Genomic DNA, 270,747 nt, shown 5'->3' on the forward strand with positions numbered 1-270,747 from the left:
CTACACGCCGTATAGCACGAAACATTGCTGGCCTTTGTCATACACTTCAATTTAGACACCTAACAGTGATAACTGTTATCATTATTATGCTTTCATAAACACTGCAAAATTGTGACTTTTGTCTTCTTCACTGGGTTTTACAGCAGCATCCTTTTCCTGAAAATCACGACCATCTACAGGTATCTGGCTAAAGAGCTTGCACATTTACATTAACTTTCAAGGGACTAAGCACACTTGATTTTCTGTGTCATTATGGATTGATTTTCAATTGACAGTTATTTTGATTTGAGGTATTTATCAATGAAATGTTTTGCTCCTGGCACTGCAGACTGCATCTGTGTTGTGTGTAGTGCTATCAGTAGTGCTGCAGATGGAGCAATTATGAAACCTGATGCTATTACAAAAACAATCAGCAGTAAAAGGAAATTGTATGTTCTTTATCATTTACTGTAGCTGTGCATGTGGGTAGGTTCAAGCCGTGTACTTAGATTGCCCTTTCTAACTTCCTCCTTCGGTCTGCTGAGTTTTTGCGGTGCTCTCTAGCACACAATGCACAACTAACAGTAGAAGGAGGATCGATTTCTGAGCTTCCTTCTGTTTTTCTGTTTTTCTTAAATAGATTTAGACAGCAAATTCTAAGGTATAAGTGTCTAAGGTTGTATTGTGACTTTTGGTTTCATGGTATTGGACATTGTATACAAATATTTTAAGGTAAGAGAAAAGTGTTGTTACTATCTTTGTATATTTATTTGCCCGGGGTCTTAAAGTGCTATAAATTCAAGTTTGAATTTGAATGAAACAGTTAGAGAGATCTCATAACAATTATTGCTATTAAATGATTCCTATTTTCCTAAAGGATTTCATATACACATTTCATACATCGAGTGACTCTGAGCTTGAGAGTCCTTGTTTTGGCTCTATATTCTAGCAGACTGCATTTGTGATCAAAAAATTGCTATAATGTTACTGACTTTAATTTAAGAGTGTTTATATTGGGACAGTGTGGGAATGTTGCTGTCCTACTGCATTGTTCAAAAGTTGGGAAACTATAATGATACTTATGGTACCAATGCATCAGCTGAATGTCACTGGAATGGTGTTTTCAGGTCAAGGTTATTAATCTCCAGTGACTGCATGTTTATAAAGAAGGCTTGTTTTACAGATGTGGTTGTGGATTTTGATTGGCCTTAACATCATCACAAAGGTGCATGGGTTTTCAAATGGCAAATTCCCACAGTCATGTGAATCAATGCTACCTCATCATACAATACGTGGGACACCTATCAAACCTCAGAACACTGAACCGCCCTTTGAGATCGTCTTCGAACACGGCAACGAGGTAGACCCTATTACAGGTACAGAGACTATTGGAGCCCTTTTCTTGGAAGCTTGTTTATCACTATCAACCTTTGTTGCAGTGGTCATTCACTAAGTTTAAGGTTATTACTAATCTATCTTAATTTTCTGCCCCATCACCTTTGCCCCGATGATTCTCCAAACCATTTTGCAGTTTCTCTCAAGAGCAAGCAATCCACAATATTCACGGGATTTATGTTGGAGGCTCGACAGAAAGGCAGAGTAGTAGGAAAATTCATCCTGCTTGAGCCTGAAAAAACTCAACTCCTGAAGTGCAGTGATTTTGCAGTAAGTACCCATCCCATTTCATCATTAATATTTGTAATTAATGCATTGAATTAATTAATTAAATATACACACTTTCCATTTATATTTGAATTGACACATTTAATTAAACTTGAAGTGTGAATGTAAGGTCAAAGCCTTATTAATCTTTCTTATGACTGTGAGTGATACTTGGTTTACCTGTGTGTCTCTCCTCAGGACACTGCTGTTAGTCAAAAAAACAATCAAAATAAGAATGAGATTCGAGTTAACTGGACAGTGCAGAGAGAACATCACTTGGACATCACTTTCAGGCATTCATACACTTTGACTCATCTCCAAAAGTCAATATTACAATGCAGAGCAAAATGATTGACATTAACATCTGTGTCTGTCTGACATGTTTCAGAGCCACATTTGTTGAAGATTATGCTACATTCTGGAACCCAATGGATGTTACTTTACCTCCACCCACCACACCATCACCAACACCAAGTACTACCCCAAGTACTACAACACCAAGTACTACACAGTCAAGTACTACAACACCAAGTACTACACCAAGTACTACACAGCCAAGTACTACACCAAGTACTACACAGCCAAGTACTACAACACCAAGTACTACACCAAGTACTACACAGTCAAGTACTACAACGCCAAGTACTACACCAAGTACTACACAGTCAAGTACTACAACGCCAAGTACTACAAGTACAAGTGATTCTGATAGTACAAAGCCAAATACTGCAGAGACGAGCATGACAACTCAAGTGACAATCACTTTCAACCTATTACAGGTAAGGAGGGACACAGATATGAAATTTTATTATGGTATTTTGACACTGTGCAGAGATCTATGAACCATATAAACTTGAACTATATATATATATATATATATATATATATATATATATATATATTGAACTATATATAAACTTCAACATTTTTATTTACACCCTTCCTCGCTGTTTCTCTTGATTTATCTTCAGGGAGCAGCCATTGTGGGGATGAATTTTGATAGTTTTTTGGTGGTAGTCAAAACGGTATGGTATTTATAAACTTATGTCACCCAGTAAATGCAATTACACAATAGTCCTACCCAAAAACATTGTACCAGAAGATTAATTTCTCTCTTGCTCTTTCCACCCCTAAGGAGCTGCCTAATATATTGGCGACTACCCTCCGCAACAGACCCTTATCTTGTTGTCTAAATAAGGTAAGGCATGAGTAGGGGGGCTTTTGTTGTCAGTGGTCCCTGGTGCATAGCATAGGTAGGTCATTTTAATCTGGCGCTGAAAATGGCAGACCCTGCCACTAACAATAAAAACTGTACAGAGAGGTAACAGAGTTACAGAGTTTAGAGCCATTGAATGACTTTTGCAGAATGCCTAACCAATATTTTTTTTATTTCATGAGGAACTTTAATGGCATATTTCATGTAATGAGTGATAATTTGTCTTTAAAACAATTTAATTTTAGCTTTTTTAAATGTAAAATCCCATATAAAGACAATCATTGCAAATCAGAATGATATGAGTGCTATATGGCATTTGAAGGCTCAGTCAGTATCCTGTGCTTATGTGTATAAACTTAATGAATACTACAGGTGTATTAAGATTATTTAAAGTGCATTTTATTTCTTATTATATATAGGTGTTAAAGATACTGTGCAGTCTGCTTTGTGCGGCAGTTGAAATAACGGCCGTGGTCTTGTTTTGTTTGGCTGATTCCATTAAAGTGAGTTATAATATGTATTGTTCAACATTTCCGTATATCTACATCCACATTTCTGAACTTCGTGAGGTTATATTTATGTATATATGTCAATATGTGTGTCTGTGTGGGCATGTTTAGGTCACTCTCGTTGCTCTTGTGTGTGTGGCGATAGTGCTTAATTTCATAAAGCTGGTAATCGTCTGTCTACCAATTGGACCTAGTCACGAACTGTGAGTTCAACTTTCTCTTCTTCTGCCTTAATATTTGACTTGACGCTTACATCAACACTTTGTTCACAGCTGTTAATCTTGCTCTTTTGTTTTTTTCAAGAAAGGAGATCTGTGACCTTACTGTCAAAGTGTGTTCTGTCATCCATGTGATTTTTTCAAGTAAGGACATTCACCTGATTTTAATCTTAAAATAGTAAACTTTACTGCATTAATTTCTCTCTTTGAGAAGACGTGTTTATTGTCTTTAAATCAATGCTTATTTGCATTATTGCTGAGAGTTAAGGCTAATTCACAGTTTGCGTGGACATGTGGGTATATTTTGGCATCCGCCCAAGTCTGCAAATGTCTGAATATCTGAACCTAACAAAATCATCCGAGTCAGCTATTTCCTGTTTAGCACTCCACCAACCTGAATGGGGATGATTTCATTGTACGGCTCTTTTTTTAAGATTTTTTGGGCATTTTTAGACCTTTATTTGACAGGACAGCTGAAGACTGAGGGGGGAATGACATGCAGCAAAGGGCCGCAGGTCGGAATTGAACCCCGGCCCGCTGCATGGAGGAGTAAACCTCTATATATGGGCGCCAGCTGTACCAACTGAGCTATCTGGGCACCCTTGTACAGCTCTTCTAGACTTTTTTATATGTTGTTGGACCGAATAGATCAAATGCTGATAGTGAAATGAGTCATTTTGCAGGGGTTGTGGCGCTAAAAGAAATGTATCCACTGATTTGCAGACGTGTCTATTGCCATGCAAGTCTATAGGAGAAAGTCATTTTTGGTCAGAGGCCATCACGTGATGGACCTGGAGTTGCAATTCCACCGCTTGACCAAAGCCTGGTGCATTTCCTGGGGGCCTATTCGATTCCCGCTATTTTCAGGCTTCAAGCTAATGCTTAGCTAACCAGCAGCTGCTGGCTGTAGTTTTATATTTAACAGACAGATACCAGAGTGGTGTCTTCTCATCTAAAGGCCTGGACACACAGAGCCGATAATCGGCCGTTGGGACGGTCTGGCGAGGTCGGCGACTCGAGTCTGTTCAGTGTGTTCCGTGCCGTCGTCCGTCCAAGGGGTCGTTGTCCTTCATTTTGGCCGATTTGACATGTATAATCGGCGGGGCGGGCACTGCCGGCAGTCAGACTCAAATGACCCATCTGATTGGTAGAGTGCTAACCCGGAAACGGGGAGCGGAATGAGCGTGACTAGAGTCTCTCAAAATCTGACGAAAATCTTTTAAACTGACCTTTGTCGATCTGAAATGAATGTTTTCAGAAACACGTTTCGGTGAACTATTTTAGTACAATATGAGATCGTATTCTGAACAAGCTGCCATGATGTCTGTCTTTGAATTTCCGGAGAAACCAGACCCACGTGACACGTTCGTCCAATCAGCTGCCGCTTTTCATTTTTGGGCGACAATACAGGTTAGCGCCGCCTACTGTTATGGAGACGTATTACGTCTCGTCGCTTTGGTGTGTTCCGAGGCACTTTTTTGACCAATTTGGGGAGACTGATCAGCCCAACTGCCTTTTCTGCCGACGTTTGGCTGTCGGCTCTGTGTGTCTGGGCCTTTACTCTCAGCAAGAATGCAAATAAGCACATTTCCCAAAATATCAAACTTTTGTTTTGAAATGACAGAGACTAGTTAACTAATGTCACTGCTCACGTCTTCACATAGTTGTCATTGCCTGTTCAAATATTTTTCACTCACAGCTGCAGTTGTCGTTGTTGGTGTGTTGGAGATTGACAACTGCAGAAATAACAGGAAAGACTCTTGGCTTCTGAAAGTGATGGTCGCTTACGCAATATGGATTTTCCTGTTTTTAATTTGGGTTTCCGTGACCAGTATCCAAAGTAAAGCAATACTGGGGAGAAGCCAAATAGGTGAATGACTTGTAGTATAGTACTGTGTGAATAATACTAATATGCATGAAATACAGCATGGATTATTATGAAGAACAAAATAATATTTGTTACTATATTCTGTTACAGGGAGTCAAAGACATGGTGAAAGAGGGAGGCAACAAAGAAAAATGGTGAGAGCCTGTCGACATCATAACAATAGAACATGTTTTGATAACGACAACTGTCTACACCATACAAATCATGCATTACAGTAAATATGCAAGTTCATTTCTGTTTCTAACCACTGCACCTCTGAATTTCAGAAGCTCAGTGCTGCAGAAGTAATTGTTACTGCTGTCTCAGTAATCCTCATCGTTGGAAACTTGTGTTTCGCTGTAGCTATCACTGTTGGGATATTTAGGTGTCAGGAAATGTAGGCCTGTGATTGGTGTGTTGGTACTTTTTTTGCATAGTTTTAAAGTTATTCATGTTTCAGATTCCTTACTGCAATTTACACATTTGTATGCATGCACATGCTTAAAAGGGCATACTTTTAACTTTGATATTAGTACTCGAGTATGACACTTGTTTTTGCACTAATCTCTGTACTTTGTGGTTTACTCGTATACTGCTACTGTGACCTGCAAATTTCCCCTTTCCCACCCAGTGATAAATAAATCTATCTATCTTTCTAAAGTAAAAAGTAGCTTTTGTAAAGGATATTAAAATGTTTGGTGCTGTAAATACAGCACATGTTGATTCCAATCTCAAAATAACAATAAAGCAACCTACTTTGAGCACGCTGGCCAGTCTAATTTCATACGGGCACAAACCATTTAGACTAAACAGAATGGATAATGTTTTCAGTGTTTACATAATTTATCACATCAGAAAAAAACTAAAACAAATTAGGTCATGTCACTTAAGTTGCTGAAGTTACACTCACCTATAGTTATGTATCTCCTTGTGCCAACAACATCCAGTCATCACTAAGACAATTTTTTAGTGTGATCATGCCCTCGGTAAGTAACTGTGTGGAATGTGTTTCGCTTATGGAAAACAAGGCTAGCTATACTTGATATAGCTGAAATACTGTATTCATTTAATTCATTTTTTTAATTTTATATGTTTCCCCAATAGGGAAATTACAATTTACACTACACACAGGCCTGAAATACACACACATGCTCAGGTCCTTTTACATGTACAAATGGAGAGTGAGTGGGCTGCGACTGCTGGACAGGCACCCTGAGCGGTTGGGGGGGGGGGGTTCGGTGCCTTGCTCAAGGGCACCTTGGCAGTGCCCAGGAGATGAACTGGCACCTCTCCAGCTCAGTCCACACTCCGTACTTCGGTTCGTACAGGGACTTGGTGGAGGCCCCAAAGATTTTTACTTGCAATAGCAATACTAAATAATATAAAATAAAAATAAATAAAAGAGAAAAGAGAAATATACATATATTATATACAAATGCCCATATACAAGCCAAATCCATGTAAATGGTTATGACAGAATTCTTAAGGTTTATGTGTATATCGCAGTTGTTTATGTAAACAAATATTTATATACTGTGACTGTAAAAAAAATATTGGTGCTTAATGTTCATAGTCATGTTTGTGTCAGCAAGACATGATTCATAAAGTATTACTCATTTCTTATTACATCTAGCAAGATGAACCACACAATCAACCAATCAATCATCTTAGTCACTGATTAAACTTGCTGAACAATGAATCTTCATTCCGTGGTCAACAAAAGCACAGGAACTATTTAGTTATTTTACACAGTTGAGTTCCAAATACATTTTTAAAGTCATGTAGACAAGATATACAGCAGCTCAGTCATGAACTCTTTTGCTTCATAATTTTAAACCATAAATAGTTAATTGTCTTTAGAACCGAGTCAACCTCATAATCTCTCTCAAACTCCGGCTGTGTTGTACAGTTGGAACTCCCTGGTTACAAAGCTGGATACTGTACACATGGTGTTGGACTTTCACCTTCTCATCATTACATTACTTATTAAAGGCAGGTTTATATTCTTGGCTTCATTGCATGTAAAAAAAAAAGTCCTCTCCAATTGTCATGAAGTCAAATGTCACCAGTTGAGGACTTCTCCAGCAGCAGTGGCAGCAAAAACTGTCCTGTCCTGTGACTCCCACGACTGTCCCGGGACAGTCAGACACTGTCCAGTACACTGTCACAGGACACTACTAACAGGACAGGACAGTTTTTGCTGCCACTGCTTCTCGACTTTTCTCTACCACAGTTCCAGAAACTAAGCTCACAGAGAGGAAGAACAACCGTGAGTTACATTAATTATTAACTCTTCTAGTTATCAAAATAATCTTTATTGAAAATATACACATTCGAATGTGAGCAAAACAAAATTCATCTCAGAATGAGAACACGAGGAATGAACACAGAAAAAAACGTTCTTGTATTTTGAAATTTAAATTAATTTGCACAAAATATTCTGCAAGAAACCTTGTTTGGGTTTTGAAGTTGTCAAGATACAGCAGTCTCTTCTCCATATGGGTGTTTAAGGCACATTACGTGACTTGCTGACTAATATTTAGTAATATTTAATTTGTACAAATCCAAATCACTTGGTGAAAACCTGTATGTTTCTAACATTGTAAGTACATTTCAGTGGTTACTTGACAACAGGTGCAAAGAACAAAGCTTTTCATATTCAATATATATACACAGCTATCAAAAAATATTCCAATCAAGGAAAGAGAGACCATATCACAAATATACACATTCAGAAAAAAAATTAAGAATATAAAATATTTCTTAATAAAAAGCCAGCACTCTTGTATAGATGTATAGTTAAAGCATACAGTTTTAGTGCAAATCCAATTGTGCACACAAGAGAATTAAATGAACAATGGTACACACATCTCCATGGGGACATTCAACAGAAATATTAAGGAAGCCATCAGTTGAGATTCGATACAGAACAAGAAATATGAATTTGCATCTAAAACAAAGATGTCCACAGAAAATAAAACTAAATTGTTAGTTTCCAAAGAAGGACCCAGTGTAATCCATGCTGATCTTTAACCAAAAACTCTTCTTAGATGGATTAAAAAGCTGTTGAACAACATGCTGTCAATACAGATGTATGGTACAATCCAACTATGTATATTGTATGCTAAATCTGCATGAGAATATGCATTTCATAACCTACTTTGGAAGTGGAATGATGTTGCGACTATAACATCCTTACGCAAAAGTCTGTACATGTACGCATGTGTAAAAACTCAGTGCTAAATCATCAACATTAGACAGCATGAGAACAATCTCATCTCTAACAGAGAGAGATTATTACAACCTTTAAACACTTGAACTAAAATCTATATGTGAAATGTAACAACACGCACATTATATTTACATGTTCTCGGTTTCAGAGCTCCTGCCCAGTGCCAAGGAGGATCAGGCTGGTCCAAAGCGGTGTTGTGACATCCTCTTTGATGGTCACCTTGGTTCATCAGCATCCTTTCTGCTCTACTTCCCTCTCAGACACCACGGGTAAGACAAGATGGGAGATGCGGCTCCACAGTCCACCGTACTTGTCAGTGTCCATCTCGTTGAAGCCAGTTTTGTTGCTGGAGTCCACCAGCTTTACCTTGACATAGTCTTGCACCATCTCCTCCACTTCCTTCAGACTATGATTACCCTTGACCTCATCTTGAGGCAGTAGCACAGTAAACAACAAGAACACCCGCTTGTAGGCAGCGTTCTCGTGGTCGCAGTAGCGATAAAAAATAAGGGTGGAGCCAGGAGGCAGCTCTTCGAATCGATGAATTACAGCCACGGGTTTGTCTCCGTCGAAGGCCGCTCGCAACTGTCCGTCAATTTCCAGCTTCACCTCATCGCTGTCCTGGCCGGCTTTGCTGGCTCCATCGATGTGGAGGACGGAGGCGTTGAGGGCAGATGAGAAGGAGGAGGCCAGCCCCTGAGCCAGGCAGCGCAGTGTCATCTTAGCTCTTTGGCCTGCAGTAAAGATCAGACTCACTGGCTCTGTAGGCTGGGCTGTTTTGAGATGCTTCTCCAGGTGGATCTTGCTCCTCTGCCACAACTCAGCCCGCTGACTAGGGAACTGAGTCTCAAGAAGAGAGAACTGATCTGCAAACATTTCTGGCTTGAAAGCCCTGGATGGATGCATTCCTCCATCTGCAGTCTTTTTGAGTACAGGGATGATTTTGCATGCCAGCAAGACAGCAGAACAGAGCAGCACAAGGAGAACCAAACGGCATAAACACCACAGGAATCCTGAAAGGACACAAGGCCATATTCATATGTAGTATTGCAAATAATGTAGAATATCTTTGGGTGTAGAGATAATGTATTTAAAATGACTGTAGCTTACCTCGGCAGGAATATCCAGAGCTTCTCTTGATAACATTGGTTTTCTTCATCGCTTGTAAAAGAGAAACTCTCATTAAATCAACGTCATACATGTCACAGCTACATTAGATGTTGCTAATGACTGAAATATCCAGTTAAAGCGGAAATACCTTGTTTTTTCTGCTGAACGGTTTCTTCTCGAGTCGGAATGTTATTCACTCGCTGTCGGGTTGTGTAGGATTTCTCCGAGGTTGGATACACACTGGAGACATGGTGGTTAACTGCCAGCATACCTAAAAGTGAAGCAGAATTTATCAATGTTAAAATCAGTTCCTTTTTTTTTTTTTTTAAGATTTTTTTTGGGCATTTTAGGCCTTTAATTCCACAGGACAGATGAAGACATGAAAGGGGAGAGAGAAGGGGAATGACATGCAGCAAAGGGCCGCGGGTCGGAGTCGAACCCGCGGCCACTGCGTCGAGGAGTAAACCTCTATATATGTGTGCCTGCTCTACCAACTGAGCCAACCCAGCCACAATCAGTTCCTTTTTAGATATGTATGTAAATCTATTGGCCTAGTGCTCAATTAATTTTTTTAAATACAAATGTCTACAATACCAGTGCTCTTGACTTTGGCCTCCATCGTCCTCTTGTAGTCTGCCGTGCTAGAGATCAGCACATCATGTCGGTTTACCGGTGGTCTGATTTGCGCAGACTTGGTGGGGGGTACATGTCCTTTTGTTGATGGTTTAACTGAAAACAAACAAGCCTGATTAGGACTGTATTATCCCTTCTTTGATGTGATCATTCCCATGCAGAATGAAGCTAAAGCCTTTTCCTACCTGTCTTGGTTTTCATCAAGTCTGCATCTTCATGTACAGCATGACTGGATATGCAGGGTTCACGGAGCACTACACGAGGGGATAAATTCATATCTCCAAAAGCGCCTGATTCATAAAGAGAGAATACGTGATTTGACTAAAAACGCTAAACTGCCTGTGATTAGATCTGATGGTGGCAAGAAGTCTTATGAATCCGAGGTTATTAATGGGTAAACAATCAGAGTACCCTAAGGTTCCACGTTTGTTATTTAAGAGCAACTGCATGCATAGATAATTAATAGCTAAGTAAGTAATTCATGATTTAATAACATCTGCTTTGGTGTACACACAGACCACTGTGTTCTAATAACATTGCATTATTTACAACAATCACTAAGCGGGACACGATCGATCATGGAAATATTCATTAGTTGCAGCCCTAACCTTGGCCCCTTTCAACCTTTGGTTGATGAGTGAGATGAGAGGAATCCTGTATAATATCCATTTCCTGGTCTTCATCTTTATTTTCCTCCAGATCTTCAACTGATTCCTGGACATCCATCTCAGTCTCATTGTTATCACCGCTGCCGCCCGCTGCTCCTCCAGTCTCCAGCCTGCTCTTCTTGCTAGGGGAATCTGTTAAATGGGAAATAAAAGTCTCAGTGTTTCACACCACCTTGAATAGTACAGACTGGGGGTTAACTGTGGTTGTAACTAGGAAAATACTTCTTAAGAGCATCCCCACCTTCATCCTCTAAGCCAGTCTCCACATCTTTGGAACCATTGATAGCTGTTAAAGGTGCTTGGCTTTCTTTCTCTCCCTTTCTGGTCCGTTTTAGAGGACCTCTGGGCGTCGCTTCAAAACTCAATACTAAAGATTCAGACATTATTATAAGAGGGTTTTCACGACGCGTCATCAGACCCGAAGTCGCCATGTTGGAGGTACTCCGCATCACAACAAAGCACAGGCACTGAAGTAAATCCCGAACGGCGTCAAGAAAAATGGTTAATTATTGCCGTGTTTTAGGTTGTACCAATAGGTCAGACCGAGAAAAACATTTGGAATATTATCCACTTCCAAACGTTATTAAAAACCAGGGAGAGGAATGCCAGAAGTTATCAGAGGAAAGGAGGCGCTTGTGGTTGGCAAAGCTCAACCAGGATCTACGAGGGAACAATCTGTCTTGTTCGGTCTTTGAAATGAAAAAGAAAACTATTGAGAGTCACTTGGCTACACCTTGAGTATCGCAATGATATCATACAGTTAAGGTTAGGTTGATTAAAGACGTTATTGCATTACTTACTTTGGCCTTCACAACACAACGGTCGTTAATGACTTGGTACTGCGTCTCCCTCACCCATCCACACACCATCTGGTTATAAGCCTCCAAACCTTTGTAGGATTTAAGGTCTTCCGCTGTGTATGGGCTCGGCGAAAAAAACAGGTAGTTGACTATATCGCAATTAGATATGCAACTGAAGGAAGAATCACCGGGTCGTCATGGATCCAATAAGGGAGCCAACTTGTAGGGATCTGCACCGCCAGTAAACTGTAATTTCTCGAAATATCGCGCCTTTTCTTGTGGTCCAAGTCCTTCCCTATATGCCTTTGCATCTTGGACGCGTTTTGATGAGCTTTTCTGTTGTTTAGACATGGCTACATTCACTTAAAGTATCCAAAGCGGACAAAATTCCATTACTCCATTCAGTTGTTTACACCGAGTGCCTCCAACATGGCCGCGCATCCATGTTACCGCCCAGAACGTGACGTCGGTGAAAACCCTCTCTCATTATGCATTTACTACATTCATGTTTACATACAGCTTATTCATGTGCAGTTACTGTCCTTCACAAATTAATAATACGTTATTCCACATGTCTTATGTTAGATCTATCCCTAACGTTAACGTTATATTTTAACTTACATTATTATATAACGTTAACGTTATATTTTAACTTACATTATATATACAAATTTAATTAGCATTCTTGGAGGGCGCCTGTCACCCTAGATTTTCAGTAACAACGATTACTTTTGTAATTGTGCATCTTACAGTGTCATTATCACTGTAACGTTAACGTTAGTTTAAATAAAGTTTTAAAGAACTCCTACACGTTAACGTACGGCTCATTTGCTCGCAATTTCCTAGTCTGAGAATCGCCTAGCTACAGCTAATGTTAGCTAGCTAATGTTAGTTAGCTAATGTTAGTTATAGCAGAAATGTTTTCGTCGTTAAACTTTAAGTGATCTTAAGTCAGCTAACGTTAGCTTCGATGGCTAAGATAGCTAACGTTAGCAAACGCTAATTGTCACAATAGTCATTTGCTTACCTTTAACGTTAACGTTACCCGATGACTGCCTTGTCGATCGTCTCAACGGGCGAGACACTTTATTTTCAGAAACCCTGGAATCCATTTTTAGATTAGCTACAACTTGAGCGATGGCAGAAACATAAATTAAACAACACGACAAAACATCGTGTTCACAAACTTCCTTATAGTTGTTAGGGGAACCATTTTGTGACAGGACGCCTTCTTGTTCGGAAACAAGTTATCTCCACGGAAACAAGCGCACTACTGAACGTTCCGCCCTGTCAGTGCGTTTCATAGGATGGCGAAGGCATTATGAAGGTAAATATGGTGCAAAAAGGGAGAGCTTGTAGAATACAATGTGAGAACTTGCAGAACAAAAAAATCTGAACAAAAAAATCTGAACTTGTATGTTAAAATTTGCACTTGTAAAAATTTAATTTGCACTTGTAAAAATAAAATTTGCACTTGTCCGCAGACGGACTGTCATCAGTGGGGATCGACCAGCGTAGTAACACTGCTTTTGCCAGAAAGCTTCGCTGCCGACCTCGACCTGCAGTCGGAGCTCCAGCGGGACACGGAGAGCCCCACATCCGGTAGCAGCGGCCCATCCCCCGGCCATGACCAGAGCTTGCTTTGCTGATGTTGTGCATCCCTGCTAAGAATTGCACCCGCTTGGGCAGAAACAATCATTTCTGCAGAATTCATTGCTGCCGAAAATTGCATCTAGGTAGCAAGGAAATGCTACTACAGAGTCTGATAAAACATTGATGTCTCTAAACCTTCTAAAATCCTAATCATTATTGATGAACATGACAAAGAGATTTACTATTGCCTAGTTTTTAAACAGTACTTTGCCTTATAAAATCATTATTTTCCCTAGTGGATGCAATTCTCGGCAGGGATGCGAAACTTGGCACCTGTTACCCACTGATGACGGTCCGTCTGCGGCTGCAGGCCCTGGAGCTCACCGCCAGTGTTTTAGTTTGACTGTTAAAAGTGTTTAGACAATTAAAAGGTATTTATTTAGAAGCGGGCTGGCTGCTAGTTAGCTAACGCTAGCATGCTATTCCACCAAGTTTCCATGCTACATAAATAAGCCAGACAGAGTTGTCCCTCATCTGGCGATAGAAACCCTGCTTTTCCCATAGACTATAAAAGAAGGCTTTTCCCGTTCTGTTAGCTCAGAGCTCCACAGCCTAAGTCCACAGGTACAAATTAGTTTTGCACCAAATGTATCGTCAAGAGTGTTGTGAAAGTCGAGGTGCGCAGATTGGCCACTTTGTGATGCGAGAGAGCACATATGTGAAGTTGCAGTGACAGATTCGAGAGGTTGTAATCACTGAGTTGTGGTTGTGATGGAAAATGAACCAGAATAAAAAAAAAGTATACGAGTAAATGTTGCATTATAAGTTTGCAGCTGTCATTGTGTTCATGTAAATATCAATCTACACATTTGTGAATATTTTTTCTGTAACTTCACATTCAGAATACAGGTGTGTGAACATTTTCTACAAGTGCAAATTTCAATTTACAAGTTCAGATTTTTTTTACAAGCTCTCATGTTTTTTTTCTTTGTATGACTTCAAATTCAGATCACATGTGTGTGAATATTTTTTACAAGTGCAAATAAAATTTTTACAAGTGCAAATAAAATTTTTACAAGTGCAAATTTTAACATATAAGTTCAGATTTTTTGTTCTGCAAGTTCTCACATTGTATTCTACACGCTCTCCCTTTTTGCACCATATTTACCTTCATAAGGCATACCCCGCCCTACTCTGCCTTACTCTGCTCTTGATTGGCTTCTTACCCTAACCAATCTCACTCTTCATGCCTAAACCCAGAGTGATAGCTATTGCTCTGCCCAGAGCCATAGAGATAGTATCACCAAAGCCCGTCTACATATTAGAAATTCTTTGGTGTCTCTCTGGCTCTGCCTAAACCTAACCAATCCAACCAACGAAGGCAACGAGTACTAGGCAATCAGAGGCAGAGTAGGGCGGGTCATGCCTTCGGCATCCTAGGAAACGCAAATTTGCGTGCGGCGCAAGTAACCCAAAACATCCATGGATACAACGCGAGCGATAAGAAACTGAAACTGATAAGGAAGCAATGTTCCACGGCGATGTGATCAAGGGTACGTTTGGTAAGACAAACTAATTTAAAGTAACTATTCAACAACATATGTGTATGTTATTTAAGTTACACGAAGACAGTCCTCACAGATTAAAGCCATGTATTATCTTGCGAACTGTTGTCCGCAGCTTCTCTTGTCTGTACGTTAACGTTAGCTAACGTTAGTTGGTAGGTAACCATAACGTTAGCTAATCAACTGTTTATGTAATGATCTAGCATTAGCTTCGTTTCCTCTGAGCAGCGCTAACGTTACTAACTTACGTTAGCTAACGTTAGCTAACTAGCTAACGTTAGCTAACTAGCTAACGTTACTATCTTCTGTTTGCTACCGTAAGCAGTAGCTTAGTAAATTCAGCTAAGTTACCCCCAAGATATTATTTAGCAAAGGTAACGTTAACGTAACTATAAACAGACAATTCAGTGTTTCCAACTTTGAGTTTGGATAGTAGCTAAGTTAATTATTTTATTTGCTGACAGTTTCACTAATCTGAAACCTTGCATGATATTGATTTCAAACCATTGCTAATTGAAAACACGGGGTGTTTAGACTGTTATTAAAAGAAATGACAGACTGCCTCTCAGCCGGCCCCTGTTGACAGATACACAAGCAGTTTTACAACACCATTTGAGACTTTGAACATGTGACGATAATCTGTCCAAAACTAATACATGTGCTCGGGTCTTAGCATAAAAAAACAAGTGCCATATACAGATTTTTTTTTTATGCAGCTTTGAACTAGCTATCTCTTGAGTGAAGTGCCCCCATCCAAAGACATGGCAGAGCCAGACCCAGATCACCACCACACAACAGGTACTAAACCCCAATGACAAAGGTCATAGGTTAACGTTACATTGGTACTAGTATATACACATAGTTTACAGCACTGGTTTAAATTTACACATGTAATCTTTATTTTTTTATCAGAATGCAAGGACGAATCATCATCTGAGTTTAAACAGTGGGAGACTGATAATACTCCGAATGAAGAGCAGCAACTCTCCGTAGGTGAGATTGATATGCAAGCAAAGTCAATAGTAATCCATTCAATGTGTCTTTACCGAATGTGTTACTGCATCTACTGTACTAATCAAACATGGTGTCTGTCTCACCTAACAAGATTCAGTGTCATCATCTGCATCCACAAACAGAGAGACTAACGACAATGGTGAAGACGTGGAGCAGCCTGACGTTAAAAGCAAGTATATAGTAGAATGTCACTGTTTCATTCCATAATTTCATCATGTCACTCTGACATTTCCATCAAACCGTCTTTCATAGGCAAACATTCATAGCCCAGAAAAGATTTGTAGTGTATTCATGTTCATTCTTGTCTCTGATTTGAACCCAAAGTTGTTACATTTGGTTGTGCTCCTGCTGTAGTTTGTCAGTGTTTTTATCGATTTTGTAACGTGTCACCTACAATTATTCACTTGAAGTTATCGTAAATTGTCTTGTAATGCTAAAAAGTGTGTTGAAGAAAATACCTTATACCAGAACCTGGAATAGAAATGCAAATAGGTTACTCTGAAATTGAAAAGGAAATATTAGCCATTCAGTTAGACTATAACTTAGATGACACTTGATTGCTGTTTTGACTACAGACGGTGATTCAGCTGAAAAGAAGACGGTGCCTCTTCCAGAAGGGTCTTCACCCTCAGATGAGGACACAGCGCCGAGGGTGAAGGAGAACAGCACGCCACTTGATGAAGGAAGTCACGGTGATTACAGGAGCAAGACACCAGAGAATGAGCCATCGACCACGCCAGCTGAAGAGAGCTCCAGTGAGTGTTCCTGTGTTACAACAAGTCATTCCGACCTTATCTATTGTATTCACACTTGTCACAGAGCCAGGGCCATTATATTTAGGGAAAGTTTTAACGCTCTAACGCAGGGGTGTCAAACTCAATTTCCTTAAGGGCCGCACTAGAAAATGAGAATCACCTCAAGGGCCAGACATAGTTTATTGCTTTTATGTCATGGGAAAAGTCAAATATCTTTGACTGAATTATTGCATGTCTCATATAGTCTTCTCACTTACAGTTTGGTCGGCAAAAATGCCAAAAGCGTCAAAAATGTCAGAAAAAAACGTTGTGAAAAGTGGCAAAAAGTAGGTGGGCCAAAATGTATTGTTAACCTAAATGTATATAGGGGCCGGATCAAAATTAGCAAGGGGCCGGATTTGGCCCGCGGGCCTCGAGTTTGACACGTGTGCTCTAACAAGTGTCATTTGTCACAGTTTTAAGTCTTCTAAAGGTTTTATTGCTGTTCTCTCTTAACAGGCATGGCCTAGTTTACTGTGTTGTGCTAAAGTCCATTTACTGTATGCTGCATGCATTTATTGCACCTACAATTATTCACTTAAAGTTATCGTAAATTATCTTGTAATGCAAAAGGTATGTTGAAGAAAAAGCTAATTGCTCTGAGCATATTCCAGATTTGGAATAAAAATGCAAATAGGTTACTTAGAAATTGAAAAGGAAACATTAGCCATTCAGTTAGACTATAACTTAGATGACACTTGATTGCTGTTTTGACTACAGACGGTGATTCAGCTGAAAAGAAGACGGTGCCTCTTCCAGAAGGGTCTTCACCCTCAGACGAGGACACAGCGCAGAGGGTGAAGGAGAACAGCACGCCACTTGATGAAGGAAGTCACGGTGATTACAGGAGCAAGACACCAGAGAATGAGCCATCGACCACGCCAGCTGAAGAGAGCTCCAGTGAGTGTTCCTGTCTAAGTGTTACAACAAGTCATTCCGACCTTATCGGTTGTATTCACTAGGGCTGGGTACCGCGAAAAAGGAAAAACTCTACATCACGCACACAGATGGGTGCTCACGTAGTAGGAGATGACAAATGCATAACAAGATTTTTGTAATGTTATAATTATTTTTTTTATTTTATGAATTTTATAAAATTCATATCGAAAAAAGTATTGTTCAGTAACTGGTATCAATTTCACGTATTGGTACCCAATTTCACGTATTGGTACCGGTGTTAAACATTTTTGAACGATACCATGCCCTAGTATTCACACTTGTTAAAGCTAGGGCACTTAAAGTTGTGTTCAGAATAATAGTGTGTTTAAAAAGTGAATAATGCTCAAAATCCTTAGAATGGCTTTTAATTCCATAATATCAATGCATTGGGAACACATTCCAAATCAAAACATGACCAAAATTGATCAAGTTTGTGTTATACCTTTACAGAAAGTGAAGAAAAAGGAATATTAGGCTGATCAAAAAAATAGCAGTATTTGCATTTTTCTTTACAAACTCAAACATTTACTGTATAAACTGAAACATATCTCAAGGGTTTGCTTTACTTTGACTAATATTTAGTTGCATAACCATTATTTCTGAGAACTGCTTCACATCTGTGTTGCATGGAGTCAACCAACTTCTGGCACCTGTGAACAGGTATTCCAGCCCAGGACGATTGAACTATATTCCACAATTCCTCTGCATTACTGGGTTTTGCCTCAGAAACAGCATTTTTGATGTCACCCCACAAGTTTTCTATGGGATTGAGGTCTGGGGATTGGGTTAGGGTTAGGGTTAGGGATTGGGCTGGCCACTCCATAACATCAATCTTTGCTCGATTACTGGTGTGTTTTGGGTCATTGTCTTGTTGAAACACCCATTTCAAAGGCATTTCCTCTTCAGCATAAGGCAACATGACCTCTTCAAGTATTTTGATGTATTGAAACTGATCCATGATACCTGGTATGTGATAAATAGGCCCAACACCACAGTATGAGAAACGTCCCCATTACATGATTTTTGCACCGCCATGCTTTACTGTCTTCACAGTGTACCGTGGCTTGAATTCAGTGCATGGGGGTCGTCGGACAAACTGTCTGCGGCCCCTAGACCCAAAAAGAACAATTTTGCTCTCATCAGTCCACAGAATGTTGCACCATTTCTCCTTTGGCCAGTCAATGTGTCCTTTGGCAAATTTTCTTTTTTTCAGCAATGGGACTTTGCGGGGGCTTCTAGCTGATAGCTTTGCTTCACATAGCCTTCTTCTGATCGTAACAGTACTCACAGGTAACTTTAAGTCTTCTTTGATTTTCCTGGAGCTGATCATTGGTTGAGCCTTTGCCATTTTGGCTATTCTTCGATCCATTCGAATGGTAGTTGACCGTTTTTTCCCACGTCGTTCAGGCTTTGGATGCCATTTCAAGGCATTTGAAATCATTTTGGCTGAGCAGCCTATAAGTTTCTGCACTTCTTTATATGTTTTCTCCTCTCCAATCAACTTTTTAATCAAAGTCTGCTGTTCCTCAGAGCAATGTCTGGAACGAGTATTTCAGTGTGAAATGCACTATAACCAGCATGCACAACATTTGCTTCCTTCCTTCCTTAAATATGGGCCATAATTGAGACCTGTTTCTTCACAGAATCAATCACCTCACTAATTGAACACAACATTATTTTGAACATGCCCCTTTCAATTTCAGATTCAATTACACAGAATGAGCAGCATGCATGTCATGACTGTTGGGTCTGTTGGTTTTCTATGACTCTACAACACTTCCTAGTAAATCATTTGCCATGTAGAAATATCACTTCTACCAAAGAAATTGATTTATGAGGTTAGTGATGTTGGACAGCTATTATTTTGAACACAACTGTATATTTAATGACTTTGGAAAAGCTTGCTACAGATCTCTAACAAGTCATTTGTCGCAGTTTTAAGTCATGGAAAGGTTTTATTGCTGTTCTCTCTAACAGGCATGGAAGTTTACTGTCTTTAGTCTGTCTGTCTTTAAGTCATTGCCATCACCGTTAAAAATCATCTCCATATAGAAATATTTGTCTTGCCACAAACACCACAAATATTGCTCAGTTGCAGTAATCTGTTTTTGCCCTGTAATAGCACACCATTTTCCGTAGTTCATTAGGTTTTACATTCAAGGTTTACCTATGTAAAAATTGTGGACCTATCTTTTAATACTGTGAGATTAAAAGGCAACTGCATTGTCATTGCATTGGACCTTTTCTAAACCCCACTTAAAATGTAACCATAGAGACACTGATGCTCGTGCTGCTGTGGAAGTTAAACTGTTCTAATATTATCAGGAGAAAACCACACCGGGGAGAAGAAGAAAGCACCAGAAACAACCAGCCCACCAGCCCTGGGTGTCAGAAAGGATGATCAAGTAGATCAACATAATGAAGAAAGCCCAGACCCTAACAACACTGAAGCTGGAGAGGGTGAGTCTGACTTTTCTGTAATTTCAATGACTGGACATTTTTCAACACAACAGGCACAGTGCTCACTGGTGGGAAGCAAGTGAGGGAGCGTGAATATGAAGTTGCACAAGTGATTTCCAGCAGTTAGGGTGTCTATTTAGTTTAGTTTACCAGTTTTTATTTTTCTCCCGTTGGTCAGATGATGGAAGCAGCCCGAAGAAGGATTTAACTCCTGAGGAAGAAAAGGATATACAGGATAACACCTCCCCACAGAGGAAGGAAAATGTTGATGTTCCTACCGCTCAGGAGTCTGCTGATGCTCAACATGCAGTTCCAGAGGTTATTGGAAATCAAGGAGGTAATCTTGTTAATTTATCCCTATGTTTATCTTATCTTGTTTCTTTTTAGAGCCATGGTGATTACTAGCCAATGTTCTCTAACATTGTATGTTGTGTATTACTTGATACACAATTCTAAATAACTTGTGAGTTACTGATAAAGTACTGGTTGAGACAACACATACGCCTTCTCTCCATAGGAAGTAGAAGATACCTGATATTAGGTATATTGGGGATAGTTGTTGCCCTGCTGGTGTCGCATCTCCAACCCGAGTCTCCACCTCAGAAAGAAGATGTGCGGCAAATAGACATCTTCCTCAGGCAGTTGGAAAAAGTAAAGACTCAGTTTCCTAACCAGCGTGCTGAGCTCTGGAATAGGAGCAAGATCCACCTGCTGAGGCACCTCCAGTCAGCCCAGCCCACAGAGCCAGTCAGTCTGATCCTGACTGCAGGCCACAGAGCTGAGACCACACTGCGCTGCCTGGCTCAGGGGCTGGCCTCCGCCTTCTCGTCTGCCCTCAACGCCTCCGTCCTCCACATCGACGGAGCCAGCAAAGCCAGCCAGGACAGCGACCAGGTCAAACTGGACATCGACAGCAAGTTGCAGGGAGCTTTCGAAGGTGACAAACCCGTGGCTGTCATTGACCGCTTCGAAGAGCTGCCTCCAGGCTCCACCCTTATTTTTTATCGCTACTGCGACCACGAGAACGCCGCCTACAAGAAGACGTGTCTGATCTTCACTGTACTGCTGGGGGACGAAGAGGAGATTCCTGCCGAGACTCGTTTGAGTACTGTGGAGGAGATGGTGGACGACCATCTACAGAAGAAGTTCCTTTCGGATGGCCATCCAGTATCTTTTGACAGGATGGACCTTGATAAGTACGGTGGACTGTGGAGTCGTATTTCTCACCTCATCCTGCCTGTGGCAGCAGAGAAAAGGATAGAACATGAAGGGTGCAAGGACATCAATACTCACTCTTGTTGGACCTTTTAGTCTAAGCACTTAACTACTGTCAGATTTCTCACTGGTTGACTCTGGTCATTCTGGGGCTAGTAGCAGTGGTTTTAAAGACCCAATGGTTTCTTAAATGTAATATATTGAAGCAAGTAGAAATAAGACACTTAATATTATGCCGATTATGATATGGGATGTTTGTAAAAAAAAAAAAAATAATAATAATAATCTGTGGACATTGGTTGTGAAAAAAAACCCAGCTGTGGTGCTTTATTCTTGTAGTACTTTGATCAATTGTAATTCTGGATAAATTGCAACATTATTCAACTTGGCGCTTTGTGGATTTTACATCACAAAGAGTTACAAGACATAACAATTTGTTTGGTATCTCAACACAGGGTTAATTGTTTTTATGACAAATTTCTTTTCTGTCATTCTCAAACCTACATGGCACCACATGCCTTAACTGAACTCCCCATGTTCTTTTTTATACATACATAGTTATCACAGTACAGGAAGGAGTTTGATGATAAAATAAGTGCATACGTTGAATGTGCCTTAAAGTCTGAATAAACAAGCCAATTCAAATGCTTCATATGTTGTCATTGTAGTGAACACTGTTGCAGCTAGAGGGCAGCAAAGCCACAGCTGAGTGCTCAGTGGGCTGCTGTGAGGTGACCGAGAAGCATCAAATCAATATGCAACAGGCTACTCTGTCTTTGACCTCGAGATATTCTTTAGAACCTTTTCGATTTCAAGTTGAATCTATAAGGCAGATCAAGATAAGGCTAAAGGTTGCATTTTTTAAAACTTTTTATCAGGACTAATACAATTGTGTGCTGCACACTATGTTTGAGGAGTCGTTTGAAGCAGTTCAACTCCTCCTTGCAGGTTGATTCTGGCCCGCCTCCTGTCAGCGCTGCTCCGGCTGCAGATGCCGGCTGCTCTCTCACAGAGTGCACGCTTTCTCTGCACTCCAAATTAGCCTTAGCGTTCACTGACAATGAGCAAGATGACATCGCGCTATAAAGCGTAATCTGGCTATCTCATGGCTCTTCTGGATACACCTCTCTAATTTTGGAACCAGAAGTAGGCTATGACATTTTCTTGGCAGCTAAAGTAATTGGTGACAGGCAGTGCCTGCTTGCATACTTGCAAAATTATTTCTCTTTTCGGCGCTCCGTGAGCCTCACAACATGTATAAGTTATGCATTGGCATCGTCATGTGCTGTGCGTTTTTTCCACGGGGCTCTGCAGCGCCAAAGACTTGGGCTGCAGATCCCAGGTCAGAAATTGAGAGCGAGGCAGAGCAAAATGACAGACTGCAAGAGGAGATAGATGGCCAGGAGAGCATCCTCTCTAAGGTAGGAGAAAACATCAATTTTCTTTAATTCATATGTGTTGTGGACATTTCATCATTTAGTGCGTAAAAATTCAAACGTTTGTGATTGAGCGTGGTGCAAAATACATCCGTCCTCTTCTCTTTGTAGCTGCTGGGTGATTATGACAAAGTGAAAGCCCTCTCGGAAGGCTCTGACTGTCGGTGTAAATGTGTTGTCAGACCCCTGAGCAGGAGCGCTTGCCGGCGGATAGAAGAAGGGAGCGCCGCTGCTCAGGACTTCTACACTGTGGAGACTATCACATCTGGACCAGAGTGCAAGTGCGCCTGCATCGCTCCTCCGTCAGCAGTCAACCCATGTGAGGGAGAGTTCAGGCTGAAAAAACTTAGAGACGCTGGAAAAGAGAATGTCAAGGTGAAGTGCCGTCCGGTCCATATTTCATGCATAGATTGATCCCCCACCCCCAATACATATAAGTCCCCATTCCCAAGTGCCAATAGGCTAAAGGCTGCTGTCTTTTCCGGCTGTTAGTTTCTAGAGAGGCCTGGATCACTGGGGGTGGATATCACGTTTTTATCAACTTCAGCAAAGGGTAGTCCAACATTATAACCAGAGACTCAGAGTTCGGATGGACTATGGATAGTCCTACTGTATTCTACGCATGGCATGTCTTGAATTGGTAAACCGTTTTGACGGAATCCACTTGATCATTCTAGCTTTCCACCATCCTGGAGCTGCTGGAGGGCTCCTTCTATGGCATGGATCTACTGAAGCTGCACTCCATTACCAATAAGCTGCTGGATCGCATGGAACACATTGAAAAGGTACAGTAACAGTGTTTCGTTTTTTTGTTGCAAATATGTTGGAATAACAAATTGCTGGTAACTGCTGGTGTTTATATTTGTGGTTTCTGGATTCAGTGGGTCCAAAAACACCCAGTTTTCAGATGTATTATGGGCTGGACCTGGAAGGAGTGTGCAGGCTTTCCATCACAGGGGAAGTTTATGTGCCTGCTTACTGAACTTTTTTTAAATGAGTTGCATTTTTATTTAGGCTCAGATGTGTCAGGGAATGAACAGAAATAAACAATTTGCCTCTCAACAGTGAATTTGTTCCTTGAATTGAATCAGAAGCAACCAAATTCAATATACCTAAATTAATCATAAACATCATAAATTATAAAGTTGTTCCACCCAAACAGGTGCAACAAACTGGAGGGTTACATGCCCACACAGGGAAGAGTCTAAAATAACTTAAAGCACCTGTGTGAATGTACCATGAGTGTTAAAAGTTCAAATAAATTGTGATTGGAACAACTTCCAATGGCTGGATTTAAAGACTAATGATTATAATTCTTACATACTTTGTAGGGTTTTTTCTCACGACTATCATCAGCAGCTGCACGAGACTTGAGCTGCCTCGGTCAAACTTGGTCTAATCATATCTGTAATCGCCCCTAAAAATGTTGTCTATGTGTCACTCGATGTGCCCTAAGGGTACCGAATTACCGAGTGAATTGGACTGTGGCATCATTCAAAACACCTGCCTGTGCCATGGAAAACACAGCTGCAGGTAATATAATGAATGGATAAACCAAGCGTATCCATTATTCATTTTATTAGTTTCAGCTGCGCCTGTCCTGGTATGACATGTGAAAAGGTCAGTTTTTGAAAAGTGGAAGTGTGGTGATGTCACTAACAGTTTTTTTAAAAAGTGCATTCTGGCAAGTGTAATAGAGATGGGCCCTCTTCTGAGAAGACCTTTTTTGCCTGACAATAATAAATGCACAGGTGTAAATAATAAAATGAATGATGGCCAAATCCCATTTAGCTGCTTCAGTTTCTTTAATGTGCTTTTCCAATTATGATATATATATATATAGCTTTGTTGTCCTTGTTTTTAGCTGTATTTCTATTCCTGTGTGTATACTGTGAGAGCAACAAAAAGCTGGACTCACATTCCTTGTATGTACAGTATTCACACTTGACCATTAAAGCTGATTCTGATGTCAAGTCAAAATGTCTGCTGTGAAAAAGGCCCATTAATGACTCAAGATGGAAGGTGCTGCACTGGAACTTTTTCCTTTTGTTTGTGATGATAAACTGATGATTGCAGCCTGTTTTCCTAAAACCATGCACAGTATTTCTGTTAATATCTCGATTTGTCCTTGACTGCATGAAGGCAGTGTCTCTGAACTACACTATGGATGAGGTGAAGCCCCAAAGGAGCCCTCTGATCCAGGCAGATGGAACTGAAAACCCACCCACCCCTCGTCCACACCGACATCAGGACCAGAAGAGACTCAGTGAGGTTGGCACGGCTGCAGCATATAAAGACCCAAATGTAAGTGACATCTTGATATCACAGGGTTAACAGACGTAGAGGTAAAAAAAAAGAGGCTGAGTTATGAACGCCTGTCTGTGGTAGCTTGATAGTTCTTTATTTTACTGTACTATAACAACATAGTAATAACTACATAACTGTTGGCACTGAAAGTAATTATTTGCCTGTAGCTAGTACCATGACATAACAACTGTAGGTGTAGTATTTATGTTGTATTTACTAATGTAGGTAATTATTGATGACCTTTAACTGCCAAGTAAACCAACATACTGTAAATAATAAGTAGTCACTTGTTATTTATGCTTTCAAAGGTAGTTAACACCTAAAAATTAAAGTTGTAGCAGGTATGTTATAAAGTGACTGTCACACTAAGAACATTACTTAGCTAGTAGATAACAAAGTATACAGTAATTGTTAGGGATTTACCAGATAAGTATTTACAGTTAGAACTCCATGTCATTTGCTGTATTGGTAATATAATCAATCATTATTGGTTTACTGTAGTTTTCAATAATTCTACCAGAATTATCTAAATCTAAAAATCTAGATCTACATCTAAAAAGTAAACATTGTGCTGTAAATTGAAGTGCTATCATTATTTTTTTTGTTTCAAACATTAAATTACACGAGTGTGTTATGACTTACTGTGATGTAATTCTTGAATACATTTAAAGAATACATTTATTTAAAGATAACTTATTAATGGTACGACTTGATAATTGATTACTTTTATGTGACATTGTAAGACAAATCCTGATATACAGTATTCTATATTAAAAGCATATGTAAAGGATGTGACTGAATTAACTGAATTCAGGAAAAAAAAAAAAAAACAAGTATAAAAGAAGTGATTGGATTCACATGTTGCTGCTCAGATTGCAAAAGCATTATTAAGTCTTGTGTACCTTCAAAACAAAGGGAGCAATTATGTGTTCTTTCCACAAAGTCCCTCATAAAATTATCATCTCCATGGTAAACATGTGAGGTAATTGGAAGGTTTGGCAGACCCAGTGGACAATAGCAGAGCTCAGACCAGTGACTGTACCACTGGGGCCTGATCCATGACAGCTTTAGTATGAACTGGAAAGCCTGTCCAGCAATGTTGGGTGGACTTGGGCTTCACATGCAAGTGATTCACAATTTTAACATGTTTTAACAAAAGCACTTGTAAGAAGCATTATACAAAGTTATTAATGAAAACTGAAACTAAAATTAATTTTTTTTAAATTAAAAGTTGCCGTGTTTATTAGACTTTAGACTTTATTGTCCCCCAAGGGGAAATTATTTATCACAAACACCTTACGTTATGGACGCAGCACGCTTACAGACTAACACAAGTAAAAACATACCGGAATGGCATGCAGAGAAATAACACAGACAGATAACACAGACAAAGTGGCAGTGATTTATCTGGGTCTCTTGTTAAGGGCTGCTATGGCTGCAGGCACCAGGCTATTGCCATAGTGAGCTCTCTTGCACTTCAGGGACCTGTATTCAAAGATAATTCAGGTTTATTGCAACTGGGGTCACACTTTTTAGTTTTGGTAATCATTTATCAGCAGGGCCACACGGAATTCTGCGTCCGCATTGACAAATATTGGCTCAGTATGAAATCATACATACATGATACATGATACATAATGAACAGATGTTTTATCCTACTGCATGGATTATGTTTTTGCATCATAGAAGTTTTGTGTGTCCATCTGTCCACTAACAGGAAAAGTATGAGGAGAAGTTTATTGGGGAAAATCTGTCCTTCCTTAAGACAGAAAGTTCTGCTCAGATCATTGAGGTCAAACCACAGGCGACTCTCAAAGACGTGGCTAACAAGGAGGCTTCTCAGGTGTCGAAGACCGGCCCCAACGGAATGATCATAAGAGGAATGACTTTTTATAAATCAGAGCCAGATCCGATGGTGGCGGATGACGGGGAACCTGGAGAGAACTGTAAGTGCAAACCCTTGGTCAGCTTTAAGGGCTAACATTAGAGAGAGAAAAACTATACAAATGAAGAAAAAACAGATCTAGAAAAATCTCAAATCTTCACATTACTGTGGTGTGATAATCAAGTGATTATCCGATTCATAGCTATGCTTAAAAAGATTATTTTTCCACACTCTGGTAATCATGAAACAGGCTAAGTGGTTCGGATGGATAATCACATTACATTACAGTACATTACTTGATGTCAGAGAATATCAGAACATAAACGTTTATCTAAACTGCCTGCCATCTGTCAGCTGCTCTGTCAGCTGCTATGACCACTGCAACAATGTACAGTTATAAATGGGTTCATTCCTGTTGCTTCTACTGTTAGTTTGCACTGTAATTTGTGAGTTCAGAGACGCCTTACTTTACCATTTTTAAGGTATTGGATAATAATAAAACAAAGACCATGTGTATGCCATCATTTCACATTTTTCATGGCATTTTCTCATTGGACCAAACCTTTTCCTTCCCCTTTTTTAGTTTTTGAGTATCATGGATTCAGTGGTGATGGTCCTCACCTCTTGATTGAGGAGAATCTTCTACAACACAGAGCCCCTCGCCCCAAGACGAGAGTGGGAACAAGATTATTTCGACCGAAGACAACAGGTCCTTTGCACGGTTCCACGAAGACCAGCCAAACAACAAAACCAAAAGGAACTGAGCCCACCTCAAAAACTCATAATGAGGTTATCCGTGCCATTGGAACCACATCAGTGGATGTGTCTACAGATGTACAGAGTGACGCATTCACAACGAGAAGCATCACGTTTAAACCAACAACTACCACACAAAAAACCAGGACCACAGACACTGCACCTCAAACTACTCAAAGAATCACTACTGGAATCACTCAGTGGCCAACCCCTTTGATGGCTGAACCAACTGGCACTTCTTTAAGCTTCACTGAAAAGGAAACAACCAAAACTACAATGAACACAACCCAACCTTCCGCAAATACAGCCACAAAGGAAGTCCTACCAGCATTCACAACAAGAAATATGCCAACCACCATGATGGAAACCTCGACCCAGGAGGTGAAAGACCAAATGCAAACCATACCTGGCAGCACTGCCGCTCATTCAAGCACACTTGCACCAAACCCAGCCACGGAGGCTTCAACTACCAGCCCAGCTTCCACGATGACCATCACAACCCATGCTGCCCCGACTTCAACACCAATACACCCAACAACAGATTCCACAGTGGCAACCTCCACCGGGGCAGCTACAACAACATCAGAAGAAGAAACAGAATCCACCTACCTTTCAGGCTCAACTTTGCCTCCTACCACACAGAGACTGTTCACTTTGTCTCCCCACACTTCTCTGCCTTTCACCACACCTGTGACTACCTCTTCGTCAGCCGCCGCCGCCACCACCACCACCACCACCACCACCGCCACCACCACCACCAGGCAGGCTACTCATGTCAAACAGAAATATAAAATCAGCTGGGATGAGGAAGAGGGCGAGGAGGGACACCCGGAATTAGATGAGCCAATGCAAAGGCAGGAGGAATCTCCCTCAAGAAAACCCGGTAAGTTGAAATTTTATGTCGAACGAGGGGAAGACCGATCATATGTTTGTCAAGTCAATTTTAACAAATGTCTGCTATTAATTTAATCAATACCAAATTCATTCACACTGTTTTTAAAGAAAACAGCTACAACATATGTTACAGTCTAGACATGTAGATCGGAAGTGCGAAGGAAGGTGAAATGAAACAAAATTGCTAGCAGCTCTTTGAGACTGTATTTACTATTTACAGTGGTGCTTTGAGCTCGGTGCTAATGTCAGCATGCTAACATGCTCACAATGACAATGGATGCTGATAGGAATGTCTTTACTTTTGTAGGTCATGACCCAAAGTATTGGATAATGTAGCAATTTGACCTGATAATGGCACTAGATATAAAAAAAAAAAAAGTCTGAAGTTCGCCAAAATCAGTAGGTTTCATATTCCTGGATATTTCTACCAAATTTCATGGCAGTCCATCCAATAGTTAAATAAGACATTTCTCTAAAAATCACAAATATCAATTTCATGGTGTTGCCAGAGAAAAAGTCAGGGCATCATTAAAGTGAGCAGGCTTCACCCTCTGGGATCCATGAATGCCTGAACAAAATTGCATGGCTATCCACCCACTTAGTTGTTGAGATATTTCAGTCAAGACCAAAGTGGTGGACTGACTGACTGACTGACCAACTGACCAACTAACTGACAGACCGTCATTGCCATCCCAGGAGCCACACCACCAGAGTGGCTATAAAACATCTTCACAAGTTCTTATAAACGCTTATCACCAAAGATATTTCCAAAAAAGAAAATATCCTGTGAATTTTTAACATAATGTAATTAGTTTAAAATACCAAATGGAAATTACGGACAAGCCTTAACACTTTTTATATTCTTATGAAAGATGCCATTGAGAAAACCATAACATTGATATTGTTCTGTGAATCTCTATAATTCCGTGCTCAGTCCTTTATGGCAACCTCACCCTTTCCGTGATTCAAACTGGTTAAATTAAAGCCTCTAATTATTTTCAGACTCTCTGACGTAGGTCTGGATGATGTTAAACCTCTAAACCCTCACTCATGGCTCTGTGACTCTTTCACAGGGCAGTGTAAGGACACTTTGGCAACAATCTCAGAGCCAGTAACTCACAACACCTATGGCAGGAATGAAGGAGCATGGATGAAGGATCCAAAGTCTGATAATGACAAAATTTATGTCACAAACTTCTACTACGGAAATAATCTCCTGGAGTTCCGCAATCTGGAGGTTTTCAAACAAGGTAAGAGCCAGTAGTCACTAAATGACTTTTTGTTTTCCTTTTGCTTTGATGAATCTCATGCTTCTTCATTCTTTTTAATCCTTTTTAGGCCGTTTCACCAACTCATACAAACTTCCTTACAACTGGATTGGCACAGGCCATGTGGTCTACGATGGGGCTTTCTATTACAACCGTGCTCTCTCCCGAGACATCATCAAGTTTGACCTGCGTCGGCGTTACGTGGCCGCCTGGACCATGCTGCACGATGCTCTGATCGAAGAGTCGTCATCACTGTGGGAGTGGCGCAGTCACTCAGAAGTCGACTTTGCCATAGACGAGAGCGGCCTGTGGATCATCTACCCGGCACTGGACGATGAGGGCTTCTTACAGGAAGTGATTGTTCTGAGTCGACTGAACCCCTCAGACCTCAGCATGCAGAGGGAGACCACGTGGAGAACCGGGCTTAGGAGAAACCACTACGGGAACTGCTTCATTGTGTGCGGCGTCCTGTACGCTGTTGACAGCTACAACAAAAGGGACGCCAACCTGGAATACGCCTTCGACACGCACACAAACACTCAGATGATTCCCAGAATGCCCTTCACCAACAACTATACCTACACCACACAGACTGACTACAATCCCAAAGAGGGTGTTTTGTATGCGTGGGACAACGGACACCAAGTCACATACAACATTAAGTTTGCCTATGTAGACCCTTAGGAAAAGGTTGACTGTAGTTATTTTAAATAGTTATTTCTATGGTTTGAATGGATTGTAGATCAGTCCATGTGGCCTTCAGTATGGAGACAAATGGGGGCCCAAATGTACAAATATACTTAAGTGTATTGTGACTAAATTGTTTTGTTCTTATCGATAATGTTTTTATTTTGACCTGGAATAAATTGAACGGTTCATCAGTCAACACATCAAGTTGTACTGTATATATTGTAATACTGTAAAAAAGCCCTATGAGATAAATGAATGTAGAAAGGTGTCAGAACCAGTTCATGTCTAAGGTTAAATAATTCTTTAATTCACAGAAGCATACTCTTTCAACAAATCCCCAAATTATGTGGAGAAATTACTTTCTGTTTTGTACACATTTTTTTGTATTACATTTTTCTTTGCATCATATGCCACAGGTCCTCTGTGTGGTAACATCACAGGCATCGCTGTTGGCTTTTGTCTTGTGAAAGCACTTACTCCCTCCATATCAGTTTTGAGGAGACTACAATAAAGTTCGGAAATACTAACAGAAAATGTCTTCTTTGTTTGGCTAATCACAGTTCATGTCAAATTCAAGTGGCTTTAATTATAGCTTATGGGTGTTGATTCAATTAGAAGACCCAGGATAGAAGACAACCAGGTAGAGAAAAAAAAAAAAAAAACACAATTATTGTGCAAGCCTGTAATTTACTGTTAATGGATGTAAATTGAGTTGTTGTGGAAGACAAAAAACTCAGAACAGTCAATCTATTGTACTTGTTAAAGAAAAAATATAACAATGCAGTTATACAATTTCCCCTGGCAACGCAAAGGATACACACAGTTATAGTAAAATCCAGTGTTTATGCACATAATAGAATACAAAAAACAAAACCTCACAAGTGTTCAACTGTACTCTTGCGTGGTACCCAAGTGCTGTTGGGATGCAGTAAAAACAATGCGGTGAACCAAATATATTTTTTAAACCAAAGAGGGAAAACAATTACACACACAGATGGCCTGGTGAAAACACAAGTAAAGGGCATGTTTTTATGGGCATCTGTTGAGCTAAAACAACCATCTGTACAATCATGCAGTAGCTAAAAGAAATGCACTTTCAGGTACAAGTAAGGTATGTTGCTTTATCAACATATACAAAAAGGTACCAATTCTGATGATGTATCATTTCTTATTTGTTATCAATTTTACATAAACATTAATATGAGGCATTTAAAGATCGAACTGATCTTCCCAGGTTCTGCATTTATAGTGCAACTCCATCAAAACACCAATATGGGCACAAAATAAAAGTGCAATTTAGCCCGCGGACGGAGAAGTCAGGACTTGCTTTTTTCACCAGTGGTTTTATGTCAAACATGGGCTGTTTTAGCTCAACGGTTAAGGCAGGTGTTTCAAATTTGATCAAGATAAAATCTCAAGATGTCCACCCATTGAAAAATCTCCTAGTTCTAACATTTACAGTATGTTTCCTTCCAATCCACCATTTGTTATTTCATATACAATATGTAATTTAGTTTTCTGGAGTGGATTACAATAATATATTCCCACAATGCACGCATAATAATTAGACAAGAGGAAAAATTTAAATTCTTCATCAATGCAATGCTAAAAACAAAGCACCTGAAATCCTTAAATTAATGGAAACCAGCCAACAACATAGTGGTTAGCCTACTAGCTTTCACAGATCCCCTGACTTCCTGAGTTTACTGAATGCCCTATTCTTACGTGTAATTAATCTGGCATCTCGTACTGTTTCGCTGTTCTCACAATGTGCTTTATATAGAGGGGCAAACAGACTACAAATGAGTAAGACATCTACCTCCATTTTGTAGCTATGATACAAACACAGAACATGTTGTACTTCTAAACATTAATATCACAAATGCCTTTCCAGTGAGATCAATCTTGGGTGTATAATCATTTTCAGTTTTCTCCTCTGGCTTTGCAGCTTGTTCCTGAAATTAAGAACCCAAAAAGAAAGAGCAGACATGATAAGAGCTGCTATGGGGCAAACGTATTTGCGTTATGACGGGGTAACTCAGGGTTCAATGCTCAGCCCCCTGCCGTTAAGCAATTACCCTTATGTGGGGCATCTGGGGTTACAGAGAGAAGTCAGTTTTGCCACACAAGGAGCTAGCGTCTGCTCGGGCCCTTTTACAGACTACCCCGGATATCAGTTCTAATAAAGAATGCGGCCAACAATTTGAGCTACCTTTGTCTTTCATTCAAAACTAAATCAAGTCAGTGGGAATTCACCAGATTTAAAATATACTTTATCACACCAAAAGAGTGTTAACTGAGGTATTATCTTCTGTTTGTCTTTTTGGGTTTAGTTAAGGAGTTCTCATAATAACTGTTGGATGATCTTAAGCAGAGCCCATTAGCACACCGACAGGAGGTGCAGCCTGGCTGTCTGTCGATGAGTGCTGGTAAAACGTGCCTGTGCGGTTGACCCGGAGCAAAGGTGGGATGGTGGAAGACCTGATGTGGAGGATCCTGGTGTCCGTTACTTCACAGTCAATCTGCATCATTACCTCGTAGTCTTTGTCCCTTATGATGCTGTCTGTAACGGCAGAAGAGGAAGCGAAAGGTTGTTAGTTTTGATGCATAAATAAATAAGTTATTGTAGATTCATGTGTATTTTCTCCATCACCAGTGGATTTATAGCCCGACGTCGTCATACTCAGATTGTAGTCAGAACATGAGTCTGATACTGCTCCATTGGGCTGCGATTATGGGGCGTGTTTCAACCGAACCAGGAAAAAAAAAAAAAAAAACGCCTCGGCACTCAATTGGATAGACCTACAACCAATCAGAGCAACGGATGGTCAAAGGCAGGCTTTGACCAACCCCCGAGGAACAGTGCCATGCTTAAAGCAACCATGGGCTTAGCGGCCAATGGTGGAACTGCACCCCTCTGGCCCAGAAAGAGTTTTCCCATAAACTTTGCATGGCAAAAGAAACTTCTATATTTCAGCAGATCATTTTTTTGGGGGTACATCAACTTACCAGCCCGAACACTTAAAGGGTCCTTGTTTAAAACGCAACATTTTTAACATTTTTAACATTCACTAGTAGCCGAATCCAGAGTTATTAAACTAGATATGATGAACGCGCTCCTCCCCCTCTTAATACATCCATGGCTTCAACAGAGCAAAGGCGTGTTGTGTGGACTGGGGTGTGGCAATGCGCGGTTCTCTGTTCCTCTTTTAAAATGAATGCGCTGTCGATATCTTCTATAACAGATGCAATGGCGGAATCTACACATCTCAATTCTCCAGTGGCAGCCACCTTTGTTGTAAACAAATTCAACCCAAGCGTTCTTTGGTGTCGTGGTTGATTACGTTACTGTTGATCATCTGTCCATCATCGTATAAAGCCCGCCCTGACAATCTGATTGGTCCGAACAGCTCTGGTTCGAGCATAGTTGCTCCACAACGCATCAAGTCCAGACCGAACTTCCCGACCTCAAATGTTGTTGGCGGTGCTAAATTTGGCTGGCATCCAGGCTAGTGGATTTATGTCAGGGCAAAAGATTTAATCAACTCAAGACTCAAGACGAATGGTGCTCGCTAAACTGCCAAACTATTTGTCATCATAATTACTAGCAGGATTTTTTTGTCATACTGGTTGCAGAGAGACATGATCAGAGAGTATTTTGGGGAGTGTAAAGTATTGTTTGAGGCAGTTAGGGCTGAGAACCGCAGCGAGAGAGGGGTGGATGCAGGGTCACACATAGAGTCCAGAGGTGAGTCACATTCTGGATTTCTCCTTCATAGAGATAAACAAAAACAGCCCTAAACAAGAGCAGGACATGCAAATTTGAGAAGAGAAGAAACTCTGGAATGAGTGTGGAGTGTGGGAGAGAGAAAGAGAGAGCGATCACTGATGATGAGTCAGGATCCTTCAGGATTTGTGTTGTGTTCAGATAAGAAAGAAAAAGATCGATGTGGATGAGTCAGTGTGGTTCTTGGACTGTGGTCTCCCACAGCCTAACTTTGCTCAGCCCGGGGGAAGAAAATGCTTTAGAGTGGACACGCTTGTAAAATCCTTTGCTAGAAAAAGCTTTTAACAACATGCTTAGGGATCCCTTGTGTATTTACATTAACATACTTAAACTTAAGAACGTGTGGCTTCCTATGAATGTCGGCGAGATAGTCAAAATGATAGCAACATTCCCCATATGGAGCACACAAGCCCAACACACCTCAGTCAGTTTTAGTGCACTCTTATATGAATGGAGCTGTAGGTGTCTTTAAAATGCCTGCTGCAAGTTGTTTAAAAGCTGCAGTCTTTTTCCAGACACCTGTGCAAGACATCAGCTTCTTCTGCCTCTCTGCACGATTTCCACGGACGCACTTTAGAGAGTTTATCAGATTGAACAGTGACAATAGCCCCTTCTGCAGCCAAAAGACTCCACCACGGATGTTCATATCATTAAAGGATTAGGAGACGTAATGCTGAGTATGACTTCATCTGCTGCGGAACTTCTTCTTTTGCACCTGCAGCAAAACTGGAACTTTTCAAATGGCTTCAGTGTTTCAACAGACATCTCTGGAAGTCATCCTCTGGGTTAGGATTTTGTCACGCTAAGTCTATCTCAAATTAGGCTTCTGCCTGAAGCAGAGCTGGAAAAGTTATTTTCTGTGTATCTCCATATAGCTTGATGAGATCACAACAGATTTTTTTTCCCCCCTCAAGGTTCAAGGTTCTGTTATTGCTGCAGAGTCGAGCCTGTGGATTCTGTTCAGTTCAAAATAAACTACTCCGACATTACTACCACTTAGCTCATTTAACTCCAATAATAAATAGAAGTCCAAAAGATAGGCAGCACAAAGTGGAAAAGTGTCACATGCATAATCCAAATGCACATGACGAGGATGAATATAATGGAAATCCTGCAAATTCTGATGGACGTATAAAATGCAAGCACAGTGGAAAAAAAAGCAAAACATCTTTGAATAAAAGGGGTAATCATTTTGTACTTATGGAGGACTTGTAGCTTTATTACTGAAATAAAATTTCCGCAAAAATAATGATATATATTAGGGGTGCACGATTCAGAAAATGTCACGATTCGATATCGATTTTAAGGCTCAAGATTAGATTCAAAATCGATTTTCGATTCAAAAAACGATTCACAGTATGTAAATGTAGTTACTTTTCCCATGTGATTGCAGTAGACATACATTTTAAAAGAAACACAACAAATTAAATGTAGTTTGATATTACTTTATATGTCTTCATACTATAAAATAAAAACTTTTGCAACTAAAAACTGCAAAGTGCCAAGCTTTGGCCAGCTTTCAAATACATTAAATTCAAGTATAAAATAAAACTTTTAAATAAAAAGAGCTTTTCGTTCAGAGTTCGGTGGGAGTTTAGAGCAATGAAAGAGTGTGTGTTGGTTGACTGGCATGTTAGGTCCTTTAGGTTGTTATTGTTCGTCCATGTCTTTAATGTTAATCTCTGGGTGATGGCGTACCATGTGAGTTCTCAAGTTTGTGGTGTTTCCAAAATAACTTTCGCTTTGCAAAGCCTGCATATAGCATGATTCCTATCAAGTTCTGTCTAACCCCTCGAGGTTATAAAAGCCGAAATGTGGATGGAGCAGATTGAGTAATTCTTTCTGTGAGGTTTGCCATTGTTTGCGCCGACTAAACTACTTCTGCACTCGTTCTTCTTTTTATTATAACAAGTGCCCAGGCGTCCGTGTGAATTCGATGCAGCGCCATCTATGGGAATGGCGAGCTAAACTCATTTCAGGACAATACACGCCATTACAAAACAAATCATTTTAAAAATGAATTGATTTTTGGAATTCTATGAATTGATTTTGAATCGGTAGAGCTTGAATCACAATACGAATGTGAATAGTTTTTTTTGCACACATTTTTTTGCATATATATATATATATGTGTAATTTATAAAAACTAAGTGCCTTATAAAAAACGGAGCAGAAATCTTGGGTAGTGAAAGCACCCTGTGGGATTGCAGGTGCATGAGTTTGGCAGTCCTTTTAAAGTTAGCTTTATTTAATTTATTTCTTTTGCATTTTACAGCCAACATACCTTGACTTTACTCCATAAGTACACAGAAAAAGAAAAGACACTGCTTTGTGTTACAGCCCACATATATCATAACTGTTTTGCCCACTGTACTAACTATTTTTTATTCTTATTATTATTCTTATTTATCCTCCAATAAAACAATGTCACACCAAAACTAGTCTAGTCTAATGAATGGGGAATTTAGCAGCTTTCCCTCAGGAGTTGGTGAAGACCAAAACAGAGCTCAAAAGGAGAGTAAATATTGGACTTACAGAAACATGACTTCAAATAAATGTTAATGTTGCTCTGTGTCTGCTGGATGTGGACACACTATAGGCAACTGTTACAACGTTATGTGTGGTGATGTGTCAATGCTGTGTTTACAGCTTGTATAAAAAAAAAAATAAAAAAAAAATGTATGCAGTTTTAAGTGGTTACCTTATGTTCTGTAATGTACTGTATGTCCCCTTAACGAGATCCCATAATTATTTTGTAAGTGCCCAATAATTACAAAATAATGACACTGTAATTTGTGGGCCATAGTCTAAGCCATTATCCTAATTGAGGTTTCCCATTTAATTCCCCACACAGTTTACATCCACCTTTCACTAAATTACCAAGTGTCTAAATTCTCTTCAGCCAACTGCTTGAGAAGCCGGAACAGTGAAACAGGAAACACACAAACATCGAGCCGCTTCAAACAGCAGCTCTTTGAAGAAGCTGCCAAATCTACCGTCCTGCTCTGCGTGGTCTCCTTCCCCCTTTTACTAGTGCCATCTGGAGATGTTCCAGAAAGTTTCAGCGACACAGTAAGCTGGTGTGTGCTGATAAAACCCTGATGTCTGGCAATGATGCATCCGAGGAAACCCGAGAGTGCATCTTGGGAGAATGGTGGCTGCCAGACTGGCAGAGACACTGAGGAAAGTTTTTTTTTTTTTTTTTTTGTAATGTCAGAATGGAAGCAATTCATCAGTATAATCACAAAATTACAGGGCCAATAAAAATAAATTGGGTCGTATATAGGATGTCAATTAGGCAATTTACATTCACCTAATCTACTAATCCGGCCAATTTTCAGAACATTTTGATTCAGAAAATTTTGCCTTTTATTAAATAAATGGTTGGCACGTTCTAAAGTAGAAGAACGAGCCAACGTTGAACAATAAGGCAATCTTTTACCAATATTAAAATGTATGTCACAGGCAATAACAAGACTAAAAGAGTCTGTAGGAGCTCTATGAGGCTTTGGCACAGCAGTGTTTTGAGCTAAATGCTAACATCAGCATGCTAACATGCTCACAATGACAATGAGAATATACTGATGTTTAGCACGTACCATATGTTCCCTACCATGTTCACCATCTTAGTTAAGCGTGGTAGCATGCTTACATTTGCAAAATTAGCACTAAACACAAAGTAAAGCTGTGGCTGATGGGAAAGTCATTAGTTTAGCAGGAAGTTAGTGTTAAAGCCAAGTGCAGAAAATTATTTAAAATTTGACCTGATGATGGCACTAGAGGATGGCAAGGGTTAAACATTTGGGTTGGTAAGAGTGCACTTCTTTTCAGAGCATTGGTGGGGATGTTTGTTTAGATTAGAGGGCCTGATGATGGCACTAGAGGAAAAGTTAAGGGATTACCAAGTTATTAAAATGAATCCTTAGGGGAACATGATTGGCTGAACTGAATTTTCATGGCTATTCATCCAATAGGCATATCACTAAAAAACAAAATTGGCAAACTCATTGTGGAGCTAGAGGGAAAGCAATGGGATAACCAAAGCCAGTAGGATTCATTGCCTGGGGACCATGAACGTCTGTACAAAATTTCACTGCAAACAAACACTTGTTGAGATATTTCAGTCTGACTCTGTACATGGCTGCTAACCAGCTTTATGTATAGATAATTAAGTCATTGAGGCAAAGAATCACCTGCACAAGTTTATTTTTGCAAGGCTGGCAAGGGTTAAACATTCGGGTTGGTAAGAGTACACTTCTTTTTAGAGTTTGTTTAGATTAGAGAAGTAGGAAAATCTGACCCCCAACTCCTTCAGTGGTGCGGAGCTCTACGTTGAATGCCCAGTGAAAGCTGCCTGTTAACTACGGAGCACATGTACAATCTCAGAGAAGTAAAAATAGACTGCAGTGCGTCTCCCCTGTAAGATCCACCTGTAAATTATGTCATCTCCAAAACATTCCTCTCCTCCAAACATGTCGCTTCCACTTGATTGAGCTACTTTCAAACTCCGGATCGTTAAATAAACACAACCTTCAGTCCTTATGAGGAGCCACTGCTCAGCCAGATACATTTTCATTTCAGAGAATGAAGGCGGCCAAGGTCAAGTAACTTTACCAGAGCCCCTGAACCATGGACACGCAGCCAGACAGAAACAAGCGAAGGGGGAAAATCAAAGTCTCGATCTACTATGTTCAGTTATTGACCGCGACAGACCAAATGCTCGCTCCAGATTAGCAGAGTCTATCCACCTCCTCCAGATGAAAACCATTTAGTGGCTGGAGAAGGAAGGCATTCCTGAAGGAGAGCAGCTACAGGGAGCTGGAAAGAATTATCCTCCACTGTGGAGCAATCATGCCCCAGCGAGAAGACAGTATTTCTGCTTTTCTAAGTGTCTCGCCCAGCTTAATGTGTACATTTGCACTTAATCACTTCAAAGTTCCAAACAAAGACAACATAAATCTAAAATGTGACTTGATGGCTGTCATCTCGGTGACACATGGGGCTTTACATGTTGAAGGAAGGAGGACCATGCGGGTGTAGAGAACCACCAGCAACCTCTTTTCAATGTCAGCCTCTGTTGGCTTGCTTTTTAACTACAGTCCTCTCCGGCAACGAGGAACTACCAGGAGGATCAGTTGTGGCATCTGAAACTGAAGCTACCGTATGTGCATCTGTGCTAACATGAAACTTCTGTTAGTCCTCTCTCTGAAAGATCCAGCCAGCACATTAGATGCAAACACACTAACACCCGAATCAAGCAGGAAAAAACATTTGATAAAAGCACAGAAGAACACAATGTTTGCATTTACGGCCAACTGCCGGCATCCATGACAGATCATGCAAATCAAAGGTCCTTTTCTTGAGCTAACAGGAATCCTTCCAGACCCGATATCTTTGCCTGAATGCCACCTTTGTTTGGCCATATCAACAATTAGCTGAGAAGGAGGTCTTGGATTTCACTATTTACTGCTATTTCAATGGGCCATCTGACCAGCACGGACTTTAACATTCCTCCCTGACAAGACCAACCAAGAACAATGTTTACCTTCATCAATCTTCATCTCTAACACCCCCCCTCCCAGAATTATTTCCCGTTGGCCATGTCTTCCCTGTTGAGTAAAAGGCTCATATTCCACTGACTCACTCCTCTCAGAGCTGGTTGACTAATCAAATCTATTGCTGGTGCTTTGCCACAGACAAGACAACAAGATATCAGAGGAACAAGAGGATTTCTGATAAAAATGCCAGGCAAACACCCAACAACAACAGGCCCTCTTCCCTAATTGCTCACACCCTACATAAACACAATCCCTCTTCAGCAGGTTTCCTTTCAGTTCACTGTCTTGCAGGCTTGCTGAAAACAAAGCCGCCTGATAATTAACTGCAGCATTTGGACAAAGAAGACTTTCCACTGAAATCTCTGATGACCTGACTTTGACATTTTTGAATCGATAATCAAGCAGAACTAAGAACCATGGGGAAAAGCTATGATGAGCTCATAAAAATCAAAAACATCTGTATACATCTGTATGCATAACAATTTGGCAACAAATGCGGTAATCAAAGTCCAAGGTTCTTGCCGATAGAGTTGTGATACTGAGGCGTTCCTCATGTATATCAGTGATGCATTTTTTCGATGGGTTTTGTTTTTGAGGGTAGGCAGTCAAATAAACAGGTGATTGCATCTCAAATGGGCTAGTGGAAACCACCCATCCAAAAACCACAACCCCCCCACATTGACAAGATGTGGACGGCAATTGTTCTCTTTAAAGCCTGAGACACAACAAGCCGATAATCGGCCATCAGACAGTCTGCCGAGGTCAGTGACTCGAGTCTGTTCGGTGTGTTCCGTTCCGTCGTTTGTCCGAGGGGCCGTCGGCCTTCATTTTGGCCGATTTGACATGTTGAATCAGAAGGCGGTCACTGCCGGCAGTCGGACTCAAATGACCCATCTGATTGGTAGAGTGCTAACCCGGAAACGAGGAGCGGGATGAGCGTGACTAGAGTCTCTCAAAATCTGACAAATCTTTTAAACTGACCTTTGTCGATCTGAAATGAAGACAGATTCAGCAACTGCATGGCTTATTTCTCGCTTAAAATGTTTTCAGAAACACATTTCGGTGAACTATTTCAGTAAAATATGAGATTGTATTCTGAACAAGCCGCCATGACAGTCTGTCTTTCCAGAGAAGCCAGACCCACGTGACGCGTTCGTCCAATCAGCTGCCGGTTTTCATTTTTGGGCGACAATACAGATTAGCGCCGCCTGCTGTTATGGAGACGTATTACATCTCGTCGCTTTGGTGTGTTCCGAGGCACTTTTTTGACCAACTCAGGGAGACCGATCAGTCCAACTGGTTGGTGTGTCACGACGAGAAAAACCGGAGAACGCTGACCAATCAGAGCAGACTGGGCTTTTTCTGGTGGTGGTGGGGGAGGGGAGCTTAAAGAGAGAGGCGCTTAAACGGAGCGTTTCAGATAGAGGGTGAATTCAGATATATTCAGACAGATAGTAATGAAAATATAATGTGAAAAACAATGTATTTTATGAACATTAAAGCATGTAAACATGTTCAAGTAGAAACCCAAAATACAAGTATGAACCTGAAAATGAGCATCATATAGAACCTTTATTAAAACAGTTGGTGATGAATGTAAAGCCAACAATTCAAGCAATGTGTGTATGAAGGGATAACAAAGATGTGGTCACACTAGGTTTTGCCAGCATAAAAGGCATTTTTAAATGTTTTTCTTAACATTATATCTTTAATATATGAATAATAAAAAAATATTTGTAATAAATTAAGTAAATCTAATAAAATATACGCCTCGCTGCCAAGGCCTCAACTTGATCATTTTGAGTACAAAACAAATAAAAATCAAAGCCAATAGGATATGACCATATTGAGTCAGTGGCTGTACAGACACTTGACAGCATCGCTAAATGCTGAGTATAATCAGAGGACATAACAGAAACCACAAAGGGCTCAGAGGGAGATAGGTAGAAAATACCTTCTACTAACAAGACGCCAGATGTCCAAGAATCTTTTTGGCAAAACAATCTTGTATGAAGAAACTTCCATTTAACTTAAATAGGCAACAAACGCTCTGCGTCCAGGATGATAGATTTTGGGAAACAAAATACCAGCACATATGAAAAGAAAGGATCAGAATCACCTTAATGGGCTTATAAAAGCAAAAGTGCTCTATTTTGGTAATAGGAGTCAAGTGTCCTACGCCATAAGTAATGCATTCTTGTGGGGAGACGTGTTTCTGAATCTGCTCCCAGCTTGCCTTTCATCTGTTACATTGTGTTGAGTGACCAAACACCCCAACTGTTGTGTCTGTGCTGCAGTGCATACCGTTTATGTTCATGGCTGGCAACACCAGAGACATCTTGGGTCGACTTCCTTTGTTGTGGTTGGTGGCAGGAAGTAGAAGATGATCCTGAAAACAAAGAGAAGAAGGTCATCAAGGGGAAAATACAACTCATATGGAAGCAAATAAAACATGTCAGATGGGTGCATTTGCCAGTTGTTGATCAAGATTTGGAGCCGAGTTTATAACTCTAAGGAGACCTGCTGGATGACTTGCATTAACAATATGAGGTTATCAATGATGCAATGGTCATCTGGGAAGTTCAAAGGTCCTAACATAACTCAATTTCCATGAAGGCCTTTTCTAGTCACAAAATCCTCAAATTGAGCACTCACTTTTCTCATGCCTCACCCTAACTAAACCGTTAAAATCCCTAAATCATTTGAATACTGTCACCTTGGGCCATTTAAGCATTTTTTAATCTACGAGAAGTCTGAGATCAAAATGGCAATAACCAGCACGGTTCCTGGGGGGCTATCAAGAATGGCTTTTCAATGGGAGTTGTGGTGGAGAGAGGAATGCTTGTGTGCGTACACACATGTCTCACACACACACACACACACACACACACACACACACACACACACACACACACTGTGTTTAGACTCAATAGCGCCTTTTAGAACCCCCCCCCAAATACCAACTTCTTTCAAACTCCACACCTCCAGTTTGTAACGCTGGCTTTCTCTTATACATTTCTCAAGCCTGAGCTAATCCATGATGCAGACATTATGCAACTGGTTGTAGTAGTACTACTCATTAAAAGTAAACTGAACTTCATGTGTAAAATTAGTGGAGTGCCTATTTAGGAAGAGTTAAGTGAGACCGGTAACACTGCAGAGAAATCACCCATGATTTGGTTTCCATCACCTGCAAGACTGGCTTCAAGAGCTATCAAGAGACCAACTGAAAACAGGTTACCTCTATCACACTTGGCTTGCAAAACTCAGCCTGGGTGAAATGAAAAATAAGGGGCACTGTGAAGTGAGGTGATGACAGGCGGGAGTATGGTCTGAGGTTGGGGAAGGGATTACTGCGAAAAGACAGGAAGGAGCAATGTAGGAGAAAGAAAAGAAAGTGTTGTTCACAATGCTGAATACATTTTATTAAAATGACACTAAATGTTGCACAGCTAAGAGGTTATCTTTTGTAACTTCATTTGTAGTGTTTCTTCAGAATACAGGGTTTGGTGAAATATACAATCGTGGCACTGCAAAGAATTAGGGATAAGCAATAAAGCCACCAAAGGGAATATTACATGCTAAAAATGACTGAGAGGGTGCCATGACTGTGTTTGGAGGATGGCAGGAAAACAAAAAACCCCATTACTGCCCATCATGGGGGGGCCGGCTGATATAACAGCTGCAGCTGCCATGACAACAGGTGATTTTTCCTTGAACCCTATGGGATACGGTCCACAGTGAAAGCAGCCAGTGTTTCCACCACCTGACCTCAATGCACACTTACATAAAGCCACAGGTGCTAAAAACAACACTAGGAGTGAAGCAAGACCGCAAAACGGCAACAGAGTGAGAGCGGTCTCATATTTTGGTCTTGTTGGGAGTTATGTTTTCCATCACCTCACCTCATTTCACACATAAACAAAGCCACAGGTGGCAATGTATCTGTCGAGGGCTTAAAGTAACCTTGACCTAAGCATGGATCTCTCTGAGCGCACAACACATTGTAGAGACTGACCTCAACTACTGGCGAGGGCAAGAGCAGGTCATGATGAGGCCGACGAATTGCCTCGAGGGACTAAAGTCAAAATTAGTAGTGATTGGCTTTAAAATCCAAACAAAATTCTGCTTTGGCAGTCTTGTAATAATATCAAACCGACTGAAACAAAAAAACCATACCCCTGCTTTTGCGACACACACACCCACACACAAATAAACTGACTAAGAAAATCTAGTAAAAGGTTTAAAGAAAAGTTCACACTGAATAACGATCTGTGTCTTTTACTAGTTAATGCTTTGTAAAGTGTTTTTTGTCATTTCTAATAATGCTTTTATTCCTCTAACCTTTCCCACTTAATAAAACAAGGATAAGTCCACTTAATTTAAAAAACCACATCCAAAAAGAGCCGGAAAGTAATAAAGGAGGCAGGACTGTCTTTCACACACTTTCAATTGTGAAGATTTTCTGCATTTCTTAGTCTTCAGTGATTGTAAACTTAATATCTTTGACTTCTGGACTGTAAGTCGGACTAAACAAGCACTTGAAGACCATTACCTTGGACTTTTAGATATTAGGAGTTGCGTTTACAGGCCAAACTGCCAATCAATTTACTAAGAAATAGTTGCATGCAGCCCTACATCCTCATATATATATATATATATATATATAAAAAATCATAGCTTTAAAATAATTGAAAAGCCTATTTTCCCATAGTTGTTATTGTTTTCAACTGTGATTAAACAAAAAAGGTTACCATTTTTCAAACATAAGTTTCATTTCATTTTAGGTTGTGGTATTGTTATGCTCTTTTCTGTCAAGTGTTACTATAAGCCATTTTTCAACATGTTAGTCAAGAACTACATTTAGGAAGAGTCCATACATCTGGGTGATTTATCATAGCAAAATCTTCGGTCAGTAAGAATCAAACCTTGGGGATTACTCTATTATTTTTGTTTAACGGTTTGGTTTCAAAGTTAAAATATCTGAGAGGTTTTTGCCCGCCCTCACTGCTCATGCAACACAAAGCTGCTAGAAACTGACGGACAGCTACTTGACCTGTAGAGGCCCTCAACTCGGGTACACCATAGTGATCATTGTCCCTGCTGTCACCATGCCAACTGAGAGCCAAGCTTTTTGTGACTTGTTTGATGACAAGGGGTCTTGATCTTTGACCACATGCTTCAAAACTCCCGACCCACTGCGTAATCCTGAGAATTTAAGGGCTTAACACCACCCAGAGGTGTTGAGTGTGATATGAGCTCTTTGGAACAGTGACCAAATGTGTTTTGGGTAAGAAACATATCTTCATCTACTTTTTCCTAATGTTACTATGTGTTTTATTCGACACAGCTCAGTGGCAAGAGATGGAGCAGCAACTTCCCATGGCAACGAAACACAAACTACAATGGGGAGAAAAGAGTTCCTCTGCAGCAACTTTGTTTTCTTTTTCTTGATAACAAAATAAAGAAACAAACCCAAAGTAATCAAAGAACTCTTTATAATATGTCCAGAAGTAATCATATGAAGAGGGAAAACTCAAAACAGGTTCAGAGTCTCAAATGTGGGAAAGATGGTCAAATGAATAAAGGCCAAGAAGATTAACAGTGACATATGGCCATGCCTAAAATCAAAAACATGGTCTTGATGATTGCAAAGGGACTAAGGAAACTGGACTGGAAAGAGGTAGTTACACCCTTGGGCGTAACTACCACCCTTCATCCCCTCTCCCACCCTCCACTTTTCTCTCAAATCTCTCTGTTGAGAAACCAACCTATTACATATAATTTATGATTCATAAGTTACTCTTTCTAGCATTAACTTGTCACTTTTTATGGCCAGTTTGGAAGAAGGAAATCTCATGACAAACACAAATTGATCAGTGTTGAGCTGTGAAAACTTCCATTTAAGTATTATTTTTACTTCATGAGATCAGTTTAATCACCGTGTCAGACTTTGTGTGGGAGCCAGTGCTCGTTTTTCCACTCAAATCAGTGGAATGGACCAAACAAGTTCAAACTTACCCTGCGGAAGGACACTACGTAGAAAGTGTCGCCACGACGATTGATCTCATCAAAGAAGTCACTGTAGGTGTGATGAGGTGCGTAGTATACCTGCAGCTCACTGCCAGGATTCCTGTTGATGAAGAATAACAGAAAAGTATGAGGAACACTGAAAAACACTCGACAAATATTTAGAAATGGGGAGATAAGGACAGAAACTGGGTTTCAAAACTGACACATTGATAATCAATGTTTCGTGCCAGAGAAATGTATTATTTTTTGGCGAATTTCATGCAGATGAAAATCTTTAACTGTTTTAATATCAGATTGTTATCAAAACTCTAATATTATTTGATACGTCTGTCCGTATAACCCCGAAACAGACTCCCTTTCTACCTTGGTGTTAGAAAAAGATCATTCCATCATCATTATGACAGTGGAGCACACAGTCACTTGGCATTGATTTGCATCTCAGTCATCTAGAGCTGCAACTATTAGTCAATTAATCAGTTAGTCGATCAACTGAAAATTATTAACTATTACTACTAAACTATTTTGATAATCCATAAATTGTTTAAGTCATTTTTCAAGCAAAAATGCCATAAATGAATTCTGGTTCTGCTTAAATATGATAATTTTCTGCTTTTCCCTATTTTGCATTATACTACACAGAATCTCTTTGGGTTTTTTTAGTTGGTCAGAGAAAAAACTAAATATATGACATCATCTTGGGAGATTGAGATGGTTATTTTTCACTTTATTCTGTTTTGTAACCAACCACTTGATTAATTAAGAAAATAATCGGCAGATTCATCAATAATTAAAAGTAATCATTATATGACATCATGACAGTTGCAGCTCTACAGTAGTCTGCTTCCCTTGTTTCACAACCCAGTGGATAATACAAGTTTTTGCAGACTCTACTGCTGTGGCCTGGCTCTAAACATTATGTATACAGCAGATGGCCACATACATGAGGATAAAAACCAAAATAAAACTGTGAGGAGCAACCGTTCTTGTGTATTTCCTCTTTTCATTTTGGTTCTGCTGAAACTGAACTTCACAGCCAGACTTACAACTGAGAAAAAAATATACTGTGGGTGGCCAAAAAAACATTTTCTCCATCTGCCTGATCCAAACTATACGGGGCAGTCCAGTGGGAAAGGTTCTAATTGACCACTAAAGCTCTTAAGCAGTTTGGAGGGTCATGCTTTAAAATCACTGTATCATAAATCAGACAGATTGTAAAAACTGATAAGCGGGCAAAAGCCAAAAATGTGGATATCGAGGCATAAATGTTATTTTTCATCACAGTCCCATTCAAAGAGCCACTCTGGTTAAGTACCACTCTAAAACAATGAAACATACTAGTTTGTTATGTCTACAGTTGCTTTACATAATCTGTCTCTGTGTATTCCGCTGACAAAAAACACGACAGTCTGCAGCTCGGAAACAAGATTCAACTCACTGTTTTGGTTCACCAGTGTTAGTTTACCACACAAGAGGTAGTTACTGTGTATTTGTTCTGATAGATCCACTGGATGGATCTGCCCTCTAGTCTAGTCAAAAAATGCTTAATGCAGCTTCAAAATAAATTTGAAAAAAGACACAAATACACTGCCACTCACTTTTCCTCAGTAGTTTCTGTGTATTGGACCGTCACAATCTGGGCACTGTCAGCCTCCTTATTCTCGGTTTTCTGTTGGGAAAAAAAAGAGGAGAAAAGGGCTATAATCTCTTTATATTCTTATCAACTAACCACTAGAGTGAGCGGTATAACTGTTCGCAACTCTGTCGAATACAAACAGACTGACTAAATGACCATTTCAAAACATCTACAGATCAACACACACACACCAGTCACAAGGTTTGCTCCTGATAAATCACATCTAGTTTAGGAATCTTAAGACTTAAACTTGCATGTAGAACCAAACACATGAACAGAAACACAATAAAAGAGTTATATATTATTAATATAAAAATCACATATGTTGAAATACTGTTAAGATGTATGTGCGTCTGTGGGGCTTAAACAGCTCAATACAGGTGAGAAATAAACACATCTACATCTCTATTTAAAGTAAAATGAAGAATGGGTATATACGAACTAGGCAGCTCAGAGTGGATTAGACCTACTGTGACAGATTTGGGAAAAAATGATGGAAAAAAAGGAGCAGGGGGCACTAATCCTACAGCTCCCCTCTAAGTGTTGTGTTTACTTTCTCAGGGCTGCCGGATTAAACTCAGCCCAATGAAGAGAAATGTGAGGCAGAAAAAGGGAAGGTGTGAGGGGAGGTGAAACAGTGGTGAAAGAGAGGCTTTGGTTTGCCAAAAAAATAAAAAAATAAAAAATACTTTATATGGCCTAAACTAAAAGTGGTTTAGTTTGTAAGCTTTATTGCAAACACTAAACATCACGCAAATTCTTACACGGCCCATTAGATATGTTGTCCTGTTTTTGTTTTTTTTTCAAAACCTGCTGCTGTGACCTACCAGAATGGTCCTGGTGGGTTTGTGATTGCTGTTACTCATGCGCCTGGATTTGGTCTGCTGCACTTCATGACGGTGGACCCAGCCCCTCAACTCATGGGCCAACCTGCCAATCAACGTGTATAACATTATTTCCTTTGCATTTTTGTAGTCTTACTTGAAAGGAGAAAAGTAGGCCATACATGAAAGAGTTCATAACTTACTCTATGCACTTAGTCCTGTTAACAGGAGGCTGGCAGGGGGGAGGTGGTCGGAGGAAGATAGGATCCTTCACCACCATCAGGGCCTTATCCTCAGAGCTGCAACGCAGAAGAAAAAGCAGATAAAGGGTGTTAAAGGAAGAGGAAAGTGATTGCTTTACAAGACTGTTCATATGCTCTTAAATCAATGTAAGAATTTCAAATAAGAATCTGTTAAAAAAATGAAATATTGTCCACATGTTGAGAACATGCTTTTAATGCAAACTGAGCGCCAACATGGCTGCCTGCCCTCTGATGGAGATGAAACACCCAGAGTGGATCGTGCAACAGGAAGCAAAACGGCACCAAAAGAGAAACTAGCATGGCTTCAATGTGGGGACAATTATAAACCTTTTGAATGTCACTGTTAACTAATGAGTTTTTAATTGATTCCAATTCCTAACACTTGACATGTGCAGACGTGGCAGAGCTTCAGTCGCTAATTGTATGCACGGAAACGCTGAGAGGGGGAGTGCAGATTCAGACGATCCACATGCTGCTAGAGCGATGATCAGACACATGCTACAGAGAAGTGAGCACTGCTACCCTGCAGCTCACATCCAGTCTGATTATGGACAATGACACAAAAACAACAGTCTGGGTTGTTACCATAAGGTGGGTTTACATACATTATGGATCAGCAGCACACTGCATTGCATAACTCGGCGTTCCTCCTCAGATGATACTGTGACTTTAATTAACTGTTATACCTCTGCGAATGAATGATTATGTTGCTTGAGGTGATGATGTAGACTGTCCACAGTCAGTGCCCACCTGCAGGGGGATTGTTATTAAAACACCTGCCACAGACGTAATACCTCCCGTGGGTCTCTCTGATCTGAGCCAACACGTCGACTACGCCTTGCGTTCCCGTCTCTAAACTCTCTGGAAATGGTTCGGCGAGACAACACGTCAGCCCACAGAGCCTTGATCATAACTAACTGGAGGGGCCGTATTAACCTTCCCGCATACACACCTTCCTGGTCAGTGGGACCCCAAGATTAGGTTGCATATTTCCCCCGTCATTCTCCGCTCTTATGCGTTTGGTGCTGTCACCCCTTTTGTAAAGGCTAATGTGTTCCTTCCTGCCCACGCTGGTTTAATGCTGCTGGGAAACCTGATACTACAGCTGAATGGTTTGCATTAACATGTAACATACCCTATGCAGAGATCTGACAAAACACAGGCTGGCAATGCCACGCAGACATTCGACACTCTGACCACCTTGCAAAACATCATTGTCAGGACAGAGGGGCTGCAGGTAATGTACCAAATAAGTATGTTATTTATGCAATTTACAAATGAGACTGCTGGGCCTCTATCGCATTTAAAGAAGAAAAGAAAAATATATAACACTTTAGAAAAATAAACTGTTACTAGCAATAAAAAGTTGGATGTCAAACATGGCCTGAGCCCAATTTCCCACTTTGTTACTCAAAGCACAACTGCTGGCTGACTAGTCATGGACCTGGAGGCGTTTTGAAAAGCAGACATTTGGACAGAGTTGGTAATCGGCTAGCGCGCCTGTTTACACATGCCGTAATGAGCTGTACCAGTTCAGACTGAGCCCAGGCACAGGTGCATCCGGGTCCGCTGACATGCGGTTGTGTTCAGGGGGCAGGGGGTTGAGCACATTACCTGTCGGCCATCTCAGAGGGGCCACTGCCGAGGGGATCAGGGCCCATCACAACCTCAGTTTCTGCCTCTGAGGAGAAACCCAACAGGTGTCTGCCGCCATGCTGCATGGAGAGCTTGGAGCCTGGGCCACCCTGAAACAGACTGAAGAAACAGAAGACAGGTGAGGGAAAATCAGGATACTAAGAATGGAGGAAACAAACTGAAAAGAAGAACCGGGTAATGGACTGAAATAACCGCTGAATTCCATGTGGCCCACATCCTGTCCACAGGAGGGTTGTTCGTTTTTAGCCACAAGCAGATTCTGAACTCTGATCTAGACTGCATAACTCAAAGCATGCTGTGGCGCACACACAAGCAAAAATACACACAGTCTCTTTACAATGGTATTACTACACTGGGTGGCATTTTCATTTCAAAAGGATCCAAACTCAAAAGCGGGCATATTTCACATTCCAAAGGAGAGCCCAAACACAAAACACACAGATGCGAGCACAGGTACAAACACACACAGACTTTAGCTACTGTGAATTACCACTCAAGTCGCAAAAGCAAACTCATTCATGGGTCCCAAGAAACCTTTTCATGTTTAAGCTCTAGAGAACAACTGAGAGAACACATTCCCAGCACAGAGCCAGATAATCAAAGCTATCCTTGTGGAGAAAGTTATTCCTGGGAGAAAACAAACATTTTTATAATGTGATAACAGAGAAGTCATCGTTATAGTTGGATGTGGACTTGAGTTGAGTTTGTGGGATTACTTACATTTGTAAGTGGTACTGTAAATATTTACTTTCCTCCCAACCCAGCCGGTTGTTTTGAGACTTATTGATCCATTAGTCAGAAATTCCTATAAACGCTGGCAAAAACAACAGAGGAATGGAGCATACACACAAGAGCCATTTGGTATGGATGAACATCACTGGACTACATTACTCTGGATGGTATCACACGGTTACTATTGAGTTCAGGTACTTTTGCTCAGAGCATTTAAGGGAAACCATTAAGAATGAATGTGATACAAAATCTTTTGCATTGATTATTTGTCATTATAAATAACATAAACAAGTCATATCTAAACTGTTGGCAAACGATAGTGAGATGACTGCTTGTTTTTAATTTGTCAACTTGTTTAGGCCAATGTGTTCATTACCTTTAGTCAACTGAAATATGGGTGAAGTAGGTTTGTGTGAACTTATTGCTTCAACGGGAAATGTTCTGCTCTGTTTTTAATAAACGTTTGTGCGTAATGTCTTACATGATTGGCGTGATTCCCACAATGACTCAGGGGGCTTTCCATTTGTCTTCCTTCAATAATTAAACTGCTGTGCATCCACAGTGTGTCCACAGATACCAGTAATCTTTGTGTATCTGGAGCTACAGTATACCATCATCAGCGTGCTTTTGTTTTGAACTGAATTTAAGCTTTTAGAGCCTAAATTAAATTGTTGTGTCTACACTTAAAAGACACACAGAGAGAGAGAGAGAGTCATAGTCACACATTAAGCGCCATACGCTCACCTCATTGGTCCAACGTTAAGCATGACGAACACCAACACCACCATAAGGCACACAGCTCTCCTCTTGGGGGCCGTTACCTTCAGTACTGTGTTCTGCAGGAAAAGTTAGACATCATGTTGTATTACAAACAACAAATCACAGATATGAGTCATGTGTAATTCACACAAGGCTTTTGTTACTCTGCGCAGGCATCTTTTATAAGTGGAAGGCTGTGTGGACGTATTGGCAGAGCAGTGGCTGCTAGCCTCTCACCTCACTCAGCAGGCCCTCCAGCTGTTTCTTGAGCGTGCCATTCTCACTCTTGAGCTCCTCATTCTCAGACAACGCCACTTTCAGGCGAGCTTCCAGCGAGAGCAGATAATCTTTCTTCTTTTTCCGAGACAGGGACGCCGACTCGCGGTTCTTTATCATGCGCTGCTGCCTCTGTCCAAACTTGGACTGGAGCGAGAAGGTGACAAAGACAGAAAGAGACATTGGACAAAGGTTATTACTCATGTCAAGTCACCTATTTTATCACATATGGATGTATCCACTTCACAACCTACCCAAAGAGGGATGGTTATTGTGAGAAAGCAATAAATTGCCTGCTTGAGCCACCTGTTGGGTTGTAGATCACAAGTTCCTCTCACTAGTGTGACATCATGTTTGTCTAGGCTCTCAAAGGCATTTGGTTAAAAATAGCTTCTACCACCCAAACAAGTGTCTAGGGGAAAAGTAGGAAGAATGGATATACAAACATGTAGGTATGCAAAACAGCATAGTACAGTCAATGGTATAGATGCAACAGTATGTATTTACTGCCTTTTCTACACTAGAGCTCCAACATCTGCTTTGTCAATGTTTTGCACTACCATCCACTCATTCAAATTCAGGAGGACGTATGTGGTGAACAACACTGGTAACATCCTAACAAGAAGAAGTGTGGGAAGTGGAGGAGAAGTTTGAAAAGAGGGACCCTGGCATGAGAGAGAAAAAAACAGTACAAAAGACACAAGTGAAAAAAGGAAAAGGAAAAGGGGAAGGGGAAGCCGACATTAAAGCCACAGCCGGCTTTGTTATTCCCACCGAGAGAGAACACCTTGGCCGTCGATGCTCCAGTTTACTACGGTGATAGAATAATACATAGACATGTTCAAGATGTGTCGTGAGGTTAATGCCACCTCTGCAAAAAATCATGGCTTTAACATCGCCCCCAAAGAGCCCTTAAGTGCACACAATCAAGCTTCTGCTTGAAAATATTTACACGGACATCCTCTGAGAAGTCCAGAGGTCGCCTGCAATGCCTCTGTACTATATGTGAAAAAAATTGTGCTTACAGAGTGTGTCTCTTTGAGAAATGGGTTCACATCTGAGACACATAAACACAGAGGCACTATATATATGTTATAGGTCTGGATGTAAAAAAAAAAAAAAAAATCAGCCATAGTCTTAATTGCCGTAATTATAGCTCCTTACAAAGTTCTTACAATATGCACCATTTTCTATTTAAATTTTCTTTGTTTATTCAAGGCCTTATTACAAATTAAGACTGCCCAAACCTCTGAAACTATGAAAAGGCGAACAAAAGCAAACTTTTTTTTTTTTTTTTTTTAAATAAACAAATTAATAAATAAATAAGTTATAGTGGTTGTACAGTTTGTTTCCACTAAGGACAACCAATGGGATTCCTGCCACTCAAGGCCAGTGAGGTGAGGACTGAAATCTAACCCAAATAGCACATATCTTAACATATCTCAAATTAACACCACCCATGGCTGTGGTGATTACCCAAAACACCTTCATTGACCATCCAGTCCCCAGCTACTCATCTCCTATCCTTCTCCAAACACAAACACCCTCCTCAGGGTAAGCCTCTAAGAACCTGGGCCTAATAGCCCCGCTGGTGATTAAGTTATTTGGATCCCTGTATTTGTGTTCTGTCTCCTGAGAAACCCCTCTGTCTCCCAGCCCAGATCTGGGAGCCGTGCCACTAGCCTGAGCCTGGGAACGCTGCAAGTAAGCAGTTACCAGGGAGTGGAGAGCAGGGGGAACTTCACATCGCCACCAGATTGAGGCTGAGGGGGAAAATGTGGGGCAGCCGTCAAAAAAAATGAACCTCAATTGAATGGGTAAGAACGCAAACACTGGTTCAAACTCAAACTATCTAAACTAAGTGTCTGTGGGAAACTGCCAAGGCGCCCATAAGCAGGGCACTTTCCTCCTGCTGCTACTGCACAGTGGCCAGCTGCATGTTGTTGCTGAAAGGTAGAATTGCCTGCTCAACAACTCTTCAATGGATGAGTGCAGGTGAAGAGAGAGAAAAGAAGCGCTGACAAGCCAACAGGTCCCAGCATGCCTAACTGTCACACTGCTGTTGAGAGTTGACTCTTTCCATTCAGCATCCGAAGGGTTACTCCAGGAGGAAGTGGGTGATGAACCATTAACCTATCCAAGCGGGAGGGGGCTTAGTTTAACAAGTTTCCTGATTTTACCGTAGGTTATAAACACCTATAACCACGGCATGCAGTTGAAATAACTGTCAACCTGGGATGTCGAATTCTCTCTTTTTTTGTGTTGCAGTTCACTCTTTGGGTACTCTGTTTCTCTTAACTCCATTTTAAAATCCACACGGTGCTTAAACTGTGCTGTGGGTTAAACATGTAGTTGCAGCGCAAAAGCAAGAGAGCACGTTGTTCCAGTTGTTTGTTTTCCAATGAGGTATTTAGGCGACCGTTAGTGGTCGATGTATCAAATCACAAAATTCACACATTAGACACATTACAGCAGGGTTTTGTAACATATAAGGACTGCCTGTGTGCCTTACTTTGTCATTAAACATTTAACTTAATAAAATAATATCATTTTACGCTTTGTAATAAAACAATGGAATTCTGTGTGATGTATTTTCAATAGTTTTCCTGCTGCATCATATTACACAAAAGCAGCTTTTACACATTTGGACAAAAACAACCAGATGTGGTGAAAAAACATGAGCTCAAAGTCCAGGAAATGATGTGGAGAATTGTTCAAATCACTAGGTATATTTAATTAAGAGCTTTGCTGTTACATCTCTAACATGATGGATTTCTCCCTGTATGAGTGTTGAATAATGAGCATAGATAATAAGACAAAATGTGTAATGGGATTTTATCAAGCTCCCTTGTAGCTCTCCAGGAATTTTCTCAATGGGATTAATTTTTTTCCTCAGCTCAACTGAGCACTCCGATTTGGAAACTGGACACTGATGCAAAAGAAAATTAAAGACGTGAAAGCATCCTCTTCTGTGCTCCATCCGACATTACACAATGCTTTCCTGGGGGTCCCCTCCTATAAATCCTCCCATCCTAGTAATAGGAGGATTTGTTGAGGCGTATAGTTCTAGGCTGGACTGTTTTTCAGTCTAGAACACACACACACACACACACACACACACACACACACACAGTATAGGAGCTCATTACATTACAGCGAACCAATCCCTGATGGCTGTTTACAGCTGTCCCAAAAGCTTCATCCTGCACAACACCTGTCTGAAGCATGTAATGGTTAGCAGCCGTTTAACACCCGGGCTTATTAAGGCTAACTTTAGCCCAAAATACAGTACTGTAACCAACATGAACAGTGGCACACACATACAAACTGTAGATATAACATGTAGTAACACCTGGCGCAAGCATGTCTTCTTTAACAGCCAAACCAATGAGGATATAAAGTGAACACAGCTGCAGCGGGTCCGAACACCAGCATCTTGGTGGGCCACGGAAACAACTCTAAAGTCCATTTAAAGCAAGACCTCCAGGATGCAACTTTTGAAAGATGAATCAACACACTATTTTTCTTACAAATGAAAAGCTGAATTTATATATTCATAAGCAATGAAACATACCCATACTCTTAACTAACACTTAAATACACTCAGGGGTTTTGCTGCTACACTTGCTCTGGTATGAGCAGTAGCTTGTGGTGGCTAATGTTAGCATAGATAATGCTGCGTAAGAAACATTATTGAGCCACTGACTTGGACTCTTTGTGCTACTGTTACCCTACCATTATAAATATTACCATTATAATTGTCACTTGTGGCTACAGTGGCTACCATTTAGCAAAACTTACATAGTCTCACTTTAAATCATTAAATAGCTGATATGACACCCAGATTCTGCAATATAAATATATTTTTCCTACATTCACTAAAACATCATTAAATCATCATTAAAAACTTGAGAAATTAATGGAGGTATCAGCTCCAGTCTTATTTTCCCCCTCTCAATTATTGCGTACAGTCCCTCCCCTTTAATCACCTATTGTAAACTTTATTGACTTGCTTAGCTTTACAAATGGCTGAGAGGCGTATTTGTTTTGGCCTCTGAGGTTTGGAATTCCTCGTCATTGTTCTCGTGGTCTGGCACGAAGAGTGCTTCTCCAGGCTCGATTAACCCCATGATAATTGGACAAGTTGATGCAAAAAGCTGAAAACTGGATGAATTTTCTGTGGTTGTCCCAGTGTCACCACTGAAAGCACTGCAAATGATTCAGGATACATTCCACAAATGTAACACACATGATTCTTCTTAATTAAAAAAAGCTACCCTTATGAACAACAATGCATTTTTTGCAACTTCACTGCCAGTCAGTTTGAGCTAGCCGGCGAATGGGAAACACTTTGAATGTGGAAGTTTTTCTCACAGACAAAAAGAACAAGACAAACAGGGGAGAAGACGAAGTGAGAACACATTTCTCACTAAAGGTCAGACTTTAGCGAGTCTTTAGGGAACTCTTGTGCCGGGGAGCAAAGCCTGAAACAACAAATGGCATCTCTCGGACCTTTACAATGGAGGCTGACGATTCAGACTAGCAGAAGGAGGCAGTTTATTCAAGTAACAAAGAGAAGAGAATCAGAAACACAGACCTATAAACTAGCCCCAGATCTTTAAAAGAATATCAGACTCTCCTACCCAAAATAAGTCCAGCATGCACAAAAGCTTGTATTAAGAAACCACAAGTTTGTACCATAAACAAAACAAACTATAATTGAGTTTTCTGTTTTAACTTTTAAATCTCTGGGGCAGTCCCTGCTGCACTTAATAGTACCTTATAAAAGTCCCTGAAAGCTCTGTGCTGTCCTGTGCTGTCATTACACGGACCCAAGAGAAATGAGTGCATGAGGCAGAAATACTGAAGATCAGCAGGCTGTGCGTTAACAGTTGCATGTTTGTGTGTGTCTTCTGTTCTCTGCAGCTGTCCTGACATCACCCCTGAATGCAACACACGGAAGGATCCACCCTCTGTCATCCACATGGTGAGTAACATACTTTACACTGTCTGAACTACAATTGCATAACGTACATCTTTCCAATGAAACCCCACAGGTACAAACAAAGCAGAAGCCAATAATGACCATGTGTGGATTGTTTGTAGCTCCATGAAAACCAGAGAGGCTTGTGATTAGTAACTATCATGCAGATCCCTCTCTTTTAAGAGTAATAACTCAATCAGTTCACAAATCACACAATCATTTTGCATGTATCCAACATGGAAACATCTTTCAATTTGATGTCATAGATTTTGTCACAGATTTTGGTGTCATTTGCATCTTTACAGACAGAAATGGTCCATGCAGTGTTATAACTTTTCCTTCAGAGTGGAAAAACACAAGCATCATCATACACGAAAAAAAAGTCTTTGAAACTTTTTCCTTTCAACACTTCGTTTTCATATTTAATGCAGAAATTAAAGTTAATGGTTTGTGAAATTAAAATAAACACTAAAAATAGGGTAAGATGATCAAGTTTATGTTGGACAGGTTCCAGTTCAAGTGTGAACATGGCAACCACAACATCATAGTTACATAGTGGGCAGGTGCATGCACGCCCATGTGGCTACGCATAGGCATGCAGCGGCATGCAAGTGCACGCATGCAAGTTCTCGCATGTCCACACACAGACACACACAAAGACAACACTTCAAAAAGGTACTAGTCAGTCCTATGGAGAGGCTTCGTCTAATCAATTGCTTGGACATATTCTTAGTTACGCTGTGAATTAAAGAGGATATGACCTTACGAAGAGCCTTTGAGGAAACATCCGACAGATTAGACAGAGAAAAACAGAAAAAACTAAATGTTTGACAAGGGAGTCAAGGTTCTGTGTTTGACATTTTGTTTGAGCAATGCGATGTCCATTAGAGCTCAACAGTGTGGTTCCGGAAGTAAAAATCCTATACATTTTCTCAATAAGGATATTGAGTATCAGCCATAATGTCTAAACCATCCAAGGTAGACTCAGAGGATGTGAAATGAAAGTTTCTGCTCCTGTAGAAGCTAGAAGTCCATATGAAATCAACCACTTTAAGAAAGACATGTTTTATTTGCGATCTTATGGAGAAATACTACACTACCCACAATCCTAAGCGTAACAGCAATGTCTCTGATTGGTGGAACTTGCTGTTACCATGGAATGGTTTACCGCACCAACGAACGGCTAGAGCGAGCAGCTACCATTGAAGTCTATAATCGTTCATGTACACACTCTTGTACCTTTGCCTTATTTGCCGTTTTCAAAATGTTATTTTGCGCCAAATCAAATGTTTTATGGTAATGATTCATCTCTTAGCTGGTTGGCTTGGTTCCAGGTATAAAACTATTTACAGTACATAAGCATTTAAAGAAACGTCAATGGAGATATTGAAAAAGGAAAAACACTACCCGAACCAGAGCCGTTAAAAAAAGTGGGCGGTTACTGTTGAGCTCTATAGGGTTTGGGAACATGACACTACTACATGTTATTGTATGTACCTAGATTTACTGACTTGATTTCTCAGTAAACAACCTCCCATTTGTTAAATGTGTAACCAGAGAAAAACAGGTGGTGTCCCCTTGGAGCCATTCTGGGTGTAACCAATGAAGGCAAACTGAGTGGCCTGAAAACATTTCGAGATCTCTGAGCAAATAACATGTTTACAGTTATGTGGGTGTTTGACAACATATACAGAAAGATGTATAATTGGAAGCACCTATGTGTGAAATCCGCTATAATGACACATAATGCAAATATACAGTAATCTTTTGCATGGCTGATTATACACAAGTGGACATTTGCCATTGACCCTTTGACTGAATGAGGGCAGCAGCACTAATCTGTGCGGGTTCTCATCTACACCCCTCTGTGTTTATATCTCAGGGCAGTTCAACAATGTAACAAGTAGGAAGACTTAAGTGATAAAGAGTGCGGACGGGACTCACTTCATCATCTGAGGAAGGGGTTCGAAGCGTGACAGGAGCAGCGACAGGAACGTGCCTGTTCTGGCTGAGCGTTGGCATGGTGACCACATTGGCAGTGACAGCCCTTGTTGTCTGGATCTGTAGCACCTGGCTTGGCTGCGACAGCACTATGGTACGTCCTGAGAAAGAGTGCGCAATACATTTTCAAATTACAGGTCTTAACCTATACTCTCATACTATAATCATATTTTTTACAGTATAATTAACATTGAATAACACTGACTGTGATTATGTGTGTCTGTCAGTTTGTTCTTATGTTTGGGTTTATGTTCATATCCCACGTTTGTCTTGCTATCTATGGCAAAAAAACAATCAACCTGATATTCTCTACAATCTGGAAGCTGCATCAGTCTGCTGTTGAAAGAGCCTCCCACTGCAGATAGTACAGACCAGCTCATTGATCCGCCCCCCCCCCCGTCCGTGACCTACATTAACCCCTTGTCTTTATTGGGACTCTGTGTTTAAAGTGCAGGTGGAAAAGATGTTTACCATCTCGACCTGTGGTCTTAAACCTTCACATTCCAAACGGAGAGGTGTGTGAGTTTTATGTGCATGAACACACATAAACCTGCATGTTGGCCCCAATTCAAAATGGATTATGGCCTGAAAGAAATAAACTAGCAAAACCTCAACAAGACACGATATTGTCCATGTTTAAAAAATGTCCTGTTGATGTAGGAGCCTCAAAGAGTGTAGACCGTGCCAGGAACCATTCCTCAAACTGACCCAGCAACCTTCACCTCTTATACTAAACAACCTGTCAGTGCTAATCGTGGAGAAGCCTTAGCCAGTCTTCCTAATGAATGTGTGTGGTGCCAACACTGTGTGTCTTGGGCCCAAGCTCACCATCTGTAAAAAGAATTCATGAGGATAAAAGTCAAAAGAAATTATAAGCCTTGGAAACACCTGTCAGCCTGTTTGCTCTTTGGAAATACCAGGCAAACTCTATAAAATGTGAACTCATCAGTAAATAGCTTTAATTCCTTTCTTCCATCTGCCTGATGCATAGGGATCACTTCTCAGCTGTGAATATTGCAGAGATCTTTAACCAAAGAGACTCATAACACTGAGCAGGCTTGACTTGACTTCCATCTGGGGTCCTAACCTTGGATGTCTTGGCTTTAGCCATCTGCCACCTTGGCCATTACCAGGCAGACTGGAGAGCCATATTCAAATTCAAGTCGGGAGAGGTCAGATACTCCACCCACTTTGGGCCCAGGCAATGACATAAGTATTTACATTGGCCTAGGTGCTGCTGATGTAACCAGATTGGTAAACCAGGCAGGCTAAAAGCACAAAACAAAATAATGACGACTTTAATGCACGAAACACACAAAATCACACAGCAGCCCATAAATAGTCTTTGGTTTACATGTGGGCTATAAAACAAACTTTCCTGAGTGTATATTTATGGAGATTGATTCCCAGCATTGTTTTTTTTCCCCCAAGTGTAGCCCAGATGTAGACATATTTTGGTTACAAAAAGGAGGCGTCTAACATCTTAAGGTCTGATTTAGTTTTAATTATTTGACCGTCATGCAGAGTAGCATGGTACAGTGAGGACTAAGATCACTTATGAGCATAAACTAAGGTTAAAGCCCCATCTGCTGGCCAATACACAACAATTAAATGATTGTCTAAGCAAGAACGACAAACAAATTAATCAGAAGTTACAAACAGCTCTAATATCATGTCATCTCTAAATTTAAATGAATTACAAAATACTCTAAGGAAAGAACAACACACAGCTCGCTAATACATCCAGTGCCTCTGGTCTGATGCAATACAGTGCAATGTGAGGCAATGGGTCTTAATGTGTTGTAGTGTGAGCTCTAACCTGGAGGGGGTGCTGGTTGGATGTTGATTGGTGCTTGTTTGACCACAGGCAGGACAGTGGTCTGCAGGGGCTGGATGATGATTGTCTTGGCCTGCAGTGGAGCTGCTGCATGAGCCAGGGGCACAGCTGTAATTAGTGGTTTCGGTTGGATGGAAACCCTCGGGCCAATCTGAATCGGCCTTTTGATTGGCTGAGCTTGTCTGGCTGGTGTGTGGGGATGGGGGTGGGAATAGTGAGATAAGAACACAGGATGTATGTAAATACAAGTAAAAGGCTGACTCTAAGCTCAGGTGAGGAAATTTGCATTTATCGTTGCAGGGTATTTTTAGAAGCTAGTTTTTTTTCTTCTACAAACCGTCCCAAGTCTTTTTTAATGACACACGACTTGTATCGCTCTTTATTTTGTTGATCACATCACATAATTCTGCAAAACCCAGAGTGTGGTGCAAAACTTCCTCTGGTTTTTGGACAAAGCGTACAAATATGGATTACAGGCGGCCTCTAGCTCACCCAGTAGAGCGTGCACCCCATGTAGGCTGAGTCATTTGCAGCGGTCCGGGTTCGAATCCGACTTGCGGCCCTTTGCTGCGTGTCATCCCCTCTCTCTCTCTCCCCCCACTTTCCTGTCTATCCACAGTCACTATCTAATAAAGGGAAAACCCCCAAAATATAATCTTATATATATATATATATACATACACACACACACACACACACAGACGTGCTCAAATTTGTTGGTACCCCTCCACAAAAAATGAAGAATGCACAATTTTCTCTGAAATAACTTGAAACTGACAAAAGTAACTGGCATCCACCACTGTTTATTACATATTTAATAGAAATCAGACTTTGCTTTTGATTTTTTATTCAACATAATATTGTAAATAAGAAAACAAATGAAAATGGCATGGACAAAAATGATTTGACCGCTAACCTAATATTTTGTTGCACAACCTTTAGAGGCAATCACTGCAATCAAACGTTTTCTGTAGCTCTCAATGAGACTTCTGCACCTGTTAACAGGTAGTTTGGCCCACTCTTCCTGAGCAAACTGTTCCAGCTGTCTCAGGTTTGATGGGTGCCTTCTCCAGACTGCAAGTTTCAGCTCTTTCCGTAGATGTTCGATAGGATTCAGATCAGGACTCATAGAAGGCCACTTCAGAATAGTCCAATGTTTTGTTCTTATCCATTGGTGGGTGCTTTTAGCTGTGTGTTTTGGGTCATTATCCTGTTGGAGGACCCATGACCTGCGACTGAGACCGAGCTTTCTGACACTGGGCAGTACGTTTCGCTCCAGAATGCCTTGATAGTCTTGAGATTTCATTGTGCCCTGCACAGATTCAAGGAACCCTGTGCCAGGCGCAGCAAAGCAGCCCCAAATCATAACCGAGCCTCCTCCATGTTTCACTGTAGGTATGGTGTTCTTTTCTTTGAAAGCTTAATTTTTTCGTCTGTGAACATAGAGCTGATGTGACTTGCCAAAAAGCTCCAGTTTTGACTCATCTGTCCAAAGGACATTCTCCCAGAAGGATTGTGGCTTGTCAATATACATTTTAGCAAATTCCAGTCTGGCTTTTTTATGTTTTTCTTTCAAAAGTGGAGTCCTCCTGGGTCTTCTTCCATGGAGCCCACTTTCGCTCAAAAAGCGACGGATGGTGCGATCAGAAACTGACATACCTTCATCTTGGAGTTCAGCTTGCATCTCTTTGGCAGTTATCCTTGGTTCTTTTTCTACCATTCGCACTATCCTTCTGTTCAATCTGGGGTCGATTTTCCTCTTGCCCAGGGAGGGAGGTTGGCTACAGTTCCATGGACCTTAAACTTCTTAATAATATTTGCAACTGTTGTCACAGGAACATCAAGCTGCTTGGAGATGGTCTTGTAGCCTTTACCTTTACCATGCTTGTCTATTATTTTCTTTCTGATCTCCTCAGACAACTCTCTCCTTTGCTTTCTCTGGTCCATGTTCAGTGTGGTGCACACAATGATACCAAACAGCACAGTGACTACTTTTCTCCATTTGAATAGGCTGAATGACTGATTACAACATTGGAGACATGTGTGATACTAATTAAAGAAACTAATTAGTTTGAAATATCACTACGATCCAGTTATTTATTATCTTTTCTAAGGGGTACCAACAAATGTGTCCAGGCCATTTTAGAATATCTTTGTAGAATAAGCAATAATTCATCTCTTTTCATAGCTTCTTTGCTTTATTCTATGACATACCAAAGGCATGCAAGTATACATGATAAAATAGCTTTCAATTTCATCACTTTTCAGGAGGAATGAAGCATTATTTCAATGAGCTGTAAGGGTACCAACAAATTTGAGCACGTCTGTGTATATATATATATATATATATATATATATATATATACACACACACACACACACGTGTGTGTAGAGGCTGCCTCACCTCGGGCGGTCTGGCTGGTCCTCTTTGGAGCTTTCTTAGCTGGGGAAGAGATTAAAGAAAAGCCACTGGACTCTGAGCAGACTGAAACAGAAGAGGACTGTGATTGTGGAGACAGGGCCTCATCCTAGAAGTGAAGCAGAGAAGACACGTGTCTATTAGATACTGGACATCTATTTCACCACGACATCAGCAGTAAACACAAGCATCTGGAATACAGTTATCTCCTACAAAATGGTTTACTGCAAACTTCTACTTGTAACTGCTTTCCATAATTGTATTTTCTTTGGCATCCCTATTATCCTAATGTATTTATCAAATACTTTTCCAATTCGGAATGTTTCATTGTCTTTCTATATTTCTTATGATTGTACTTTATGTGTTGTTGTTCTGCATTTGTCTTTGGAATCTGACTCAATGACATTGAAAATGAGTGTCGCGGCCGCCCCTCGATGCGTTATTATGGAACCCACGCAACTTCTAGACCCGCCCTTCAATAGCATTCACACACTGCTATTGGCCAGGCGTCCATGCTTACCCAAGGTATTGTAACCTGATTTGTTCAGGTCCTATCCCCTGACCAATCGGCTATCCTAACCTTAACCACTCGAGGTCAATGCCTAACCCCAACCAATCGGCCTGCTTCGTAGGGCGGGACTTTACTAGAAGTTACGTGGGATCCATAATATTGCCTCAATGATCTGTTGATCTGAGGATAAATAAAGGTTGAGTGAAGGTTGAATGAATTTATTTTGACTTCTGCTGCTCAACACTCTTAAAAATGCACAGTTCTAAGCTGCGTCATGATTGCACAAGAGCCTGTCATCCGAACAGGCTACTAATGAACTCACATTACATCAGAGTAGCTTTAGGATCATGATGCTTGCCTACAGTTGCATCAGTCATCAACAAAATTCACAGAAAGTAAAGAACACTGTCTGACGAAATATGATTGTTGTAACATCAGATAAAATATGTATCAAGTGTCCTTGTCAATATTCAAAGACTCTGGTAGACAAATGTGTCCTTGGATTCAGTTAGCAGACAAACGTGTGCAGACTGTGTTGGGGCTAGACAAGGATGTAACCCTTGTCCTTGTTTTGACACACTGTGAAAACATCTGCCTGCTAAATTATGCTAATGTGGCTAAACTTGTCAGCACCTTCCTTATAACGAGAAGGCGGGGCACAGCTCAGGCGGGCAACAAATTATTAGTTTGACAAGGTGTTTAAGGTTTTTGTTAATAATAAGTGTCTAAAGTGTGCATGTGTGTATCCAAAAGTAAAGAGCAGCTGTTACTGTTTGGACACCATCTGGATGAGGCTTTTACTTGTTCCAACTGCGCGGAGGGGGCAGATATGTGAAAACTCACAACCAATATCAATGGTAAAAAACTGCATTGGAAATACAAGTCAAATGCTGAAAACCGAGAAGGACAAAGAGTTGAAGACAGTGACTTACTTGTAAGAAGTATGGGGACAGGGCTTCCACAGAAGTAGGAGAAGGGACAGAGCTCAGAGTGTGGGCAGGTGACAGAGAGTCCAGGCTCACCTCACCATCTGGATACACAAGGACAAAGACGTCGGGAAAATGTGTCATATACTGTATGTAGGCTTATCAGCATAGGTGGGTGTGATTTACTATCCCTGTGTATTCCCACACATGAACTCAACACTAACACCCCTTCTATATCCTTTATTCATTTAGCATAAACCACTGTGTCCCATAAATACATACCTCATTAATAATCTACATCGGCTGTCTTTGCAAATCAAATCATAAAGCAGCCATGCAAAAATTAAATGAACAAACGCAAGTCATCCGAGTTATATTTGGTCATAATTTCCCACATTTTTCAAGAAATATAGCACTAATAGTTTTTTATTTTATTTTTTAAACACCGAACCTGACCCATACACGGAATTTTACCACTCTGTGTCGCACTTGACTCAGCAGCTGCTCCCGAGTGAGACATAATGAGACTCGGTCTCGGTCGTTGCTTTAAAATGACGGGTCTGAAGCACGGATGTCTCATTTTGTTAAATGCCTGTTGCCTCCTCTGCTCGCATCTCAGGTGAGAGGGACTAAGATGTGAGGAGAGGAGATGAGGAGAGGAATTGAAGAAGTACAAACTGAGAAATGAGAAGAGGGGTTCAAGAGCCCATGAATGAAAAAGAAGCAGAGAGTGAAGCGGCACCACAATCAATCAGCAGGACTATGTTTTTTGGCTAACATAATTTGTCTGCTTCAAATCCAAAATGTTTCCATATTGGCACAGTTTTAGTTTTCTTTGAGACTACCGCTGCTATATCTTGTCTAACGTGATAGCTATGTCTACAGAGATGTCAACATGTGTTGCTGTACCTGTGCAGGTGCTGCTTGTGTCCACTTCATTCCACGGCGGTATGTCGATATCAAAGTCCAGCTCACTGGCCTGAGAAACCAAACACACACTTTTTAAACAATGGACCTCATCAGAATTCAGATTGGCAACAAAGGCCATCTCTGATCACAGTCTACTCTAAGCAATGTGCGTATAATCACTGAGCCATGCATTTCTGCCATGTGCAGAAAACAGCACATCAATAAAACTCTTGTAAGAATTCCTTTTTTTTTTTTTTTTTTTTATTTAAAAATGTTATTGCACACAATGTATGTGAGGTGCTGCTGTTCCTGTATCACATTTTTTTTGTCCCCATGTCTCCATTAGCACTAGCATAAGCATTGGCTATTCGTTCTGGGGTCCACACACATACAGTCATACACACTTATACACATAAACAAAAACAGCTTATCTCATTATTATTATTATAAACATTTAAGTACGGAAGAGAAACAAAATTGTCATCCTTTAAACAAACATTAACCCAAACACAATTTAAATTATTCCTAAATTGTTTGGAGATACTGCTTTAACAAAAGCACATGAGTGTTCTTACAGTTGTTCAGAACATACTGTGCTACAATGTTAGCTAATGATCCACCTGTATCTCTAGCTCTGCGCCACTGTTAACAAGCACATGTCTTTCCATTTCAGTCACAGACTATAAAACTGGTTTCAGTAAAGCAACATACATTTGCATACTGAGAGAGGATGAGGTTACTCACATAGCCGGCATGCTCCAGGGCCTGAAGCAGCTCATCTGCATCTCCCAGGTTGTCCAGCTCATCAAACAGGCTGATGTCTGTGTAACAACAAGCATACAGCACATACAACATCTGGTCAAACTGCTTTCAATCCATTGATCAGTGCCTCTTTAGATAATATTTCATTTCATATTATTATCCCAGCAGCAAGTGTATGCAGTCATACTTTTTGATTAAAATATTGGATATACTGGATATGAACTGGCAAATGAGATAAGCTCAACTAATTTATTTTATTATTATTATTATTATTATTATTATTATTCTAGATAGTTCTGCAACTGTAAGCAGTTGTACAATATATAAAAAAACTGTTAACAAAAGCATTCCTCCTCAGTTTTGAAGTTATATAAAAAGGGATTGCCCCTAGTTAAAAACTGTGCCTATAAGCATATATACAAAACATTCAACAGTTATCTATCTATGCTATAAGCATTAAAAGGGGGGGTCAAAAACAAGTGCAGCAAACCATCTTTTCAGCAAAGTGTATGCACCATCATGTCTGCTCTAGAGCATTGAAGTGCTGTGTCTATGTTAGAGTACACTGTGCACTGTGTGTAATGTCTGCAGCCATACTGCTGGTTAGTGTTTTTACATTACATCCAGGTTACATCACCTAACGTCACATCTAGCTAGCTAATGCTAACTGTAGTAGCAACGACTTTAAGCGTATGTAAACACAAACACATCCAACCTCAAGCGTATGGACCTTCTCACACTTGTCATTTTAGAGGTACGTCTGTATTAGTTATATATGTTTCCCTGTATGGGTCTGTAGAAAGCAGTTAACCGAAGCTTACCCCACTCTCCTCCATGGTCGATCGACATGTCGCCTGTCTCACTATCCATCACCGGATATTGTTGATGATTTCCAAAGTATAACGTTGAGTTGGATGACATTCTCTTTCAAATTCATTCGTAAATTGTCTCAGACAAAAAAGTCGCAATCAAGCAATGGCTCATACGACTCATTCATGGTGTAGCTGTTTGGTTGGAAACTTCCTGTTTTTGACGCTCACATTCGATAGATACACGTCCGACTTTAACGTTGATCTACGGGTGCCACCGAGGGACTAATGTGTTAAACAGCAAACGCAGAAGTGCTGTGGAGAATGTACAGTAAACTGGTGCTGCCTAACCAGGCCACAAGGCGGCAGGATAGTACTGCAGGCTTTGCAGCATGGCGCAAAAGTGTGCTCCATAAAGTTGACCTCTCCTTTGATTTGTGGATTTAATCTGATAGAATAGAGAACAATTATAAATGGACCTTAGGTTGGGATTGTTTTACCAAACTACTGTTTCCAAGCTGAATAATCAACTTTGGTGCTTACGTTTTAAACCCACACGGATGAAAACTCCCGAAAGTGCTACTGTATGTGTAAAATCAAAAACTACTGAGTTCACCTGTCAACTGATCCATATCTGTGACAATTTGGCAAGCTGCACTGTTGATGCCCATGATTGAAAGTTCTGGAAAAAGGTAATGAGTGGCCCTTGAGTTAGGATTGTTTTGTCAAAATTCAACCAATAAGTGTCTGATAGCCTGAATGATTTAGGCTACCTGTTCAGAAGGAACCAAAACGGATGTCCTGTTCATAGGCTGGGCCGCTGGGTGTCCTCCAACCATCCAAATCACACAAAACCTTTACTGGATTATTCCCATGTGAAGTTGTGAAATATACAATAGTTTGACGAGGTAGTAGGCTACTCTCTATGTTTATAAAAAGCAGGGACTGCACAGTTACAGGCTAATGTTGCCTGGGCAACAACCCGTTTGCCCTTATTGGCAGAAAAAACCTAAATAATTATTTTTTTATTTACTTTTTTGCTGTTGTGGCAATCCATCATTAGTAAAGTTGAAGAAGTTTTCTGACAGAAACAATATGTGGTGCAGGCACGAAATATAGGCTACTTCTAATTAAAATACATTAGTTTGAAAGTTGCTCATCCACATTACAGTTCTTCTCTGTAGCACCTCCAGTGGACATTTGTTTCTCAAAACACCTGAGGGCTACCTGACAGTACATTTGTGGCGCTGCAAAAACGTGGCCAGAGGTACATATATATCCCATGAGACCAGGTTGAAAACATCAGTGTGGCCTCCATCAGCAGGTTCAAACTCCTCTGAGACGTTTAAGCTGAATTATGAGTCACTTCCTGTTTGGTGAGTTGATGGAATGTTTTTACTCTTCCTCCTAAAAGATGACAGAAACAGGTTGGGACTGATTTCCTCCTCTGAGTTATTTTAATGAGTTCAGGCACAGGCTTTTCACAATAAGAGAATCCCTTATGAAACAGAAAAACAAATGGCAAAGATGGGATTTGAACTCACCACCCTCAGACTGTGCAGCAGTTTCTGTTCCAACTGAGCTCTGAGGGCTCTGAAAAGTCATTTAAATATTTCAATTAATTTCAGTTGATATCTGTGAAGCAGGTTTCAGGTTATTTAATGGCTAGATAAATGTATTACACTATATTAAAGGGTTTTGATTGGTTATAACTTATGTCTTGGAAAGGGTTAAAGGTTTTTTTGAAAGATTATCTGCACATTTAAGATGTTTTTAAGGGATTATCTGTTTAAGAGGTGTTAGGGGCAACAGAAGGAAAAGACAAACTTTGTTTGATGAAGGTGACGTTTTTTCTTTCTCAGTCCCGCAGATGGTCCAGTGGGGCCTGACGCTGACTGACACCCAGGAGATGCAAGTTCACACCCCGTCTAAGGTAAGTCACTCAGGAGTATTTGTGATGGATGGATGTGGTAACCTACGTTGATTTGAACTTGCGAATTTTCAACATTGATTTCAACTTGCGAATTTCAAACATCGATTTCAACATGCCAGTGTCAGATTTTGTAATTTGTTGTTATCACTTTAAATTTGTTTTAGTCTGTAGTCTGTTATTAAAGTATTAAAGTAGTTAAAAGTGTTAAACCCCTTAACATAAACAGAATAACATGTCATGTGACCTTTAACACAGAAAGAGAGATGATTAATATTAAAGAGACTGTCCTTCCCTGAGAAACTTTCCCAGAGGTCGTTTGTGCAATTACAACCTGGTGCTGCCCTCTAGTGGCCGTAGTAGATGATGGGAGCAAACCAGGAAGTAAAGTGACGAACTGGCTGCACTAGTGTTCAGTTGTCTAAGTGCGTTTTTAGCAGCGTATAATACAGTAGAGAGGGTTTTCACCGACGTCACGTTCTGGGCGGTAACCTGGATGCGCGGCCATATTGGAGGCACTCGGTACAACTGAATGGAGTAATGGAGTATTGTGCACTTTGGATACTTTAATACTTTATGTCTAAACAACAGAAAATCTCATCAAAACCGTCCAAGATGCAAAGGCATGGAAGGACTTGGACCACAAAAAAGGCGCGATATTTTGAGAAATTACAGTTTACTGGCGGTGCAGATCCCTACAAGTTGGCTCCCTCTTCTTGGATCCATGACGACCCGGTGATTCTTCCTTCAGTTGCATATCCCGATATAGTCAACTACCTGGTTTTCTCGCCGAGCCCATACACAGCGGAAGACCTTAAATCCTACAAAGGTTTGGAGACTTATAACTTATAACCAGATGGTGTGTGGATGGGTGAGGGCGACGCAGTACCAAGTCATTAACGACCAATGTGTTGTGAAGGCCAAAGTAAGTAATGCAATAACGTCTTTAATCAACCTAACCTTAACTGTATGATATCATTGCGATACTCAAGGTGTAGCCAAGTGACTCTCAATAGTTTTTTTTTTTCATTTCAAAGACCGAACAAGACAGAGTTTTCCCTCGTAGATCCTGGTTGAGCTTTGCCAACCACAAGCGCCTCCTTCCCTCTGATAACTTCTGGCATTCCTCTCCCTGGTTTTTAATAACTTTTGGAAGTCGATAATATTCCAAATGTTTTTCTCGGTCTGACCTATTGGTACAACCTAAAACACGGCAATAATTAACCATTTTCCTTGACGCCGTTCGGGATCTACTTCAGTGCCTGTGCTTTGTTGTGATGCGGAGTACCTCCAACATGGCGACTTCGGGTCTGATGACGCGTCGTGAAAATCCTCTATACTGTATAAGATACGTACGTAATTCTGTTTCTAATCCTTCTATTTAAGATGAGGTCCTACCGCAAGGCTACAGAGAGAGTGAGGAAGAGCATGTGGTGCATCACACAACAAATCAGACAGCTACATAATGACAGCTACATCTCTAATACATTAGAGAGTTACTATAAAAGATGATGCTGTGCACTATAGTATTCTTAATTTAAGAAGCTTCCACATACCTTTACAGTGTGATAAGGAGAAAGATTGATCTTGCATACAGCAATAGCCCTTCCAAATGTCTGTGCCCGTCCCTGATAAAAAGTCTTGATGGGATACAGATATATTCATTCATTTCTACAATAGCCTTCTTAAAAAACAAAAACAAAACCATTGAAGGGACAGATTGGTTTGGTAGTATTTCTGATGTTAGTCAGCCTGGTGAATTTAGTTTGGCTAGTTTGTGCGTGTGTTTGTCTCCTGTCCTTTCAGGATCACGATCACGAGGTGCTAAAAGGACAAATGGGTCTGAGGACAGTAACAGTCTGAGTTGGTGTGGAATGTTTGGATGGATGCTTCCACAGGGCTTATGTGCCACTTGCGTGTCATTTCTCGTGTGAATTGTACTTTAGTGTCATGACAGGCAGAGCAAACATCTGGCTTTGAACCCCTTTAAGCCTATAGAGAGCCTGTTTGAGGGCAAAGCCTGTGTGAAATAGATTATAGGTTTTCCATCATAACTCTGGTTTTATGAAAAAGTAAGTGGGTAAAATGTATTTATGTAGCTCTATTAAAAGGCCTATTACAGAGATAGATAAAAGAAAGACAAAAAAAGAAAGCCGGACACCAGCAATACTTAAATCAAAGAATCTAAAGTTATTTTTTCATTAAAAATTATATATATATATATATATATATATATATATATACTGTATATAACATGAAAACAGTTATATAATGATTTATGTGGCTCTGTGTCAAGTCTGACAAAATAACTCAACAGTATTAACAGAAACCCTGAGTAACAAATCAGGAGTGTAGTTTTAAAGACACCATAGAGTTGTGTAGGATTCAGTTTTCTTTCATGTAAAAGTCAGAATATCTCAACCTCTACTATTTTTATTTGTCTCTCTTTCCCCTAACTTTATGGAGGTGCACTATTTAACTGCTGAAGGCGATTTCATGTAACAGTCATCAAAACAGCCTATAATAATCTCTGGTGTTTGGTGACCCGTTCCCGATTTGCTGAATCAGTAGGCTACATGAATCATTTGAATCAGCACATGCAAATGTCAGTGCACCTATAATTTGAGAGTGCCTGTGGTCATGAAACAAAATGTTTTTGAACTGCTGTAACTGAGGGTCACAAAAATACTGTAGGTCCTGCATGTTGTACACATATAAAACACAGACATGACATATTACACATTTAGTCAAAAGCTATGTCAGCTTCCTGTTTAATGCTTTCCAAAAAGCAGCTGCTTATCCAGTCAATCTGTAAACAGGTAGGCCTATGTTAACGCCGTAACAGAATAAACCTTCTTTTACGGGGTATAGTCTTTAGACCTTGTTTGTGACTTTGAAATGGCACGGGAGCAGCGGTAAGTGACATTGTGTGCTAAAAATCAGTGGCTGGGCCTAATCCTTCATGGGCATTTCAGGTCGTAGTGAGATTAACCTGAGGTGGTCTGGCTGATTCCCTGCTGGATTGGTTCAGCACCATTCTGAAAGAACAAGCCCCCAGTCTGTATTAACTTATTACAGCAAGGTAAAGATTAATATAGAGGTCAGCCATCTGCCTGGAGTCTGTGGTTCACCCACCGTTAACATAAACCTAATCAACTAATGTAAGCTATATTATTTCATGAATCACTGGTGAGTCCAGTGTAATGTTTATATGCTCTTTGTTGCTAACGTGACAGTGTCTATGCACTTCCAAGGTTGCATTGTAGCTCAAAGTCAAAGTGTCAAACATTCCTCCCAGATCTTAAAAATATAATCCATGTGTCAGGCTATATCACGTGTTCTGATGGTAATGGTAATGCACCCGTGTGGGATTGGAGTGGTGTGGGTAATGGCATGGACGGTGTCTTTAGTCTGTGGATAGTTCACCGCTCATCATATTGATTGTGTGCAAAGCCCCTCAGATCAGACACAGACAGCAGATTAATAGGTTAACCTGATTGGTTGGCAGAACAGTTGAACAGAACATTTGCGTAAAATAGAGTATTTGGGCTGACATTGCTGTTGAAGCTTCTGCAATATGTCTAATTTTTGTAATTTTTTAAGTATGACATCCATATTTATTTATATTTTCATATTATTAGAACATTTAGATCATAATAATAAAGCATCACAGTAATGATGGCAGACTTTGAATATTCCCTTAAGGTTGTATTTACATGAAAATGTTTGGGGAACAATGCTATATAATGTGAAAATCAGGACAATCTAGGAGAAGTGCCTATTTAAGATGGCTAAAATGATTATATTAACACTAAATTATTGCATCATTTAACAGATTACATTTAGATTATCATGTTAAGATAAAACAAAACCCCAGACAATATCTAGTTTCACATCATGTTATTTCAATGGGCTATATTGCCTATAGCTCTACATATTAACAAAGATGTCTGTTCATAGATCAGCCATCAGATCAAAGCAAGATCCCCCCTTTAATAATAAAAATAATAATATTAATGAATTTTATTTATGGCCCCTTCTCATGTCACTAAAGCTCACTTTGAAGCCAATTAAGCATTTAAGCAGAGTTTGGGGCGGCTGTGCTCTATGTCTCATGTCATCTGTATGATGGCTGAATATGATACAACTTTACTAGCACATTTGAGGGTAGAGATACAATAGCACAACGTTGTCCACTTGAGTCCAATTATCTCCATGCAAATCTGCTTTTGAAATCTAACAATTAATGTCTGTAAGACTGCTGCAAAAACAGAAAATTAAATTTGGAACTTGTTTGCACAATATATGACTCTCTTTTATAACTGTAATGCTAAATCTTCCACAATACTAATGAATAATAATCTATCATGGCAGATTACACTAAACTCATCGATGGACATAAAACAAATAAAACTGTCATTCATTGCAGTAATCATCATTTTTACCACAGAGTACAATACAATACCACAAACGTATTGTGTTTTGTGTGTCTATAATTTTGATTCTTTGGCCTCTTTGGAAGAAAATTTCAACCTCAGTGGGTTATTTTACATGAATAAAATGAAAACCTGAAATCAAGACACCGCTGTCACTAACAATGACCAAAGACAAAAAGCCCCATGCTGGTGATCAAACAATGTAAACCTAATTAGGCGAAAAAGGAAGAGAAACTAACGGTAGATGGTGTTATTCATGTGACAAAGGGCTTTTAATTACTATTTACTACAAAACAAATTCATGTAAATTTGGCAGAGGCCTGTTAGTGTGTCGACAGCCTGTTTTCAATCAGACATACCTTACAACACATGCTTTCTGCAGAAGAACTGAAACAGAGTTCATCCATCACTGAAGATGTTGTAATAAAGTCTGAATACTTGTATGTTTGTGCAATTGCAATTATGCTCTGTTTTTTTTTTAAATACTTAGAATAGTTGACTTGCATAAACTACTTTACTCCCATTCACCACGCAAGGCAAAATAATTTGTTGGTGAACCACTAACCCAGCAGTGAAGAGGAGCGAGAGAGGTGGAGGACGAGCTTCTTCTAAGCAAAGAGAAACCCCTTTGCAAAAGGGAGTTCGAGCTACATTTCATCTTTTGTGTCCCAGATTGATGACCTATGAGATGGATGATGTTCTGTAGTGCTGTGTGGCATTGTCTTATCCTGGCCGACACAAAGAGGGGGAACACTTATCATCTCAGGCTTATGTATGGAGCAGGGGGCAGGGGTTGTCAGAATTGTGAAGAGGGTCCAGGAGGGTGGGGGGTGACCCCCCCGATAAAGCGCTGCGGAGATGGGCTAATGACAGCAGAGGCAGATGGAGAGAGCCGTCTCCCATGACGACGCAGCCAGAACCTCCATCCTTAAGCCAGAGAAGGACGGATACAGAAAGAGAAGGAGAGAAAAGAAGGAAGGGGCCAAAAGCAGAGAGAAAGAGTGAAAAAAGACTTGGTGTGTGTGTGTGTGTGTGTGTGTGTGTGTGTGTTTGGATGCCAGTCCACGCATTAATGTGGTTGTGCTCTTTGTATGAACACATGTCAAGTGCTGTTGACTTTAAAGGGGCGGTTTGTTTTTCAGGTTTGCGTTAGCCTTTTTAGCTGCACTGCAGTGACTTGCTAGCAGGTGGCCCAGGTTTGTAGAGCTTGGTTTAGGATTAGGTTTTCGGACATTGTTTGGTGGGAATGGTGGTGAATACAAAGGGATTAGTGCAAAGGGTTGCTTCATTGACTGTGAGTGTGTGTGTGTGTGTGTGTGTGTGTGTGTGTGTGTGTGTGTGTGTGTGTGTGTGTGAGTGGGGGGTTCTGAAGTTGATTGATGAATTGGATATCCACCAAAATAAAACATGTTGCTCTAATTAGGCAAAAACAAAAGAAAAGGAACCTAAAAATTATCAAAACAATTGTATGATCGGTGAGGGTCGTTTTGGGCAGCAAACATTACTGATATTGTGACTTTATTTTCAGAAATAATTTCTTAGAAAAGTAAACCAATAAACTGTTCAAATTTGAATTAAAAATTTCCAAAAAGATCCACCATTCATTAAAAGAGAAAAACACGTTATGTCTAGTTCCCACGTTCCTCTCCTAATGGACTGTAGAGGGGAAAAGCCCTCCCAAAATCATCTCAATGCCTTGAACCATGTGCCACCATTAGGGACACACAAAGGGAGATCTGACAAATGACCATTTTAATGTCCCTCTTTGACTTTAATGAATTTATACGTTATCTGGCCCTAATGGAGTCTGCGGTGGAGGGGATTGGCGCAAGACCATAACAAATGAAAAGGTCTGATTAGTGCAGAAAGAGCTATGAAAAAAATGCCATTCATCTTGGTTAGCATCCTCCTGTGCTCTTTTATGGGGCGCTGTTACAAGGACGGTGGAGCCGGGGGTGCTTGTCCCATTAGCGGGGCGGCCCAAAGGCCCGCTGAGTGGTCAGCGGCCCGGCGTTGACGGAGCGTCTGCCCGCTCCGCAGTTCAAGACTGTGAATGCCTCAGTGCGGCTTGACTCCTGAATAACCTCCCGAGGTACCGGGAGCTTCACCCCAACATGACCCCGCATTCTGAAGAGGGGTGTGGGGGGACTCCGGGGGGTACCCAGACCAGGACTCACACTAGCAATAGGTAAACACTGGAGAGATCCCCCCAGACAAGGACGGCAGGAGAATAAAAACAGTGTTTTACGTTTGAAATGTGCATTCAGATTAAACAGACTAAGCAATGCCCGATAAAATATTTCATTAGATTCCATAATACAGATTAGGCTAACAATTATTTGGGAGGTAAAAATCAGTCTTTGAAAATTACACTTTAAGAAATGTAAAATACATGTATGTTGTGGTAGACATAACGAGGTCATAAGGCCTACAATCAGTGTCTGAATGTTCAAAATAATAATAGTAACAGCAGAAAATGCCAGCCTCATGTTTTTCTTATCTAAATTGGTAGCTATGTACTATCAGAACTTGCTGGGAGCAGTTGTTTTTGGCATTAAGGGAGATATTTCAGATTTAGACCATGCTGAAAAGCGATTGGAGGGAAAAAGCAGGCTGTATTGAAATACACCGCCGTCTTTTTTTCTTTTTACATTTTACTGTGAAAATATTGCAACACGATGTCACTGCAGGAGAGATGTTTCGTCATGATCGTGTTGGAGCTTGATATCGACCACTGTTGTCATTGGGAGAAGCCCTGTTTTACCGCCCCCCCTCGCTGGGCCCCCGTGTAGAGCCGCCTTGCAGAGTTCAGTCGGGCTGGGAGAGGAATGCGCTGGGATGCGGAGCAGCACCGACTCTAGGAAATCAACGCAACAACTCGCACAGTATGGACAGTAATGATCCGTATTTACACCTCAGTAAGTACGCTTCAAGGATTTATTCAGAGCTCAGTCTGCCTGTTGTGTTCCTCGCGAAGCTGCAGCATTTTGTTTGGACTTATGAGGAGAGAGTGCGTTCGTTTCATGGCGTCTTCTCTACAGCCTGCGAGCTGTGCGCGAAAGCGTCCGCGGACTTTAACCACGGACTCCCGTCTGTGAATCCGTTTGTTATGCTACTCTCTTTGTTAATTCTCGTTTTGCAACTGTGCCGATTGAAACGAAAGCTGCGACCAATACAAAAGTCAGGTGATCGTTGTTGTGCCGGTCAGGCAAGGTCAGAGGTTGGCACTTTAATTGCGCTTATGTAATTTATGGCGCTTGTCGCGCGTCTCTTGCTAAACTGTTTGAGACAGAACCACAATTTATTTGTCTGGGGTGGTCGTCAGATCCCGAGAGAAATGCACGAAACAGCGGTGAGGAATGGCGGATCTCTACTGATAAACAAACTTGTAGGCTACTTTGTGGTAAAAAAAAAAAAAGAGTGTAAGACGCGCCCAGGTCAGCGCTGTGGCTACATTCAGCTGAATGACAGCATGATGTGATTTTGCTCAGTAAAGCTGAACTCTGCTCTGACTCGGCGACGTTGCCCTTGAACCAGTTGATGCCTTTTTCTTTTTTATTATCGTTTTTTTTGTGACAGCAACATGTGGGACACACAGGCTACATATACATAGTATGGCAAATAAGCGTCAGGCCTCTGCTTCTGTTTTGCTTGTTTGTAAGTTTCGAACCTTCTTTTAGATTAGACTATAATATCTGAAGTAAGTCTGATGCTGTTTGAGCTCCACTGAGTCACACACTATATGCATCATTTATCATGGGATGTTTTTTCTCTCTCCCTGAGAGATACACTCATTGTCAAACCCCACTGCAGTAGAGATATGCCATGTGCTTGTAAACCCCTGTTTTCTGTTTGGGGAATGGATAATAATAGTGTACAAGATAACAAATAAAACTGGTCTTTGAAGACAAAACTATGCTACCCCTTTATGTTATCACAGATATCTCTGCACCATTTTGAGGGGCTGAAAATTGTTTCCATAATGAATGTGATTCCCAGGGGAATGAGAGAGACATCTGGATGGGAGAGCATGTAGAGGGAATCCCACAGCATACAGGAGTAACAGAGCAGTCCCTCTGGGCTACAGAGGCTTTCTTGTTTGTCTTCAAAGACTCTGATCAGACAGTAGTGTCATCTTAAGGTTTATTCAGACTAGGATTTTATCAGACCACTGTATTATTGTGCAGATATATTTTTGATCCTTTATTATTAAGTATGAGATATTAGTTAGTCATATCCTGCTAATCAGTGGCGTGTCCAGACCTTTTTGACTAGGGTGGCCCAGCTGGGGCACTGCCTGCATACACGCACGCACGCAAGCACACACACACACACACACACACACACACACACACACACACACACACACACACACACACACACACACACACACACACACACACACACATGCACGTCACATTAATTTACCATGTATCCACTTTAACTCTTAGCGACCCACCACAGACCATGTTTGTCTGATGTGATAGCAGGTCAACAGTTAATGCCACACAGAAGAGGTATACAACATCTGAAAGCTGGGAACATGAGGAATACTTGCATAGCAACATGCACGTTTCTCCATTCATAAATCTGTAATTAACATTGTGTTTTGGTTAGTATGGCTATTCTCATGCTCAATTACATCTCATAAGTTGTTGCAGCAATATCGGGGTTGATACCATTTGTTACACAGATTTGGTGCAAAATTTAACAATTTTTTTGACCACCAGGATTGATAGAAATGGTCGACCCCTCTAAAATACCACATTAAGACACCAAGACCTTACGGAAAACCATAGAAAAATCCAAGCAGTGATTTGGTATTAAAAACTTTTGAGATTTGGATATTTGTCAGCATTTGGATAGCAAGCACTTTTGTTGTGAAACTGCTCAGAAACTCCCTGATTGTCAATATGCTGAGGAAAGTCATGCATCCTCTGGATGCCCTAGATCAGTAGTTTGTAGTTGTAAAGTTTCATTAGGCTGTGATTATCCTCAAGGTCACAACAGGTCATTTTATACAGTGCATGCAGTATACATTCATAATGGCCAAAAATTGCATTGGGTTAGCATAAAGTGGGCATTTCTGTAAAGGGCTAGTCTATATCGATGCCTTTTCATTTATGGGATTGTTCCGGTGCTGCCGGAGGTTCTGCCGGATCTCCCTCATTTTTGGCTGTATGTCCCCCCAACTCCGGTTGATTCGGGAAACATACTAGAGCTAGAACCGACAATCAAATTATATTTATCTTTTTTTTTAAATAAAATTCTCATCCCACACTTGACAGCCATTTTAATTCCAGAGCTTGACTCCCTACATGCACGTTCCACCAAAACAAGTTCCTTCCTGAGGCTATTTTGCAGAGACACTGTATCTGCGTCCGGCGCTTAGCGCCACCCAAGACAATTACGATTGGTTTAAAGGAACACGCCGACTTATTGGGAATTTAGCTTATTCACCGTAACTCCAAGAGTTAGACAAGTCCATACATACCCTTCTCAAATCCGTGCGTTCTGTAAGGCTGTCTGACGGCTCCAGAGGCAGCAGCCCATCACAGTACATGCAGGTGAATGGTTCCAGCAATCCTACTGCTCCCAATAAGTGACAAAATAACGCCACCATGTTCCTATTTACATGTTGTGATTTGTATAGTCACAGCGTGTACAAAAAACAACGTAACATGAGACACAGCCATCTTATAACTGTAAACAAACCGGGAACTATATTCTCAGACAGGTTTGCTGCAAAGCAAATCATTCCGCCCAAGTACTATATTCTTCCGCCTGAGAATATAGTTCCCGGTTTGTTTACGGTTAGAAGATGGCTGTGTCTCATGTTACGTTGTTTTTTGTACACGCTGTGACTATACAAATCAAAACATGTAAATAGGAACATGTTGGCGTTATTTTGTCACTTATTGGGAGCAGTAGGATTGCTGGAACCATTCACCTGCATGTACTGTGCTGGCCTGATGCCTCTGGAGCCGTCAGACAGCCTTACAGAACGCACGGAGATGAGAAGGGTATGTATGGACTTGTCTAACTCTTGGAGTTAAGGTGAATAAGCTTAATTCCCAATAAGTCGGCGTGTTCCTTTAAAGAAATCCCAATAAACCAGAGCACACTTTTATTCTATCCCGCAATGTTGTGTGGACTAGCCAGACCTTCCTCCTCAGCGCTGTGAAGATAGGTCTGGCAATGCGAGACTAGTAAAGGGGAGACTCGTAGGTACCCATAGAACCCATTTTCATTCAGATATCTTGAGGTGAGAGGTAAAGGGACCGTTTTTGAAAATGAGATTGTAATTTTTAATAAATAGACCTACCAAACTAATACAATAGTGCAGCATATACATGTAATATAAAACTATACTGTGTACTATAAAAAGTCCTTAATTACAAAATCCTAATAAATAAGCCTAAGGTCCCACCTATGACCAGGCAGGCAGTCACAGTTTAAGATACAGATAGTTTAACATTTCACTTATACTTAATTTGTAACTTTGGTTTTAATTGAGACATTTCTAATTTGAATTGCATTTCAGGGTTTATCAAACTGTTTAGGAAGTACGAAGAGTTGCCATTTAAAAGATGCTCATCTCACAGAATTTTATCAATCTTGGTTTCAGTGGAGAGTTTTGTTGTCCCATTATGGTCATACAGTAATGCTGTTGCAGCTTTCCAACCCACAATTTCTGGCAATCTTAGTAAAATGCTAAATATTTGTAATTTTTAAAGTCTAGAAGTACTGGTGGTGAATCAATCAGTTATCAGTTTAACCCTATAAAGGATAGTTTTTTTATCCTACTATGCCCACAACTGTGATTTATGATGTATTTTTTGCATCAACAGCCCAAACATTAAAACATGAAAACAAAATAAACTCAACTCACATCTTGAATGGGAGATGGTCACTCTAAAATGATCTGTCATCAGTGTGTGGCCAAAGCGAAGCAGTCAAAAAAAAAAACAATCTGGTGATTATGTGCAGATTGTTTCGTGAACCACTCAGCTTTTCCCAGACATGTGGTGTTTCAGCAGGTTTGATGCAGGCCTGCCCTGGGCTTTAAGTAGAATCAGCATTTTTTTTTTTATCTCTTAGCTCTTCAGCATTTTTTCTTTAATTTTCCGTCAGTGGAAGTGATTCTTAGACGCACTGACGAGCACCCACTCACTAAATTTGACAGTGAGAACATATTTAGCTTGCAGATTAGGGAAGTCATGGCAGAAAGAAGAATGGGATGGGAGAGTGAAGGAAGCAAAATAAAGGGGAAATGTGTGGGGACGGGGATGGGGACGGGGGACAGGGACGGGGACGGGGAGGTGATGTGAACTCTCATCACTTGCCAGGGGTCAGAGATTCACTCAGAGACAGAGAGGGACACACCCAGTCACACACTCATGCCTAAACTTCACAGCTGCAAATATGCCGACCTCCTATATACATAGCTTATTGCACAGCAAAATGTGACCGTGATATCATGTGAGTTAAAGAATGTGTGGGTGGTACAATATGACTGTGAGGTGCTGGCAGTATTAAACCTGATCTCTAACGGCCGATCCCTGCACATAGCATTCCCCACCCACTCCTGCAGAATTTAATAAACCATACAGGTAAAGGGGTGTGGCTCTCTGCAGGTATTTGCTCAAGAATTCTGTTGCTTTGAGACCTGCAATGCCTCAACACATGCATTAGCACACAATGCACACAATGGGTTTATTCCCAGGCACTTTTGACTGAGTGTGTGTATTTATGTGTCAGTGTAAAAGAGTATGCCTATTGTCTTGACTGTGTGTGAGTGGGTGCTAATTGTGAGAACAGGATTAGGGAAGATAAGGGGCGTAAGGAGGCCATTCTCTGGGCTAATTGCCAGTTATTAGTCATTAGTGAAGAAGGTCAAAGCCTTGATTTAATTCCAGCTTTAATCAAGCAGAGAACCTTGAAAAGCCCACGGGCTGCAGCGGTGTTAGGTTGTGAGATGTCTATAGCTATTTCTTTGCTAATTATGCAGTACCAACATACATGTCACACATGGATGCACAGCGACTCTAATTTTCCATGCACTGAACATTATGTAACACATCCCTCTGATCTTAAACATCTATGCATTTCAGTGTTTGCATCTAATTAAGTCATCAATCGCAAAGGCATAACAGCTAAATTTGTGGCTATATTTTACATCAAGTGTTGAATATATTACTGTCTCCTCCTGACAGTGTAGCTCAGTGTAGAGTATTATGCAACAACTTTCACATGCACACACACATGGAGCAATAGCTGTTGATGTGTCTCTAAAACCAAAATTATTCCCAGTCATCACTGCAGGGTAACATTATTGGTTGCCAAAAGAATAAGTGGATAGGCGACAGTGGAGGAAGTATTTGGATCATTAAATTAAATACCACACTATGAAATACTGCATTACAAGTAAAAATCCTGCATTCAAGATTTAGTTAAATAAAAGTACAAAAGTATTCGCTACAAAATGTACTTAAAGGTGCAATATGTAATACAGTTACTGTATTAAATCCAAAAATGACCACAATATGTCATCAGATATTAAGGAAACATGCTAAGTTGAAATACTATCTTTTCTAACAACAAATGCTAAAGCCAGTATTTCTCTTTTGAAATTTCTGTTTGTGTTTTGCCCTGTGTGTTGTTATCAACTGCCCAGTTTGACAGCCAGGCCGGGTTAGCAGATATAACGTTACCTGTAAAAACGCAAACCCAGTGCGCTACAGCTGTATTACAGCCATAGAAGCAGCAAACAAACAAACGGGATCAACAGAGATAGATTCTACCCGACCTAAAAAAAACCTTGGCATGTTTCTAACAGTTGATATGACCAGAGATGGGTAAATATTGGAGATGTGTTTAAAATATGGAGACAGCTTAGAGCCCAAAAGAATGCAGAGTTGGCTAATTTCCTCCTGAACAGGTAAGCTTCAGGCTAATTTATCACGGCTACTAGGGACGGGTATTTTCAACATTTGTGTACTCACATTGAATTATGTAGAGTACTTGAGTTGGTTACTCGCAAAAACAATTGAGACATAGCCAATAAAGTGATCCTGACTGGTCCTGGCTAACGCCGCCATGCTAACACGTCATAACTGCTAACTTAAGCTAACGTTACCGGAGGACCAGGCAAGCAGGCCACAGCTGTTTACAGCGTGTAGCCTGTTCAGCGGCCGTAGCCGACAAACGGTGAGCAATTTTAAGACAAAAAAGGGTGACTGTGAATTGGGTAGCTGGGACCATGAGTTTGCGCTGTTTTTAGCGGTTGTTGCCGTCATTTTAAGCCGAAAAAGTGTGTCTGTCAGTGGGGTAGAAAGGACGGCGAGGTAGTGGTGTTTTTAGCAGTTGATGCCGTAATCAGTCGGATACAAAGCTCTGCGTAAGCACGGGCTTTTATGACTGTCATAGACAGCATCTATTGTTAGCTACTCCGCTGTGCTATGCAGATATGTCTGGCTATTTGAGACTAGCATCTAGCAACATTGTTGGATACTGAATTCTCAAGCTGGCAACCTCCGTGACATTCGAGTCTGGGGAGGAGGGGCCGGGGTGAGATGACTCTCTCCAGTGTTTTGAATTTGGACTGCAATAACTATTTTAAATGCTAGCTTTTTTTTTTTTTTTAGCTTTAAAGTATCCAATGTACTCATTATGTAGACTGTACTCTTGACAGTGTTATGTTATATTATTGGATTGTTATTTTTGATGCATTAACTTGTAAGGAGCAGTGGAGCTAATTTTAACTCCTTCATATACTGAGTAGTTTAATCTATAATGATATACATTTATAAACTGAGCATAGGTTTTGTAACGTAATGTACTTCTAACTATAGGAGTAAAATAAATGCAGTGGAGAAAAAATACAGTATTTGCTTCCGAAATTTACAGTAGTGGAGCTGAAGACATAGCAGAAAAAGGAAATACTTAAATAAAGTACAATCTCAAAATTATACAAAGTACAGTTCTTGAGTATATTTACTTAGTTGCTTTCCACCACTGTGTATAGTTATACCGTACAACATCCTTTGATATACCCAGACAGAGTGTCTGACATTTTATAGACTAAACAACTAGTCACTTCATCATACTTAGGATTTTTTGACAATTATTAACAGATCAATCAATAAGGAAAACAACAGTTTGTTGCAGCCCTATAGCCAGAATCAGTCCCAAAACAAGTATGTGATTAGAAAGATAAATAGGAATGGGCCTGATGATGAGGAGAGATTTATGGCTTTCAATTTCGTTTGACTGACAAGGCAAAGAGTTCTTCATTGCATGCTGTGCCCCTCAGGAGCAGCAGGTAACAGTACATTATGTCTAATTAAACCTCTCCATTGAAAAGTATAAAGAAGATGCTGAAAACCTTGCTTGGCTATTTTGAGTGCTCTGAGTGCAATTTTAGTGTACTCCTCTCTACGGTGCCCCTAACAGCTCAACACACTGCGATTAAGAGAACCCATGCAAATAGACACAACACAAGCAGATGAAGTGATGCACACTGCTGGGGCATGCTTGTTGCTGCCATGGTTTGTGGCTTATGAAGTTATTGAAGTCTGCTATCCGTGATGGTGATCACATGATTCGAATATAATAAAGAGCAAAACGCTAACGCTAGGTTAACAGCAGATATCTGCAATAACATATGCGATCACGATGTTCAAATAAGTTGACGGATACCTGACTTCAATAACTTCATAATCCACGAACAGCAACAAAAAGTGCTGCATGTCACACTTTTTAGACTGTTCTTCATGCCTCTTAATTGAGAGGTTTAATGAGACATTATGTACTTAGCTGTTACCTGTTGCTGCCATTTTTGCTCCGCAGGGGCACAGAGTGCCATGAAGAACTCTTAGCCTGGTCAGTCAAACCAACTTCTGCTGAGCCATAAATCTCTCAAAATCTCCTCCCATCAAGAATTGAAGATGTTTCTTCATTTCTTCACAAGCACACATTGTAACATATTTTTCTATTATTTTTTGCTTTTCACTAATTTCTTTTTCTACTGCCTTTTCCTACAAATGTCCACCCAACCGAGTGTGTTGCTTGATCAAAACTCACTGCTAGCAACGAGAGGATGTAAATAGAAAACTGTCTCCTCTTGAGATCCGTTTAGCGGGGCAAACTATCTGATTTATTGCTTCTCTGTTTCTCAGTCACGTCTATACAAGATTTACAATTTGTAGATACAAGTATACATGACAGTGATGACAAAATAGCCATTAGATTATTAGTCAGATTATTAGTTGCCAATTGTCCTCCTCCGTGTTCATAGTCCATGATGGATCTATGAATGCTAATTATGGCACTCAGGGTTAATTTGGCATGTTTTATGTGGGCCATGACACACTATTATAACACAGCATGCATTTAAGAAGGACTGTATTATTTTAGCTTCTCCCTGCGGGATTTGTTACGTCTAAAAGAGAGGCAGCAAGTGTCTCTTCTTCTTCTCCGTCCTCCCCTCTTCTTGTGTCGGGCTGCTGAGTCTCCTGCCAGGTTACTGTCACTGAGGGGATCTAGTTACTGGTGGCTCTCCTTCAAGCGCTGTATAGACATTTGATCCAGCCTCATGCAGGTGCACTGCACAAGAAAACTCAGTTGAGTCATATATAGTAAAACAGATGCACACATGTTGGGGAAGGCTTATCAAGTTTTTTTGTGCTATCTGTCAATGCAAATGACTGTTTCCAAAGCTTGAAGGGTAGAATAGGGCGAACATTTGATAGCATGGCAGGATAGATTAAAAGGAGCAGCTGCAGACTAAAATCAGTGCCAATTTCACATTTATTGGCTAGGGGTATTTTCTGGTGATAATGATATGACATACTTCAATGGCCAAGAATGCATGCTGCCTCTGATGTTGTTAATCAAAGTTAACTCCTATTTTCGTAGGCTGATTTAAGTGCTGTTTGTTCCATTTTATAAGGAATAAGTCTGTTCTGATACACAAAGCCTTAAAACGATCGGACTAAAGATTGAATCCAACCCTGCATGGGTTTTGTAGTTTATTTAGGTTCCCTTTGGGTTTGTCATGAATTGTTCCGCTTTGCTTTTAAGGTATATTTTTGGCCTGTGTTTGCATCTGGGTTTTCACTTTGCTGTGTGTTTGCTTGACCATCCACTGAAACAGACAATTCCTGACTTCCTGGAAAGCTTGTTAAACACACAAACATACTAACAATGTACACGTAGGCAACTCCGCATGCCTCAACAGTACCATTAAGCATGCATGCTGGCACAGTTATGTCTGGGCATTAAAGGAAACAGAGCCATACTATCATTCAGTTCAAAAATAGATTAAAGAAATCAATACTTGACCAATACAGAAAGGAATAGACAGAAACATAGAAATGGAATTGTAATGTAAAGGTATTGTTGTAAGTTATTGTAAGACATGAAATATTGTGTGCTGTATTTGCAATTTGTTTTGTAATAATATGAGGTTGTGAAGTAGGGGCATGACCTAATAAGCTGTATGCTTCCGCCTGCTCCTTCTCAAACTTATCTTTTTTTTTTTTGGTCTTTGGTAAATTCTGATTGTTTGTGTTTAAAAGTGGTTTACATTTTTTAAATTTCTTTTCTTTTGCAACATTGTTGATTGTTCGAGATAAATAAATCAAATCAAATCAAATCAATTCAAAGCTGTTTTGAGGGAGATAGAAGAGAGAATTCTTTAGCCTCTGGTTACTTCTTGTCACTTCCATTCTCAACACTCACATCCCATTTATACCACCTACACATTAGAAAGAAAGTCTGTGACTCATATTCAGAAAAAGGGAAGAAAATGAAAAAATAAATGTCATTGACACATAAAAACCTCTGCTGACGACAGGAACATCAGTGTCACACTGTCTCCCCGTGTTCTCTGGTCCTGCTTCCTTTTAAGAGGGAGCAATCAGAAACTTCTGGTTGTACTGTACACTTGGTGTGCAGTACACATGACCACCCTCCCTCTCTGTGCCAGACACCCTGTTCTGCCACTACGACAGGTGTCTCTGTACAGAGAGTTTTATCAACGCTGAGAGAGAAAGAGACACGCTTTGAGTGGGCAGTAGAAGAGCTGATTTGTGCAGCAGTCGCTCAGTAAACAGTTCCTGTGGGATTGGTCTCTGGGAAAGGATAATCTGGGTAATCCTATAACCGGTGGCGGTGGACTCAGCCTCTTTAGCTCTTCCCTTACGCCCCGTCCCTTTTACTCGTCGACCCCTCTGTTCCTGCTCTGTCCTGAAAAGTGGTTGATGGGAGTATCCACGAAATTTTTTTTAGTTTGTGACTGAGCGAACACTTGAGTCGGATTCCTGGTCCTGGGTGAGTGGCGTCCGGCCAGGGCCACACTTTCACCCGAAGGCATGTGGCACCCCATGTCATCACCTGCAACTGGAGGCAGCCCTGCGAGGGAGATAGGTTATGGCCACTGTGAGTAGCCGGGATTTGTTTTGCTTGTATGTTTGTTGTTGGATCAGATCAGATCAGAATCAGAATGTATGTTGTCTGTCTGCACCGCTGTTGCTCTGTGATTTTCCACAGAAGTGGAGCTTGAGCACTAAAAGCTAAGGTAATGCCTGTAATCCCACTCTTTGAACACATTATTTTAAATTAATTTCGCCAGCAGGAGAAACCTGCAACTAACAGGGCAAATTTAGCAGTTGAACTTCTTTGCATTTGGGGTTTTCCTTATGGATTATATATGATCCTCGCTGTAATAAATGTATTTTTGTAGGGATGGTATCTTTAAGATACACATTTTGTGATCTTATTGGCCCCCAACAGCTCAGGTTTTGTCTTTAAAATCATTGGATCATTTTAACCAATTGTGACAGGTACAAGGCCTTGTTGTTGCTTGTGACTCACTTGAGGTCTCAGATGTGGTCAGCGGGGATACCACTCAACTTCAAAGGACGCTTCCAGCTCTCATTGCCTTGTCCTTCACTATCAGTTTTTCTCTCAACACTTGTCCCTTCCTATTACCCCTCACCATCCTGCGTTCTCTTTCTGTCTGTCTGCTGTCTGTCACCCTGCATCCTTCCATCAACGCTCACTCTGATGAGGTTTCTTTGCTTTTCCTCCTTCCTGTGTTTAAAGAGGTGTGGGAGGTGTTGATGTGAGCTTACTTCCACACATACTGTCGTCGGCCCATTAACTGGCTCACTGTGTGTACGTGTATATAATGTAATGTGTAGGTTCTTTTCTCTAGTGTCCTTGAGAGAAGCATGTGACGCTCCTGTTTACAACGGTAGTTCGTCTACGCTGAAGATGTTCATTCATGCTTCAGCTCTGGGCTGATGAATGAATATAAATAATAGTGGACACACTGCACAAAGCATTTTCCAGCTTCTGATCTTGACCCTGGAGTTCAAAATGTCCATGCTAATCCACCTGTGCTGCATGTACATGATGTCTACATTTTCTGTTCTGCTCTCTCCACTGAGAGCACAGCAGCTGTGATTACAATAATAATCATCATTACTCAACAATAATGTTTGAGCTTCAATTGAATCCTAGGAATAATTCGTCAAAACAACTGGGCTAGGGTATATTAAAAGCTAGAGGATTATACTAGAGGTTTTGCATGTAACATTAACTCTCAAGATTTACATTTTTTTATTATTGGTTTTCTATGTTCTAGACAGCCATTAATTTCAGTCCATAGCAGTATAAGGTGAAAATAAACTTTTCAGAGACTCCATACTTGAACCGCTGCTTACAAGTATAGAATTCAGGAGCTACGTTATTAGAAAATAAACCTGCAAGACAAAAATAAAACAAGCAAATAATGTAATTTTGGTTCTATTTCAAGCTTATTTTGAGTTTCTGTGAGTTAATTTCCACATTGTGGTTGTATGTATAAGGTAAGAAATTAATAATAATAAGTTAAAGGGGTAAAACATGCAAAGCTACCAGTCCTTTTAGGGCTTTGGTATGGCAATGTTCGATCTGCCACTAGCTCCAGATTAAAATAGATCGAATGGATTGCTATGACATATACGTCCCGCTCAGGATGAATCCTGATAACTTTTCCTCTTGGGGCCCCATCAAGTCCACTGTTTTATTGGTTAATGACCAAATACTAATAGGCTTAGCTGCACTTTGTGTTTAGTGCTAAAGAGCTAATGTTAACATGCTAACACACTAAACTAAGATAGTGAACATTTTAAATGTTATATCTGCTAAACATCAACATGTTATCATTGTCTTTGTGAGAAAGTTAGCACAGACTTTAGCATTCAGCTTAAAGCATGATTCTAAGTACAGGCTCACAGAGCTGCTAGTATGGCAGTAGATGACATGTCTTGTTAGTACCTTAATCGATAGCCAGATTTACATACAAATGTTTGTTTAATGTAATAATTTGAGGAAGGTCATAGTCTGTACATCGCTCGTTTTCGTCTGACGCAATTTTGTGTCTGTTAAGTGAAGCGGAATCACGTGTACGTCTGTTTTCTTTTAGGTTTTATCGACACACTTTTCCACCTCTTTGTCCATGTCCAACATATTTTCTTTCCCAGTTTTTAGACTAAACTCGAGTAACTGTAGCTACTAAGCTGGTTGATGAATCTGGCTGTCTTTTTAATATCTGGTCACAGATCCAGAGGTCAGGTCACCCTGGTCACACTCACTTGGTCACAGCATGAGCTAAGTGTGTTAGTGTGTATTCTGTGTGTGTGTGTGTGTGTGTGTGTGTGTGTGTGTTAATGGCACATACCCATCTCTCCATGGTCCTCTGTAACAGTGAGACAATACTTCAGATGATGCTTTGGTTTGCGTCGGGCCTTTCAGTCCACCTGTTTGTTTGTTTTCCAGGAGTGCATGGTCAGCCTGTTCTGCCTGTCTGTTAGCTCTTGTTGGTTAAGGTCCAAACTTTTTGATTACTTGCAAAACAATCTTTATCTCGTCCCTGTCTCAGCCATGGCCTCCTCATCGATCCTATGCCTCTGTGGAAAAAGTATCCCGCTAGCCAGTCTGTGGTGTTTGTGAATGTGAGGACATGGCAGCAATGGCCTACATATGGGAAATACAATATGATGATGTGTACTTTATGTTCATTTGTTTACCTGAAATTTTATGTTATTTGTTTGAAGCTATGCTATAGGGAAACTACATACCGAGGGGGGATACAGTAGATGGAAATGGAGGTATTTTTCTTCTTTTCATGGAAAGCGAATTCTCTAGAGAGTTCACTCACTTCAATTTAAGGTCAGATAAGTTTGCCAGCTCAAGTGCTTGTGTTGTCAGAGCAGTATCCCTTTATGGGAAAAACATTTTTTTCTTTTTATTAATATTTTCAACAAGAGAGAATGCTATACATATACTATATACTATAACAGTATCTGTTCAACTGATGTTATGGGCTATATTTATTTTGCCGTTAAACTCCAAAAAGGTAGTCAAAAAATGGATCAGGTTACCTTGAAGCAGCTTTGGACAGTTTGCTGTTTATGTAACAGTAGAAAATATCTTTTCTCAATAGAGAATATATTATTTTCTCTCACCAATAACTATTTCAATCTCCTCAATCGCAGCTGTGCAGAAAACAAACAAGCGCTTTTCTAAATTATGGATCTAATGTTCTCAGCCAGGCGGAGATTAGGCGTGTGTGGTGGTGGGATCATGTGAGCGTTGGGGAGGGATGCCATTTCGAAGCGGGACACAATGCGCAGCCCCATCCACCCATCGTCCCTTCCATCCATTCATCCATCCATTGCTCCCTTCCTTCCTATCTGGCTCTATCCCTGTCTCTGTCCCCTCCTCGGCCTCCCACCTTCTTGACAGCTGGCCCGCTGAGCTGCAGATACTTACCCAGGGATAAGAGGATTTACTGACACAATTGATCAGACACCAACCTCATTTAGCACAGAAATGAATGTTCAAAGGGTGGTGATTTTGTCCTAGTGTGTGTTTTTTTCTTTTCTAATGTGAAAGACGACGAGTGTGTGTGCACACGGGGAGTGTGTGTGTATCAGACGAGGGTTCATGGCTGGCGCTCATGAGCTGGATTGGCAGCGAAGGGATTTCTTAATTACATGTCCGCTGTATCTAATGAGCTCCACAGGCTATCCGTCTGATTACTTTAGGATGCGTTCTGCTCTGTCACTTGGTCACTGTCAGCCTCAAATACGGGCATGAGAGCATGCACTCTCGTACACACACACACACACACACACACACACACACACGCAGACACATAACTGACATAGGTATTAAACAGATCGATGCACACGCTGAGGATCCATCTTTATGGGGGCTAATCTGATAGAAATTGTTTTGTTGTTCAGAAGTCGATCTGCTGCTCTCACCCCTCATCACTCACTGCCCACTCCCCCCCCACACAATATACACTCCCTGTGCTGGTCTGTCTCTCCAGACAGGAGATATTATTAGCTAGTGGGCCATGGGTTTATTGAATTACCACACAGTGAAGTGCTCCATCCAGCCACTACCCAGTAATTAACAGTAAAGGATTTAGAGGGTTTGTGGTCTGTGATGTTTCTTTAAACTTGTTGATCGGCACATCAGTGTGATACATCTGTGGCTTAGGCTGTTCTTGGCCACAAATGTGAGAATACATTGTGTTTGACCTACATAAATGATCATCTAAAGCATACAGCTGCTGTTTGATGGTGATGATGATGTGGCATTGGTGCTCTGCGTATACAGGGAATCTGAAATTGTTTACACTGTTTCAGATTACTTGTTTACATTGTGATATAAGAAATAATGATTTAAGCATTTTCCTTTTGAGTGTATACAATATTAACGCAAAGAGGTATAAATGCAATTTACTGATCAAAGTTCATTGTGGGACTGCATTTTTTTCACTATCGATTCAATTTGTCAATTATTACTTTGACAATTTTTTCTTTATAAAAAATGCCAGGAAGTAGTGAAAATGCCTTTGACAATTTTCCAAAAGCCCATGCTCAATTTGCTTGTTTTGTCTGACCAACAGTCCAAAACCCAAACATTTTATTTTATTTATGATTTAAAAAAAAACAGAGAAAAGCAGCAACTATTGATATGAGATATGAGAAGCTGGAGACAGAGAATTGTTGAGCTGATTTAAAAGTACGTTTTGCACCTCCCTTTTGTCCAGTACTGTATGTGGTGCCATTATGTCATTGTGCCATGTGTGTCAGTGCATATATATATATATATATATATATATATATATATATATATATATCTTATTCTGTGGGAGACCCGATATATCATAAATCCAGATATAAATACAGTTCCTACACTATTGTCACCAAGACAAATCCTTGTATATATAGTTATAATGGTTTCACATCAGGAATGAACAATAAAATTAATTTAGCAAAATAGCCTATTTTACTACTATCTTACTAAATAGTTTACTCAAATAACTTCTATAACATTAAACTCCAAATCTCTACAAAACATCTAGTAAACAGTTCAGTCCAGAATCATTAACTGGTCATACTATAATTAATTAGGACAAACATATCAAAGGTGAGCCTGAAAGAAAATTTCATATGCTGAAAAAATAGTATTTTTACATTTATTGCTGTTGAAGCTAAGTTATGATGATTAGTGGACATCATCCATCCTGTATTCAGATCTAACTTTGATGGTCTACTGCTGTTTTAATGGCATTATGCTATTCGCTGGAGATTCACTTTTTGTGCGTCCCCTCGCTGCAGTCATTTCTGAGAATGATCAGTGTAACTGCTGCAGATAGGAACTTTTTTGACCTTGGTTCAGGAGTTTGGCAACAGGCGACCTCCTTTGATGTGCACCGCCGGTGGTCAAAGGTGCCCTTCACTGCTCTGTCTGTTTGTTTTGCTCTCAAATAGATGCTTGTGTTGCTGCAGCACTGTATAGGTTCACACAGAGACTGACAGGAAGCACTGGAACTAAATCTGTGTCTTATGATATTTCAGGCTGTCTATGAACAACCTCCCAGTGCTTGCTAATGTAGTGTCCTCTGCTGTGCAACGTGTGATAGGCATGTACATTCCAGAGGCTTCTTTGTGTAGAGGTGATTTACATAGAATAGAGATGGAACAGCCGGTTGAGTAGGGTCATTCAAGGATTGAGCCGCTCTGGGCCGATTTATGCTTCCTCCGCTGAACATGTTGGCCTCCTTCCACACAAACACAAATACACACTCCTTTCACAAAGCATGCACAACTCGCTGGCCATTCCCTTTTAGGCATTCCACCAGCTGACTGTCCATGTGTATAATATAAAGCCTGGATCGCAACTCTGGACCCCCGAACTAGACTGTCTTTAAGAGGATCTGTTTCAAAGCTATAGTGAAGATACTAGTATCATATCAAACAGGACTGCTTAAGGCATCCATTGGTACTAGAGTGTTGAGAAGGGCTAAAGGCTATTTAGGCTATTTTGGCGAGGGAAAAACTGGCACGGCCATTTTCAAAGGGGTCCCTTGATCTCTCACCTCTAGATATCTGAATGAAAATGGGTTCTATATCCACGACTCTCCCCTTTACAGACATGCCCACTTAATGCTACTCCAGTGCAGTTTTTCTCATGCAGTACTGAATAAATTATTTTCGCCTATTCTAAAATGGTGAATTTGAATATTTCTGCATGCTGGGGTCCCTAAACAGTCTAAGGATTGCAAAAATTAGGTATGACTGAAAAGCTGAGACTGTTGTGGATACAATGAGCCCAATGTTATTCATGTGGGATGATGTTAGACCCCAAAGTAGCCATTTCATTGTAGTGAATCCATTTTTTGAAACTTGACCTCACTGTATAAATGACCTGTTGTGACCTTAAGATAATCACAGCCTCATAAAACTTTACAACCACAAACTAAAGACCTAGGGCATTCAGAGAATGTATGACCTTTCTGTGAAAATTGACAATAAGTAGTTTCTGAGCAGTTTCCAGAAAAGTAGCGCTCGCCATCCAATTGCCCCAACAAAAAAAGGTAAAAAAAAAAAAAAAAAAAACGAAATTACCCTTTATTCACAGCATGGATTTTTCTACGGTGTGCCTCAAGGTCTTGGTCCCTTAATGTAGCATTTTGGAGGGATTTTGACCATGTCATAAATTATTGAGAATTGAAATGGTCTAGAATCGCCACTGTTCTCAGCCAGAGCAAATTCTGTCCTTCTGATCATCTCGAAATCCCACACCTGGACATTTTGTGTGAGTACATTATTGATCAGAAACAGTGAATTTGAGTTCTGGTTGGGGCTATTGTCTTGCTTGAATGTCCTGATTTCAAGCTTATGAGAAAGTGGAAAAGTGTAGACACAATTTGGCACAAAAGGAAAGAATATGAACATCTGTACATTGCTGCTAGTTGTGAGTTTAGTTTAAAACGGCGCCTGTCTACCCCACCAATCTGTGTTCTTACTGTTTCAGATCTCAACCTTTATCTTACCATCTTTTCATCTGGCCTAGGCAGAATACTTGTTGGTCTGTGAGAGCACATTGGCAAATTGTTGGCTGGAGTGACGATACCCCCGTTACTATGTCTCCTACTCAGCACTTCTAGAATAGAATAGATCTTTTACGAACCCTGAAGGGAATTTGTCATGCACATAAAGAGAGAGGTCAGTGCACAAAATCAGACACAGTACATGCTGTACAGTCCTCATTCATTACATAAGCTTGTTATTTAGATGAATCTCTTCTCCAAAAAGCTGGGACTACACTCCCACCATTGTAGAATTTAAAACTAGGTAGTGCTTATGGACAGTAGCATACCGTTTAAAGGGTTCGGTGTATTTTACTACAATATATCTTGTGTGTGCAGTCAGCTCTGTGGGACAGAGGGAGGCCCAAATACATATTTTCCTGCCAGGGTTCACTCATGGAGGGTTGGAGAAAGTGGGCGAATAAGAGAGGGGGTGGAGGCTATAGTCTCTGCACTAAACAGGAAGTTGCACAACATCTGTTCCTTGGCATACAGAGAGGGAGTGAATGGCCAGCTGTGTGTTTTACAGTGTGTCCTCATGTTAAAAAAAATTGCTGCATCCAGGCAGACAATGTGACATTCCTCTCTGTTTCCCTATTCCTTGAAATTTGAAAGCAACTGTCTTGCATTACTCAAACTTTCCATTTCCTTAAAATAAAGTCATATCCAGTGGAGAAGAAACTAATGTGGGCTTAATCACTGCCAGAGGTTAAGTATCAGAGCAACATTTCAAAACTAAGTATTTAGCAAAGTTCTGTTTAACTTTCAAAACGCCTGCAAACTGAAGTCACAAGCAGAGATAGTGCAAACATTATTTGTGCACACAAGCAATTATTTCTCAGAAGTAGACACCAAGAAACACATCTTTGTAAACATAGGAGATGTTCCTGTGACAGCCACTGCCTGTGGGCAAGTAGATCTTTTGAGATTTTCCATGAAGTTTATCTCACAGCGTCAAGTGAGATCCTTATTTGTGTATTCCATATAAAAAGCAGTTTCAAAGTGGTTACAGAAACAGGAAAGACCACATGATAGGATATGTGACATTCAAATAAAGAACCAAAGAAAGTCATAAGAGGTCAAAAGAAATGTTCACCCTAATATGTACTCTTCCTGGTATGTCTAGGTGTTACACATGTCATTATCATAGGAAAATCGTTTTATTCACTCCTAAAAAATCCTGCACCTGATGATATGAGTATTATGCAAGCAGTAGCAACTCATTTCTCTTTACTAGTTAAAACTTAGAAACTGTGAAATGTGGAAAAGTAAATTTAAACTAGATGTCAAAACTAATGAAACTAGTTATTCTCGATAATGCTCAGCACATGATGGCTGCATCACCAGGGGTAAGATTTGAAGTCTTAAAGATCCCAAATTATGCACATTTTCAGCTTATTACTTGTATTTTGGGTCTTACTAGAACTTGTTTACATGCTTTAATGTTCAAAAACACATTGTTTTTCTCAACCTGTTTGTCTGAATAAACCTGTATTCACCCTCCTTCTGAAACACCCAATTTGTGTCTCCCGAAAAAGCCCAGTCTGCTTATTGGTCAGCATTTCTGGGTCTTCCGCAAATGTGCTCTTGGAGTCTCCGCACCGTCTTTACAGCCAAGGAATGACTGTAATGGCACAGTAGCGGCACTTGATACACAAAATAATAAACAAAAACACAGATCAGTGTCACTTCTGCAATCATCTTACATTCATATCACCCAAATTATGTGTGCAATGTGCATCATATGGATGGGTGCACTGCATATGGTTAACTGTGCAAGGGTAAAAGGCTTTCATCAACGTCTACAACACAGCCTTGATGATGCATTGCTTGCTGACATATTATAAGACAGATATAATCAGGTCATCCGAATAAGTGACAAAATAACACCAACATGTTCCTATTTACATGTTGTGATTTGTAGAGTCACAGCGTGTACAAAAAACAATGCAACATGAGACACAGCCATCTTCTAACCGTAAACAAACCGGGAACTATATTCTCAGAAAGGCTTGCTGCAAAGAAAATCACTCCGCCCAAGTAGCAGAAGTAGCAGAGCTTCGCCTTTCTGAGAATATAGTTCCCAGTTTGTTTACGGTTAGAAGATGGCTGTGTCTCATGTTGCGTTGTTTTTTGTACACGCTGTGACTCTACAAATCACAACATGTAAATAGGAACATGTTGGTGTTATTTTGTCACTTATTCGGAGCAGTAGGCTAGTTGGAACCAGTTACCTGCAGGTTCTGTGCTAGGCTAAGCTACCGGTGGAACCGTCAGACAGCGTTACAACACGCACGGACACGAGAAGGGTATGTATCGACTTGTCTTACTCTGGGGGTTACGGTGAATAAGCTAAAGTCCCAATAACTCGGCGTGTTCCTTTAAATAATTGAAGAAAACAATAAACCTGAAAAGTAGCCATTGAAATAAAGTGCTTGATTTGTAATTTAAGACTGCCATGGTGCTAGTGGGGTTAGGGGCAGTGCATGGTCTGCATGTGAACTGCAGTGTCTCCAGTCTGTAAATAATGCCGGGAAAAAACTATCGGCGAACGCAGCAGCCGCGTATCGGCCGATGCCGATACACGTAAAAACACAAATATCGGCCAGTCGATACAATCGGTCTATCACTAATATATATAAATATATATATATACTGTATATATATAGTTGTGACATCACAACTGTACGGAAGTCCTGACAGCTTGTTTAAAGGCACAGTTTCTGGCAATGTGCATTTCTCTGTGGATTAAGCGTTTTGATATTTTATGGTATTTATATAGCACCAAATCGCACTTTTACAATATGGGACCTTTAAATAGAGACTCCTACAACATATACTGATAAGTATAATGATAGAGATAAAGATGTGATAACAAATAAATAGAGCTGAGGTTGAAAATTGGTGAAGTTGATCTTTGATTTAAGATTAGATAAGCCTTTATTGATCCCGAGGAGAGATCATTACACAAAACAAGTCTGTATAAGTCTTCAGACAGCATTGGTTGTAAAGAAACATAACTGAGTTTCCATGCAGAGATGGATCACCTCTCATTCAGATGAAATCTTTTGGCTCGAGCAATTACAAATAGGGAACTCATGCTGCAATTGAAAGCATGTGAGGTTCAATGATCAGAGCAGCTTGGAGCCAGAGAAATTATCAATAAAATCTTTACACTTTTAATCTGTTTGCTCATTAGTGAGACAAAACAAGCTCCCTCTTGTTGGGCCGTCAGTGGCAACAGTGAATCTGTGCTAATATAAAATGGATTTTCAAGTGGCAAGGGGACTGCGTTATTGTTGAAAAGTTTATATTTCCTGAAAAATATATATAATACAAAATCAGCTTTGCAAAGGTATATTTTTGTAATGCTTATCAATGATGGATTGTGTGTTTTAATGGATTTCTGATCTCTGAGCACCCTGTTGAGCTTTATGGTAGAAAAAGAAGAAATATAACCTTTTTGCATCTTTTAAATAACCGTGTGTGTGTGTGTGTGTGTGTGTGTGTGTGTGTGTGAGAGAGAGAGAAAGTGGGGGATGGTGCACTGACACACAAGCAGAAGCTTTTTAATTTTTCTGAGCATTAGATCAGTCCAAATGTGCATAATGGTGGCATGTATTTCTTCATCAGTATCATTTTGCTCAGAAAACCCCAGTTTTATTCATTTCTTTGAGTCATTGACATTAGCAGTGAGACGGACTGCTTATTGCATCTGTCTGTAACCCAACAAGCAGTGACAGACAGCCTGTGGCAGTATACAACGAGTACAGTACATGTTGGTCCTTACATGTGCATTCTGTATGTGTATGTTGGTATTTGTAGTATGTGTTGATGATGAATGATTGTCCTCACAACTGCAGCACATGCATGAATTTACACACCACGCCCTGTTACACAGTTGAATGACAGCTTTTCTAAGTAGGTCATCTATGTAAATGCCAGCCTGTCAGTTTACATCATTGGATGCAAAGCAAAGTCAGCACCCTCTGACCAAAATCAGCAGAGCTGCATCTCTCTGTGTAGCCATATTTACACAACACTGACTGCATAAATACATATTGCACGGTTAGTCGACAATATATTCTCAGATTCTCAGGCTTGCTTAAAGGTGCAGTAAGCAATGCTGCGCAAAGATTGTTGATAGTTAAACTCAACTGCCATACAAATACAACAACAAATACCACCCCCCCTTCAGAATCCCCCAGATTCATGGACGGGCATTGCCATAGCAACCACTTCTGTTAGTGTCTCTGCTGACTAAACGAAATATGGCAGAGTCAATGTTAGCCCATGTTAAGTTGTGGATTAGAAAACTGTTGCTACTGCTGTAAACAACAGTAAACAATAGCTAATGGACGAGGTTAAACTGACCTATTGAAAACAGCAAACAGTGAAACAGCAAAGCTAATGTTATTACTCACGTGGTTTCTGCCACGTTGAAACCATGGTTGAAACACCTCATAGATGTTAACAAGGCTCTTCCTCCTTTCCCGTTCATACAACTTCATTTTAAATTTGTATTTTATAGTCCTTTACCGCTTTTGCTGTTTCGCTGCCAACTCTTCTTGTTGATAACTCATGGCCGGTGCTGCCTCCCCCCGACCCCCATCACTTGTTTGCACGCGCCACCTGGTGCTGATTGGCTGGAATAGGGTTGTTTGGCTTGTGCGCACCTTTCTGTTTGTTTTCCATTTACACAGCCAGAGCTGTGTAGGAACACAGCGCACACAGAAAATAGAGAGCTAGGTGACCATGAGGAGATATTCGCTGAATTTGAATAAAGGTGTATTAGATCAACATCGCTTACTATGTCTTTTAATCTATTCATATGCCGCTTATTTTAAAGTGTGACATGTTGTTGGATCTTAAAGCTGCTATAGTCCATATTTTTATATGGACTATAGCAGCTGGATTAAATTCAATCAAAACTATGTGCACTGTGAGAGTTTCCCCTTGTACTGACGAACCCACAGAAATTACTCAACCATGCAGCTCTACTGAGCGTTTTTGTGTTTTTCAGCTCATTGTTTTGGTTTTTACCGCCATAGATTCTCACTGCTGTCATAAGTGTTGCTTCCAGCCACTGCAAGCAGCTGTTTTCAGCTAAAAAGCTCTGATAAACGCACTGTGCACTACCTGCTCAGCACCAAACGGTCTTTTTAAGGCGCTTATATGTCAGTGTTTACAGCTTGTTGCGCTGGCCCGGAGTCACCAAGAAAATCACTTATTGCAGCTTTAAGCAATATGATTTATTTTGGATGTATTTTTAAAACTTTGGCTTGTTGTTTGCATTATTTAGTTTGACATGATACACAAAGTTCCCCATTCAGTAGGTCATTGATGAGGCCAAAGTTAGAAGGATTTGTTATAATGGATGCATTCGATTGTGTATGTGTACCTAATCAACTGGTAACTTAGTTGATATATTTCTATTCTGTGTCTTCTCATTCTTGGTAACACATTCTCTTTCTCCTCCAGACTCGGGGCCAATGACCCACACTCACTCTCCTCCCATGGGCGGCATGGTCGGCCACCCGTCAGTCATCAGCACCTCCAGGCCCTTACTGTCCCCCATGTCCGGCTTGGGCTCGCCAATGAATGGCCTGGCCTCACCCTACCCTGTCATTACATCTTCTCTGGGCTCGCCCTCTATATCATTGCCGTCCACACCCAACATGAACTTTGGACCACTCGGCAGTCCACAGGTGAGAAAATGCATGGGTGCTCTAATGGTCAACAGATAGCTATGGACATTGTCTTGAAAGGAACTTGAAGAAAATATACCTTTGTACTTAAAATTAATAGAAGGTTTATATTCAAATTAGGTGTGAATTTGAGTTGTGATAAAATGTTGTAATTCACCCTCGGTCGGTTTATCCGTGATCCTTTGCCATGCCTTTCCAAAACTATCTCTTTAGTTAGTGAAAACGTAAACAATATTCAGAAAGACATTAGGAAACATTAAACAAGGTGCTTTGAAACAGAGTTAATGTGTTTAAATTAGTCCTCAACACTAACTTTCTATTTATTCCTCCTAAGCTCTCAGCTTTAGTGGTTCATATTCTTTCAAATTTCTACCTTTGGCAAGCTCGGCCCGCTTTAAACTATCATGTTCTTTGGTCGATCATGTGCCTCTCAGTCAGGAATCTCCGACAACGGTCGGGAGGTTGAAGGTTAGGCATATCCAATGTGTTTGGCTGGCAAAGCTTGGCTTTCCTCTCTCTCCCCTACCCTTCTACTGACCTTTAAACTTCTCGCCCTAAAGGTTATCCCTGAGTTCTGTGTTACTGCTGTCATGCGGGGGGACTTAAGGCGCAGTCTGTCTATTAGCCTGTTAATGGATTACTGAGAGAACGGAAAAAGAGAAAAAAAAAAGCAGCCCCCATTTTCTTTTGATTTGTTCACTCTTTCTCACCATTTCTCCTATTATTTTTTTTACCACACTCTCTCTTCCCTTGTCACTTTATGATACCTGAGTTGTTCATGATCCTGACACAGCTCCTTTCGCTGTGAGGTTGCATCTTTTAGATTGCATCAATAATAGACAGAAACACCATAAGACTGCCCTTTTTTTACTGTCTTACACAAAGGACTATGAGAGAGAGAGCTAATGGAGCTGCTTTCTTTAAGTGGTCTCTTGAATGAACTACAAACCACACAAGGCTCAGTGCTTTGATGATCACCCGCACATACAGAAACACACATAGAGTGCTTCAGAGGCTGGATCGAGGCCAGTGCTGCAGGGCACAGCAGACAATGATATGTATAAATTGGTTCAATCACAGTATGGATCTGTGCCTTAAAGGGCAGCCAGGGTTGATAATATTGTACGGACTAACCATCTTTTCACTGCTCGCCAACAGCAAGTGACCAAGACTCAATCGGGTCATTGTGCCATGCAACATCTCATACTATACTCTTTCCTTGGGTGAACTGAAGTTCATGAGCAGTTCTGGGCTGACAGAAGCATGAGCAAATTCAATATTGTTGTTTTTGTTTTGTTTTCTACTATTATCTCGTTATTATCACTTTAAAAGGCCTGATCAGTATATTCTTATCATATAAATTACAACTTTATTTACATAGATAAATGAATAGTTTGACTCATAATGAAGAATAAAGTATTTTTCAACTCATAATATGACATATGATTTTTCTGCTGCATTTTGATGTAAACAAACCTGTAACAGCAGCAAGAGTAAACATTCGAAACTCAGATTTGATATTTAATTATGTCATATCGTTTCATTATGTGTAAGAATACCTCAGTACCATCAATCTGAGAGTGATAGCCGCTTCCGCACATGTGCTTTGAGTTTCACATAGGGTGAGGGTGCTACATTTCCATGACCGATTTAATTACTGATTAATCATTTGGTCTAAAAAATGCTCATTACAATTTCCCAAAGCCCACGTTGACATGTATCCAAACTGCCTGTTATGTCTGACCAACAATCTAAAACCCAATGACATTTAGTTAAAAATAAATAACAGTGGAGGCGCTTGTCTCTTGTAAACATTATATATATGATGCAGTGTGGTCCTCAAGCATGTGTTGTATAAAGAATGTATGATGCATCAATAATCCATATACAGTGCTTGTAGCATTTTTCTAAAGAAGTATGTTGTCTGTCTAAAGCGACATGTCTGAACAACTGTTTGAATGCACCACAAGTCTTTTCAATCCATACATGTGTACAATTATTTATTTGTGAATATTCTGCGCTGAAGAGGAATAGCTGCTCATTATTGACTCACATAAGCAAGTACGCAGGGGGCTCAATGCTCATTTAAGTGTGACTGTCGGCTTTTGAAGCATCTACAGCAGGAGTTGTTTGCGGTGCAGAGAAATAGTGAGCTCCAGGAAAACTGAAAGAAAAGAAAAAAGATGTCTTGTATACTCTCCTCTGCTGTAAGGGTCACAGGCCTGAGTTTAGTCTGCCATTAGAGGATATTCAGAAGAGAGTGCACATTGTAAATAAGTGATAGGAAGAGCCTGAGGTGACTGTGGGAAGGATGTCCTATATGCTACGTAGCATCAAATATATAGGGCAGCAGGGCATGTGTAGGTCAGCCTTGTTGTTTCCACTCAGAGTGCAGATGTTTACAACTAAACAAAAAAAAAAATGCACAGCACAAAAATGGAATCCGGTCTGGCACTCATCAGCGGGAGAGGGTCAAAGGGCAAAAGGATGATAAGAGCGAAAAAAAGAGGAAACAGGACTTGTTTCGCGGTCCCGAACACGTTTCCCTAATTTAAGAGGTTTCAGAGGTGACATATGAGATGTTTTAATGTCTCAGAGTCACTTTAATTCAGGTTTGAATTGTTGTGGTGTCATTATAAGAAGCTGGTGATTAATGAAAACAAGCATTTGGGCTGGTGAAACAAATTGTGTGTGGATCAGAAGTGCAATGTCTTTACAACTTTCACTTATTCTCAGAAATTGGAAGATCCTACACACTAGCGCCCTCTGCTGTTTGTGTCTGAGAACTGCTTTTTCTGCACACGTGACTCCTCTCCTACGCCTCTCCCTGTCAACAAACCTGTATGACAAGCCTCTGACAGAAGCCTCTGCACCACCCACTTACCCAGCATGTGATCGCACCCTGCACTTTCACAATAAATGGTGTGGGTGGGGAGAAGAAAAAAATATTATGGGTGAGCGGAAGACAAAATGTGAAAATAGAGGAAGGGGGAGAGTGTCATGAGACGGCCTCTGCACTTTTCACTCTTACTTCCCCTCCACTTCCTCCTCGGCTCTGTTAAGTTCAGTTCTGGCCACCTCAGCTTCAACTCTTTGTCTCTGTTCTCTGTTCTGTCTTCCTGTCATACTGTCAGATGAACTCTATGAACAGTGTTAGCAGCTCGGAGGACATCAAGCCTCCGCCGGGCCTACAGAACCTGGGAAACATCAACTACCAGTGTACGAGCCCCGGGGGAATGTCAAAGCACATCTGCTCCATTTGTGGGGACCGCTCCTCAGGTAATGTTAGAGGGTGAGGAGGGGGGAGAGGGAAGGGCAAACAAACTACACTACACTCCCACTCATCACAAACATCGCCACCCAGATAACTGAAGGAAAGATAAGAAAGACAGATTGATTTCAAAGTTACTTTTCAGGCATTTTGTCAGTTTTATCAGTGCAATGTTGATTTGCTCTTTGATAACCTTGACTGTAAAACTTGTAAAGTTATTGCACCTGAAACAAGAAAGCACCATGGAGAAATATCCCAGCTGTTAAAAGTAAAGAGAATGCATGAAAGCTGAGCACAAACGGAGAATAAGTAATCCTCAGATGTATTACAACATCTTTAAAGAGAGGCTCCATATTCACAATTGTGAAATAAATGAGGCCAGACAAACCTTTTTCTCTAACATTAACAGGAATATTGTGCCTTGTTTACCGCTGTTGTGAAGCAAACTAATCCCTTAACATGGTTAGCCACTGACTTCCTAGCTCTAAATGAGTGTAAAGAGTTTGCAACTTTTTCTAGTAAAACAAAAAATCGGAAAAATATCAGAGTCGCTATAAATTCCTCCATGTCAAACAATAAGAACCAGATGGCAGCTGCAACCGCATAAAAACAATTGGGCGAGATTGTTAACATTTAAAGCTCTGGAGGATTTAGTGAAGCATCTTAATTTATCCACCTGCTATCATGACACCCTGCCAATCAGCTCTTTCAAAAATGTTTTCACTCACTCCTCTCAGGCATTTTTCCAAAATCACTGACAACTGCAGTTGTTAAGCCACTTCTAAAGAAAGACAACCTGGACAGGTTGAAAGATTTCAATCTGGCTTCAGACCTCATCACAGCACTGCTAAATGATATTCATCTGAATACGGATTCAGGTAAAACACCAGTTTTGGTGCTGCTTTATCTCAGTGAGCCTTTGACACTGTGTGGGTGTGATTATCTGGTACAGTCCTCAGTTCAGATCAAATCTCAAAGGCAGGGGCTATGTTGTTGTGATTGGTGTTCATAAATGCCTTGCTTAGCATTTTGGCTGTTGCTAAGATCTCTTAATTGATTTTTGTGTATTTACGAAGGGTTTGTCATTCTGAAGTGAAAGGCTACATGCTTTCAATAGTGTTTGCAAAGATGTACCCCAATACAGATTTACCATCTGGGGGCTGTTTCACAAAAGCAGAATTTATAAATCCAGGATAACCGATAAAGTGAGGCTTGACCTAGTCTAATCTGTGCATCCTGGCTAGGTGCGTTTTACGAAAGCCAAGCCAGGCTGAGGAGGTGCGACATGGTCGAGCCAGGCTGAAGTAATTTGGATAGATGCGCGTTCACGGCTTTCTTTAACAGACCGCGAGGTCGATCACAGATTTACTGATGCTAAAATGGAGAATACGCATTGTACATACTTTACACAGAGTGAGCAGCAGCTTCTTATGGAAGCATGATAACGTGAAACACATTATTTGTATAAAAAAAAAGAAACATGGGCGTGGAATGAAACAGCAAGAGAAAGCGTGGCAGACGATCGCAAACCAACTGAATGCGTAAGTAGGCTAAATATATACATTAACTCAGTGGTTCCCAACCTGGGGTCCGGGCACCCCTCAGGGGGGCGGCAAAGATCACAGGGGGGGCGCAAGTCTTTATCTGGTTTGAGGTTGAGGTAAAAAAAAAAATATTTGCAAATGTTAAACAAATTATGATAATACACTAGAATATATAATTTATACAAAAGTCTGTATAAAAACTATGTATTTTTGTTCTTGCTTAAAATTGTAGGCAGGCTAATTAGTAGGCCAAACCTCCGGGACCTCTTAACCTGTGGCCCTTGCTGTCATCAGGTCAGCTGTTAGCTGCTAGCTGCTATCATCCTCGTTTTTCCTGCTGCCACGGCATCACTATTTTATGAATGAAACATGGCGGAGAAACGTAAAAGTGCTGATAACTCCTCTGTATCAAAAAAGAAAGTAAGGCTGTATCTCGAGAGTTACCTCCACTTCGGTTTCGGGGGGGGAGAGCTCAGCTTTTCTTAGACATGAGTAGGCCAAGGAAAAAAGGTTGGGAACCACTGCATTAACTGACCACTTCTCTGAATTGAGTCTCCCAATTCATACCATTCAAGGATTAGGCTACTAATCATTTGCACAAATTAACAGTTGTACTCTTTGCCTTAAAAGTAAGCAGAAGATAATGTTACTCAAGAAATGTACCATGAAGATCAATTTTCTATAACACTAGAATATGATGTGTAAATATCTCTTTCACTCTGTTTCTCCCTCTCTCTCATGGGCTAAAATATAAATTACCTAAGTCATATTAACTTCCACTGCTCGCTTTTAATGCAAAGTGTACAACTGTTCATTTTTGCAAATGGCAAGTGACTCATTGAATGCTTTCAGTTAAGAGCAGTAGTTCATAAATGTATTATTGCTTATCTGCCACGCCTTTTCTCGCATTGTTTCTTTTTTTTTTTAACAGAGGCCGAGTTTCCTTCTCTACGTATTATATGCTTTGCTCCCTCGTATATATGGACATAGAAAAGAAAGACACTGAAGAAATTGGACTCTAAAATCTAGAAACTATAAAGATAATTAAGTGATAAATTCCATGCACACTGTAAACATGAACATGAGTGATATTTATTAGTTATTTCCCCCCAGCAAAATATAATGTGAAAAACCATTGGGGTGTCCTCTCCCTGCTGTCACATGAATGTACAGTAGCCTACAACACTAGATAGTTACTGGTCCAGTGAACTAAGTCTATAATTTGGGAGGATTGTACAATTAGGATATGTTGTTTAAATCGTACAATCCTCCAAAATTAAAGTCCCAGTTTACTGGACAACACAAATTGTGTGCTAAGAATGCCAAATACAATGCACATGGAAGTGGAACAAACATGATCCTTTATTGTTAAAGAATTAAAAAAAAAATGTATCAACTAAAATAATTCAAGGTACATTGGTCCACTATAGAAACACACATGTGCAGCATTGTATGTATTGCCCTTAGTAACAGACTTCATTTAAAACACATTTGAAAATGTATCAGCCTTTTCTAATTATCTCAACAACTGCCATAATATATTGATCAAACTTCTAACAACAATATGAACCATCTTCATACAGCAATACAACAGTAACAATGTCACTGGAATAATTATAAAAAATAATGGTCACAACTTTAAATAATAACAGTAGTTAAATGAACAGCAATATGCACCTGTTGTATTTTAATGCAGGCTGATAACAATAAGGTAAAAGCACTGCTGAATGAACAGTAAAGGCAGCAGGATTAATAAAGCCTGGCTGTTAGCCTGGTCAGGAGCAGGCTAGCTGTACAGAATAAATCTCCATGGTAACTTAGGTGCCTCTGCTTTTGTGAAACCGAGTCAAGGCTGAATTGAGCCAGGAAAACTGGGAAATCCCGGCTTAATCCCTTATCTTGGTTTTGTGAAATAGCCCTCTGGTCACCTTACATGTTTACGTTTTATGCACTGGGAGATAGAGCTATATTGTTGGTTCAAAAGCAGTACTGATGTTGTGGATTGTGTTTCCACAGGAAAGCACTACGGTGTGTACAGCTGTGAGGGATGCAAAGGCTTCTTCAAGAGGACTGTACGTAAAGATCTTACCTACACGTGTCGAGACATGAAGGAGTGCCTGATTGACAAGCGCCAGCGAAACCGCTGCCAATACTGTCGCTACCAGAAGTGCCTGGCCATGGGCATGAAGAGAGAAGGTGTGTGTGCAGGTGTGATATGTTTAATAAGGATTGGTCTGGGATTTGTTCTTGATCTTTATTTCCATTATTACAAATGCTTGTTAAGGGGGTAAGCATTGTTGAACCCTGCAGAAATGTATTTTAAATTCTAGTCAAGATACCAAAGATACTAAACATGTCAGGCTCCATGGAAATATGTGTAACACGACAAAATCTAATCTAATTTTGAAGCTGCTAAAGGGGGCGTTTATGAAAAGTATTCAGTTCAGAGCTGAAACTATTAGTTTACCATTAATTAATCGATCAATATAAATGGTCAGCAACTTTTTTAATAATCAATTATTTGTTATTGTAATTTCTTAAGCAAAATGTCAAACATTCCTGACTTGGAGCCTCATTATTGTGAGTCTTTGTTGCTTTTCTTTGTTTTATGTAATAATATACTAAATGTTGTTTATGTCTTGGACTGAAGAAATTGCTTACTACCACGATCTTGGATCTTTAGGAAATGTTGATGTTGATTGTTGTTGGTCAAATGAATTGATTCATTAATTATTGGGTTCAAGTGATTACAGTAAGACTTTGTCCTCTTTGAGGGTATTTCTTTAGTCTTCTTATAGTCAAACTGTAGAGCAGAGAATCGTTTTTGTTATTGTCCAGTGCAGAGTTAACATTAGTGTTAACATTATGGTTTAGCTGATATCTAGTCAAGGACAATAAGCATGGAGTGTTTGACCTGAAATATATGTATGTGTGTGTGTGTGTGTGTGTGTGTGTGTGTGTGTGTGCGCACGCGCGCGTAGCGGTACAGGAAGAGAGGCAGCGTGGAAGGGAGCGAGGGGAGAACGAGGTGGAATCTACCAGCAGTTTCAACGAGGAAATGCCCGTGGACAAGATCCTGGATGCTGAGCTGGCTGTGGAGCCCAAAACAGAGACGTCGTACAGCGACGGCAGCCCCAGCAACTCAGTAAGAATCACAAACACTGAGCGTGGTTTGGTCAAACCCATGAATTATTAATCTGTTTCTATCATGAGGCTGAAGTGGTACCTAACAGATGGAGGAACCAATGTATAGTAAACAAATTAAAAATGCTGCTTTATTATGTTGGCCTGATCCGTGGTGGTCAAAACATATGTAACCAGCTGAGTAAAGAAGCTGAATGAAGGAATATGATCAGGCCAAGTCAAATTAAATTCAGGACATAATCTCCAAATGCTAATGCGGCAGATCCATGAATTGCAAGATTCAAAGGTTTTTCGATTAGTCAGCTACCTTTAGATAAATAACACAAGCTGAACCGTTTTTGGGACTAAATCCAGTCTCTAGTGTTATAATTGGATCAAGCTACTGACAGTATTTTTTTTATTATTATTTTTACAATGCAGTATGTATTGCAGTATTTGACTTGAGAACCATTTCAGAGGTCAGTAAATTATCAGTAAGTAGACACAGTGTTGCCAATTTATTGGGTAGACCTGTGCAATCTCATGCAATCCATTGCAACAGCTCTGCAATCAACTCTACCACCCAAAGCTAATTATGTTGAACTTTGCTGACAGTGGCATCAGAAAAGAAGTGATTCAACTCAGTGGTCATTTTTAGGCTGCACTTAGGTTAGATTGCAATGCACTGTAAGGTGGCTCTAATGTTACTGTCATTTAAACTTCAATACTTCAAGAATGTGTTAAAACATTCACAAGTCTTGAGAGGAAATTTAAGACCGAAAATAGTCACAGCTGCACCTACTCATTAACTGCTGTCAGACACGTTTAGATGTCACTGAAGGAGCTCACCAGCACAGTTATTGACTGCTTTGTTTTTGCATTCTTCCCCCCGTGTTCCTCTCCAGACCAACGACCCTGTTACCAATATCTGCCAAGCAGCAGACAAGCAGCTCTTCACCTTGGTGGAGTGGGCCAAAAGGATCCCACACTTCTCCGAACTCCCCCTGGATGACCAGGTCATCCTACTACGAGCAGGTACACACACACACACACACACACACACACAAACGCACGCACACACACACACACACACACACACACACACACACACACACAATCCCATGCATGCAGCAGACATATATGCACACGCCTACATGTGCATTTGTGAGATGCACAGCATTAATATAAAAACAAAGAAAACACACACATGTATGAATTGTGATTTCCCCACTGGGAATTAATAGAAAGTTAAATTATTATTATTATTATTATTATTATTATTATTATTATTATTATTATTATTATTTCCCTACAACAGTAAACAGGCCTTTCTATTCCCCATTGTCGGCATGCTGGGGCAGCATTTCCTTAAGGGCACTTATTCATCCCCAGGCATGCAGTCTATTTAAGTCTTTTACATTTGCTCAATACATTTTTGCCATCTAGTTTAATGGAGCAGTGAAACCAAATATAACTGGACTATTTGCCAAGTCCCAGCAGTGTGGTTTGCAGCCACACCATCGCTGACCTCTGCTGGTGAGACATTTCACATACAGGCCTAAAGGAGGAAGTGAAGAAGCCACACAGGATACCTAATAAGAATCTGTGCTGCTTTAAGCAAAGCAGGGGAAGACTGACACATATATCATGTCATGTATCATTAACACATATTTGAGAAGGACTTAAAAGGAGGGATTAAAGGATGGCTTGTTTTGTTGTTTTGCATCCAGGCTGGAACGAGCTTCTTATTGCATCATTCTCGCATCGCTCAGTCACGGTAAAAGATGGCATCCTGTTGGCGACAGGCCTCCACGTCCACAGAAGCAGCGCCCATAGTGCTGGAGTGGGCTCCATCTTTGATAGGTAGGTAGCGTTAAAAGATGAGGCAATAGTTACCGTATTGAAATTTTGTGGAGAAATAGATGCAACGTATATATTTTCTTAGTTTTTTTGGTTAATTCACTTTCATTATCAAAACTCTCTAATGTTATTGATCTGATCTCCTGCAGAGTCCTGACAGAGTTGGTATCCAAAATGAAAGATATGCAAATGGATAAGACAGAGCTTGGCTGCCTGCGAGCCATCGTCCTCTTCAACCCAGGTCAGCTCAGCCTCCAGTCACTGTTCACTTTATTTTTTTTATTTTTTTTTTAAGATTTTTTATGGGCATTTCCGCCTTTAATGATAGGACAGCTCAGACATGAAAGGGGAGAGAGAGGGGGAAGACATGCAGGAAAGCCGTCACAGGTCGGACTCAAACCCTGGACCTTCTGCATCAAGGAACAAACCTCCACATATGTGCACCTGCTCCACCAACTGAGCTAACCGGCCACCAGTCACTGTTCACTTTTACACAGTATGCTAGAAAGCAAGAACACCTTGGATGAGAAATTAATCTGGATTTTGATTTGCATGCTGCTAAATCAGGTAGATTGTGATGCAAAATGTGGCTATGTATGTATTTGACGTATAGTACATGATTCTGAATTGGAGGGACTTCACTATGAACCCATGTATTTTTACAGATGTTTTATTACGGTGGTCTGACTGTGACTATGTGTTTGTTTCAGATGCAAAAGGTCTTTCAAGCCCACCCGAGGTCGAGGCGCTGAGGGAAAAAGTTTACGCCTCATTGGAGTCGTACACAAAACAGAAATACCCAGACCAGCCTGGCAGGTAGGAAACGCATTACGTTACAGCATCAATCAATACCAAACACCATTGTTTAGTTACCGCTTTGACTTGTATGTAGCAATGAAGATAGATTATTTTACATTACCGCACAGCTCTTAAACACTTACTACAGCATTAGATTTTAAAGGACAGAGGCCGGTAGTGTTATTGCCTATAGAAAAAGGTTGCAATTGATTATTTTCATTTACTGTTGGGAACCTTATAAGATCAAAAGATGATGTGAAATAAAAGCCCTACCCTGTCAGTTAGCTTCAGATGTAGACACTTGCGATTTTAATTGACAGCACAAAAAAAGAAGAAATTAAATTAATATTACACTATTGGATTAATAAATGTTCTTAAATAGATGCATTGATAACGTAACTAAAAATACTCCTTTAAAAGTAGAATTCTTGGATTCAGCATTTCACTGGACTACATAGACCTAATTAAATACTCTATTTGCTAATAAACTAAAGAGCTGTGCATCATATTTGATGTGTTTTTGCAGGGTTTGCATAAATCGGGTTTGACAAAGTAACTATTAACTACAGTTGTGAGATTAATATGGTACTGTGACATTTCCAAATGAAATGTAGTGCAATCAAAAAACTTTGGGAGCATGTCTGATCAAATTGAAATGTTAGACTGGAGAAAGTGTTTTGAAAACAGGATTTTATTATCTTATTGAATAGGATGCAGTTTTATATATTTGGAATGATCAGACGCCAGGGTGGCTCACCTGGTGGAGCAGGCACCCATGTGTAGAGGTTTGCTCCTTGAAGCGCCGGCCGCCGGTTTGGCTCCGACCTGCGGCCCTTTGCTGCGTGCCGTTCCCCCTCTCTCTCCCCTTTCACGTCTTCAGCTGTCCTCTATAAATAAAAGGCTTAAAGATGCCCCAAGAAATAATCTTTAAAAAAAAAAATGAATGGTAAACATAATAATGATTTTCTGCATAATAGAAAATGATGATCACTAAAGTTTGATTCTCCTCCTTACCTTCCCTTTCGGCAGGTTTGCCAAGCTGCTGCTCCGCCTGCCCGCCCTGCGCTCCATCGGCCTCAAGTGTCTGGAGCATCTGTTCTTCTTCAAGCTGATCGGGGACACGCCTATCGACACCTTCCTGATGGAGATGCTGGAGGCTCCACATCAGATTACATGACACCAGTCCCCCCCTTCCCCCTGTAAATACTCCCACATTGTCAGCTATATGAAGACGGAAGACTTGATTCAAATTGTAAAACAGCATATTTTGTACCAAGCAATACATTGTAATTAAAATTAAAACAAAACAAAAAAAGTATTTTGCGGTTGTGGGGAGGGTGGAGTCTTGAGACGGAGGATCGAGTACACTGTCAAATGAATTCTAATAGAATTGTTAACAGATTTCTTTTGTAAATAGGTAATTTCAGGTGTCCGTTTTGAAAGCAAACCAATGCAATTTGAAAATAAATCATATTTTATTCAAAGAGCAATTGTATAAAAACAGAAACCATCCATGCATTTCTTAAAACTCATTTGAGAATTCTTACAGAATAAAGTTATTTAAAAATGTATCTGAAATGTGTTTGTCTTGTGTTTTTATTTTACTTATTATATAATATATTATAAAAACACAGTTAGAGCTAGAGGGATCTGGGCATTTGAAGCCAGTGCAAATGTTGTTTAATTGATTGATATTTTGTAACGCTGCCTTTAAAATTCTAATACATTTTTACTTTCCATCCTTAATAATCTGAAACTGCATTTTTTATTATGTGGCTCTAAAACAACACAAGAATGTAGAGAAACAAGGACATGTTTTAACATTATTTTTAAACATTTTGAGAAAGCAAAAACTATCTAATCTGTTGATAGAATATCAATTTTCTCATCACATTTGACCAATGTGCTTAAATCTTTCTTTTAATATGTAAGCAGCCCAGAATATTTTCCATTTTTAACTGTTGTCCCTTCTTTATATTTCCAGTCGTGGACCACCAGATGGCGTCTGCCGAGTGTAAACACATACTGAAGCATGTTTGATATTCCTGAATCCTTCAATCCGTCTGTCACTGTTACAGGCCTCAGCATCACAAACGCCTTTTACTCCTCATCACAAAGATCTGTAATGGTGTAAAAATCTGGTGGTGGTGTAAAAGAAGAATAAATCAACAAAATGTGGAATATAGTGGAGCCAGACTGATAAATCGTGCAGGCCGATATATTGGCTCATATTCATTTATCAGAGACAGGCAATCGGTATCACTGTATATTGGCTGACAAGTCAGGCTACTGTACAGAAATACTTAAGATATGTTAGAGCTGTTATAGAAACATGTTTGCAAAAAAATGTTTGGGATGGTACATATATTTAAAAAACAAACAGAAAAACGAATATTGAAGGAAATCTGATTTTTTGTTTTGGTTCACTACCCCCATATTTGGCATCTTCATTGACAATCCTGTTTGTAAAACTTGATGAAGTTTGTTAAAGCATCTATCTATCTATCTATCTATCTATCTATCTATCTATCTATCTATCTATCTATCTATCTATCTATCTATCTATCTCATAACAATTTAACAAACGGACAATGTATCCCTTTAAAGTTTGACTTTCATTCTGCACTTATACTTCCTGAGCACTATATGCATTATTGCTTTCTAATAGAAAAAAACCTTTCATGTGCGTCTCTGGTAACTTTGTGGCATCCAATGTGAAGAGAGGGAGAGGGGGAGAGGGAGAGATGGAGAGAGGGGGGGAGAGAGAGGTAACCGGCACCTGCACATGGAGGAAGTCTCTCTCTCTTTCTCTCTCTCTCTCTCTCTCTCTCTCTCTCTCTCTCTCTCTCTCTCTCTCTCTCTCTCTCTCTCTCTCTCTCTCTCTCTCTCTCTCTCTCTCTCTCCTTCCCGTTCACTCCTAATAAGATAATTGATAGAAAGCCTAAATAGTCAATACCGGTGGACTGAGAGAGGTCGTCGGAAGCTCTGAGAGAAACTTTGATGCTCTGCTCTATGCTCCGAGAAGCAAGTTGCAGTAGGACTTTGAGCGCCGGAGATGCTCTGAGAAGATCAGAAGAGTTGCCAAAATACTTTCCTACCGTCTGGAAACTCGCACTTTACAGGTAGGCTACGGGCTTCATAAACTTACATAACTGTATTTAAAGTGGTATTTGACAATATTAATTTTCCTTCAATTAACTTTGGGCAAAACTGTTTCACAGTGTTTCTTCAGAGGAGTGCAATGGTGGATCGAGCGGCATTATGCTTAGGTGGGTAAAACTGGATAACCTAGTAAATAAAGCTTTAGTGAGTAACATAGATATGTTAAAAATACACATTTTAAGTATTAATTTAACTTAATTGTTTGCACTGTTTTTTGCCACATGGTCATCAAACGAACTTACAGTAATAGGCTATTTGGTCAATTTAAACAACGGTTAAACACGTTTGACGTCTCTATAACACCCACTTTTTCATAAACAATACTGCCTATTTAACCATTTTCCCTCCCATTAGAACGGAGTAAAGACGCATTTAAATGGCCCCTCCATCAAACTTTGTTCAGCCAAATTAGCCAATATTTCAGCTGCGTCCTGCTGATTGTAAAAGAGTCCTAATTAAAGGATTTCCACATCATTGCAGATATGGATCAGAGGGCAGTGTGTGCCGGATGCCAAAGGCTGATCACAGACAGATTCCTGCTCAGAGTCACTGATGGCCTCTGGCACGAGGAGTGTGTGCGGTGCGCGGCGTGCGGGGACGCGCTCAGGAACTCCTGCTTTCTGCGGGACCACAAACTTTACTGCAAGCGGGACTATGCTGAGTGAGTGCTGAACTCCAACTCTTCATTATTTGTTTTGTTTCCTTCTGATGCAACAGCTGAAATCATAAAACACTCAAGCATAGGCCTACATTACTTTCCAACTCTGGGAGAGGCTCAATTTCGACTTCATCCAATTGAATGAACTCTGTTCCAGTTTGAGCACATCTGATTTTGTATTGGAGGCATAATTTTTTTCTCAGAGGTGCATTAAGAAATACAATTAAATTTAAAGTAATTTAAAGTAACAGTAATTAAAAAAAAAGAAGAAGAAAAATATGTTTTAAGGGCTATCAACTCATGTGGCTAAGTCAGTTTTTCTCACTGATGTAAAGTCACTGCATGAAGACAGTTTAATTCAATGAGAGTAACATATGTTCATTTTTCATTACAGTTTGTGATGAAAATTTATGCTAAAATGTATATAAATTAATCCAATTTAGCTGCATCCCATTACTTGTTTAAATAAAAGATTATTTGTAGTAATTTACTTTTTTTCTATCATTCACTTTTAGCTTTGGCACATGCATATATGTTGCAAAATATGCTACCAACATTATAGTCCATGTTATATTATGTAAAACATCTAATGGTGTTTTGTACTTTACATTATCTTATAGGATGTTTATTTTGTTTAGTTTCATTTTATTTTATGATTTGGCCTTGGGGTCCAAAAATTACTGTGCGCTATTAACTCTATTTTCAAGAAGGAACCCTTCCGTCCAGATCTGACCTTGAATAAGAACTTTTGTGTGTGTGTGTGTGTGTGTGTGTGTGTGTGTGTGTGTGTGTGTGGGGATTTATCTTTATAGTAACTCAAATGTATCTAACTTAGTTTTACATACTGTAAATGGGTACATTTTATAGTTTATGGCAAAAGCACTGTGTGTGTGTGTGTGTGTGTGTGTGTGTAGTTGTTTATGTGCGTATATGGTGTAAACTGACTTCCAGGGAACTTGGCACAGTGCACTAAGAAACAAGGTGACTGTAGGAGGAAGGGGTGGCGAGGGAACAGGAATGTGAGAACACTACTGCCTAGTCCACACACACACACACACACACACACACACACACACACACACACACACACACACACACACACACACATGCACACACACAAAACAACACGGTCACACACACAGACACACACATGCACACACACAAAACAACACAGTCACACCTTCACACATACACACACGCAGCACGCAACCAGGGGTAGAGCTCAACTGACACATTGTCAAAATGTGTTAAAATTTCGAGGCCCATTGGCGTGGCAACTGCAAGCTGGGGACAACATATGGTCTCGTCGATGAGGCCTTCCCCCCCAAAACTCCCACCATCATCACCCATCGCCCGACTCCCTTCTCACCCACTGCAACTGCCACATCCCTTCATTCTTCCTCCAAAACATACTCTGACATAAACAAGAGCCAAGATAAAAACTGCACACCCTAACAGGCAGAAGCGCACATTATTTCTGAACAATTTAGTGACGGTTGTTCTGCCAAGCAGGCAGGGAAACAAGAAAATGTTACACTTACTGGTCCAAAACACTCCCCACCATTATGTTTCCAGTCAACTAAATGACACTGCAGTGGTGCTGGAGGTCTTTGTACCTTTGTGAACAGAGTCTTCGTTAGCCAAACATTTAAAACATGCCATTTTTTTTATGATAACCAAGCACTAATATAAACATTTTACCCAGCATTTTAATGGATAAATGGAAATCAGAGTGGATTCTCATAAAACCACACAATTCAAAGTGCTTAGCGTGATCAGTGGAGAACATAGCACTTGGCCAAAGCACAGAGAAATGAGCAGGGCTGAGAGGTAATTAGGAGAGTAGAGCCATATGTCAGAAGGTCTGGTGCATCCCTACAAGAGAGCCGGTGAGGATGGTGTGAACTTATTTTGGGGGACAGTGCGCTCCATGAGCCCTGGCGTTATGTGCCGCGGCATCTGGAAAGCTCTGCTCACAGCAGCCCCTGTGTCTAGCAATGGGACAACGCCCAGCCGACCGTGAGATATCTGACCTGACCAATTAGCAGGAGGCCCGGTGCCAGAGCTCTGCCTCTAAAGTCTCACGTCTTCACCTCCCTGCTCATCCTGTCTGGGGTTAAGATACCCTAGAACACATGAGCACCACTTTTGTCCACAATGAGGGTTTTAAAAGTGTGTCAGTGTTTCGCTCGTGGTGCAAACTGTGTTCTGCTCCCTCCCTTCTTTTGATCCAGCAGGACTAGTGTGAAGCCAGCTCATAAGTGACAATTATTCCATACTGTGACAACATTTGTCTCTTACCACACGCTGCATCTTCTGTCTGAATCTCACCTTGTTTTTCGTTTCGCTCGTGTGGTAAATCAATGGCAGCCAGACCCCAAGGTTTGACCCATTGGCCTGTTTATGGAAGCTAAAAGACAATAATGCCAGTATTTGAATTCCCTGAACAAAGTAGTTTATATTTTATATATATATATATATATATATATATATATATATATATATATATATATATATATATTCCTCTTCACTCTAAATTCATCAGTGCTTGCTTTTATTACTGTCTCCAAAAGGCCATACTGCACATACACAACTAATGTCAGAATGGGTCAGAATGGTGAATTATTTTATATGCCAAGATTATTATTTAGATTCATGCCAGAACATATGGATTGTTCATATCTAAGCAAACTTAAAAACAATTCTCTCCCAATATTCAAGAAAATGTAGATATGATGAAGTATAATTACAGTAAAACATCAAATCAACACCAACAAACAAGCAATAAGCAATATTTTTTTTTAAATGGACTAAAAAAGGAGAACAACTTGCATTTAGTGGATTACCTATAAGGACGATATAACACATACAAACAGCATCAAAAAACTAAAAATGTTTTTTCACACTGGCCCCTTGAGGCACCACATAGAGTAGTTTTGATCTTTTTTTAAATATTACATTAATGGAGGCATGTTCTTTGTTACACTGATATAAGCTATAGATTAGAGGACATTTCTTAGCAACTTCCTAAATTCTATATCCATTAAATATAAACAAACATCTTGTTATCCAGTGCAGATGAAATAATTCAAACAAGTTGCGTAAGTGCCATTCTTGTTGAGTGTTTCTTTACAACACTGTACTGTTTTCAGTCAGTTTGACAATAGTTTGAATACATATGTATCAATTACTGCACCAGTGTAACTTAAGAAACTTTAGACTCATGCAATACAGCACCAGAACGGAAAGATTAGGCATTAGGGATTTAGAGGATCAATAATTGAGTCAATAATTTTCCTGCACAAATGTTTTTTTCACATCATGTCTTGAGGTAAAATTATTTTTAACGACATATGATTTATTTACTTCTTTATTAGTTCAAAACATTATGGTGAAATGAAGTCCGATAAGGCCCACATACCAACTGACATTATTGTTTACGTCTTTAGCAACATTAATAGAAATTTATTAAAACCATTGGCGTATTCATGAGATTGGTATACATTCCTCTAATACTTACATCAGAGCAACTCATTAATGATAAGTCGATCTAGGTTGGATGGTTGGATGGATTTATTTTTCTTTTGGCCATTCTTGGTGAATTCATACATTTGTCTCAATATCTCTTGTATGATTCCATATGAAATAAATGGCACTTAGAATTAGTAATTACATAATAATGAGGATGATAATCCACGGAAGTTTTATATTTTGTAAAATTTGATGAAGTTCATTTGTACATAACTGTTCTCCGAGACAAAACAACACTTTAGAAGATTGTCAAATATTCCTGACATGACTGTATTTTCCATATAATTCATCTAGTTTGTGTGTCTGACCCGTAGCAGTCACACAGGACACACAATACATTCAATACAGACTGTACTGTAATTTAATGAAGCAGTATGCAAATTCCTGTCTGACAATGTGATGTTTAGGTTGCTCAGATTGTCATTAGATTAAGATTGGCTAAATGGTTCAGTGGACAGGTGGACTGGACAGCAGATTGGTCGTCAGATCAGCGGTGTGACTGGAGGTGCACTTGACCCGCAGATCTGTATCTGATGTCTCTGTTGCTGTGCATGTTCAGCAAAGGATCCAGGTTAACCTGATCCAGAAACAGGATCTGTCTGTCTGCATGTCCACTAGACCAGCAGTCTGTCTGCCGAAGGTCAGCTCTGAAGTCACAGCGAGAACAATGAGAGAGGAGAGCTTTGCTGTGAGTAAATGTGTGTGTGTACATTTCTGCCAAACCCTCGTCTTATTATACCAGTACATCTACCTTGAGAGTGGCTGACCCTGGCCATGTCAGTGTTGTGGAGTTCAGAATTTTGCTGACTTATTTCTCTCTAATGATCTTGTCACTAATTGCCATGTCTAAATCCAGCGTGACTGAGTGTTCCCGCTCTCCTGGCAGGGCCTCTGGGCCAATCATGTCAACGGAAACTCTGAAATATTAAACACCTTGAGCTGCACCATAAGTATTGGAGGTACTCTTACCTTTGCATTAACAACGCTTAAGAATAATGGCTACACTGAGACAATCTGGACAAGGCGCATAATGGAAAAGCGATTCTCGAAAACATGAATGATCTATCAACATTAATGCCCGTCGTTTCTTCTTCCCTGACATCTAGCATTAGCATCATGATGAGACATTAAATCAAGTACTTTGCTGTATCATAGAAACCCAGAAACATTCCGGGTATTTCCTCTGCCACACTTCCTTTGAAGATGTTTCGTTGATGCATCTTGTGTTGCCACAGGAATGCACATACCACAGACAGTATGTTGGCCATATTAAAGCGCATACCATTGAGGCCGTGGGGCAGACGACTCGGATGGGTCAAGCAGCCCGACTGACCCTCCTGAACTGCTGGGAATGGACTTTACTGTTTCCCTAGCGACCCCACGGCAACAGTGAGAGGTCCCAGCAATGTTTGTCTTTAGGATGTTGCAGCTCCAGACCTTTTGACAGGGATGTCTCAACCTGGCTGTTTGCTTTGTGTTTAGTCTGAGGTTTTGTTTGCTTGTAAATACAATGTTAAATGTCCACTTAACATTATTCATATTCAGAAGGAAGTCAAATGTAATATTTGTTTCACTTGAAAGTTAATGTGAAATCTTTGTTAGGTGTGGATTCACTGATATCAACGATTGCTTATGTTTGTGCTTATTTTCACTTTTATGTCAAACTGCTTTAGGCATTCTTTCCTTTTTGTGATGTGTAATTTATTTGTCTGGATGGTGCAAATGCTTTGAAAGGGCCTATGACACAGCATCCTTTCACTGAACACATAATCACAATTATCTGTAATAAAATACATAAATGAACAATTACATTTTGGATCAAAATGATAAAAAAAGTTTCGTATTACAGTAAGTAATGACGCATGAGATATGATGGCTGTGGTTCATCATAGGTGGCCAGTATAAGATAAATAAGGACATAATAATAAGGATATTATTCTGTTATTCAGGAAATTGTTTTTTTTACATCTGATCATGAGTTGTTGCATTGATCAGCAAGTTACATTTTTTTTTATTTCACACTAACCTTTAATGCTTCTATTTTCTTCAATTGGCTACAAGAATTAGCGATTTATGTAGGCTCTCCTTTTGGGCCGCATGAAGTATTTTTATGTGAAAACAAAAACATGGCAAAAAGGCTGTCACTTTCTCATGCCTCTGGGCTGACTGGTATGGTGACCCAGTCAAGTCTGGAGACAAACGCCAGCTCCAGAATGATGACGCATCATCCTGCGTGACAGACCCAAAATGCCGCGGTGCCAGCCAGCAGACAATGGTCCTGCTGCTTGGGGGATGGCTCTGTCTTTGTCCTGCTCTGGTTAAGCAGACTTAGGGATAATTCCGCAGATAATTCATAGGACCGGCGGCTCAGCCTCTCCCACCGGGAGATCTGATTCCCCCCCTCTGCCTGGAGCCATGGCCTGCCGAGAGCTTTTCTCCTGCCTCCCCAGGAGCACAGCCTCGGACAAGGCAGCCGGAGCCACGGCAACAGTCTCTGAGGCTAAGCCCACCAGTCCTGGTTGCCAGGCGCTAAGATGCACACCCGCCACGCTAAGGGTATGTGTCTGAGTGGTTAGGGCAGAAGGAGGAGGAGGAGGAGGAGGAAGAGGAGGAGGAGGAGGAGGAGGAGGAGGAGGAGGAGGAGGAGGAGAGGGGAGAAGTCAGGTTGGAAGTTGTTTTGAGTGACAGCTCGACTCAGCAACATTCCCCAAGTCAACCAAGCATTTTTTTTCTCATGGAGTCCCTTCTTACTGAGGTGTGAGGGGTCCTCAAGTGTCTCAGCTTATACTCAAGCTCTTGGCAGCCAAACAAAAGCATTACTCTCTGTTATTTACTGAGCTTTCACCATTTTTCTGTTTCCTCCCTTGTTACACCCACACCCTCCTTTCCCTCTCTCCAGTCTGTTTGCAGTGCGTTGTGGGGGCTGTGCGGAGGCCATCTCTCCTGCAGAACTGGTGATGCGTGCAGGGGCCGCTGTGTTCCACCTGCACTGCTTTACCTGCAGTGTTTGTTCCTGCCGCCTGCAGACTGGAGACCGCTGTGTCCTCAGAGAGGGACAGCTACTGTGTGCCAGAGAGGACTATCACCAGTGTGTGGCCAGCCCGACCTCCTCCGACACAGGTACAGGCTGTGTACAGTGTGTGTGTGTGTGTGTGTGTGTGTGTGTGTGTGGGTGTGTGCGTGTGTGCGTTTGTGTGTGCGTGTGCATGTACGTGTGCGTGTGTGTGTGTGTGTGTGTGTGTGTGTGTGTGTGTGCGTGTGCTCGTGTGTGTGTGTGTGTGTGTCTGTCTATGTTTTGTAAATGTATACTAATCATAGGTCAAAATTGACCCAGTACCAATGCAATACTTGGTTAGAAAAGACAAGACAATGGGTTGATTTGACTGACTGTTTATTTTTATATTACTGTTTGGTTATTTACCCAAATTAAAATATGGTGGTTGCGAACTGTTATGATCTAGCTCTTACATGTCATTTGTTACTGATTGTAAAGTATTTGTGTATTCTTTGCAATTTTGAATGTCATATGCATACCGTTTTGTACAACAATATATTTGTGACAGTTTTAAGGTTAAACTTGAGCTTCTTGTGTCTAACATCGGGTTAAAATAACCATGTTTTAGTTTGGATAAATAACCCAACAGTAATATGAAAATATGACACCAACACTGGGTCAAAATAACTCATTGTTGGGTAAAGTGATTAGGTGTCAATATGGGTACAGGTTTTTTTGATCAAATGCCTGAAACCACTACTGGCTGCATCTACTCATCAAGGAATTCAAGTGGTCCAGGGGGAATTCTGTCACTCTAGGCTGTTAAAAAGCATAATGGGAAATGCAGGCAACCACAAACCGAAGCAGAGATCAGGCAAAGTGATTAAATAAAAAATAAAAACTACAACTCTCAATAGCAAAATAACTGAAGGCAAATGATTAGTTGAACATCTCAGATTGATGGCAGGAAATTTCCTTTTTTTTAAAATCTGTCCCTCAAAATTTGTCTTCTTGGATTCCTTGTAGGTGAATAAACATTTGCTTTAAATCATGTCTGCCCACTAGGTAAAAGTGTTGACGAAGAAGAAGAAGAAGAAGAAGAAGAGGAGGAGGAATCTGTGAGGGTTACAGGCAGACGAGTTAGATCAGAAGATCTGGAGAGCAAACGTCCCAAAAGGCCGCGCACTATTCTGACAACTCAACAAAGACGGACCTTTAAAGTCTCATTTGAGGTCTCATCCAAGCCTTGCCGAAAGGTAGAGTGTTTATTCTGTGTTAGTCTGGAGGTACTGTATTTCCTGCCTCACTCCATAGCTTCTGTTCCAGATATGACACAGGCTTTGTTGCCTAACGTGTTTTTTGCATAGAGGGTGTCTATCTGAAAAAAAAGACAAAGTATACTGTTGTTTTCTGTTAAAAATCTTACTGTAATTCCAACTAAAACTGAGAATATTGTCATTTTAATCAGAATATAACATAGAATATAAGTAACAGTATCATGTTTCTATAGGAAGTGGCGCTTAAAAAAAATACTTTTTGTAGGAACAGCTCGCACATCCAAACAAATTCTACTGTGCAGGTGCGTTGGACGGAGGGACCGAAACGTTAGTTTTTGTAAATAAAAGGTGATGCTATAGCAAGAGCAGAGTGCAGGATTTTTTCCTTTGTTTTTTATTTTAACAAAATAATGGTTGTCTTATCTTTTTTTGGAATGAGGTGATCCTCAGATTTTATGGAATGTGGACAGAAAATCATTGAATCATGTGTTGCTACTGTATCATGAACAAAGAAATAACTGCAAAAAATATAGAAGTTAGCCCATAAGTCTGACAGAATTTAGGCTATCTACTGTTTCTAGTAGTGCAGATGAGTAGATATACTATAGCCGTGACAACATTATAAAGGAGACTTGACTTTAAAAGGTTCAAAGTACAGACATACAGACATTCCATACATACTTTATTGTTTCCTCCTTGTTTGAGGCGGATTGGTGAAGCAAAATAGATTTTTTTAACCTTCAAGTGACCTCTTCTCTGTTTCTATTTTCCAATCTTTACCCTCCCTTTCTTACTTTCTCCTCCCCCTGAATCTTAATCCAAGGTAAGGGAGACCTTGGCAGCAGAGACTGGTCTGAGCGTCCGGGTTGTGCAGGTCTGGTTCCAGAACCAAAGAGCCAAAGTAATACAAAGTACACACACACACACACACACACACACACACACACACACACACACACACACAGTCATATGCGCTACTAATAAAAGGAGTCTTTCTGCACCGTGTTTGTATGCCAGAGTGGAAATCAGCCTGGTTATCTCTCCATACAGGAAACTGATGACATCTCACTGCGAGATCACTGTAGATTAAACCCCATATTTCCTCACAAAGTGGGCTCATGTGTGGGTTCCCTCCTCCACTGAAAGATGTCCTTTACCTCACTGTTAATACTTTGCAATTGAGTGAACACACTATACCTGGGTGGCAGAGGGGACTGTGGAGTGAGAAAAAAATGTTTTACACTCGGCCTGTATGTAAGATTTATGTCTGCTGGTGCATGTTTTTAGATGAAGAAACTGGCCAGGAGACAGCAGCAGCAGCAAGAGCAGCAGACTCAGGAGCAGCGAGAGCACCCATCACATCACACAGGTATTAGACTGTTGGAATATTTTTTAATAAGAGCTTATTACTCCCATATGATATGATATGATATGATAAACCTAAAGCTAAGCCTAGATATCTTTCTTCTCAGCCATGAGAAACATTTTTTTTTCTTTTAGTCTTTTAGCAGACATTCATATTGCAAAGAGTCAGATTAGAAGTCTGAATTCCAGATTTCTGATAGAAATCTTGACACATGCAAGTTTTCAAAGCCGCAAAAGTCTGGTAATAGAGCTCTACAGAGGCTGATAGCTACGTGACGGTAGCACAGGGCACAAAAGCTCACTTAAAGACAACATTACTGTAACAGACAGCAGTAAACACGTCTCCTGTGTTTTCTCCGGTGCCCCACAGCACCCTCCTGTGGTGCTTTGACCTCTGAGCTGGAGCACCTGGGGTCCTCCTATACCCACATTCAGCAGCAGCAGCAACAGCAGCAGATGGGACTCACCACACTGGAGCAGCAGGACTATGACATGGACCCCTTCAGACAGGGCCTGACCCCGCCTCAGATGCCAGGGGATCACATGCACCCCTACGGTAAACACCTCAGTGCTATCAAACCACGATGGAGAATTACATGTTTAAAGAATTGCACTACAAAGTCTCTGCAATGAGTGGGACTAGTACAATTATGATTTTTTTTTTTTTTAAATGACTAATATGATTTATTGCCATTATTTGTTGGCAATGTGAAATCAGAACTTTAGTCAGGTGTTTATTATTTTCAAATGCACAATAGTTTATCTTTTTTCAATTTGGATCCCAGTTAGCTTTAGTATTGCAGTAATTTTTCCTAGGATGTCCTTGTGCTGTAGAATAACTCATTTCCTATTTAGTATAAGGCATTACTGATTTGTAGGGCAAAATGTTTAAAATGGAGCTAGTATTGGCCAAACAGAGGTCAGCAAACTTCGTTAACATGTACTTGCATGTGCTGTTGACATGCAATACAATTTGTGTAGTAGCTCTACTTTGTGTTAAACTTAATGCAATTTTCTCTGAATAATTCCAGAGGTAACAATATATTGTGGGTGGACAAAATAATGGAAAATAACAGCAAAATGACATCTTACAGTATAATGTAATATAACAAAACCACAATGACCTGAATCAACACCTCTCTAGCACAGTTACAACACTAGTGAAATATCTGTCCTTTACAAAGGTAGTATTTACTGCAAAGCTTTTATATTAGAATGTATGATATTGTTGCTCCTGTTATTTTGTCCATCCCTTGTACAGTGCAAATTAACTTTAAAGCTCTTTACAACTCCTCCAAATTATATTTTTTACTCAAAGCAGTACTTCAGTAATGTATTGCACTTCCATAAAGTTGGGCCATATGTTCATAATTGATAAAGCAGAGGCTGAGACGAGAGGCTTTCAGCCCTTCATTTCCCATAATGCAATTCCACCCTGATGACTTCACTAGGGTTATTTCTTTTAAACTTTAGAGCGCTCCCTCCACAGAATACATAATACCACTGTTTGGCTGAGTAGTTCTCGTCATGATGAATAAACTGAACTTCATGAGTAAAATTGATGAAGTGCCACTTTAAGAAGTTAATAATGTTGTGTTGTTTTTAGGTTTTAAGGGTCTGTACGGTGACATGGACAGAGACCCTCTGTGTCATGTGGCTGACAGCGACTGCCTGTCCCTGGGTGACTCCTCTCTGCTCACCCCTATTGACCGCCTCTACTCCATGCAGGACTCTTACTTCACCTCCTGAGGGTAGAGATCGGACTCAGTGAGAAGCATCTCCCTCACTCTGCATCGCTCTCTGGTCTCATCATTTATCTTTCTGTACCGTGCACAAGGTAGAAGCTGAAGAGCTGGTCACCACCACAGAGACGTGGGTACACTGTGATACCATGCAATATACCCTGTGCACATGCATATAAACTTGATTACACTACTGCCTCTTATGATTTACAATCCCACTGCATGACACAGGCTCCTGTGTAAGCACGATGCTGCCAGACCTCTCTCACTATGTTTGAAATCTCATAGATTATGAGATTATAACTTCATCTACTAATGTAAATAACTGTCTGGGTGTGTATTTGTATTTATTCTCACAATGTGTGTATGCTGTTCATCTTGAATGAATCAAAAATGACCAATAAATCATGGTATGATACAGTGAATATTCAGTGTAAAATGTGTGCATAGTGAGTATGAAACACTGAATGAAATGAATGGACACGTGTATGAAACACGGGCTGATTTATTATGAAGATGGGGTATTCATGCTGAGGGTTACAGCTGGGTCAGTCTATCTTCGGTGCTTATCATTCCAATCTAGGTGACAGGTCAGCGAGGCATCTTCCCCTGGCTATTGGGTGGATCATCAGATTGTGAAATGCTGGGCTATGACAGCTGTATGGGTCAGTGGCAGGTAAGCATCACATCCACGCCGCCATTATCAACGCTCACATTGTGCTCCTCACGGTCAAAGGCCCTCGCTGCATTTTTCTGCCTTTTCCTTCCTCCAGTCATGGAGGACGGGAGGGGGGGGACCACCCAGGTACTGTGTCCAGCTGGAATGCACCAATCCTGGGGAGGGAGGTTAAGAAACCCAGGGTGGGGGCTCCAGACAACGGAGGGGCTGAAAGCTGTGTCAGGGGAGAATGCCCAGGGTGACACAGAGATATGAAGCCCCACTGTATGGAGTGCCTCCTTGCCCTAGCCATGAACCCTCTCCTGGACCCATCTCATATTTCCCACTATGAAATCAGACCTTGCAGAGCAGAGAGCGCAAGTCAATGGTCAGGAACAATCTAACTGTCTGTCACCGTGGTATGCTACTGCCAAGCAGAACTAAAGAAGTGTGCAGCAGAGTATACCGAGTGTGTGTTTCTTTGAGTCAGCCTTTGTATCTCTGCTCTAAGTGTCTGCTGGCATGTGTGTGTGCATGCTCATGTGTTAGGTGGAACAACACTCTTTGTTGTAGGGACTAAAGTATCATGATGTACTTCCTTGTATATTTAGAGGTAGATAAAGGGAGAAAAGCCAGCCTTAAATATCAGGGAAGGAAGCCAAGGTGGTCACCTGCAGGGACTTTTTCCCTTCTTGTGCGCAGTTGGCACACTTATATGGATGCCAGCAGCAGTGGGTGGGATGAGAAAAATAATCAAACCGTGATCATACGGTAACAGCAGGTAGCAATAAACTCATTATTATTCTGACGGTAGCCAAACAGTTTCCTGTCGACAGCATGGTTATTTATTGCACCCTTCGTGCCAACCACAGGCCACAAACCCTCTGTCTTTTAACTGCTATAATTGGCTTCATGCTGTTGCAGCGCCAAGACAGATGCACACGCTTTGCTGAAGATACTCCATTGGCAGCACATATTTAAAGTCTGGGGGTATACTAGTGGCACAGATACACAGAGAAGATTCAACACAGCAGATAACATACTTAAGACAATGGATTTACACCTAAATTGGTTACTATAAAATGTATATCACCCTAATATGAAACATATTTTCAACACCGTGTGAGTCTCATTTCAAACCATTAAATTCAATGAACTCTAGTCAATGTGGGGGGTAGTGAATTGCCCATCAATGTGGGATCAGTGCCCAGTGTGACACAATGAGGAGAGACTGATAATAGATCACCTCCTCACCAATCAGTGACAGGAGCATTCTGGCCACTAAATGTGCTAAACTGACACTTTTGTGGCAACTGGCAGTTTGGTGATCTCAGAGGGTTTCTGCCACTTCCTTGACCCCACAATTAGTTCCTATATGGGAAGTCAAATGTGGGGAAATGAGCTACCAGGTAGTTCACCTGCAGGACAGTGTCACCCCATACTGTACCAACTGACACTAGACATGGACAAAGAATTGTGTAGTATTGGGTGAGTCAGCTCATAAAATAAAAGGGCCAATTTAAGAATTGTTGATAGTTTATTGACAATCAAGCAATACACAAGCAGGACACAGCAAAAGCAGCACACAAACTTTGCTTTATGACTTTAATAACAAAAGGTAACAGTTTTCATGCAAAATGTGCATTAAAATCAGTTACAGTGAAGCTCTAATCCTACTGTATTCTTTTCTTACCAGTATCATACCACAACAACTACCAAGCTTCATATAATAACAGCAACCGTTTGGGTGCAGTATTTTTAAATTATTTGCTGCAAAAATCAAGTCTTAAAATCAAATGCTGGATTCTCTCTGTCTCCCCATGCTGGTGCATGCTGTTCCATGATTGTATTTCCTGCAAAGATCAAGGAGACACTGAGTGCTACAACATGCTGTATGAGTATGTGTGAAACTGCACAGCAGCAGTACAGTAGTAGAGTGGTCTCACCTTTTTTCTTAAATCGCATTATAATCACCACAGCCAGTCCTATCAGGACAAGCAGCACGACAACATAAACTGCTCTTAAACCTGGAGACAGCAGCATGGCAGTCCACCCCACTGGCATACCTTCCATAGAACACAAAGATCACAGTCAAAAGTTTTTCACTGCATGTTTCTTAATCAGCAGACCATTCATCATTAGTTAATAATCCCTAGGTCAGTCCATCACTTTGGTCCAGACTGCAATATATCAACAACCATCAGATGGATTCCTTTGAAAGTTTGTACAGACATGCATAGTTCCCAGATGATGAATCCTAATCTTGGTGATCCCCTGACTTTCCCTTTAGCACCACCAGCAAGTCAAAGTTTACACTTATCCAGTGAAATATTTCATCATCATCCATCTGATGGATTGGCACAAAATTGGTTAAAGAAATTCATGGTTCCCAGATGTATCCTGTTGATTTTGGTGACCCTCAGACTTCTCCAGTGCCACTATGAGGTTGATATTTTTGTTTTTTAGTGAAATATGTTAACTGTTGAATTAAAATTCCATGAAATTTGCTACAAACATTTATGCCCCTCTCGGGGTGAATTCTGACACTTCGGTGATCACATATGGCCTTTGGTTTATGGTCAGATTCCTTCCATCAGCCTCAGCTGTAGTTTGTATAAGACATTACACAGGCATACTATCAGCATGGTAGCATTGCCATCTTGAGCATGTTAGTATGCAGACAAAAATCTATTTACCTGTGCAGGTAGGCAGGCTGGTACTCCAGAACCCAGTGGAGGAGCAAAGCAGCACATTTGTGCCATTCAGGTAGAATCCCTCCTCACAGGTGAAAAGACACTGGGAGCCAAAGCTAAAGTTTCCCAGAGGATGGGAGCAGTTCATAGACAGGGATAAAGACAAGGCACGAATGGACTCGCACTGTACAGCTGAGATGTAAAAAGGAAAGAAATTGTTATTACTGACATTGGATCAACTGTTTGAATACCATAACATCTAGAAAAAAGTAAGTTTATGGTTTTATTGAACCCTCACGCTGGCAGGTGGGTAGATCTTGACTCCAGTGGCCTGAGTTGTTGCATGTCATAGTCTGTGTTCCTCTCAGCCAGAAGCCCTCATCACACTCAAAGTCACAGTGGGAGCCAAAGCTGAAAGAGGAGTATGGATGGCTGCAGTTCATCCTCCCATTTTGTGGAGCCTTGGCCAGTAGGGGGCATGGCTGTGCTGTACATAACAAAAAATATGACCGCTAGTTTCAGACCAGATAATCCTAATCTTTTGAAACAAAGTGGCAAAAAAGTGTATTTCCTTCAAATTCTAACCGTTGATTTAAGACATGACAAGTTAAAGACACATCTGGTGTGTTGTGATACACATGAATGTATGGACAGATGTAAACCCACATTCCAAATCACAAGTGTATATAAATATGCACCCAGCAGGAGGGAATATATGCCAATTGCAGCTCGCTTATGATTTATTACCCAGACAGTGGGATATTACTCTGTTCCACATGCCCAAAGAGGTACACTCTGTGTCAGCTATTCCTTTCAGGACAATACCCTCCTCACAGGTTGATGTGCACAGAAAACCAAAACTGAACTCTTCATGGGGATCAGAGCAAACTAAGGAGCCATGAGAGAATGAGCTCAGAGTGGGACATCTTTTAGAGCTGTAAGCAAATACTGTAGGTAGTCATGCCATCTAAACCTTGAGTTATTCTTGTAATTATGCTCAACAGATACAGAGACTGTTTTTACCCAAGCAACGAGGGGTGTCTGTGCTCCACATGCCCAGAGAAGTGCACTCGGTGTCAGCTGTCCCATTCAGGAGAAAACCCTCCTCACAGGTTGATGTACACCGAGAACCAAAACTGAACTCTCCATGAGGGTCAGAGCAGACTAAGGAGCCATGAGAGGGAGAGCTCAGGGTTGAACATCTTTTAGCTGGGAGGTAAACAAGTAGAAGGAGAGACCAACAAGATATTTTAGAGCTTTATGATGTAAAATGGCATTTGAACATTATCTAAACCATGATATTATGAGCTCCTATGTTAATTAACAGATGATATGAAAAGATGTACTTTACCCAAGCAACCTGGGATGTCTGCGCTCCACATGCCCAGAGAGGTGCACTCTGTGTCAGCTGTCCCATTCAGGAGAAAGCCCTCCTCACATGTTGACTTGCACTGAGATCCAAAACTGAACTCTCCATGAGGATCAGAGCAAACTAGAGAGCCATTTGAGGGAGTGCTCAAAGCGGGACATCTTTTAGCTGAAAGGGGAACAAAGTGAAGGAGAACCCAATATGTTTAAGAGCTTCACATGGTAAAGACACAACATCAAGCCACCTAAACCATTAAATTAAGAGCTACTCTGTTGATTTTGAACAACAGATAAGGATACAGAGATTTACACTCTTACCATTGCAACGAGGGATGTCTGTGCTCCATGTGCCCAGAGAGGTGCACTGCGTGTCAGCCGTCCCATTCAGGAGAAAACCCTCCTCACAGGTTGATGTACACCGAGAACCAAAACTGAACTCTCCATGAGGGTCAGAGCACACTAAGGAGCCATGAGAGAAGGAGTTCACAGTGGGACATCTCTTAGCTGGAAAGGGAACAGAGAGAGGGAGAGACCAATGAGATATGTTAGAATTGTATGTGGTAAAGTGATATGAGACAAATTACAGACCCCGATACAGATATTTATTTTTATTTTTTACCAAGACAATGTGGTATGTCTGCGCTCCACATGCCCAGGGAGGTGCACTCAGTGCTGTCTGTTCCATTCAGTAGAAAGCCCTCATCACAGGTTGTAGTGCACAGAGAACCAAAACTGAAGGAACCATTTGGGTCAGAACAGGATAGGGAGCCATGAGGAGGATTTATTGGTTCACACCACTTAGCTTGAAGAAAAACAGAGACAAGGGAGAGACCATTACACATACAAGATAGTAAAACAAAACAAATGAATTGACTGATTACTTTAAGCTGAAGGAGCAAGACTTAGTCATCTGTGATCATACCCTGGCAAACAGGAAGTGCATGACTCCAGTTTCCCTCAGAAGAACATTTCGTCATGTTTGTGCCAATCAGATCAAATCCTTCTTCACATAGCACGGAACATATTGAGCCATAGCTGTACACTCCTCGAGGGTCCTGACATTGCATGAAGGCATTGGGTGGAGCCTTTAAACTGTTGCACTGTACCACTGGAGAAGGAGAAACACCATTCATCAGATCAGTGTACAGTTTTGTTGGTTTTTAGGAAGCTTTTGTTGCTTCCAGGGAGCCTGTTGTCCCGAGGCCAGACAGGTGAATGTGTTGTCTCTGGTCGGGTAGTAGCCTTCTTGGCAGGTGAAGTTACACCGTGAGCCAAAGGAGAAAGGCTCCAGAGGGTCCACACAGGTCACATTGCCCGTAACAGGAAAGAAAACAGGGGAGCACCTTTTTACTGTGGTGGGATATAAATATAAATCACACATGCAGTAGTCCACTCAATGGAAGTCAATGTGTATACACCAGTTTAAACTACTGTGTATGACTCCACTTATATAAACATAGCATTTGTGGGAATGGGGGAGTGAATGCCATGCTGACATAATTTACAGTCAAGGGAAACAGTAACTGACCAACCACATTAAATTACAATGTTGTTTTCTCTATGCAGACATAAATGAGTGTGAAGTTAAGTGCTAACAGGTGTGACCTGAATCTGATCTGCTGTGCAGTCTGGATAGGATGTGACTACATATATTGAGGACTACATATATTGAGGCCAGCTAAGTATTTGTAAAAGTTAGTTGACATACCTTGACACAGAGGAACAGGGTGGTTCCAATGTCCGCTGGCTTGGCAAAGCAGTTGTGGGACGCCTACCAATTGAAAGCCAAGTTCACAGTGAAAACGGCAGGAAGAGTTAAAACGATTGGACCCATAGGGATTGAAACAGTAGTAAGATCCCTGTTCTGGATCCAGCAAGGGTTTGCATGTGATTGCTGAAGAAAACAAAACAAAAAGATATATTATTAGATATTTCTCTTTATTTAACTCACAGAAAAAAAAGGCATGGCTGGTTCAAATATGACAAATGTACCCTCTTCGCAGCGTGACCCCAGGAAACCAGGATGGCACTGGCAGGTATAGTTCCCGATGGTCTCCACACAGTCTGCATTGGCACTGCAGGAATCCTGTCTGCAAGAGGCTACAGAGAGAGATATCTCACATGCTATAAGTCTACAGGAGTCAATAAATGTGTCCAATTAACAAAATAAGGTTTTACTAGCATAGCAGACGGTTCCCTTTTTCTTGCGACAGCTCTCATTGTTCCACTTGGCTGTGTCTTTCTCCCTCTTTATGTAAATCTCCACACAGTTCTGATCCGCTATGTTATCTGGCTCCTCTGGCGCCCAATTCTGAGCCTCTTTAGGAACCTTCTCAGAGGTATCTTGCCAGATCCACTCTCCATCCTTTTTGACTATGCCTATCCAGTAATATCTTGTGTTAAACGGCAGCAGATCATTGATGAAGTCACTCTCCTCCTTGTTCCGGATGGGCACCATGTCTGTGAAGTGCTGCAGGCACCACTGACGGGCCTCAGGCCATCTACGGCTGGGAATGGTGCTGTAGTTGTAGGTCCATGCCTGCGCTGCTCCTCCGCTGCTCAGGTCTAAAATAAGGTTAATGGGCAATGAGACAGAATTGAACCAGTAAAGCAGAAAAGAAGAGCCTGAAAGAAGTTTGGTAAGAAGAGTGTGTAAGATTATGCACACCTACCTTGGACAAATACTATAAATGCAGCTACCAGCACCATGCGACGCAGGCTTTGTCTAGTATCAACCAATTCTTGAAACATCTGAAGTAAAAAGAGATTTACTTTTCCTCATAATTGCATTTGAGAAATTACACTTCTTGTACTGATATTTCACAGGTCTTACCATTTGTTATGGTCAGTCACTCAATCTTGTTGTTGCATTTACTCCACTATACAGACAATCAATGGCAAACTGGTATTTATTGTTCTTCATGGAATTACTCAATGACAAATTGTGTCATATCACTTTTGCTGTAACTTCCTTTCAGGAAGGGCACCGTTCTACCACCCTCTCTGGAAACACACACACAGACCCACACACTTGCACCACACACATACAGACACACACTTACACTCAATTTATTTTATTTAAATTAATTTAATGAATGTTTACCAAATATACCACAGAAATACACCTCTACTATTATTAAATGAGTTTACATATGCATGTTCTTATAATAAACCATCATGTACACACAAATACTACAACCATGCAGTATATCCAAATGAAGCTTTAACATATATTATATTACAAAAAGCTTTTCTTACTGATTATCCTGGCACACAGCCTGTGCAGGCAGGGACTGTTTACGTTTGTTTATTAAAAAGGCCCTGAACACCCCCACAGGTGTTTATAGTTAATGTGGCTGATTGGACCTTTTCCAGGACTGTGTGGGTGTGGTTAGACTGAGTGATTGACATCTTCCTGAGTCCACTGTTAGTGTTGTTGCACCTGTTAGGGCGGGACAAATTACACCTTTGTCATCCTTATTGGTAGAAAGAATTTGTGACCTAATAAGTTCCCATCAAAGCTCCGGGCCCACCTTCAACCTAAAAAGAGTCTAATCAGCCAGAATAACTGAAAACACCTGTGTGGGTGTTCAGAGGCTTTAACAATGTACTAAAGTTAATACGAGTAACTGCATTTGGGTCATTATAGATATATTTTAATAAGACATAAATGAGGTCTCAGTTGTCCTTCATCCTTGTATCTCAGTGGATGGACTTGTCGCTTCTTCAGGCTGCCTATGAAGAACAAGCAGATTGACAATAAAGGAAAACTTACAGGATGATTTACTGAACTAAATAACTGTAAATTATTTCAGCATACAGAAGCAATAAACTGTAACATTTGAGTTTTGAAATATTGAGTGAATGGGTGGAGCTGCTTTGGACATTTCAACACTGACCTTACTTGGGCAAGTTTCTTTTCTGTGAGAAATGAACAGACAACCAGCTCAATATTGAGGTCTGTTGCAATAACATGCATCTCTATTTCTATGAAGAGTAACCGAAAATCACTGACTTTTTCTATGTTTCATCCAGCAAAAACAAATGCAGCAGAAGGCTGAGAGAGCTCCACACCCAACGACAGCCAACAGAGCCTGTTTATAGCCTGGGAAAACAAAACATTTTTATCCTAAGTCATACAACTTGACAGTGTGATAGTTACAAATTACAACTACAACTACTGCTGCCTATTATCAACACATTTATTATTTATCAGAAGCAGAATCACTTTTGCAGAGTACAATGGTTTTGCTGTATTTATCTTTTATATTTTAATCTTTTACATAACTTCAAATAGTTACTTGTACAAATAGGTCTTGGGCCGCTCCAGACCCCGGTGACACTACAGGTAACATCTGGCGGGCCTATTATCAGGAAGCCTGGTTGACATTCAAATCGACAGGTTGAGTTGAATGTCAGGTTTCCTCCCGAGCAGCTAAGGTATCCGTTATCAGGCTGAGACAGAGGGGGGCATTCCATAGCTGGGGGCACAAACAGGTTCAAGTTTACCAGGAGTGCACTTATGTAACTTCTTACGCTAGCTTTCTACTGTGAAAATAATACATTTTTAGAGCACATACATGCTGATGCAAGTATTCTAATCAGTATTTTGAATGTGATCCTCAGGCTGGCCTCAGGAAACAGAGGAAACAGATGCGAGGATTATGATCACCATGTTAAAATGTCCAAAAACTAATTTAACATTCTGAAGAACTATGCAGAAGATATAATATCAGAATGTGAGTTAGTAATGACATATAAATATACCCTGGTAGTTTTCAGATATGCCTCCACATACAGTAATAATTGTCTGGGAGAAGAACGTAAAAGGCTTCTCAGGGGACAAGAGCACCTCAAATGACATTCTGAGGTTGTATTGGTGATTTATGTTTACAGAAAGAATCAACTACCTCTTGTTGATCTTAAACCTGCAATAATGGATTTTTGTCCACTTGAAAGCAGCGGAAACAAGCTGTGAACCCAAAACTGATTATCATCACAGTTTAAGTTTATTTGGCGATTTTCTGAGCAAACTGCTGCTTTTTATACATCCAACTTATATGGAGCAACATTAGCATTCATGCGAAATTGTGTTTGTTTCCACCTGAATAATTTAAGTCACTCTGCTTTTAGCTCTGTTTTTGGTCTCCACCAACTTCTGAGGGAGATATCTGGCTTTATAGCATTAAATGCTCCAATGTGCTCAGCAATAATAACTATTGACTACTTTGTCTAAAGGCTATTTGGGGCTGGTCAGATAGTGTACAGAGAATTTTTTAGCTTCTTGCTGCGGCCAAAACAACGCTAACAGTAAGCAATGACAGTAAACCAAAACAGTAAAGTTTTGGACTGGAAAAGGAAAACAATAAGCTGAAAGATTAAGCTATAAAGCTCCATAGAGATGAAGGGAACTGCAGAGTTGGCTGACAGTTCGCTAAACCCCTCCCTTGGAAAGTCATTGTCCAGTCATAGCTTTATACAGTACATGTTATGTACTGTTAGCACCTATGGTAAGCACTCATTATTTTAAAAATTGCCAAGAATTTTTTGTGTTAAATTCGCAGTTTACAGCATATAGACATAAACAATTACAGCGACCAAAAGATTGTTTTAAGATAAACTTTAAAAAGTGTAAATCTAGGCCTATCCTTTAAAAAAACATCCCCTACTGTAATAATTGGTGACACAGTTTCAGAGAGCTAACTCCTCACCTGTTTGGCATCTATCTCCCTTAAAGCCAGGTTCACAGAGGCAGGTTATGTTTTCTATCATCTCCTGGCATCTTCCTCTGCCACATGATGTTGCATTACATTGGGCTGTTAAAACAAAGTGCAATACTAAAACAACCACTACCACATTTGAAATTGACAAATTAAAAAAAAATCAGCTTTGCATAGCCTACCTTTATAACAAACAGCGTATTTTAGTACGCCGCATTTCTCATCATTCCACTTTCCTCGGTTTGGTCCTGTGTTCACATAGATCTCCACACAAAACTCTGTGCTGTGGTTGTTATTGGGCTCGTTTTCCGCCCATGACTGCTCACCAACCCACGTGCTGTTATTCCCAATCCAGGTCCAATTTTCGTTCATGTGGTTTTTAGTGATTCCAATCCAATAATATGGACTCTTAGGTCTGTTTGGCAGCTGGGAGACCAGATAGTCGTTCTCTGTCTGGTTTTGGATAACCACCATGTCTGTGTAATCGGTTTGGCACCAACGTCGGGCCTGGGTCCAGTTCATGGTCTTTTTTGAGTAATGATATGTCCAGCCCAAGGTAGTCACAGCAAAGGAGCTACCTAATATACATTTTGAAAGAAAAAACAAATTTGAGTGATAGCCTAATTCATCATCTGAAGTGTAAGAGGTAATGCACAATGTTATGTCTCACATCAGATACCACCAACTATACATTTTGCCTTAGTTAAACGAAACTCACCAAGGAAAAGGATTAATGTCCACTTCATCAATGAGTGACCTACAAACACCTGTTGCCTGTCCAAAGAAAAAAAAATCAGAATCCAAAATATTAATGAATACCATCATGGAAAGTAATGGAATACCATACTTACCCAGAATTGGTAATATATGAAGAACTATATTTTCTAAGTTGATTGAAATAACTTTTCTATTTAAGTTAAATCCTTGTTTTTCTAATCATATCAAACATGAACCATTATACAGTAAGTGAGTGTTTGCTGCAAGAAGGGACCAATGTCAGGCTTTTATATTTCTCTTAGGCTATTCAGTCCAACATTATCATAGAATACCTGGATGTTTACTTTACAGAGTGAATGCATGTGATGAATGAATGACTATTTGCTTGTTATACCTGAACAGACCGTTTGGGAAATGCCCCGTTTCTGGTTAACGTGGAATCGGGGCAGATCTTTCAGTGATGCATGAAAAAAAAATCAATAAAAGGAAACACAAACATCACAGTGAAGGTCACCATTGAATCTCGGAGCCAACACAAAGAAATAGTTCTCCCAAAGAATGAGTTTTGTGTTTTTTCTTGGTGACTTTGGCTGTTTTGTTTAGATGATGTATTCCTTTATGACCTTTACTTACAGAACAAATTACGCTTTTTGAAATCATCTTTGCTTTTGAAACGCTGTCGCCTTCGGTCTGATGGAAGATATCAGATCTATTTCTGGTTCTGCTGAAGTGCTGACATAGAAGAAACATTGGTGAAACAAACAATGGTTATGATCTATAAAACAGATTACCACAGCAATATAGCTCTTCCTGCACTACTTAAGGTATGTCTCACTGTTATTCAACTATTCAAAAAACACATGATGTCCTGCAATGTCAGGATAAACATCCCTGCTCAAAGTGTGGGAATATGCTGGCGTTGTTTGTTGATGGCTGAACCGGTGAATAAGTGTAGTAACAAGCCTGAAAATACCTTAATTTCTTTTAACTGACCGTAGATATTGGTCATGATACTGGAAGATGCATAATTATTCTCATATAATTATCATTATTATCGCAATGTGTACAGCTTATTCTTTGTATTCTATTTTTTAAGTTTTTATTTTATATCCTATATTATGTTACTCTATATGCCTCTGCAAATTGCCCTGTGGGTACAAATAAAGTATTTTATATTGAATTGAATACCAAAAGCAAATGATATTTTGAAGTTTTATTATGAATTAAAAGCAGCAGTGCTTTAAACATACAGAAACATGAATGAGCATTTCAAATGCAATAACCATCTGTTAAATAAATAGTACATAAATACTGAAATGATTCACAGTTCTGCAATGACATGGCAATCCACCTATTATGTAACATTAGATTACAATAACATGATTCGAGCCCCCTTTCCAGCATGTTCATAAAGCTGTAGAACAATGTGCTCAATATAAAACTCCCATTGGGAGGAAATACATGTCTGAATAACATTACAGAGAAAATCATGAAATTCAACAAAACTTAATGCAGCAAATTGCAAATGCATCAAATGCAAAGGTCTGAAAAACCTCTCCCCTCACCATAGATAGCTCTGACATATTGAGTTTTCCTGTTAACAAGTGTTATACTAATGTAAAGTAATCATATTGTTCACATTACTATGACTAGTGACTGGCATACAGTTATGTTATATATATATATATATATATATAATTATCATTTGTTGTCTCTGAAGAATATGACTAGATGAGGCTGTCAATGCTGTTTTTGTAGACCTGTGGAGGGGCCTCGATGTCAGAGTTGCTGTAGAAAAGACAAAAGAAGAAGATGAGCACTGCAATTCAACAAATGTGTTTCTTTAAAAAAAAAGAAAAAATGTATGATTTAAGCAAGGTGAATGCTTACCTGTTTAGCTCAAACTTCTTTGCTTTCTGCTTCAGTCGTTTCAGGATCCACATAGTCAGAGACATACCAGATAATAAAACAGCGCCCCCTGTTGCCGCACCAGACGCAATGGCAGTAATCGGAGATGGGGGAGCTGTGGAAACATTATCAAATGTGAATTATTTGACCTTTTTTAACTCAAATGGGTATTTTAGTCTGGCATTGTATTAAAATATCTTCTAAAATGTGTTCCCTTTCTGTTTTACCTTGGCAGGAGGGTTTCTCTCCAGTCCAATTGCCATGACGATCACAGGTCAGCAGCTCGTGGCCGCTTAAAGAGTAATCTTGTTTGCATGTGAAGGAGCACTGTGAGTTGTACACTAATTCCCTGTTTGAGCAGTTGATATGACCGTTTTCAGGAGCCTCGAGCAATGGGCATCTCACCGCTGTGGGAGAAGACAGCAAGAATTTAGTTAACCATCACGTATTGATAAAGAAGGCCTCATTTTGCAAATAAAGTAGGCATTACAGATGGAGAAGGTAAAATGGGTACATGTGTATACCTGAGCAATTTGGTGAGGTGGAGGTCCACTGGCCTGGATTTGCACACTCCATGCTTAGGGCACCTTGCAGCTCATGGCCTTCATCACAGCTGAAAATGCAGACCATACCAAGTGGATGAGGGGTCACGGTAGAAACAAGTGAAGACAGAGAAGGGGTGCAGCTGATCTGGGCATTTGTTGGGATCTCAGGAGCAGGGCATCCTATTGCTAAAAAGAAAAGAAAAAAGATGAAGAAATGTTAGCACAGACAAAGCACATGACATAGCACAGAGTAAAAAGACTGTGAAAAACCTACGCAGTAAACAAAGTTTGCACAAGGCACAGATTTACGGGAACATATGCTACCATACCTTTGCAGGTAGGTATGGCTTTACTCCACTGTCCGTCCTCAGAGCACTGAGTGGTGTGCGCTCCCTGCAGTTCAAAGCCTGCTTTACAGCTGAAGCTGCAGGTGGAGTCTGGCCGCAGTTCGGTTGAAGGTCGGCTGCACTGGGTGATGAGGTGAGCTTCTCCCTCTGGTTTCTGGCATGTGATGGCTTAAACAGGAAAAGTTTAAAATATATACTTTTAGTATGTTTTTCACAAAGTCACAAAACAAGAAAGCTCTTCTTAATCGTATAGAAGGTGATTGGACTAAATTTAAAGTGTGCCCTAACCTTCACAGCGAGGCATACTCTCACTCCACTCAGCTGCTGATGTGCATGTCACCCTGCTCGGTCCCACCAGGTGGTAGCCAGGGGCACAGCTGACGCTGCAGGTGTTTCCGTAGCTAAACCTCACATCTGCATCGTCTCCACAGCTGACAGTGCCATTGTCTAGCTTGGGGAGAGCAGGACACTGGACAGCTGCAAAATAGAGGGGGAGCAGAACGGGTTAAATGGTTGCCTTAATAAAAAAAGAAACATCATGTAGCTTTTCCCTCAATATAACAGACTGAAATACAAAATAGCATGGATAATATGAAATCCTGCGAGAAAAAAACATAAAAATGTGGGCGTACCAACACAAAGCGGCTGGGAGGCATTCCAAAATCCTGACGCTTTACATTGCAGAGTGTTAGACGGGGAATCAGCAAGTACATAGCCTTCATCACAGGTAAACACACAGGTGGACTGGTAGCTGGAGGGGCCCAGAGGATTGGAGCACTTCATGGATCCTCTTGCTGGACTAGACAGCTCCTGACACTGGACCACTGTGGACAGGACCATCAACAACACATTAACATTAGTCAAAATCACACCACTTTATTTTTATTTTTTGCAGCTTTGCAATACACCTAAACTCACATTCACATGTAGGTGGCCGCTCTGACCACTGTGTTGAGGCAGTGCATGTCAAGGGTCTTGACATACTCAGCTGGTATCCTTCCTCGCAGGAATACTGGCACAAGGAGTCGTAGGAGAAGTTTCCATGCTTGTGAGTGCAATTCACACTTCCTTTATATGGAACGGTCACCTGCTCCTCGTTACACTTGACAACTGCCAACAAAGAAAAACAAGACACAATTAGACATCAGGTCCTGGCTGTAAGTGACTTTAAACTTTAAAACAAGTTCAACATCACTGTATTTTCTTACCGTGCTCACACCCCTCTCCATAAAAGCCTTCAAAGCAAGCACACTTGTGGCTATTGATGGTTTCTACACAGTCTCCATAGCGGCATGAGTCGTTCTTACAGGCAGCTGGGGAAAGAAGTAGTACTTTCACATAACTTGCGTACAATGTTATAACTGTTTCTATGAGCTTTTATTTTTAAAAACATCATCTACAAATCATTAAAAAGAGATTTCCTAAAAATCAAACAATTTAGGGCAGCTAAAATGAGCAGCTCTTGTATCCTAATCTCTAACTTTTGCTTACCTGTGTAGCACAGAGCGGTCTTCAACTTCCCGCACCTCTCATCATTCCATTTGCCTGGATGCTTATCGCTTTTAATGTACATCTCCACACAGTCCTCATTCGCCCCCACACTCTGTCTCTTTTTGCCATTGTTTGGTTCGCCCGGTGCCCAGTTGGTTGCTTCTGCTGTCAGAGCCTTGTTGGTTCCTACCCAGGTCCAGATATTATTGACCTTGCGGATCCCGATCCAGTAGTAAGTGGGTTTCTTGGGCAGCCAGCTGTTGAGATGCCCGATCTCCTCCTGGTTCTGGATGGCCACCATGTCTGTGTAGTGCTTCTGGCACCAGGCTCTAGCTTGCGGCCAATTCATGGTGGTGTTAGAGTAGTAGTAGGACCAGCTCTCTACACTAGTCCACATGCAAAGCACTGAGGATGGAGTACAGAGACACGATTTAGATGGTAAGGTAATAAAGATGGATTTAAGAAAAGGAACATATAGAAGAAAATAAAAGTTCAAAGTGAGACACTAAAGATTCTGTTTACATTGGATTAACATACTTGAGCAAAGAAAGGTCAAGCTGATCCATGAGGACTTAGATCCACAGTTCTGAAGTAATCCAAAGCAGAACTTCTGTAAGAATTAAGTTTAAAAAAAGATCAGTTACGATAAATTGATACCATAAATGCATCACTGACCACAAAGTATTTAAATTGATACATCTACACTCACCATTTTAAGTTGTATGTGTGATAACCTACTGAAGACTCTTAGTATTTCTTTGGTCTCAGCACATCTGAGGAGGAGAGGATTCTGAGAGTTGCATGTGCTGAGTGTGCTGCTTTTATATCGGCCGGCTCCACTTTTCCTGGAAGCTCTCATCAAAAGTGGGCTTTTCAGTGGAAATCCCCCACCACTATTGCCCCATCCCACCAGTGTCCTTGGAAACTTTCCCTATCTCTTTCCCACTGCTTTCCTCCTTTATTTTAGGAGGACTTATCTGTAAATGTATGTGTAAATGTCACCGGAAAGTAAGTATATTTATTTATTTAATTACTGCCCTTTAAGAACAATTTTAAGGAAGTTGTACTACACTTTGCATTATTACTCCAATTTATGCTACTTTACACTTCTACTCTTATACTTTTCATCCAAAATGTACGATGAATGAACTTATTGTACATTTTGCTGCTGCACTTTGACTTAAGTACAATTCTCAATGCAGGACTTTTTTAATGGAGAATTTACATAGTTGTATTAGTACTTACGAATCAGAATCAGCTTTAATGGCCAAGTAAGTGTGAACACATCCAAGAAATTTGACTCCAGATTTTTCTTACTTTCAAAGTACATAGACAGAAATAGACAAGGACAACAAAGCTGAACAAGGTAAACATAAACAGTTGACTACTATGTACAGAAAAAAGTTTGCATATAAAAAAGTGTACATATACATATGCATACATACGTGCATACACACATCCAAACAAACTGTTCTATGAGGGTTGTAAACAGTAAGACAATAGGGCAATGCAAAAGTGCAAATGGTGCTGGACTTAATAAAGAGTTACTAATATAACAAGTTGATTATATATCTATGTGGATATGACAGTATATACAGTGTATATTTGACAGATATTTAACACTTTTTACAGAAAGATGGATGCTTGGTGTTACAGGGTTATTTCACAGGGATTGATCCTTACTTATTATGATATTATTGGTACTTTTACAGAAGTGCAGGTTCTAAATTGCCTAACATTGTGCTAATGTACTGATAATGTACTAATGTCCCTAAAACACATTAGTACATTAGCACACACATAGCAAAAACAAAATTAATAGCACAAAGAAAGTGACACGTTTCCTGGGGAAGGCACAATACCGCACAGCACATGTGAAGTGAAGGAAATTGCAATTTTGGAAGCTGTGAAATCCTGTAAGTTGATAAGACAGTGACAGAGATTTAGAGTGCCAAAGTCCTCTTATTTGAATTTAAACATTTTATATATTTGCCAGTAAATGAATGCAAAGAAAAGTGTAAGCTTCATGAGCATGTATGACGATTCATTCAACACCAACCTAGCCAACAAACAGTCCGTAGACTGGCACATGCTTTTCACAGTTCAAAAGATGTCAAAGGATGTGCTCATCAATAGAAGAGGAATAAAACAATGCAATGGCAGCAAACAAACACTTTACTTCTATTTTTTATGAGTGTCCAGAGACAGGAAATGTGTGCTGCATGAGCAGAGGCGCCTGCTGGCTGCCTGTGTTACTAGAAGTGACAGTTCATATCCTTCCTCTCTGACCCGAAGCATATTAGCCACTGTTGGCACCTTTTAACCTCCACCCTTTTCCCTGAAAAATAATATAAACTCTCTAATTAACTCATACAGAACAAGACCCAGGGGAGAGACTTTTCAGCTAATAGAACATCCTAAACAGATGCTTATATAGATTTTTCATTTGTGCTCTGATCATAATGAGCTGATCAGGGGTCTTGCCACTGATTTATTCTTGCAAATAATCATGCATTTAAGAAATGGGTTAGGGCAAAGGAATTTGAATCACTTTATGTAGATAATATTACCACAATGATGGCATAATACTCTTATAGACTACTATAGGCATATGTGTGTGCATGCATTTATTAGTCACCATAAATCACAGCATCAAAACATCTATTTAACATCACTGTCTCATTTGGCGCGATAAAGCAGGAAAGGAGAGGTTTGTGTCTGTCTCACGAACCTCTGAGTTCTTTTGGCTCCGAATTAAAGGCTGCACGATGGATTACTGGTTAAAGAATCCGGCAACCAGAGGTTCAAGCACTTGTGGCAGAAGCATCCATCCATCTCAGCTTTCACTACATTCCCAATTAGCTTTGACTCTTTGACCTCTGACCTTGATAGACACTAGCGGAAAATCGTCTCTAGTTACAGGAAATTAACAAACAGACAGATAAAAGAAAAAGTCTTCTTGGTGAAAAATGGGCTCGTTAATCAATTGCATTTGCTACAAATGCTACAACGGATTGGGAAGAATAAGTTGCAGTGGACTGATACTAATAGTAGCCTATATTGACGTAATTTCTGGGTTTTGAGAGCTGTACAATTTTAACATCCTTTTGTTGCCATATGGGGTCGCCAGCGTGCGTTATCCTGTACAGTAATGATGACAAGTTGCAAATGGTCTGTCTCTTTAAGACAGGAAATAGACGTCCCAATCCGAATAAAGGCATTTGTGAGAACGCACCACTGTTGTCTGTCGTTGGTAGTTCTCTGAACATCCTGAGGGTCTCCGGTGCTATAACTAAAGCTACAGCCGCAATGGCAGACGCTCTGGCTAACATCCCCGTTGTAGAGATTGATCCAGAGGGAACCTTTAAGTACATACTGGTCCGAGTGAAAGTGAAAGATGGCGATGTGCATAAAGACATAGTCCGAGGCACAAAAAGTGCAGAGTATCACAGTAAGTTGATAGCTGTAGTTTGCTGCAGCAGAGGAGCGCCAAGTGCGTCAGTTCAGCTCGTAACACGCACGCCAGCACCTGAGTTGTTGCTGACTAGACCCATGTCCTTTTTGGTGCAGCCTGTAAACGTGCTGTAACGTTAGTGTATTGCAAATATTGGAGGCAACAGCTTTAGAAGACAATATGGGAGATAATGACAGTAACATGCTTTAAATTGTTGCCTATTTGACTGTCCTGTAACGAAACCAAATCGTATGCTTTGGTTGATTGAATGATTTGAATTATTTACAGATCATATATTTGAGAAGGTCAATCCAGCTATGGAGGCCATAGGAATGGAGTGTAAATGCCTTGGAGGAGGGAAGATAGAGCATAACAGCCAAGAGAAAAAACTAAGGGTGTTTGGAGAATCAACTGTAAGTTCATTTGATTAGAAATGCATTAAATCTTGAATCAACTACTGATAATATACTACTACAAATACTCAACAATCTTTGGATGTGAAAAATGTAAATGCTCATTTGCTTTTCATTTATTTTCAGGCGTTTGGTAAAGCAGACCATTCTGTGTCTGTCGAGAAGTTGAAGAGTGCCTTCAGCGACTATGAGATCACCTGGTCTGACGACAAAAAATAAGTGTGAACCTGCATCTCATCTCTAATGTCTGACTTTATTTATCAGTTCCAAAACGAACCTTCTGTATAACCATCATTTAATTCAAATACACCATTCTACATTTAACTGTTTGCTTTGGATTCTGTTAAAGCACTAAAACTGACTCCTAAAAAAAGTTGTTGTTGCAAGTTTGTTCATTTTCATTCACCTAAAATGTAGTATAATGCAGCATGTAGTATACACTCTGCAGACATCATTCCCCTTATACATAGAAAGATTAAGTTTTGCTTTTGCTTGATGTCTGGTTGACTTCATCAGAATTGAAGGCCAGGTGCCAAGTGTGAAGTCCATTAAGGAAGGGGTGAGCCAGTTGGAATCACGAACGTATCCTGTTAATCTGAGGGGAAGTTTGTTGTTTAAAAAGAAAGAAACCGATAAGAGGGGCTTTCACTTGCTTTTATTGTTTCACGCTTTAATGTGTGAGTAATGCTAAGTAATAATAAACTTCAAACTGAATGCCACAGCACTTTACAGACATGAATACTATAATATATTAGACAGGAAAAGAAACCAATCTAAAAATCAGCGACATAAAAACAAAAATAAGGTCTGAGCTGAGTCATCCTTTAACAATTACACAGAAAAAGCCTGTTCTTTTTCTCTCTTTTCTCCCACCTCTACATTAAACATCCTCATTTCCTCCAGTTGGATATTTAATTTACATTTTTCTTTTTTGCAATACTCAAAACTACCTGTGAAACGACTGTGAACAGGTGAAACTATCTAATGTTTTCCTTCTTGGGACGGACTGTGCATCAAAGGAAAAATCTATGTTATGGGTACTATTAACCACAAGATATTACACTTATTCCCATGAGATTCCACTTTCCATAACACAATAGTCTACGTCCTTTTCCTCTGGGTTTTTCCCCATGTGAGGTTGACTGGGTTTTACATGTCTTTTAGCAGTGGAGCACATTCTTGACAGTACTTTATTTTTGTGCTCGTTACTCACAGTGGTGAGTTAGAAAGAAAACATTTAGAGGAAGAGCGGCGCGTAACTCTGTTATATGAACAGAATTAGCTACTATCGACACACTGAAGAGAGCTCCATTCATCTTGACCCTCATCAGCAGGCTTAACATAGACACTGATACTCACTGCACTCTAACAGTTACCCTGGGACCTCAAAATAAGGGAAACAAAAAGGCATCTTCCCTCCGTTTTCTATCCCAAATCCGGAGCCAGTTTCCTGTAAACTGATAACCTCTCCATTATCTACAACAGGGAGGTCAGCACAGGAGGGAGAAGTCTTAAACCGTGTTAGACTCAACCCTCTTCGTGGAAAAAGCATTATATGTTACAGTAAAGGTTTAATGAAATTTCACATGAAACATTATGACCAAACAATAATCAGTCTGTTTTGTCATGCAATGGTTAAAAGGGCAAATTCTGCAATCTAAATGGAGGCCTTAGTCATAGTCATAGTGTTTTCAGAATTAGTTTTTCCTTCATTTGTTCCAAGTTATCCTGTTAATATAGTATAATATGTTGTGTATTGCTTTATTTCTATAATGTAACCTTTGTCTACATTGTAAAAATGTAAATCTGTCAAATTTATTGAGGACGTTTTTGGGTGATAGATTAGACTTACTGTAACCTCCAATTTCTTTAGAATTTGTTTTACACCAAGAGCACATACTCTCTCTCACAGAGCAAGTCAGACATTCATAGATTCATAGCTGCTATGATGGAAATAACTACAACTGGAGAACACAGACAGTCCAGTGTTGATGTGGACATGGCAAGTCAAAATATTTTTCTTTGGGGAGACATAAAAAATCAGAAGCATGCTTTCCATCATCCTGCAAAAGCCAAACTACTGTATTCAACAGGAATTTTGCCAATGCTGCGTTTTTTAGACCAAAGTAATGAGTCTCTCTAATGAATTAGGTTGATCACCCTGCCTTGGTGCGCAGCTTGATTCAGTGGGGGGGAACATACCATATATTTCGACATTTCCTTTCAAGTTTCGGTATGCTGCAAGCAGTATCCCAATACACTATATGTAAAACTGATAAGCATCAATGTGGAGTCCTGTTTCCTAAACAAGAAGTTAGATCCTTCCTGCAACGGCAGCCGCTAACACCTTAGGCTGTCGGGAAACAAAGGTGCAGCAAAAGCATGACGGTTTACTTCAAGATCTTATCTGTGAAACAATAGCTTACCAGACACCATTATATGGAGTCAATCAGATCAGAGCCAACAGAAATTCCAGACTCCTAAAGTATAAATACCATCCTTACCTTAACTGATTTAAATACAATCAAAAATTCCCAAATTTCTCAATCATTTTCTGCCCACTTGGTTCTGGTGTTTTCTTAATTAAGTTGGTGTTAGAAATATATACAAATAGAGTGCACTGTATATGGCCAGTCACTAACCATGGGCCTAGGGAATTGTGATTTCCAATATACAATATATCCATTATATGCTTAATTTCATTTCGACACAGAGTTTGACATTACATTAGATAAGCATGGAGTGGAATTTCTCAAACAAAGTGTGTTTTGCTCACTTTGAGAGAATGGACATTTCCTGTAAAAGGGACAAAGCCAAACCCCTCACAGATTACAGATGCAGGGCTTTATGTATCCTAAATACATCTACCTACCTTACGTGGCCATGCAAGCTTGATATGTCATGATAAAGTCATCTCATTATTATTTGGATTACATATACTTATTCCTATTGCTTTTGGCTATTTAATCCTTATGAAAGCCTTCTTGTTTATGCCTCTGTATTCATTATTAAGCCCAACTTTATTTTAAAACTCTTTATTCAAATATATGTTTAATTGTAGGCTGTAGGCCCATCTCTTTTTTCTCGAATGTGTGGCATTTTATTTTATTATTTATTATTTATTTATTTTTATTATTTTATTTTATTATTCTGTTAATTCATTCACTGTTTTGCTTGTTTCCCTGTCATTTGTTCACCATTTCCTGTTGTGCAGTATTGTTTAAACTAGAGATGGTCTGATACCATTTTTTGCTTCCCGATACCGATTCTGATACCTGAACTTGCGTATCGGCCGATACAGAGTACCGATCCGATACCAGTGTGTCATATATTTTATTATGTTTTAACAGCAGAATATTATCATCTGTATGGATGTGATATTATTTCTATCTTTGTTGTCGGTCTGGCTCAGGTTAAACTCCTTGTGAAACATGAATGCCACAGAACTTTCTTTTATTATCCAGTTTGACAGTCAGTTATAACGGAAAAAGAACATAAATAAACTACTTTAATGTAGATTTTCTTTAGGGCTTTCTTACATGGTATCGGATCGGTGCATAAACTCCAGTACTTCCCGATACCGATACCAGCGTTTTAGGCAGTATCGGAGCCGATACCGATACTGGTATCAGTATCGGAACATCTCTAGTTTAAACCTTGACATATATGACAGAAGAAGTGTGCATAACATACTAGGTCTGATATATCCTATTATGTTATTCTATAACATGGAGACCATTATAGTCTACTTTTGGGTGTTTTAACTTCATGAGCCCAGATTTGCGAAGGCTCATCCCCTATTATTATTATAGAGCTAAGTATTAGGTCAACTTTAAGAAAATTTCTATGAATGCATCTGACGAGATTTGTTCTGACAGCAGTGTTTTATGTTGCAACTCTACCCTGGAATTTAATTATATTTCCATCAACATATTTTATTAAGTGTCCTGCATTTTGTAAGGGTTATTAAATGTACAGTAGTTACAGCATTTAAAGTGCCCATATTATGAAAAAATCACTTTTTCTGGGATTTGGGGTGTTATGTTGTGTCTCTGGTGCTTCCACACACATACAAACTTTGAAAAAAATCCATCCATGCTGTTTTGAGTGAGATACAGTTTCTGAATGTGTCCTGCCTTCAGTCTCTGGGTGAGCTGTTCAAAATCGGCACGGCTTGTGACGTCACAAGCCGAAACGAGCAGGCTAACCGCAACCATTAGCTCGTAGCGTTAGCATGGTAACACTATGGCTAACGCTAGCATGCTAACGCTAGCATGCTACCTCGTTCTCAATAGCAAAGCACTGCTACAACACACACAAGTTCACCATAATCTACAAAAGAACTACTTACATGTGCGCCCTCATTTAGAAGTCTCCCAGCTAATCCTGCCTTGAAATGGCGCTTTTCCATTACATGGTACCTGCTCGCCTCGCCTCGACTCTACTCGCCTTTTTTTGTTTTCCATTACGAAAAAAAGTACCTGGTACCTGCTAACAGGTACTTTTTTTAGTACCTCCTCAGTCGAGGTTCCAAGTGAGCTGAGGCGAGCCGAGGCGAGCCGAAAAGGTGACGTGAAAGCGACAGACGGGGGTGTCCTGAACAAACCCGCTATTTTTAAACAGTTTAGCCAGCTGTTTTTTTTTTTTTTTTGCTGCCTCCAGCTTCTTTAGAAACTAAATGTGTTTTCTGGCAACAACACACACCTTCAACGTTCTATGTGTGTCGCGTTAGGTCACGGCAGTTTACTGCGGCGCCGCTTGTTTACAGTTCTGCGGAGGCTCCAGGCAGAGCTTTCACCGTATCCTACGTACACACACATGCTGGCTCGACGCACACACCAGCTGACAAATGTATACATCAGGCCACATATTACATAGGCTACGGTGAAAGCTCTGCGTGGAGCCTCCACAGAACTGTAAAACAAGCTCAAGTGGCCTGATGTTATACTTGTGCGCTGGTGTGTGCGTCGAGCCGGCAAGACGACCAGCCACGCTGAGGCTGTACTAAAATATGCAATGGAAAACGGACGCACAGTGTGCCGAGTCGAGTCGAGGCGAGTCGAGCAGGTACCATGTAATGGAAAAACGCCATAACTGACCGAAGTTGTAGAAACAGCCTTTCTTTTACTGTCTATGGAGCTAGCTAGCTGACATGATCTACATCTGAGCTATTGGGCATGTGCAGTGCAATCAAAGATAGTACAGAAGAAGAAGAAGAAAAGAGGTCTCACTCTGTAGCTAAAACAGAGACCAGCTGAAAAGAGGATCTGCAGCAGTGAGAGAGAGCACTGCAGTACAACAAAAATATGGTGCTTTTTGAAAATTAAACCATGTAAACCTATTCTGGTACAACCTTAAAATACAATTATGAACCTGAAAATGAGCATAATATGGCTGCTTTAAAGTTCATTACATGGGACATGAGACAATACATAAAATTCCCTTTTTATAGCCTAGGTAAATGAAAAATGTCTGAAAAAAATAAACTTAGCACAAAAAGTAAGGAAATTTGTGTTTGGTAGATTATTTCTCTGTGGTAACAATGCTTTTTGGCAATACATCTTATACCGTTGGAAAGCCTGTTTAGTTCCCTTTCAAATGGTGCCCCATTTGTGAGGAACATGCATTTGTGGGATGAGCAAGTCTGCACAGTCTCCGGGCCAAATCCAGCAGGTTCAAAGACAGTTTTTTCCACCAGGCTGTCAGGAGAATCAACTCCCTCCCTGCTCTACCGTCACTCCCTCCCTCCTCATTCCCTCCTCTGCCCACCCTCCCCCCTCTACCCCCTGCCACAGACTAGGACTGCACCCCCCAACACCACTCACACACTCTGTACTCAGGGACTGCACATTTCACTTTACCCTGTTTATTTGCACTACACTGCTCTACCTCACCTGTTAAAATACTTTAAATACTTCTTATTTATCCTAATTTAATTTCGTCATGTAAATACTCAAATGCTTTGATTGTGATTGTTGATTGTTTATTTTTATATCATGTTAAATTGTTGATTGCTCATTTTATGTCATGTTAAATTGTTGATTGTTTATTCTATGTCTTTTCTATTTATAGAACACTTATTTTTTCATTGCATTTTGCACCGTGGGTCTGAGAGGACTGGAATTTCATTTGTGCCGTATGTCATGCATGTATAGCACATCTGACAATAAAGCTGACTTGACTTGACTTGAGCAGCAGCGCTGAGTATGTGGGTTGCACCAATGAAAAATTTGCCAAATCTTCTCTGCCAATGCCAAACAGCTTATTCTGCCATTGACTCGTTTGGTGGATTGGATGATTAAAGTTTGAAGAAACAAGACATATTGGCAATTTAACAATGTATTAATTTCACAGGAGCCACATGGCGCGTTCATGCCACCTCGGAATAACAGGGACCGCCCCCGTGATTACGTTGTTTTTCCGACTACCAGTGTTCACATGGTAAGGATGGTCGGGATGCGTGTTCTTCTTCTTCTGTTATATTGGCGTTTGGCATAACAACTTGTTGCATGACTGCCACCAAATGTTGGGCGTAGCCTAGAGCATCAGGTGTGTGAAAACCTGGTGAAAACATGGAGGCTACAATAATTTGCTGCTGTTTTCTTATGCGAGCATACAAACAGCACATCGTCAGGTGTTTGTGTTATCTGCAGGACAACGAACAGGAAAGGACACGGATAATGTGTTGTTTTTTTTTTATACATAGGCCTATTTATGAATAATTTGAAACATGTTATGTCTGTGTATGTTTCTCAGCAGAGGCATTTGTCCACATTAAACAGTTTATTGTCATTGAAATATGTTCAGTGAACCAAAGTCGCCTACATCAAACGTCAGTTGTCAACAACGCGTCACCAACTGGGAAACTCGGTTAGCAAAATCTGGCCCGAGTTTCCCACCTCTGATTCCGACAGGAAGGGATGTGAATGATGACATTTTCACTCGGAAAAACGTTTTTCCGATGTCCATGAACGCACGGTCAGTAGCGTGTGGAAGAACCATACACAGCCACAACAGCCTGGCACCTCCTCCTCATGCTGGTCACCAGCCTGGTCACACACTTCTGTGGGATGGCATCCCATTCTTCAACCAGCATTTGTCGCAAGTCAGCCAATGTGGTTGTGTTGGTCACTCTGGCACGAACAACACGCCCAAGCTGATCCCACAAGTGTTCAGTGGGATTGAGGTCAGGACTGCTGGCAGGCCATTCCATCCTCTCCACTCCCACATTCTGGAGGTAGTCTCTGATAAACCCCGCCCTGTGGGGGCGAGCGTTGTCATCTTGGAGGATAGAGTTCGGTCCCAGACTGTGGAGATATGGGATTGCCACTGGTTGCAGAATCTCTTCTCTAATTGGCAGCACCTGGGGGTACCAGAAGCTCAAAACAAGTGTCAATAGCAACAGCAAAATAACCTGTTTGGCAATAGCAGAGAAGATTTGGCAAATTTTTCATGGGCGCAACCCACATACCCAGCGCTGCTGCTCATCCCACAAATGCATGTTCCTTACAAATGGGGCACCATTTGAAAGGGAACTAAACAGGCTTTCCAACGGTATACGATTTATTGCCAAAAAGCATTGTTACCACAGAGAAATAATCTACCAAACACAAATTTCCTTACTTTTTGTGCTAAGTTTATGTAGCCTGTGAAAGGTCCTTAACCAAAACTTTGGCTCTTTTTTTAAATAATCAATGCATAAGTGATAAGTGTGTACGGGATTTCTTTTTTTTTTCTTTGGAATCATTATATATTATTTACAGATATACAATACAGTATTAGTAGGCATTTGAGGCTTCACTTACAGTAATACAGAATATATATTTTTTATATTTCACAGCCTCATATAGTGACGATTATTTACAACGCTTTGCAGTCATTGCGTTATTTCAACCAATCAGAGTGAGGGCGGATGAGTAGCTTTGCTCACCACGTCACATCCGATTCAAACAGCGGCGCGCGGTGTTTCTGTCCCACAATCAACTTTTTGGCTGCTTTCTGGCTGCTGTATCTAGCTACATTATAGTCGTTAACAAATATACAATGGTGCCGTTGTAAGAAACAAACGCTGATTGTACGCTTCTGAACAGAACATACAGTGTCGTTTCTGGTAAGAAAAAGCTATATCTACCTATCCAAATTAACACTAACGTTACCAGGCTAACGTTAAATACCGTTAGCAAAACATACCGCAGAAAACACACAAGCTAACGTTGGCCTCAGTTGTCTTCAGTACAAACAACTACAGAACTAGTCTGAAAACATCAGCTTTGGGACGAAAATACTGATAAAGTTATTGTGCTAAATTAAGCCACTTAGAGTGACTCACTCGGTGACATTGTTCTAAAACGTTTTGTTGTCAGTTGTCCTGGCTCCCCCGGTGACTGCTGTCATCATGTCCCAGACCAACACTTCTCTCCTGGACGAGGTGGTGCAATGGAGTCAGGAAACCTGTCGCCAGAAGCTCAAGACGGTCCTGCCAAAACTGACTATATCCTCTTAAACGTAACTCAGTTGATTATTGTGATATCATGATTCATGGCATCAGACGAGTGTTTTCTATAAGAAGAGTTCAGTGATATCCTGGTCTTGTAAAGTTTTGAAATGCACGAAAGATTGGAACAGCATGGGGGAAAATACAATATTTGCGATTAGGTCTATAGTTGTTTAATATACATTTCTATTGAATTTACCTTTTTAATGAGGTGGAGGCAGTGTGCCTGTTCTTATGCATTATCATGGGGAAAAAGCCCTCCCAATATGATAATGTTTGGTTAACATTTAGTTTGGTATTTTCTGGGTGAAGCTGGGCACAAGTTTGCATTTTGCTCATGCTCATCCATCTTTTTTTCTCACTATTGCGATTATGATGTATTTGTCAGGTTTATACATTGGAAATGAATTTGCTGTAATGCTGTTATTTTCCTTGACTATTTGCACTCTTTGCATAATAACTCTGAGAGTTGGGATGATCATATACGTAAGTTTGTTGCACAATTTATAATTACAAACTGCTAACTTTGTGCCTTGAGTACTATTTGTGATCTAATTATGAACTGTCCTAAAAACAACATCCCTACAGGTATACTGAAGATCATTACAGACATGTTCCTCCCTCATATTGGTTTGTCTGAGCTAGAAGATGAGTGCTTCTCCAAGATCTTACCAAAGGTAAACAACATGGTGAATGCATATTGTCTTCAGGACCTATTATGTGAATACCGTTACTAGCATTTGTTAAATAGCACAGAGTGTATGGAGGTCATGGTAAACATCCTTAAATTACATTTTATCTAAACTGAAGGCTGTTAAAGAACAGCACAATATTTAGTTATTTAAACACCTAATATAACATGTTACATCTTAAGTCATTTCCGATGTCTGAAGAGGATGATCATTTTAAAACTATTCTTCTTCTTCTTCTTAAGTATTGTTGTTGTTGTTGTTGTTGTTGTTATTATTATTAACTATTTCAGACAGTGAGTTTTTTTTCTGCAGAATTAGTTACACTAAATCTGTGCCTTATGAACGATTTCTTGTGTTTGTGGGAATTTTTGATAGAACTATAGTTGTCTTGTGAATAACTGGTACATATACATCTTCCCTTAAAGTGTATTGATTTGTCTGTGTGACTGTCTCTGTCCTTATCTGTCACAAATGTCTGCAGGCGGTGACGATGTTTGACAGCATGATGAAAGAAATCTTGGACCAAGTTGGAGGGCTGTCCAGTCAAAACACTGAACTGTGTTCCTTACTAAGGAACATTCTGCAGGTACTATTATAATTGCTGACTTAGTTGTTACATGTAAATGCTGTTCATTTCAAAATGGTACAATTAGTACCTTACAAGTTTATGATATGTATGAGATATATTTTCTGAAAAACATAGTTGTCACTTCACTCCTTACCAATATTTTAATAAGATCCTCCCTCGTGTCTATTTCAGGCAATGATGCAGATTATCGATGCACTATCCACTTGTGTGCGTCACATTGGCTCATTTGAGGAAGCCCCTGACTTGGATGCTTTCCGCTCGTTACCAACTTGTATCCTGAAAGTCCTGAGGGAAACCTTTCAGCACTGCAAGGTTGGTCTGTTTAGTTCACCGCTGGCTGACATTTTAACTGTATGCAGAGGTCACTCCCAATCTGCATTGCATGTTTTTATGCAACTTTAATAATGCTGTGCCATAATTGCTATAATTATGGCTTAATGCTTTGTATTTGTAACAATATTGTTAATACAATAATAATGCCATTATTAATCAGAATGAATTATAAAGATATATAAGATAACTATGTTGTTATGTACAGGAGATGCGTTAAGTAAAATTAATGGTTTACAATTTGTGATTAATAACATGAGTTGTTGGACTAAAATAATTATTCAGATCTAACCTCATGTGGTGCAATATTAGTTTATACATAGGGATCATTTCAGTTTTTATTTAAAACAAACATTGGGGAATTTATAACTGTTTCTTTTGACTATTTTAGAATGGTTAAAATTGGATTTAAAACATTTATTAGTAATTCCAAAGTTCAGGCAACACTGAATTCAAAAATAAACAATACCACCTGTAGCACAAACATACCTAGAGGGGCTTAGCAGCTCATTTGTACTTCCTCCTCACTAACTGGTCTTTATGTAGCAGGAAACACAACCACTTAGGGATGCATGGGAACATAAAATTCAGTCCCAAATGCATTTAAATCAATCTTCTTCTTAAGATAATTTTTTATTTATTTTGTTTGTATGAAAATCTATAAAAATGAAAACAATGAGTTTAAGCATAACTGCATGTTGTCTTAAGGAGAGTGAGGTGGTTTACTGTGGCCGTCTGTCACTGGTGGCCGACCTGCTGCAGGGACTCTTCAAGGAGGCCTACTCCCTGCAGAAGGGTTTGTTGGAGCTGCTGGACAGGATCTCCCTGGACAGCAGTGCCTCAGAGGAAGAGGTCTCTGACATTGTAACAGGTGTGCGTTTGTGTGTGTTTGTGTATGCATTGTCGGTTTTCCACTGCCACACCTTTTGTTATTAAGCCCTACAGTTGTACCTGTATACATTCAATGTTATTTTTGGTTATTGTATTTAAATCTTCCTCAGTGATTCACAGCCTGCTGGATATCTGCTCTATTATCTCCAACCTGGACATAGCACTGCATGCAAACACATGGAAATTCCTCATCAAGTCAGTACAGCAGACAATCATGTTGACACCTATGTTGTGTTACTACATGCATCACTTTGGTATAAGAGTTGGATGGATTTAATAGTTAATTTTGGTTACTTCTGTTCAGACAGAGTCTGAAATACCAGTCATTGGTGGAGGAACATCTACATCACGGTGACATCAGCAACAGCCTGTGTGACAATCTGTTGGCCTCCTTCCACAACTGTGTGGAGCTGGCTGAACAGATTAAACATGCTGGTCTGCAGGTAAGGAAGTTCTGATTGGTAGTAGCAAAAAAAAGGATTACAAAAAAGATTAATTATAGCTTTTTAGCAGCTTTTTACAGTTTCACAGATGCAGGTCTATTAAATGAGTATGAAGTTTTGTTTTCTTTAATATTTGAAAACATTTTGTGTTGGAGTTTTAAGAGTATGAACTTATTTGTCTTTAACTGTTATTTTTGTTCACTTGAGAAATAGTGTAAGCTCAATATGAAAAATATGAATGTAGTGGCCAAAGTACACTACATTCCTCATTTGAACTAGATTCACCACAATGGTGGATATTTATGCGTGGGTTTTTCCTCTGTTATACCCCTTTGTTTTCAAAAAAGTGGCACTTGGGTTTATTAAAGTAGACTTGATCTTTGTCACCTTTTTGCATTGATGCTCTTTTGTCCTTTTGAAGGAGGCAACACAAAGTCCAGAATACAAGCTCTTCCAGAAAACTGCAAAGATGTGTAGATTTTTTGCCAACACTTTGGTTCATTACATAAAGGTACTAAAATCAGGATCTTCTTGACTTCCTTTCGACTTTATAAAAACAATACACCATCTCTATGTCTGTTACTTATTTCATTCTCTCTTCATAATACAAAGCTGCTGATCTTACATCATTCCTTATCTTTTCTACAGGAATTTAAATTTTTTCTGACAAAGTATTGTTACTGCTTTCATCAACTCTACCTCCAGATCATCAGGTATGTGTGGCTTTAAGTAGCAGATTCAGACTACAGTTTAACCTTTCAGTTGACAATTATGAGTAGCACGGTAACGTACATTCTCGTCTTTCAGTAAGATCCCTCCCAGCTTGTGTGCTCCAACACTGCCCTCGACTCTATCCGAGGAGCTGAATGCAGCAGCTCTGGTTCCCATGGATGCCCTCGTGCTCCATCTGTTGCCTTTAAGGCCCTTCGCTGAAGTTGTCCTCCAGCAGGACCTCCGTAAGTTTTAAAGCTCCCTTTGCAGTGGAGACATTGTTTTATATACTTTTCTGTGATGAGCGGGTGCAAATTCCGCATTCTAATGCCATATAGTTCATGTTCTAGTAATGTGCACTATTTTGGCAGTGTTATACAATAAATATTGTATTACATGTTCATTGTAATTGTAACTGAAAATAATAGAAGTTTGACTTGTGGCGGTGGACATGAATCAAATTGTGGCTTTGGAAAAAAAAAAACCTCAATTTTGCAAACTTAACAAATAGGGCAATGTTAGTTAAGGCTATTCTACCTGTTTTTTTGTTTTATTTTCTAAACTGTTGCTGGAGGTGTTTCACCACCATCCATAATTCTTTTCTTTTTTATCATCTGTGATGAGCTTCAGCTCTGTGAGACAATGGTGTCCATGTCCTATTTCAATAACTGCTTTATATCCATTTTACCTACTGTTAGGGTGACAATGTAACATTTGTCCAGGTCCTACAGATGAAAGCTTTTTGGCACATTAAGAGTAATGTGTGTATAAGGTTCACTTTCCTTTTGGATAAACTAATTAGTCAATTCCACTATTTCTGTCTAGTTTGGTGAATTAGATCAGCATCTTTGCTGATACCAGTCCAGTATGATGCATCAGCGCATCACTAATACAATGTATAGACAACTTGAGCGGCCTTCAGCTAACATCCTTGCTGACTTTCCAATCGTTTGCTTCCAAAACGTTTTATCTGCGGACAACTCCCATCTCTGACAATTTCTATATTTAGGAAATTGTTGCGAAAAGCTGCTGGAAAATGTTGTATGTTCTTACTTAAAGAGGAACTACCGTTTTTTTCAACCTGTTTTTGTGTCTAAGTGTCTGATGGGAACAACTATCTTTAACATTGGTCCAGTATTAAGCAAGATTGCTGCAGGTGGCAGCGGTGAAACAAGCTACAATGTAAGTTAATAGTGCAATTTTCCAGCTTGTATTTACCTTCACAAAAGTGCTTGCCATTGACAGGCTCAGATTAATATTCTAAGTGTCTGACAACATTATGGAAAGGATTTCTAAGCCAATCAACCTTTCTGTTAAAGAGTAAGATCCTTTTTTAAAACATAAAAACATCCATGAAATCTGCGTTGCTATTCGGTCTGGTAGATACAGGTCGGGAAGGCACCTGTGCCGTATTAGCACCGGATTTCAGTACCCAACCCTATTCAGGAAGAAGATTTTTATAAGTAAATGTTCCAATCAATGATCCAGGCAGCGCATTCTCGTCTCCCTCCTTCATTTTACAGTCGAATGGTGGCTAGAACGGCTCTGGGTCAAAGTTCAATATGGAATGGATTAACCTGCGTTATTTTTTTTTATTAATTAATGTGTTATTTTGACAGCCCTAAAATAAAAACATAGTTTACCAATTTACATGTGAAAATATGTTGGCTCTATACACGCTATGTTTTTTTTTTGTTTTTTTTTTTGGTGGGTTTAGCTAGGGACCTCAGAGCTGTTTCTGGTTAAACAAAAAGGTCTTAAAGTGGTTTTAAAAATGCCTATCTCTGTAGGGATCCTTATCCATAATGTTGTCAGGCACTTAGAATAATAACCTAAGCCTTTCAGTGGCAAATAAAGCACCCTCAGTGGACCAAATTGACAATGCACATTTGCAAAATAGGGTTACATTGCAGCCAGGTCTGTGGCTGCTGGTTACAGCGCTCACGCTTAAAGATTGTTGTTTCTATCAGTCACTTACACACAAAAACATAGGAAAATAGGGTCCAGGTTGAAAAAAAACAGTAGTTACCCTTTAAAGGAAGGTTGTCATCATGTTTCTTGGAGCTGACTTATGCCACAAAACATGCAACATACAATCCAATACTGTCCGTTGCCTTGTTTGTCTTCAGGGTTAACTCCTGAACATGAGCTTCCTCAGAGTCTTTTGCTGGTGAGCGTCCTGGGTCAGCTCCCCTCCCAACCAGAAGAGGTGCTGCAGCTTTGGTACACTGGCAGCAAGTTCTCAGAGGAAACACCCAGGTAATGAATAGGGAGTTTGCTGTCATCAACTGAGTTTTGTTGTTGTTGAAATATTTGGCTGCAGAGAATAGCAGTTAACTCTAGAACTGGCTGGCATGATATTGGTTAATGATGGATGGATTATTGATGACTCAAACAACTTTATTCACAATTGTATCCATTTAATCCATTTTAGCTCCAACGTAACTGATAACATATGATTTTTATTCAGATTTATTTTAGAATGCATTCCGAGTAAGTATTAAAATAATTATTATATAACACCTGCTGTATATAGATAAGGCGAGATAGAACACACTGCACAGCTGGAATATTGAGTGTGGGAAATATTTAAGAATAATTATAATCATTCAACCTTTGCTTTGTTTACATAATGATATTGGTATCATATTTAGCAGTAATGGAACCCAAGGACACTATAGCTTTGAAAATAAGCATCATAGAGTGTGATTTAGGACTTTAAGGACTTGTAGAGTTAAATATTGAATATGCATGTATCTAAATGAGACATGAAGAGTATGTCCACCCCCTCTGTCTCCAGGCTTCCTCTCTACCAGGCCATGTTCACTAGTTTCAGGCGATGCTACACTGAGCGTCAGGTACCTGTGCTGTTTCCAGGGGTGATGATGAAGGGTCAGGCCCAGGTCCAGGTCACTCTACACAACCACATCTGTGTGCAACTCTGTGCCAGTGTGGCTGCACTCCCCCCGGTGTACTTCCACGTGCTGGTGAGGTCTAAACATGTAACCACATACACTGTATCAGAAGCAGCATCAGTAGAAGAGATTTGACACTGTTTTGGTGATAATGTTGACTATCTTCCATTGTGAATGTTTTGGTTCAGGCATCGTCTCTACCCATTTCCCATCACACTGGACACAAAAACCAAGCATTTGCCCATTTTTTAAGTGGTAGAAAACAGGGATGCAAATTGAGTTTGACAAAAGAGGATGGGAGTTGGGGAGTGAAATAGAAAGCAAACCTAAACTAAATGTGAAACCAGACATTCTTTCTTTTTCACTTTTATCTTCAGGCCTCTTATGTCCTGCCATTGGGTTTTATCCTCAAACCTCTGGAAAGAATGTTGTGCATCTTTCTTTGTAAAGTAGTAGTAGTCATGTAGCACACTTATTTGGCTGAATCTGCTGAAATTTAATTGGCCACAGGAACCCGATTGGCAAGCCATCTTGAAAATAATCAAGAATGTTTGATATAAACAGGATTTCTTTAGTTGCGGGTGTGGTGCTTGGCAACAGTGGGGGCTGACCTTCTCAAAACAGGGTTACAGTCACACTTGCCAGTATTTGTCTTAAATCCATTTGTCCTGAGTCATGACCTGACCTCAAACCCATCTGTAAATGGATGCTTGCCATGAGTTTGACATTATCTAAGTTACTTTACTAATGATAACTGATGTTTTCTTGGTCAAAGATGTTTGTTTTAATTAGAGCCCTACTGATATGTGGAAAGCCAAGGCATTATTGGCCAATATTGTTTTATCACAGATACTGTATTTCCATACTGGCAAATATGCATTAACATTCATAGGCTGCATTGTATCATTATTTGATGGAATTCAACTTTAATATGTTTGTATTTACTGTTACTGTCAACTTTGATTAAAAAACATGTATTATTCAAGCATAACATAACCAGCCAACATGTGATCATGTTAAAAATTAATATTGGCCTTTTATGTGCTTTTTAAGTTTCTTTTCTTTTCTTTTTTTAACTCTCAAACAACGAACTAGACATCTGCATAAAAAAAAGTAGTTGTTGGATTGTAGTTTAAAGTAATTTGTTTATTTTGGATATCTAATCCCACTCTGGCCATTGGCGGTTGGGGTGCAGGATTTCCCGTCATTCAGTGCAAGTTCTTTCACTTTCGTTTTCTCCTTTTCTGTTCAATTTCGTGGTATGTCTCCTGTGTTTTCTGCCATTTACCCCCTCCTTTCCTGTCTCTCTGACTTCCCCTCTTCTTTATCTGTTTTCCAGGAGCATTGTTTGGTTGATACTGTACTGCAGGCTGATACTCAGACAGCTCTACTGGCAACAGATGTGTGGTGCTTTACAGCACGGTGAGAGTGTGTTTTCACATATATCATTAGGGGTGGGAAAAATAATCGATTCTTAGATGCATCGCGATTCTCTCTAGAACGATTTGATTAATTAAGTTAATAATCGATTATTTGTTTTTATTTAAGATTTTATTTTTTTTTAATATGTTGATTTTTATTTAAAAGTTACTGTCTCCAGACAAGTACAAATCAGAAAACAGAGTGACTGAAAGAGGATGGGATAATGGACAACAACTTAGAGTTTAGGCAGAAAAAAAACACACAAAAATGGCCAAAAGGAAAAACATTTTTTTGTATATATACACATGATCTAATAAGACATACATAAAATAATTAGGCAAAACACATATAGGCTGTTCATCTACTTTATCACATTACATCTGACACCTTCATGTTCTAAGAAGCCAGTTCTCCACCTTTAAACATGACTGAGCCTCTGACATGGAAGATTACTGGGAGAGAAGGTGACTTTCACGAGCATGTTTAAGGCTTAAGCATGGAATGACTACCAAACAAAAACCTCAGTACACAAAACATTTCATTAAAACTTGTGTGTGACAAATACTGTATATGTCAAAATCTAAGCTTTGTCTAGCTGCTTTGTCTAGGAAGTGATTAGCAAACTCTGAGTAGCAAACTCAGATTTATATGTATATTTTTAAAAATCACACATGGAAATGTACATTAAAAAATTGTTGCATCGATAATCGGTTTAGAATTGAATCGTTGGCCTCTGAATCGGAATCGAATCATGAGGTGCCAAGAGATTCCCACCCCTATATATCATTAGCATTAGAAAAAGTGTACACTGTGCAGCTGTATTTTGATCAGGGTATGCTACAGTATCCCAGCATTTCAGGCAACTTTTCAGCCCCTGTTTCACCAAAGTGTTGTAAACATTTTTTAACAAATACAATTTCTGCACTATATTGCATCCACTGGTGATTTTGTCTTCTCTGCTTCCAGGTATGGGACAGCAGAACTCTGTCTACATCATGTCCTCCTCGTTGCTCAGCTGGTGGGTAGAGACCAGGAAAATACACAATACAGTTTAGAGAGAATACATTTTGTGGTCTTGTTTATTTTGATTTAAAAAAGAGTTAACAGCCAATAGCACTTTACAACCCATTTTGTGGACATGAATTATAAAGATGCTCAGTAGACGTTCATATTGTAGACCTGTTATATTTTTCAGACATAATTTACAGGATCTCATCCCACTGTTGGAAATCATTGCTCTCACCATCTTGTCACTACACGGTCTTGGATGTTTCTCCATGTCAGTGACCTCTTCCTGAGCACTTTGTAAAATAACTCTAAATCCACTTAATCGCTCTCTGTAGGGTTATTAGTATGGGGTCCTTTGTGTTTACTGTGGCACCCCAACAGAGGTGACAATTGGTGTTGTTGGACCTCGGGGACACCTTTTCATAACCTGTTACGTCATTGCATCATCAGTTTCGGATCAGATCAGGCTGGATCCCACTCTTTTCCACACGTCCCCCCTCCTTCAGTTCTCCACCTTTCTTCTACCCTGATGCCCTGTTGAGTTTACTCCTCCCGAGCCTTCACACTGTTCCTCACCTCCTCTCTGCTTCTCGCTGTTCTCCCCTAGGTGAAAGCTTGCACCACTGAGTGTTACAAGTCGGTCCACCTGGGCCTGCTGCTCAAACGCATGGTTTTCCTCATGACGCCGAACCATCAGGTTAGAAACGCTGGGAACTGAAATTAAAATTAGTTTTCTATTGAAATTCACACAAAACAAAGTACACATGCTTACTACCATACCATCCCATTTGACAGTTCAGCAAATATGTATGAACACTGAAAGGCCATATAAGATGAAAGATGGCGAAATCATTGGAAGAGTGACTTAAATATTGAAAATTGTGTGAACTTTGTAATGCAAGTATTTGACTTATATCTAACAGTTATACAGTACTGACAAAAAAACGAGTGTCTATTTTGAATATCATTCTGTGTACTGTTTACATTGTTTCTTAAACGCTCCAGAATTAAAGGGGTTTAAAAGGTTGCATTCTCTTGTTATAGCCTTAAAAGAGAACAACGCCCATTTTCAAAATTAATACATGTTATTCCTACGGTCTAAGACAGTCCAAAAATATTGGTAAACATGAACAACTCTCTCCCAAATCCAAAAAAAATAGTGTTAAAACTCAAATTTGTGATGTCATCAAGTATAAAGTGTGCAACTGCTCCATAGACAATGAATTGGGAAATATGTTATAGATGACACAGAGCACCCAGGGGAATGTTCTAAGTATATGGGAACATTGTCTGTTTCAGAACTGAGAGCACTACAATAGAATAAAGCTTATTTGGGTACACAAAATAAAAACATATTCATTGCCTATGGATGAGCTCCAGACAAATATTGATTGAACTTTCCTCAGCAATGGAAATAACATACTGGAACTTATAATTTAGATGGTGTTCCCCTTTTAAACATTTAGAAGCGTTGAGACTCATGTTTATATTGTGTCACACAAAAGCATATTTATCACAAAAAATGTAAACGGGGCAGTATATTTTATATACATACAGATATGTTTTTACATTTTATAAACCTAGAGGTGACATGACAAATCAACAAAGTAAGGTGCTGGGTCACAAGAACAGCTTCCGTGCTCCTTTGCGAAGATTCTACAAATCTCAGGAACTTTTCTTGAAGTGAACACTATTCTTCCAAAAGATATTCCCTTAGATATTTACTCAGGTTTACTCTTTTACTATGTCAATATGTCATCTGTACCATCCCCCAGACAACTATCAGTCTAGAGTCATAGTTTCTGGTTTTGGATGACACTTGTCCATATAATAAAAAAGAAAAAACACATCCACCTGTACAAGATCATGACCTTGATATAAGGTGATTTTTCATTAATCTGAAGTGTTTTGTCTTTCCAGATGGAGCTGGTAGCGCGTTTCCCACCCTCTGAGGTGGAAAACCTTCCAGTGTGGCAACACGTCCTCCTCAGAGCTCTTTCACATGATGCCCGCCACCGTGTAGAGACGGACATCATCGGCCTTACTCAAAAAGCTCTGACCGCCTGGCAGAACGGAGGGTACAAACTAGGAGAAGTGGACAAAGTGGTGAGGACAACCTCAGATACGGGTTGTAGCTGGAGGGCAATCTTAACCAGTCAGTGCTATTTGTTAATGTCACTGTAGAGGATGGTCTGTTGGTTTTTATCTTCAACTGGCATGAATGAGTAGTGGGTTAATGTCTGCTTTGTGCTCAAGTGAACAAGACCCAATAAATGTGCAAAGACACAACTAGCAATTCTAAAATATCTTGAGTGACGGATGTGGAAAAGATCTCATACTTACTCATGTAAACTCTGCATAGATGTTATTTCAAATTAGTGAGATTAGGGTAAATGGTGTTAATGTGCATTTACTGTCCGTTTTACTTCTGAGTGTAACAAGGAAAATGTAGTGATTTGTGATATCTAATACATGGAGAGGAAAGGGGCAGTACAAACATCAAGGGCAAGGCTGCCGCATAATTTCTGTCCTTGTGCACTTGAGAGAGTGGATAGATGACAAATGACCACAACAAGTGATATCAAGATTAAGATTGTAAAATAAACTCCCATTGTTGAAAACCAATGGCACAGATAAAGGAGAGGTCACCAATACTCAGTCCTTATTAAAGTTTGAGCCAAAATGTTCTCACTTAGTATTGCAAGTGAGCCCTCTTTCTCCTCCTTTTGACGTTACATGGATGTTTTTATGAAGTTTTAAGTCTTGACAGCATAACACTTATTGCACTGAATTATACATTTATTGCTTTTATCATATTGTGTAATTTATCCTCGCCTTTTTATGATTTGTCACTCTGTAAGCATGAACAAGGTTTGACGGTTACCTGATCATTTGTTAATCTTGTTGGTTTTAGAATGAGACACTTTGGAATGTTCTTGATTTAATTTATTGTTGACACATAAATGACCTGTCCTTCCTTTTAATAATTGTAAAAAATAATCTTGTGCTTCAGGGTGTTCCAGAGTATTATACAGTCATGTTGTCCAGCTGCTATCAGTCAAATTTTTGCCAGACTGATAAAATCCAGCCGAGAAAACAATAAAAGGAAGCAGGGTGGGGAAATTTGCACAAAATGTTGTATTTTACGTAGTCCCTCCTGTCTCCAGAACATGGTGCTGTTATCCCTCCTAGCGGTGGTCCGGGTGCAATCATCTCCTGAGGAACAGTGTGTGCTGTCTGCAATAAGGATAATCACACAGCTCTGGTTACGAATGAGTCCGGACCAGGTGACACACACACACACACACACACACACACACACACACACACACACACACACACACACACGCGCACGCACACGCACACGCACACACGTAGTACAAATACACGACTATTATCCCTGTAACCTGTCATACTTAAGGTGCAGACCCACCCTGTGCTCCAGTGCACTCTGCAGCTGCTCCTGTCAATATCAGCCATTTTAGTGAAAGACCTCGAATCTCAAGTCATTTGTCAGGTATGCTGTTAGTTATCACAGTTAACATTGAACAAATGAGGAATGGAGAACACTTCTTTTGACGCGTGTGTGTGTGTCTGTCTGTCTGTCTGTCTGTATGTGTGTGTCCCACCCAGGCTCTGTTGTGTGTGGATGCTGTGGTGTCTCAGAAGTGTGCAGGTCAGCTGCTGGCTGCTCTGCAGTTCCTCTCCTCTTTGGGGAAGATCTTTGTCCCTCCGGACAGCCAGGTAGTGAGACCAGATTATTGCAAATGCCTTTAAATTCTTTGCGCTCCTTATTCAATTATTCTACTGCTGTTCTCATTGTAAGTCACTCTAAACATCTTTGACCCTGCAAGACTTACAAGTGAGTCCATACGTAATGGGGTTGATTGGGGTTGAAGAGGTAAATTAAAATTTTGACCCTCCAGTTGTTTGGTATTTGCAAAAAAAAATACCAATCATTTGTAGTTTCCCAATTTAGTTGCTTCTCCCTCATGTGTTCATGAAGTAAATACTTTTGTGTTGTCAAGTAATGCAGGTTGAAACATCTCTTTGGTTTCTTGCATCATATATGCATTTCTCATTATTTTTGACATTTCATAAACTAAATAAATGTAATATATGAAAAAACATAATTAATAATAATCATTAGTTGAAACTGTAGATATATTTGAATTCTGAATTTGCTAGATTCTGAAGTCTGCAATGTAAATTATGTAATGTAATGTCTGTTATTCTTATATTTTATATTCTCTTTCATACCAACTTTTTTGTCCCACAGAATCAAATTCTGCCGAGGCTGAGTAACCTGTTTGGAGTCCTGTTGGCTGACCGATCCTGGCTGCTACATCAGCACGCCCTGGAGGCCTTTTCTCAGTTTGCAGAGGTATGGCCACAACTCAATAGCTATAATCGTATATACAGTTTATGCCTTGTCACACACTTAATGTGTCCTTTTGGTTTTTAAGATTACAAACCATGAAGAGGTCATTTCCCTGAGCTTGGGTGTAGAAGATATCAAGACGAAGGTGGTGAACTATCTTAGCAAGGTAAGGGGATGCCGACATATTGCAACGAAGATCAACTTGAAATAAAACATATGGATGTAAACAAGTCTGTGCTTTGTTGTAGACTGTTAATGCACAGGAAGATGTGGAGTCACGGCTACAGAGGCTCAAGCTGGAGACAGCAGTTATTGAGCAACACAATGAGAGGCTGGAGAACAACAAAGAAAATGCTTCAAACAAACCGGCTGCTGAAGCTGTTGCACATTCAGAGGTTCGTGGTGTCATTAAGTTAAATTAAAACTTCATTCACAGGCTTCATGAATATGCATGACCACGCACTCTGTTGCTTCACATTTAGTATCAAGGCCACTCTGAGTGGCTGCTGGCCAGTACAACACTACCTCCTAGTGTACATCTACCAGTAGGAGGTAGTGGCTTTCTTATTTTTTTATATTTTGATAGTTGACTAAAAACACTTAAAAATAGAGAGGGGGAATCATATGTAATTAAAGTCCTTGGTTTCCAGTGGGGTTTAAATGTGCACCGGACTTTTGGTTGGAGCCCCAACAATCTGGGTATATATTTTTTATAAATGTATCAATATGTGAGATTTTAGTGTTTGCAATGCTGACATTTGATATATTTCTAGTAGCTCAGTCCAAACGTTCCTTAGCCATAACACAAGCACGGTAAAATAGTATATTTATTTAGCAAAGTACTTATTAGTACATAGTACTAACATAGTACATCATTTTCTGCTCAGCAAGTCAAAATTTCATTTGTACAAGCCAGATTTCTGCCTTGTTTGATGTAAAATTGAATCATGTCGATGTACAATTTCCCTGTAATTCTTCCTCCCTCTCAGCCATGCCCAAAGAGAGCTCGGCAGGAGACCAGTGCAGAGGAGTACAGCCGCTACATCCAGACAGCTGAGAGTGCTTTGAAAGCCCTTCAGGCTCTCATCGAAGATGAAGCCAACACTACTGAACCACCGCCACAGTGGCTGGAATCCAGACTACAGGAGCTCCAGACCCTCATAACCCACATCAGTACAGCCAGACACACAACCTAGCCCTTCTCTAGCCCCACATCTATTTACTTCATGTATAGAAAACTTAATTAACCACAGTCTGGGCCTGTGAAAGTCTGTATACCCTTTGCTGCTGAAAAATCTCTTCAATTTTAAACTTTGATTTGATGATTGATTTGTTTATTAAACTTGTTTGAATACAAATCACTGTTTTTGTTTTTATTTAGCATTAACTTAGTTATAAAAAGTATGCCTTAAGAAATTCCTGTATTGAGTAACGATATTGGCTAGAATAGAAGCTTTTTCTGTCAGCTTGTTTTATAAAAGTCCAAGTTAAGGACTAGCTGTCAGTAGTCCGGAACAATTGCAATTACTTCATGAATATAAATCTAACAAATATAAAACAAAACAGGGTCATATTTGATACAGCAAAATCTTTACTTCACCAGCAACCAAAAGCTAATAAATTACGTAATTTCTATTATACATTCATTCAAAGTGCAAGCCTTTTGTAAATCAATCCTGACACAATTTGAGTTGTCTTGCCAAAAAAAGTATATCTTAATTTTCATGCCAGGTGTGAAGTTGGCACGTACAAAAAAAGTTGAGAAGCAGAAAACAAGATGACATTCACCTCTGATTAGGATTTTCATTCATAGAGGTGACTAGTATCAGTTGGCAAACAATTAAACATGGCTTCATTTGTCCAAGTCCAGCACCATCCTATAAGCTTCCAATCCTTCCAGCATCTTAATGAACAGACTGATAATGTCCGGGAACCAACAGAATAGGTTATAAAAAGTCTCAGCCCATCATTATCTTACTGCATCATGCAGTTAACCTCCAGCTGACTGTCTCTGAACTGAGGATTTGAGTTTTCCAGTGGTCAAGTCTTTTTGCTCCAGATGAAGCAGACGGATCAAACATCACCAGACATTCTCTTCCTCCCAGTTCAGGTCATCTCCATCTCCCCAGCCATCTGTTTCAGTCTTAGAGAGAAAAAGACAAAGAAAAAAAAATGTAAACATAATCTTTAATGCCTCATTGCCTTGGCAATCATTAATAAAGTTTTTAAACATGGATTAAACAAACTTGTACATCCCATTACAAGCATCATCTTTTTGGCTTATACTTCACTGCATTTGTATTTCTAATGTCTTTATTTAGTTCGCCTTTTTACATAACACATTTCGAACTGCTTGGTTACACAAATGTAGGTTGTAAAAATAGTGCATTTACTATACAAGTAGATTATTTTTCAGACCTTTTTCTAATCCCATAGTTGTACTTGTAAAATACTATATACATTAGTTTTATCTCTTCAGGCCTCTAAGAACTATTTAACTGAAACAGTCTGAGAAGAAATAAACTTCTAAAACGATAAAAAAAAGACACGCACATCCGAGTGCCCAACAGGATGGGTACTGGATCAAAACAAATGTGTGGATCTACTTTGTTTCTAGAAAAAAAAAACTTCTCACAACTCAAACATGCATCCAGTGATAAGGAGTTACATTGTTGCAGTTCTGGTTCTAATAGTACAGTCTAGTCTATACAAATTGCTGTGAAAGCCTAAAAAAAAAAAAAAAAAAAAGCATAGAGGCACATTATTTTGTCCTACTTCCACCTTAGAAACCTGAGTTAATCAAAATCCCAGAAAATAAAAGTAAGACAAAAAACTCAACACACCACCAGACAAACTCACCTCAGTCAGATTGGCAACTGCAAACTTGGCAGTGAGTGTTACAGTATCGATGGATGAGTCAACCTGCAGAGATTTAGTGTTTTCTGAAGAGGCTCTAGACAGTCCAGCATCGCTCACACTGCTCTCGTCCAGTGGCAGCAGAGCTGGAGAGGACAGTTTGATGTCCGGCACCATGTCCGCAAACAAATCCAGCTCTGGGTCCGGCGCTTCCTTTTTCCTCACCTTGATGGTGAACTCCTCCCCAAGACCTCCTCTCCCACCATTCTTATGTGGCACTGTAGGTTTGGGCTTGGGGTTTAATGGGTTGTGCGAGTCTCTCTCTTCTTGAGCCCAGCCATCGCAGGAAGTGGTCTTGCTCTGTGTGGATTGTCGCAGTGTTGAGGTCAATTTGAGGGGTTTGGAGGCACCCAGCCTCAGAGCTTCCGGATCATGCTTTACAGGCGTAGGAGTGTCACCTCTGGGCGGTGAGAGTATAACTGGGTCTGATAAAGGAGCTGTAGGGGAGAGATCTGAGGTAGGTTCAGTGTCCTCAAAGTTGTCCCACGGCTCGTCTTCCAAGTGCGGGTGTGAGAGTGGCAGTCGGCCGCTGTCTGGACCTTCTCTCTCTGAGGCCTGAATGTGGATCTGGACTGACTGTCCATCTCTGCTCTCGCTCTCTTCAGGGTCGCTCCAGTCAGGCCAGTCCTCCACTGGACCTTTAAGTCTGTCAGGCTGCTCTGGGCTGGATGACAGTGGCTCCATCTCACTGTCCTGATGAAAGCCATTCAAAGGTAGAGACATCTGTCTACTGACCTCTGAAACATGTCAAACAAAGACAGACTGAGATTCAGACACAGCAACGTCAAACTGTGAATTAAACTAAAAATATTAGTGTGGGTGGGGTGGTCATACCTGATTTTGGTGGCAGAGAGTAACTTCTTGGTGTCACCCTACTACCTCCTAAGCTACCCATGTGACCCAGAACCAGGCCTTCAGTCCCTGACGGTCTGGGGAACAAATTCAAGACTTTTGAAGGCTGGGCCATCTGAGGGTGGGAGCCTCCAACTATATGGACAGGTGAAGCTAAAGAAAAGATGTAAGTAAGATTAGTGTTGACCAAATGTTTATTATAGGGATGATAACTTAAGAGTTTTTTCTGAATGATAGCTGACCCTTGCTAACCGATACTTAACAGCTAACCGACAAGCAGTCTACTACTGTATACCTTAGCTTATCCAGAATACTGCAGCAAGGGTTCCTCTTGTAGTCAGTTTGACCCTCCCTGTACTGGTTTTACTTGTACTACAATGCTTTGGAATTTCTGTATATAGCAGCTTGCATTGTTATTGTCATTATTAGGTCGGTGTTGCTTACTTTCAGGAGTGACCTCTGTAGACTTGGTGAAGTTGGGTGTGGTGCGTTTAAAGACCTTGGTCCTCTCTCCCCCAACCACCACCTGAGCCCCCAACAAGGGCACCAACACCGCCAGACTCTGCAGCGTCATGGCAACCAGGGAATCATTGGTGTCTCTCATTCCTAACAAAACCTGCAGCCAGGAACAAAAGAAACAAATTATCTAACAAAGAGAATTGCATAAGGACATTTAGGTCTACCCTTAAATGTTACACACGTTACATTCTTCTTGTTCGGGGCATTCTTATATATCATAATCCAATTTTAGATATTGAAGGAACCGGGTTTGGAGAGAAGCCAGGCTAGCTGTACCCTCTGATTCCAGTATTTATGCTAAGCTGTCACTACCCGATGTGAGTCGAGTGCAGATGTGAGTCGCGCATGCTCAGATTTAAACGGTTTACGGCATAAGGTGTCATACCCAATATTAGTCGAGTCAGACCGGCTCTGGTCGAGTGCAGACGTGAGTTGCGCATGCTCAGAGTTAAACGGTTTACGTGTCATACTGAAATTTGTGAAATCCATAAAATAATAAACTTTTCTCTTTACATACAATAACAGAAGATGGAAATCATTTCAAAAACGTTTTTTTGATTGTTTGATTGCTAACGTTAGCTCAAAACGGCATTCAAGTGACAGCCTTTGTTGTGTTTGATTGCTAACTTGTAGCCAGCCGTGAACGAACTTCGTTGTAGGTCCATTTTTACTGTATTGACATTACAGAAGTCTCTCGTTAGCATTTTGTAGGCTACTTGTCGCAAAGTGACGCATGCGCAACTCACATCTGCACTCGACTCACATTGGGTAGTGACATAAGCTAAGCTTCTCCTGGCTCTAGCAACATAAGTAATGCTTAACATGAGAGGGACATTCCTCTCTAAGCGTAGTTCCCAAAATGTCGAACTATTCCTTTAAACTTAGCTCAGTGTTTATCATTGATCTCAAAGTTAAAAATTCTGCTCCGGTGTCAGCACTCTACCTGAGGTAGGATCTGGTTTTTGAGTTCATCGTGGGAGAAGTACTCAGCGTAGATGTGGATGTGAGCTAACAACACGATCCGTATGTGTTCCTCGTTGATCTTGAAGTGCTTGAGAAGCTGAGGAATCACGTGTTTACGGTAAAGGGACAAAGACAGCAGGCATTCTTCATCGTTACCGCCACCACTGGAATCTGTCCGTACATACAAAAAGGGGAAAAAGAGGAGCATGAGCAACCACCACGTACAGTTTCACACAACAATTATGCCTGGCAGAATGCTTCTTTGTCTTTGGTAGGGAATTAAAATTTGAGTTATTATTAGCAGTAACAGTACGAGTTCAGAAAGAGTTCAATAACATGCCATCCTACCCTTCTTTGGCCTTAGAAGATGAGGCAGGAAACTTTTCACAGCCATGGGTTCTGCAAAAACAAGAGAGTTGAGGAGTTTGGGGACAAGGCGTGAAGCTATCAGCTCTTCAGGGAGACTCTGGACCCGGTCTAGAAGAAACCTACACAAACAAAACACATAATGAGCATGTTCAGGGGATCCTTGGGAAAATGGGGTATATTATTAAAATTAAATGTAAAAATTATACATAATTTAAGTAAGGAAATTATAAGAAACAGTATTTTAACTTTCCAATTGTCTACCTACAAATCTGAGAGTAATATATCTAACTAAAAGTCTATATATAACTTTAAAAAAAAACATTTGTAAATCAAGACCATATTCTCACTTAAAGAATTCATTCTTTTCTTCTTCCGTTTTCATGGTCAGGCTCTTCAGAAAATTCCTCACTTCCAAAAAGTCGTTCCTATTAATAGAAACATATGCAGTGTTTCTAAAAACAAAATCATTTTCAGTAAGTACTGATAACAGCAGAAGCAAACATAACCACACTTACCTGAAAAAGTCATGAGTCAGCAGGGAGCTGAGTGGGGGTCGAGACAAGGGGTCAGAGTTCAGCAGGCCCGTCTGCAGAGTCTTCTGCAGACTGTCGTACAGCTCCTGTGACACTGGAAACAACAGAGGAAAGAGAAGGATGAACAAGTGGATGAGGAGGTACCTGGATGTACTGATAACATTAGACAAGCTGCAACATTACGGTTGAGGTCATTAGTAAAACACGGCTGTAGGCATTACAAAGCCATCACTCTGCTCACCGTAGCCATTCAGGAGAGGGATGAGGGTCTCTACCATCATTCCAAAAGAGAAAGAGTCCCGGGAGTGAGCATTTTTATCCGGAAGCATTTTAAAGCCCTCAACCTGTCAACAACATGTTTCATGAGAACTTGTGAACAAAAAGCAGACTTTTAGAAGTTCTTCCATTTTTCCTTCGCAACCTGTAATCCACTTACCTGCTCTTCTGTTGGAACGCAGCTGGCCTCTCTCACGTTCTGAATGCTTGCAAGAAACTAAGAATATGAAAAAAATTAAATATAAAAACATAAAACTGATATAGTTTACAAATATCTGACATAGGTACTTTTAATTTTTGGAAGAACCAAAATAAATGACACACACAGACTTGGATACATTCTACAATCTCTTACCTCAGGCGTTGCTTCAGAGAACTTGCAGACAGTCTCCATCCCTCCCAGTTTCCAATGACCATCTTCACCGACAAATACAGATGAAATGCAGACGTTGTTGTGGCTTGACTTGCCCTGGTGGTTGAGGAAGACAAGTTAGGAATTCATGCACGACTGTTTAACACAGACAGACACCAACCTACAACTACTGTGATACATGAAGCAGCACCTCAGTAGTTACTTTTCATAATGATGCCTTCTGGACAACTTATTTTTCTTTCTCTCATTCATTACCCATCACCTCATAAATCACAAGCATTAAGAAAATTGTGCATGGGCCACATGCAACTCCTCCATGCTTCTTTTTGCTCACCCTCTCGTGCAGAAACACAAGTGCCTGCAGGAGGTCATAGATGCCTGCGCAGATTTCCTCTGGGGAGAGGCTGTCCAGCAGCAGTTCCAGAGGCTGTACACGCTCTGTCACCAAGTGGATGTCGCCGTCCTGCACTGAGCAGGACAGGAAACGCAGCAGACATGGGTGCCTCAAGGTCTTCAGGTGCTGCAGGAAATGAAAAGTATTTCTTTATTTCCCATAAAAAAAAAGTACATGTCATGCAGCTGATGGAAAGCTCCATGAGTAGGAACTGATTATGCAGCCTGAGTGCCAAAGCCACAAAAAAACAATTTAACTCAAGTACACATTGTGGACAATGGAAGGATGCAAGACATAATTTGGTGATATTGGTTGTATAGAATTGTTATGTCATGATGATGATGATGATGATGATGATGATGATAGGGAATTTGGTGGTACGTCTCCTAAACGAGCAGAAACACATTTGCTTCTGCAACGGCCAGTGTGAGATTATATCAGGATGAGGCTTCGGTATAACTACCTTGGCAGCTTTGTTGACTTTATCCTCATTGCCCCGCTTGTGAACAAACACGGAAGCAGGTTTTCCATCCTGGAGCTTCGCCGAGTACATGGTGAGTCCGGAGGGCAGGGTCAGAAGCGGCTCCTCCAGGGTAAAGCTCCGCAACGCGCTGCTCTCTGCACCCATGGCCGGGCTTGTTCCTGGACCTGGGGGCCAATGTGGGGAAACAGAGGTACATAACACATGCAAGCCAAACGTGATATGTGGCAATTCGAGGTTGTCATTCAGTAAGCATGCAAATATAAAGGCGTATTACATAACTTGACACACTGATACCTGTTTCACTGTACTTGATGTACCGCCGCTGTTTGAGAAGTTAGCTAGTGTTAGTTGTCTAACGTTAGCTGACTAACCTCGGCGCTACGTTAGCCAGCTCGTCATTGCAATGCGTGTCGGTTGCCCTTCCGCCTCCAAACAACCATGTTAAACGCGGCGCCGCGTAAAACTAAATATGTAATTTTACAAAATGATCAAACTGCATAACAACATAAATTCATATTCACTTCTTGACGAATCAACGATGCTAACGTGGAGCGAAAGCTGCGCTGTAAACCATAGCTGTAAACACGGACTCTTCCGGTAAAAGACGGAACCATAGAGCAGGGGACCGTGTTACTTTAAAACATGTAAGAACTTAGTCACTGAGGCTTATTTGCTTAACGTTAAGGTTATTTGCCTAACGTTAAGGTTTTGAAAAAATAGTTTTTATAAATTAGCAGGCTCATATCACTCAGGAATTCAATATTACGTTAATCCGCTTAATTCTAAATTTTAAAATCATACAAAACCACCAACACCCCTGCTTTAAAAGCTAATGGTTGCATCCAAGGTGGTGTGAGATAACGCAGGTGTGTGCGCGGAAAGGTGACTACCATAGGTAACTAAAATGAAAATAGAAACGATCTAAAATCGATCTTAAAAATGTCCTTGGTCTTGGGAGATTATCAACTACGTTGCAGATGTTAATTCTACCGCAGGGTCGTGAACTGCATGTGGTGATTAAAGGGAAACACGTTGACTTTTTTTAATCACTTTTTTTTTGACATAGCCTACTATAGGCCTACAATGACTTCTATCAATTTTTTCGACATACTATACTATGACTTTTTATCGCTTTTTTCGGCGTGCTATAGGTTGACTTTCTCGCCATACCATACTATGACTTTTTAATGTACTTAAAATACTATGATTTGATAAATTTGTTGACATGCAATACTATGACTTTGTATCACTTTTTTTTGACATACTATACTATGACTTTTTCGATAAACTATACTATGACTTTTTATAATTTTTTTCAACATACTATACTATGACTTGCTTATCACTTTTTTCGACATACCAAACTGACTTTTTTGAAATACTGTACTTTCACTATTTTACTATTTTTTATCACTTTTTACAACATACTATACTAATACTATTTTTGACAAACTATACTATGACTTTTTGTATCACTTTTGTTCATTCATCTAAGTATATTTTTCAGTAGTTCTGGCATTTTTTAAATCTTTGCTATCTTATTTTATTTCATCTTATTTTTCTTTGTGTTGTGTTTTTGTTTTTGTGTGAGTGAGTATGTGTGTATGTCCTTGGTAACTTGCTACTTGCTGCTTATAATAGAGTAATTTCACTATCTATCTATCTATCTATCTATCTATCTATCTATCTATCTATCTATATAGCTATCTATCTATTTTGTTGACATACTATAATATGACTTTTTTATATACTATACTAAGATCTTTTTTAACATTCTATATGATTTTTTTCGCATACTATACTATGACTTTTTGATCACTTTCAACATATTCTATGACTTTTTTATCACTTTTTTCGACATACTACGCTATGAATGTTTTCAACGTTAATTCTCTGGTGTCACAGTAGCTCAGTGATTAGCACTGCTCCAGCAAGTAGTTACTACAGTCTCAGGCCCAGGTTTTTTTCATGAAATTTTTTTCAACATACTATGACTTTTTTATGACGTTTTTCTGCATATTATAATTTGACTTTTTAATGGCTTTTTTGACATACTATGCTATTACAGGGTGTCCGCGGGGTTTTAAAAACCATTAAAAGGTATTAAAAGGTATTAATCGCCATTTTATGAGGTATTAATTTTTTGAATAATTCTTTTGCAAACTATGAGTTGTCCATTTGTTTTATCATGTCTATTTAAGTTGATCTTGTAAAGTTTGTGTGATATTATATCACTCACCATTGGCAGGGCTCAATCCGAGGGGCGGGATAAACGGTTGTCTTTCAAATTCCCTCTGCACGCTACAACCAAGCAGAGCAACAAAGAAGATAGCGGAGCTAGTTGATAGATTAAACTTTTGCCGTATCCAGTCAGCAAAACTCCGAACACATCTTCCTTTTTTAAGAATGACTTCAGTGCTGTTCTTTTCTCAGAGAAAAGCTTAACTCCAAGTCTTCCAGAGTCGCGGCCAAAGCCGATTCCAAAGGCCGCTGTTAGCCAGCAGCAGCTCTTCTTTGTTTTCAAGTTGTTTGTATCCCACAAAGATGAATAGAGATCCTGAGTGGTGCATCACACAGATGAAGAGTATAGTGCAAACATTCCTCCAGGGCAAGCAGTTGGCAGGTGGCATCTCAGCTGGTAAGAAAATATTGTATAGGGACAGTAGAAGTGGATAGCTTATTCAGATTGATTAAGGACATGTGTTAGCGGTCTCAGTGTGCAAGGTGATTTTGTGCATTCTCTTAACAGTGTGGAAGTGTCATTGTTTTTACCTAAATAATTTATTTGAATAAGTTCTGAAAAAATCTACTATGTACTTATAGCTCTCTATGTAGATGCTGTGATGGTTGACAGTGTTTCCTCTAGAATTGTTTTCAGCAGCTGGGGTGGGGGTGTTGAACGTCAAAAAGTAATGTTACCTGAAAACCGTGTAGATTCTTTTTAGCCTCTCACATCACACTTTCAGTCACTATGACCACTACTACTACTGCTATTTTCAACATTCTGTAATATTACTTTTTTTAAATGGCTTTTTCTGACATAGGATGCTAATACTGTTTTCAAGAGAAATTATTTGGTTACACAGTGGCTCAGTGGTTGACACACCTCTAATAAGTAGGCACGGCAGACTTTGACTCCGGTTCAATTCCCAGTTTGGGCTGGCCTTTTTCATGCATTACTGGTGTTTTCTGACATACTATTCTATTACTTTTTTTAACATTAACTCTTTGGTGATATAGTGCCTCAGTGGTTAACACTGCAGACTCTGACTCTGGTTCGATTCCTGGCCCAGGTAGGCAGTTTTTTTTCGGTCACACGGATAATATCAGCGCATTCTGATGTAGGATTTTTAATTTAAAGTCTTTGAAAATTTAAAGGCTTGAACATGTCCAATTAAAGCTATATTTGAACTCTTTTTCAGGCTGCTCTAAAAATATCAGAGCATTCCAATGTAGGATTTTAAAATTAAAGACTTTAAAAATGTCCAATCAAAGCTATATTTTAACTCTTTTTCAGGCTGCTAATTAAAGCTATATTTTAACTCTTTTTGAGGCTGCTGTAAAAGTGAAACCTCCTGTTTAGACAGACTCATTTCAGTTCAGAGTGATAGTACACCACCCCAGACTGTCACTCGGGTAATATCCGGATTTAGGATTTTAAAATTGAATGCTTTAATAAAAAATAACTAAAAACTAAAAGAATAAAGCTGTTCTGCCCTTCAGGCATTTAAAGGTACAATATGTAACTTTTCTGCATTAAAATGTCTAAAGGCCCTGACACACCAGCCAGACGGGCCGTCCGTCGGCAGAAAAGCCAGTCGGACTGATCAGTCGGGTCCCGAGGTCCAAAAAATGCCTCAGAACACACTGAGGCGAAGCCGACTTGAGCGTACGCTCTGCGCGTGCGCGAAACGTAATACGTCTCAATAGCAGCAGGCGGCGCTGCTCTGTATTGTTTCCATTAACAGTCTGATTATTTACCAGAAAATGAAGACCGGCAGCTGATTGGACGAACGCGTCACGTGGTTCTTTTTTCTCCGGCAATTCGCCATAGACTGTATATAAGAATGGACCAACAGATCTCGTTGCTCTGGACGGAGACCAGTGAAGGCCGTTAGAAGCACTTTTCCGGTGAGCACTGAGCGTTACTGTGCAGCCTCCAACTGAGAGAGACGACGTAAATGTGCCGTGAGCAACGTGTCTGAAAGTTGTAAGTCTTCTGGTAGCTGTGCCAAGAGAAATCTCAATCATTCCCAATCTTGCAGAGACGGAGAGCGTAGGTATATGTGAGGAGATAACATAGGCACAGGCTAATTATTGCTAACTAAAATGCTAGTTAACATTAGTAATTACACTTAAACAGCTAATGTGAGACGAAATTGCCTGCACGCTTCTCCTGTACTATACGGTAATTCCTCTACTATGAGACAGTAAGTCGCGTGGTTATGACACAATCGTTAGCCTATTTTTACAAAAACGTCTGCTACGGAGCCATAACGTGAGGTACAAGGTAATGGAGCCTTTTATACATTGTTGTGTTTCTTTAGAAATAAACAATGGACAAATAGAGTCTTTAAACGCTTCAGATGTAAAGTTATTCGCTGTCAAAGTGGCGCCAAAATGAATGGCAGTCAATGGAATGCTAACGGGGGGTGATCGCTTTGTAGCATTAAAATGGCGCCATAGGAGGTTCGCGGTCCGAGGAGAGGCTTACCCCCTTGAAATTCACAGACAGACTGTCATGGCGGCTTGTTCAGAATACGATCTCATATTGTACAAAAATAGTTCACCGAAATGTGTTTCTGAAAACATTTTAAGCGAGAAATAGGCCATGCAGTTTCTGAATCTGTCTTCATTTCAGATTGACAAAGGTCAGTTTAAAAGATTTTCGTCAGATTTTGAGCATCCGCTCCCCATTTCCGTGTGAGTCCCGACTGCCCTGTCCCCGACTGAACATGTTGGGTCGGCCCAAATGAATGCCGACGGCTCCTCGGACGGCCGACGGCACGGGACACACGGAACAGACTCCAGTCACGGACCTCGCCAGACGGCCCGACGCCCGATTATCAGGCTGGTGTATCTTCTCTCTAAAAACGACCATACCTATGTTAAATATTTTTTTGAGTTGTGTAGTTACACTATCCCAAATGTTTCCACCAAATGGCAAACCCAGAGAAATCTGTTATTTTATTTTCAGACACGTCACATTTCATTTAGTCGCCCGTCAGTGGCGTCATATAACCTTTCACCATCTAGTTACTCCGCACCCAGGTGCTACGTTCGAGAGTAATTGTAAATCATACAATGTCACAGAAGAAAAATACTTGTAACACTGCTTTTTCTGCAAAAGGCATCATTTTGTGATTAATTACATGCCACTTTGCAACACAGTAATACAGCAGAAACCTTATTTATTGATACATATCAATATTAATCCAGCTTAATGTTACTACAATGTATGTGTTGGTTGACAAGTAGCTAACATAAATGCTAGCTAATGCTTGGTGGATAACATTATAGGGTTACAACATCGTTCATCATGCTCATAAAACTATTAGTAGTATGATTGTTTTGACCATGGATAAAAGCAGCTAAAGCGCTAAGCTTAGCTAATGTGCTAACCCACGAATAAGTTCACTAGTAACGTTAACGTTAGCTGTATAGATAGACGATTAATCTAATGCTAATTTAGCCAGCTAGCACGCCATAGGAGGTTCGAGCTCTGAAGTGAAGCTTACCCCTTTGGGTAAGTCTCTCTCCACAACACGTACTTCCTATGGTGCCATTTTGATGCTAACAAGCCACCACCCGCCGTTAGCATTCCATTGACTGCCATTCATTTTGACTTCACTTTGACAGCGAATAACTTTACATCTGAAGCGTTTAAAGACTTTATTTGTCTTTTAATTTCAATTACTTTGTGTCTCACGTTATGGCTCCATAGCAGACGTTTTTGTAAAAATAGGCTAACGATTGTGTCATAACCACGCAACTTACTGTCGCATAGTAGAGGAATTACCGTACAGTACAGGAGAAGCTCGCAGGCAGTTTTGACTTACATTAGCTGTTTAATTACTAATGTTAGCATTTTAGTTAGCAATAATTAGCCTGTTTGTCTGAAACTCAAAGGCCTGAAGGAGAAGAACGATGAAAACATCAGAACAGACATCATACACCTCTTCGCTAAGATTGCTCCCGACATGGAAAAGCGCCAGCTAGAAGATGCCATCGACATTGTCCACCAGGTTGGCTGAAAGGAGGACAACAAGAACCGACATGTGGTCATTCTGTTTGCCCGGAGGCTGGTTAAGGAGGAGATATGGCGCCGAAGCAAGGATTCTCCGGTATGCAAGGAGAGAGGCGTCCGCTTCGCTGAGATGCTACCGCTAGAGGACAGGGAAGCTAGGAAGAATCTGTGGCCGCAGATCAATCAAGCTCGCCGGGAAGGAAAACGTGCTTACTACCGGGGACCTCATGGATACGTAGAGGGTCGACAAATTGGCTAAATAGAAAAAAAGGTTTGACTTACAAACATAAAATGAGTGTAATATAATTGGGACACTTTATTTGTTACTTACAGCGTAGGACAACTTTTACAAGTTATTTCCAGTCCCTCCAGGATTCGCGATGTTGCGACCGCGCCAATTCACGCAAATTCAACCAATCACCGTGACTTTGGTGTGACTCGCAATTTTGACCAATCACCGCAACTTTTCCGCAAATTTGACCAATAACCGGAGTTTCCCGTGACTTCAACCAATCCCAGCAGTCCCACGTGCCAGACTTTACGTCAGTATAATGTGACTCTGAGAGCCACTGACCAAGCGGGAGTGAGAGAGAGCTGGTTTCCGATGAAGACGAGACTCGAACATCACACATTTACCAACAAAACGTACAGCGAAAGACCGTGCAAAACATTTCAGACCGCCCTGCCAACTTGTATACATTTTAACATCAATGTACGCTGTAACGTTTTTTCACTCTAAAGTCGGCGGCTGCTGTTTCAATCCTGTCAACTGTCTGCAGCATACAGTTTCCCCCGCTACTGATGCGCACACACAAACACACATAAACACACACGATAGATGCAGGAAAAACCGCAGATGAGACGACACAATGACCTAAATTGAGGACAGCTACTCTCGTTATTGTAAGTGCAATGATAAGTTAAAGTCCAATAAGTAGCTACTTTATCAAACCGTATGAATGTGTGTCCCAGGCCAGGTTAGGAAATTAACTAACAATGTATAAGATCAACAAGCCACTGACACATATGTTCAAATTTGATTAATTCAATAAATTATTATTTTTTGTCTTAAATCCACCAGCCATTTTCATATTATACCAACATTAGCAGCATCCTAAGCCTTTTTGGTAAGGTTTCTAGGAAAACTCAGCCCAGAGTAGTTTTATTCTCCCCGAAACAAGTTTCCTTTTTATTTTTAAAGAACTATACAACAAAAAAAAAATCACAACTTTTTTTGCAACTTTCACTGTCTCCCGCAACTTCATTGCAACAAACATACAAAAGACATCGCAACTTTTATCGCAATTTTTTACAAAAGCTCCCGCGGTGATCGAGTATTGTTTAGTCACAGAACCAATAAATCTGCTGGTGTAGCAATCTGTTTTAATAGGTTCCCAGGAGACATCATTACATACAGAGCAGATGGGGAAGGTCACTGGCTAACGGTCGTTTTAAAAGTTGAAGGCCATTTTCTCATATTAACCAATGTGTATATAGAACTGTTGCTCAAAACAAACAAATGCTTGATAAGATTACTAATACTGTATCAGAGCTTAAAGCTCTCCACCCCACAGCCTTAATTTTAATGGGAGGTAATTGGAATATAACCTCTGATGAATGGAAAGATAGATGGCCTTCTAAATTTTACAGTAATCATTACAACCCCATAATTAGAGAATTTATGAATATTAACTGCCTGGTTGATATATGGAGAGTTTTAAACCCAGAGGAAAAACAGTACACATGGTACAAACCTAATGGTATATGTACATCTTTAACTGATCACTGTATAACAGAAATAACACTAAATCCAACTTGTAGGAAAAACAACAAAGGTTACTGGAAATGTAATACTAATTTGCTGAAAAATAAGGATTAGTGTGCAAAAATAAAAGAAATAATAAGTGAAATTGAAACTATATAATAATAAGAATCCATAAATAACTATTGTAATAAGTGGGAATATGTAAAATATAAAGTTAGAGAATTTTCTATAAAATTCAGCGAAGAGCTTAATAAGGAAAGGAGGAAAGAGGAAAGCAACTTGTTTTATGAAATCAGTCAGTGTTGTAGTAAGCCTGAATTGAGTAGTGAAGACAAGGAGAAACAAATGAAACTAGAAAATGCATTTCCTGCGGAAAATGCGTGGGAATGCTGAATAGCTGAATTGCTAAAGCTAAACTGGATGAATAGCTTAAATCAGTAAGAAGAAGTTGAAGTAGTGAGAATAGTTGAAAAAGTGGAAATCGTTTTAATACGTATGAATTTCATTAAAAAGTTAAAAGCTTATGCTAAACTGAACTGTTGGCTTCAAAAGTTGAATAATGACAAAAGACGTAGAACATTGTGAGGTCTGAGTATATTTTCTAACTGATAATCACTCACAAATGCAGAAATATGAAACAAATAGTACGAAAAATCTTAAAGCTCAAATGCACTACACTGCTAAAAAATCAGGAAAATTGTTAGAGTTGGAAGCTAAACTGCATTACCCAAGTGAAGAGCTAAAATACATTGTTAGAAAAGCTTGAAGCTGAACTGTAATACTATCAAAGATGAAATTTGAAATGAATTACCTAAAACGGCTGAAAGAAGAAATACTTTGTATTATTATCAGACACTGCATAGAACGAAAAAGCATCAATCTAGCTGATATGAGATGTGAAATATATTAGGTAAAAAGAATGGGGCTGAACAAAAGGAAAGAGAGGACAGAGAGAAGGAGAGAAGAGAGGAGAGAAAGAGAGGAGAGGAAAAAGAGAGAGCCAAAATAAAACATGAATAGCTGAATTGTTAAAGCTAAACTGGTTGAATAGCTTAAATCCGTAAGAATAAGTTGAAGTAGTGAGAATAGTTGAAAAAGTGAAATGACATCTTGATCAGGGACACATTGACTGATGTACCCCAGTGGGATTTGAACTGGGATCTCCCACACCAAAGGCATGTGCCCTATCCACTACACTATCACCTGTATAGATCATGAATGTTCCTTTAGCACTTATAAAGCCTGTCTTTGATCATTAATCACCACACCTGCTAATGAGTGTGAGAGAACCGTAGGTTCTTTATTTAGAACTGTAGGTGAAAGTATGGAGGGGCTGAAAATGTTGGGAGCGGAAGAAAATTTGAAGGATTTGAAGCATGATCTCATTGACTTCAATATTAAAAAAAAGTGTTAAAAAGCTTAATATTTTAAAAAGTATAAATAGTAGAAAAAAAGTTGAAGACATACCGTCATTAGCTGAAAGAGCTGAACATTTTAAAAAGTATAAATAGTAGAAAAAAAGTTGAAGACATACCGTCATTAGCTGAAAGAGCTGAACATTTTAAAAGTTGAATGGTTTTAATAGCTCAACGTATGCAGAAGTTACAGAGAGCCAAAAAACGTACGGAAGTGGGAATAAAAACAAGAAACAGAAACAGACAAACAGACAGAGACAGACCGAGACAGAGAGAAACAAACAGAGAGACATGGACAGACAGAGAGAGAGACAGAGACAGGGAGAAACAGAAACAGACAGAGACAGAGAGAAACAAACAGACAGACAGAGAGACAGAGACAGGGAGAAACAGAAACAGACAGAGACAGGGAGAAACAGAGACAGAGAGACAGAGACAGACAGAGACAGACAAAGAGAGACAGAGAGAGAGACAGACAGAGACAGACAGAGAGAGACAGAGAGAGAGAGAGAGAGACAGAGACAGACAGAGACAGACAGAGAGACATAGACAGACAGAGAGAGACAGACAGAGACAGACAGAGAGACACAGAGACAGACAGAGAGACAGAGACACATAGACAGACAGAGACAGACAGAGAGAGACAGAGACAGACAGAGAGACAGAGAGAGACAGAGACAGGGAGAAACAGAAACAGACAGAGAGAGACAGAGACAGACAGACAGACAGAGAGACAGAGAGACATAGACAGACAGAGAGAGACAGACAGAAAGACACAGAGACAGACAGAGAGACAGAGACACATAGACAGACAGAGACAGACAGACAGACAGAGACAGACAGACAGACAGAGACAGACAGAGAGAGAGAGAGAGAGAGAAAGAGGAATAGACAGACAGACAGAGAGAGAGAGAGAGAGAGAGAGAGAGAGAGAGAGAGATGTGAAATATATTAGGTAAAAAGAATGGGGCTGAACAAAAGGAAAGAGAGGACAGAGAGAAGGAGAGACATAGACAGACAGAGAGAGACAGAGAGAGACAGACAGAGAGACACAGAGACAGACAGAGAGACAGAGACACATAGACAGACAGAGACAGACAGAGAGAGAGAGAGAGAGAGAGAGAGGAATAGACAGACAGACAGACAGACAGACAGAGAGAGAGAGAGATGTGAAATATATTAGGTAAAAAGAATGGGGCTGAACAAAAGGAAAGAGAGGACAGAGAGAAGGAGAGAAGAGAGGAGAGAAAGAGAGGAGAGGAAAAAGAGAGAGCCAAAATAAAACATGAATAGCTGAATTGTTAAAGCTAAACTGGTTGAATAGCTTAAAGCCGTAAGAATAAGTTGAAGTAGTGAGAATAGTTGAAAAAGTGAAATGACATCTTGATCAGGGACACATTGACTGATGTACCCCAGTGGGATTTGAACTGGGATCTCCCACACCAAAGGCATGTGCCCTATCCACTACACTATCACCTGTATAGATCATAAATGTTCCTTTAGCACTTATAAAGCCTGTCTTTGATCATTAATCACCACACCTGCTAATGAGTGCGAGACAGTGTGAGAGAACCGTAGGTTCTTTATTTAGAACTGTAGGTGAAAGTATGGAGGGGCTGAAAATGTTGGGAGCGGAAGAAAATTTTAAGGATTTGAAGCATGATCTCATTGACTTCAATGTTAAAAAAAAGTGTTAAAAAGCTTAATATTTTAAAAAGTATAAATAGTAGAAAAAAAGTTGAAGACATACCGTCATTAGCTGAAAGAGCTGAACATTTTAAATGTTGAATGGTTTTAATAGCTCAACGTATGCAGAAGTTACAGAGAGCCAAAAAACGTACGGAAGTGGGAATAAAAACAAGAAACAGAAACAGACAAACAGACAGAGACAGACCGAGACAGAGAGAAACAAACAGAGAGACATGGACAGACAGAGAGAGAGACAGAGACAGGGAGAAACAGAAACAGACAGAGACAGACAGACAGAGAGAAACAAACAGACAGACAGAGAGACAGAGACAGGGAGAAACAGAAACAGACAGAGACAGGGAGAAACAGAGACAGAGAGACAGAGACAGACAGAGAGAGACAGAGAGAGACAGAGAAAGACAGAGACAGAGACATACAGACAGAGAGAGACAGACAGAGAGAGACAGAGAGAGAGAGAGACAGAGACAGACAGAGAGAGACAGAGACAGACAGACAGACAGAGAGACAGAGAGACATAGACAGACAGAGACAGAGAGAGACAGAGAGACACACAGAGACAGATAGAGAGACAGAGACACAGAGACAGAGAGAGACAGAGACAGAGAGAGACAGAGACAGACAGAGCCCTTCCTCTTCATCCTCTGAAGACAAGCAGCCTACTACTCCAAGGCGGCAGCAAGCATGGAGAGGTGAGAGCCCTCCGTCTTCATCTTCTGAAGATGACCAGCCTTCTTCCACCAGGCAGCGAGTACGAAGGTTTGAGAGCCCTTCTTCGTCATCTTCTGAAGACGACCAGCGTTCTACCACCAGGCAGCAAGAACGAAAGGATGTGAGCTCTTTGTTCTTCGTAGGCACCAACATGAAGGAGCGCAGGCGAAAGGTTGAGAGCCCTTTGTCTTCTGCAGAAAACTAGCCCTCTACCACCAGGCAGCACGTACGAAGGGGTGAGAGCCCAAGGCGGCAGCAAGCATGGAGAGGTGAGAGCCCTTCGTCGTCATCTTCTGAAAATGACCAGCGTTCTACCACCAGACAGCAAGAACGAAAGGATGTGAGCTCTCTGTTCATCGTGGGCACTAACCCTTCTGCCATCATGAAGGAGAGCAGGCAAAGGGGAGAGAGCTTTTTGTCTTCCTCTTCTGAAGATGATGAGCCTTGTACCACCAGGCAGCGAGTACGAAGGTTTGAGAGCCCTTCCTCTTCATCCTCTGAAGACAAGCAGCCTACTACTCCAAGGCGGCAGCAAACATGAGGAGGTGAGAGCCCTCCGTCTTCATCTTCTGAAGATGACCAGCCTTCTTCCACCAGGCAGCGAGTACGAAGGTTTGAGAGCCCTTCGTCGTCATCTTCTGAAGACGACCAGCGTTCTACCACAAGGCAGCAAGAACGAAAGGATGTGAGCTCTTTGTTCTTCGTAGGCACCAACATGAAGGAGCGCAGGCGAAAGGTTGAGAGCCCTTTGTCTTGTGCAGAAAACAGAGGACAAGAAATCATCGAGAAAATGTTTAGATCCATTTTTGGACTAAAATGCTTTGCAAGACCTCGGTCTTCAGGGGATATGGACTCTTCTTCGAAGAAGTCCAAACGAAGGAGTGAGAGACCTTCATCTCCTGAAGACCTCAACCCTCCCACCATCTTGAGGGACCACAGACGAAAGGGTGAGAGCCCTTTGTCTTGTGCAGAAAACCAGCCCTCTACCACCAGGCAGCACGTACGAAGGGGTGAGAGCCCAAGGCGGCAGCAAGCATGGAGAGGTGAGAGCCCTTCGTCGTCATCCTCTGAAAATGACCAGCGTTCTACCACCAGACAGCAAGAACGAAAGGATGTGAGCTCTCTGTTCATCGTGGGCACTAACCCTTCTGCCATCATGAAGGAGAGCAGGCAAAGGGGAGAGAGCTCTTTGTCTTCCTCTTCTGAAGATGATGAGCCTTGTACCACCAGGCAGCACGTACGAAGGGGTGAGAGCCCTTCCTCTTCATCCTCTGAAGACAAGCAGCCTTCTACTCCAAGGTGGCAGCAAGCATGGAGAAGTGAGAGCCCTTCGTCTTCCTCTTCTGAAGATGACCAGCGTTCTACCACCAGGAGGCAGCAACAACAAAGTCCTTTGTCCTTCGTAGACATCAACCCTTCTACCACCTTTAGGCAGAATGGAGGAATTGGTGAGAACCATTTGCCCTGCATTGACTCATTGATTGAGAGGGAGATCATTGAAAGAGAAAAGCAGCGTTTGGTGGAGGGTTTAAAAAGAAAAAGAGAGAGGTGTGAAAAGATGAAGAGAAAGAACGAGAGGAAAACGCTTGGTCTGTGTTCAAGATTGTACATTTGGTTGATCAATCAGAATATAGACAGCATTGACAGGGACATCCAATCAGTCTTTGTGATTGAGAGCTACCTCCTGCGTCAAGGTAAGAAAGTAAACTTACATTTTGTCACATAAAATGTCATACAGGTATATGTATAGCCTCCTTTTTAGATCACAGTAGATCAGTGGTGGAATAAGTATTCAATTTCTTCACTAGTAAAAGTTCCAACAGCACTATGTAAAAAAAAAAAAAAAAAAAGAACTCCATTACAAGTAAAAGTCCTTCATTTAAAGTCCTAAAAAGTGAAATTATTATTCACTAAATTCATTGAAAGTAAGTAAAAGTAGTCGGAAAACCAGCCCATGTGACTAATATAGGCTAATTACATTACATTGAACCGTTACAATGAAACACACAAGGTGTGTTAATTAGAGGTGTTAGCTAAGATAGCTCTTATCTCACTTATGGCGCCAGGCCAACATATATTTTTAACAACTTGCAACAAAACAAATATGTTGACTATTTCCTTTTGGGAGGGGTGCGAGTGTACAACTGGACTCCAGACTTAACCTAACCAGACCTTTCATATGCTTTTGGTTACAGGTCCCCAGAGCAAGCTGAAAGCAGAAAAATTCAGTAACATAAGGTGGGAGCTGGTCCTGTTCAAACGCAAACAAGAATTTATGGTGGAGATGGAAGTGAGGATGCAAAGACTGAAGGTAGAGAGGAAGGAAATAAATGTGAAGAAGATGGAGAATATCTCTGTGTTATGCAGCAACTCAGAAAGCCCAGATATGTTAAATCTTCCCTACGGGCCAATGCCAGTCAGGTCACACAAACTCGGACTTGTTAAAGCCTATGTTGCAGGTTAACCACCACTGTTGATTAATGGGTACATAAAGCACTCAACATATGTATATCATTGTTAAAAATGTCTCCAAAGAGTGTTAAAGGCCAGTTTTCGCCGTTTTAGTCGTTTAGTGGGTTTTTTAACGCAATTCGATGATGACGTCACGTTGGGGAGACGTGCTTCAGCCTAGTACTAGAACTATGGTGACTGTGCATCAGCCTAGTACTAGAACTATGGTGACTGACTGGGATGAGGAAGAGGTGTTTTTACTGTTAGTGAATAGCACCGAGTGAAAGTCAATGTTTTCTTTATATCTAGTGACAGTGATCATGTCGTTAGTTCAGATAAGTACCGGTAAACTTATCTAGATCTAGAAATAGAAGGCATCATGCTAGCTATGGGCTAACTTGCCAGGACCAGGCTAGTCTCTGCAGGCTTTTCTTAGGGATCCCGATTAGAAGTGCGTTACAGTAATCCAGTCTGGAGGAGACAAAGGCATGGACCAGTTTTTCAGCATAAGGTGAGTGCCCTCCAGGAGGCGCTACAGGAGCCTCTGTTCCAGCCCACCTGCTGCTGCTGCTGAATGTTCCTTTTTTTGGTTCATGCTTCATGATGATGATGATAACAGGTAAACAGACAAACCCTTTTATTGTTTCATTGCATTGATTTAGATGTAGATTGTATTCATCTTTTGTTTAAAGTTTTTGTTATCATAAAGAGCTTTTTATACTTATCTTTTAAGTTAAAGTAGCAATACCACAGTGTAAAAATACTCCATTAGAAGTAAAAGTACTCATTATAAAAAAAATTGACAATATATGATACCTTATGAAAGTGAATTATTATTGCAGATGGTGAGTAAGCAGCATTGTATTGTTGTAGCTAGTCAACAGGTAGCTCATGTCACGCCCCCGCCTGCTGTGACTTCTGCACGGTGACAGTCTTGTGTGTGTGTGTGTGTGTGTGTGTGCGTGCGTGTGTGTGTGTGCGTGTGTGTGTGTGTGAATGTGTTTTGGTTTATTTCTTCATTTTGTTATGCCTGCCATGTGTTTGGTGTTTTCTTTTTTTTTTTTTCTCAGTCTGTCTTCTACCCACACCTGGTACCAATTCCAATCAGCGCACCTGCTACTCATCCTGCTCCATCATCTGCCTTCAGTTGCTTACCACTGAGTATGCTTTTTCACCAGCCTTCGAGAGTTATATCTAGTCTAGTTTCTTGTTTTTGTACTTAGCTGTCTGCTCCGCTCCCTGATGGTACTAACTGGAAGATCTATGTTCTCAGAAATAACCCACCTTCGGAGTCCTCTGCTGCCAATAGCCACGCCACGCACTGGAACATCAAGTCTGCAGCCACACTGAGGAACACAGCCCAGCACCCCCTCTGCTAGCCCTGCATTCTTTGGACCCAGCACCCCCACTGCCAGTCCAGCCATCTTTGGACCCAGCACCCCCACTGCCAGTCCAGCCATCTTCGGACCCAGCACCCCCACTGCCAGCCCACACTCACAGCTTCAATAAAATAATAATTCTTTACCACCTACTCCAGTCTGCGCCTGAGTTCTGATCCTCCTTCCTGACAGCTCATTGTGTTTAACTTCCAGCAATGCATCGTATTTTATAAAATTATGTTTTGTATGAAAAGTCTTAATCTTGGAGTAACTAATAACTGAAGCTGTAGTTGAGTTAAAAAAAGGACAATATGTCACTTTGAAATGAAATGGAAGAATAAAGTGTCATAAAATGAAAATACTAAGGTGTAACAACTCAAAATCGTACTTTAGTATTTGAGTATATTCAGTCTACCACTGGTGAAGACGAAGGAGAAGATGAAGAAGAAAATGAGGCTGGAGAAGAAGATGAAGAGATAATTAGTCCTGACATCATCCTTAAAGACATCCAGGTTCTGTATCCATCCACCAAGTCTGGCCCTGACTGATCTATAGAGACAGACCAGTGTTTTACTCAAAGAAACGTGACAAAAAGTCTGTTTCTAAGGTAAAAGTCAACTGCAACTTTTTTGAAGTAATTATACCAACAACTGGGAATTGTATTCTGTGCTAAAACCAATTTTTGGGACACTATAATAAATAAGGTCCCTTTGGGAGCTCAGTAGTGAATATTGGACAAAAGAAACATCTGGAAAATCTTCAAGATGATATCTGAAGCGGATGATGATAGAACAAAAGCAAGAAAAAAATATCAACATTAAACAAATATTAAAGTAATAATCCAAAGAGTTGTTGTTATGCATTTTGCATCACCTTGTGGTCACATCATTATTTGGTTCATGCTCAGTGTTTTTACAGATACATAATATGATGATTCTTCTTCTGTATTTGTACTGAGTTGCATCCAGTTAACTCATATAAATAACAGTAGCAATGAAGCTGAATCACCTCAGAATTAAAGATTAGAGTATAAGCAGCATTGTAATGTTGTAGCTAGATGGAACAAATGCTAATGAGTTATTATATTTGGTAGTTCTAAGCCATTTTCCCCCATCTTTGGTTCTCCTGGTCTCCCTCATGGATGTATTAAGAGAACGGTCTCCCTGTGTACATCCCAGCGTGTGGGTGAGGGCGTGTATGACCTAAAAACAAGTCAAACACGTCGGACCAATCTCCAACAGGATGCATTTTGGTAGAAACTAACAGGTCTGAGGTCTTTAAAGTTGTTAATGTGTATAAATCTGTATTTTTTTCCACTGTTAGTCATTCAAGTTAGAGAAGAGACGCGCACGAGAAAGCAGGTTTGGCACAACAAGCCGCAACATGACCGGTAGTGAATTCATTCAGAGTGAATTTTGTGTGTATGACTTGGAGTTTGTTTGTTAACGGAAGCGATCAGAAGACAGGGGAGTAAAGTTAGATGGGCAAGTAAGTTAGTACGGTCCTGCAGTTTAAAGAGGAAAATATCTTTGAGTTGTTTTGGCGTCTTCCGTGCACAACCGTGCCCTCAGCGGGCGATGCCGCAAGTGGCTCTATGGCGCACAGGACTGCTGCTCAGCTTCCTCTGTTCCTGCGCATGTCTGGGTAAGATGACTGTCTGGTCATACATATTACACACTGACACTATCTACACTGAAACTTACTGATGATTTACCTGTGCTGTTTCACTTCTTTTTCCAGAGAAAGAGTGCGTCCTTGGCATAGTGGGGCGGCCAGTCTCACTGCCCTGCGTTTACCCCCAGTTATTAACCTTTGTGAATGTTTCCATTGAGTGGAGGAGAGGTGAAGAAGTACTGCTCAAATCAGTGTGGAAAAAGGATGGCGATGTGGAGGAATGGAGCATTAACAGGGCCACAACCCCAGCGGACGCAGCACTGACTGGGAACGTGTCTCTGCAGCTGCCCACAGTTGATCCTACAGAGCACAACACATATTATTACAGTCTCCTCGTCATTTCAGGGGAGAATCAAAGCACTGAGCTGTGCACCGTGTGCCTCAGGACAGCAGGTCAGTGTCAGTAACACAGGAAGTAATCACAAGAATATTTATAGGTCCCATATTGTAAAAAGTGAGATTTTCAAGTATTTTTATTTATTATAAAGCAGGTTGAGGTGCTATATAAATACTGTGGAAGTATCAAAACACTCAATCCACAGAGAAACGCACACAGCCCGTATTCAGAAACTGTGCCTTTAAACGAGCCCTCAGGACTTACGGTTGTGATGTCACAACTATAATATATATAGGTAGAAAGTGCAGCTACAGTCATTTCCTGGCTGCAATGACGGTGCAGACACTACGAGAGTGCAGATGCTGAAGAGCCTTAATGCTGACCAATCAGAGCAGACTGGGCTTTTTTTAGGTAGGCAGGCTTAAAGAGACAGGCGCTAAAACTGAGAATGAATACAGGTATATTCAGACAGACCGTATAAGAAAAATAATGTGTTTTTTGAGCATTAAAGCATGTAAACATGTTCTAGTAGAAACCCAAAATACAAATATGAACCTGAAAATGAGCATGATATGGGACCTTTAAAGGAACTAATCACTGTCCTTTGATGGCTGTTTGCAGCCGGTTTCAGCTCCCCGCTGCTGCAGAGGGAAGAGGCCCAGCAGGGAGAGGAGGCGGCCTTCGTGTGTCACTCCACAGGTGGTTTTCCTGAACCTGCAGTTTACTGGCTCATCAACACAGAGGAGCCCCCTGAAGCTCAGTGAGGACCCTGGCGGCATTACTCCCAGACTCCCTTCTGTACAACATCTCAAGCTACCTGACGGCCAACATTTCCAAAGACGCCAGTGTGTCGTGCATCATAGAGAACCTGACCATGAACGAAACCTTGACATCTACAAAGTGTGAGTGATCTTTGGGGCATTTCTGCCTTTATTGGATAGGAAAGCTGAGATATGAAAGGGGAGAGAGAGGGGGACAATATGCAGCAAAACCATCACAGGTTAGACTCGAACCCTGGCCCTTCTGCATTGAGGAATAACCCTCTACATATGTGCTCCCGCTCTACCAACTGATCTAACCGGCCACAAGTGTGAGTGATCTATCACTGCCCTTTCAGTTATTAGGGCCTCAAACACACCATTTGTTCACTAATCTCTGGTTCTTGTTGGCACTGGTTAGTTCATATTTAGTATTATACATATTTGATGTTGTTATATATATACTATGTATGTATGTTGTACATTTTTATTCTACACTTGAATATTACATGTACATTCTTTTCATTCCTCTAAGTATATGTTTGAGGAGATGTTCTGGTATTTTTTTTAATCTTTTGTTGTCTTATTTTTATATTATATATTTCTGGTATTTTATGTATGAGTGTGTGTAAGTTGCTTCTGTAACAGAGTAATTTCCTAGTTTGGGATTATTAATAAAGTCCATCTATCTGTCCATCCATCCATCTAAGATGGAGTAAAGGGCAGCCCTGTGGTGGGTCGAGCATCCGAAGCCTTGTGGATCTTCAGCATGGCTCTGTGTGTGGTGGTCGGGGCCATGGTGCTGGCAGGAGTCATCTATCAGATTCACCTGGACAGGATGAGTAATAGGAAGAAGAACGAGTACCTAGAGCAGCACCCTAACAGAGGTAGGCATGTCTGAAGGTTTCTCCCATATGTCTTAAGAAGCTATGAGGCCTATAGATGTTTAATGTGTCAAATTCTTTTAGTCTAACATTTTTTACATTATTTTTCAAAGTCAATCTGGGAACAGATTCTTTACTCATTTTGAATCAAAAGTGAGCCACACTTCAGCTCTGAAATTATCTTTCCTATTTCCCTGATCAAATTGAATTAAGTACATTGCAATTTGGAAATAAGAGGAAAATCAGAATTTTTAGCTCTTTAAAAAATAGAAGTTTGAAATGGGGGGGGGGGGAGAGAGAGAGAGAGAGAGAGAGAGAGAGAGAGAGAGAGAGAGAGAAAAGCAATGGTTTTTGTTAGAGCCCTGAAAAAGTTATCTAAGATTTAACAAGAAATAAAACAGGATTTTATTTTCAAAATATACATTATGTGTAACCACAGTATCTTTTGACCCTTCAATTTTTGAGAAAACTACTGCCTAAGTGTGTTGATGGACATTGTAGCTGCCAAATAAAAAAAAAACTATATTTTCCATCCTTAAAACTACTTTAAGAGGGAGTATTATGAACATAATTTTGTCCTACCCTGGTGTGGAATCTACTATCATGTTATCTAAAGCACAAATTGAACAAAGTGTCAAAACTATACTGGGTGCCTGGGTAGCTCACCTGGTAGAGATTTACTCCTCGATGTAGTGGCCGCGGGTTTGACTCCGACCTGCGGCCCTTTGCTGCATGTCATTCCCCCTCTCTCTCCCCTTTCATGTCTTCAGCTGTCCTCTATAAATAAAGGCTTTAAAATTCCCCCAAAAATAATCTTAAAAAAAAAAACTATACTACCACTATCTTGGTGTGAGGAAAAAAAGAAATGATATTCAGTATAAAACTGCTCCCAAAAGATTTTTGTACAACTAGATGGTCTTTCCTCTGATCCTGAGCAGCCTCTGTTTCTGTTTCTTCAGAGCAGTGCTCATGAATAATGTTAACGACCCCAAAGAACCTTACCTAATTAAAGGACTAGTTCAGATATTTTGGAGTGGGTTATATGAGGTACTACTTATCCATAGTCAATATTACCTACAGTAGATGGCGGTCGGAACGCCCCTAGTTTGGAGAAAAAGACTGGAGTACAGAGCTGAGCAATGTACTGCTGGGGACGGAGGCAGCAGCAAAACATATTTAGCCACCTTAAATAATCTATATGCTATATTAGGAATATTTTCCCTACTTTACCTTGCCGCCAGACAGCCCTTTCTGACAAGGATGGATGCTCTTTTCAAAGTCACCAGACTCATTTGGCATAAAACGTAATTTTACTCCGCAGAACACGGAGTTGCTGGTCTACTGCTCCGTCAGTCGGTTAGTTTGGATGTGTAATTGTGTGACTTTGGTGTTCTAAAAGGGTGAGGAAGTAACAAAACAAAGAAACTAACTAACCTATCGTGGCAGCTGTAGACCAGTAACTCCCTATTCTGTGAGGTAAAACTACTGTTTTTGTCAAAGGAGTCTGGTGGCTTTGAAGACAGCGATACAACAGCTTCAGTTCCCCATCATAAAGGGCTGTCTGACAGCCTTGGTAAAGCTGTGAAAATATTCTAAATATAGCATACCCCAAACTGGTATTGCTTGTTTAGGTGGGTCTTTTTTAAGGTGGCTAGAATACATGTTACTGCTGCCCCCGTCCACAGCAGTACATTGCTTAGCTTCCGTGTCAGTACTCCTTTCTACTTCTCAAAACCTACTGTAGGTAATACACTGACTATGGATCAGTACCTCATACAACTCCATTTCAAAAGATCCAAACTACTCCTTTAAATTACTTTTGGTGAAATCAAACAACCTTTGGTAAAGAAAATGTCAAAGAAATGTTTCTTAAACATACAGCTTTGTAATTTATGCAGAGGTGGAACAAGTACTCGTGTGTAATGTGCTTTTGTGACCGCTGCAAAACTCTCACTGGAATGTTTGCTGTCATCAGGATACAAACGTCGATGTCCAGACAAGGAGGAGGCGGAGGAGATGAAGCCGGAGGGAAAGGAGACTGACGTGTAAAACAAATCCTCATTAACGCTCACTTTTCCGTCCTGACGCAAATAGAGTGCTGGCTTGTAAATATGGATTTTTTTTGTGACCGCTGGGTTCACCACTTCAATATTCAATACAAGTTGTGGGTCCAATGTAGATATATGTATAGTGTCTATAATTTTTTTAAAAAGCATCTCACCACTTCACCTCCCGTGAATTCTTCTATTTAATGCACACTCCCTTTCTTGTTGTTGTGGTGTTTAATAAAGATGCTCAAACCCATACCTGTTGCCTTTTTATTTAATTTTATACAGATATCTTTATTGTTTTTCCCTCACAGAAAATATGTGAACATTTCTTTTAGATTTAAAATCTCTGGTGCCACGATCGATTCAATTCATTTCACGAGCCAAAGAAAGAAACCCCAAAGGTTCTACTCCCAATAAAATTAAATGGATTAAAAGATGTCGACTGTCACATTAGAGAAGCTCTAACCAGCAAATACTTACTTTGACTTGGTAATTGATATAAACAATTAACTGCTTACCAAAACTGTCATCAATTTTCTATTGCTCAAACACTCATTTCGCCATGCCAACTGCATCTCTTCTTTCCTCAATTCAGACAAAGAGGCCTGGTGCTTCAGAGGGAGAAGAAGACGTGGTGTTGGTGGCAGAGATCTGTTGCATAGTTTGTGTCGGTACCTTGGCACCTTCTTTCTTAAACGTCACGGCGTTCAGCTGGATCCTCCCTGCACAGACGTCACTGCGTAGATGTCGTCCCGGCGCTGCGCCGTGATCGGGATCCGCCTGCCGGATGTCGGCTAAATACTGCAGGTCTGGTAACAGGTGGCACATACAGATACACAGAGGTTTAGTGTAGTGCTGCAACTAACCATTACTTTTATTATCGATTAATCTCTTAAATATTTTTGCGGCTAATTGATTAGTGGTTTAGGTTAGGGCAATATATCAATATTATATTAGTCTATAACCCGTCATTCCACTTCTGGGATTGCTCCGTTGCCACCGGAAATTCCGCCGGATGTCCCTCATTTCGGCCGGATGCCCGTCCCCTTCCTCTGTCTTTGTGTTGGCGTTCTAACCTCCGGTGGATTTGTGAGGACTATGGTTAACTGCTCCTCAGATCTCTGCAGGGTAAATCCAGACAGCTAGCTAGACTATCTGTCCAATCTGAGTTTTCTGTTGTACGACTAAAACTACTTTTGAACGTACACATGTTCCACCAAAACAAGTTCCTTCCTTCCTGAGACTATCTAGCAGAGGCATCGTTGTTCCCCATGAGCGGCTTTAGCACCGCCCAAGACGATTGTGATTGGTTTAAAGAAATGCCAATAAACCAGAGCACGTTTTTCTCCCGTCCTGGAATGCTGTGTGGACTAGACAGACCCTCCTCCGCAGCGCTGTGGAGGAAGGTCTGGCTAGCTCACCACCTAATGCAAGACTAATATATTGATATCGTGATATGAGACGAGATATCGTCTTAGATTTTGGATATCGTAATATGACGAAGTGTTGTCTTTTCCTGGTTTTACAGGATGCATTACAGTAAAGTGATGTACTTTTCTGAACTTTCCAGACTGTTCCAGCTGTTCTATTATTTATATTTTTAACACTTAGTCATTATATCCACATTACTGATGATTATTTATCACAAATCTCATTGTGTAAATATTTTGTGAAAGCACTAATTGTCAGTCCTACAACATTATTATATATTAATCGATTATCAAAATAGTTGGTGATTAATTCAATAGTTGACAACTAATTGATTAATCATTGCAGCTCTAGTTTAGTGCAGTCTCAAGATATACAGAAATGATGACGACAACTGTAATCCAGTACAGCTACCCTGCATCGACTACCTCAGTAAAGCACGTTGTCAGAACAAGGTTTCAATTCTTTCAAACCCTGCTGTGGGTTTTGTCTGCTAAGAAGATTTATTTTCAGATATCATGCATGACATGAACAAATGGATGACAGGGTTTCCCCCAGTGACTCACTGGGCCTAAATTGCCCCCCAGCAGGACTAAGCCACTGGGAACTTTGTTTTAATGTATTTTTGAGACGTTTATCAAACTACAGTTACAGTGGGGCGGTGTAAGGAATTATGTCTAAATGAGGCCCTAAGGCCTGTCAAATCTGACTCCAATTTAGTAATTCCAGCGCCTTCTTTCATCGGATTTAAGTTTACCAGAACACAATGATCAATCTGAGACGAAGAGGTCAATTAAGCCAGTTTACTGAAGTCCAGCATCTAAATCTTAAAACACAATTGTGGTTTCACAAAATTACACTAAATGTCCCTAACCGCAGACAGAGTATACCGAGCTAAATCTATGTCAGGTTATGAACCCCCCCTAACCATTTTTCCTAATCTTTTATATCTTGCTTGGAGGCGTCTCTCCTCCTCTCTCCCTCCTGTCTTCTGGGCTCTTTACACACGCACGAGATCCAACCCCCCCGTTCCACTTCATCATATGGTACAGTAATGCATACATTCACATTCCTGGACTTATATGGTACTCAAAGCGTAAGCTAACTTTCTGTGTCCTGAGTCTAACACTCACTCACATTCCTGAACTTATAAGATAATCAAAGCTTGAGCTAACTAACTGTGTGTTCCCAAGTCTATACATCTAGAATATAGAAATATTTCTACAGCGGCTCTGTTGGAAACTTTTAATATTCTCAAATCTCCAGTAAGCTTTTAGTACTGACTTAATGTAGGGCCCTATGTAATCTGTCTTATAGCTTTTTTAAATTCAGTTTCACTGTTATCACAGAAGCTACTGGGCTCTACATTAACGCTGCCATTAGTCTGGGAGTGGCCCGCGCCGGGCCCTCGTCACACAAAAAGACACTTGCCACCGGGCTAAACAACTTTTCTGGGGGAAACCCTGTGATGATGTGGCACAGAGAGCAAATCAATGTTATTTTGCAACAACAAAGAGGCCAGAACATGGCTCAGTTCTGCAGTTGGAACTCTTTTGATCGATACGGTCTGCAGAAACAAGCAAACGGTTCTTCCACTCACCGATGTCAGCATAAATGACAGCCTCCTCTGGTCCAGCCTTGGAGATAACTTCTCCCCTGCAACGACACATTGCAACAATAACAAGTCTGCAAAACTTAACGCTGGAAAAATCTTCACAGAAAACAAAAGAAAAGCTTTCAATATGACACCAATATCCATGGAAAAAGACTGCTTGTTAGTAGAACGTCATCAAGTACATTTTACTAAACTACTGTTCCTAATTTTGAGATTCTTACTATTACTACTCCACTACATCTCAAAGGGAAAAACGATACTTTTAACTCCACTATACTTACTTGACAAATTAAGATTTTATAAATAAAACATATGATCATTTATTAAATATGATGCATTGGTATAGATTAGACTACCAAACACTAAGTAGTTAAACTTAGCTCCACCTTAACCAGTAAAATGTCAATTACACATGGATGTACACGTTCTGCATAAAGAATACTACTTTTTTAGCGCTTTGGATATTTTTAGTACATCTCGCTATCAGCGAGATGTACTAAACATAAATACATCTATACTTTTTTTTTAAATGCAGGACTTAGACTTGTAATGGAGTATTTTTACCTTTTTAAAGTGTTGTGAATAACGTTACATTCCACATTCCATTCTGTGAGAACTCTGAAGAAAGTTATCGTCATCCGTTTTATTTGTTTCCTAAATTGCAACACTGTTTTCCTATCTGTGTGAACAGACCTTGGGACAATCCTTCTGCCCATCCTGACTCGTTCCTATCTTACTACATGTCATCATGAATATATGAGAATATGTATATCCTCTTGTGTCTCATTAAACCTTTAGAACATTGTGAACTGAACCTGTGAGCTTTGTGTCGCTTTGTTCTCTGAGATCTCGCCACTGCTCTCAGAATCAACTCACAGGGGCCAAGCCAGTGTGTCAAAATGTGATAAAATCTGGTTTATAATTAAATTATGGGCAAATATACGATGTGTGTCAATGTGGTATAGACAGGTGACTTCATCAGAAAGACTGACCTGAGAAGGCGGTCCTTAGACGCCAAAGTATCCAATTGGATTCTCAAACAGCATGTCCTGAAAGCGGTTATTGGTGGATTTCTTTTGGGGGAAAGTCTCTCTTGGAAAATATAAGACGACACTAGACAAAGGGATCTTCAGTAAGCCTTCCGGAACTTACTCTGGTTTTTTGTGTGTTAATCTCTTTTTGAGCACATTAAAAACTCTTTTTACATCTGATTCTGACTCTGTGGATTTTTTAAGACCTTTTGGGATTTTGTCATACTTTGAAGAGAAACAGGAAGAGCATTAAAAAAAGGGCAGTTGGCGTTCAGGTCCGAGCCATTAATCTGGCCTGGGCGTCGGATCTATAAATCACTATACTAAAACACCAGTAGATGGTAGGATTCCAACCACAAAACAATCCTGATCGGATTGTTTCACAACATAAAGGATCAAAATACTTTTGACTGACACAAGTCATTTATCGCTTTCCTTCATTGACTTATGGCTCCCTCGCTACCCCAGCGTCACTAACTCGTGTTCCCTCTGATTCCGTTCACACAGTCACACCCAGTATGAGCTGGCCACAGCATGCAGAAGGTAATATGTTACTGCTTGGTATTGTACCATGGGTTTACAACAGTGCTGTGACCCCAGGCCACGTATGAGGAGGTTTCATCTCTGGCAGGAGACGCCGTGGCCACGTGCACTTGGTTATCAATCGCCCTGCGAAGGAGACAATGAGACCATGATCAAAACATACAGCAGTAAATTCTTGCTTTATTTAGTTACGGTTGCTCCTCTAGACCAGGGGTCTGCAACCTGCCGCTGCCTAGCCTCCTCCTCCAGTGGCTCCAGTTAGTTTTAAACATTTTAGTTGTCATTTATCATTGTTGTAGGCCTGAAGGGATTCTTACATCCTTCATTTACGTAACATTTCAGTCAACTAAATGTGTGTCATAGCCCACGTGTGTATGTCTACGCGCCTTCTCCTGTAAGTTTTGCCGAACTTCAACAGCGGTCTTGAGTTTCTATAGACTAGCTATTAATTATTAAAAAGACATTTCAAGAACAAGCACACTGCATTTGCTAAAAAGTATCCGGCTGGGGATGAGAGTGATTTCAGAACTGTTACAGAAAGCAGAGCAGAGCAAATGTACTTTTAAGAATTGGATCAAATGGTCAAAAGACAGGGCTAAAAAAATGGCAACAAACATAACCATATTAATAAATGCTCATATGTTTTGCTGCACCAGACAGATTTTTTATTTTCTATGGCCAAAAATGGCTTTTAATAGTAAAGGTTGCTGACCCCTGCTCTAGACTGCTCTGCTCTTAAAACCAAAAAATATAATAATTAATAATTATCACATCATTGCTATGGATATGGTCTTTGGTGTTGCTTCTGTAATGCAAATTATTAAAAATACGAAATGTAGTTTGCTGTTCCTCAAGGTACTTGCCGTTTGAAATATCTCTTTCATTTGACTTTTTTTTATTATGATACGAGTATCAAGATTTTCAAAATGCATACTTTATATCAACTTTATATAAAGTTGTTCATGGACACAAAAAGCTACATTAGACATTTTACAAAAATGTACAGCATAATGGTGACTATGATTTACGACTATGACAAATTTTAGGCTATTGTTGCAGAAAATACTTCTTCCTTTCTGTTCCTCTTCTCTATAATTTCACTTGACACTGTTTACCACATTGTTGATTATTTATGTAAAATCTAAAAAAATATTTTGTGATAGCACCACTTGTCAACCCTACAATATCGTCGCAATAACGATATCAATGTTTTTGGTCAAGAATATCATGATATCTGATTTTCTCCACATCGCCCAGCCCTAACTATATAAGATAGTTGGTATCACAGTAAAATGTGTCTTCACTAGATAATGAAGTGATTGTGGACAGTGACTGGGACTGTGGTCATGTTGAAGGCTCCAGGGTAGACCAGCAGCTGACAGCCTGAGGACAACAGGACAACCCCATCAACCCTCCCGCACACACACACACACACACACACACACACACACACACACACACACACACACACACACACACACACACACCGTTAAAAACAGCCCAGTGGATGCCACGTCTCATCAGACACTTACCTTCCCTGCTGTAGAACTGCGCCAGCTCAGCAAACCTCATGTTGTAGCAAATCCCCACACCCACTTTACAGAACGCTGGCAGAGGAGTTACAGGATGTAAGGATGAAAACAGGAGTCGGAGAGATGTCACTTACGTGTTTGGAACATTGACAAACTGTTGCCTGGGCTCAGAGTCTCGGACTCCTGGAAGCGGATTTTCCCCGGAACGTCAATGTCAAAGAGGTGAATCTTCAAGGAGGAAATATGAAGAGACAAACTTTGAGGTGGTGAACGTCCTGCTGTAATCTATGTGAGGTTGTTAAGTAAACAAATGACGTTAAATAGTGCAGTTGATGCACACGTACCTTCCTATGTTTAAGAATCAGCTCTCCATCAGGCCCAAACACTGTACAGCTGTTGTACAACTTCCCACCGTCCTCTTCAGGGATGGATCCTGGGGAACAAGTCACACTGTTCATTGCTCTGCTGTGGAAAAACAGGTTTAGCTTTTTGTATGATTTCACTGGTGATTTGTGCACAGAAACAAGATTGTTGTTGCTGCAAGAAGAGCATACAATGTAATAAAGCAGGTGCAATAAACAGTTAGGCATTCAATGTATTCTGGAAGTTTTTTTGTGATGAAGATAAATGAAGATTATCTACCTTTTGGTTGTGCCAAATTCTCAAATATTAGCCTCATCTACAAATATAACTGATTTTCCACACTTCTCAGATTTGCTTCTAACAACTCCCAGAGAGAAAGGTTTATGCTTTTTCCACAGCATTTTGACATGTCATAGCAGCAGAAGCACAGGTGTGACTAATGTCTGAATATAATTTAGGTGTATCAGTTCCAGGGCCCTGCCCTGTATTGTGCATGCTCCATGCCTGAGACACTTCACCTGAGCTTTTCTGGCAAAATGACTGTTGTTGGAAAGGCTTATTATTGTGGGTTGTATGGAGCAAGATCAAGCCTACGTGATAGAAGCTATTCTGTGGATACATTTGATCAAATATTAAACACTGCAGTGGTTGTAAATGGTTCATCATCCACTTGTCAAACATATACTGTTATAATTATTAATGCAGTTTAAATGTGAGTAAAATTGTAAACGTAAACGAGGAACAGTGACAGTATTGCCGGTTGCTATGCAGTGCTATTGCCATTGTTTTTAAGCTGTTTCTTTAAGCTGCTTCCTCTGCTAAAAACACAATATTTCAAGTGAGATAATTTATTAACTCTGCTGCTGGTGGAAAAGGTCTGTTAGCCTTTAACTCTGTGGCACTAATACCAAAACCTGATGTGTGCAGTACTGGTGTTCTAGATAGAAGGGAATGCTGGCATAACACCTATATATACACTACATGCAATTTCAAATAAATAAATAAAAACAAGAGTACGAGTAGGGAAATGGGCAGGGTATATTAAGGGCCCATGATTTTACAAGAAAATCTTATCTCAAAATATTTTCTGAAAAAAGAGAAAAGAAACAAAACTGACACATTTGTAACACATTGCCACAATATAATACTGTATTGTAAATATATCCACAAGACTTCCAAGTTTCAGAGCAGAATTATCATTAGAAGTAAACATCTATCTATCGATCTATCTATCTATCTATCTCTGGAGCCTGGTATTTATGTCAGTACAGCCTACCTCCCACTAGATACACCTTATTCTCCTTGGCTGCCTCTGACAGCACCTGAGTGGACTCTCCTGGGATCCTCTCAGCATACTCAGAGAAGAAGCAGGTTCCATATGGAGAATTGAAGCATTCCTGTATTAATGACAGGCGACAGACAGCAGGAAGTGAATGCTGAGTCATGCACTGAGCACAAATCAGAATGTATCCCCTTGCTGTTCCCATATGTGTGACTAATACTACTAAATAATATTTGTGGTACTTACCATTATGGTTATAGGATCTGCAATGCCTGATAGGGTACTGGTACAATATTTTTATATATATATATATATATATATATATATATATATATATATGCTGTTATATTTGATATGATATTATGCAATACAGAAGTTATTGACCACAGCATGAGTTAACGGGAAATGTGCAATCATTATCAAAATGAAGTGCAATACGAGGGGGAGGATGTGTTGTGGTTTTCTTCTGTTCTTCTGGGGTTGTGAGGAAAGGTAGGGCGGCATTGTGTGAGGTTTATTCGTTTTCATTGAAGCATTGGGTGAGATAATTATGTTTCTATGTAGATTAACTGTATGTTTATTGTGTGTTTATGCGCGATGTGTCATTTCGTTTCTCTCAAATGCCCAAGATGTTTTCTTCATTTGCTTGTCTTTTGTCTATTTGCATGTATTTTCCTTAGTTGCAGTAATTTGAGCTCTCAGGGCCACCATAGCTATTACATGAAGCAATCAAATGTCTAGTGATGATTATGTGTATTATCTCTTCCCCATTAGGCAGCCACAATGCAATAACCTACTGTCTGGATATGAATGACCGATCCCCTGTGGACCTCACCCAGCCAGACATGCTTCAAAAGCTGGACAAATACATGAAGCCTCTTATTCGCCCCTTTGTGTACAAGTGGGCGATAACCCAGGTAATAGATCACAGTAATACATGCAATATTACTCATTGTCAGACACAAACGGAATCTGCAGATTTCTTTTACAGTTTTCAACTGTGATCCAGAATGAAAATCTGCCGAATTTAGCAGACTGTTATGTATGCTTGGGGTGGAGATGTGTTAACATTCTGAGTTTAAATGTCATTTTTTCGAAATTTGGAAAAGTCTGCAGAAAATTCTGCGGAATTCTGCGTCCGCAGATTCCGCGTGGCCCTGTTCATTGTTGATAAAATAAAGAAAAGGTTTTAAGCTGGAGTTCATGTAACGGATTGTGCACCCTGTGTCTTGCAGGAGTACACTATAAAGCAACAGCTGGACTGTGGGGTCAGATACTGTGACTTGAGAATTGCACACAGGCCCAATGACAGCTCCACTGATTTGTACTTCTACCACGGTGTTTACACCACGCTCACTGTGGAGGTGAAGTAATGGCATGCACACACACACACACACACATTATGTCAACCAGGATGTTGCCACGGTGACATTTATGCTCCTGTGAAAGTCATGTGCATCCACAATAATAACCATAAAGATAAGCATAAAGGACAAGAGTACAGTCGTGCTCAGCAAACAAACATTACTGCAGTGAGATACTAAATCCTCTCGTCTTCACTGTCCAAACTAATCACTCTGAAATCCCTCTGAAAACATTTTTAAGGTTATTGTAGTGGGAACACATAATTTTTATGTAAAATTTGCCACCATAAACTAGTGGCCCAATGAAGGCTTTTTATTGTTTATGAATTCAACGTTTCCATGCTCGAAAGAGGAAGTGGGTGTTATTTCTTCTTTTTTAAGTGACATAGTCATACGTTTAGCCCCCTTCTTTCTCACATGCACTGTAACTCATACATACAATAAACCCTCCAATTACGCTAAAATTAACCATGGCGTTCCTCAAGGCTCAGTGCTTGGACCAATTCTATTCTCCTTATATATGCTTCCTCTAGGCAATATTATTAGGAAACACTCAATTAACTTTCACTGTTATGCGGATGACACCCAATTATATCTGTCAATCAAGCCAGACGAAACCAGCCAGCTAGCTAAACTTCAAGCTTGCATTAAAGATATAAAATCATGGATGGCCTACAATTTCCTGATGTTAAACTCAAACAAAACCGAAGTTATTGTGCTGGGCCCGAAACGAAACACCTACGAACCTCATTAGCCGAAGATATAATTACTCTGGATGGTATTGCCCTGGCCTCCAGTACTACTGTCAGAAATCTAGGAGTTATTTTTGATCAGGATCTATCCTTTAACGCCCATCTAAAACAAACCTCTAGAACAGCCTTCTTTCACCTTCGTAACATTGCTAAAATTAGGAGCATCCTATCTCAAAACGATGCAGAAAAACTAGTCCATGCATTCGTTACTTCCAGGCTGGACTACTGTAATTCCTTATTATCAGGATGCTCAAATAAGTCCCTTAGGACTCTCCAGTTGATCCAGAATGCTGCAGCGCGTGTTCTGACAAGAACTAAGAAAAGAGATCATATTTCTCCTGTATTAGCTTCTCTCCATTGGCTTCCTGTAAAATCCAGGATTGAATTTAAAATCCTTCTTCTGACCTATAAAGCTCTAAATGGTCAAGCTCCTTCATATCTTAAGGACCTCTTAGTACCTTATTGTCCCACTAGAGCACTACGCTCCCAGAATGCAGAGTTACTTGTGGTTCCTAGAGTCTCTAAAAGTAGAATGGGGTGTATTCTACTTTTAGTAGGGTGTATAGCTGCAGACACAGCACCCCTGCTTTTCTCTGCTTCTCTTTACAGTCATCAGATTTACCTATCGTATAATCAATAATATAGTGCCTCTCCTAGTTATGCTATTATAATTCTAGACTGCCGAGGAAGTTCCTTCTTATGACACGCTCTTTTCTTTTGTTTCCTTTTATGCACATCCTGTCTCAGAAGTGCTTGTTACTCACCTAGCTCTGGGGAGTTTACTCCCCGGAGTCCTTATGTTTCTTCTTCGCCCAGAACATCGCCTCGGATTAGGGCGACACCAGGACCTGGGTCTTGGGTGCAGCTGTGGCTATGGACCTGCTACACCCTGCTACGCTCTGCGATTCCCTGCAATGCCCGTCTACGTCTTGCTGCGTCCACCGCGTCCACCAATGCTCTGCTGTGCCACGCTACATCCCGTACCGTCATAACCCCAACCGTCAGACACCGCCCACCAAGAGTCTGGGTCTGCCGAGGTTTCTTCCTAAAAGGGAGTTTTTCCTCGCCACTGTCGCAATAGCCACTGCTAATGCTTGCGCTTGGGGGAACTATTGGAATTGTTGGGGCTTTATAGAGTGTGGTCTAGACCTACTCTATCTGTAAAGTGTCTCGAGATAACTCTTGTTATGATTTGATACTATAAATAAAATTGAATTGAATTGAATTGAATTGAATTTTCTGGAAATATTCATGTGGCAACAGGAGCTGCAAACAGTTCCAATGACATTTCTGTGCATTTAAATAGTCTTCACTTACTGTTTCAGCAGGTGGTAAGAGGAAATAAATAACTTCCAGAATAGATCTTGCAGGTTGTTATCCATCATGTTGGAGTCATGTGGTAATTACCAACAATCCAGCCCTAGCAAATAACTGAACCTGGCAATGTTACAAGTTCCATGTGTGCTTTTGGCTTTTACAGTACAATATGGCTGTAAATTGTGCATTACATTATCAAGTCTGGCAGTAGAAGCAGACTAACTTGTGTTTTTCCTGGCAGACTGTTCTAATGGAGATACGAGAGTGGCTGGATGCTCATCCCAAAGAGGTGGTCATCCTCTCCTTCAGCCACTTCCTCGGCCTGAGCCAGGAGCTCCACACGCTGCTGCTCACCACCATACGCAACATATTCACCTCCAAACTCTGTCCCAAAACGGTACAACGTCTGCTCCAGCTTTGAATTAAGGTTTAAAGAATGAGGCTGGCCATAATCTACACGTTTCCTATTGTCAATGAATGAAAAAAACCAAACCAACAGTGAATTGATCCCACTAACAAGTAGTATTTTCTGTGTAGCCAAATCTTGATATATCTCATTCCTTCCTTGTCCAAAAACTATTAAAAACACATCAGAATCTGTAATTCGTACGTATTCCACGTATTAATTGCTGTATGCACCACATGGACTGCTGCTGTATGAGAATGCTGTGGACCGCGTAGCGAGGAGGTCAGGATGGATGGATGATCATAAAACACAGGGATTTCATGCCAGTGAAAACATGCCAGTGTGATGTTTTAAATAACATTAAAAAAATACTTGACAGAAAATAAACAAAGCCTGTTATATTCTGCTGATTTCAGGTGTTAACTCTTCGAAACCTGTGGGCTTTAGGCTACCAAGTGATGGTGTCCTATGAACACAATATCGCCAGCTGCCACAGCGACCTGTGGCCACATATTCCTTACTGGTGGGCCAATAAATGCAAAGCTGAGGCTCTTATCGAAGACTTTGAACACCGGAAACAACATGGCAGACCAGGTAATCTAAACACAGCCTAAGAATATAATTGATGATTAATTACTTTTGAATTAAGGCTGTATTTGGCCCACACCACTTATAAAATTGAATGTGCGTATTTTGTGTTTTAGGAGGTTTTTTTGTCACAGGAATGAATCTGACCGAGGACCTGAAATACATCTGCACACACCCGACAGAGTCCCTGAAGGACTTGGTGATGTCCACGTATCCGACACTGCTCAGCTGGGTTAAGGAGCAGACTCCCGGCTCCAAAGTCGGCTCTTTCAACATCATTGCTGGGGACTTTATTGCAGAGAGCCAGTTTGTTCTGACTGTCGTTACACTGAATGAGAAACTACTGAAATGGCCCTCATGACTTCTCACCAATTTGAGTTATTCTACAAAAAAAATGAACCACAGCATGAAATACACATGAGCTTGTTTTGTTAAGAGTGACAGAAAAAAAAATACTTGAATTATTCCTTTGAATATAAATTCACTTATTTGGAGGCAGTGAAATGTATATTTCAGTCTTGAAGGGTAACTTTGAGTTTTTTCAACCTGGACCCTATTTTCTTATGTTTTGTGTGTAAGTGACTGATGGGAACAACAATCTTTGAAAGTGGTCCAGTATTAAGTGAGACCGCTGCATTTGTAATTTTGATGTCCTCTTTGTTTTCAAAGCTGAACGCTGCGTAGCAGCGACGTAAAACGTATCACTCAAGCTTCTGCGTGCAAAAGTCAGAGAATATAGCCATACTGAGAAATACAGAGGCTTTTGTGGAGCTGATAGTCTTAATTAGCTTTGTGTCAACTCATTTGGCAATGGCTTGAATGTAACGGACGTTCTTTAATATAAAATAGTTGTGCACTATAGCTTTAAAGCAGCACAATGTAACTTTTAGCTGCAGCTGTAGTTCCAATGAGACAACCTGTAGGGAGACCGAAGCGGGAAAAGTTACATGGTGTTGCTTTAAAGTATTGCTTAATTTAATGGAGCTGTTTCTAGTTAAACAAAAAGGTCGACCTCTGCAGAGATCCTTTTCATAATGTTGTCAGAAACTTAATAATCTGAGCTTGTTCAGTGGCCAAATCCTTTAGTCGACGGAAACTGACGGAAACATTGTCCATTTGCCCTATAGGGTTACATTGCAGCCTGGTTTGTGGCTGCCGGTTACAGCGTTCTCGCTCAATACTGGACCAACTTCAAAGATTTTTGTTCACATTAGTCAGTTAGTAGTCTATATCCACTTCCGGGATTGCTTCGTTGCCGATGGAAATTCCACCGGATTTCACTCATTTAGGCCGGATGTCCGTTGCCTTGGGCTTCCTTTGTGTTGGTGGATTTCTGAGGACTATGGTTAACTGCTCCTCAGATCTCTGCAGGGTAAATCCAGACAGCTAGCTAGACTATCTGTCCAATCAGATTTGGTGGCACGACTAAAACTACCTTTGAACGTACACGTTCCACCAAAACAAGTTCCTTCTTGAGGCTATTTTGCAGCGGCTCCGTGCGGAGCTTAGAGCCACCCAAGATGATTGTGATTGGTTTAAAGGAATGCCAATAAACCAGAGCACGTTTTTCTCCCATCCCAGAATGCTGTGTGGACTAGCCAGACCCTCCTCAGCAGCGCTGTAGAGGAAGGTCTGGCGATGCGAGACTAGTCAGTTAGACACAAATATGGTCCAGGTTGAAAAATACCGAAATTACCCTTTAAAGCTCCTGCACTAGTTTGTTTACATTCAGTTCACTATTTATGCTATGTACTGGAGCAGTTTTTACGGCTCAGCAAAGTTGGCCAGTTTTATGTTATAGTGACCAGAGCAATAATGATACAACTAATCTCACCTTGACGTAGACATTTTAGATGAGTAAGCACAAACAATGTATTCAGTGAACACATATGACACGATGTAATGTAGGTCAAGAACTTTTTTTAATTGTGACGTGTGGGCAGCAAGTTTAAGAAACAGCTAAACTGTAACCTACACCTACAATATGTGTATTTATTCATAGAGAATGTAGAGGAGACATGAAACTTATGCAAAATGCATGGAAATCTTATTTGCATGAACCCAGCCTTGTTTTACTTATAATTGACTTGAGCCAACAGGTTCGGCCTTGTTTTAAAATAATGCTGCACCGCTGTGCCTGTGGAGATGAGCTTTTTCAATAAACATGAGCATTTTTAAGCAAATCACCTCACTTTATTCCCTGACCGCTCAGATGTACGAATCAGTGTTAACATTTTTCCTTCCGAGATGCCTGTGCTGCAGTCTACTCACCAAGGCATTTGTTCATTTACACAAAAGAAGTGAGTGTGTAGGGAATGTCAAACTATGGAGTCCAAAGTAAAGGGCCACAGTGGGGGAAAAAAGCTTTTGTGTTGCAGTAGGCTACGTGTTTCTTTTCAATGCTTTTGCATTCACTCACAATAGTTTGTGTTACATCGTCCGTCTGAAACTCTGCAGTACTGGGATCAGTTCAGTGCAAGCCTTTTCCATTGAAGGTGAAAAACAGGCAAATAATTCATGTAAAGCTCTGGTATACAGATGAGTTCAACCCTTGTGTTGTCTTCCCGTCGACCATGCAAATGGGTCGAAATTTGAAATTCAAACTTCTTCTTTTTTCAACGTTTTGGGCAGTTGTTTTTTGAATTTTACTTTTTCCGATGTTTTTTTTTTCTGCGATTTAGTTTTGTTTTTTCCCCAAATTTTGACATTTTTGTCACTTTTTTCAACATTCTTTATCAGTTATTTTTCAAATGCTATCAAATTGAATAAAACACCCAAATTCAATAAAAGTAGTGAAGTAATCATTTATTTTACTTGTGAAGAGCGTTGTATGGAACCATCCACGTTACTTTTGTTTGAAAATTTGGTTGAAAGAAACCCAAATTTCTGATATAGAAACTTTTTGAAAATGGTTCAAATTTGACCCGAGGACAACAGGAGGGTTAAAGCCACAAAACATTTCCTCTTGTCACTTTTCAAAAACAAGAAAGGAATGCTTATATTCAGGCAATGTTTTCTGCTGGTAGCCTTGGTCCACAGAGTTGACTGATTCTTTCTTCGATGTCAACAGCGTAACACGTTGACAGTTCTGTCTGATATCAGGAAAAAGCTGTGTATCAGTGTAAGGAATGTTCCTACTAATGGTCTTCAAATGTCAACCAATCATATTCAAGTTAACCATTCATTGACATTTTTACTGTTTATTTTTTAAGGTCTCTTTCATTTAATAAAGAGGCTCTGTTTGTTTTTTTAAAGATTATTTTTTGGGCTTTTCCACCTTTAATTTTTGAAAGGACAGCTAGGTGAGAAAGGGGGAAGACATGCAGGAGCTTGTCACAGGTTGGACTCGAACCCTGGACCTCTGCGTTGAGGCATAAACCTCTCAGTATATGTGCGCTTGCTCTACACACTGATCCAACCCAGCCACAAAGAGGCTCTGTTTAATGTAAAGATGTGTAAACTGACAAATTTAATGTTTTTTTATTACTGGCATAGATTGAAAAGTACATATAATAACAAATAAAGAAAATAACTCCAACTAAATGTATTCATAAAAAATCCAAACGGTTTAATTTGTCCCATTGATCAAAGTGTTTCCTATCATATTCTGGCATACTGTTTGTCTAATACTTTAAAATGCTCCGTTTCTGTTTCCCCCACAGGTCAATGTAAATATCTATAATGTAAAGCCACACTAAGAATGAAACCAGGTCTGACCCACAGAGTAACAAGAGCTCTCAGTGGCTATGTTCTCAGAAGAATTCTCTCATCAGCACTTATTTGGAAAAAATCAATTGAAGTAATCAGTAATTATAATCAATCACTGAAAAGTCAATCACTGTTCCAGTAACACTGTGCAGCCTCCATGTCTCCCCAGTACTACACCCAAACAGTTACAGTTAGAGAGCTCAGATGTGGTTTTGAATGTACAGGGTTATGTTTTTTTATTGCCCTACCTTTAATCAGGGACTCTGTGTTGTTCTTTCTCCTTCTTCTTAGTGGCTGCTGCGTGAATGATATGTTGATGAGTTAGATGTACAAAAGCTTGTCTTTGCTTATGTGATGGAGGGATGCGTAAATAAACTTCACATCAACACATCACATCATGACTCATTTGCTCCTTTGAAACACAATAGAACACGATACGATATACTTTATTTTCCCCTTAGGGAAATTAGTTTTGGACTTAAAAGCTGCACACATAAATAAATGCCTTGACTGTTACAAAAAGACAACAACATATGAACAAATAATACAGAACCATCTGTACCAGTCACAACAATTAATTCCACATAAATTATTGCACACATCCTAAAAACATATTGCACATAACACATATTTCCCTCACCCCATAGTAAAACACCATGAAACTATTGCACAATCTCTACAGCCTAGGGTAGCGTTGTTTAAATGTTCGACAGAGGGAGGAACAAATGAGTTTTTAAACCGTTGAGTTGACTGTGAGGGACTGTGTACTGTCTGGAGGCAAGAGCTCATATTCTGTGTGGAGGATATGTGATACAGGACAAATCTCACCTTTAAAACGCTAGGGAAAAAATATGCACCAGTGAGAGACCATCTGCTAGAAAAGGTCAATTGAAGTGTAAAAGGTAGTCTTATTATATATATTATTATATTATATTATATATATGGTAATTGTCATTGGACGTCTGCTGTCCAATGACAATGAAACGTCTCAATAACTGAAGGAAGTGTCATCTTTCCTTTGCACATTATGAAACCCATTGCTGATTTTCTAAGATAAATAAAATCACATTAAAACAGGAGAAAATAAGCCATATGTTAACTGAGGATTCTTTTTGATTGAGAACCAACCATGGGATATTTCACCCATAAACATATGTTAAAATGTTTATATTATGTATATGTGTACACGGTGTTATGACTGAGGTTTTGCTTTTAGATTTGAATATGTTACCAGAAGATATGTTTTTATTTTGATTAAATACAGTGTCTTGTAATCCCAAGTGGGCCAAATATTTGGCATGACACAAAAATAACTCAATCATTGTTACATTTTCTTTATGGTTTAATTTACATTTACAATTTGACACGGGGTGGGGTGGGGTGGGAGAGAGAAAAGAAAATATCAGATCATCAATGCAAAAAGAAATATACCTATACAGCCAATGAATAAATGATCATTTTAGAATTCATGGCAACAATAAAACAAAAAGGAACAAAGAAAGACATTGTATATATCCATAGACAGTATATAAGAATATAGTATCTATATCAGCTCAACTTCCTGTTTGATATTTGCTCCGCCCCCTTTTCTAACGTCATAGCAACGACGCTGCGGGTGCTTTGATGTATTGTGTTTAGAGACACATATGCGTCAAAAAACAAGTGGTGGTCTGAGGTTTCTGAAGTGTCCCAAAACAGCGGAACATAGCTTTAAGTGCTACACTTGTGACACGGTGTAGCGTTCAATCAACACAGAAGAATCAGGAAATCCAAGTTCCAGCCCCCTCTTCCTCCCCCTGACCTCCTCCTCCTGCGGTCGAAAGGAATTAGATAAAGGAAGAGGACAGGGTCGAGCATATGATGACTAACTTTAACAGGTTTTTCGCATCTATAGTTCGGAGCTGGTTTTAGTGAGCGAGTCTCCTGCAGGCGTGTGACCGACCGTGCGACATGGATCTCGGCTGCCAGGACTGGATGTCAGCTCTACCCGCGGAGCTGTGGGACGTCCCTCTCACTAACCTGGCCATACCCGGTAAATGTAACACTCACTTTCTCTCTCGCTGGTTTCACCCTAACTTGTGATAATGTAAGTTACCAGTGCAGAACAGGCAACTACTCCTGGATCAACAATTTTCTGATCATCAATTAATAAAACAAATAATTTCTATACACAAAAATGCCATCTAGCCTAAATGCACTGCTTCGGGCCTAAATGTGAATAGTTGCTGGTATTCTCCCATTGTAGTAACAAAATACAATCTTTTATTATTATTTTATTTTTATTTCACTTTTTTTGCCTTGTCCATGTTATTATTGTATGATCACCTGTATTGGTTTAGTTACTCAGTTGGCTAAGCTTTATTTGTTCAGGAAGTCTCACTGAGACCTGAGAACACATACACATCCCTTTCTATGTACTTCTACAGGCCTATTCTATACCACACACACACACACACACACACACACACACACACACACACACACACATACACACATACACACATACACACACACACACACACACACACACACACACACACACACACACTAATTAAACAAGCACAAATACTTTTAGATGTTAATGAATGAGTGTTTTGCATCTGAATCTAGTGGTTAGGTAATCCAAACCAGTCTTTCCCACTTCAGAGTTGAGGAACTTGTAAAGCTTTATTTTTTTTTCATTCACACCTGTTTGTCCAGGGAGCCATGATGCCATGAGTTACTGTCTGGACATAAACTCCCCCTTGGTCCCGTCTGAATCAGACTTTTTCCGGCTCCTGGACAGACTTTTCTCCTGCTTTACCAGACCTGCCATCTTTAGATGGGCTACAACACAGGTATGTATGTTGTGATAGGGGACTGTGTCAAAGTGGGTGGAAGGACCCCTATGGGACTCAGAAGGTATTGCTGTGGTGTAAGACACAATCATAGAAGTATTTTTTATGTTTTTATAAAACTTCCTCCCAAGGACAAAAGCATCGAGGAGCAACTTTCGATGGGGATTCGCTTCTTCGATCTCCGTGTTGCACACAAACCCAACGACTCCTCCAGCGACCTGTACTTCACACACGTCATATACACACATCTATCCGTCCTGGTGAGTATAATCATCTTAAAGGAACACGCCGACTTATTGAGACTTAGCTTTTTCACCGTATCCCCCAGAGTTAGATGAGTCCATACATACCCTTCTCATCTCCATGTGTGTTGTAACTCTGTCTGACGCACCCACCGCTACCCTAGCTTAGCACAGATCCTGGAGGTATCCGGCTCCATCTAGCCTACTGCTCCCAATAAGAGACAAAATAACGCCAACATTTTCCTATTTACGTGTTGTGATTTGTATAGTCACAGCATGTACAAATAACAAGCTCACATGAGACACAGCCATCTTCTAACTGTATACATAACTGGGAACTATATTTTCAGAAGGCCAAGCACTGCTACTTCTGCTACTTGGGCGGAGTGATTTGCTCGCAGCACCTGAGAAGCCCCGTGGTGAGGAGCAGAGAGTAGCAGTGCTACTTTGATGAACTTTTTCTACAAGTGAAATTAACGGTACCTAAGTTACCGGTATAAAAATCTTCTAAAGTAAAAGTGAAAAAGTAACTCATTTAAAATAAACTCAGTGTAAGTGGCTCATTTTCTATGAAGAACTTATTTTCAGTGACTGCAATGACTGATCATATGATCATAAATGTGATCTCACAGGGGTAAATGGCAAATATGAACCATAAATTATGTATATATCATTGGTAATTGAGCTAAAGTAAACATCTGTTAAGTATTTTTACATAAATTGTTATGGCTGTATTGATTTAAAAGCCTAATAATGTGGTGGGTCCACCAGACCCGGGAACATTGGCTGTGTAACAGAAATATGAACACCACACAAGGGTTAAAGTAAAATTACAGATTTTAAAAACTACTTTTAAAAAGTAAAAATACAAAACAAATGACTTAATTACAGTAACGTGAGTTACTGTAATTCGTTATTTCCAACTCAGAGTTTCACTTTGGGCTTTTATAGCATGTTTCTATAAATGTCCTCCCTTTACAGGAAACCCTGTCGTCTGTTGCCACCTGGCTGGACTCTCACCCAAAGGAGATTGTTATTCTTGCTTGCAGCCATTTTGAGGGACTCGAGGACAAACTCCATCAGTTGTTCATTTTCTCCCTGAAGAAGCTGTTTGGCTCAAAGCTCTGCCCCCAGAAGGTTAGCGTTCTCCACGTACAGCTGATTCACGGTATAAAAACAACACTCTGCCTTAAACTAGCTCCCCTGCCCGCCACAGGAATCCGTCCTGACCCTGCGGAGCCTGTGGGCATCTGGTTACCAGGTCGTCCTGTCCTACGACTCCCAGAGTGCAGCGAGACATCAGGAGCTGTGGCCTGCCATCCCTTACTGGTGGGCCAACCAGCACGCAGCACAAGGAGTGATCAGTTACCTGGACTGGAACAAAGACCTGGGACGTCCAGGTGAGGTTCACTCACACTGACTCGGAGTACAGTGGCAAGCTTAACCCTTGTGTTGTCGTCACCGTCGGCCAGGAACTTGTCATTCTGGGTCAAAATTGAAAAATGCGCTTTTTTTGAACATTTTACGACGTTTTGTCGCTTTTTAAAAACGTTTTTGTCCCTCTTTTCAACGCTTTTTTTATTCATGGTAAATAAACTTAATTTAAATGACATCATACCTAATTTTTGAGTTTTTATTTCATTTCATTTTTTTATTTCAATTATGAATTATTTTGACTAATAGAATAGCTAAGATCAGAGGATGTTGAGTGAATCACAGACTGGTTTATGCTCTGAAATTAAATACAACATATACATCCATGCATCCATGTTGTTTTAAGGGTTCCATACAACGCACATGCATGCATCCTAGTTATTTTGGGGCAATGTGGTTGTAAGAAACCCATATTTCTGATATAAAAAACTCTGAAAACAGGTAAAATTTGACCCGAGGACAACACAAGGGTTAAGACCAGTAGAGACTAAAAACCCCTATTTATTTTTCTAAACAACTATTTTGATAATCAGTTTGAGTTCTCTGATTCTAGCTTCTTAAATATATATATTTAATATGTTCTAGTTTCTACTCTCCTCTTTGACAGTAAACTGAATATCTTTGAGTTGTGGACAAAACAAGACATTTGAGGGACGTCTTCATGGGCTTTGGGAAACACTGATTGACATTTTTCACCATTTTCTGACATTTTATAGCCTAGAAATCTAGACGCACCCTAGCAGCAGCAAATGTAATTTGCAGCCAGGGTCGTCTAGAAACTCTCCGTTGGCTTACGAGCTGGAAAAACCAAACTCTAGTCAGGCCAATCACATCGTGTATAGAGTCGGTGGGTGGGCTTAACATAATGATGGCAGAGTTGCGACGGTTCCGCGTGAATTCCCTGCTACTTGAAAACAAAGAAGATGGCTGCTGCTGCTGGTGAACAGCAGTCTTTGGAATCGGCTTTGGCCGTGACTCTGGAAGACTTGGAGTTAAACTTTTTTTTGAGAAAAGAACAAAGAACGGCACTGAAGTCATTCTTACAAAAGGAAGATGTGTTCGGAGTTTAAAGTTGAATCTATCAACTAGCGTTGCTCTGGTTGATTGTAGAGCTATCCTATTGCGAGCAGAGGGAATTTGAAAGACAACCTTTTATCCTGCCCCTCGGATTGAGCCCTGCCAATGGTTCCCAGACCCAACATCTGGATGTGGGTCTGGCTTGTCAGGCAAGACATTTTATAGCCTAACCAACAAATAATCGATTAATCACCGATGAAAATAATTGTTAGTTGCCGCTCCAGTAGTCAGTGTAACATTACAGCATATTGTGTGTTTCCATTAACTCATAGTAACTTGTTTTTGCAGAGGGCTTCTTCGTCTCTGGCCTGAACCTGACAGCTGATAGATATTACATCACCGAGAACCCGAAGCAATCCCTGCGGACGCTGACCTTCAGTAACTGGGAGTGTTTGAGGAAATGGCTGGAGGAGCAGGCGCCTGGGTCGGACCCCAAGAGCCTCAACATCATCGCAGGAGACTTTGTGGGTCCACTTCCGCTCTGCTCTCTGGTCATTGCACTGAACAAAAAATTTCTGCGGGAGAATGCCGTCACCTAGAACAAACAAAAGCGGGAACTTTTCCTAAAAGAGCTACCGTATACCTCATTTCGATACTTCTATTTCTATGCACTTTTGTCGTTGTTATACGGAAGAGGCGTAAGGTCACGTGAAACGAGAATTTTGACTTTAATTTCAGAACTCAATACATGTTTTACGTGGCCCTAATCCTCTTCCATATCATTAAGACCTCTAACTGAAATAAATGTTTAGAACCAAATCTGTATTTTACAATCTGAGTTTCTGTATGTGTTACATTCACCAAAAAACATTCTGTACGTGTCGAATCTACAGCTCTCATGTGCAATATTGTAGGAGCCAAATACGTTGTTTCAAGTGTTCAGACTTTGGCTGTTGTTTCTTGTATGTACTGTATATTGGGTGTTGCTGTGGTATAAAGGTTATAAAGGTAAGCTCCAAATTGTTGTCGACAGGTGTTTGCCCCGAAAGGGCAAATGTTTTTTGACGCTAAAGCACTGTGACGATGAACGCTGTGATGCTGGAGCGCGTTTGCGCCAAAACCTTTGTTCAAAATGCTGTCTTATTGTTTATGGATTTAATGCTGAAAACTGAAAGAATGGACATTTTCATGCTGTACGGTAAACCAAATAAACGTTTTGTTATTGTTGCTATGACCCTCGTGTTGTCCTCGGGTCAAATTTGACCCATTTTAAAAAACATTCTTTATCAGAAAAGTGGGTTTCTTTCAACCAAATTTTCAGAAAAATAACGATTGTTCCACACAATGCTCTTCACAAGTAAAATAAATGATCAGCTCACTACTTTCTTTAAATTTCGATGTTTTATTAAATTTTATAGCATTCAAAAAAAATATATATATATATATATATATATATATATATATATATATATATATATATATATATATGAAAAAAGTGACAAAAATGTCCAGACAAGCTTCAAAAACGTGGGGGAAAAAACCCACAAAAATGTCAAAATGCGCAGAAATTTTTTTTACAAAAACATCGGAAAAAGTGACAATAACATCGGGGGGGAAAAGCAACAAAAGTTTTGAAAAAGACGACCAAAACATTGAAAAACAAGTTTAAATTTTGACCCAGAAAAACTAAAAGTTGCACGGTCGACGGGAAGACAACACGGGGTATAAGCAACATCTTCTGACGATTCTTGAACGCTACACAGCATGTAAACATTATGCAGCGCGTCAGCCAGGTCACTCTGGGTTAAATACCTCAGCAGCTAACAGTATCAGACTGAGCTCCTTTAACAAAAATGTTTCACAACAGCGTCGACATTCTTTTATAAAATGATATCGTCAAATATATAAATATACTGTACAATACATAGTCTTTTTCTTTCTTTAAAAAGAAGTTTGCAGTCCACATGGAGCAGTCATTTCCTTGGAGCTGCTGTCGTGCAGGATGCAAGAAAGATTCTCTACTTTGCTACGGGCCTGTGAACACTTTCTTGTAGTGTCCGTAGGCAGCGGCGCTGATGATCACCTTGACGACAGCCGAGCCTTCATCTGCATTCACCTGCACGTCCTGAACGGTGGCTTCCTTGTACAGCCAACTGTGGACGAAGACGTGCATTAACTGCGGATGCTCTCTTATTCTCAAATATAAAAAATAAAAACACAGTGAGAAAAACAGCTCTCACCTTAACTGAGGAGTGCTGAGGTCAACTGTGAGGTCTAAAATGTGTTTTTCTGTCGAGTTTACAATCTCTGCTTCCACTGCTTTCCTCAGCTCACCCAGGCCTCGCTCCTCCAACGCAGATATGGCCAGTGTGTTGGGCTCTGGACACTGATAGCTGAGGAGGGACAGAAAATACTTAACCAAGTACTGGCTCGACCAAATTCGCACAGCACACACAAAAAAGGTCAACAAATGATATCACTCATAATAATACCCATATGGATGCAGTGTGTCCTGGAAAAGATGACTATTAATTACGTCTGCAATTTAGTCATCTAAATGTAATGTCTTATATAGTTTTGAGTACAGATAAAAATGGTAATTTATGTCTTAAATTCAGTTGTGTAAGTTACATTTTGTGGTTCTGTGATGCAAATCATGGAAACTACTGTCGAGATCTGCTGGTCATCCCCTAAAAAGGTCCCATATTATGCTGATTTTCGGGTTAGTACTTGTATTTTGGCTTTCTACTCAAACACGTTTACATGCTTTAATGTTCAAAAACACATTATTTTTCTCAGACAGACAGTCTGTCTAATATACCTGTCTGAAAACGCTCCGTTTTAGCGCCTGTCTCTTTATGGCCCACTATGGCAAAAAGCCCAGTCTCCTCTGATTGGTCAGCGTTTTGTCTCTTCCGCATCTGCGGTCTTGGGCTGAATCTCACTTTTCTTAAATTGCATCCACGGTTCCTTCACTTGCTTCAATTCCTCGCGTATTAATCTGTCCCACAGAGGAAGCATGGGTGAGACACGAGGAAATCATGCGAGGAGAGAGGAAACGAGGAAATGTGTTTTAGAGGGATAAGACTTCACGTGAAATTTGTCAGCTGTATGAGCGGAGTTAGCGACAGCTTTTAGCTTTCGGAGATCCCTCCTCGGGGCAGGAATAAGCGCTCTGAGACGGCCTTCAAGAAGACGGACCAGAACATCTTCCTGTTTAAGTGAGGAGCTATCAAATAAAAGACTTGGGATCCATCCCAGATCTTCTGCATCTTCACTCTCTGAGTCTCTGCACCACCATTGGCACCTTCTACCTATCTATAGTGTAGTTGTGACGTCACAACCGTACGGAAGTCCTAACGGCATGTTTTAAAGGCCCAGTTTCTGAATACGTGCTGTGTACATCTGTGAATTTAGCGTTTTGATACTTTCACAATATTTACATAGTACCTCGACCTGCTTTAATTATCTAAAAAGACATGGAAACCTCACTTTTTACAATATGGGACCTTTAAGGATAAACTTGGTCTTATTTTGCATTCTAAAAGATCTTTGAAAGTCTTTGAATCTGTTTGTGGATTTTTGTTTTCTCTTACTTGTCAATGAGGTCAATTTTATTGTGGACTTCTATCATGGAGCTCATCAGCCGGTCGGGGATTTGCATGTTCTTCAGTACACTCAATACGTTTACCTTCTGATTCACCATCTCTGGATGGCTGATGTCTCTGACATGAACCAACAGGTCCTGGAAGGGCGGGATAGAAGAGTCAACAGCTCTTACTCTCTTCTAAAACCAGTCGCACTGAAAACTTTGGATCTGCATTTCATCACAAACACCCTTGACATGAGCACCAGGTACATGTACACACAGAGTGTTTAATATCTTCCAGCGTGGCAGAGAAGGAGTCGATGAGCTGGTGGGGCAGCTGGGACAGGAAGCCGATGGTGTCCACGTACAGAACAGTCATGTGACTGGGCAACTGGCCGGCGTGGACGGTGACATCCAGCGTGGCAAACAGTTGGTTTCTGGGTTGAAGTCCATTGTCGCCAGTCAGTGCTTTGATCAGGGTGGTTTTTCCTGGACAGATGATGGAGAGAAACAAAACAAAAGTGTGGCCAACATTCTCACAAACTGCTAAACATGGCATTATCAAAACAATGTTCAAAGCTGTACCAACTGGAAATATAGTCACATATGCCTTATGGCTTCAGAAGCCAAAATTCTTAACCCTCCTGTTGTCCTCGGGTCAAATTTGACCCGTTTACAAAAACTTTCTATATCAGAACTATGACAAAAGAACGTTGAAAAAAGTGACAAATGTTGGAAAAAGCTACAAAATGCAGGAAAAAAAATCGTCTACATTTTTTTTTTTTTAAATGCTGAAAAAAGTGACCAAAAAAACATCAAAAACATCGCCAAAGGTGACAAAACATCGGAAAAAGCGAGAAAAAAAAAAAAAAAAAAAAAAACGTAATTAAAAAAACGCCAAAAAAGTGAAAAAAACGTGGAGAAAAGTGGAGAAAAATAACAACAAAATGTTGAAATTTTGACCCAGAAAAACACAAAGTTGCCACAAAGAAGACAACACAAGGGTTAAAGAGGTGGATGTCTGTAATGCCTCTGCTACTGCAATGATAATATTATGGTAGAGTGCATATTATATTTTAATCTAATATGATCAAGGCCAAGTCATTTTTTTTATTAGTATGATTTCATGGCAGTTATTTCTGTATTGGTTTTGTAAGATGTACTGTATCTGCAAAAATGCAATTATGCAATTATTGTTGCAGCTGAAGAACATGTCATAAGTAAGGACTGTTGAAAGGAAAAGCATGTGAATATGGCAACATTACGGTGTATGTTTGGTTTTGTGATGTTTCAATAAAACATGAGTTCCAGCACTGTTTCCGGTCTCTCACCACAGTTTGTGTATCCTAACACAGAGACGATGGGGAACTCTTTGTGTTTCCGCTGGGATCGCAGCAGGTGCCTCTTTCTCCGCAGTTTTTCCAGCGCTGAGCGAATCTTCATCTCCCGCTCCTTCAGCAGTCTCTGCTGCACCTCTATCAGTGTCTCACCTGTAAGCACCAATCACCAAGCTGAAGCAATGCCTAACATCCATCCATACATACACACATACATCCATAAATACATACATACATACATACATACATACACACACACACACATACATACATACATACATACATACATACATACATACATACACACACACACACACACACACACACACACACACACACACACACACACACACACACACACACACACACACATACATACATACATACATACATACATGTGTATGCTGCTGTTTAATCGCTGTGGGATGTTACCTGAACCTCCGATGTATCTCGACCCTCCACCCTGCTGATCCAAGTTTGCCATTTCATTTTTCAGACGAGATCTGCCACCATCAGATGAAGACATTTTAAAATCCCAATGGGTGATGTGAAAAACATCATGTCAATGATGGGACATTTTGAGCAGGCAAAGTTACCTTAACAATGGGATCTCTGCCAGAGATATCTGTAACTTGGCCTCTTTTGTCCTGGCGTTGCAACGGAAGATGTGGAGCACCACTGAGTATCTGTCAAAGACTTTAACCCCCCAGGCCTCCTCAAACTCCCTCTGTGTGAAGGAAAACATGGCCGTCAGTATGTAAACCCTTCCTGTATGCAGCCAGCCCGAGAGTGATTTTCAAATAAACTTACCTCAGACAAAGGAGACAGACGCTCCACATTCACAAACACTGCAGTGATCCCTGCTGTCTGCCCGATTTTCTCTGAAGGGGTAAAAGAAGCACAGAGTCGTATTAAGACACACTCACGGCACAGGTGCACAGCTGGACACATCATGGAGATAATACCTGTCAGAGACTGGAAGTTGCCTTTGCCAAATATCCTCTTCTTCTCTGGTGTTTTGGTGGACATGATGATCTTGTCCACAACTCTCCAGTTGTCCAAAGTGTTCACAAGCCCCACAGCCTCAGCCATCATCAGCTCAGCTGCACACAAAGCAGTAAAGTGAGTGATTCTCCAGCAGCAGTGGCAGCAAAAACTGTCCTGTCCTGTTAGTAGTGTCCTGAGGAGTGTCCCGGGACAGTCAGACACTGTCCTGTGATTCCCATGAGGAGACACTCCTCAGGACAGGAGTTTTTGCTGCCCCCACACAGACAGACAGACAGACAGACAGACACACACACGTTACCGGTTGTCAGGTGCTGTTTCCTGCTTCCCCACTTGACATCAAGTGGGGAAGCAGGAGACTCTGCTGGAGACTCTGCTGACCCTCTCCGAGGCCTGCAGGAACCTGCAGCTGGAACAGCTCCTCCACCTCGCTGTCATCAATGAAATCATCATCATCATCATCATCATCATCATCTTCCTCCTCGTGCTGACCACTGCTGAAGTCATCGGTGTTCTTCCACCTGCATGCGGAGAGTGCAAACGCCCTAGACTGTGCGGGAGCCGCAGCTCTGGGGTGCTGAGTGTGTGAAGCAGGCGGTCACAGCTGAGTGTGCGGAGTCGCTGCAGGAGGAGCAGCCATGAATGAATCCTCCTCAGTGTTGTCATGTTGCCTCCGGAAGTTCTCCTTCTGGTGTCATCGGGACTGCAGTAAACCAAATAGTAACTTTGTACTTGTCATGCTACAAGAGCCACCATGTGCACTGTTTACGTTTTCTTCTTCTTCTTGCTCTCTGGCGGATCACAAACCAACCTGTGGAGCGCATACTGCCCCCTGCTGTAGCAATACGTGAACTGTCTAAATGAAGTTTCCACTTAATAAATATAAGTTGGAGTTTGAGTTAGGTATTTATGCTGAAAAAGACGAGGAGCATCTCGCTGCAGTCTGCGGGAAGGCGGGGCTTGACATCAAGCCCCGCCCACATCCAAGTCAGTCTTTTTTTTTTTTTTTTTTTTTTTACCTACGTCGTCTCCCCATACGCTCGAACGGACCAAGACGGTAGTAAAGCTGATATCCTCTTGTTTCACATTAGATGACAGAAACTGATGTAAGCTAAACACAAACAACATTTCATGCAACAACAGTGAACTGTAATTGGGCCCGTGTACTTTTTCGTTCATTTGATTTCCGACTTTGAAACGAAAAGAGTGGTTCGGAAATAACGTAAGACTGCTCCGATGAAAGCCTTGTTTTCATGAGCTTCTGGGGCTAGCTGCTAGCTAGCTCGGCAGCTACATCTGATGGAAGGCAGGTTGCTAATTAGCCAATGCTAAAAAGTATGGAAGTAGCCTACTAGTTTCCCCTGCTTTCTATCAATATTCCTCAGTATTTGTCTTTTGGTGTAGTTTGCTAACATGCTCGTAGACATGTAAATGAACTGTTTGCGTGCTAGCTAAGTCAACGGTCAACACCTTTTATATTGTAACGTGAAAGCTCAGGCTGCGTTAGCTTCAGCTAAACCACAGCAGCAACTTGCACTGCCCCGTTAAAATGCAACTTCAACCCTCGGATATAACGGTAATCACGTAGCGATTTTACTGTATCTAGACATCTGTATGTGTGTTCGACCTTTTGAAATACTTAGATTAGGTGTGTTACTGTGCAGGTAATATCCGAGGAGCATCTGGCATGATTGTGAGTTCTACTGAACCAGACAGAGAGACCATTTAAAGAAACAACACACCATTCTACTTTTGAGGGCTAAATTAAATGAAAATAGCTCGTTTTCCGTTTGAACACATTGTCATCAATATTAACAAGGTTTAAAATGACCCATTTTTCAAATTTGGATATCATTTCAAAATCAGAAATCAGTAGTAACTACATGAAAACTTCACTGTTGCATGAAATGTCGTTTGTGTTTAGCCTATCAGTTTCTAATGTGAATCAAGAGGCTATATCAGCTTCGCGTCTTTTTTTTTTTTTTTTTTTCTTCAAAAAACTTAATTATTCAAGTACAGATCCATAAACACATTGAAAACATTAAATGCATACATACATACACAAAAAAGGGGCGCATTAAATTTACATTAAAGAGGTTGTAAGGCATTGTAAATGTTCAGAGTCTGGATGGCTTTCTTATTTGTCAGTCCTTTTTTAAAGTTTTAAAATATAATTTCATGTCATTTTTAAATTGGTGACTAGCCTATTTGGTTTTCTTTCAGATCATTTACATTTATAGATATAAAATTTTCAAATAAAATTAAAAGATTCAAAATAAAAAACATGGCATTTATCCAAATAATTTTCTTCATAGTAAAAAATGCTACCAGGCTTTCTTGGCCCGTATGGGGAATGACGTAAGCAAAAAAAAAAATGGCTGACTTGGATGTGGGCGGGGCTTGATGTCAAGCCCCGCCTTCCCACAGACTGCAGCGAGATATACTTGAAAAAGACAGCATGCTATCTTACTAATAGCATTTTGTGCTATCGTGTTTTGAGCTTCGGTCATAACCCTGGGATATTTTGTCCCGAGTAACGTCTTCCAGGCAGCGTGTCCTTCCAGGCTGTGTACTAAACCCATAAAGTCTATGACTGAACCACAGCTGTCTTTACTAACAACACTTTTTTAAGGTACAAGTGGTTAAATGTATGCATTTGACAATAGTTAGTATTTGTGTTTATGTTAATCGTACTATAGTGGGACTTTTTACCCAGTTTGGGAGGAAGAAACTGCCTGACAGGCTAAACACAGGGGTGACTACCTGTGGCCGTCTTCTTTGTCATTAGTTTTCACCATTTTTTTGTACATCTTTATTGAAACATTCATTAAACTGTACACCTGACCGTTATTCTCCCACTGAATCCGGTGTCTCCACGCTCCGACACCTGCGCGTAAATGGTGCTGACCGGTTCCAAAAACACAAACTTCTCCATGGCCCAATGTGTTGGCGTCTCTGTGAAGAGCTCCAACACTGAGACAAAGACGACGAACATTTGAGTTTGACCTGGGTGATGGGGGGGGTGGTGGCAGAGAGAGAGAGAGAGAGAGAGAGATTGGGCTGAGACGTCTTCAAATGTTTTTAGTGTGAGTTACTCAGAAAAATGCTTTTATCAAAATATCAGCAAGGAGCTTCACTCAGTTTAACCATTTGGAGGGGGGTCTGGCTGCAGACCTCCAGTGTCAGGCTGCTTCCGTTGCAGGCTCCACTCTCAGGCTGCCTCCAGTGTCAGGACCGGAAATAACAAACTTTTTGTGCGTCTCTTAAAGGACTGAACACCCTGAATCCACGGGTTACGTTTGCAAATTGCCGAATAATACCGAATGTGGATGGTTTGTAATAAATAAGTTACGCTAACGGTGGTTAACGGTTGACTGACGATCAGGTTATCTGACGATCTCTTATGCGCAAGAAACTTCATAATATAACTGTATACACACTTTTAGAAGAAGCCGCTTTGTTGATTTTTTCTTCATTTTAAATTAATCAACACTAACACGAAAAACATGAATTTATACGTTGCATTATAAGTCTACCAGCATTATTATCGCATTAGCCTACATCAAGTGTCAAAATAAACGCCATTCATAGCCTATAGTTTAGCGACATTAGTCCATGTAAAAACGTTGAGCTTAATGGAATATGCATTTCCTAATGGAAAATGTATTTATTGACACAAGTTAATGTCTGCTCAGAGGGTTATACATTCTGAAGTAATCTCAGCTGTTATGCCCCAAGCCAGAGTAAACCCGAGACACCGGCTTGTACGTTTCCAACAGACGGTTTATTTACAAATAATGAAAATAAAATGACAAATTGGCACTGCAATCTTCTTTAGAGAAATTCAAAATATGAAAAACTACACCTGCAGAAATGGATGTAGAACTAGAAACATGGTTTTGGACACTAACTGGCACACAGGAAAAAAATCCCCAAAAAACAATGTCCTCAATCAGTCCTGTGAATGTAAAAAGTAGGCTGGTGGTTGCAGCTAAGCTTTTATTGACTGTTACTACTCCACTTTACATTCACAATATGCCAAGTATCCTTGTTTGTCACAAATCTCATCACAAAACAGCCACATGTCCTCGATTGTGGAGAATTTGAACTTAAATGGTTCCCGGATGTCATCTTTCTCTAGTTCCTCAAGCTTGGAACGTTCCTCCTCAGACCAAAGTCTGGCATACTGCTTTGCAGCTTCTTCCATTTCCTCCTCTCCCATTCCGACTGCACTGGGCAACTCCACCTTGGATGAAAACAAATATTGGTTTGTATCCACCCACTCTGCTTTTTTTCAACAGTCAGAAATGATCCTGGCTGCAAACTTGTCCTATGGGAAAGACAAAGAGAAAAAAGGTATTCTCCCTATAGCAAAACTACTGTACAAAGTGGAATAAACTATTATTCACGTAAAAATAACAGAGCATAAGTAGCAAAGGGACACTTAAAATGAGCTTTGTCAGAATAACCTCAGTATAAAACAGAGCATGCCTACCATCTCAACATCTTTTTCATCCCTAGCTTCGGGAGCCTGCAAAACAGGGTGTACTTGATCCTCTCCCTAAAAGAAAAAAACACAAATCCTCCTTTTTAAGGTCAAATACAATGATCCCATCAGGGCCAGTTCTTTAGATCATCCACCTTGATGGATCTAAGATAGATCTAAATACTGAACATGGATAAAGTTCAGATTCTGTAAACATTGCTGACTGAGGGATGGATTAAAAAAATGACACTGTGGTAGTATTCTCAAAGAAAAAGCACAACCAACTTTGTTCATTACTGTTTTCCCAGGGTCCAGCTTTATGTCATCATCAACTAGTTTGTTATTGTGGGAACTCATTAAAATCCCCTCTGTCCCTTTACTTCCAACTCACAAACTCAAAACTGACCTCAGTAACGTCATCCATTTTCCGCTTCTTCAGACGGAACACTGGTGGCACCTCACCTCGCAGGATGGCCTTTGCTGTGTCTGTCCAGTGGGCAAACTGTTTGCCATGGCTGAAATAAAGAAAAAAATAAGTGTTGGCTATAACAAAGATTGTGTTAGGTAAGGTGTTAATATTTCAAAGACAATCAAGTAAGTGTCAACATCTTTGTGCTTTCACCTTCCAAGGTCAAAATTCTCCATGAGCAAAATACACCACCACTTTCGCAAAGCTGACATGTCCCTCTGAAAAGACATCACTGTAAGCTGCAGTAAATGTTAACAGGAATTTTATAGTTTACTTTGAATATGCAGGTCAACTTACCACAGTGAAATCATAGGGTGCATCAAGCACAGTGTAAAGGCCATACTATGAAAAAACAATTTTATGTTAATATCTTTTATACACAAGAATTAAGACCAATAATGTCTCCTACCATCAACATGAAGATGCCACAGTCATTTCCGTACGGCTGTCTAGGAAAACCCTATGATGACAGAAAAGTTGGATGATTTTACAGTTCTGTTAAATATACAGTACACTACAAATGGTGTATACTTATACCTCTTTTTCCAAACCAGTGGTCTCTTTCTACGGTCCAGGAAACAATGACTGGGAAAGATTTCTAAAATTTGAAAAGAGATGTATTCACAGTTAACTATGTAGTTGTCAAAACCGTATCGTATCCAACATGCTAAGAACACACCAATGCAAGTAATTCAGGTCATGAACGGACCTTTCCATGCAGTCACACAGAAGAAGGCTTTCTATGGTACAATTTTAAGAAATGTATTTTTAATGTCACATCATGCTCAACTGTAAAATTCTAATGACTTTGGTACTTGACAGTTCATTCAAATTTGCAGTTATATTTAGGTTGCACCATAAAAAGACTTACACAGATCAGAACATGATCCGATGAAAAATGAATGTAGAGCCGGGCAATATATCAATATAGTGACGACATGTGGGATTTTGGATGTTGTAATGATGGAATTTGATTTTGTCCATACTGCTCAGCCCTACAACAAACCTTTCCAGAACAGCATTGGAACATGAACACCAATGAGAACCGACATGCAAGTTAGTTAGTGACCTCAGCAGTTCTCTCATTTCCTGGTCACCAAATCCAAATTGTGCATGTGCACATTTGGAATCCAGAAAGAATATCTCCCTGGGTGTTGGCTTCAAAACCTATAATTGTGGTTAATATCATTTCAAGTTGTCACAGCGGGAGAGGTTAATACAACACATCACAACACTAATAAGATATTCACGCGTTTAACCCTTAAGTGTTCTTAACTTATTTACTTCGTAGATGTTCCTAAAGCCAAAACGTGGCTTGTTCTCATAAACTGCTATAAAAATAGTATATATATATATATATATATATATATATATATATATATATATATATATATATATATATATATATATATATATATATATATATATATATATAGATATTTTTTTCGACTTTCAACAAGTCACTCTTTTAGAACTACTTCATCCTGAAATATACATATCAAAAAAATATTATTATTATTATTATTATTATTATTATTATTATTATTATTATTATTATTATATGCTTTCATTGGCGCCATCTGGTGGACAAATAGAAAAATTACAAAAACATTGCCAGTGGTCCAAAATGAAAAATTAACATCAAGGAATGCATTCATTTATGGTAGGATAAAAAAAAAAGTGGTTTTAATGGGTTTCAATGGGGTACGTTTTGGCACTAGGAGCATTTAAGGCTGATTTTGATAGCATAGCCATTTTAGGCTTAATGAAAGTACTGAGATTTCAATTTAAAAAAACATTTTTTTTATTTTCTGGCAAATTTGAGCTATATTCATTCAACACAGCCAAAATGGCTTAATAAATAAACAGGGTGGCTGGAAATATCCCCAAGAACACAACATTTTGTTTTGTTTATAATGTGCCTCAAGAAAGTAAAAAAAAAAACAGTGAGTACAAAAATAATTGGGGCAGCAGTAACTCAGGAGGTACAGTGGCCATTTGGTGAAACAAAATGCAATCTCAAACACTACCTGGTTTCACATCCAACTGTTCTTGAACAAGAACCCCTAACTGCTCCTGATGAGGGTGGCTGCCTCCACCATAGGAATGTGGGCATGTCAGTTGTTAAAAAATATCAAAATGCAGGCCATTTGTCACAGGTAACACCAGTACTTACAGACAACAGATAATGTCCACTTTTCCACACAGGGATAACAATGGAGTCCCTCATGTGAACGTCATTCTAATAACAAAGAAAAAGTTAAACATATACAATAAATAGAAATATATTTTTAATTGAATCCAATAGGTATACTTACAGGTAAACTTGAGAGTGGGTCGCATGCACTTGGCTGTCGCCATGTTGGTACAGCATACAAATCAGCCACAAAAATGCATTTCCCCTGAGGAATATATCGCAAATGTGAACCTTGGCGTGCAAACAGTATTTAAATGAGATACAACCATATTCTGAAATGAAACGTTATACCTTTGATTGAGCCGTTTGTTCGATGAGCTCAAAACAAGCGTTTCCTTATCTGCAAAAAACAAAAAACAAAAAAAAACACTTTCATTTAGCAGCCATAACGACATACATAATTAGTTCACATATGAAATCTTTAAACTGTTAACCCACGGTTGATTCCATGTCCTGATTCAGGCCAAGGGTCCAGAAGTCACCACGTGTCAGGCAACTCTTTTTTGTCTTCACAATTAGTTCTGACTCTGGCTTCTCAGTATCCAGGACACAGTCAAGCTAATCATTGTAAAAGTAAAAATTACTACACAAATATTATACAACTCAGCATAATATGTAGCCCAAGAATGTCATGGTTGGCTGGGTTTCAAGTGAGATATATACATAATACATATACATACAAGCTGCTGTTGAGACGGATGTGGGTGCATTGTCCATGATGCCCGGCATGGTTGTACATTCTCACATTTTGTGATATTTGCACAGTGTGGTCCACAAGTGTCACCATCTATCCAGGAGAATTATGGTTTGAAAATGTTTTTTAAAAAGAATAAAAAAGCCAAAATAATTTGCAAATTTCAAAATCTGCTACCTACCTTTGTGTGTGTCAGTGCAAAGCTCTTGTTGCTGCAGAGAGGCTCCAACTGTTGAGGGCTGACGCTGAGCAGATTTTTCAGATGGTAGGACTCCTGGGGCTTTAGAAAAACCATAGGATTCAGTACAATCATTACATTTCAGATAACTGTAAAATAAAAACTATCCTTGACTTCAGAGTTACCTAATACTGCTTGTCCAACTTCATTGAGAACAATGTCGTGCAGAGTATGTGATTCATGTCCTCTCTTGAGCTGCTTTTTCAGAAGTTTTTCATTTGTGTTGCTGTTTCGATGATGCACCAGGTTTCTCATCATAAAAATGTGTGTTGACGGTGACATGTTATTGAGAAAGTAGTTGTTTTTCTGCAGAGCTGAAAACAGCTGCTCGGCCACTTGACTATTCAAAGAACCCTGAAGTTCTGGGACAAGGTTGATCCTTCTTAACACCTCCCTTGGATCATTGGTGTTGGCCTCGTGGAATTTGTCATACAGGGCATAATGGTCTGAAGAACAAGTGCAAGGATGCCCATCTGTGTCAGGATTTTGTAGCTTTTCAGTCAACCATGGAAGAGGAATCTTAAGCTTTCCCAGCTTAGCTGCTGTGACACTGTCTTGGGTTGGTGCAGCCAGTCTCCCTTCATGTGGCTTAAAAGGTAGTGTGGTTGGGACACGGAGGTTAGCATGAGTTGCCAAACCACGAGCAAAATCGTAAACAGAAACATTTGGGAGGTGTTTCCAGGACAAAAGAAGATCGGCGAAATCTCTTGGAGACTCTGCCCTCAGGTTAAACTTTAAACTGTATACAACACCATGAGGGCACAGAATCACTGACCAGCCATCTTTAAAGGAAAGTTGAAAAGCTATATAGTAAATGCAAATAACAAATCAAATTGTTTTTATGACCTATGTGTGACTCTTACCAGAAGCTCCCCAGATTTTCTGAAAGATCTTGTCGTATGTGTGTCTGTTTTTCATTTCATCCCTGAGTCGGGTGATGAGGTCCATGCGGGATCCCTTGTCATCTAGATTGCAGGCCTTGCACAGCTTTCTTACTGTTGAAACCTTTTTAAATACAGAAAATGAGAAATCAAGTAAAACATTAAATACACAATGCATCTCAAATATACAAACAATTAACTGTACCTTTTGCTTCATGAGTTCATCAACGAGGCGATCTTCTGAGACCATGCTGAGCTCTGCTTCAGTGGAGGACTTTGAATGGGAGACCTTCTCAAATTCTGTATTTAACACAGTATCAGTTCTTCGTGTATTTTTCCCAATCCACGGGGCCCAGTGTTCAAAACTTGGATGGACAGCAAAGATGTTTTTTGCATGGCCTGGGAAAAAAATACACAAAGTGATTTTTTTGTATGGTAAAGTGCACTGATCCATTAAATAAAGGTAATAAATATAGAGAAATTTGAGAGGATGTAAATACTTGGGAAAAAGGCCCAATAAATCATCTCCAACTGTACAGAGTCCCAGAACTCTTCAATGTCAACTTCCCCAGTGAAGTTGTCAGGGACCTCTCTTATGTCACTCACTGAAAGAAAATAAAAACCTGTAATTTACAGTCTCTTTAACACACACACACACACACACCTTACCAGGCAGGTTGAAAACTCCTTTCTTGTGTAGGTCCATCACAACAACAGAAGGATGGTACCCACAGCAAGCACATGAATATGAGTAGTCATGGCTTGTCAATGCCTCAAAGTGGAGGTAGGCATGGAGGACAGTATTTCTTGACGGAAATGTTACTTTCCTAAGAGTCTCGAGTGAGTCCACCACCTTGGAAACTGAAACGTTGTTCTTTTAAAAAAAAAAAAAAAAAAGCAAATAAAATACAGTTATGCTTATTTTTGAACATCCAAACTGTTCCACAAAGGGCCCTGTGGCTGCAGGTCTTTGTTTCAACCAAAACTGTGTCAAACTGTGTGCTCTTGATTGACTGGAACAAAAAGCTGTCACATGGCCCTCTTAGAGAAATAAACAAGCTCCAAGAAACTCAGATTTCCTTATCATGAAAGTTCTATTGTCAGGTTTTGGGGAGACTGGACCAAATGCAGACCAAGAAATGCGGGTGTGGTGAAACAAAAGATGTATCAACAACAGAACAAAACCTCAAGGAACACTGGGGAAAAACACAGGGCATGGAACACAAGGTAGAAAACGCAGATGATCAAACAAAGACAAAAGGAGACACTGAGGCTAAATTCACAAGGGAAGACACAGGTGGTGCAATCAAGACAGGTGAAACACATTGGGTATTCACGAGCAGAGAAGCAGACAGGAAGACAGTACGCCAAACTTCAAAATAAAACAGGAAACAGGAACTCAAAAGGAACCAAAAGACACAGACCATGACATCTATTCTACTAACCTGTAAGTTGGCTCTCAGATACAAACACAGTTCCAGGCTCAAAATGACGTGGTCGTCAAAATTGTGCAGACTGTCCTGCCATTCCTGATAATGGTATGTCATGTGGCAGTGTGGACATTGCCGGAAATAGGTTGATACATCTAGTAAAACAATTAAAATAGAAAAAAATTTAAAGATCTTGCTTTTTCAATCTAAATATTTACTCACTTTAGTATTTGGTGTAAACTTGTGATGTGACAAGATTTTGATTAATGAACAATGTTGCATTCAGAAATCTTTCATAAAATGAGGAGAAATATTAATAACTTATTAATATTAATAAATTACGTTCATTGATGGTGATTATCCTGGCATTTTTGGAGATGAGTTTTGACTCATCAAGTTGTACTGACCCCAGACAGATGGTGCAAGTGGTCTCTGTTGGATGCAACTCCATAATGTAACTTGCCCTTGGTTTTACAAGGTCATCTGGGAGGCTGGCTGGAAGCTTTTTATGCCTGTAGATGTAGTGAACAAGCTGCTTCAAGTTCTCAGCAGATGGTGGATACACAGTGCCTTGTTGCTGTTGGGGTGTAATTTGGGCAATCTCTGTTCGAAAGACGTCCGGGTTTGTCTGAAATAGATGCCAGTTACTGATGTTTTTGTGGACACAGGACAATCTAGGGTTAGCACAAGGACAATGCCAGGTGTTAGCTGGTGAGTTGTAGGTTACCATCACCCTCCCAAGGCGACTGTAATGATGTAAAGTCGGCTCATGGACTGAAAAGCAAAATTTATTAGGGTCCTTTTCAAAGGACACCTCCACACAGAGAGGGACATGGGCCTTCAGGGCATTTTTTTGCCTTTTTATGCACGTCGCCTTCTTAGCATCACCAAAAAATTTCAAGTCGACCATTTTGGACAGCACTTCTTCTTTGAGCCATTCCTCTGTTGCAATTTCCGTGCAGTGTTCAAGTGAACGGATGTGTTCACACTGGCTGAAGTTCAACCCACTTCTTACTGCCATTAAATGATATTGTCTGCAGTCTTCAAGCTCACACTGCACCTTATGCTGGTGGCCCGAGGTTTTTTTTTGGATGTGAATAGGCACAGAAAAGCCATGCTTTGCTTTTTGGACTGCAGATATTCCTAGTAAAACAGCAAGCGTAAGGTGGCTAGTAAAACAGCAAACATATGGTGTGTGTTTATGTCTATATCTATATATACATATTTGTTATTTACTGTTGTCCCAACGGTAGTCAATTTGCGGCAATAAATCTTCTTCTCCCAACGGTAGTCAATTTGCGGCAATAAATCTTCTTCTCCTACTTTTTCGTTGTTTGTCACAGTCTATGGTCGCAATATATACACCGGACTCCTTTAAGAGACGCACAAAAAGTTTGTTATTTCCGGTCCTGACACTGGAGGCATCCTGAGAGTGGAGCCTGCAACGGAAGCAGCCTGACACTGGAGGTCTGCAGCCAGACCTTTTTGCACTGGTCTAAAATCATTAAGTGATTTAGGTCCTTTGGTCTTAGGCACAGGCACAATCACTGACTCTTTCCAGAGATGAGGGACCCGGTGTGATTGAAGTGACTTATTGAATATGAAGGCAAGTATGTCAGACAGTGGCTCTGCACAGCTTTTTAGTAGGCATCCACCAATATTGTCTGGACCAGGGCTCTTCCTTTCCTTCACCCCCCTAAGAATTCTGTGAACTCTGTCCTTATCAATAGTGATAGCCACATCTTGTTGTGCCCATGATTCCCTGTACGTAGACAATTCCTTGGTGAAATTGTAAATATTAAAGCGATTATAAAAAATATTCAATTCATCTGCAAGCTCAGAATCTGTCTTGCCCTCAAAGGAGAGTTTTTTTTTATGATTAGATTGTAAGCCCATCATTGACTTCACACCGTCCCATCCAGGGCGTGACTTGCCACTACTCAATAGGGATTCAACTTTGTCCTTATATTTAAGTTTAGCTAATTTGAGCTCCCTCTTAACTTGCTTCTGCAGGTCATTATAGACTATGGCATCCCCCTGCTTAAAACTAATATTTCTCTGGTTGATGATACTTTTAACAGATTTGGTCACCCATGGTTTATTATTTGGAAAAATAGAAATAGCGTTTTTGGGAATTATTTCATTTTCACAGAAACTTATATAAGCAGAAACAGTATCAACAAGTTCATCCAAGTTAGGACATGCTTCCTTAAATAAGTTCCAGTCTGTACATGAGTAACAGTCCAATAGCTCCTGTGTAGACACCACATGAAATGTTTTTCTAACCTACCTATGAATTCACCTTTCTTAAGTTATAGTTTTAATAAAGATTTTTAACCATGTGTCTGTATATGTCTCTCTCAGAATAAAATGATAACCTCTGTCCAGATAAGTAATAAAGTAACACAACACAAGGTTTTAGAAAAATATATCTCAAATTATTTACTCAATGAAGAAATTATCTCCAATGAAATAAGAAAATGAAATAAAGATATGATTGTTCTTTTTTAAACCTTCAACATAAAATGTCCCTCTTTTTTAAAGGAAAATACTGCAACTGAATTGTCCCTCTTTTTAAGACAACACTGTAAATGAATTATCCCTCTTGTGACGGCCCCTGTGTGATCTGGTGGGGCCTCTCTGTAGGAGTGATACCTCTCTGGTCTTACCCATCTTTGTTTGAGTTGATTGCAGATCTGGTGCACCTGGGAGCTGTGAGCTGATAAAGCTCCACCTGGTCAGACTACACTCTCTCTCTTCACTGCGATCCAGACATCAACCATGGCCTGATCATCCTGCCTGCCACCTCTTGTTTTGGGTTTATTTCAGTTACAGAGACACACTTTGCACATTACAAAAGATATGTTTAGTTTATTCTTTTGTTAAATAAATCACTTTTGATAATTTACGATGCCTCGCTCCCTCTTTTGTCATGGGCCTTGAGCCAGGTTATGACACTCTTTTTTTTTAAGGAAAACACTGTCAATACTGTACCATATAGAAATGCACAGACAACAATTTAAACACTATTAACCTTCAAATGGATTAATTCAGAAAACCTCAATGTACCACCTTCAAAGTCACTTAATCCAACATTATTTGTGGGCCCACACACACACACCTTAATGCAATCTAAAGCCGGCAACCAAAATTATTATAAAACTAAAATACCGTAGCATGCCTGATGCAGTGCTTGTGTCCATTGTGGCCCAAGACTTAATGCCCGTTTCACTCGTCAGCGAGCAAACAAAATGAAGGATACCTTGAGTTAATGTTTCTGTCCCGTCCTTTCTCCAACAGTCACAGGAGCAGGCTCAGCAACCAATCAGCATTTCAACACGAACTCTGTGGGTTTCTCTTTTCTCCTTGTTTCCAGTAAAACTCACGAGTGAAGTCCTGGTTGCTCCAAGCTCTGTCTGAGTGTCCCCTGTCTTCAGGTCGAAAGCAGCAGATAAACCCCTCAAACCGTTCAACTGAGGCCTGAGGGGTTGGGATCCTAGGGGGCTAGGGGGCCGTTGGCTCTGCCTGCACTCAGGGAGGGGGGTGGCCTCTGGCTGGGCTGGGGGGCTGTCATCCCTGGTTCTCCCGTGTTCTCGGTCTCTGTTGGCGGGGGGGCTTCCCGGCACGGCTCCCTGCTGCTCTCCCTTGGGGAGGGCATGGCTGTCCTCGGGACATGAGGTCTCGGGTCCTTTGCGCCTTTGGGGGGGTCGAGGAGTGCCCTGGCTACTGGGGTTCCTCCCTGCCTGCTGCTGGGGTTGGTGTGTCGCAGTGTGGCATCCCGCTCTCACTAACTAACTACATTCTGCGACAGGCTTATGCACACACACACATTTTATTTTGATATATATATATATATATATATATGAGTAGTCTGAGATGGATGAGAATTTATCTATAAGTGTAATTGACCCTTCGCTAAGCCACGGCCGAAAACCGCCATGGGCCAATCGTTGCTTAGTAACCGTAACTAGGTGCGGGAGGTCTGGCAAGCTTTTCTTTTCTGTGCGGAGATTTGTTGAGGGGAGGCGTGGTAGTGTGAATGCAATTGTTGGAAAATTGTAATAGCATTGTTACAAAGAAGGTTCCTGTAGATAGGAATATTTTGTACTGTGGAAAAGTATTTTAGAAGGCTAGCTAAACCTTGAACTAGCTTAACTGCGTGGAGCTCCTGTGTGTCCGTGTGTAACGTTACTCCTCTCCTCATTCCCCACACTCCCTCTCTTGCAGTTAGCTTGCTCATTTTACTGCATTGTATTTCCTATTTCGCTGTCCAGGGCTCAAATAAACGCAAGTCGCATAGCCTGGAAGAGTCAATCGGACAGCTGGCTACACATATATTTTGTTAATCAACGGCCTACCCCTGAGTACCCCAATACGATTGCAGCTCTCCCGGTGTTAGTTCTAAGGAGGGAATGTTATCATTGCAAAGTGGTCAGGCTAATGTCTTGTGTTTATTCCACAAGACCTATGGATAAGCTGCTTGATTTATAACTATTGGATTATTTTCAAATTTCACTTACCCTGCCATGCATGGACATAGCTGTTGAGGTGACAATTATTTTGTTTGAGTTAGTGTTTTTTGTTTGATACTTGAGAAGTTTTGCTTGGAATTAAAGTTACAAAAATAATCCCATATGAATAGAACAGCTGTTCAGATCATCCTCCTGTAAAACACTGGTCAAATATTTAAACTTGATGTCTGCATTAGAGAACATGGTGTGGGGTGAGGCTGTAAATCTTATCTTATTTTTTTTAGCACGTGTCAAGTAACGTGCCCTGTAACATGTTTCACAAATTACAAATTGGGAATATGACTTGGCTACAGCTCGAAAAAACATTTCAGTCAAAAATAGTTTTTGCTTTAATCCATGTAAAAAAGAAGACTGTAAGAGAGATATAGGATGCCGCTTCTGCCACTCAAATATGCAGCTTGATTGATGACCGGCAGGTCAAGAGGTCACGAGCTGTCAAAAACGTGATTTACATCTGCCAGATGTTTCTGACGCAATCCTTCCGGAACCTTCCAGAAAGAGGGCGTGCCTCAGACCGGATATTACCAGGGAGGAGACCGGAAACTGCGTATTAATGCATCAAGACAGGAAATTGCGTGTTTTTAAATGAACCAATGAGCACGAATGAAGTATCTTTACACTATTTGAAGCAGTTATACATATAACTGTGAGCCCAGAGAGTGGGTAAGACTGGGTTGTAAAAAAGGAATGTTCAAAAATGCAAGGCTCCTCTTACAACAGGCTAAGGAAGTAGCTCTAATAAGCGTGAATGGGCCTAAGCCCCAATGGTCAATGCATCTCCACCCACCCACCCACCCACCCACACACACACACACACACACACACACACACACACACACACAGGCGTTACATTTTGTAAAAAATGTTGATCGTATGTCTGTGCATGCTTAGCTCTGGTTGGTATGTCTGGCTCACACTGTCCTCTGCGCTCCTGCGTCCTCCGCTGCTCCGTACTCATCTGGCTGTGCCTGCATCGTTCTGGCCCGGGGATCTGTGTTCACTCCCCTTTTCCCTCCACACCTATTTTTCCCATGCCCGAACACTCTACCGGAAATTACGTTATCAGTTCAAATGAGCTAACCAGTGAGAAGTCAAAAAAAAACATTTCACATCAACATTCCCTGTACCATAAATGTGGTATTTTTCATCAGATCACACAAAATCACACATGGCATTTGAACACATAACATTCATTGTGACTACTTTCTTTGAATTTTGAGTGATTTATTCAACTTAGTCACACTTTTTTTTGTTTACGGTCAAAATGTAGGAAAGAGTATAATATTCATCCATACACACACTCCTACAACTTTCTTGTGCTTGTGTACCATTATACACACGAAACACACGCACACACACACACGAAAAACAGACATACACACACACACACACACACACACACACACACACACACACACACACACACGAAACACACACACACACACACACACACACACACACACACACACACACACAAACAGACACAGTACATGTTGTCATGTTGCCGCTTATGCATGTGAACCACTAATGTTCGCCCACACATGCATATGAATTTTAACTTGTGAATACAAAACTTATTTTGTATCATTTTAATTTAACTAGCAAAACAGATTTGTAGTGATTGACATTGACAATTCACAATGACAAACATTGACATTGACTTAAAAGATTGGTTGTGTTTAATGTGGTGAAAGATGTCAATTTAAAAAGATAACATAGCAGCAAATAGTTAAGCTAATTATATTAAATATACAAACGTTAAAAAATATGTGCTTGTGACATTTTTGTATTAATACAGCTGTTAAAATTATAGTTTATTCTCCTTGATGTACACAATGCTTATAATAGTTGTAAAAAAAATGTAAGATAAGATTCAACTTTGCACCCTGAACCCAATTTGTTTCTTTGTAAAACGCCAACGTTAAAAGTAAGTAGTACTACCTTGAAGTTATATGACTTCACCAGATGCATTTATGCTTTAGCGACATTGCGTCGTAATTTCCCAATTCAGAATTAACACGTCATCAAAATGTAAGTCTCACAGACAAGATATGGTATGTTCAACATGAATTTGAATTCATGAATACAAAACTGATTTTGTATCATTTTAATGTAACTAGCATAACCACATTCGCTTAAAAGATTGTTTGTGTTTAATGTGGTGAAAGATGGCAATTTAAAAAAGATAACATAGCAGCAAGTAGTTTAGCTAATTATATTAAAAACATTACAAACATTTTTAAACCTTATGTGATCAGTGTTAAAAAAGAAAAGAGTAAGATGAGATTCAACTTTGCACCCCGACCCAAATTTGTTTCTTTGTAAAACACCAACGTTAAAAGTAAGTAGTACTACCTTGCATTTTACTCTGGTCTCATGTTATCTGCATTTCAACCTGAGCTCAATTATTTATAATAATTAATTATACAACGCAATATGCAACTGACAACTTTGTCTTAATATTTGATGGCCTGTTCAGAGAATGACCGACAAATGATATATCTCTTAAGAGCAGAAACTAAGAATTTAAGACCACAATTTTTTATCCCGTAAAAGTATCACTGAAAAGACCCTGAAGGGTGTTGGAACGGCAACTATGATTACATCAAAACTCTGACTCAAACAAGGTTCTTGTTATTTACTAGAAAAGAGAGGATTTAAGAAAACTATAAGAGATAATTAAAAAAGAAAAAGATATAGGAAGCTTGGCCCTCTAAGCAAACTGCTATTTTATTTATGAATTCGTATATCCAAATGTGATATTGTTCGACTTTGTATTATATGTACTTTGTATATATAGTATTTATACAGGAATTTATAATTAGTTTCCTTAACTTTAATGTTTATAGTTAAAGGTGGGGTCAACTCCGTACACAGAGTTAGCCATTCTTTTTCACTAAACTTCTTTTTAAGCTCTAATTCCCAATTTGTTCTCAAAGAAGAAAAAGAGTTCTGGGAACTTTCAGACAAAATTCTATACAAGTGAGATATCTTACACTTAAGCGAAGTTGCAGAGATAATAAATTGTTCCAGCTCAGTGGGATAGAGTCTAAGTTGTCCCTTTTTACGTAAAGATACAATGATGTGAAGAACCTGCAAGTATTTAAAAAAATCTGTTCTAGGAATTTATATTCTGCACAAATAGCCGTAAAGGATTTAACGGACTCAGAGCCTTCATCAAACATATCTGAAAAAGTTTTTAAACCATGAAGTTACCAATTTCGAAAGTCAGTTTGAGAGAGAGCTAGAAAGTTGGGGTTAAATGCAATAGGAGAGTTTTTGCTTATATGACCTTCTGTGCTCAGATACCTATTACAGTCCTGCCAAGCTTTCAATGTGGCTTGTAAAGGGGGGAACCCCTCTACATTCATCAGGGACTGCAGTTTGTTAACATAAAGTGTTGTTGTGATCTCCAACAGATAGCATGTTAGTGATTTCACTTGCTACCCAAAGAGAACTAGTTCCCAACTTCCAACTTATAATATGTCTAACTTGGCAAGCCCAGTAGTGCCATAAAAAATTTGGAAGTCCTAATCCCCCTTTTAAACATGGTTTTGTTAAAGTGGACAGCTTAATCCTTGGGGTCTTGTTGTTCCATATACATAGTGTTAAACATCTATTAATTAACTTAAAAAAAGAAAAGGGAATATAACATGGCAATATACTAAAAGCATAAATAAACTTAGGGAGTATACTCATTTTAATGGCATTAATTTTCCCAATAAGAGACAGTGGGCGAAAGACCAAGTCTGAAGTTTCTTTTTGCATTCCTCCAGCAAAGGGTTATAGTTTCCCTTAAATAGTCTGTCTAAAGCGGGTGTCACTTGTACTCCGAGATATTTAAAGCCATATACTGACCAAGAGACAGGGCATTCCTTCTTAACATTTTCCACATTTGGAATGTTAAGAGGGCAAGCAATTGTTTTTTGTAAGTTAACCTTATACCCTGAAGTCTTAGAAAATGTTTGAATATCTGCCAAAGCATGGCACAAAGTTGACATAGTTTCAGTAACAAATAATAAAGTATCATCGGCATAGAGAGAAATTTTGTGATGTTGTGTGCCTGCGGTCACTCGCTTTATCATAGGATTAGTTCTGATCATCTCAGCAAACGGTTCTAAAGCAATAACAAATAATAATGGGGAGAGAGGGCAGCCATGCCTGGTACCTCTTCTTAAGTGCACTGGGGGAGATTCCACATTATTAGTACAGACAGTTGCATTTGGAGTGTCATATAATGCTTTAATCCATTCAATGAAATTGTAGCCTAATTTAAATGTATCTAGTACTAAAAAAGAAAATCCCATTCTAAGCAGTCAAACGCCTTCTCAGCATTGAGAGACAATAATAATGAAGGTGTTTTTTCCTGGTTCAGATAATGTATGATGTTAAACAGTCGTCTAGTATTATCAGATGAGTGACGACCTTTAGTGAATCAAGTTTGATGTGTCCTCTCAAAGTAGCTTTTGCTGCATCCCAAAGTATGGATGGGACTATTTCAGATGATAAATTCTAAATATTAAAGTCTTCAATCCACAAAATCTCTCATTTTCTTACAGAATATTTCATCTTCTAATAACGGATTATTAAATTTCCACATTTTAGTTTTAGAAGATTCATTTAGAGTGATTTCCAAGGAGGCCATTGCATGGTCCGATATAGAAATTTCATGTATTTCACAAGATGAAACAAGCTTCATACAATTTTTAGGAAGAGAAAAATAATCTAAACAAGAGTAAGATTTATGTCTTATGTGTTTATGAATTAAAACCACTCCTCGGCTATTTGTTTTAAAAGATGAAAAGAAAATTTGCCCAACCCAGTCTTTCCGTAATTTAATATGCTCTTCAGGTGAAAGGTGAGTTTCTTGCAATAAGGCTATTCCAATTTCTCTTTTTTGAGAGCTGTAAGTATTCTTTTCCTTTTGATAGGATGTCCTATACCTTTAACATTCCATGTAATTAATTTAACTGATTTATCCATAGTAGTCCTTTAAAGAAAAAAAAAGGAAGAAAATGAATTACTGATGGTTTAAAGGAAGAATTATTATCTAGAGAAGCGTTACATAAGCAAGATCAATCTGAAGAAAATTGGAATACATTAGTTATAGCCAGAGCAAATTTCAACTCAGACCACTCAAACTATATTAAACAAAAAAGTATGTACTTGAAACAAAAAATGCATGAATTTGGGAATAGACCAGGTAAACTATTGGCATATTATTTGAAAAAGGAACAAGCTAATAGAACAAAAATGGCCATTAAAACTGAAGATGTAGTAACATACGAGCCATTAGAAATTAATAAACAATCTTTTGATTTTTATAGTGGTTTATATAAATCAGAAAATATTTCAATCCCTGAGGCAACAACCTTTTTTTCAGGTTACAGTCTTAGATCAACAAACCATTATTAAAAACTTGTCTGAGGAAGAGGTGTTTTCTGTAATTAAATCACTAGCAGCAAATAAATCTCCAGGCCCGGATGGGTTTTCTGGAGAATTTTATAAAACTTTCTGGCCACAACTTAAATTAGTTTTTATGTTAATGGTTAATGACTTCACTAGCCATAACATTCTTCCTGTTTCTATGAAAACAGCTAGAATCTCTGTCATATTGAAAGAAGGCAAAGACCCTCAAAGTTGTGCCTCATAGAAGGCCTATAAGTTTGCTAAATTGTGACTATAAAATTATTACAAAACTGTTATCGAAGAGATTAGAATTAATTCTCCCAAAATTAATAAATTTAGATCAAACTTGATTCACTAAAGGTCGTCACTCATCTGATAATACTAGACGACTGTTTAACATCATACATTATCTGAACCAGGAAAAAACACCTTCATTATTATTGTCTCTCGATGCTGAGAAGGCGTTTGACTGCTTAGAATGGGATTTTCTTTTTTAGTACTAGATACATTTAAATTAGGCTACAATTTCATTGAATGGATTAAATCATTATATGACACTCCAAATGCAACTGTCTGTACTAATAATGTGGAATCTCCCCCAGTGCACTTAGGAAGAGGTACCAGGCATGGCTGCCCTCTCTCCCCATTATTATTTGTTATTGCTTTAGAACCGTTTGTTGAGATGATCAGAACTAATCCTATGATAAAGGGAGTGACCGCAGGCACACAACATCACAAAATTTCTCTCTATGCCGATGATACTTTATTATTTGTTACTGAAACTATGTCAACTTTGTGCCATGCTTTGGCAGATATTCAAACATTTTCTAAGACTTCAGGGTATAAGGTTAACTTACAAAAAACAATTGCTTGCCCTCTTAACATTCCAAATGTGGAAAATGTTAAGAAGGAATGCCCTGTCTCTTGGTCAGTATATGGCTTTAAATATCTCGGAGTACAAGTGACACCCGCTTTAGACAGACTATTTAAGGGAAACTATAACCCTTTGCTGGAGGAATGCAAAAAGAAACTTCAGACTTGGTCTTTCGCCCACTGTCTCTTATTGGGAAAATTAATGCCATTAAAATGAGTATACTCCCTAAGTTTATTTATGCTTTTAGTATATTGCCATGTTATATTCCCTTTTCTTTTTTTTAAGTTAATTAATAGATGTTTAACACTATGTATATGGAACAACAAGACCCCAAGGATTAAGCTGTCCACTTTAACAAAACCATGTTTAAAAGGGGGATTAGGACTTCCAAATTTTTTATGGCACTACTGGGCTTGCCAAGGTAGACATATTATAAGTTGGAAGTTGGGAACTAGTTCTCTTTGGGTAGCAAGTGAAATCACTAACATGCTATCCGTTGGAGATCACAACAACACTTTATGTTAACAAACTGCAGTCCCTGATGAATGTAGAGGGGTTCCCCCCTTTACAAGCCACATTGAAAGCTTGGCAGGACTGTAATAGGTATCTGAGCACAGAAGGTCATATAAGCAAAAACTCTCCTATTGCATTTAACCCCGACTTTCTAGCTCTCTCTCAAACTGACTTTCGAAATTGGTAACTTCATGGTTTAAAAACTTTTTCAGATATGTTTGATGAAGGCTCTGAGTCCGTTAAATCCTTTACGGCTATTTGTGCAGAATATAAATTCCTAGAACAGATTTTTTTAAATACTTGCAGGTTCTTCACATCATTGTATCTTTACGTAAAAAGGGACAACTTAGACTCTATCCCACTGAGCTGGAACAATTTATTATCTCTGCAACTTCGCTTAAGTGTAAGATATCTCACTTGTAAAGAATTTTGTCTGAAAGTTCCCAGAACTCTTTTTCTTCTTTGAGAACAAATTGGGAATTAGAGCTTAAAAAGAAGTTTAGTGAAAAAGAATGGCTAACTCTGTGTACGGAGTTGACCCCACCTTTAACTATAAACATTAAAGTTAAGGAAACTAATTATAAATTCCTGTATAAATACTATATATACAAAGTACATATAATACAAAGTCGAACAATATCACATTTGGATATACGAATTCATAAATAAAATAGCAGTTTGCTTAGAGGGCCAAGCTTCCTATATCTTTTTCTTTTTTAATTATCTCTTATAGTTTTCTTAAATCCTCTCTTTTCTAGTAAATAACAAGAACCTTGTTTGAGTCAGAGTTTTGATGTAATCATAGTTGCCGTTCCAACACCCTTCAGGGTCTTTTCAGTGATACTTTTACGGGATAAAAAATTGTGGTCTTAAATTCTTAGTTTCTGCTCTTAAGAGATATATCATTTGTCGGTCATTCTCTGAACAGGCCATCAAATATTAAGACAAAGTTGTCAGTTGCATATTGCGTTGTATAATTAATTATTATAAATAATTGAGCTCAGGTTGAAATGCAGATAACATGAGACCAGAGTAAAATGCAAGGTAGTACTACTTACTTTTAACGTTGGTGTTTTACAAAGAAACAAATTTGGGTCGGGGTGCAAAGTTGAATCTCATCTTACTCTTTTCTTTTTTAACACTGATCACATAAGGTTTAAAAATGTTTGTAATGTTTTTAATATAATTAGCTAAACTACTTGCTGCTATGTTATCTTTTTTAAATTGCCATCTTTCACCACATTAAACACAAACAATCTTTTAAGCGAATGTGGTTATGCTAGTTACATTAAAATGATACAAAATCAGTTTTGTATTCATGAATTCAAATTCATGTTGAACATACCATATCTTGTCTGTGAGACTTACATTTTGATGACGTGTTAATTCTGAATTGGGAAATTACGACGCAATGTCGCTAAAGCATAAATGCATCTGGTGAAGTCATATAACTTCAAGGTAGTACTACTTACTTTTAACGTTGGCGTTTTACAAAGAAACAAATTGGGTTCAGGGTGCAAAGTTGAATCTTATCTTACATTTTTTTTACAACTATTATAAGCATTGTGTACATCAAGGAGAATAAAATATAATTTTAACAGCTGTATTAATACAAAAATGTCACAAGCACATATTTTTTAACGTTTGTATATTTAATATAATTAGCTTAACTATTTGCTGCTATGTTATCTTTATTAAATTGACATCTTTCACCACATTAAACACAACCAATCTTTTAAGTCAATGTCAATGTTTGTCATTGTGAATTGTCAATGTCAATCACTACAAATCTGTTTTGCTAGTTAAATTAAAATGATACAAAATAAGTTTTGTATTCACAAGTTAAAATTCATATGCATGTGTGGGCGAACATTAGTGGTTCACATGCATAAGCGGCAACATGACAACATATACTGTGTCTGTGTGTGTGTGTGTGTGTGTGTGTGTGTGTGTGTGTGTGTGTGCGTGTGCGCGTGCGCAGGCGTGGCTTTCTGCTGTGATCCAGTATCCTGGGGTCGTGGATCAAGGGGTTCAAGTTGAGACAGACATTAATTCAATTCAATTCAATTCAATTTTATTTATAGTATCAAATCATAACAAGAGTTATCTCGAGACACTTTACAGATAGAGTAGGTCTAGACCACACTCTATAAAGCCCCAACAATTCCAATAGTTCCCCCAAGAGCAAGCATTAGCAGTGGCTATTGCGACAGTGGCGAGGAAAAACTCCCTTTTAGGAAGAAACCTCGGCAGACCCAGACTCTTGGTGGGCGGTGTCTGACGGTTGGGGTTATGACGGTACAGGATGTAGCGTGGCACAGCAGAGCATGGGTGGACGCGGTGGAAGCAGCAGGACGTAGCCGGGCATTGCAGGGAATCGCAGAGCGTAGCAGGGTGTAGCAGGTCCATAGCCACAGCTGCACCCAAGACCCAGGTCTTGGTGTCGCCCTAATCCGAGGCGATGTTCTAGGCGAAGAAGAAACATAAGGACTCCGGGGAGTAAACTCCCCAGAGCTAGGTGAGTAACAAGCACTTCTGAGACAGGATGTGCATAAAAGGAAACAAAAGAAAAGAGCGTGTCATAAGACGGAACTTCCTCGGCAGTCTAGAATAATAACAGCTTAACTAGGAGAGGCACTATATTATTGATTATACGATAGGTAAATCTGATGACTGTAAAGAGAAGCAGAGAAAAGCAGGGGTGCTGTGTCTGTAGCTATACGCCCTGCCCCGCCGGTCTAGGCGTTCACTGCAACTCCTCACTCCCTAACTATAAGCTTTATCAAAGAGAGTTTTCAGTTTAGTCTTAAATGTAGCGACGGTGTCTGCCTCCCGAACCCAGACTGGGAGCTGGTTCCACAGGAGAGGAGCCTGATAGCTGAAGGCTCTGCCTCCCATTCTACTTTTAGAGACTCTAGGAACCACAAGTAACTCTGCATTCTGGGAGCGTAGTGCTCTAGTGGGACAATAAGGTACTAAGAGGTCCTCAAGATATGAAGGAGCTTGACCATTTAGAGCTTTATAGGTCAGAAGAAGGATTTTAAATTCAATCCTGGATTTTACAGGAAGCCAATGGAGAGAAGCTAATACAGGAGAAATATGATCTCTTTTCTTAGTTCTTGTCAGAACACGCGCTGCAGCATTCTGGATCAGCTGGAGAGTCCTAACGGACTTATTTGAGCATCCTGATAATAAGGAATTACAGTAGTCCAGCCTGGAAGTAACGAATGCATGGACTAGTTTTTCTGCATCGTTTTGAGATAGGATGTTCCTAATTTTAGCAATGTTACGAAGGTGAAAAAAGGCTGTTCTAGAGGTGTGTTTTAGATGGGCGTTAAAGGATAGATCCTGATCAAAAATAACTCCTAGATTTCTGACAGTAGTACTGGAGGCCAGGGCAATGCCATCCAGAGTAATTATATCTTCGGCTAATGAGGTTCGTAGGGGTTTGGAGCCCAGGACAATAACTTCGGTTTTGTTTGAGTTTAACATCAGGAAATTGTAGGCCATCCATGATTTTATATCTTTAATGCAAGCTTGAAGTTTAGCTAGCTGGCTGGTTTTGTCTGGCTTGATTGACAGATATAATTGGGTGTCATCCGCATAACAGTGAAAGTTAATTGAGTGTTTCCTAATAATATTGCCTAGAGGAAGCATATATAAGGAGAATAGAATTGGTCCAAGCACTGAGCCTTGAGGAACGCCATGGTTAATTTTAGCGTAATTGGAGGGTTTATTGTTAACATTAACAAATTGCGATCGATCAGAGAAGTAGGACTTAAACCAGTTTAGTGCGATTCCTTTAATGCCAACTAAATGTTCCAGTCTCTGTAAGAGGATGGTATGGTCAATAGTATCGAATGCAGCACTAAGATCTAATAAGACAAGTACGGAGACAAGTCCTTTGTCTGATGCAGTTAGAAGATCGTTAGTGATTTTCACCAGTGCCGTCTCTGTGCTATGATGCTTTCTAAATCCTGACTGAAAGTCCTCAAATAAGCTATTGCTATGTAGAAAATCACATAACTGATTAGCGACTACTTTCTCAAGGATCTTGGAGAGAAAGGGAAGGTTAGATATAGGTCTATAGTTGGCTAAGACCTCAGGATCGAGGGTGGGTTTTTTCAGTAGAGGTTTTATCACAGCTACTTTAAATGACTGCGGTGCATAACCTGTCAATAAAGACATATTTATCATATCTAGCAATGAAGTGTTAACCATGGGTAACGCTTCTTTAAGTAGCCTCGTTGGGATGGGGTCCAAGAGACAGGTAGATGGCTTAGCTGAAGAGACCTTTAGCATTAATTGTTGAGGGTTTATAGGATAAAAGCAGTCTAAGTATATGTCAGGTCTAGTCGTTCTTTCTAGCAGTCTGTCAGTTAAAGGTGACCCATTAGAGGTTGGGGGCAAGAGGTGATGAATAGTATCTCTAATTGTTATAATTTTATCGTTAAAGAAACTCATGAAGTCATCACTGCTCAGAGCTATAGGAATAGATGGCTCAATAGAGCTGTGGCTATCTGTCAGCCTGGCTACAGTGCTGAAAAGAAACCTTGGGTTGTTCTTATTTTCTTCTATTAGTGATGAATAGTAGTCTGATCTGGCCTTTCTTAGGGTCTTCCTATAGGTTTTCAGACTGTCTTGCCAGTCTAAACGAGATTCTTCCAGTTTGGTGGAACGCCATTTACTTTCAAGTTTGCGCGAGATTTGCTTTAATTTACGAGTTTGGGAGTTATACCAAGGTGCTAGTTTCCTTTGCTTCATCGTCTTCTTTTTAAGGGGAGCAACAGAGTCTAAAGTCGTCCTTAGGCAGGCCGTAGCATCGTCTACGAAATGATCAATTTGAGAGGGACTAAAGTTTACATAAAGATCCTCTGTTATATTACGGCACGTTAATGAGTTTAGTGCTGTTGGAATATCTTCCTTAAATTTAGCTATAGCACTGTCAGATAGGCTTCTAGCGTAGAAGCTTTTATCTAATTTCGTATAATCGGGTAGTAAGAATTCGAAAGTTATTAAGAAGTGGTCTGATAATAAAGGATTTTGCGGGAATACTATTACGTCTTCAATTTTGATGCCATATGCCAGCACAAGGTCAAGGGTGTGGTTAAAACAGTGCGTGGCCTCGTGCACACTCTGACTGAAACCAATTGAATCTAGTAGTGAGTTGAAAGCAGTACTAAGGCTATTGCTGTCAACGTCCACATGGATATTAAAATCACCTACAATAAGTACTTTGTCTGATTTTAGGACTACACATGATAAAAACTCTGAGAATTCCGATAAAAATTCACAATATGGACCTGGTGCTCGGTAGACAACAACAAATATAATTGGCTGTACTGTTTTCCATGTTGGATGCTGAAGGTTAAGAACGAGATTTTCAAAAGAGTTATAATTTAGTTTAGGTTTAGGATTAATTAACAGGTTTGAGTCAAATATGGCTGCAACTCCCCCTCCTCGGCCTGAGCCTCTAGGAATTTGAGTATTAATATGAGTGGGAGGAGTGGCTTCATTTAGACTGACATACTCTTCATGGCCCAGCCATGTTTCAGTTAGACAGAATAGATCAATTTGATTATCGGATATCAATTCGTTTACTAGTATTGCTTTAGAAGACAGAGATCTGATATTTAGTAGACCGCATCTAATTTTCCTATCCTGTTCTATCATTGCAGTGGTAGTTGTAATTCCAATTAGGTTGTTAAGTATTGCCCCTTTTTTGGTTACCTGTGGCTGACGTGAACTGGATGCTAAATTGACTATGTTTGCAGTCAACTCCTTATTACTTAGGGGATTCAACACTTTGTATGGTCTATTGTTGATTATAACTGGAATAGTACTAGTACTACATGTTACCCTGAAGAAAACATTTTCAGATTCATTCACTTGTAAAGTGCCATTAGGATCAATACCTGGGGGGCATGAATCTGTGATATTTTCAACAGAATGTCAATACTTAACTTTCAGTGTGGTCGTTATGTTGTCAGATAGCAGCCTGGCTCCATGTCGGTTTGGGTGGAGACCATCATGTTTCAGCAGGCTGGGCCTCTCCCAGAACAAGTCGAAGTTGTCGACATAGGTCTAACATTACAGTTAGACATTACATTTAGACATTACAGCCATTACAGTTAGACATTACAGACATTACAGTTAGACATTACAGACATTACAGTTAGACATTACATTTAGACATTACAGCCATTACAGTTAGACATTACAGACATTACAGACATTACAGTTAGACATTACAGACATTACAGTTAGACATTACAGACATTACAGTTAGACATTACAGTTAGACATTACAGCCATTACAGTTAGACATTACAGACATTACAGTTAGACATTACAGACATTACAGTTAGACATTACAGACATTACAGTTAGACATTACAGACATTACAGTTAGACATTACAGACATTACAGTTAGACATTACAGACATTACAGTTAGACATTACAGACATTGCAGTTAGACATTACAGACATTACAGTTAGACATTACAGTTAGACATTACAGCCATTACAGTTAGACATTACAGACATTACAGTTAGACATTACAGACATTACAGTTAGACATTACAGACATTACAGTTAGACATTACAGACATTGCAGTTAGACATTACAGACATTACAGTTAGACATTACAGTTAGACATTACAGACATTACAGTTAGACATTACAGACATTACAGTTAGACATTACAGACATTACAGTTAGACATTACAGACATTGCAGTTAGACATTACAGACATTACAGTTAGACATTACAGTTAGACATAACAGGCATTACAGTTAGACATTACAGACATTGCAGTTAGACATTACAGACATTACAGTTAGACATTACAGACATTACAGTTAGACATTACAGACATTACAGTTAGACATTACAGACATTACAGTTAGACATTACAGACATTACAGTTAGACATTACAGACATTACAGTTAGACATTACAGTTAGACATTACAGCCATTACAGTTAGACATTACAGCCATTACAGTTAGACATTACAGACATTACAGTTAGACATTACAGTTAGACATTACAGACATTACAGTTAGACATTACAGACATTACAGTTAGACATTACAGACATTACAGTTAGACATTACAGACATTACAGTTAGACATTACAGTTAGACATTACAGACATTACAGTTAGACATTACAGACATTACAGTTAGACATTACAGACATTACAGTTAGACATTACAGACATTACAGTTAGACATTACAGACATTACAGTTAGACATTACAGACATTACAGTTAGACATTACAGCCATTACAGTTAGACATTACAGACATTGCAGTTAGACATTACAGACATTACAGTTAGACAGCATTACAGTTAGACATTACAGACATTACAGTTAGACATTACAGACATTGCAGTTAGACATTACAGACATTGCAGTTAGACATTACAGACATTACAGTTAGACATTACAGGCATTGCAGTTAGACATTACAGACATTGCAGTTAGACATTACAGACATTGCAGTTAGACATTACAGACATTACAGTTAGACATTACAGACATTACAGTTAGACATTACAGTTAGACATTACAGACATTACAGTTAGACATTACAGACATTACAGTTAGACATTACAGCCATTACAGTTAGACATTACAGACATTACAGTTAGACATTACAGGCATTACAGTTAGACATTACAGTTAGACATTACAGCCATTACAGTTAGACATTACAGACATTACAGTTAGACAGCATTGCAGTTAGACATTACAGACATTGCAGTTAGACATTACAGACATTGCAGTTAGACATTACAGACATTGCAGTTAGACATTACAGACATTACAGTTAGACATTACAGTTAGACATTACAGCCATTACAGTTAGACATTACAGCCATTACAGTTAGACATTACAGACATTACAGTTAGACATTACAGACATTGCAGTTAGACATTACAGACATTACAGTTAGACATTACAGACATTGCAGTTAGACATTACAGACATTACAGTTAGACATTACAGACATTACAGTTAGACATTACAGACATTACAGTTAGACATTACAGACATTGCAGTTAGACATTACGGACATTACAGTTAGACATTACAGCCATTACAGTTAGACATTACAGACATTACAGTTAGACATTACAGACATTACAGTTAGACATTACAGACATTACAGTTAGACATTACAGACATTACAGTTAGACATTACAGACATTGCAGTTAGACATTACAGACATTACAGTTAGACATTACAGTTAGACATTACAGACATTACAGTTAGACATTACAGACATTACAGTTAGACATTACAGCCATTACAGTTAGACATTACAGACATTACAGTTAGACATTACAGACATTACAGTTAGACATTACAGCCATTACAGTTAGACATTACAGACATTGCAGTTAGACATTACAGACATTACAGTTAGACATTACAGACATTACAGTTAGACATTACAGACATTACAGTTAGACATTACAGACATTGCAGTTAGACATTACAGACATTACAGTTAGACATTACAGTTAGACATTACAGCATTACAGTTAGACATTACAGACATTACAGTTAGACATTACAGACATTACAGTTAGACATTACAGACATTACAGTTAGACATTGCAGTTAGACATTACAGACATTACAGACATTGCAGTTAGACATTACAGACATTACAGTTAGACATTACAGTTAGACATTACAGACATTACAGTTAGACATTACAGACATTACAGTTAGACATTACAGACATTACAGTTAGACATTACAGACATTGCAGTTAGACATTACAGACATTACAGTTAGACATTACAGACATTACAGTTAGACATTACAGCAATTACAGTCAGATATTACAGACATTGCAGTTAGACATTACAGACATTACAGTTAGACATTACAGACATTACAGTTAGACATTACAGACATTACAGTTAGACATTACAGACATTACAGTTAGACATTACAGGCATTACAGTTAGACATTACAGACATTGCAGTTAGACATTACAGTTAGACATTACAGACATTACAGTTAGACATTACAGTTAGACATTACAGACATTACAGTTAGACATTACAGTTAGACATTACAGCCATTACAGTTAGACATTACAGACATTACAGACATTACAGTTAGACATTACAGCCATTACAGTTAGACATTACAGACATTACAGTTGGACATTACAGTTAGACATTACAGCCATTACAGTTAGACATTACAGACATTACAGTTAGACATTACAGACATTACAGTTAGACATTACAGACATTACAGTTAGACATTACAGACATTACAGTTAGACATTACAGCCATTACAGTTAGACATTACAGCCATTACAGTTAGACATTACAGCCATAGACATTACAGCCATTACAGTTGGACATTACAGACATTGCAGTTAGACATTACAGCCATTACAGTTAGACATTACAGGCATTACAGTTAGACATTACAGACATTGCAGTTAGACATTACAGACATTACAGTTAGACAGCATTGCAGTTAGACATTACAGACATTGCAGTTAGACATTACAGACATTACAGTTAGACATTACAGACATTACAGTTAGACATTACAGACATTACAGTTAGACATTACAGACATTGCAGTTAGACATTACAGTTAGACATTACAGCCATTACAGTTAGACATTACAGGCATTACAGTTAGACATTACAGTTAGACATTACAGCCATTACAGTTAGACATTACAGACATTGCAGTTAGACATTACAGACATTGCAGTTAGACATTACAGACATTACAGTTAGACATTACAGCCATTACAGTTAGACATTACAGCCATTACAGTTAGACATTACAGACATTACAGTTAGACATTACAGACATTGCAGTTAGACATTACAGACATTGCAGTTAGACATTACAGACATTACAGTCAGACATTACAGTTAGACATTACAGGCATTACAGTTAGACATTACAGACATTACAGTTAGACATTACAGCCATTACAGTTAGACATTACAGACATTACAGTTAGACATTACAGCCATTACAGTTAGACATTACAGACATTACAGTTAGACATTACAGGCATTACAGTTAGACATTACAGTTAGACATTACAGACATTACAGTTAGACATTACAGCCATTACAGTTAGACATTACAGACATTACAGTTAGACATTACAGACATTACAGTTAGACATTACAGACATTGCAGTTAGACATTACAGACATTGCAGTTAGACATTACAGTTAGACATTACAGCCATTACAGTTAGACATTACAGGCATTACAGTTAGACATTACAGACATTACAGTTAGACATTACAGTTGGACATTACAGACATTGCAGTTAGACATTACAGCCATTACAGTTAGACATTACAGCCATTACAGTTAGACATTACAGACATTGCAGTTAGACATTACAGACATTACAGTTAGACATTACAGACATTACAGTTAGACATTACAGCCATTACAGTTAGACATTACAGGCATTACAGTTAGACATTACAGACATTGCAGTTAGACATTACAGACATTACAGTTAGACAGCATTGCAGTTAGACATTACAGACATTGCAGTTAGACATTACAGACATTGCAGTTAGACATTACAGACATTACAGTTAGACATTACAGTTAGACATTACAGCCATTACAGTTAGACATTACAGCCATTACAGTTAGACATTACAGACATTACAGTTAGACATTACAGCCATTACAGTTAGACATTACAGGCATTACAGTTAGACATTACAGACATTGCAGTTAGACATTACAGACATTGCAGTTAGACATTACAGACATTACAGTTAGACATTACAGCCATTACAGTTAGACATTACAGCCATTACAGTTGGACATTACAGACATTGCAGTTAGACATTACAGCCATTACAGTTAGACATTACAGACATTACAGTTAGACATTACAGACATTGCAGTTAGACATTACAGACATTGCAGTTAGACATTACAGACATTACAGTTAGACATTACAGTTAGACATTACAGCCATTACAGTTAGACATTACAGCCATTACAGTTAGACATTACAGACATTACAGTTAGACATTACAGACATTACAGTTAGACATTACAGGCATTACAGTTAGACATTACAGTTAGACATTACAGACATTACAGTTAGACATTACAGACATTGCAGTTAGACATTACAGACATTGCAGTTAGACATTACAGACATTGCAGTTAGACATTACAGACATTACAGTTAGACATTACAGTTAGACATTACAGCCATTACAGTTAGACATTACAGACATTACAGTTAGACATTACAGACATTACAGTTAGACATTACAGACATTGCAGTTAGACATTACAGACATTACAGTTAGACATTACAGACATTACAGTTAGACATTACAGTTAGACATTACAGCCATTACAGTTAGACATTACAGACATTACAGTTAGACATTACAGTTAGACATTACAGACATTGCAGTTAGACATTACAGCCATTACAGTTAGACATTACAGGCATTACAGTTAGACATTACAGACATTGCAGTTAGACATTACAGACATTACAGTTAGACATTACAGACATTACAGTTAGACATTACAGCCATTACAGTTAGACATTACAGGCATTACAGTTAGACATTACAGACATTGCAGTTAGACATTACAGACATTACAGTTAGACAGCATTGCAGTTAGACATTACAGACATTGCAGTTAGACATTACAGTTAGACATTACAGCCATTACAGTTAGACATTACAGGCATTACAGTTAGACATTACAGACATTACAGTTAGACATTACAGCCATTACAGTTAGACATTACAGCCATTACAGTTAGACATTACAGACATTGCAGTTAGACATTACAGACATTACAGTTAGACATTACAGACATTGCAGTTAGACATTACAGACATTGCAGTTAGACATTACAGTTAGACATTACAGACATTACAGTTAGACATTACAGCATTACAGTTAGACATTACAGACATTACAGTTAGACATTACAGACATTACAGTTAGACATTACAGCCATTACAGTTAGACATTACAGACATTGCAGTTAGACATTACAGACATTGCAGTTAGACATTACAGACATTACAGTTAGACATTACAGCCATTACAGTTAGACATTACAGCCATTACAGTTAGACATTACAGACATTGCAGTTAGACATTACAGACATTACAGTTAGACAGCATTGCAGTTAGACATTACAGACATTGCAGTTAGACATTACAGACATTGCAGTTAGACATTACAGACATTACAGTTAGACATTACAGCCATTACAGTTAGACATTACAGACATTGCAGTTAGACATTACAGACATTGCAGTTAGACATTACAGTTAGACATTACAGCCATTACAGTTAGACATTACAGCCATTACAGTTAGACATTACAGCCATTACAGTTAGACATTACAGACATTACAGTTAGACATTACAGACATTACAGTTAGACATTACAGCCATTACAGTTAGACATTACAGGCATTACAGTTAGACATTACAGACATTGCAGTTAGACATTACAGACATTACAGTTAGACAGCATTGCAGTTAGACATTACAGACATTGCAGTTAGACATTACAGACATTGCAGTTAGACATTACAGACATTGCAGTTAGACATTACAGGCATTACAGTTAGACATTACAGTTAGACATTACAGCCATTACAGTTAGACATTACAGCCATTACAGTTAGACATTACAGGCATTACAGTTAGACATTACAGACATTGCAGTTAGACATTACAGACATTACAGTTAGACATTACAGTTAGACATTACAGGCATTACAGTTAGACATTACAGACATTGCAGTTAGACATTACAGACATTGCAGTTAGACATTACAGTTAGACATTACAGCCATTACAGTTAGACATTACAGCCATTACAGTTAGACATTACAGACATTACAGTTAGACATTACAGACATTACAGTTAGACATTACAGCCATTACAGTTAGACATTACAGCCATTACAGTTAGACATTACAGACATTGCAGTTAGACATTACAGACATTACAGTTAGACATTACAGACATTGCAGTTAGACATTACAGACATTACAGTTAGACATTACAGACATTGCAGTTAGACATTACAGACATTACAGTTAGACATTACAGACATTACAGTTAGACATTACAGACATTACAGTTAGACATTACAGACATTACAGTTAGACATTACAGTTAGACATTACAGACATTACAGTTAGACATTACAGACATTACAGTTAGACATTACAGACATTACAGTTAGACATTACAGGCATTACAGTTAGACATTACAGACATTGCAGTTAGACATTACAGACATTACAGTTAGACATTACAGACATTACAGCCATTACAGTTAGACATTACAGACATTACAGTTAGACATTACAGACATTGCAGTTAGACATTACAGTTAGACATTACAGCCATTACAGTTAGACATTACAGACATTGCAGTTAGACATTACAGACATTACAGTTAGACATTACAGCCATTACAGTTAGACATTACAGACATTACAGTTAGACATTACAGACATTGCAGTTAGACATTACAGACATTACAGTTAGACATTACAGACATTACAGTTAGACATTACAGACATTGCAGTTAGACATTACAGACATTACAGTTAGACATTACAGTTAGACATTACAGCCATTACAGTTAGACATTACAGTTAGACATTACAGACATTACAGTTAGACATTACAGACATTACAGTTAGACATTACAGTTAGACATTACAGCCATTACAGTTAGACATTACAGACATTGCAGTTAGACATTACAGACATTGCAGTTAGACATTACAGACATTGCAGTTAGACATTACAGACATTGCAGTTAGACATTACAGACATTACAGTTAGACATTACAGACATTGCAGTTAGACATTACAGACATTACAGTTAGACATTACAGACATTGCAGTTAGACATTACAGTTAGACATTACAGGCATTACAGTTAGACATTACAGACATTACAGTTAGACATTACAGACATTACAGTTAGACATTACAGGCATTACAGTTAGACATTACAGACATTGCAGTTAGACATTACAGACATTGCAGTTAGACATTACAGACATTGCAGTTAGACATTACAGACATTGCAGTTAGACATTACAGACATTACAGTTAGACATTACAGTTAGACATTACAGACATTACAGTTAGACATTACAGACATTGCAGTTAGACATTACAGTTAGACATTACAGACATTACAGTTAGACATTACAGGCATTACAGTTAGACATTACAGTTAGACATTACAGACATTACAGTTAGACATTACAGACATTACAGTTAGACATTACAGCCATTACAGTTAGACATTACAGGCATTACAGTTAGACATTACAGACATTACAGTTAGACATTACAGCCATTACAGTTAGACATTACAGCCATTACAGTTAGACATTACAGGCATTAGAGTTACACATTACAGTTAGACATTACAGACATTACAGTTAGACATTACAGCCATTACAGTAACTAACTAACTGTAATGGCTGTAATGTCTAACTGTAATGTCTGTAATGTCTAACTGTAATGCCTGTAATGTCTAACTGTAATGGCTGTAATGTCTAACTGTAATGTCTAACTGCAATGTCTGTAATGTCTAACTGCAATGTCTAACTGCAATGTCTGTAATGTCTAACTGCAATGTCTGTAATGTCTAACTGTAATGCCTGTAATGTCTAACTGTAATGGCTGTAATGTCTAACTGTAATGTCTTTAATGTCTAACTGTAATGTCTGACTGTAATGTCTGTAATGTCTAACTGCAATGTCTGTAATGTCTAACTGCAATGTCTGTAATGTCTAACTGTAATGGCTGTAATGTCTAACTGTAATGGCTGTAATGTCTAACTGTAATGTCTGTAATGTCTAACTGTAATGTCTAACTGCAATGTCTGTAATGTCTAACTGCAATGTCTGTAATGTCTAACTGCAATGTCTGTAATGTCTAACTGTAATGCCTGTAATGTCTAACTGCAATGTCTGTAATGTCTAACTGCAATGTCTGTAATGTCTAACTGCAATGTCTGTAATGTCTAACTGCAATGCTGTCTAACTGTAATGTCTGTAATGTCTAACTGCAATGTCTGTAATGTCTAACTGTAATGCCTGTAATGTCTAACTGTAATGGCTGTAATGTCTAACTGTAATGGCTGTAATGTCTAACTGCAATGTCTAATGTCTAACTGTAATGGCTGTAATGTCTAACTGTAATGGCTGTAATGTCTAACTGTAATGGCTGTAATGTCTAACTGTAATGTCTAACTGTAATGGCTGTAATGTCTAACTGTAATGCCTGTAATGTCTAACTGTAATGGCTGTAATGTCTAACTGTAATGGCTGTAATGTCTAACTGTAATGGCTGTAATGTCTAACTGTAATGTCTAACTGCAATGTCTGTAATGTCTAACTGCAATGTCTGTAATGTCTAACTGTAATGCCTGTAATGTCTAACTGTAATGGCTGTAATGTCTAACTGTAATGTCTGTAATGTCTAACTGTAATGCCTGTAATGTCTAACTGTAATGGCTGTAATGTCTAACTGTAATGGCTGTAATGTCTAACTGTAATGTCTAACTGCAATGTCTGTAATGTCTAACTGCAATGTCTGTAATGTCTAACTGTAATGTCTAACTGCAATGTCTGTAATGTCTAACTGCAATGTCTGTAATGTCTAACTGTAATGCCTGTAATGTCTAACTGCAATGTCTGTAATGTCTAACTGCAATGTCTGTAATGTCTAACTGCAATGTCTCTAATGTCTAACTGCAATGCTGTCTAACTGTAATGCCTGTAATGTCTAACTGTAATGGCTGTAATGTCTAACTGTAATGTCTGTAATGTCTAACTGCAATGTCTGTAATGTCTAACTGTAATGTCTAACTGTAATGGCTGTAATGTCTAACTGTAATGGCTGTAATGTCTAACTGTAATGTCTGTAATGTCTAACTGTAATGCCTGTAATGTCTAACTGTAATGTCTAACTGTAATGCCTGTAATGTCTAACTGCAATGTCTGTAATGTCTAACTGCAATGTCTGTAATGTCTAACTGCAATGTCTGTAATGTCTAACTGTAATGCCTGTAATGTCTAACTGCAATGTCTGTAATGTCTAACTGCAATGTCTGTAATGTCTAACTGTAATGGCTGTAATGTCTAACTGTAATGTCTGTAATGTCTAACTGTAATGTCTGTAATGTCTAACTGTAATGCCTGTAATGTCTAACTGCAATGTCTGTAATGTCTAACTGCAATGTCTGTAATGTCTAACTGCAATGTCTGTAATGTCTAACTGTAATGGCTGTAATGTCTAACTGTAATGTCTGTAATGTCTAACTGCAATGTCTGTAATGTCTAACTGTAATGGCTGTAATGTCTAACTGTAATGTCTGTAATGTCTAACTGTAATGTCTAACTGTAATGTCTGTAATGTCTAACTGTAATGTCTGTAATGTCTAACTGTAATGGCTGTAATGTCTAACTGTAATGTCTGTAATGTCTAACTGTAATGTCTGTAATGTCTAACTGTAATGTCTAACTGTAATGCCTGTAATGTCTAACTGCAATGTCTGTAATGTCTAACTGCAATGTCTGTAATGTCTAACTGTAATGTCTGTAATGTCTAACTGCAATGTCTGTAATGTCTAACTGTAATGGCTGTAATGTCTAACTGTAATGGCTGTAATGTCTAACTGTAATGGCTGTAATGTCTAACTGTAATGTCTGTAATGTCTAACTGTAATGGCTGTAATGGCTGTAATGTCTAACTGTAATGTCTGTAATGTCTAACTGTAATGCCTGTAATGTCTAACTGTAATGGCTGTAATGTCTAACTGTAATGGCTGTAATGTCTAACTGTAATGTCTAACTGCAATGTCTGTAATGTCTAACTGCAATGTCTGTAATGTCTAACTGTAATGCCTGTAATGTCTAACTGCAATGTCTGTAATGTCTAACTGCAATGTCTGTAATGTCTAACTGCAATGTCTGTAATGTCTAACTGCAATGCTGTCTAACTGTAATGTCTGTAATGTCTAACTGTAATGGCTGTAATGTCTAACTGTAATGGCTGTAATGTCTAACTGTAATGTCTGTAATGTCTAACTGCAATGTCTGTAATGTCTAACTGCAATGTCTGTAATGTCTAACTGCAATGCTGTCTAACTGTAATGTCTGTAATGTCTAACTGCAATGTCTGTAATGTCTAACTGTAATGCCTGTAATGTCTAACTGTAATGGCTGTAATGTCTAACTGTAATGGCTGTAATGTCTAACTGCAATGTCTGTAATGTCTAACTGTAATGGCTGTAATGTCTAACTGTAATGGCTGTAATGTCTAACTGTAATGTCTGTAATGTCTAACTGTAATGTCTGTAATGTCTAACTGTAATGTCTGTAATGTCTAACTGTAATGTCTGTAATGTCTAACTGTAATGGCTGTAATGTCTAACTGTAATGGCTGTAATGTCTAACTGTAATGGCTGTAATGTCTGTAATGTCTAACTGCAATGTCTGTAATGTCTAACTGCAATGTCTGTAATGTCTAACTGCAATGCTGTCTAACTGTAATGTCTGTAATGTCTAACTGCAATGTCTGTAATGTCTAACTGTAATGCCTGTAATGTCTAACTGTAATGGCTGTAATGTCTAACTGTAATGGCTGTAATGTCTAACTGTAATGCCTGTAATGTCTAACTGCAATGTCTGTAATGTCTAACTGCAATGTCTGTAATGTCTAACTGTAATGTCTGTAATGTCTAACTGTAATGGCTGTAATGTCTAACTGTAATGTCTGTAATGTCTAACTGCAATGTCTGTAATGTCTAACTGCAATGTCTGTAATGTCTAACTGCAATGTCTGTAATGTCTAACTGCAATGCTGTAATGTCTAACTGTAATGGCTGTAATGTCTAACTGTAATGTCTGTAATGTCTAACTGTAATGCCTGTAATGTCTAACTGTAATGGCTGTAATGTCTAACTGTAATGGCTGTAATGTCTAACTGTAATGTCTAACTGCAATGTCTGTAATGTCTAACTGCAATGTCTGTAATGTCTAACTGTAATGTCTAACTGCAATGTCTGTAATGTCTAACTGCAATGTCTGTAATGTCTAACTGTAATGCCTGTAATGTCTAACTGCAATGTCTGTAATGTCTAACTGCAATGTCTGTAATGTCTAACTGCAATGTCTGTAATGTCTAACTGTAATGCTGTCTAACTGTAATGCCTGTAATGTCTAACTGTAATGGCTGTAATGTCTAACTGTAATGTCTGTAATGTCTAACTGCAATGTCTGTAATGTCTAACTGTAATGTCTAACTGTAATGGCTGTAATGTCTAACTGTAATGGCTGTAATGTCTAACTGTAATGTCTGTAATGTCTAACTGTAATGTCTGTAATGTCTAACTGTAATGCCTGTAATGTCTAACTGCAATGTCTGTAATGTCTAACTGTAATGTCTGTAATGTCTAACTGCAATGTCTGTAATGTCTAACTGTAATGCCTGTAATGTCTAACTGCAATGTCTGTAATGTCTAACTGCAATGTCTGTAATGTCTAACTGTAATGGCTGTAATGTCTAACTGTAATGTCTGTAATGTCTAACTGTAATGTCTAACTGTAATGTCTGTAATGTCTAACTGTAATGCCTGTAATGTCTAACTGTAATGGCTGTAATGTCTAACTGTAATGTCTGTAATGTCTAACTGTAATGTCTGTAATGTCTAACTGTAATGTCTAACTGTAATGCCTGTAATGTCTAACTGCAATGTCTGTAATGTCTAACTGCAATGTCTGTAATGTCTAACTGCAATGCTGTCTAACTGTAATGTCTGTAATGTCTAACTGCAATGTCTGTAATGTCTAACTGTAATGCCTGTAATGTCTAACTGTAATGGCTGTAATGTCTAACTGTAATGGCTGTAATGTCTAACTGTAATGTCTGTAATGTCTAACTGTAATGTCTAACTGTAATGGCTGTAATGTCTAACTGTAATGTCTGTAATGTCTAACTGTAATGTCTGTAATGTCTAACTGTAATGGCTGTAATGTCTAACTGTAATGGCTGTAATGTCTAACTGTAATGTCTAACTGCAATGTCTGTAATGTCTAACTGCAATGTCTGTAATGTCTAACTGTAATGCCTGTAATGTCTAACTGCAATGTCTGTAATGTCTAACTGCAATGTCTGTAATGTCTAACTGCAATGTCTGTAATGTCTAACTGTAATGCTGTCTAACTGTAATGTCTGTAATGTCTAACTGTAATGTCTGTAATGTCTAACTGTAATGCCTGTAATGTCTAACTGTAATGTCTGTAATGTCTAACTGCAATGTCTGTAATGTCTAACTGCAATGTCTGTAATGTCTAACTGTAATGTCTAACTGTAATGTCTGTAATGTCTAACTGCAATGTCTGTAATGTCTAACTGTAATGCCTGTAATGTCTAACTGTAATGGCTGTAATGTCTAACTGTAATGGCTGTAATGTCTAACTGCAATGTCTGTAATGTCTAACTGTAATGTCTGTAATGTCTAACTGTAATGCCTGTAATGTCTAACTGTAATGTCTGTAATGTCTAACTGTAATGGCTGTAATGTCTAACTGTAATGTCTGTAATGTCTAACTGTAATGTCTGTAATGTCTAACTGTAATGGCTGTAATGTCTAACTGTAATGGCTGTAATGTCTAACTGTAATGGCTGTAATGTCTAACTGTAATGTCTAACTGCAATGTCTGTAATGTCTAACTGCAATGTCTGTAATGTCTAACTGTAATGCTGTCTAACTGTAATGTCTGTAATGTCTAACTGCAATGTCTGTAATGTCTAACTGTAATGCCTGTAATGTCTAACTGTAATGTCTGTAATGTCTAACTGTAATGGCTGTAATGTCTAACTGTAATGCCTGTAATGTCTAACTGTAATGTCTGTAATGTCTAACTGCAATGTCTGTAATGTCTAACTGTAATGTCTGTAATGTCTAACTGTAATGTCTGTAATGTCTAACTGTAATGTCTAACTGTAATGTCTGTAATGTCTAACTGCAATGTCTGTAATGTCTAACTGCAATGTCTGTAATGTCTAACTGTAATGTCTAACTGTAATGCCTGTAATGTCTAACTGCAATGTCTGTAATGTCTAACTGTAATGTCTGTAATGTCTAACTGTAATGTCTGTAATGTCTAACTGTAATGTCTGTAATGTCTAACTGCAATGGCTGTAATGTCTAACTGTAATGTCTAACTGTAATGCCTGTAATGTCTAACTGTAATGGCTGTAATGTCTAACTGTAATGTCTGTAATGTCTAACTGCAATGTCTGTAATGTCTAACTGTAATGTCTAACTGTAATGCCTGTAATGTCTAACTGTAATGTCTGTAATGTCTAACTGTAATGTCTGTAATGTCTAACTGTAATGGCTGTAATGTCTAACTGTAATGTCTGTAATGTCTAACTGTAATGTCTGTAATGTCTAACTGTAATGTCTGTAATGTCTAACTGTAATGTCTGTAATGTCTAACTGTAATGTCTGTAATGTCTAACTGCAATGTCTGTAATGTCTAACTGCAATGTCTGTAATGTCTAACTGTAATGGCTGTAATGTCTAACTGTAATGTCTGTAATGTCTAACTGTAATGTCTGTAATGTCTAACTGTAATGCCTGTAATGTCTAACTGTAATGTCTGTAATGTCTAACTGCAATGTCTGTAATGTCTAACTGTAATGTCTGTAATGTCTAACTGTAATGTCTAACTGTAATGTCTGTAATGTCTAACTGTAATGTCTGTAATGTCTAACTGTAATGGCTGTAATGTCTAACTGTAATGTCTGTAATGTCTAACTGTAATGTCTGTAATGTCTAACTGTAATGCCTGTAATGTCTAACTGTAATGGCTGTAATGTCTAACTGTAATGTCTGTAATGTCTAACTGCAATGTCTGTAATGTCTGTAATGTCTAACTGTAATGTCTGTAATGTCTAACTGCAATGTCTGTAATGTCTAACTGCAATGTCTGTAATGTCTAACTGCAATGCTGTCTAACTGTAATGTCTGTAATGTCTAACTGCAATGTCTGTAATGTCTAACTGTAATGCCTGTAATGTCTAACTGTAATGGCTGTAATGTCTAACTGTAATGTCTGTAATGTCTAACTGTAATGTCTAACTGTAATGCCTGTAATGTCTAACTGTAATGTCTGTAATGTCTAACTGTAATGTCTAACTGTAATGGCTGTAATGTCTAACTGTAATGTCTGTAATGTCTAACTGTAATGTCTGTAATGTCTAACTGAATGGCTGTAATGTCTAACTGTAATGTCTGTAATGTCTAACTGTAATGTCTGTAATGTCTAACTGTAATGTCTGTAATGTCTAACTGTAATGTCTGTAATGTCTAACTGTAATGTCTAACTGTAATGTCTGTAATGTCTAACTGCAATGTCTGTAATGTCTAACTGTAATGTCTGTAATGTCTAACTGTAATGTCTGTAATGTCTAACTGTAATGTCTGTAATGTCTAACTGTAATGTCTGTAATGTCTAACTGCAATGCTGTAATGTCTAACTGTAATGTCTAACTGCAATGTCTGTAATGTCTAACTGTAATGCCTGTAATGTCTAACTGTAATGGCTGTAATGTCTAACTGTAATGTCTGTAATGTCTAACTGTAATGTCTGTAATGTCTAACTGTAATGTCTGTAATGTCTAACTGTAATGTCTGTAATGTCTAACTGTAATGTCTGTAATGTCTAACTGTAATGTCTAACTGTAATGTCTGTAATGTCTAACTGTAATGTCTGTAATGTCTAACTGTAATGCCTGTAATGTCTAACTGTAATGGCTGTAATGTCTAACTGTAATGCCTGTAATGTCTAACTGTAATGTCTGTAATGTCTAACTGCAATGTCTGTAATGTCTAACTGCAATGTCTGTAATGTCTAACTGCAATGCTGTCTAACTGTAATGTCTGTAATGTCTAACTGCAATGTCTGTAATGTCTAACTGTAATGCTGTCTAACTGTAATGGCTGTAATGTCTAACTGTAATGCCTGTAATGTCTAACTGTAATGTCTGTAATGTCTAACTGCAATGTCTGTAATGTCTAACTGCAATGTCTGTAATGTCTAACTGTAATGTCTGTAATGTCTAACTGTAATGGCTGTAATGTCTAACTGTAATGTCTAACTGTAATGGCTGTAATGTCTAACTGTAATGTCTGTAATGTCTAACTGTAATGTCTGTAATGTCTAACTGCAATGTCTGTAATGTCTAACTGTAATGCCTGTAATGTCTAACTGTAATGTCTGTAATGTCTCACTGCAATGTCTGTAATGTCTAACTGTAATGCCTGTAATGTCTAACTGTAATGGCTGTAATGTCTAACTGTAATGGCTGTAATGTCTAACTGTAATGTCTAACTGTAATGCCTGTAATGTCTAACTGCAATGTCTGTAATGTCTAACTGTAATGTCTAACTGTAATGTCTGTAATGTCTAACTGCAATGTCTGTAATGTCTAACTGTAATGTCTGTAATGTCTAACTGCAATGTCTGTAATGTCTAACTGTAATGTCTGTAATGTCTAACTGCAATGTCTGTAATGTCTAACTGTAATGCTGAATGTCTAACTGTAATGACTGTAATGTCTAACTGTAATGGCTGTAATGTCTAACTGTAATGTCTGTAATGTCTAACTGTAATGTCTGTAATGTCTAACTGTAATGGCTGTAATGTCTAACTGTAATGGCTGTAATGTCTAACTGTAATGTCTGTAATGTCTAACTGTAATGTCTGTAATGTCTAACTGTAATGTCTGTAATGTCTAACTGCAATGTCTGTAATGTCTAACTGTAATGTCTGTAATGTCTAACTGCAATGTCTGTAATGTCTAACTGTAATGCCTGTAATGTCTAACTGTAATGTCTGTAATGTCTAACTGTAATGTCTGTAATGTCTAACTGTAATGTCTGTAATGTCTAACTGTAATGTCTGTAATGTCTAACTGTAATGTCTAACTGTAATGTCTGTAATGTCTAACTGCAATGTCTGTAATGTCTAACTGTAATGGCTGTAATGTCTAACTGTAATGTCTGTAATGTCTAACTGTAATGTGTCTGTAATGTCTAACTGTAATGTCTGTAATGTCTAACTGCAATGTCTGTAATGTCTAACTGTAATGTCTGTAATGTCTAACTGCAATGCTGTAATGTCTAACTGTAATGCTGTAATGTCTAACTGTAATGTCTGTAATGTCTAACTGTAATGTCTGTAATGTCTAACTGTAATGTCTGTAATGTCTAACTGTAATGTCTGTAATGTCTAACTGTAATGTCTGTAATGTCTAACTGTAATGTCTGTAATGTCTAACTGTAATGTCTAACTGTAATGTCTGTAATGTCTAACTGTAATGTCTGTAATGTCTAACTGTAATGCCTGTAATGTCTAACTGTAATGGCTGTAATGTCTAACTGTAATGTCTAACTGTAATGTCTGTAATGTCTAACTGCAATGTCTGTAATGTCTAACTGTAATGTCTAACTGTAATGTCTGTAATGTCTAACTGTAATGTCTGTAATGTCTAACTGTAATGTCTGTAATGTCTAACTGTAATGTCTGTAATGTCTAACTGTAATGTCTGTAATGTCTAACTGTAATGTCTAACTGTAATGTCTGTAATGTCTAACTGCAATGTCTGTAATGTCTAACTGTAATACCTGTAATGTCTAACTGTAATGGCTGTAATGTCTATCTGTAATGTCTGTAATGTCTAACTGTAATGCCTGTAATGTCTAACTGTAATGTCTGTAATGTCTAACTGAATGCTGTAATGTCTAACTGTAATGGCTGTAATGTCTAACTGTAATGGCTGTAATGTCTAACTGTAATGCTGTAATGTCTAACTGTAATGGCTGTAATGTCTAACTGTAATGTCTAACTGCAATGTCTGTAATGTCTAACTGTAATGTCTGTAATGTCTAACTGTAATGTCTAACTGTAATGTCTGTAATGTCTAACTGTAATGGCTGTAATGTCTAACTGTAATGTCTGTAATGTCTAACTGTAATGTCTAACTGTAATGTCTGTAATGTCTAACTGTAATGTCTGTAATGTCTAACTGTAATGTCTGTAATGTCTAACTGTAATGTCTGTAATGTCTAACTGTAATGTCTGTAATGTCTAACTGTAATGCCTGTAATGTCTGACTGTAATGTCTGTAATGTCTAACTGCAATGTCTGTAATGTCTAACTGTAATGTCTGTAATGTCTAACTGTAATGTCTGTAATGTCTAACTGTAATGTCTGTAATGTCTAACTGCAAGTCTGTAATGTCTAACTGTAATGCCTGTAATGTCTAACTGTAATGGCTGTAATGTCTAACTGTAATGTCTGTAATGTCTAACTGTAATGTCTAACTGTAATGCCTGTAATGTCTAACTGCAATGTCTGTAATGTCTAACTGTAATGTCTGTAATGTCTAACTGTAATGTCTGTAATGTCTAACTGTAATGGCTGTAATGTCTAACTGTAATGTCTGTAATGTCTAACTGTAATGTCTAACTGTAATGTCTGTAATGTCTAACTGTAATGTCTGTAATGTCTAACTGTAATGTCTGTAATGTCTAACTGTAATGTCTGTAATGTCTAACTGTAATGGCTGTAATGTCTAACTGTAATGTCTGTAATGTCTAACTGTAATGTCTGTAATGTCTAACTGTAATGCCTGTAATGTCTAACTGTAATGTCTGTAATGTCTAACTGCAATGTCTGTAATGTCTAACTGTAATGTCTGTAATGTCTAACTGTAATGTCTGTAATGTCTAACTGTAATGTCTAACTGTAATGTCTGTAATGTCTAACTGCAATGTCTGTAATGTCTAACTGTAATGTCTGTAATGTCTAACTGCAATGTCTGTAATGTCTAACTGTAATGTCTGTAATGTCTAACTGTAATGGCTGTAATGTCTAACTGTAATGTCTGTAATGTCTAACTGTAATGTCTGTAATGTCTAACTGTAATGGCTGTAATGTCTAACTGTAATGCCTGTAATGTCTAACTGTAATGTCTGTAATGTCTAACTGCAATGTCTGTAATGTCTAACTGTAATGTCTGTAATGTCTAACTGTAATGTCTGTAATGTCTAACTGTAATGTCTGTAATGTCTAACTGCAATGTCTGTAATGTCTAACTGTAATGTCTGTAATGTCTAACTGCAATGTCTGTAATGTCTAACTGCAATGCTGTCTAACTGTAATGGCTGTAATGTCTAACTGTAATGGCTGTAATGTCTAACTGTAATGTCTGTAATGTCTAACTGCAATGGCTGTAATGTCTAACTGTAATGTCTAACTGTAATGTCTGTAATGTCTAACTGTAATGTCTGTAATGTCTAACTGTAATGGCTGTAATGTCTAACTGTAATGTCTGTAATGTCTAACTGTAATGTCTAACTGTAATGCCTGTAATGTCTAACTGCAATGTCTGTAATGTCTAACTGCAATGTCTGTAATGTCTAACTGTAATGTCTGTAATGTCTAACTGTAATGTCTGTAATGTCTAACTGTAATGTCTGTAATGTCTAACTGTAATGTCTGTAATGTCTAACTGTAATGGCTGTAATGTCTAACTGTAATGTCTGTAATGTCTAACTGTAATGTCTAACTGTAATGTCTGTAATGTCTAACTGTAATGTCTGTAATGTCTAACTGTAATGTCTGTAATGTCTAACTGTAATGTCTGTAATGTCTAACTGTAATGTCTAACTGTAATGTCTGTAATGTCTAACTGCAATGTCTGTAATGTCTAACTGTAATGTCTGTAATGTCTAACTGTAATGTCTAACTGTAATGTCTGTAATGTCTAACTGCAATGTCTGTAATGTCTAACTGTAATGCCTGTAATGTCTAACTGTAATGGCTGTAATGTCTAACTGTAATGGCTGTAATGTCTAACTGTAATGTCTGTAATGTCTAACTGTAATGTCTAACTGTAATGTCTGTAATGTCTAACTGCAATGTCTGTAATGTCTAACTGTAATGCCTGTAATGTCTAACTGTAATGGCTGTAATGTCTAACTGTAATGCCTGTA

General features: G+C 39.7%; 15 protein-coding genes, 3 long non-coding RNA genes and 2 pseudogenes across 34 annotated transcripts; 13 read left to right on the forward strand and 7 right to left on the reverse strand.

Moving 5' to 3' along the window:
• The first annotated feature begins 467 nt into the window (after nucleotides 1-467).
• On the forward strand, nucleotides 468-6,213 carry LOC116063495 (probable transcription-associated protein 1). 2 transcript variants are annotated; one of them, XM_036008671.1, is made up of 13 exons: nucleotides 468-711; nucleotides 1,163-1,355; nucleotides 1,511-1,644; nucleotides 1,840-2,136; nucleotides 2,194-2,420; nucleotides 2,613-2,666; nucleotides 2,777-2,839; nucleotides 3,277-3,360; nucleotides 3,478-3,569; nucleotides 3,670-3,728; nucleotides 5,284-5,454; nucleotides 5,563-5,606; nucleotides 5,739-6,213. In XM_036008671.1, the coding sequence occupies exons 4-13, from the start codon at nucleotides 1,977-1,979 to the stop codon at nucleotides 5,850-5,852; spliced, it is 1,068 nt and encodes a 355-aa protein (XP_035864564.1). In that variant the 5' UTR covers nucleotides 468-711; nucleotides 1,163-1,355; nucleotides 1,511-1,644; nucleotides 1,840-1,976; the 3' UTR covers nucleotides 5,853-6,213. The 2 variants fall into 2 exon arrangements, with proteins under 2 accessions (XP_035864564.1, XP_031174349.1); XM_031318489.2 differs by having other exon boundaries at nucleotides 1,840-2,420.
• A 1,534-nt stretch (nucleotides 6,214-7,747) lies between these two features.
• LOC116063422 (torsin-1A-interacting protein 2-like) lies at nucleotides 7,748-13,180 on the reverse strand. 4 transcript variants are annotated; one of them, XM_031318405.2, is made up of 8 exons: nucleotides 12,922-13,180; nucleotides 11,336-11,461; nucleotides 11,035-11,226; nucleotides 10,612-10,716; nucleotides 10,388-10,522; nucleotides 9,942-10,064; nucleotides 9,794-9,844; nucleotides 7,748-9,696 (listed from the first exon to the last, which is right to left on the reverse strand). In XM_031318405.2, exons 1-8 carry the CDS (start codon nucleotides 13,004-13,006, stop codon nucleotides 8,912-8,914), a joined length of 1,602 nt encoding a protein of 533 aa, XP_031174265.1. In that variant the 5' UTR covers nucleotides 13,007-13,180; the 3' UTR covers nucleotides 7,748-8,911. The 4 variants fall into 4 exon arrangements, with proteins under 4 accessions (XP_031174265.1, XP_031174266.1, XP_031174264.1 ...); XM_031318406.2 differs by having other exon boundaries at nucleotides 11,336-11,463; nucleotides 12,930-13,167; XM_031318404.2 differs by having other exon boundaries at nucleotides 11,336-11,468; nucleotides 12,920-13,167.
• A 1,657-nt stretch (nucleotides 13,181-14,837) lies between these two features.
• Nucleotides 14,838-22,124, forward strand: LOC116063437 (torsin-1A-interacting protein 2-like). 3 transcript variants are annotated; one of them, XM_031318427.2, is made up of 9 exons: nucleotides 14,838-15,040; nucleotides 15,769-15,850; nucleotides 15,965-16,045; nucleotides 16,158-16,235; nucleotides 16,642-16,821; nucleotides 17,581-17,760; nucleotides 20,125-20,259; nucleotides 20,438-20,596; nucleotides 20,777-22,124. In XM_031318427.2, exons 2-9 carry the CDS (start codon nucleotides 15,814-15,816, stop codon nucleotides 21,568-21,570), a joined length of 1,644 nt encoding a protein of 547 aa, XP_031174287.1. In that variant the 5' UTR covers nucleotides 14,838-15,040; nucleotides 15,769-15,813; the 3' UTR covers nucleotides 21,571-22,124. The 3 variants fall into 3 exon arrangements, with proteins under 3 accessions (XP_031174287.1, XP_031174288.1, XP_031174289.1); XM_031318428.2 differs by lacking the exon at nucleotides 16,158-16,235 and having other exon boundaries at nucleotides 14,847-15,049; XM_031318429.2 differs by lacking the exon at nucleotides 17,581-17,760 and having other exon boundaries at nucleotides 14,850-15,049.
• A 329-nt stretch (nucleotides 22,125-22,453) lies between these two features.
• Nucleotides 22,454-31,244, forward strand: olfml2ba (olfactomedin-like 2Ba). Its single transcript, XM_031318232.2, has 8 exons — nucleotides 22,454-22,895; nucleotides 23,022-23,285; nucleotides 23,588-23,695; nucleotides 25,053-25,214; nucleotides 26,935-27,163; nucleotides 27,686-28,741; nucleotides 29,826-30,002; nucleotides 30,091-31,244. Exons 1-8 carry the CDS (start codon nucleotides 22,728-22,730, stop codon nucleotides 30,702-30,704), a joined length of 2,778 nt encoding a protein of 925 aa, XP_031174092.1. The 5' UTR covers nucleotides 22,454-22,727; the 3' UTR covers nucleotides 30,705-31,244.
• A 133-nt stretch (nucleotides 31,245-31,377) lies between these two features.
• atf6 (activating transcription factor 6) lies at nucleotides 31,378-67,669 on the reverse strand. Its single transcript, XM_031318237.2, has 16 exons — nucleotides 67,402-67,669; nucleotides 66,563-66,639; nucleotides 65,819-65,888; nucleotides 64,916-65,013; nucleotides 63,458-63,581; nucleotides 61,036-61,239; nucleotides 59,160-59,317; nucleotides 52,193-52,378; nucleotides 51,941-52,032; nucleotides 50,423-50,563; nucleotides 48,749-48,844; nucleotides 48,549-48,651; nucleotides 47,684-47,754; nucleotides 46,077-46,188; nucleotides 42,360-42,444; nucleotides 31,378-33,273 (listed from the first exon to the last, which is right to left on the reverse strand). Exons 1-16 carry the CDS (start codon nucleotides 67,499-67,501, stop codon nucleotides 33,077-33,079), a joined length of 1,914 nt encoding a protein of 637 aa, XP_031174097.1. The 5' UTR covers nucleotides 67,502-67,669; the 3' UTR covers nucleotides 31,378-33,076.
• Nucleotides 67,670-76,415: 8,746 nt separating this feature from the next.
• rxrgb (retinoid X receptor, gamma b) lies at nucleotides 76,416-111,973 on the forward strand. Of its 3 annotated transcripts, none has more exons than XM_031318240.2 (10): nucleotides 76,416-76,673; nucleotides 99,680-99,906; nucleotides 103,041-103,185; nucleotides 106,738-106,929; nucleotides 107,703-107,866; nucleotides 108,750-108,879; nucleotides 109,575-109,707; nucleotides 109,854-109,945; nucleotides 110,415-110,520; nucleotides 111,532-111,973. In XM_031318240.2, the coding sequence occupies exons 1-10, from the start codon at nucleotides 76,643-76,645 to the stop codon at nucleotides 111,677-111,679; spliced, it is 1,368 nt and encodes a 455-aa protein (XP_031174100.1). In that variant the 5' UTR covers nucleotides 76,416-76,642; the 3' UTR covers nucleotides 111,680-111,973. The 3 variants fall into 3 exon arrangements, with proteins under 3 accessions (XP_031174100.1, XP_031174098.1, XP_031174099.1); XM_031318238.2 differs by lacking the exon at nucleotides 76,416-76,673 and adding an exon at nucleotides 86,725-87,198; XM_031318239.2 differs by lacking the exon at nucleotides 76,416-76,673 and adding an exon at nucleotides 86,730-87,198 and having other exon boundaries at nucleotides 106,738-106,917.
• Nucleotides 111,974-113,404: 1,431 nt separating this feature from the next.
• Nucleotides 113,405-125,617, forward strand: lmx1a (LIM homeobox transcription factor 1, alpha). Its single transcript, XM_031318241.1, has 9 exons — nucleotides 113,405-113,624; nucleotides 113,724-113,771; nucleotides 114,145-114,325; nucleotides 120,753-120,973; nucleotides 121,914-122,104; nucleotides 122,949-123,026; nucleotides 123,413-123,494; nucleotides 123,861-124,046; nucleotides 125,097-125,617. The coding sequence occupies exons 2-9, from the start codon at nucleotides 113,744-113,746 to the stop codon at nucleotides 125,237-125,239; spliced, it is 1,110 nt and encodes a 369-aa protein (XP_031174101.1). The 5' UTR covers nucleotides 113,405-113,624; nucleotides 113,724-113,743; the 3' UTR covers nucleotides 125,240-125,617.
• Nucleotides 125,618-127,408: 1,791 nt separating this feature from the next.
• On the reverse strand, nucleotides 127,409-141,553 carry LOC116063308 (selectin P). 5 transcript variants are annotated; one of them, XM_036008690.1, is made up of 17 exons: nucleotides 141,389-141,553; nucleotides 141,217-141,289; nucleotides 140,680-141,084; nucleotides 140,397-140,501; nucleotides 140,107-140,298; nucleotides 139,821-140,012; nucleotides 139,477-139,665; nucleotides 139,171-139,356; nucleotides 130,874-131,059; nucleotides 130,571-130,753; nucleotides 130,409-130,455; nucleotides 129,935-130,073; nucleotides 129,607-129,792; nucleotides 128,882-129,070; nucleotides 128,587-128,775; nucleotides 127,837-127,956; nucleotides 127,409-127,743 (listed from the first exon to the last, which is right to left on the reverse strand). In XM_036008690.1, exons 1-17 carry the CDS (start codon nucleotides 141,536-141,538, stop codon nucleotides 127,670-127,672), a joined length of 2,805 nt encoding a protein of 934 aa, XP_035864583.1. In that variant the 5' UTR covers nucleotides 141,539-141,553; the 3' UTR covers nucleotides 127,409-127,669. The 5 variants fall into 5 exon arrangements, with proteins under 5 accessions (XP_035864583.1, XP_031174090.1, XP_031174087.1 ...); XM_031318230.2 differs by having other exon boundaries at nucleotides 129,935-129,943; nucleotides 130,279-130,455; XM_031318227.2 differs by having other exon boundaries at nucleotides 129,935-130,120; nucleotides 130,270-130,455.
• Nucleotides 130,115-133,554, forward strand: LOC116063317. Its single transcript, XR_004108237.1, has 2 exons — nucleotides 130,115-130,173; nucleotides 133,461-133,554. It is a non-coding gene; the product is annotated as an uncharacterized LOC116063317 (long non-coding RNA).
• LOC116063315 (L-selectin) lies at nucleotides 132,872-136,640 on the reverse strand. Its single transcript, XM_036008719.1, has 9 exons — nucleotides 136,523-136,640; nucleotides 136,390-136,445; nucleotides 135,854-136,249; nucleotides 135,663-135,767; nucleotides 134,253-134,432; nucleotides 133,967-134,056; nucleotides 133,851-133,872; nucleotides 133,210-133,686; nucleotides 132,872-132,981 (listed from the first exon to the last, which is right to left on the reverse strand). The coding sequence occupies exons 2-8, from the start codon at nucleotides 136,415-136,417 to the stop codon at nucleotides 133,641-133,643; spliced, it is 867 nt and encodes a 288-aa protein (XP_035864612.1). The 5' UTR covers nucleotides 136,418-136,445; nucleotides 136,523-136,640; the 3' UTR covers nucleotides 132,872-132,981; nucleotides 133,210-133,640.
• A 2,312-nt stretch (nucleotides 141,554-143,865) lies between the features above and the next one.
• Nucleotides 143,866-144,916, forward strand: si:dkey-51e6.1 (uncharacterized protein LOC558617 homolog). The gene is made up of 3 exons (XM_031318243.2): nucleotides 143,866-144,130; nucleotides 144,422-144,546; nucleotides 144,673-144,916. The coding sequence occupies exons 1-3, from the start codon at nucleotides 143,989-143,991 to the stop codon at nucleotides 144,763-144,765; spliced, it is 360 nt and encodes a 119-aa protein (XP_031174103.1). The 5' UTR covers nucleotides 143,866-143,988; the 3' UTR covers nucleotides 144,766-144,916.
• A 7,560-nt stretch (nucleotides 144,917-152,476) lies between these two features.
• c2h1orf112 (chromosome 2 C1orf112 homolog) lies at nucleotides 152,477-167,776 on the forward strand. Of its 2 annotated transcripts, none has more exons than XM_036008701.1 (25): nucleotides 152,477-152,656; nucleotides 152,903-153,037; nucleotides 153,487-153,526; nucleotides 153,629-153,717; nucleotides 154,214-154,318; nucleotides 154,493-154,633; nucleotides 155,360-155,522; nucleotides 155,653-155,737; nucleotides 155,847-155,985; nucleotides 156,407-156,496; nucleotides 156,634-156,698; nucleotides 156,793-156,941; nucleotides 158,826-158,955; nucleotides 159,497-159,683; nucleotides 160,951-161,033; nucleotides 162,000-162,051; nucleotides 162,649-162,738; nucleotides 163,962-164,147; nucleotides 165,209-165,328; nucleotides 165,463-165,558; nucleotides 165,675-165,785; nucleotides 166,321-166,425; nucleotides 166,508-166,588; nucleotides 166,671-166,817; nucleotides 167,412-167,618. In XM_036008701.1, exons 2-25 carry the CDS (start codon nucleotides 152,942-152,944, stop codon nucleotides 167,616-167,618), a joined length of 2,757 nt encoding a protein of 918 aa, XP_035864594.1. In that variant the 5' UTR covers nucleotides 152,477-152,656; nucleotides 152,903-152,941. The 2 variants fall into 2 exon arrangements, with proteins under 2 accessions (XP_035864594.1, XP_031174093.1); XM_031318233.2 differs by having other exon boundaries at nucleotides 152,478-152,656; nucleotides 152,910-153,037; nucleotides 167,412-167,776.
• Nucleotides 167,237-174,711, reverse strand: scyl3 (SCY1-like, kinase-like 3). 4 transcript variants are annotated; one of them, XM_036008707.1, is made up of 15 exons: nucleotides 174,396-174,710; nucleotides 174,081-174,265; nucleotides 173,558-173,743; nucleotides 173,206-173,319; nucleotides 173,011-173,067; nucleotides 172,816-172,918; nucleotides 172,557-172,668; nucleotides 172,389-172,466; nucleotides 172,021-172,160; nucleotides 171,653-171,843; nucleotides 170,635-170,806; nucleotides 170,249-170,343; nucleotides 170,173-170,182; nucleotides 169,282-170,075; nucleotides 167,237-168,565 (listed from the first exon to the last, which is right to left on the reverse strand). In XM_036008707.1, exons 2-15 carry the CDS (start codon nucleotides 174,243-174,245, stop codon nucleotides 168,503-168,505), a joined length of 2,280 nt encoding a protein of 759 aa, XP_035864600.1. In that variant the 5' UTR covers nucleotides 174,246-174,265; nucleotides 174,396-174,710; the 3' UTR covers nucleotides 167,237-168,502. The 4 variants fall into 4 exon arrangements, with proteins under 4 accessions (XP_035864600.1, XP_031174094.1, XP_031174095.1 ...); XM_031318234.2 differs by having other exon boundaries at nucleotides 170,173-170,343; nucleotides 174,396-174,709; XM_031318235.2 differs by having other exon boundaries at nucleotides 168,503-168,565; nucleotides 170,173-170,343; nucleotides 174,081-174,259; nucleotides 174,396-174,711.
• Nucleotides 174,712-189,495: 14,784 nt separating this feature from the next.
• On the forward strand, nucleotides 189,496-189,915 carry LOC116063471. Its single transcript, XR_004108282.2, has 2 exons — nucleotides 189,496-189,558; nucleotides 189,671-189,915. It is a non-coding gene; the product is annotated as an uncharacterized LOC116063471 (long non-coding RNA).
• A 1,036-nt stretch (nucleotides 189,916-190,951) lies between these two features.
• On the forward strand, nucleotides 190,952-195,733 carry LOC116063470 (annotated as a pseudogene).
• Nucleotides 195,734-196,042: 309 nt separating this feature from the next.
• LOC116063250 (omega-amidase NIT2-like) lies at nucleotides 196,043-203,437 on the reverse strand. The gene is given in 9 exon segments (XM_035999091.1): nucleotides 196,043-196,259; nucleotides 196,261-196,289; nucleotides 198,509-198,564; nucleotides 200,125-200,251; nucleotides 201,430-201,480; nucleotides 201,630-201,704; nucleotides 201,764-201,857; nucleotides 201,974-202,062; nucleotides 203,269-203,437. Coding segments are annotated over 9 exon segments (762 nt in total). The 3' UTR covers nucleotides 196,043-196,187.
• Nucleotides 203,438-203,955: 518 nt separating this feature from the next.
• On the forward strand, nucleotides 203,956-208,096 carry LOC116063443 (PI-PLC X domain-containing protein 1-like). Its single transcript, XM_036008729.1, has 5 exons — nucleotides 203,956-204,191; nucleotides 204,510-204,638; nucleotides 206,949-207,105; nucleotides 207,528-207,707; nucleotides 207,818-208,096. Exons 1-5 carry the CDS (start codon nucleotides 204,018-204,020, stop codon nucleotides 208,060-208,062), a joined length of 885 nt encoding a protein of 294 aa, XP_035864622.1. The 5' UTR covers nucleotides 203,956-204,017; the 3' UTR covers nucleotides 208,063-208,096.
• Nucleotides 208,097-213,063: 4,967 nt separating this feature from the next.
• On the forward strand, nucleotides 213,064-218,362 carry LOC116063473 (PI-PLC X domain-containing protein 1-like). The gene is made up of 6 exons (XM_036008752.1): nucleotides 213,064-213,441; nucleotides 214,110-214,246; nucleotides 214,378-214,506; nucleotides 215,470-215,625; nucleotides 215,705-215,888; nucleotides 217,288-218,362. The coding sequence occupies exons 1-6, from the start codon at nucleotides 213,360-213,362 to the stop codon at nucleotides 217,536-217,538; spliced, it is 939 nt and encodes a 312-aa protein (XP_035864645.1). The 5' UTR covers nucleotides 213,064-213,359; the 3' UTR covers nucleotides 217,539-218,362.
• A 445-nt stretch (nucleotides 218,363-218,807) lies between these two features.
• LOC116063472 lies at nucleotides 218,808-223,628 on the reverse strand (annotated as a pseudogene).
• A 3,371-nt stretch (nucleotides 223,629-226,999) lies between these two features.
• On the forward strand, nucleotides 227,000-244,486 carry LOC116063474. The gene is made up of 3 exons (XR_004108283.1): nucleotides 227,000-227,010; nucleotides 227,693-227,701; nucleotides 244,377-244,486. It is a non-coding gene; the product is annotated as an uncharacterized LOC116063474 (long non-coding RNA).
• The last annotated feature ends 26,261 nt before the right edge of the window (nucleotides 244,487-270,747 follow it).

This window comes from Sander lucioperca, chromosome 2 (genome assembly GCF_008315115.2).
Source record: "Sander lucioperca isolate FBNREF2018 chromosome 2, SLUC_FBN_1.2, whole genome shotgun sequence".
Taxonomy (NCBI): domain Eukaryota; kingdom Metazoa; phylum Chordata; class Actinopteri; order Perciformes; family Percidae; genus Sander; species Sander lucioperca.

Excerpts from the sequence above, each read along its gene's own strand:
- atf6 (XM_031318237.2), bottom strand. The coding sequence starts at position 67,501 with ATGTCATCCAACTCAACGTTATACTTTGGAAATCATCAACAATATCCG. Across the intron at positions 52,379-59,159 it reads CCCCTTCCTCAGATGATGAA|TCCAAGTTTGGACAGAGGCA; the intron begins GTGAGTCCCGTC and ends TTCTCGCTCCAG. Across the intron at positions 47,755-48,548 it reads AACCCACCAGGACCATTCTG|AAAACCGAGAATAAGGAGGC; the intron begins GTAGGTCACAGC and ends TTTTCCCAACAG.
- LOC116063443 (XM_036008729.1), top strand. The coding sequence starts at position 204,018 with ATGATTATGTGTATTATCTCTTCCCCATTAGGCAGCCACAATGCAATA. Across the intron at positions 207,106-207,527 it reads CAAACTCTGTCCCAAAACGG|AGGTGTTAACTCTTCGAAAC; the intron begins TACAACGTCTGC and ends TCTGCTGATTTC. Across the intron at positions 207,708-207,817 it reads GAAACAACATGGCAGACCAG|GAGGTTTTTTTGTCACAGGA; the intron begins GTAATCTAAACA and ends TTTGTGTTTTAG.
- lmx1a (XM_031318241.1), top strand. The coding sequence starts at position 113,744 with ATGGTGGATCGAGCGGCATTATGCTTAG. Across the intron at positions 122,105-122,948 it reads CATCCAAGCCTTGCCGAAAG|GTAAGGGAGACCTTGGCAGC; the intron begins GTAGAGTGTTTA and ends TCTTAATCCAAG. Across the intron at positions 123,495-123,860 it reads GCACCCATCACATCACACAG|CACCCTCCTGTGGTGCTTTG; the intron begins GTATTAGACTGT and ends GGTGCCCCACAG.
- LOC116063315 (XM_036008719.1), bottom strand. The coding sequence starts at position 136,417 with ATGAAGTGGACATTAATCCTTTTCCTTG. Across the intron at positions 135,768-135,853 it reads ATACGCTGTTTGTTATAAAG|CCCAATGTAATGCAACATCA; the intron begins GTAGGCTATGCA and ends TTGTTTTAACAG. Across the intron at positions 133,873-133,966 it reads CTGGATGAAACATAGAAAAA|AAAAGAAACTTGCCCAAGTA; the intron begins GTCAGTGATTTT and ends CATTTCTCACAG.
- c2h1orf112 (XM_036008701.1), top strand. The coding sequence starts at position 152,942 with ATGTCCCAGACCAACACTTCTCTCCTGGACGAGGTGGTGCAATGGAGT. Across the intron at positions 155,738-155,846 it reads ACATGGAAATTCCTCATCAA|ACAGAGTCTGAAATACCAGT; the intron begins GTCAGTACAGCA and ends ACTTCTGTTCAG. Across the intron at positions 165,786-166,320 it reads TTGTCCCTCCGGACAGCCAG|AATCAAATTCTGCCGAGGCT; the intron begins GTAGTGAGACCA and ends TTTGTCCCACAG.
- LOC116063473 (XM_036008752.1), top strand. The coding sequence starts at position 213,360 with ATGGATCTCGGCTGCCAGGACTGGATGTCAGCTCTACCCGCGGAGCTG. Across the intron at positions 214,507-215,469 it reads ACACACATCTATCCGTCCTG|GAAACCCTGTCGTCTGTTGC; the intron begins GTGAGTATAATC and ends CTCCCTTTACAG. Across the intron at positions 215,626-215,704 it reads CAAAGCTCTGCCCCCAGAAG|GAATCCGTCCTGACCCTGCG; the intron begins GTTAGCGTTCTC and ends TGCCCGCCACAG.
- rxrgb (XM_031318238.2), top strand. The coding sequence starts at position 87,132 with ATGTGGCACCCCATGTCATCACCTGCAACTGGAGGCAGCCCTGCGAGG. Across the intron at positions 107,867-108,749 it reads ACGGCAGCCCCAGCAACTCA|ACCAACGACCCTGTTACCAA; the intron begins GTAAGAATCACA and ends GTTCCTCTCCAG. Across the intron at positions 110,521-111,531 it reads TACCCAGACCAGCCTGGCAG|GTTTGCCAAGCTGCTGCTCC; the intron begins GTAGGAAACGCA and ends CCCTTTCGGCAG.
- si:dkey-51e6.1 (XM_031318243.2), top strand. The coding sequence starts at position 143,989 with ATGGCAGACGCTCTGGCTAACATCCCCGTTGTAGAGATTGATCCAGAG. Across the intron at positions 144,131-144,421 it reads AAAAAGTGCAGAGTATCACA|ATCATATATTTGAGAAGGTC; the intron begins GTAAGTTGATAG and ends AATTATTTACAG. Across the intron at positions 144,547-144,672 it reads GGGTGTTTGGAGAATCAACT|GCGTTTGGTAAAGCAGACCA; the intron begins GTAAGTTCATTT and ends ATTTATTTTCAG.
- LOC116063308 (XM_031318227.2), bottom strand. The coding sequence starts at position 141,538 with ATGAGAGCTTCCAGGAAAAGTGGAGCCGGCCGATATAAAAGCAGCACA. Across the intron at positions 140,299-140,396 it reads TGGAGAGGGGTGTGAGCACG|TTGTCAAGTGTAACGAGGAG; the intron begins GTAAGAAAATAC and ends CTTTGTTGGCAG. Across the intron at positions 127,957-128,586 it reads CAGCCTGCCTACCTGCACAG|GTATGCCAGTGGGGTGGACT; the intron begins GTAAATAGATTT and ends GTTCTATGGAAG.
- LOC116063495 (XM_031318489.2), top strand. The coding sequence starts at position 1,977 with ATGCAGAGCAAAATGATTGACATTAACATCTGTGTCTGTCTGACATGT. Across the intron at positions 2,667-2,776 it reads TTTTGGTGGTAGTCAAAACG|GAGCTGCCTAATATATTGGC; the intron begins GTATGGTATTTA and ends TCCACCCCTAAG. Across the intron at positions 5,607-5,738 it reads GGAGGCAACAAAGAAAAATG|AAGCTCAGTGCTGCAGAAGT; the intron begins GTGAGAGCCTGT and ends TCTGAATTTCAG.
- olfml2ba (XM_031318232.2), top strand. The coding sequence starts at position 22,728 with ATGTATAAGTTATGCATTGGCATCGTCATGTGCTGTGCGTTTTTTCCA. Across the intron at positions 22,896-23,021 it reads AGGAGAGCATCCTCTCTAAG|CTGCTGGGTGATTATGACAA; the intron begins GTAGGAGAAAAC and ends TTCTCTTTGTAG. Across the intron at positions 30,003-30,090 it reads TCTGGAGGTTTTCAAACAAG|GCCGTTTCACCAACTCATAC; the intron begins GTAAGAGCCAGT and ends AATCCTTTTTAG.
- LOC116063422 (XM_031318404.2), bottom strand. The coding sequence starts at position 13,006 with ATGGATTCCAGGGTTTCTGAAAATAAAGTGTCTCGCCCGTTGAGACGA. Across the intron at positions 10,717-11,034 it reads AAAGGTTGAAAGGGGCCAAG|GCGCTTTTGGAGATATGAAT; the intron begins GTTAGGGCTGCA and ends TTTATGAATCAG. Across the intron at positions 9,697-9,793 it reads CTCTGGATATTCCTGCCGAG|GATTCCTGTGGTGTTTATGC; the intron begins GTAAGCTACAGT and ends GTGTCCTTTCAG.
- scyl3 (XM_031318234.2), bottom strand. The coding sequence starts at position 174,245 with ATGGGTGCAGAGAGCAGCGCGTTGCGGAGCTTTACCCTGGAGGAGCCG. Across the intron at positions 172,919-173,010 it reads GCGTTCCAACAGAAGAGCAG|GTTGAGGGCTTTAAAATGCT; the intron begins GTAAGTGGATTA and ends TGTTGTTGACAG. Across the intron at positions 172,669-172,815 it reads CCCTCTCCTGAATGGCTACG|TGTCACAGGAGCTGTACGAC; the intron begins GTGAGCAGAGTG and ends TGTTGTTTCCAG.
- LOC116063437 (XM_031318427.2), top strand. The coding sequence starts at position 15,814 with ATGGCAGAGCCAGACCCAGATCACCACCACACAACAG. Across the intron at positions 15,851-15,964 it reads AGATCACCACCACACAACAG|AATGCAAGGACGAATCATCA; the intron begins GTACTAAACCCC and ends TTTTTTTATCAG. Across the intron at positions 20,260-20,437 it reads CAACACTGAAGCTGGAGAGG|ATGATGGAAGCAGCCCGAAG; the intron begins GTGAGTCTGACT and ends CCCGTTGGTCAG.